Genomic DNA, 260694 nt, shown 5'->3' on the forward strand with positions numbered 1-260694 from the left:
AAATATTTGTCCATAAGTACATATAGTGACGTCATTATCTCGTTTCTTGCTTCTCAAAAATGTGTGAAACATAAATGCTAATGTTTCATCAATCTATTCTTGAGATATTTTTTGGAAGTATTTTAATTTAAGGAGAAAAAACAACATTTTTCAACGGAAAATGTATAGAAATTCACTTTTCTTATGAAAAATTAAACAAACAAACTCTAGATAAATATTTAAGCGAATGTTTAATGAATTTAAAGAGACAAGAATTATATATATGACGTTTTTATTTAAATTCTTCTGCCAGTTTTTCTCCGCTGATCCCATCTGAATATCACATGGTTACATGGTTAATTACTCCTTATTTATTGCTCTAAAAATATTAATTTGTTTTATTTGTTTTTGAGGGAGAGGTTGGTCAATATTATATACGAATAAAGTCCTTTAAAAATTCTTCTCTTGGCTATAGGAGAAATTATTCGTTTAAGAATATTTTAATTAAATTCCTCAATCCCCTACAAAGTTAATATTGAAGCAAAATTATTTTAAGAATTCTCAAATGACACACAAAGATAAAAATTTCTCAAATACATAAATATTTGTTGAATAATTCAAGAAAGAATGTTTTAAAAAAAAAACTTATTCAAGTTACATTTTAAATTGAATTAAATGACAAATTGCGGTTATTTTTAGACACTCATTCTAATCAATTAACATCCCTCGCGCGAGTGAATAAAAAAAAGACCTTCATGTTTATTTTTAAACCCCTTAAAAGGACGCTGAAGAACCTCTACTCTTGCCTCGTATTTGCCCAACAACTTCCTTTTGACCATATAGTTAGAAGCATATTTAGTTCTTTTACTGTGCACACATTAAAAGTCCCTCAACATTCGATTTAATTGCTAAACAGCCAGCAGGGGTCACAAATTCCCAATGTTATTCATCTATTTATTTACTCCCCAATTTTTCTCAGAGAAGTGACTTCCCGCGAATTAGTCCATTGAGGCGCCTAATGTTTTCTCTCGTTTTTGATTTCAACTTTTTTTTTTCTATTTAACAACCAACACACAAAAGAGGTGTCTCGAGGGGACGATTTGTTACACTTTGGAGAACATCAATGGCTGCAAATTGCAAATGTGTCGCAAATTACTTTCACATGGATGCCCTTTTTGGCGACAAAAACCCCCGTGATGTCGTTGAATACATTTTAAGGGAGGAACGCCTTCTATATGGTTCCCTTTTGCGCGCGCGAGGGTTGATAATTTCTATCGAATTATATTTTTTCTCTCTGCGAATGATCGACATTTTTGCAAGAATTTGAAGAGAAAAAAATTCATCTCAATGGTCACCATTTGAATCTCAATGAGATTGTAAAGTATTTCAGTTTACCCTGTGTTAACCCTCATCGTTACATATTTGAAAAATTTCCCACAGTGGGTCTTTCTCATGCGAACAATGCCCAAAAAATTGACAGTTGACCAAACTGTCAATTTTTGCATTTAAATGTCAAGCTGAAGTGTCAAATGAATGTCAAATTGAGGAATAAATTGCTTTTTGTTGAAAAAATGGGTAAATATAATGTTTTCTGTTTTACCTGAAGCACAAAAATCTTATTTTTTCGCCAAAAAAACCCACAAAACTACGCGAATAGACTGAAATTTTGCATTTGATGACCCACAAATAGGTTTAGCACAACCAACAAAGCGTTAAAAGTTGTTCCTTTTGAGATTCAACGATGGCATGCTTAGATTTTGTCATCCTAAAAGTAAGTCCTCAATAGACTATTTATTTAGTTTTTTTTTTTTTAATTAATTTGTTTTGTTTTTCTTCTTGTAGGTAAATGGAGTGGATGTGAGTGGTGTTAGTCATGAGGAAGCCATTCGCGTCTTCTTGTCAGCTCATGAGCCAATAACAGTAGAAGTTAAGAAACGCTTAAGTACACAGAAACCAAATACACCTGAAGCCAAAAGTCCCAAAAGGGTCTCCGTTGCCGTACAAACGGACGACAAGACTGATACTGACAGGTGAGCCTAAGAAAGAAGATCTTGAAAATCCTTAATCTTCAGAAAATTCAAATCCTGTTTTTAAATTGCCTTTGCACTGAAGCTCCGCCAAGTAGGGAAAAAGAATTAACCAATAAACATTCAGCTTGAATTTATCAACCAATCAGAGACAAGTTCTATTCTTCTTCTTATTCATTGATATTTCAACAAGAGTTTCTAGTTGTGATTTCACAGGTTAACCATGTAAATTTCACCCCTTTTTGTTTATTTTTTATCAAACGACAATTTGAGAAGTTTTATCACATTCTTAAATTTATTTAGTTCTCAAAATAACTGAAATATTTGAAATTTTAAATGAAAAATCGTTTTTTTTCAGTGGCGCCATTGCGGAGGAAGATGAACCATTGGAGGAATTGGAAGATGAAGATGTGGACATTGAGGAGGTGACGCTTCGAAAGTCCGAGTCAAGTGAGAGAATAGGCCTTACGGTGACCTATGTTGCACCAACTAGGTGCTCTGTAACACCACCAGATCTATCCACAGAAGTCTACATAAGCAATATAACCCCGGACAGTGTGGCTGCCCGAGATGGACGCCTCAGGCAAGGAGATCAGATCCTTCAGGTAAAGAACTTCTAACCTAAATCATAAACTTTTAACCTCAACTTTTATAAGTTCTCAAAACGAAATTTTTAACATTTTAAAGGTTAACGGGTGCGATGTGAGCGACAAGGAGGAAACTGAATCACTTTTTGCAGAAAACCCAAATGCCGTAACACTCCTTGTGAGCCGATGTGCCATTTTGACGCCACCAGAGGTGAAAATTGCAGCGATAACAAGTGAAATTGATGCATTGGACCTACGTGTTGAGCGCCTCATGCGAAAACCCTCAGTTGAGCACATTTATGAGACAATACCGGAAGATGAGACCGATCCTGAACCCATCTACTGTTCCCCACATGATTCTGAGAGCGATAGAGCAGCACAAAAATGGCGCGATCAGTTGGCATTTGAAGTTTATGCTGATGCTTCAAGGGAGCAGCAGGATAAGTAAGTTGAAAGATTTTATTTGAAGGAGTTTGAGGCCAGAACTAAGCATCAGGACTATCAGGACTTTTTCTCTGATCGTTGAACAAAGTTTTGAGGTTAGGACGAAGTTTTCGAGTCCTATAGTCCGATCCGAAGCGATCTGAAGTTCAAAACTTGACCTTTTGATGAACTTCAGATCGCGGCTTGAACCATCATACCTCAAGCTTTCTTTTAGACATTTTTCTACGATCAGAGCACAATTTATTCATTGTAGTTTTGACACAACAGTTGCCTTCTTCATCAGGCCGTATGACATAGAACATAATTTCTACTTTTTGCTTTTTCAGAGTAATTCTGGGACAGATCAACAGATGCCGCTGGTGGCGACCAGCTTCACATGAATATGTGGAACTACCTCCGAGCCCTCGTAGGGAAATGGCAACTTCAGTTAGTTCACACGAAGTCACACGTGTCTCCCGGGTGCGTCCTAGTGCCTCATCGGCAACCCTTCCTGCTGCCACGATCTACACGAGCCCAGCTAATCTGGAGAATGCCATTGCATTCCAGGAGCGTCTCTACCGTCGTGCAATGCAGCAACGCCCTCAGGCAACATCAACCGAAACAGCCATGGAATGGAAGGTCAAGAGGCGACACGATGGCACCCGATACATCGTCCGGCGACCTATTGAGAATCGCCGTCAGAGGGATACGCGCCCAAAGTGTCGCCGGAGGCACCAGGAACGCCCAAGAGCGGAAAATGTTGGACTACTGTCCGTGACAATTGTTTAAAAGAAATAATTAATAAAACTACTATATATACAACAAAATACCAAAATGATTAGTTTGAATTTGGCGCGCATTTGTGGTGAGATAGGAAAGATGGTGAATAAGGAAATGTGGGGAAAATAAAAGATTTGGCGCCAAAAAAAATCAAATCTGAGAAGGAAGTCAAAGCGAACGGATCCAGAGCTTTTCTGCGCAAAAAATGAAAATTCTAGGTGTTTAGGTAAACAAGACAAGCTGTTTTTTTCGGTCGCTAAATGTATTTACTGATAATATCTACAAAAGAAAGAAAATACAGGGACAGTTAAACAGTTGCTTTTGAGAGAACCCCATGGCCATTGTATCACGTTTCCGGGCCAGGCTATTCCTGCTCCATTTGAGCGGCCACTAAAAACAATAAAAACAGACAAATTAGCACAGTTTTCCTTTTAAAAAATCCGCCATGTTTTTCAGTAGGTACAAACCGCTCTTTTGAAACTTTTCTAGTTCCATAAAGTGACGCAGTCGAAGCTCCTCCTCCTCTAGATGTTGACGCGAAAGCAAAAGTTGCAGCTGTTGCCGTGACTTGGCCTCCAGTTGCATCTTGGACAGATTCGTTTTGGCCACGTCGAGATTTCTCTTCAATTCCTATTTGAAAGTTTAATTGAAGTTAATTTCTGAGCTTCAAAATTTTTTTTAAAAAATTTTAATTTGTACCGTATCTCCGGAAAATTGTGGCTGTAGTGCCACCCTATCCTGCTCCTCTGTTGCCCCAATTGGGGGCAGGCTGACAATGGGAATGGTGCAGGCACCGGAAACGGGTACACCTAGCGGCAGATGATTGCACGAATGCTGCCGCGTTAGGGTGTCACCGTCATTTGGAGGTGTGGCCTCAACAGGCGTTACCTGTGGCTTTACCTCCTTCACAGTTGACACCTTAATCAAGGATTGTAACAGTTACAACAAAAAAATCAACTAAAATTGTAATTTTGAAGTAATTTTTACCCAAATTTCGAAGACTTTTTGTCCCCTTCATCAGGTCCCAAAATTATGGGAAAATTCTGAATTTGTTTGAGAACTTCTTACCTGGAAGCGCGATACCTTCCTAACTGGTTCAGGCTTCTTCATCTCCTCCGGGGGTGTTTCAGCAGATGGTTGTGGTGTCTTAACCACATCCATTTGTTTTGGTGGCTCCGCTTCTTCGGTTGGTGACACGATTGGCGTGGCCTCTTTGGTCGGTAGCTCCTCCCTTGCAGGGCTGTCACTTCGGGGTGTTACCACACGTTGTGGTGGCGCTTCAGCTGGTAAGAGTGTACCCTCAGTCATGGGACTCTGGCACATCTCCTCCGGACCATGCACCTCTTCCCGATTTATATTGGGTGTGGCCTGACCCGATGCCCCACCCTAAGAAAACCCCCAATAAAAATCCGTTAAGAAAACCGTTGAAATTCAAATTTTCAAATTCCTGTCAAACATTACCTGAACACTCACATCCTTGTGCTTCACAATTGCCGGCACATGAGCGTGCGTAATGTTCTCCAGTTCAATCTTCAGCTGCTCCAGCGTATTAATGTGCTCTGGTCCAACGGGACGTGTTGTTGGTGCTTCGGGAGCAACCTCTGGTGGTGCCTCATCAACATCATCTGCCGCCACAACCCCCTCTAGTGGGGTCACCGTGAAACGCGAAACTTTTCGCACCATCGGCGTAGCAGCAACAGCAGCACCCTTCTCCTCATCCACACCACCCACAACAGTATTCTCTGGCGTATACTCCGACGATGACAGCGTACATTCACTAGCTGTACTTGTTTTACGTGATATCGCATCATCCTGCCGATCATGCTCACCACTCCCAACACTCTCATCACTCCCTGTTGTACCACTTGTATGTGGGTCGTCACAGCGCACAAAAAAGCCAGCCTGTAGTGGCTCATGGCTGATTATTTGGGGATCAAACATCTGCGTCAACGAAGATGTTGTCGATGTTTCGTCGCGCTAAAGGACACAGATTTTGTTTTTTTTTTCTTAATTAAAAACCAAAAGTTAAAGGTTGTGGAAATTTTTGTGACGTTGAAAAGAAAATCACACAAAACATAGAGAAAAGAAATGATGCTCAAATAAAAATATTTCTAGCAGTATAAACGAAAAATAAAAAAACGAAAACACCCATTTTTCTTTTTAATAAAATAAATATGAATTGTGATGCTTTTCCTGTATTTAAAATGGAGTTATTTGATTCTTTTTTTTTTTAGATTAACTATTTCTCATCCTTATTGAGTCATTCGTTGATATAAACGTGGAAATTCACTAGTTAGACAATCTTCTAAAGTTTTCTTAACAAAAAGTTAAATCTAATGATTTCTTAAGAATCCTTAAAGATTCATTGAGATTTCTTACAGATTTCTGAAGAATTCTTGAAGATTTTTAATGAAATCTTTAAGATATCTTTAGAATCCTTAAAAATTCTTTGAGATTTCTTTAAGATATCTTAAGTTAGGTTGAATTGAGCTAAATACATATTTTTCGATGATTTTTACGAATTTAGATGCTCGAAGGCGATTAGGAAAAATCTGCATTTAGCCTGATTCAACCTGACTTAAGAAATCTTAACTTTCCCTAAAGAATATTTCAAAAATCTAAAGTTTTTCTTAAGAAATCTTAAAGAATTCTTAATAAATCTTAAGGAATTCCAAAGAAATCTCAAGATTATCAGACTAGTGAATTTCACTAATTTAACCCTTTCATGTAAATTAATTAAAGCATTTTTAAACTGGGAAAACAATTAACCCAAAGAACGCGGAAGGGTTAATTTCTTGAATTAATTGAAGACGTTTTGACTGTGAAATGTCCTTTCCAAATCACCCAAAGGATAAATCGATAATAGAACCGAATGTTTCAACATTTTAATGTTTCACGTTTCACAAGAAAAGGTTAAAAATATTGGTCTACTGATAAAATATTTTATTTTACAGATTAAATAAATTATTTTATCAAACTTTTTTTATTTTCATGATTTAGAATTTAAAATTATTTCTTTTGAAATTTTCTTTATGATTTTTTTTAATAATAGAAAATTAATTTATTTGTGCTAGTTCGGTAAAACCTTCCCAACTAGCAGAATTTTTAAGCATTACAAAACTCCTTTTATCTTCCTTTAAAAAAACCCATTTTAGCATCACATTTAACCTAAAAAATTCATGCAGAATAAATAAATATATAAAAAAATAAAACTTGAGGACAATGGAAACAGACAAATAAATAAAATAAGCGGACAAAACTTGGGCTTCATTTGAAAAATTAAAATAAAAAAAGCAAAATGGAGATTTAAATAAAATAAAATAAAATGAGAACGCCACGGCAAATAGATGTTCTGAGGCGCACTTACAGATCTATGCCGATGGTGGACTTTGAAAGTCGGCCGCTGACGCGTAAGAGAAGCGTGGCGAACCTTTTCAGAAAGTCAAGAGAGTGTGTTATAAAACAAGAGAGAGACAGTTGATCGCGAATTATTTCTGCGGGATCTCCCCCCAAAAAAGGGCTTCTTCATGTATTAACATTACAGAATTTTTTTTCTTCAAGAAATAACAAACAAAATGGATGAAAAAAAAACGCACCAGACTCACCTTGTCGATATTTCTACGTGGCTGAATTGGTTGTGGTAGTTGATTCGGATTATTCTTCAACTGTCTCACTACATCCCGTATTAATTCCATAAAGTAAGCATATTGATTCTCCAGAAGCAATTGCTGAGACATCTGAAAATTACGCGAGAAAAATAATAAATTTTTGAATTATTTTTCAGATTTTTTTAAAAGTTTTTGAAGAAACTTGGCGAAAATTTGATTTAAAATTACAAACAATGACGTCATTATCAGGTTTCTCATCTCTTGCAACATTAATGAAACACTCATGTAAAACTCATTGTAAAACATCAAACAAGAATGTTTCATGCCCAGCAAGAAACATGAAACAATCATGACGTCATTGTTTGGATTTTTGAGCAAACATACGCCGGCTTGTACCAACTGCGAACACAATGCGAAACTTACTAAATTATTAGCAATCTCCTCGGGATTCATGTCTGATACGTCGAATTTGAAAGTAATTGTATTGAGTCGATTTTCGAGAACACAGTGAACGGTGCCATTGACAACTTCTGTAACTTGTAGCTTTGGGCGTTCACTTGATTTATTTGGGCGTCTTGTTTTGGGTTGCTTCGGCTTGGGTGCCGTCTCTTGGACGGGTGTTGCCGTCCCCGAAGTTTGCCTCTGTAGCTGCTGCTGCTGCGGTTGACTCTGCTGCATTTGCTGCTGAGGCATCTGTGGCTGCTGTGCCTGAGGCATTTGCTGCTGTGGCAATTGCTGCACCGGCTGTTGTTGCTGCGGCTTTGGGACTTGCTGCTGTTGCTTCTGTATTTGCTGTGGCAGCTGCTGCTGCGGGGGCATTTGAATTTGCTGCTGCTGTGGCATTTGCATTTGCTGTTGCGGCATTTGCATTTGCATCTGCATTTGCTGCTGATGCATTTGCAATTGCTGCTGAGTAACCTGCATTTGCTGGGGTGTCATTTGTATTTGCTGCTGTGACATTTGCATTTGTTGTTGATTTATTTGCATTTGCTGCTGATTAATTTGCATCTGTTGCTGATTCAGCTGCATTTGCTGCGGCGTCATTTGCTGCTGAGGCATTTGCTGCTGTGTCATTTGCATCTGTTGCTGAGTTATTTGCATTTGACCCTGTGACATCTGTCCCTGTGCAGCAGCCTGCTGCTGTTGCTGCTCCTGCTCCGGATTCACATTATTTGCCTTTGCAGCTGCAACAATTTCCTCCTTTAGCAGCAACTTCTTGCGCTCCGCCACGAGATTATTAACTTGAATCTTCAGCAATTTAGCCACTTCACGAATATCTTCATCTAATATGTGATTCCCACGGGCCATTTCCACAGCCAATTCATCAAAATCATCTTGAGTGTAGTCAATAAAAAACTGCACAGCCTCATTCTCCTTGTATTTTGCAGGGCGCTTCTTCGGATTTATCACACGCAATCGAAAATCAAGGCGCGTTTGATCGGGATTTGCCATAAAGGCTTCCTTTTGCGTTGGCTCCAATCGAATACCAATGTCCTGCAACCAGACAACAACAAAAGCGTAACAAGCCTGTATGAAGTATACTTTAAAGTAAAAAGAAAAAGAGAACTTACCTGCCCAAAGAACTCACTATTTAGGAGATCTTTGCAACTTGGACGCTCCTCCTTCTTCACCTGAATACAACTCTCAATAATCTCACGCACTTCTGGGTTCTCAACCTTCTCCAAACTCGCTGGTTTTATCCCAGACGTTACCTTCTTGTAAATCTGCGCTGGGCCACTGCATTCACTGTATGGGTATTCCGACGTTGACATCTCCAGCATACACATCCCAAAGGCATAAACATCCACCCCTTCGTCGTAGTGCTCCTCGTACATTTCCGGTGCCATAAACTCCGGCGTCCCGATGACACTCTTAGCAAAGCTACGGTTCTTGAGAGTAGCCAATCCCAAATCTCCAATTTTCACGCTGCCCGTTGTTCCCGTAATGAAGATGTTGTCGCACTTTAGATCTCGATGGATAATTGGTGGTGTACGAGAGTGCAAGAATGACAACCCTTTGAGGATTTGACGGCACCATGACTTTAGAACCTAAATAGAGAGATTAGTAAGCTCAGAGCAAGACTTATGGCTTGGATCCTCTGCCCTCAAAATGCTCTTAGAATGCTTTTTACACAAACCGAGTTTAGGCAGGTTTAGAGCTTCTTGAGAGCTTTCATTTGAGTCCGATTTGATCAAAATTGGTCAAGACGTTTTCGAGTTATGCACGGTTTTTGATGAAACGTTTTGACATCTATACTGGCTAAACGGTTTGACAGATTTTTTTTTTAAGAATGAGCCGTAAATTGTATAGGTCAGACATTCACACAGTCTTAAAACAGATACTTGAAACATGTTTCCTGATCCGTTAAAGCTTTAAACAACAAAAAGAATCATGTTTCGAACTTTCCTCCGTTCGTTAAGAGTCTAAACATGGTATGAAGAAAGAGGATTCAAGCCAATAAACTAGGCCCGATTCTAAACAAATTTCAGGAAAGAAATTCTTGAACTCACCTTCGGATTGATCTTCTTGAACCTCCTCAGGTAGGATTTGAGTGTTCCGGAGAGCATGAGTTCAGTGACAAGAACAATATTTTTGCGTTTTCCCACCGTCTCTTCCCAACAATTGTAGAAACGTACAATATTTGGATGTTGGAGATTCTTAAGCATATCCGCTTCCTCCTTGAAGCGTTGTCTCTCAACTTTGTTAACTTTCTTATCCAATAGCTCACACCATGCCACATCAACACCTGTGTGCGTATCCCACCCACGGAAGACAGTCTTGAAGGATCCACGTCCAATTTCTTCATTCAACTTGAAGAATCTACAAAAAAAGGAAAAGAATCAAGAAAACCGTTCAAATCTCTTTCATGTTGATGCAACAAATTAACCTTTTGCATGGTGAAATGTTAACACCCAAATCCTTATCCAACTCCTTTGTCTCCTTCTTTTGTTGCTCCACAAATCTTTCAGGATCAAAGATGGGTCCATACTGTACGAGTCTCTCTTCGGTCTTCTTAAACTTTGCCTCCAAATTCTCAGCTTCCTGACTGAGGATCTCAATGTTGTCGTCCAAGTTGCGCGTGTACTCCGTCTCTGTGGCGTCATTGTCGTAGAAGGCCCTATTTGCCGATGAATTGGCCATATTCTCCAAGGACTTCCGCACGAAACGTAGTACTCCGCGCGGACTGTCCGCCACCACGAGGGCCTGCAATGCGTTGAAAAACTAAAAATGTGTTAAAAAGTTTTGGAAAAAAAAGAATCCTAAAAAATCCTTTTCTTCTTTGTAAGCTTACCTTGGTGGCATCATTATTATTGTTGGTAGGTGTCCCGGGTGTTGTTGTTGTTGTAGTCCGTTCAGTTGGGGTTTGAGTCTTTGATGGTGGCACAACTGGGGTATCTTTAGCACCACCAGCGGCTGGTTGTTCGCTGGTACTCATGGTGTCAGCTGAGAACTCCTGGACGAGTCGCGTTATGAGTGGTCCCGCTGGGGCACGACCACGTGTGCGCGCAAGGCGCTGCTGTTGCCACCTACGCTGTGGTTGTGGGTGGGGATGAGGACGCAACCGTCTCTGGGGCTCCTCAGTCGTCGGATTACCCGACAATTGGCCTACCACGCGGCCCGCGTTCTCCGACCGTTGGACTCTATTTTCAACAACAATTATTTAAAAATTCCTTTCTTACGCCATTTTGACAATTTTTTTTTGCCAATTAGCAAATATTTATGGTATGTGTCTTTGCTCACCGTGAAAAGGGACTTCCCCCGGATGAAGTTCCTCTTTGTGGCGCATTGCGCCGCCGCAGCGAATCAGTCTGTCGTTGACCCAATTTGAATTCTTTTTCTTTGTCTCTTTCACTCACCCACGTTGTCCACTATCTCTTTCACTTTACACTTCTACACACACATATCACTTAAATCCCCCGGCCTAGCCTCCTCCTAGCTTTAGAGCCTATGCCAGGCTTAATGTTACAAAGAAGGCAAGTTTTTTTGTGCTCTGAAAATGAATTATTTAACAATTAATGTTTTATTTTCTTTAATTCTAAAGCCTGAAGTGCCTATCGTTAAGTGTAGCCATATTCAAGGGAACTTTGCACTAAAACTCTACCCAATTTTAAAGAAATTTCAATCTCTCAATGAAAAAAGATTTATGTATAATAAATTCTCTGTGATTGGTTAAAAAATGAAGAAAAGAATTTCCAATGGTTAACCCAAATATTTTCAGGAATTTTTTGAAATTTTAACAAAGTCCTTTTTCAAAATAATCTAGAAGAGTGTAGTCTTAACCCAAGATTCCTGAAGATTTCTAGTAAAAGTTCTAAAACCATTAGTTTTATGAAAACAAAAGCTTTTTGCGTTGTTTTTATATGCACTCAAAGTTTTCAAAAATAAATTCTGACTATTCTAAATATAGTACCAATTTAAAAAATCTGGATTAATCTAGGTTTGAACCTATTATTCTAACTGATAAATTTTTTATAGTAAAGTTTATTAGCATAAACAACACATAGTTACATGTTTAAGTCTAGTTAGATTAGCTTAGGTTCAAACCTAGGATAGATTATTATTAAACTTTAAAGTTGTCAAACTTATTTTAAAATATTTTTTAGTTTACTAATAATTTAATTTTTTAAACATAAAATATGATGCAATAACTTTGTTGTTCAAATATTAAAAAAATATATATTTTCAGAATAAAAAATTATTAACGAAACTATTTATTAAACAATAATTAAAATAAAATAAAGAAATCAATTTTAAAACAAAAAAAAATCACGTCTTTTCACTTTCAATGAACTATTGGGAGCAATAAAAAAATCTCCTTTGTTTAGAAAAATCCAATCTTTTGATAATTCCGTATTGTTTATGTTTATTGTTATGGCTTTGTTGACCCATTTATGTTTATTTGCTTCTTTTATGTTTGAAAAATTTAATTGCTTTTACATAAATAGCAAAGAATTTGCTCTGAGAATGCATTGGGTTCCATTTAGTCGTAATTATTTGTCATGACGTTAGTTATGCAGAAACAAATATAAATTTTTCCAATATTCTCTTATCTCCTAAATAAAAGACAAAATTCACAAACTTCTTAACACACAAAATGCTAAAATTTCTTTTTTCTATTCGTCATTAGATGAAAAAAAGAAAGAACATTATGACGAATAAAATATGGATTTTAAATAAACTTATGAGGATTCAGTGGGAGGTCCAACCGGTAGGTCAAAACTCCTATAAATCCTTGTTAACCCTCCTCATTCCCATCCTTAGAATTGAGACCAAGAGCAAAGTTAGACGTTTCTTTTTGACAGCCAACTACCAGCGCCACTGTGAGCGAACATTCAATGAAAGGCACGTCAGGCAATGAAAAAACGCAATAAGGAAAAAAGGGGGGCCTCCAAAATACAATCTTATGCATTTTAGGGGCACCTTGGGACCCCATGATAACCCTTAGAATGCCCTAAAACTCACATTTCACTCGTAAAGACGTTCACTTCCACCAGACACGATGGACTGTGTCAAGAAAAGTCTTTTCCCCGGCAATTGGGCGCCTCAGGGGCGCCTTACTTTTACGTACAACACACCCCAACGGTCAAGTTAAAATTTATGCAAAATCCACAGCACAGGTGTCTTGTAAATCCCCGAGGATCTTGTAATCCTCGGGAACTTGTATTTAGCGGACACGTTGCGCCTTTATTGGGGCACTGTGCACACACACAGTATGACACTTTGTGCGATATTAATGATTAATTAGCTTGACCTTGGGATTAAGACGTAGGCACAGGGTTAAGTGATTTAGGGGGTGCTCCTTAGTGCAAATTTAGGGAGCAATAGGGCCTCCGTTCGGAGGAAACACGCACAACATTTGACGCACAAGCGGGAGTCTGAGGCACTAAGGCGCTCCAATCGATCTCTTGTAATAAACATCTGACATTCACAAATTCTTCTTCCCTGCCATGGTGCGCAGTATGACAGTTTCAAACTGAAAAAAAAATCTGACACTTGACAGCTGTTTTGAATGTCAAATTTTGTAAGAAAAAAATACTGGAAATCTTGAAGATTTTTTTTCCTTAATTCTCAAGGATGTTTTTGCATTTTATGTTGCAATTTTAACGTTTAATCTGTCATTTGGAACGTTTGACGTTTCCTATATGTAACGTTTGACGTTTCCTATATGTAACGTTTGACGTCTAATTTTTCACTTTTATTTAACGTTCTCTTCAAATGTTTGACATTTCTTTTCTAACACTTAATGTCTCTTTTCAAAAGTTTGACATTTATTTTTTAACGTTAGAATTTTTTTATGAGCAAAATTTTAACGTTGAAAAAAAAACAAATTTTCAACCGCCACATAAACTTTATTTAATTATTGTTAATCTCACAGTTAAACATCGTCTCCTCATGCCCTCAAAGGGCCTTTTTTTCTCATTTTCTGAAACCATTTTATTCACCCTAAATTGCCCTATAAAAGTGAATCCCTCTCCGAAAATATCTAAAATATATATACTTCTTTTTATTATATATAACTACTATTTATGTAGGAATACATTGAGCATCACCATTGTCGTTGCCAAAAAAACAAATACTAAAATATAGGTCTTTTGAGTAAAAAAGAAAACAACAAAGAACCTCATTTCACAGGAATGCAATATTAATGCGCGCGCGGGAAGGCTAACTACATAGCGCACACCCTGGTTCCTCGGGATCAACAAGGGGGCGCCTAAAGACAGTTACAAGTTGCCTATGGGGGCGTATTGTGGCCTCGCCTTCGGTTAGGACCTCCCCGTCGCAATTCCACACACTCTGCTTGCCCCCTGATGGGGCAATTGGTTGTTGGCTACCTGTTGCCGCACCGCTGCCATTGCCACCATCGTGGGGTCTAAAGTGGAATCCACGTGCACGGAGGACACGTACAAAGGGCAATTGTGCCACGGAACCTTTGCGCGAAGAGAGCCTAAGTAGGAGCCGGAGGTTATTGAAGATGTGCGTGTGATTCACGAGAATCACATCAACACACCCATCAGCAAGATGGCATGATGGGGACATCCCGCACGGGCTACGACGGCATGCGCATGATATATTAGCCCCATTGACCATTAGGAACTTCCCACGAATCACCTGCCACGGTGTCTCTGTGTCCGACGTGGGAGCCTCCGTGGCATCATCAACAGGGGCATTGCACCTCTCACACCCCTCGACACATTTGCTTGTCTCCGCAGCTGGATCTGAATGATCCAGCAGCACAGACACCTCCCCACGATACCCCCGATTCCCAAGGAATTTTCTCAAGCCCGAATAGTCATACCGACGTGGTCCCATCCACCTATAGCGTTCACTCTCCTTCGCAATATCCCCGAGGTACCCATAGGACAGAACACTCGCATACAGCCGTGCCCCCTCTGGATCGGAACTTGTTGTTGAGCAAAGATCAAGACCAGCACGTTGCCCGAGAACAAGGTGCATTGCACACGTGGTGGGATCATCAGTGCCATGCATACAGAATGCAACTGTATTCGTACTTCCACCAGGAATGACAGCCAATGGGATTCGGGGTCGTGGTAGGGATGCACTTGTCATGGGAACTCCTGCATCACGACACTCACGTGCCACGAGCCCATTGAAGAGTTCCGAAAATGTCCCATCACCCCCAACGCAGGCAATCCCATCGAAATTATCAAGAGATGCCTCCAGGAGTGTCTCCCTTATTTGCTGGGGGCGCTCCGTGACAATCTCCTACAACAAAAAATCATGGAGGAATCTTAAATTTAAAGAATCCTTTCTTTCATGTAAAAGAATAGGCCCTACCTCTGCCTCAATACCAGCTAATTCTAAGAGTGGTCGCACACGTCGCTCATAGATACGTGGCGCCGCCCGCCGTCCTCCGTATGGATTAATAAATACAAGCACACGCCGTGGACGATGTTTTTGTGCCTCAATTTGCCGCCTTGCCTCAGCCGTCCATGCTTCAGCTGTTGTTGCATCAGATGCCACGAAAGTTGTTCGTTGTAGCCTCCATTCGTGACTACTAGGCCGCCGCTTCCCGTAAACCAATGTAAAGGTAGCGCCACTGCATAAAACCGTCACAATGTCCGTCAGAGGCACCTGTTTGTTTTTTATTTTTTCATTAATCCGTTTCTTAAGCCAGACAGAAGTTCTTTTTAGGACAGGAGTTAGATTTCTAAGACAGGTCTAGTTTTTTTTAAGCTTGATCTAAGTTTGTTAAGCTAAGATGTAGTTTTTTTTTTAAATCAGGCTAAAGTAGTTTAAACTAAGCCAAACTTTAATAAGCTAAACTGAAGTTTTTTTTTACGATAGGAGTTAGTTTTTTTAAACTGAGCCTAGGTTTTTCGAAATTAGACCTAAGTTTTTTAAGCAGAGCCTGAATTGGTTTTAGGATAGACCTAATTTTTTGACTTAGCTATGCCTAAGTATTTTATAGACCGGACTAATTTTTTAAGGCTACTTTGTTAAGGTTTTAGAGCTAGATCTTGCTGGATATTTTTTTCCGAATTTAAATAAGCCGAGAGGTCAGACATTTTTAGGCATAAAAAATTTGTAAAAAATCTTTTAAAAAAATCATTCAGCCCCAATTCATCCTGATTTATCTCTTTAAAGCCTTAAAAGCCTGATCATAAAAAATTTAAGTCCAGCATATAATTTTTGAGCTTAGGCTAAAAAAGTTTAGGAAAGTCTAAGAAAATTTAAGCATAGCCTAAAAAATTAAAGGAAAACTTATCAAGATTTTTACCTAATTCTTTAAATTTTTCTTCAACTTCATGTCATTTCAGTGAGAGAGATAATTTCTTTAAAGGAAAAAAGTCCTTCAAAAAATTATTTCTTAGCTCGTTAAAGATCGCATTAAACCAAAAATCTTTATTACTAAACCTACAATGATTTCTTCAAAGAGAAATTCTTAATTTAATTGACTCTCATTGAGATTTCGTAATAGACTATCCATACGCAAATGTTTAAATTCTCTCTGTAATTCAGCTCTGAGATTTTATTTAACAAAACTATTTAGCAGAAAAATGAATTTGTACTTTGACTGAATTTTCTTATCTTGGTATTTGACTACTAAATGATTTTCTTTTAGAGATTTTCACACACTGGAATTTCCCTCTTACACGTACAAAAACCTTGAGAAACTTGAGCACTCAAGTTGGGTAATTACTACACTACCTAGCCTTGAGAGAATATTTTTCGGAGAGACATTTTGGGGCTCACCTGGTGCCTTTCATGTGCCTGTTTGGGATTACTTGGCTCCCAGGCGATAAATCCTGCATGCAGGATTGCCCTGACACGCTTCTTGCCCACGTGGAGCGCTGCAAGCAGGACGGCTTCATGAGGCTCCATTTGGAGGGCTCCATTCAAGCGGCGGGAGCAATGGGCGCTACGGGGGCGTCCGGCGGCCTTCCGTAATCAATAGATGGCACCTGCGATGTGAGGACAGGTACCAGGAATGATGGAAAGAGAGCGACAAGTCGAGAGAGCTCCTTCACGCACAGCACTGACAGGCAGTATGTTATGTACTGGCTGGACTTCAACTCCGATACATCGTTCGTTTTAACGACCTGACGGCTGGCGGCGGTGTTTAATCCAAAAATGTACATAGAAACCAGAGACCTCTGCTTCAGAACACACTGGAAAATGAACTACATATAGGCACTGCGGAGGCTCATGAAGAAGTTGAGCGAGGGCGGAGTACCTGTCTTAAAGACTTATCTTTTCCACGCAAAAAAAAAACTGATAAGCCTTTTGATACGCAATTCCAACTACATTTTTGCATGATTCATCAATGAATTTATATAGATATATTATTACTTACATTGCAAAACAAATACAAAATTATATAAATAAATGTGAGAGGGTTAATAGCCCGACTCACTTGGTCATCAACCTTTTTTTTCATATTACAAAAGATTAGCAAATATGTAGTAATTAGAGAAAATTTAAAACTTACCATTTTTTGTTGATTAAAAAATATTTAAAATTGTTCACTGATCACAAAATATTTAAAAATATTTTTCCTTTTTAACTGATCACGAAATTTGCGAAATCTTAGGCGGTTTAAGCGATTTTAAATATAGAAAATGCATAATTGTGATATTCTAGCGATGTTTTGATTTTCATAAAGTATCTTCTTCAGGCCATTAAATAACAAAAAATATTTAATAAAATTAATAATATAGTATTTAAAATCTATTTAGAAATCATTAAAAAAAAATCATTTCTATAGACGAATAAGTACGATAGAATTTATTGTTTGTCTTTAATAGTGAGGTCGTGGTTCTAGGAAAACAAATGCATTAATCTGTTTTTCCAAGAAATGCATTAATCTCAAACTATTTATAAAAGACTTATCAACTAATTACAAAATTCTTCTTCAAACAGAACTCTTAAATTCATGGAGTGAAGGATATTGAAGGTTTGAATCGAATTTTTAATCGGAATTTTGGTTTAGACAATTTTTTTCTTTATTCAATACATAGTATTTAAACCAATTTTCAAATTTCTTCAGCCCCTACAAACTATTACAAAAATCACAATATTACTTTAAAACATTACAAATCGACTTGTCAACATCTGGCGTTAAATAATTTTAATTTAAATTACAGCCCTGATGTAGAATACGTGTTGTCCGTAATGTTGGGAAATTATGAAATTCTACAAACCAAAAATTTTGACTAAAAATCTAACTCAAAAGATCGTTTTTTCTTACTAAATCAAGCCTGAATTATTTTAAATAAAACCTAAACTATTTCTTTCCTGAAGATGAGATTAAGACTTAAAGGGACAATAGAATAGAGTTCTTCTATCAGTATCCCAATTTAGGGCGTAGTGATCGTGATCTATACTGTGATCTCTAAATAATGTAGAATCTTTTTTTTTTTAAATCTTTTTAAAGAATTATTGAGCGAGGAAAATAATAAATTTTTGTATTAGTAATATTAAGCGACATCCAATGTAAATCATTTATATCAAGACGTGTTTAGTGTAGCATTACTATGTATATTCTTAACGTTATATACATTACATACAGTGTACAAATTAAACATGGAGCTGCCCCTGAGTTATTACTTTCAATATAAAAAAAAATACAAAGAGCCCCTCTTTTTTTTCGCAATCTTTTCGCTGTACATTTAAATCCTTGCAGTTGTGTCTCCAAATGACTTCCTCCTAGGCCTTTACATAACATGTTTACGGAGAACTGCATGCTTATAAGCTCCGCGCGCGATATTACTCAACGCTCCCCGAAGGACGCGATCGAGCGATTTTTCCGCGATGAGCCACGAAGTACCTTCGCCCCCACTTCTCACATGCTATCCCCCTCTAACGTCATACGTGTGAATGAGATGGCAATACAGTGTGCGCAAGTGCGGCTTCGCGGTAGTAGCAGTAAGATCAGACAGCGCTAGACTTTCGTACAACGACGACACGCGCGCGCGCATACTTTTCTTTTACATCTCTCAATACAGAACTGTTTTGACACACAAAAATATAATCGCGAGTGTGTGACTTTATTTAGCTCAACATCTCTCAACTTGTGGTGTGACCCTTTCTTTGCGAAAATTTAGTTTTTTTTTTCATCTTCCGAAAAAATTGACATTTGTGTGATTATTTGGACGTTGAAAACCAACAAATAAAAATCAAATCAAAAAAGAAAAAAGAAGTGTTTGGATAAAAGTGCTTGTTGTGAACATTTGAGAGGATTTCACGATCACTGTGGATCTTTCCTTCAATATGCATCCCGATCCAGGAATAATATTTTCAGCATCACCAGGTTAGCCAATAAATTCTTCAACACATAAAGTTTCTTTTAATAAAATTTTTAAGAAGAGAAGATATACCAAAAGCAATAATATGAAGAAAATGTAGGATAAAATAATTGTGTAAGCTCTCGGAAAGTCGTTCAAGAGTCACGGTTAATTTCTCCGTGGGAGCGAGATACTTTGGAGAAATTTAGCATTTGCCATCTCACTCGCGCGCCGCTTTTCACTACTTTCTATTGCGCCCTAGAAAATACTGGGTCAATGCAAAAGTTTTGTAATGCCAACGTTATTGTTTAAAATCATAAAAAAGTTCTTTTTTTTTAACTTTTGGGCACAAAAATAGAGAGTTTTTGGAAGAAGAATTTAAAACATTAAAACAAAATGATCAAAATGTGATCTTACGATGATTAGATCATGGCACGATCACACCATAGATTACGCGAAAAACAAATACAAGCTTAAGCCGACAATAATATACTTTTAAGTGATCAGTTTATTTGCAATAGAACTGATCTAATTGATCAAAATCTGATTATTCAATCAATTTTCCTTTCCTTAAGATCTTTAAGGAATTAAAAAAAATCTTAACGGATTTACAGCTTTGTGCGGAATTAAAAATATTTTGAAGCTGTTTAAAGAAACCTTTCACCTTAACTACACCCTGTAAGTGAGCTGTAGCCAATAAAAACGCTTTGCCTGAACTTATCAACCAATCAAAAATTATCTTTAAAACACAGATTATTCTTATTCTTTTACATTTCACTAACATTGGTTTTTCAATTTAAAATAGATTTGAATAAATTTCTTTTTAAAGATTAGAACTGGAATCATTTTATTAAGTAAAGTAAATTTTTTCTACATGAATATCTTACGTTAGAAAAAATATCAAATGTTTGAAAGAAAATGTCAAACTTTAAAAAAGAAAAGTGAAACGTAAAAAAAATATCAAATGTCAGAAAAAAACATTAATCGTCAGAAAAAGAACGTCATGCGTTTAAAAAAAAATTTAAACCATGTCAAATTTTAGGCGAATGAAGTGAAACAAAAAGTTTGAAGGCACGTAATGCTTCATAAAAAGTACGTCAAATGTTAGAAAATTTAAATGTGAAATATTTGAAGGAAAATGTCGTATAAAAGGAACGTAAATCAAATTTTTATTTGACATCTGTCACCCAGCAACTACTGTCAAATCAACTATTGTCACTTTCACAAAACTATCATTAGGTAAATCATAAAATCTAAAGACAAATTACAAAACTTATGCAATGACCGCGCATTTCTTTCATTTATTTCTCATTCCCGCCCCGCGTTGCTATATAGATTTTGCAGAAAGAGAGAGGCTAAATGTGAAAATGAGGCCACTTTTTGATTCTCAATCTCAAAAAAAAATTTCTCTCTCTTTCTCTCTCTTTGGATTTAACTTTTCTCTACTTATGAGGATCATTGATCATCATCAAATCCTCCTGAAAAATAATCCTTCAATGTTTCATGACTCTGTTTTTTCCAAGGAAATATTTTCGCTCTCTTGCGTACGCATTTCCTCTCTCTTATATTTTTTTTTCTCTAAAAGAGAGTAAGAGAGCAACGATCAAATGGGAAACTTGTGAAGAAATTCAGAAAAGTATGTCACTCTCTGGGTCTCTCGTGACATACTTGGGCCCATTTTGGGGCTCTAAGCGGGCGTCTCTCAAATACACCATCAAGACGTGTGATCATGTGACACATTGCTTGAAAGGGGGGCGAATTGAGGGTTAACAATGGGGTGTAGGCAAGCCTCAAAGTCAAGAAACTCAAAGCCAGAGCAAAAGCACCTGGAAAGGCGTGCGAAGAGGAAACAATAACAATGTGGCTCTGGCTAAAAACTTATTGCGATTCACATTTTCTTATCGCACTCAGCGCATGTCTTTGTGGGCATCTTTTCGTAGTTTCTCTGCGGGAAAAACAAGCAAAAGACTCTCACATACATTGATAAAAGGGTTTAAGATGAGAAGCAAAACGCGCGCGCTTATTACGTTATAATAAAATCGCGAGGAAAACACGAGGTGACACTCAATTGCGAGAAAAATAAATATTAAATCCACATTTGGGGGCAAAGAGAGATAAAATTGATTTTTTTCCATGTGTAACAAAACGTTCAATTTTGATGATCTTGGAAATATTATGGAGCCCTTGTAGAGGAGTTTGTATTGAATGAAGAACATGTGGTGTGTAGCGTTCATTCATTACTTTGTATTTTACAAAAATCTTTTTTTTTAGTATTTTTTTTTTAAATTTTTAATTTAATTAAAAAAGATTTTATTCATAAAAAATATATTTTATTAAATAGAAAAGAATTTGGAATGAGGTATCATTCAAATCAATGAGATAGACAATCACTATGGGTGTACTAAAATGGCTGCAACTACTAAACCGTTAAACCGATTTATAAAATTTTACCAATTTTAAAAAGTAAATGAAATAACCTTAGATTTAGTTTTCTTTTTTAACTTTTATTCCTCAATCTGATCTTTTTTAAGACTAAAAACCGAATAAATTCTTTCCTTTTAGGCTTAAGATTAGTACTCTTTTTTAGGCTTTTACTCCTCCATCTTAAAATAATAATAAAGGAAGTTTCTGTTTGTAAAAAAATACCCTAAAACTTTAAAAATGATTTAAAAGAGTTATCGAAATATCAACAAAATCAATTAAATCCGTTAAAAATCAACCATCTCATACCTATTGTAAGATATCTCATTGCAAAAAAAGTAAGGTTATCTTCATCATTTTCAAAGCCTTTGCGTGCTTTTTCTCCCTCAAAGAAAACAAAGACAACCATTATGAAATTCCAAATGCCATAAATAACCCTTTAAGAGATAAGAGCTTTTCACACGTCATACGCTCTAATTTTTCGTTTTGTTTTTGAGATTTCTCTAACAAAACACCACAAATAAGAATTGGTGCAAAATGTTAGGTTAAGCGTCTATACATAGCACGTTTATAACCTTAAATTTTTCGAAAAAAAAAACAACAATGATCCAAAGCTTAAATGACCCAAACCACGTGCTATCGCCCCCAAAAAAGTTTTTTTTTTCAATTCTTTTTGGCGACTTTTGTTGTCGCGCAATCTCTCTCTTAGCAAAGTGGCATTGCTCCTTCGCGGGTATGTTATTTTTCTTGACTTGTGAGCCGTTTTTATCTCCTCCGCGCGCACCAACTTTGGGCTACAAACACCAGAAAAATGGTTTGGTCTCTCTCACACTCTTCTGCAGAAGGAGGAGGGAACAAACATAACGAAAAAAAAATAACAACCAAAAACGCTGCCTTTTTTCTGGGGGCCACACGTTCATTCAACTCGCGAGGAATTCGCGTCGCTAATCGTCACAAGTGGCGCGCGAAAAAAAAAACCAACGAGATTGCGACTTTGGGGCACACAGGAATATTATATTGGAAGAAAGAGCGAGAAAAACAATTTGGATGACGCAGCAGACACACACGAGACGCTTCGTGCTTTGTTCCAAACAAACCCAATATAAATGGGAGAGGGTGTTTCGTGGAAATTTAACTGAATAATGCCCCAATGTTGTGTGAATTTTGCAAATTTCCAGAAGGAAGACTCACTTATGGACGAGAACAAGAACTTTTTATTTTTTTTTCGAAATTCGCGGGAAAAATGGCTGAAATAGAATGTCTCACCAAATTCAAGGTTTTTAAGCACAAAAAATCATTCCAATTTCTTGCGCAATATCCCCTTTTGATTGCTTTTGTAGAATGATTTAAAAAAAAATGATTAAAAAATTTGTCAGTTAAGCTGGATTTTTTTCTGACGTATTTATCGCCAAAATAAGTCTCTCAGACATCGAACTAACCTTGATATTAATCATAGAAATGCACTGACATTGCGTACCCGAAGGAATATTGCGCAATTTGGCGACGTAAATAACATATATGTATAACCAACATTACTACATAGTTTTGATGATTTAACAACATTTTAGCGCGTCTGGGTGAAAAAAAAAGTAACGCAGTACAATCATTTGGAAAATCACGCATAAAAAAAACATAAAGAAACCCAACTAGAATGTTCTATTTCTTTTTGATTCATCACACATCAAGAATCATTCTGCTCATTTGCCAATTTACTATGATTCATTCATTAAAGAGAAATTCAAATAAAGAAGTCCTTGCAATTTTATTACGAATGAATTGACATTGTTATAACACCCCATACTTCCTATATTTATTCTTTTATTTAACTACTTTTTTATATATGCAACCTTATCTCTTTATAACTCCCCCCATATCTGTCCAATCAACCCCAGACAAAGAGACTTGAGAAGCTCTGAAGAAATACGAAAAAAAATGAATCTCTTACTCATCCGTCTGTTCTGTATTATTTTTTTTAAAACCTCTACGTGCAATTCTTTATCATTATGTCATCATTGTTTGTTCAATGTTATCCACACACCACATAAACACATTTCTTTCTTATTTTTCTCGCTTTCAACTTTTTTTTCTTGCTCTCAAAATCTTTTAGAGAACAAAAAAAAGATTTCAAAATGTCTACAAACTTTGGAAAAATATCATGAACGCGTCCCCTTTTCCGCCCCTAGCGCCACAAGCTATCAAACATACAGGGTGGATGTGGTGGAAGCAAAGTACATAATATGAAAGAAATATGTTGGTGAACTGCGTTTGGCGGACGCGAGAGAGGATCTATTTTTGGCGCGAGTGCGTGCCTTTTTGGCCTTTTTGCCATTCTGTTGCGCTGCCGCCAAACCAAAGTGAGTGCGCTGCTTCAAGGGCGCACGATGCAATCAAGATGTGAGCCGTTGAGGCGTTACACATGTCTACGTATACTTATAATAATAATAATATGTAGTGGCCGGCCGGCGAGACAAAATTATTGAAGAGTAATTGAAGAGAAAAATGCTAAACAATTTAGTACCTATTTAACTTAAAGATTTAAATATCTATAAAGAACCTCCTGATCCTTAATTAATTTATATTTATTTTCTTAATCAAATTTTAAAGTTAGTGAATAAAGCTCTTTTAATTTTTAAAAAATTGTTTTTGGAATAGAGAGGGGATAAATTAAGAATAAATAATTCCTTTTCACTTACCTTGAAATCACCAAATTAAGTTCTCAGGCTCTCTTTCGATCAAATTCTGAAAAAAAAACCAAAAAAAATTTTTAAATGAGTTTATTAATTTTTGTATGAAAAACAAAAGTAATTCAAGAAATCCAATCAGGAATATTCTTTTTAGGGCAAAAAAAAAAGAATAAGAAAGCACTGAGAATTTCCCATTTTCTGCTAGAAACAATTGGAAAAAACACAAAATATTTACTCAAAAATGCAAAAAATGACGTCACTATTGTTAAGCATAAAAATGGCCAAAAGTCATCAATGAAACATCATGTTCATCAATGTTTCATGAATTGAAAGAAACAAAATAATGTGTGACGTCACTTTTCACATTTTTGACCAAATCTTTGTCACTAGCGATTTCTTATCGATTTTTTAAAAAAATCTATTTCAATATTTCGCGTAATCTCTAAATGAGAGAATTTTCCAAGCACAAAAGAAAAGATCTTTAAAAAAAATTATAAAATTCAGTTAAATTAAAAAAAGTAAACGACAAAATATCATCATCAAACTTATCATTGTGAATGTAATTAAAATACTTTAAAAAAAATTTCGTAATCTTCCCACAAACATCTTAGCGCAGACTTAAAAATAAAATTCTTTGCAAAAACATCCGCTACAGACTCTGGGTTAGTAACCTTGGCGACTCTCAGTTCTTCCATGATTTTTTTGTTGCCTTGCTATTCTGGCTGAATTGTTCCATAGGCGGGCAGTGCCATCTGGTGGGACGGCGGCTGCGTTGAGGGTGAGTGACACCCTGTAATGGTGGTGCAGCGCCTTCCCAAACGGCCTTGCCGAGTGTCACTGCACCATCTCACCATCTCCGTCGCACATTCATTCGCCCCCAATCATACCCTCCCACTCCCTCATGCCGTTTATTTCTGTCTCACACAGCGCATACACAGACGACTTCTTTGTCTCCTGAACCAGCAACCCGCGAGAACGCGAATGAGAATATTGCGTCGAATTGTGCAATATTTTGTCGCAATTGACACAATGGGTGGACGCTCAGACACAAAGAGGCAGAGAGTTTCGATGAACTTGCCGGGTCTTTTTTTCATTCTCTTTCAATTTTTTGTTGTTGTTGTTGGTATTTGTCGTGCGGAAATAAATGACGGGAACCTTGTACAAAGATGGCGAAGGACGCTGCGTCCTTTATCCTATCGCCATGTTGCGGGGAAAGTTTGAACTAATCTCTAAACCATGCTCTTCAATTGCATTTTGAATTTTTTTTTCTCTCAACAAATTGGCACCTTTGGACTTTCACTTGGTTTGTGCTACATGATGGGAATTCGTGAAATGACAACGACAACAACAACGATGTTTTGCAATTACTTAACAATTTGTCCCAATAGCGCAGTGATAAACACCTACAGTTGTGAGACACAGCCAGAGAGTTTTGCCAGGAAATTGAACTCGACGCGAGTTTCAGGGCTATAGCTGGGGCAATACAGATTATATCATTATTATACACTTATATGTATAATATACTTTAGTAGGAGCAAGATTAGTCTGTATAAAGTTGCTGTTGACATCATTAATTGGTCTACTTTAAATTCTCTCTTTGCTCTCAAGACTTTATCTATATTTATATTCATTTTTTTTCTTTCAAAACTTATATGAAGACAAATTGCATCATTTTTATATGTAATAATGTAGAAGTGAAATGTAGAATTATTTACACAACTTATGCTTCTTATTAGATTAGATTATTCTATCAGGTTTTAAAGCTGACTGAATAGCTCAGCATAGACGGTGGGGCATTTTGAGTCAAGGGCTTGCTTAGCCAAAGACTTCTCCTTGTTCACATAACCTCACATTTTATTTTGTAACGGAAAATTTCGTTATAAATGCAAGTTTTTGGCTGGAAAATCATTCTCTTGTAAAAAGAACATCCTTTCGGTGGTTTTTCTTATGTTAGTAATTTCCCATTAATATCACATTAATTATGCGCTCGTGAGAAAAAAAGTGAGGTTAGGACGTGAAGAAAATGTCCTAGTAATGTCAAAAATACACAGATCGCATATTTTGATTAGAAAATTAGGATTTTGATCATAAAATTCTGCTTTTGATCAGGACAATGTTCCAATTTCAAGAAAATTGTTCCATTTTGTTAGAAAAGTCCCCCAACATTTTTCTTGGAAGATTTTTCTGACAAAAATTAGTGTTCTCCTGGCCAAAAAAAAAACATTGTTCTGATAAAAAGCGAATTTTTGACCTAAATACTAATATTCTGATCAAAAGATATAACCCCTCAAAATACCCTGTCGTCTATGCTTTGCTTAGTCATTTAAATCAAAACGTCGTTGGAAAATAATTTTTTTTCTGTTAACCCTTAAAATGCCCAATTAAAATTTTTTTTTCTTAAAAAATATATTTAAAAAAAATCATAATTTTTTTATTGAATTTAGCAAATGAAGAAAAAATAGTAATTTCAAACATAATTTCCAATCCCAAACAAGCAATAAAACTTTGCAATCTTTATTTATTAACTTTTTTTTTAAATAAGACATCTCCCACCCGGTTGATCACAAAACGATCATCGCTAATAAGATGATGATGAAGAGAGAAAAAAAGAGTTTCATAAAAGTCTCATCATTTAAGTGCGCTCACGAATGAAATAACAATTAAATAATTTCTTTGAGAGCTCGCGCTATGTGTGCGATCGCCTTGCTTCGCGCTAAAATGTAACAACGACGGAGCCACACTTTATTGGCGCGCCAATGGGGAAAAGTGACACTGAAACAGCCAAAGCCGTAGCCTCGTTACGGCCACCAATTGCACACACCATTACGATTGGCCGGGAGTTACGAGAAATTGCGAAAGACGCTCTTGAACGTGAAGACGCGGTGCACAAGAGAGAAAGAGCTCTTGTGGCAAGAGAAATGGGGCTCAAGTGAAAGCACCATCATCACACAACAGACCATCATTTTGTTGTTGTTGTTAAATAATTTTTCAAAAGTAGGCCCATTCCTCACTCAATTGCACACAACTATGTGCTCGCTGCTACGCGACTATCTCTCTGAAGATTACAAAGATTTCATTTCACAAAATATGTAAATTTCCAAGGAGTTTCCGTATGAAATTCTAAGGAAATTCCAAGGACTTATCCTGTGGAGAATCCCGCAAAATTTCCACAAAATCACACAAAAAACTAATTAATTATTTTTTCTTGCCTTAAGTTTAAAGAAATGGTGTCACTTTCTGTGGCAATGCACTTCCCCCACCCTACAATGGGCGCGATTTTCTCTTTGCACACAGAAACTTTCGTTCACGGTCGCAGCGCCAACTTTCTCGTGCGCTTTTGTCTCCGTCTGCGTAACCGCGCGCGCTCTACCTCTTCCTCTAACTCCCAATATATATAGTTACTCAATAGCTTTTCCCATACATTATACTCCGCAAAGTATTTTCTCTCACTCAATATCTTTAATCTTTTTTTTTTACTTCATTCGTGGACAAAATGTTGAGCCTTTCACGGCAATTAGAGAAATTTCTTCTTTTGCGGTAAAAAATAACATTTAATAAAAATGAATTACATTATACTTATATTACTTTAACATGGCGGGGGGTGACATAACCTCATTTATACGATGAACTTAACCCTGAAATATTATTTTAAGTTGCATTTCATTTGATTTGATTGTGTTATAAAATCTCTATAATATTGAATTATTACCTTTTTGGCTATTGAATTATGTAGCTTTTTTCTTTTAATTATTAAGTGAGTTAAAGGGGGTTCAGTAACCTACCCCCTATATGTCATACAAAGGGTTAATACAAATTGAAAACGTTCTTTTCAATTTTTAAAATTCTATTAAAACAATTTTTTTATCTCTTTCAAAGGAGTTTATTCGTTTTATGTATGGGAAAGTCCTTCATTTAAAAAAAAAATCAGAATATCTCGCAGGGAAACAAAAAATATAGAGAATTGAAAATTGTCTGAAAAAATCAGTAAAGTTTTACTGAAAAATGTGTTTTAACGTTTGAAACATTAAACTTAATAATTCATCGATGAGTTTGTGTTTTAGGAGTTTTCTTATTCTTCTTTTTTCTTCTCCATAAGATTAACCTTTATCCTGATGTTTCCTCAAATTAAGAATTTTCTCATAAAAGAACGAGTAAATTCCTTTATAAAAAACATTTTTTTCATATCAAGAAAACCTTTTATCTGTTTAAAAAATAATTTTTAAAGAAAACTATTCAAAGAACAATTTAACCCTTTTCCCTTTAATAGAGTTTTTGAAGCAAAAAGAAAATTAACAAAATCAAATAGAAATAAAGAATAAATTCCCGAGAATTTTTATAGCAGACTAGACAGAGAAAAAAAATGCAAATGACTCATTTTTATCGAAAAGAAAATAACGTGGGAAGTTCCATTTACTTTGCTTTTGAGTCTTTCTCACGTGGCGTGCGTTGAGGCATCATCCCCACAACACGTGTACCCCGAGTCACGAGGTAATCACAGCCACAGCTATTGAATGCGAGCGTGGTGACTTTTACGGAGAATAGGACCAAGAGAGAGAGAAATTTCGTGATCACACTGCCCCGAGTCAGTTTATAGTTATTATTATTAAATAACGAAAATAAAATGCAAAAAGGCATAATGGCCGGATCTGTGTCACAAATTAAGCTGTGCAAGAGAGAAAGTTTGCCTTGCGTGGGATGCTCTCATTTCACATGTGCGGCAAAAGAGAGAGAGGCGCTTTTGCGGAGAAAGTGACCTATTTTCGTGATGTGAGCGCGAAACAATACTTTTACCCCCCCATCCCGTCGCGAGGTGTGACACTTTTCCGTGCTGCTGCTTCACGAGAAAGTGTCCAATCACTGAGGGTCAGCCCCTGTGTATTGTGGATCTCGTAAATACTGCTGCAACAGTGCACACCATCCTCGCTCGTACAAGCAGAGTGGTGATGGCAAATGAATTACGCGTAAGCGATTGCATAGCACGTTATTTAACACCCTCAAGTTCAAGATCATTGGCGGGCTTTTTTTTTCGACAATTTTAGGGGCCAAACTAATACACAAAATGAATTTGTTGCATCACCTTTACTGAGCCTCTGAGTCTGTTATTACAAATTTTTTTAATAAATAAAATTGGAATTAGTTTCTTTTAATTAGGGTTACCACCCCACATTACACCGTAATACTAAGAACTACGTCGATCTCTCGATATTCAATGATTATTTTTTCAATTTAAAATTTTTTCATTAGTTTTTTTTTTATATTTTTTAAATTTTTTTTTATCTATTAAAAAATTAAGTCGCTTTTTCAGCCAACATTTTTAGCCTAATGGATCGGCCTAAGTTTTATAAGCTGAAGCTTAAGTTCTTTAATTGAGGTCTTTCCGTTAAGCTAAATCTTAGTTTTTAACCTAATTTAGACCTAAATTAGACCTAATCTAGACCTAATTTTTTTAAGCTGAGCCTAAGTTGCCTAAGTCATGCTGAGGTGGGGTTAAGTGAATGCTAGACCTAACCTGTTTTAAATATTAAAACCTTAAAAACTTCATCTTAAACAAAATTGTGTGGTAAATTGTATAACACCTCAAAAAATGCAAGTTTGACTTACAAAATTTAACAAATTAATGAAACAAGTTTTAGTCCAAACATTAGTTCCTTTAGGTCAGACTTTTAAGACGCATTCAGATTCAGTTACGCATGATCTAGTCTTGAAATCTTAAAAGCCTGACCTTAAAAAACTCAAGTCTAGTCTATAACAAAGGCAAGCTTAAAGAAGTTTATTTTTGTTTATAAAAACTCAGTCTGACTTAAGACGATTTTCCGATTTTTTTAAGACGATTATAAATTGTTCAAAAAGTTGCTTCGTTGACGAAATAAAGAACCTGAAAACCCATAGATTTTGCCTGATTCTTAGACAAAGGCGTGGCCTGGGTATAGCGTTGATTTAAACAGAATTTATTAGAATGTCAAACCGTTCTATTTTTTCTTTAAAAAAACTCATTTTAGCTAAAACAACTCTTAAAAAAAAATTTTTTCTACTCAATTTCCAGGGGTTTTGCGACAACGTATGATGGTAGCTGGATTCGTGGAGCGGCAACAGAGCTGTAGCCCGTCAAATGGTGAAGGACCCCCAATGGGGCATCATCAAATGCACTCCCCGCGGGGTCATATGGAAATGTACCATGAACATACATCCTCAATGAGTCCCAGATCCCCCGGTGCCGATAGCTACGGGCAACGTGAACCAGGTGGCAATCAAAACTACGAAATTGGCTCGGCAGCCCATCTCAAACGGAAGGAACTTTTTACGCAGCGCAAGCAGAGAGAATTCATTCCGGATAACAAGAAAGATGACAGCTACTGGGATAGACGAAGGCGCAACAATGAAGCAGCCAAGAGATCCCGTGAAAAGCGTCGTTTCAACGATATGGTACTGGAACAACGGGTTGTGGAGCTAACAAAGGAGAATCACGTCCTTAAAGCCCAATTGGAAGCCATAAAGGACAAATACAATATTTGCGGGGAAAGTCTCGTGAGTGTGGATCAAATCATGGCAACACTACCTAATGCCGATCAACTCCTTACAATCACAAAGCGTGCCAAATTGATGGCCTACCCCAATAGTCCTAGTCGGCAGCCACCGCCACCGGAATCACCACCACCTGAACTACATGCACCACCACTCTTTGCACACCGCCACCATACGCCACCCCTTCATCCGGCCCTGCTGCAGAATCCCCCGGGGGGTGATCACAGTCACGATCTACATCATCCATCCAACCCGCCCATGCATGTGTACGCACCAGCACCATCGTATGTGCATCATCAGGTAAGAAGCAAAACTAAGAAGAAACTTTTTCTAAAAACGAAAAGTCACTAAAACCTGTTAATGAAAAACCTAGGTCCAAGCCGTAGGCTATGAATAAGTTTTAACCTAACTTATCAGCCAATGAGAGCTATTCTTTAGAATATTGATTCATGTTATTCTTTCTTTATTTTGAAAAGTTCAATTCTAAGTTCGGCATAGTTTATTCCTTAGGCTAGGTACAAATTTGTTAAAGCTAGGAAATTGTTTTTTCTTAACTAAGCCTAAATCTTTAACTTGAGATAAAGTTAAAGATCCTTAAATCCGCAAGTTTTAAAGCTAGGCCTATTTTTTATATACCAGACTTAAGTTATTTAAATCAAGTTAAACGGAAAAAGAGTTTTTTAGATCTTCAGACTGAATTAAGACTGAATTCATTCTTCCATGATTTTTACTATTTTGGTTCCTCGAAAACAATCAAGATAAATGCTTCTGTTGGCCGTTTTTGTGCATCAAAGAATACAATCAGCCCCAAATTAATGTGGCCTAACCTTAAAACTTTAAAAGTCTGACCTTAATGAAAATTTAAGCCTGATCTGAAAAACTTAAATCTAGTTTACTTAGGACCATTTTTAACTAACTCCTTGCATTTCTTTCGTTTTTTTTTTTTGCAGCCAACACCAGCACCTCATCATCCACTTCCACCGGCAATGTCGCCCGAGGATCCACATCATCATACAACAAGGGAAGATGCCCTAAACCTCTCACGTCGTCCTGCCAGCCCATTCGATGCAAGCAGCGGAAGTTGTGCAAGCGGAACAGCCAGTGGGGATGATGAACACTGCTGCGAAAGCTCCACTGTCGTTGCTCCCCCCGTGGTTGACATTGCCAACAGCCTGCCCCTGAAACTACGTCACAAGAGTCATCTGGGTGACAAGGATGCCGCCAGTGCTCTCCTTGCATTGCAGCACATCAAGCAGGAGCCCTCATTGCGTGCCTCTCCCCCATGGGGCGATGGCGAAGGCTCCAGCGATGAGAGGGATTCCGGAATTAGCCTCTCCGGTGGCCACGGTGAGCCGTGGGTGCGTAAAATGCCCCCCGGAACGACCACAACACTTGCCGTGGGGGTTGTTGGGATACTGGACAAAGAAGAGGAGAATTGCCACCTAAAGACACAACTGAAACGTCTCGAAAATGAAGTGGCCAGCATTAAGAATATGATGATTCTCAGCAATGCCAATGGGGCAACAGCAGCAGCTCAGTGAGCAGCGCAATAAGAGGAGAATTAAACAAACGACATCTTGCTTTAGTATTAAATACAATTTTCTTTGTAAATTAAAGTGAAAGTCATATTGAAATTTTCTAGAAAAAAAATCCTATGCAATGGAACGAGAAAGACGGAAGGAAGACGTCTAAACAAGCAGAGAGAAAGAATCATTCAGAGTCATATTAAGGATGAAGGAAAACCGTGATAAATGAGAAGTGGTGTTGTAGATTATTTTGCAATGATGATGATAAAATTTAAATCAAATTATTAGAACAGAAAAAAAAATATTTTTACATGAATAAAGAAAAAAAGAAATTTAATAAAATAATAATCAAAATATTATTAAAAAGTAAGTTTTAGGCATCATCGTGATTTATATTGTCCCAATTATTTATTTTATTTTTTGAAATTATTATCTGTTATTTTATTATTACTTTCTTATTTCTATTTTTTTTAGTGTATCCACTTTAGCCTCAAAGTCCCCCTGAATTTAATTTTTTTTAATGTAATTTTCTTATTTATCGGCCCTGTAGGCCTTTTTTGTATCGATTTATGATTGAGAGAAATATTTTATTTTGTGTAAAATTTATTGTTGTAACACAAGAAAAAACTATATATATTCTATTTTTTACTCCCCTTTAGTTTATTTTTTCTCTACATTCTATCGATATTCAATATATATTATATTATTTTGAAAAAGAAAAAAAAAGTGTTTTATTTGGAAGATTTTTTTTAAACTTAAAACGTGCTGAGCAATCAAATGAGAACGTTTATTAATCATATTTTGTTGTTTATCGAGAAATATTTTTTAATTTCTTTTAAGAAAATACTTTAACAACTTTTGCTTGAAACATTTACAACGTCTATTCCACATTTTCTTGAAAATTTAACGAGAAAAACACTTAAAATTGAAAGGACGAAAAGGCACAAAATTTTCTCAAAAATAAACAATAATCAGCTGATTGCTTTGTACAAAATGGCGGACTGTGCAAGTCACGCAATATGGAAATGATTTTCCCCATTTTCCCTCATTAAAAATAAGAATGGCGAAATTCTAACTCACCCATTTCCTTCAGAAGTATTTGCTCTTCAAATTGCAATCACAGAAAACACGGAACAACAACTATTTATCACATAAAATTGAAGGAAAAACAGCCAAAACACAGAAAATTCCTTTCACATGAATCATCGCGACCAATAGCGCGGCGCTGCGATCGTCTTGAAGGGGAAACCAAAGAAAGAAAAAAGTTTTATGAAATACGATTTAATTACAGGAAATGTGAAAAGAAAACTTACCAATTTCCTTCAGCAGTCATTTATCTTCAAATTGCAGGCTCGCAGGACACTCAGAAACATTCTTCAAGCCGTTTAGCGACGGAGAAAGAAAAACATTAACAATTCAACAAAATGGATGGTGTGGCGCTGCGATCGCTATGAAGAGCACTAGCCGAAGGGGAGCCGATCTCAAACACGAAGTTCTGCGAGGAAGAATGAACGTAATTTCCGTAATTTTATGAATGAATTCAGTCATACATTCCATTGATAAAATGTAAACAAACAAACGAGCGTAAAAATTTAAAAGGAATTCCCTTTGGAGTGTTTTCGTATTAGTTTTTGTTCATTAAATCGTGTATTTTGCAAGGAATTGTTCTTTGTTATTTTTTATAATAAAATTCATCGCAATAAAATTCAATTTTTATGCGCCATTGAGAGATGTTGATGGTCACACGGATGACTTCCGTGACTTCCCAGCGACTTCTCACTTTGCATTGCGTTTTAGCCTTCACGGTGGGTGAAAGAGAGAGAGTGAGGAGGTGATAAAAGTTGAGCAGCTGTCAGGGACTTGCCATCTGTGACACATCTCCCCACACGTACTTATCTCTCTGCATTTTAATATTGTATTTTTGTTGCCCTAAAATCCCATTTGGGGCACTTGAGGATTCCCCAAAATACTGTTTTAGGCATTCAGGGAATGGTGTGTGTGCAATACAATGCTGAGGAATACTATTAACCAGAAAAGCCCCAAAAGTACCCCAATTACCGATGACTACGAAATCTCTTCCCGGATCCTGGGACTTGGACTCAATGGGAAGGTCGTTCAGTGCATTCATCGGAGGACAGGAGAGAAATTTGCTCTCAAGGTAACAATTTCAAAAAAAAAAGTTTTGTTTGTTCTGTGAAGGATTTTTGCAAACAGTAAATTGAACACCCACGCAGGTCCTTCATGATAATCCCAAGTCTCGACGTGAAGTAGAGCTGCACTGGCGTGCAAGTGGATGTCGTCACATTGTGGCCATACGTGATGTGTACGAGAACACCTACGCGGGCTCCAATTGCCTCTTGGTCGTGATGGAATGCATGGAGGGTGGTGAACTCTTCCAACGTATTCAAGATCGTCAGGATAGCCCCTTTACGGAGCGCGAAGCTGCCCAGATTATGCATGAGATTTGCATTGCTGTCCACCATTTGCACAGCATGGACATCGCCCATCGGGATTTGAAGCCCGAAAATCTCCTGTACACCGCCCCCAAGCCAGGTGGGGTACTCAAATTAACGGACTTTGGCTTTGCCAAGGAGACTTCCGTCAAGGATACACTGCAGACCCCCTGCTACACGCCCTACTACGTTGCTCCCGAAGTTCTGGGACCCGAGAAGTATGATAAGAGCTGCGACATTTGGTCTCTTGGGGTCATTATGTACATTCTGTGAGTACTTTTTTGTTCTTTTTCTTTAAGCAAGAAATCCTTTTCAAAAATACGTTAGTGATGTAAGCCTGAGGGTGCAAGCCTCGGATGAGAATTTTAGTGTTGACTTGGGCCTATAAATAACCTTATTTTTCCCTTTAAAACTTCCTTTTTAATCCCTTTTAAATTAACGAATTGTTAGTAATGCAAACCTAAGGATGCAAGCCTCTAACAGGATTTTTAGCGGAGAATTCGGTCTACAAAACGTCTTGTTTTACTTCTAATTCTTCTCTCAGTCAAGTGCTAAAACTCTCATGCTGAATTATATTCTTTTCTATCAGAAAATACTTTCATTTCTTCTTAATTTCTTGAAGAATTTAACGTTCCTAACCTCAAACTAAAATTCTTTATGGAGCTTTTTTTAACCTCAAATATTTTTTATGCTTTCTGATCAATCGACTATTCTTCAATAACTTTGTTATTTCCTTCATCTAAAAAGCCTCTAAACTTTTTTAATTTCCCCAGAAATACGATTTTCCCCTCCTAAACCCTTCAAAAGTCTTTTTCCTTCGCGTTTTGCACTTTAAAAAAAATGGCCGATCTTACCTGAAGTTTGCTTCAAGTTCAAATTCAAAAAATACCTAACCTATAAAAAAAATTCTCTTCAACAGACTGTGTGGCTTCCCACCATTCTACAGTAGCAACGGCCTAGCCATTTCGCCGGGCATGAAGAAACGAATACGGACGGGCCAGTATGAATTCCCAAGTCCGGAATGGTCCAATGTAAGCCAGGCAGCAAAGGATTTAATCCGTGCCATGCTCAATGTTGATCCCGTGCACAGGCTCACCATTGAGCAGGTGATCAAGAATACCTGGGTGGCACAGTACACGGAAGTACCACAGACCCCCCTCCACACGGGACGCGTGCTTAATGAGAGCGAAGAACAATGGCCAGAGGTGCAGGAAGAGATGACAAGATCCCTTGCCACCATGCGTGTTGACTACGATCAAATGAAGATTAAATCCCTGGACACATCCAGCAATCCGCTCCTGAACAAACGACGCCAGAAGGACATTGTACCGAAGGTCGTGAAGTAAACAAAGGCCTACAACAACACATACCCTCCCTCAGCTTCCTAGAGGCTACAATGCGGACATAAAACATGCCAGGCCTTCCATTTTATGTAAAATGTTTAAACTTTAGAATTTTGAGGAATGATCAATAATAAAAACGGGCATAAATGTTGATTAAATCTATATTTTGTTGGTTTTCTTCATGCAGAAAGACACATTTTCAAGCCTTTGAGAGTCCTATGAGGTAATTCGGTCTTCACTCCATTGCAGAGTGCTATTTGTTTTTTTTTAGGTTAGTTTCGGTCGTATTTTGGGTAATTTAAAGTTGGCAAAGTGAAATGGGGGCTCCTCGCTGATTGCTCGTACTCCAGGGTTTGTTCTTCTGGGACTATCACCCGTTGCTGCTCGCCCGCGTTTTCGCTTCGGGAGGATTCCTTTGCGATCCATGAAAAATCTAGAAGAAGCAAGCCTTTACGACTTCTGGCAACAAAACATTCAGAGCATTAACAAACCTGATTGTTGAAATGGGGATGCTAAACATATTTGAGACTGTTTGAAAAGTTTGTCCACGTAAAACACAATCCGCTGCCTGAGCCAAAAGAGTTTCCGATCGTCTAATTCGTCGTGTTGCACTCCCAAATGGTTGGCCGGGATCATCAGCATCAGGGTCATCATATTCACATGTTACATTAGCCAGGGGACAATCTGTGTGTGTTTTAGAGAGCATAAAGCAAGCCATGAGACAAATCTTTCTTTAACTGTTTGAGTAGAACAAGAAACCTCCGCCATTTTGTATTTGAAAACTCCCCAAAATGGCGCCCTTAAGTCAAACAACCGCCATTATTGTTTATTTTTTATAGTATTTTCATTCTTTGGAAATCCATCGAGTCTATTTCACACACGGGAGGTTTTACAGTCCTACAAAATATCACGTTGAAAGGACACAAAAAGTATAATAAGGATTAATTATAGAGATAAATATATATATTAAGCTTTGACAAGAGTTTTTTCTTTAAATCATTTTTTTTCTTTTTGGACTAGCTTCCTAAAAACAGCTGCTGGCGTTGCACTATCGATCACTCCGAATCCTACTGAGGCGCTTCTTCTCTGCCGCCTGCCTGAGTTGCCTTGGCATTGGGAAAGAGGATTTAATGTCCCAGCGCTTCATCCAGTTGCGTAGCGTCTTTCGGGGCACCTTGTGGATCTGACTAGCTCTGTAAATGGATTCACCAGCTTTGACATTCATCAGTGCTGCCCAGAGGGCGTCTATATTGTAGGATCGTGGCTGATTGCCGCGTGGATTGCGCAAAACAAAAGCCTTTGGTGGTGAACATGGGGGCTCCTGCTTAATTGTTTGCTGACCCTTTGAGAAGGGAATTAATGGCGGTAAGTCCATATCTTCACTCTCCTCAGCATCAGATGAGGCATCATCTTCTCCATTGATGGCCTCATCATCCTGCCGCAGTGGATCCTCGAGATTCGGCGAACAAATGATATTTTCGCAACTTTCCACGGATGATGCCCTCCCAGAACGTACACTAATCGACATACTCTTGCTGTTGTACTTTAGTGATGGCGGCAGGAGGTGCCTCATAATGTCCTCGGACTCATCTTCCACCTCAATAGTGGGTATATCACCATCGTTACGCCCCATCGACAGTTGATTGTAATTTTCAAATAGATTCTCATTCGATATCACACGGATTGTGCCACACGACGGGGGTGCCTCCGATGGTGGCTGGCTGTTGTCTGTGGACAAGAAAGAGAATAAGACACATTAAGGTGGTGTCTCTGAGAATTTGAAACGCGAGAGAGAGTTTATTTGAAAATTACAAATCAATCTGTTCGAATAGTGCGAAAAAAATCAATTTAAATTCCGATTTTTTTTATTAATTTTGTTTGTTCTAAAATTTTTCCCGCGTCCTCCCTTTCTATGTATGTGGCGGCGCTGTTATCAGTAAAGGGAACGCGAAATCAGCAGCGCCTCTTGCGATAGCACAGAAAAATAGCAAAATGTTTCCTTTTGTGTTTTTCTCATTTTTCTTTGGATTTTCTTAAGTTTCTTCGTGTTTTTGAGTATTTTTTGTAATAAAAATAGCACGTGAAGTGTTTAATTTTGCTACGTGTTGTGTGAAACCTGTAAAACAGATCAATTTTGCAGGGAAATACCAGACTTACGACCTTTTCTTGTTTAGCCCTTGATATGTATATAACTGTGCTATTCTTTTCTTCGAAAGAATCACAGCTAAAAGGCGCTCTACCCGCTCTACCAATAGAGCGCCCCCACAGAAAATCAACAATGAAGAAAATAGAAGCTTCAAAGATGCAGAAAGAAAAGAAATATCCCAAAAACTCACCCGTTTTACTCTTGGATGCACCATCAGTGTCCATTGAGGTGTCCAAGAGGCGGGTAATTTCACTGGTGTCAACAACCGGAGATACATCCGGACTACTCTTGAGGTACTGCTCGTCTGTCTTTGGTGTCTCCTCTTGCGTTTCCTTTGCATCTGTCACTGTATTGAGATATAGGGCAGCATCTGCACCACAGAGTCCCCGTATTTGGAGCATTTCGGCGCATTTTATGAGATCCGGAAGTCCAGCTGAACTCACATTGACCTCCCCCTTGTACATAAAGTCAACGAGTGCCTGAATTTCCCACAGCTTTATGTCTCGCGGTAGTATGATGATGGGATGCTTGCAGGGATTCTCCCCAAGGAGGGCCTCAAAGTACGTGGAGCATGCTGCCAGCACGAGGCGATGGCAGTGCACCTGATGACCCTCACAGGCCAGCGTTACATCCACAAATCTCTGGCCGGCAAGCATCTGCGGGAAGGCCGCCCCCAGGCTGCCGAGGTGGCTGTTCCAGCGGATACAGAACTGCTGGTTATTCATGACACTCTTTACCCAATACTGTTTCACGGAATTGCAGCACGCGGTCACTCACGGGGGCACCATATGGCCAGGAAGAGCCACAGAATACAACCTTTCTGGCGTCGGATTGTGTTTGGACAGCTTATACTTTGCAATTGGGTCACAAAGCAATGTGGTGGCGCCACTGTAGTACGCGCGATTTGGACGTTTTTCAAAATCTTTTAAAGATTTTTTTTAAAAGATCTTTTAAGATTCAATAATTTGGTTTAGTTTGTTCTGAAGTTTCTCTCTTATTCGTTTGCTTTTTCAATATTTTTCCTTCTTTTGCTTTTGCTGCAGTTTATTTTGATTTTGAATGGAATTTGTTTATTTTCTGGCCGATAATTCGATTCTTATTGGACCGTTCTTCAGGGCGTTGAAGGTTTCTTAATTTATCACCTTTATCAGGAATTAAAGCCTAAATATTTCTCATTTAAGTTTTTAGAGAATCTAAATTAATTTGATTTGATAAAAGTTGTTTTTCTTAAAAGTATTTTTTAATCTCTTTTTGCCTGCTCTTAATTTTTACATTGCTTGAATATTTCCCAAGATTTTTCATTTATCAACTACAAATTCCTAATTATTCAAAATATCCACTACTTCTCCAGAATTTCCAACCGATGGCACATACAGACAAACTGTTATTCCGCCATCTTTTTTTGCCGTTCAAAGATAAATTGATTTGTTGCCCAAATTATGTGGCTCCATCTTCCGTGAAAATGAGGAAATTTTGACGCTGTCCGTGTGATTTTTTGAGACACTCAGTTTGTTGCATCTCCCGCGAGAAAAGTTGTGGTGGAAAATTTGTGCAGAACATCCTCAGCTGTTTTTTCTGCGTCGCAAAGTTTATTTCCAAAGACCGCACATTGTAGCAACGTCGAGAGATCTTTCCCACCAGGTGATTGATTACCTCTATAAATACATTTTCTCATCAGCAGCTACATTGGCCCACAAAAAATATTTCTTAATTTTCCATTTTTCCTCAAAGTCTCTCTTTTTGAATTTATATAAAAATCCTTCTCTGGGAGGTTTTTTTTTTAGTTTTCGCACGTCTTCGTACGCGATCGATGAGCCGTGAAATGTGAATTTATTTCGGGAAGTTTGAGGGGGAAATATATATGTATTTTTATGAAGGTGAAAATTTCCTTTGGGTAGAAAAGTGTGGTGGCAATTTTATGTGTGAGACCGTCTCTCCCTGTTAGAATGGGGTCAAGTGGAAGGAGGCCCCCACAGGTCCCTCGCGAAAGATGGAGACATGCGTGTTAATGATTTTTTGGCGGGCGCAAGCGCTTCGATCAACCCGACATCTTGCGGGAAAATAATTCTATAAAAATTTGGCTCTTGTGACTAACTTCACATTACACAAAAAAATAACTTTTCTCTGACATTTTCAAAAGGGCGTGTGTGTTTCAAATTACTCCCTAAATGAATGTTTTATATTGATGCCCAATGAAGACCTATAGGTTTTTTATTGCTCCACTGACCTAGACACAGAGGATGAGTATCTATTTCAGTTACAACATGATGCACTAGAAACTTTCTACATGAATTATAAAATGAATTTTAAATGAGATTCTTAATTGTTGAAAATTTCTTTTATAAGGACGCTTAACATTTATTAAGAAAAGTTTTTCTTTAAGATGCTTAAATGTTTAAAATATTTAGTTTTTCTTTTGAATTTTATTTCTTTAATTTTTTTTAGAAGAGAAATTAAAATTTTGCAGTAATTGCTATATTGGAAAAACTTCCCAAGAAACAATGATCAATTCCTAACCTAATTGTTATAAAAAAAAATTTTTTCTATTCTTTTAAAATGAATATGGTTTTTTTTAAATATTGAACCGGTACATTTATTAAATTTTTCAAGGGGGAAATAAAACTCATCTCCTTTCATTTCCTCATCCCACACCCCCATCCCTTGTGGAAAAGCCACCCCCACCCGTCAATTTCCTTCTTGACATTTAATAAGATAGTGTCATCGCCTCCTTCGCCGCAATGGTAGCCTTTTTTGCTCCTTCCACTGCGCATCCTCCATTGTTGTTGTGTCGTGTGAAGTTCTGTGCTACTGAAAAGTGTTAAGAGCAACCCCTAAAGGTGCTTTTGTGACTTTCTCCTGGGAGAAAATTACCACAAAAAATTGCGAATTAATCTACATTTAGGCGCAACAAATAGGAATTTTTGCAATTTTTACATGAGAATTGCATACATTTAGGGGCTCTGAAAAAGTATCTTCAAGAGAACCTCCCCTTGAATTGCCTATTTAACAGGAGCTTGTGGTGAGTGCTAATTTGTTTGCATGCAATGTCTTCTAATTTGGGTGTCTTCCATCTGGGCCGCAGAGATTTTCCTCAGGTGTTTAGGAAGGTTTTGTGTGGAGACCAATGGGGGGGCTCATGGAACCCCGGGGGGAGGCATTACTTAAACATTCACTCACCGGGTGGCGCTCTTGTAAATCGATTTCAATCATGCGCCAACTGGCACGTGAGACTCATGCGCGGTTTGACCGTTAGAGGGACAACAAGTGGGCGCACAAGTGGCGACAACTTGTCTAGAAAATCTTCAACTTTCCTTAAAGATTTTTTTTTTATTTATTTGATATTTCTATTAATTAATTTATTTGGGATAGTTTTTCTTTTAATTCTTCGTTTTTTTTTCTTTTATTTTATTATTCTAATTTTTTTTTGTTTTTTCAAAAGAAAAACTTAACATTTGTGTTGAGATTTTACTTAACTTTAACGATAATTTTGAGCGAAATAATGTCATTTCTTTTATTTTGACATTGAAAATCTGACAAGAACGGCAAGTGATGTGTCAGTGATGTTTAAGGCCTGTTTGTACCTCGTTAAAGTATAGAAATATAGCAAAAACAGAAAAATCTCTTGAGATTCTCATCGAAAGACTGAAAATTGTTAAATAGATCAACATTTTGTATTCATAAAACTTAAGAAAATTGCGATCATAAATTACTTAAAACTTCCATACGATCGTATCTTGCTAAAATAATGTGTCCCAATGTCTATGACAGTCTTTTGACAGATCTGTCAGAATGCTAATTTTGCTGAGTTAGGTATATTATAAAATTTTGAATTTTTTTAACGACTAAAATGGAGTGTGCAAGTTTTTGCTTATTTATTATCTTTTTATTTCTTCAGAAAATCTCTCGAGAAGTTGAGAAAAAGTGATCCAAGTGTCACCGCCAGTTAATCACGCGTCTGCCGCCGTCGCAATGGCTGCCCCGGCGGCCTGCACGCGCTTTTCCGATAATTATGATATAAAAGAAGAGCTTGGAAAGTGAGTAATCTTGATAATTTCTTTGGTAAACTAAATTTTTAAAATCATTTTTTTTGTTGCACAATAGGGGCGCCTTTTCAATCGTCAAGAGATGCGTTCAAAAGTCAACGGGTCTGGAATTTGCTGCTAAAATAATTAATACGAAGAAACTCACGTCACGAGGTAAAAATTTAATTAAATTCAATATTTTTGTAGCTTTTGTGAGTAAAAAAAGAATCTATTTTATTTAGATTTTCAAAAACTCGAGCGAGAGGCTAGAATCTGTCGAAAACTCCAGCATCCGAATATAGGTTAGGACTCAATGAATTTTAGAAGCTTAAAATCAATGCTAAAATTTGAATTTTTTCCAGTACGACTCCATGATAGCATACAAGAGGAAAACTATCACTATCTCGTGTTTGATCTGTAAGTATAAGCCCACTTTCATGACACTTGTGGAAATACAGATTACCTCCGAAGAAACTAATGAAATTTCGGCCAAAACGTTATCTAGCGATATTTTCCCGAAAAATTATTGAAATACTTAATTTTTTTTCTATTATATTTATTCTTTCAAAAATTTTTTATCAAGAAAATCAACTTTGTTACTTTTGTGTCCGTTTCACGACAAAATTATTGCTTTTTTCCTAAAAAACCAAATTTTTCGATGCTTTGAATAATTGAGGTTATGTCGCTTCTTTGATTATTTTGAATTGGATTCAATTAATTGAAACTTTGAATAAATTTTAAGTATATAAAGGTTTTGAAAGACATTTCTGTAGGCTTTGGATTCGTAAAAAAAATTCTTCGAAGCTTCCAATAATCGAATATTTATCGAATTTTCGAATAATCGATTCTAATTCGAATAGTCGAAGCATATTAACAACATTTCTTGCTTCAAATTCAATCAATTGAAGCGTCCGAATCGTCCATGTTTAAATGGAAAGTTCTTTAACGATTTAAGACTCTTAACCAACTTGGACAATATTATTAAAATTCCTAAATAACTTTAAAAAAAATGGGAATATAGCGCTAGATAAAGAAAAATAGTAAGAAAGTGAGAAAGAAAATGGCTTGAATTTTAACTCAAAACAAACAAAAAATGCTGTAACAGCGTAACAGGAGGTGAACTATTCGAGGACATCGTGGCACGCGAGTTCTACTCAGAAGCAGATGCGAGTCACTGCATCCAGCAAATTCTCGAATCTGTGAATCACTGCCACCAGAATGGGGTTGTGCATCGTGACCTCAAGCCGGAGAACTTGCTGCTGGCGAGCAAGGCGAAGGGAGCCGCCGTGAAGTTAGCCGATTTTGGTCTCGCCATCGAAGTTTCGGGCGATCAGCTGGCGTGGTTTGGGTTTGCCGGTACGCCCGGCTACCTGTCGCCTGAGGTGCTGAAGAAGGAGCCCTACGGCAAGTCCGTTGACATTTGGGCCTGCGGTGAGCACCATACATCTCAAAAAAACACACCCTCCTCTTTTTTTATTTTTACAATTAACCTAAACCCCGAAACCCCCGAAAAAAAAGCCTCAGAAAAAATTCAGATTAGATCCTTTCGGTCTTTGGCCCAAATTTCTCGTACACAGTTTGCTATTTTATTTTTTGAATATTTTCAATTTTTAACGTTCTTCTTGGGGTTTCTTATAACGGAAAGAATAGGAGTTAGAATGAAAATTTGGGGTCCTCAGAGTAGCCATTCCATAGAGAGAGCATAAACGGTGTACAGACTAATTTTGGCCATTGACTTTAACCGGCCTTGCAAGAAAACCTTAACACACTGTAATTTTCAGTAGAATGCACACAAGAATTTTTTCCTCTTGTCTCTCTTTCTCTTAACTTTTCAAAAAAGAAAAGCAAAAAACCCAAGAAACACTCAACTGTTAAAATAAAAAAAAAAAACTTCTTTTGAGTAAAGAAAAAATCTGAGGACATTTTGTAGGAATTTTTTTAAAAGTTATTTTGCAAAAGAAATTTCGCTTTTTTTATACTAAAAAAATTCTTTTTGAGGGTAAAAAGTCTTTTGAAAATTTTTATTAGTTGAACTTTACCTGTTTCTTGGGTTAATTAAATAATAAAAAAAAAAATCAAAAGAACCTCCGCTAACCTCTCCCTTCAAAACAATACTATTGTGTGTAGAATTTTGTGCAAAAAAATTTCCCTCCCGGAATTGTCTCTCAGAGCGGTTAAAATTTAAAATGAAAGTTGCAAAATAGTCACATATTGGTAACAATGTGTGACCAAATCGATCGCTGTGAGGGACAGTCCTTGTGGATGAGGAACAGACACTTACTTAGTAGTTTTGTGAGCAAACATTAGAAACATTTGGTAGTTGATGATGAAGCGCTTCACGGGATTTCCATCGCTTGTGTCGCCAGCTCAACGACCCGGATTTCAACGCTCCCCGATGGAGAGAAAACCAAAAAAAAATCTGTAGAATGTTTGGCCTAGAGTGTAGTGCTTTATGTGTTTAACACTTGGTTGTTTCTCACTCACGAGCACAGCACTAATTTGTTTCTTTCTTATTTCCTTTCTTATGAATTTCTTTGAAAAAAAAAACAAAAAAACAGGCGTCATCCTATATATCCTGCTTGTTGGCTATCCGCCATTTTGGGATGAAGATCAGCATAGGCTGTATTCTCAAATTAAGGCAGGAGCCTATGATGTGAGTTTATCTTACGTTTGAGGGGGAAAAAAGTCAAGCCTTTGGATTCTATATTGTGTATACATTACAGTACCCATCACCTGAATGGGATACAGTAACGCCAGACGCCAAGAATCTCATCAACCAAATGCTTACCGTGAATCCTCATAAGCGTATTACAGCTAGTGAGGCACTTAAGCATCCCTGGATCTGCGTATGTATCTCTTTTTTTTACGTTTTTTAGTGTTTCTGTTTTATCTAAATTAATTTTCTTGGGGTATTTTACATTAAAACAGCAACGAGAAAGGGTGGCATCAGTCGTACATCGGCAGGAGACTGTTGACTGTCTCAAGAAATTCAATGCAAGACGCAAATTGAAGGTAAATTTTATTGAATTTATTCATTTTTTTTAACATTGAAACGAAGAAGAAGAAAATAAAGTCACTTAACCTAACTTTTCAAAACTCCTTTAGGTCGCCATCTTAACAACTATGCTCGCTACTAGAAATTTTTCGAGTAAGTATCCCATTTGAGATTTTCTTTTCTTTTAAATTTATTTATTTAAAATTAGATAAAGAAAACTATAAGAAATCCCACTCTAGATAAAAAAAAAAGTGCCACAAAAGAGGCGCAAAAATTTGTTTTTTCTTTGTATCTCTACCTCTGTCTGTCTTGCCTATTTCTTTGCCATTGAAAGAAAATATAAATCCTTTATTTTTGTTTAAAAAAAAAGAGAAAAAGTTTTACAAACAAGATAAGAATTAAAATAGAAACTTTATCACATAACAACTCTGTACCGAACCAAAAAAACTACCTCCTCCTGTCAATTCTCTAGAAAGTGGTAAGCAGAATATTTCTTTAATTTTTTTCCTCTATGTTTCTTTCCGTTCTAACTCAAAATCTCCTTTTTCACAATTTATTTCTTCATTTTTATTTATTTCTTTTTTTCTTAAATTTCTCCTTTGATCTTTTTGTCCGTTTTATGGGTTTTATATTTGTTTTCTTTTTTTTTCTCAACAAAAAACCCTCTCATCGCCATTTTGCAATCCACCGCAGCTTTTGTCTCTCTCTTTCCCTTTTATTTTTCTTTTAAAAATGAAAAAATGGTGTTTTTCGTTTCTTTTTTCTCTCTCTCTTTCTGCTCACCTTTTTGTGTTTTCGCTTCGAGATTGCGTCCAACAAAATATAATAATTCCATTCCAAGCTAGTCTGTTGGATTCAATAAAATGCATTTTATCCTCACTGTGTCACATAAATTATATATAGGAAGAAGGTGATTATTAGAAGAAAGCAACATTATTACTCTTTGGGACATTGTCACGAATATTAATATAATTTTTAAATCTTTTTTGAAAATTACTTTTTTTTTTAATATTTTGAATTTTTTTTTCAAAATAAAGATATTTTTCAATTAAAAATATTTTAGTATTCTAAGTATTTGACAATAGTTAATTTGTGCTTACTGGGTATGTTTTTTTCTGTTTTCTTGTAAATATTTCAATAAATTTCCTCGTTTCACCCAACTAGCAATGTTGCTTTCATAGAAAAATCAAAATGGCCGTTTTGAAGTCATTTTTCAGCGTCCAAATGTCAAAAATTTACTAAACTTCAGCAATTTTTTGACATTTGAACGCCATTTTTTATATTTTTTAAATTGTTTTTTTGGGTACATTAAATACCAAAAATGAAGCCAAAGTGGACACCTAGGAGAAACAAAACATTATACATTACATTACATTTTATATAAATAGGATTATATATTACATATATATCTCTCTCTATCTATCTCTCTATCTCTCTGTCTCAGCTTCCTAACAGAGCAACTATCGTGTTTGTTGTTACGTTGGGTTCAAATCCGATTTTGATATTTTTCTCATGTTTTTTTGTCTTAAGTTTTTCTTTTAAATTCAAAAAGAGTTTTATCGTTTTTTTCACATCTTTTTTGTTGTTTAAATTCATAATATCAAAATTTTGCTAATGTGTCTGTTTCGAAAGATTTTTAAAAAAAGAAAATCAAATTAAAAAAGTTTTATATTTTCAATTTGCAAAATTTTTCAATTAATTTTTGTTTTGATCTTTATTTATTTATTTTTTAAATTTTTCATCTTCGTTTTCACATTTATAACTAAAGAAGAAGATGAAGAAGGAGAAAAGAAGAAATTCTTCTCATGTATCTGTGTACATATTTATTTTCAACTAAAATCTCACTTATATTTCTTCCGATTCCAAAAATGTGGGCGTGAACGTGAAAAATGCGGCGAATGAAGGCAAAAGCATGATCACGAAGAAAGGCGAAGGGTCTCAAGTCAAGGAATCAACTGACTCAAGTACAACAATCGAAGATGATGACGTTCGAGGTGAGAGAATAAATTGATTACGAAAAATTTCTCATATTATCTGCAAAAATCTTTCATTTGCATTGTGTTTGAATGCTAAAAAAATCATTTCTGTGTGATCTTTTTTTCTCCATAATTCTCTTCTAATGACATTTCTATGGAAAATTCATTTTTATTTTTGGCATAAAGTAGTTTTTTTTTGTTACTATATGGCGACCATTTTGTTACTTTGTGCTAATTGGGAATCCTTTAACAAAAATTATTTTTACAATGAAGGAAAGAAATGATTTTTTGGATTTTTTTAAATCAATTTTTTAAATAATAAAAAAAAATAATTTTCCATGTAAATGTCACTTGTATAGAGTAAATAAAAAACTTTTCGAATTCTTTAATTTCTTGTAAATCATGTCTATAACTTTATTTCTTTGTAATCTCACGGCCATTGTCTCTGTTAGTGCTTTTTCTCAATTTTTTTCTCCATTTCTTTTCCCTTCTCCATCATGTTCTTCCTATACAAATTAACCACTTTTTTCCATATAAATAAACGAACCTTCTTTTCTCTATGAATGTTTTCTTAATAATTCTCAATTTTCTTATTAAATATTAAAATATATAATCATTATTTACTTATATTTAAAAAAAAATCTATTTAAGTGTAAATCTTGAGCAATATTACGAAGAAGGTTTATGTAAAATCTCTGAGTTAGAAATTCTTAAAAAAAATGTGTCTTCGACATTCAGAGACTTCCTGTGTTAATTCACGTATTTATATTCATTGCTTTGTATTTTCATTGATTGTTTAATCTCACAAATTGTGTTCCATCCCCATCTACATTTTTGGAAAAAAAATCACGAAAATTATGAGATCTGCCCGACCGAAAATATTAGGTCAATCGTAAAAATTAATTTATGATAATTAAATTAATTTCACAAAAATTATGAAAATATCTCTCTCATAATTTTCGTAAAAAAACTAATTCGTTTATTAAGGTTTTCCCTGAAATTGCTATAGAGTTGACAAACAGCGCCTCTGTATTTGCCTGTTGCGGTGAATTCTGAAAGTTCAACATTTTATGGCAAAGAGGGTGTTTGACCCCTGATTGCTATAAAATTAAAAGCTTCGGAAATTCATCACAGAAGGCATAGCTGTGGCGCTGTTTGCGCAGATTTATAGCAATTCCCGGGTTAACCATAATGCTGTGTCTCTGCCATAAAAACTCATTATGTTTCATTCAAATGATATAAAAAAGAATTATTAACGTATTGATTTTGCCTTTTCATTTTTAATTTAATTCTTTTAACCATTTTCTTTTCTTTTTTTTTCTTAAACTGCATATTCTCTGAATATTCTCATGTGCACACAAAAACCTGAAAAAAATGCCACTAAATTGATAAAAAAAACGAAAAAAAATAAATTCACATGTAAAGAAGATAAAAAGGGAGGCGTAGATCGCAGCTCAACCGTTATTGCCAAAGATCCTGAAGGTAAAGAAAAAGCTGAATTTTTCTTAAGTTTTTTTCCACACACCTTTTCTTGCTCCTTGTTTTCTGTCTCTTTCGTTCTCCTTTTCTTCTTTAATTTTCTCTTTTTAATGTTTCACCATACACCCCACACAAGTGGCAAGAAAAGCGCAAAAAGAAGGGCATTTTGGAGTTAATTCCATTTGTTTCATTCAAGACGGACATTTTAGCAAAAAGAATGAATAATTGGATGAGATTGCGGAAATAAGAAAAAAATACATAATATTTAAAAATTGAAAAATAAATTATTAAATTAATAATAAAAATATAAATTCTTTATTTTCGCAATCTTCCAAAACATATCGGACGAAAATATTTAAAATAAAATTTAACCCATTTACACACACCTGGAATGACGTTTGAGGCAGATTAACATTATACAGTGAGCTAAGAAAGTTAAGAAGCTGCACATTTTTTTCTTTCTTAATTTTATTATCCTCTGTAAACTAATGCTATTGAGAGTTAATAATTAAGATAAAAAAAATAAAACAAGAAATATTGCATTAGAAGACATTTTTGATAAAGAAATCGAACGAATTTTTCTTATTTCGGTTTTACGGCAAAAACAAAATGAAAACCAATAAACAAATGATAATAACATGGGAGCAGCGCCACCATCGCCGACATCAGCGCCACCAGAAGCTCCACAGCGCCTCCACAATCTCGTGGCAGCGACCGTAACAAAGGCAGCTCAGAGGCCCGGAGCCGATCTTCTTCAATCCGTTCAAGGTGTTTTTTCGCCTCTCTCTCTCGCGCACGGCCGAGTTTTGTCTTTTACTCGCTTCCACGGACGCCATTTTTGTTTTATGTTTGCCTTCTATACTTAATAACTATTCTTTTTCTTTTTAACTTTTCAATATTAACAAAATATTTATTTATTTATTTTTCTTTCTGTGTGTATTTTATGCTTTTGTTTTCAGGATTTGTTCTTTGTTTATCTTCTTCGTATTGTTAATTTTTTTTAAATATTTTTTAACATCTTTCTATTTACTCTCTCTTTCTCTATTGTTGGCAATTTGATGTTAATTCTTTGACAGTTCTTTTGACAGTTCGTTTAACAATTCAATATTCTTCAATCTTTTGACACTTCAATTCTTTTTAGATTCTTATCTGTTTTCTTTTATTCAATCCAAAAGACTTTCTTGAGCTTTTTTCGCTAAAAGTTAAGAATAAGAGAAATCCCAAGATTTGAGGTTAAGGCAATAAAGCAAGCCTTCACGATGCAAAAGGCTGCCAATGAATGAACATCAATTGCTTGGTTTTTGGTATTTTGCTTTACACCCGGAGCGTGTTTCTTTATAACATTATGTGTAGGAGGGGGTAATCGTCGTGGGGTTAGATTTTTACAGACTCCAAAATACAGAAAACAAAACGAAAAAAATCGTTGAATTCAAAAATGGAGGCGCTGAATTGAGTAAAAAATACAAAGAAAAATTTAAAGAATAAAAATTTTCATAGAGGACTGTGGGTACGTTGAGTTGACATGCGAGGACGATGACTATGACTATAGGTGGAGCCACCTAGATGAGTCAACTGATAGAGATAGTTGGGACACGGGAGTTGGTGAGTTGGCTCGCCGACCCAAGACACACACTAAACTTTATTTTCCTCTTTTTAGTTGTAACGTTTTACACAAAAATATCCAAACATTACAGAGGCCACAAAATGTATATTTGCAGCTAGATTTATGCTAACAAAAAGTATATTTATAGAATTATTTATTAATGGAAAAACAATACACAATACAGACTTTAATACTATACTACTACAATTATCTTTGCGATTAGATAATTTGTTTTTTTTTGTTTGTTGTAAAACTGAAAAAAAAACACAAAAATCTAAACAAAACTGTAATTAACATTCAAAAACTAATGTATAGACATACGGATTGTGTGTCCGGCCAAGGCATGTCATCAACTATCTACTAACTCTCAGTGTTCAGGTATGTTTGACATAAAAACAACAACAAAAAATAATCTTCAAAGTTGGTCACCGTTTCTGTTTAATTTTCTTAGTGATTTTGTTGGGATTTTTAATGCTTTTTAAACGGATAAAATATATTTAGCATCATTAGAATAAATTTTTATTAGAATATTCACTTGAAAACAATAAAGTTGCACTTTGCTACACTAAACTAACCTCAATATTATTTTAAATTATAACGGTTTTGGTTCGTGTCTTGAATAGCAAAACAAAGAATTTTTTACCAGCATAATTCAGTAAATTAGCATGTTTTAGCATCAAAAATCCCAACAGGAATCTCTCAGTCGCCGAAATGTTAATAAATATAATACATTATTGGCTCATTTATTTAACCAAAAGTAATATTACATGAGTAATGAAATATGTGTTGAAGCTAGTCGTAGCTGAGTTGCGAACCCCACGACACAATGTCTCGTTATATATATTTTTTAAAACAATAAATTGGCAAATTGTGTGAGCAAAATTTATTTATTTATTTTATCTTTGGGTTTGGATAATGGAGACACGTCTCGCGTTCCAAAATTCGGGATGGAATTGTGAGACTGAAAATTTATTAATTAAAAATAATAAATATTTTTTAAGCTAACAAATAAGACTTTTCCAAAATGTATCCAACCCCCTTTTTATTTTATCCAAAAAACTAAAACTAAAACTCACATTCCCCCTTTCGTGAGCAAAACCACCCCCCGTGTAGGGCATGCAGTCCGGATTTTGCATGAAAGGTAGCTGCAAGACAAAATAAAAAAAAATGAGAACGTTTTCTTTGACAAACGACATCCATTTTGAAAAAAAGCACATTTTGCACAAGAAATAGTTTTTCTGTTTATTTATTTTTTGGAATTTTTACCTCCATGTTCGTCCCCTGCATTGAGTTTTTGTTTGATTTGCTGCATCTGAAAAATGCATTATAAATAAATTTCTGTGCAAGAATTTTAGCAATAAAAAAAGAAACACAAAATAAAAAAAATTCCGTACCACAATTCCATCTCTTAACCCTCACACTTTTTATTTTAAAATAAAAGAAAATATTTTGAAAATAATAAAAAATATTTTCTCATTTTATTTTACTTTTTTTGCAAAATTTTTAGTGCCTATAAGATGATTCTTTTAAAGAAAATTCCCACTGCTGATTCCACCCAGAATTGTTAGTTGAGAATGATCCAAATCGGAGTTTTATAAAAATAAAGGAGTTTCATCACTAACATGTGGAAAAAATTATTATTTGTTAGACATTTAGGACACAGTTAATTCTTGTAGAGAAATAAAATTGAAGAAGAAACCGACAAATAAACTTTTTTTTCTTTGAGATTAGCTTGGAAAAATCGCCAAGGATTTATCATTAAACGTGGTTAATCTTTACCTGTTTTTCTCAGCTATTCCTTATGGAAAATAAAAAGTTTCTTTGGCAATTTATTCTTCTATTTTAATCCTTTGAAGGATTAAATGTTCCCTAACTTTTTCTTAAATGATATTGTTTCATATATCCATGAATAAACTCCTTTTTGATATTTTATTTTTTTTTATTTTAATATGCAACTAAAGGTCCGATTTGGGTCTTTCTCACCCACTAGAACTAAAAAAATATTTGTTTTTTGTGTGCTTTTTTAGTCTTTTCAGTTGAGCTTTATTTTTCAGTGATTTTTTTTTATGATTGTTTTGAGAAATAAATTTTTAATTTGTTACAAAGCGGTATTATACGTGAAATTTTTTACGTGACATGTAATAAAATGTTTGTTATAAAAATTACCCGCCTGGCCTATAGATTAATTACATTCTTTACTTGGTATAGTTTTGTTTTCATTCGTATTTTAATAATTTATTTTTAAACATATTGCTGACAAAGCACTGATATTATTGAAGCCTTGAAGGATTTTGCTGGCCAATATGGCCACTTCGGCTTTTTTTTAAATCCTGAAAGAATTAAAATGTATTTAAGATTTCGTGATAAATTCTACATCTGTGTAAAGGAAGGTTCAATTACTTAATATTAGTAGAAAGAAAACTTTCTTCAGAGAAAATTGATGTCAAATTTTTGAGATTAGAATCATTGATCCTCTAAAAGATAAAATATAAAAAATTGTCAGCCGGGTTAATGTCAAACGTAAATTACGTAATAATTTATTACAGCATCTAAAAATGGGAATTTTGCTATTAAAATTCATTTTCAAAGACTTAATTCAAATTTTTATTAATTACTGGAGAAAAATTAAGCACTTACTTGGTGTACGAATAATGATTAAAATAACTTAATAAAATTTAAATTTCTTGTGAACTAAAGATGAACCGCTTTAAAAAAACAACGACGTTTTGCTTTGAGTTTTCTACGGCTTATAATTTTTTTTCTTTGCATATTTCTTGTGTGTTTTTTTTTCTCTGTTGCGTTGGTTTTTTTGCAGCCTTTTTTTATGAAGAATTTTTAATATAAAACAGATAATTACATACCCCCACAAAAGCACAAGAAATATGATTTAGATTGAAACTAAATTAGTCCATTGTTCATTCTTTTTTTCAGCTCGACGACAGGAAATAATAAAAATAACTGAGCAATTAATTGAGGCAATCAACAATGGCGATTTCGATGCATACACGTAAGTTTTGCTTTTTTTTTAAATTCTTTTGCTTCTTTGATTTATTCTAATAATTGTTTTGATTTGTGTACGTTTAGAAAAATTTGTGACCCACATCTGACTGCCTTTGAACCTGAAGCATTGGGCAATCTTGTCGAAGGAATGGATTTTCACAAATTTTACTTTGAAAATGGTATGAAAATTATTTAAAAAAAAAAAGAAATTATTTATTTTATTTAATATAATTTCTCATTCAATAATCAGTCCTTGGTAAGAACTGCAAGGCAATCAATACAACCATCCTCAATCCACATGTTCATTTGTTGGGTGAAGATGCAGCTTGCATCGCATACGTTCGACTGACACAGTATATCGACAAGTAAGTTATTGTAAATAAAAACCCTTTTAAGAAGTTTGCAAAATTTTTGAGGTTAGCGTCACACTTCTCACATAGACGCCATTCTTGTTATAACTGTTATAAATCTTAATTTTTCACGTATTTCATTGATTTTTGCGTGAAATTTAGGCAAGGACACGCACATACACACCAATCGGAAGAGACAAGAGTGTGGCATAAGCGCGACAACAAATGGCAGAATGTTCACTTTCATCGCAGCACCGCAACAAACATTTCTGGTGCATCGCCATTTTTCTTCAATCCAAAATAAAGTGGAGAAAGTGTTGTGAGAACATCAAAAGGAAAAATGGCCGACGTTTGTTTTGTTTTTTTGAAAGAAACTCTGTGGGACTCTCAAATGCGTTAAGAACGCTGCTCTCTAGAACAAAAAAAAAGAAACAATTGAACCTCTCGTGATTTGCAGTCCGTTTGTGTTATTAAGGGTAAAAAGAAATGCGTTTTTTTTTTTTTTTGAGAAAATGGCGACAAATGGGCCATCCTTTTTTTGCATACTTATATACAAATTCGTATGTTGACTGACATAGAGAGAGATGTGAGATCCCACCCCCACCCCTTTGAGTGAGGCCCACTGGGACGCCATCTTGTGTGCATCAATACAACATGTCTTATAATCGTTATAAAAAATAGTAAGAAGATGAAAAATGAAGGAAACTCTTAAAGTGAATAAAACAAATGGAAACTCTTAAGGCTCTGTCGCCATGTTGGATTTTTTCATCTCCGCAACGCCTCCTTTGTTTTGTCACGTTTAACCTCAAAGACTGGATGGTTGGTTAAATAAAACAACAGGGTGTTATAACAGCAAGAAAAAAAAAACATAAGTAGATGGAAAATTCTTCAACATTGTGCGATAATCCATTTTAGATTTAAATTAATATGTAATAATATCAAAAATAATTTATCGAATGGAGTTCTTATTTATTATTTTTGCTCCACGAAGCACTCAAAATTCGATGAAGAATATGTATGAAACAAAGATGGCGGTGGAATGTTCAATTTTGTTATATTTTATAATTTTCAATGAAAAACTGTTATAATTTAGCTATTGAAATTATAAGATTAAAAGAAAAAGTATAAAAACAATTCAATTGTTAGATCAAGAAAAATTAAAACAAAAAATAATGTAAAAAAAGTATAAATATATTTATGTTTTTGTGGGGGAAGTATAATAGTTATTTAATAGATGATAAAATTGTAATACAATATAGTAATTATTATTAATTTTTTTTGCCATTTACCCCCTGATCCTCTCCCCCCAATCCACGATGCTATGGTGCTTTACTTATTTTTTTTCTTTTTTTTACAATCATGAGTTTGACTCATTTGTTTTTTTTTATTTAAATCTCAAGTACAATTTACATGTGATCTCCTTAATTTTATGTTCGTTTTTTTAATGTATTTTTTTTTTGACAGTGTAAGAAAAAAAAGATGACATTGAGATGGTTTTTAAAAGCTTTTCTTATCCTCTTTGTAAACAAAAATTGTTTTTTATTGTTGGTTAATATTATTATTCTATTTTTTCTGTGTAACAGATGAGAAACTCAAAAAAAAAATATTCTCAATTTTATTGCTTTATAAATTAATTATTTTTCTTTTAAAATATTAATTCAAAATAGTTCTAAAATTATTTGGGACTGTTTTATCGATAAATTGAGACTGTTCTTCATACCATACATACTATACTAAAAGTGAAGAGATTTAAGATGAATTTTTAAGTCAATTTAGTGAAATATTTTTAAGGAAATAATTCATCAATGAGTAATGTCTTGAAATTCATTTTGAACCACCTTCAAATAGCTTCAATTTCATGAGATTTCCTTGAGAAGAATCTGAAGTTTACCTTTTATCGATTAAGAATTGTTTATTTGATTGTATCTTAATTAAGAAAAAAAGGAGCTCGATTCTGGATAATCTTGTGGTTGACGTCACAATACGAAATCTTGGTTTTCTTGATTTTTTCAAAGTGAAGATTTCAAGATTTTCTTGATTACCGAATAGAAGGAATTTGACGTCAGAACTTGCCATTTATTTTTTTACAAAAAGTTCTAATAATAAAATAATAAGTAGGTATTGCAATAGTCATGATAATTGGTTCTATTTTACCACCAAAAAAATCCCTGAAATCATTGAAACTTGTTCTGATATTTCAATGATTTAAAGATTTTTATTGGTCACAGAATACAACTCAATGTTCTCTAAATATTTTTTTTTTAATTCTCCATTTTTGTAATTAATGTCGGAAGATAAATTTGTTGCAGTTGTTTTATCAATCTCTCAGTGTGTATTATATATTTTTTATACATAAATTTATATATTTCTAATTCTCTGTTTATTTGCAATAAAATAATTCTAGATTTTTGTTCTACAAAATATTATTTCTGTTGAACTTTATTAGCACCACAGTTGAAAGTAATGTTAATGTGGGGACGATTTTTTCTTCATTTGCAAATTGTAAATGATTTTATTTTTAAATTTATTAATTAATATGGTGAATTTTAATCACTGATTTTTTATTTAATACATAAAAAACAATTAATTGATAATTTATAAGAAAATGGCGGTTGTTGAAAGTAAACTATATTTATTGAAATACATATTATATTTAAACAAAAAAAATACAAATTTTTAGCCCTGATTGAGTTAAATATAAAAAAAAAATTAGTGAAAGGAAACGACTTTTTCATATAGTGAAATCACAATCATTTGTAATATAATTATTGTAATTTTCTCCTTTTAAAGTGAATGAAAAAAAAAAGAAAATTATAAAATATGAATTCTGATAGTAAATTTTTCAGGGTACTAATTAAATGAAAAAAAAAAAGAAAAATATTTGAAAGTGGATGTGAGGACATTTTGAGGATAAAAAAAAATATTTGTATTAATTGTATAGAATCTTCGACTATAAATTGTCGGCTTTAGGCATCCCGACAGGGACGACTTTTTGTACCGAGACTCATAAGAAAAAAAAGCGAGAATTCTTATGTTTAAATACTTGACTCATCTGCTTGAGAATTACGGCGCCAGCAAATTTTTTTGATGATAAAAAATCAAATTTCCGTAAAAAGAAAATTAAATCAGAATTTTGATTACCTTGGAAAGGAAAACTACGTTATTAACGGATTTATTTTGAATTTCTTTTGAATTTTTTTTGAATACTTTTAATATATTTCTTTGTCTAAATAAAATTAATTTCTCTTAAAAGAAAATTCATACATATGGCGCCAATTCTCTCATAATTTAGGACTTTTTGAGATCTTAAAAAAAAACCACTTTAAGCATAAAAATAATGAAATATTCATAACTTTTTGCATTTCCAGTCAGTGGACTGTTTTTTTCCCGACGAAGAAGAAGGAGAAGTTTAAACAAAGAAAAACTCTGTATGTGTGTGGAAATGGAAAAGCAAAAAGGAAAAGTTATAAAATTGATATAAAAAAAATCGCTGAGAATGAAATGGATATAAAATTAATCGATTAAAATTTGCCTTTCTCTTTCTCTCTCTATAAGTATTAAAAGAAAAATGATGAAAAAAAAAAAGAATTAACAATTAATAAAAAAAAAAATGATAAATCTAATAGAGGATGACATTAAATAATGAAGAAAAACAAGTAATATTAAATGGATGGTGTAAGGAGGAATAAAACAAGAAGTAATAAAGAAAACAGAAGAATAGCTAAAGAAAATTAAAAAGAAAATGTTGCGATATTGAGCAAAAACTTGAGGAAGAAACTACGAAGAATAGTGGTCGCCTAGAAGTCGTCTAGCGGTCGTCGAGAAGTGAAGTAAAGAAGAAAAAATTCTGAAATAAATTGACCATAGTATTGCTAGAAGGAACTATAAATTTAAATTTAAAAAAAAAATGAAAATGAAGAAGAAAAGATATTTGTAAATTCAGCGTGTGAGTTAGAATTTTTACAAAGAATCCATTGAGATTTAACTAAAAGACATAAATAAAAAAATTGATATAGAATATAAATGTGAGACTACACCCTCACTATGCCTTTTGTTTCCAAACTAAACTCTCTCTATTCTTTGTTTTTTTTTTTTTGATAAGAATTTTAACGGTAAAGAAATCATTTTTAAACTTCTATAAAGAAAAATTAAAAAAAGAAAAGAAATCATTTTCTTTTATTGCCTCTTCTTTCGATAAAATCGACCAAAATGGAATCTAAAAATAAAAGAAAAATATATTTAACAAACAAACAAAAATACTAATCTAAACAAAATGATGAAGAAAACCCATTATATAGATTCCCTAATAGAAAACATCCTCAAGAATTATTGAAAAAACTAAAATAAAACAATGTTTAAACAAAAATCTTTTGGACGAAAATATAAACACATACCTACTGTTTTTTGTTTGTTTTTGAAAGAAAAAAAAATTCAAAACCTCTAAGAAAAAAAAAACACTCAAAACGATGGATAAAAAATATCTAATGATATAGAAAATATTTAGGAAGATGAAAAATAAAGTAAAAAAAAAACATATAATGAAAAACAAGATTTATTATAACGCATATCCATGTCGTTTATTCTTCTTCTTTTTTACATATTCACGTATAAATATTTATTGAAATGAAATGAAGAAAAAAAACATAAAAAGAAGAAAAATAACTTTGAAAAAATATGAAAATGCAAAAAAAAAAATTGATAAACCCGAGAGTGGATTTGAGTTTTGACTATTTGTCCATCTCTGAAATATTTGTACCATCGTGTATGAAAGAAAAAAATAATAATTCAAAAAAAAAAGAAAATCTTTAAAAGAATTTAAGAAATAACACAAAAAGACAAAATTTCAGAGATAAAATAATTGGGATTTTAAATCTGCTTTCAAGAGTCCTAGCATTAAAGGAACAACAAAAAAAATGGAAATAAACAAAGATAATGTGACAACATGAACATAATTGAAACGAGATGTTATTGAATATTTATTGCTATTTATTAAAATAAATAAAAATATATGAAAGGAAATAACAAAAAAATATCTTTCTATTTTATTCGTATGATTTTTACCATCGCATCGTTGATAAAATTCTACTTAATATTTTTTAAAAAATTTTTAGCGTAGAATTTTCGGAAGAAAAACGTTGAATTTTAAATTTTCCGCTCATCGCCTTTTAATAGAGGACCACTGACTAGTTCTGATCTATGTCGAATTCGAACCATCTCCAGGAAATGAAGGAAGACGTAATTTTTTTTTTCTATACTTTCCAACACAAACTACATTTAGTTGCTTTCCATAGAGAAAGAAGGAATTTCCTCCTTCCGCTGAGCATCCCATATAAAAGCGAATAAACTTCTTTTCTGCAAAAATAAAATCCTTTGAAATGAAACAAATTTTTCTTTGCAAATTTTCTTTTCGACACATTTTGTATTTTCACACGATTGACACATTGTTTTCATTATCTTTTTCATTTGTTTAATATTAATTTTAACCTCCTCTCATAAATATACACCAGAATTCTACAATTTTCTTTTTGGTTGTATTAATTTATATAGTAAAGATTTTTCTATTAATCTAAAACATCTCCGTCTGTGTCTGTTAAAAACGCGAAAGTTTTGGGGGAGGGGCGGGGAAGGGTACAAAATTGTCTTATACTTTGGCCCAAATCCTCTAAAATCCACATTTTTTTAAATCTTCATTTTTTGACACATTTTTTGGCGCCTTTGGCACACTCCTGCCGATTTTTCTTTTTTGGTTTCAAGGGGTTACAGGGAGGGCTGCAAAATTGACTTTTATTTTTTTTAATGGCTTCTCTGACGCACTACGAAAAGGAGCTTGAATGAGATCTCTGAGAAATTGTTCTTGGAAAAAAGAAAATTTATCTTTTAGGATGGCTTTTAACTTCAAATATAAAGAAGAGAGAGTTTCTTATATTTCTTTAAAAATCTTTAACAACAATATAATGAAAAAAAAATCTCACAGAGTCTCAATCAAATCCTTTAATTTTCATTTCTTTTTTTGTTTAAATTGCTGTCAAATCAGCAGCAGGAATTGAGGGGATGTGGCCCAGAAAGCCGCTGGGCCTCAGGCACTTGGTTTCTGGAAGGGGTGTAGGTGCAATAAAACGCTATAAAGGAGCATCGGGGCGCTTGGGGTTACGCTGTAGGAGTTCATGAGCTGCATAATCCATTTCCTCCTTTGTCATTTCCAGCGCCTCTTGCATTTCACGGGATGTGTATCGTACGAAATCGGCATCGCAGTACTTCCCAAGACCCTGTTCCACTAGCACCTGCGAAGGAAGACGTTGTGAAAGAGTTTAAAATAACGTTCAAAATGTAGTTCAAAATGGCGTCCAAACTGCCGCCATTTTACTCACTCTGCCGACAAGACTCTCAGCAGATCCAATGACCTCTGTTGAACCCATTCGACGCTCCTGTGGGGATCCTGGTGTTGAGTGGACGAGTCTCTCAGCTGTAGCACTTCCGTTTAGCTCACTCGTGGCTAGGAAGGCAATGTTAAAAATTCAGTTTTATTTTTTAAATTATAACGGAAAAATGGCGTCACGACAAACATGCGGAAAAGAGAAAAAAGCAACAAAGAGAAAGAAAATTAATGGACGACGCAGCACCTCGTCCATGGAATGATGCCCTATGATTCGGCAGGTGATCGTGCGGCATTGTATGCATCTCAATGGCCTCAGGTGCAAATCCCGCAACAAACATTGTTTGATTTGCCAATTTGAGGCCACTCGCTATCCGCCTCAGTCGTTCCGGTGGTGGTGGTGCTCGTGTCTGTACGGGTAATAAAATCGGTGTGGCTGGATCTTCTGCGATCATCGGTTGCCTGTTGGGGGGCGTTTTTGTGTTATCATTGTCAACGGGGCAAACCACAAAAAATCATTTCCCAAAATAAAACTCATTTCAAAATCTTTTTTTTTATTTTACTCTACAAAAACAAGCCCTTGCAATGACGATCCAAGCCATAAGCTAAATATTGGTTTGTCCAATATTTACACGGATTTCTAACCTAAGATTTGATAGATTAGGTTAGGTTAGATATCCGGATAAATATTGGACAAACCAATAGTAGACCATTAAAATTCGTTGATCATTTTTTTTTTTCAGTCAATCAGAGCTGTTCTTTGAAAGACATTTTCTTCTTATTCAGTTAAATTTCAAAATTGTACCTTCAGTGCAAGATTAATTTTTGAAAAGAGTATTAACCTCATTTTATTAACTTGTCTTAAAATATTCAAAACCACTCGTAAAGCCAACAGACACACAGGAAGTTTAAGAGTTAGTGGGATTTTGGAAAGGTTTATGGCAATGAAGTCAAAAGAAGAAAAAAAATGGCGCCAAGACGCAACGTCTTACCCACATAATGGCGGGTTGGCATCCACGGCGTCTCTGTGTTCCTGGGACAAGATGGCGGAAAAGTGGGATAAGTTTTTGTGGTGGTATGAAAATAAAGTTCATTCACATCGCATTCACATCTCAGATCTCACATTTTAGGATTCTTTTTTGAGACGAAAAGGGGAGGAGGATACTCACGTGGGGGTGTTGGCAATAAGAAGGGGTCTCATGTGGAATTGCTCCACAGATTCCTGGGGTTCTGGTGCTGGTGGTGGACGCTGCACGTGATTGAGACCATTTGTTGTTGCCGTACTATCCGGAATTTTTCGCACCGGAGGCGCCCCCGAGCGTCGTCTTATGGACGACCAAACAGTCCCAAAGAGAGAGTGATTGCGCTGAAATTTGAGGTTAGAATAATTAATAGTTCGTCTTTCTTAATTAGTCCTTAAGCTTACCCGATGCATTGGTTCTGGTTCTTCAGCCAATTCATCGAGATTCCCCGAGATGGCTCTCTTGAGTTCAGGTCCAGCTTCATGGAGTGTCCGTAGGCCAGCTTGTAGTGTCATGGTGGCATTGTGATCACGATCACCATCTCTCTGTTCCTGCTCTTTGCGCTTCTTGAAACGCCTAAAGTAGTCCTGAATGAGGAAAGTGGCATAGAATTTTCCCACTGTCACCTCATCCTCCACCCCAGGTGGTGGGACAACTTGATCCAACAATTTTGGGCTTGTGCGCTTCCATATTTGTTTAATGGTTGCCCTCAGTTCGGCATTTGCCTCATCAATATTGCCCTCCGTTTTAATTTTCAGCGATGTCCGCACAACGGCAAACAACGTGGCGTTAAACAGCACCGTCCCATCACTATTTAGCGGCATATTCATACTGACGAGACGCTTGCAGGCAACACGATGGGGGCAGAGCTTACCAAAACCAAGTGGTGGGCTTATCTTCCTGAGTAACGTTACGACATCCAAATGCTTTATGCGACCTTTTGCATCTGGATCGTATTCGCTCCACAGCCTTATGAATTCATCCAAATGATGGGGTCCCAGAATAGACCAATCGCGTGTTAAATAGTCAAAATTGTCCATAATAACGGCCACGAATAGATTAATAATCTAAAAAATGTAAATTAGGTTATAATCCGTTGCAATTTGAATTTTAAAATTATTTTCTCATTTGTTAACTTGACGCAAACTTCAGGTTGTACTGTACAGGTTATTGGAAATTTGAATAAAAAACCGTTAAGACGCTTAAAGAATTTTTGAGTGAAAGAAAAATAATATTTGTGAAAGAAATTAAAGAATCGCTATAAGAATAGAAACAGATAAAAGAAAGAAGTAGAAAATTAATTGAATAATAAAACATTACCCGCGAGTACAACCCATGCCTAAGGCTTGCGTCATTGCGAAAAAAAGAACAACAGAAATTCAAATAAATTTACCAAAAACGAGCAGAGTACGTAGAAAGAGATAAAGTATGGAAAAGCAATACTGGATCCACATCCCTCCTTGGAACCTCTATCATCTGACCTATCGTCACAATTAACCTCCCCGGGGCGTGAGCTGCAGTCCATCATGATGTCCTGCCATGCCTCACCCGTGGCTGATCTAAAGAGAACTAAAACAGCTTGGGGGAAAGTTTGGAAATTGTTATTCCGATGAATGGATGTTTCACTATCCAATGCAATCTTCCCGAACACCTGCATCCCGATTACGGCATAAATGAAGAACAGCATTACAATGAGCAAGGCAACATACGGGAGTGCCTGAAAGGATTTTATAAATGTCCACAGAAGTGTTCGTATGCCCTCGCCACGTGCTAACAGCTTCACGAGGCGCATTACACGAAATAATCTGAAGAAATTTATCGAAATTATGCTCGAACCGGGCTGGAAGAGAAAACAAAATGGCCGTTAGACGTCAAAAAAATTCAAAAGAAAATTTAATCCTTTATACTGTTTGCTTGTGTTGTAGGTTAGTGGAGGAAAGCTGAACACACGTGTTAGTAAGTAAAAAACGCAACTCTTTGTTTTTTGGATAAGAATTATGGGTTCAGCCTCTTACACTGACCTTAACACCTTGCCTTACATTAACTTCCGAGTAAACAATGTCAATGAAACTCCCAAGGACGATAATGAAGTCAAAGACGTTCCATGCATCTCCAAAGTAATTCTGAAATTATTTGTTTTTTATTCATTCATTTTCAATGAGAACAAAGTCTTGAGGAAGTTCCCACAGATCAGAAGCTTCAAACTAAGACGTCTTCCTTCACTAACCTTAAATCTGAAGGCAGCTAATTTGAAGACAAACTCCAATGCAAAAACAGCCGTAAAGACCATATTGGCAACATCGAGAATTTCCGTATAGAGATCAGGTTGTCGGTAGAATTTCATTGCGAGCGTTATGGTGTTGATCATGATGAGAATGAAGATGGTGTACTCAAAGGGTTGCGATGTAACAAACCACCAAACTTTGTACTGAATCCGATGTTTCGGTATATATCTTCTAACGGGTTTGGCTTTCAATGCAAATTCAATGCAATTCCGCTGATTTTTGTCCAAGTCGCAATTCTTGTACTCCTGCTCACCCTCATTTTGAAAGGTGACAATAACGAAACCCACGAAGATGTTAACCATGAAGAATGCAATAATAATGATGTAGATTATGTAGTATGCTGCCACGATTGGACGGAAGTTGTGTATTGGTCCAAAATCCTCCTCATTTGAATCGATTGACACGTAGAGAAGACTGCGGAGGAATAAATTTTGAAAAAAAGTCTTCCTTTGGCTTGGATCATCTCGATTTTTTAAAATATTCAACGGAACTTTTTTTTAATTCAAATTTCATTACCCTGGCCATCCTTCAAACGTGGACACCGTGAAGAGTGTTAACATGGCTTTGGAGACATCGTCAAAGTGAAAACGATTCCTTGACCAACTTCTCTCCTGCAGTACGGGCTTATCGACATTCCCATTCTCAAAGACAAGATACGTCCCGTGGCATTCAGATTCAATGGTTTTTGAGCCGTCGGAGCAACGATTGAATTTTCCCTGTGATAAATAATTAATTAAATAATTAGAAGGGATTCTTTGGCAGGGAAGAGAGCTGGGCGGGGCAACGGCATGCGACATGCAACAGACACTCAGCGTAAATCTACAGCCGATGAACTTCCCGCGGATCGTCTTTGGTAGCTTTTTTACTTTGTACAGCATCAGTTTTTTTTTCTGTAGCACAAAGCAAATTCTAGTGGGCCTGGGGTGCAGTGGATAGAGCGCTTGATTGCGCATCCAAAGGTCGCCGGTTCGAATACAGAACCCGGCAACGCGCCCCATCCGCCAACGTGCAATTAGATCACGTTGACCGGTTGGATCAGGAGATTGATACACTCCTATGCGTAAAATGGCCCACACGTGGTAGTATCTAGCAAGGCCGCCCACTACTTCTCCGCAAGGAGAACAACAACATCATATAGGGTGGCCGGCCCTGTTCTTATATGGGACGTAGCGCCAAAATAAAAAAAAAGCAAATTCTAGAAATTCATAGATATATAGTTTTGGTAGTAAATACACGTAGAAGAATCCCATTCCTTTTGTTGATAATCCTTAAAATGATTTTTCTTGATTTCGAAGACAGTTCTAAAAAATTCTAAAAGAATTTCTATATAATACACTGAGAGATTTCTTAAACAAAATAATTCTCCGAAGAAGAACGTTATTGGTTCTTGGAAAGTAAAATAAATAAATCAAAAAGAATAATTTATTTTAATACTCTTAATGACAAAGAAAGAGCAAAAGATCTTCAAAATTTATTGCAATGACCAAAATAAATCCGTAATGAACACATCCTGTTTCATTACAGGATGTAATGAATGCTTGTTGTTTATTCCAACAAGCACAATATTGTTGGAATAAAATAATTCTAAAGCAAAATTTGCGTTTATTGAGTTCGTTTAGAAATCAATCAAAATACTAAATAAGAAAAAAATCCCAACTAGCACAAAAATTCTTTAGAAAAAATCAAATTATCTCACAAAAGCTCTTTAAAGAATTTTAAAGAAAATATATCCCAGAAGAACTTTTTAAGTTCTTTAAAAATTCACAAAAAGAAATAAAATTAAAACTCCGTCACATTTTGTTCTCATTGTGACCAATATTTGTTGACTAAATCTATCCCAACTAGCACAATGTGACTATATTCACAACTTCTTCATACAATGATTGCGAAAATGATTTGTGTATGTGTCAATGAGATGCTATATAAATGAAAATGTTTATTTGTGTTTTTCCATTATACATTTAACGAATTAAAGACAATTTAAAAAAAAACACATTTTTCTTGTTAAAAAAAGATTTCGCTCAGCTTGACCCAATTGACAAAGAGAGAGAAAGAGAGAGAATTTGCTTTGGAAAATGAGAAGACATTTTGATTTTTTTCTGGTAAACACTGACTAAACAGCGACAGACGCAAAGGATTAAACAAAAACATCGATTTATTAATTAGAGTGAGTTTGTGAAAAGTAGGGTTACCTTGAAAAGTTGAACTCCAATCACGGCGAACATGAATTGCAGCAAATATGTGACCAGCATTATGTTGCCGATTGTTTTAATTGCAACAATTACACATTTCACCACATACTGCGCTTGTTTTTTTCATTTGTTTTTCGTGTGATTGCATTTTGTTTTTTTTTTTAAGATTGCGTTTATTTATTTTTGTCCATGGGAAAGGAGCCATTTTGAAAACAAAAAACAAAAAAATGGGGTATACAAAAAAATTGCGTGTGTAGAGTGTTTATGGTGTTTCGGTGCCAAAAATAAAATGAATGTGTGAATTTTATTTTTTTTGGCGCGTGAGATGTCATGGTTGTACCGCCATGATGGATTCCAAGGGGGAAACGTCAGATGTCGGCACATGAGCAATGCATGAGCGGGAGAGAGAGAATAGAGATGAGAGAGAGATAGAGACATTTTGAGCGAGAGAGGTGTTTTATTTTGTTATTTTTTTTTCATCTTGCCTCCCAAATCGCGCGGGAAGAATATATATAAATGTGTGTGTGTGTGAGAAACAGAGCACCTTCATTCCAAGATGGCGCCATTAGCACATCAAGCTTCGGGTATTTACACTGTCTTCTCAGTTTTGTTTTCATTTTTCTTTATTATTTGCTTCTTGCGTGCGTGAACCGAGTAACCTGCGGGTACTCTGCTGCAATTGCCTGTAATCACCTCTCAGATCGTCCTGTACCTCCTATATCCCTTCATTACACTGTCTTCCTTCCCTGAATGTTATTATTCAAAATTTGAATTTCAACCGTTTTTTCTAACGTTTTTCTTAATCTTCAAATTAATTTCTCTATAGCTTCAACTCTCTATGATAAAATAAATTAGCAGAAGCATAAAAACTCTAGCTTTACTCAAGTAGCAAAATATATACTTTAGAAATAGAAAAAAAAGGAAAACTTTCATAACAATATGAATAGGCTTTATTATTAGGAGGAATATGTAAGGGATTATTGTTTTTTTAGCCACACAGCACAAGAGGACTAGAGGGGGACTTTAGGCAATTCCAGCATAAATAATTGGTGCTCGTTGTGAAAACAAAATTGCATTTGGGGGTTTGATGGAGAAAAAAGAGCAAAAGAGGAGACATGGGACACACAGGTGGCCATTTTTGCAAGATGGCGCAACCAGATTAATTAGTCCCGGGAGAGTCAGAGAGAGAGAGAGAAAAAACACACACACACGCACACACAAAATGCAGGGATCGGCTCGTGTGTGCCTACCTTGAACAATTGTACGCCAATGACAGCGAACATGAACTGGAGGAGACATGTCACGAGAACTATATTCCCGATTGTCTTAACGGCTACGATAACGCATTGTACGACGTGCTAGAAGAGCGGACAAGGCGATTACTTTGAAGGTGGTAAGAAGATGACGGTTAAACCGCCATCTTGTCCCACATCGCGGGCGCGCGGTACAGGAGGTGTTTCAAGGAGCGCGCCAAAAGGCATTATATAAACACCCAATGTTAGCATAGAGGGACACCTACCTTGAGTCCTTTAGCCCGATTGATGGCCCTCAAGGGACGTAGAACACGCAAAACTCGAAGAATCTTCACGACAGAAATGGCGCCAGAGCTGTTTTAATTAAAAGATTTACATCAATGGCGTCCTTTTATTTTTTTTAAACAAACCTATTTTTGATCTTACCTGAAGAAGATGGATATGAGTGAGACACAGACAACAAGAAGATCCAACAGATTGAAGGCTGAACGGCAAAAAGCACCCTTGTGGAAGATAAAACCGTACGAGATGAGTTTCAGTAGAAGCTCAATTGTGAAGACAGCCGTGAAGAAGTAGTCAAAATGATTTAGAATTTGATTGCGTTCACTTCCAGCATTTAGGGGATCTTCAGCAGCCAACATGGCGGATGAGAACATGATGCATGCCAAGATAATATTCCCAAAATGGCTGTGATTGCAGAGCCAATGGCAGAATACGCGAAATCTAAATGGGGATGAAAGTAAAACATTAGCAAAGAACATCTTTGGCAAGAAAACAAGATGGCGTCACAACAGATACAGCACAGAGGGCAACATGGAGTTAGTGTGGGAGCCATTAGTTTATAAAAAAAAACTCAAAATAAATAACGTCCATATGTTAATGTTAGTAGAGAGAATGCGTGGCTTTTGTGGGCGAGATCACCTGCTGGTCTGCGAAAAGACGAAGAAAGATGAAGCCGGCGGTATTGGTTGCTTTTGATTAGGCATTTGATTGAGTTCAGACATTCGGCGTGGACGGGCCGACACCATTGCAAGATCCTCATCGCCACCTAGTGGAGCATTTGGGCGATAGTGACAGGAATATCTCTTTGATTATAACAAAAAAGTTTTGCAAAAGAGAAAAGAGAGAACTTTTTGCACGCGAGAGAGAAACCACGAGAACGAAGCCAATTGAACACCCCCACACACACACAATGGCACCCACCCTCCATGGCACAGTTAGCCACCCTAAAATTCTTTTCTTTTTCTTTTCTTTTGTAGAAAGTGTGCCCCAGTCAGGGGTTCTAGGTAGCCTAGAATGTAGATCTATTGCACCTTCTCCAGTATTTTGGGAAGTTAACGGTTTTTTTTTTTTTTAAATAAATTTATGCTAAAAGCCAATTTTTGCAATAAAAAAATGTTTTTTTTTACAAATATTTTATGAAATTTGTTAATAAATTTTAAATGATTTTTGTTTAAAAACCAATAAAGAAAACCAATCAAGAATTAATTAAGTTAGGGTCAATTTTAATTTTTAAAATAGGGCCTGGTTCATCTGGTTAATCTTTAGTTAATCAGTTAACCTAAATACGATAGTTAACCAATTCAAATCAATTTGATCGTTGTTTAACCAGAATTTCAGGCCGAATTTTAAAATGATAATTCGTATGTGAATTTTTGTTTGGTTCAGATGACCTAGGCACACTTCTATGTATAATGGGTTAGGCCGGTGTGCCACCGTGACGTTGAACACAGCACCTGGCATTACCTGTTTGTATGGGGAATAAGGAAGAAGGCTTTTCCCCGTGGAATGGCCTTCTTGACCTTCTTAATGCTCACATCAGACAGTCTCCTGGGCCTTGCTGTTACCTCATGCGTTACCTCCTCTTCTGTGGCCGGCGTAAGACAGATTAAGAGAGAGAAATGATAATTTAGCGGGGGGCGCCCTAAAGCGAGACCCGCGCGTGTGGTGGGGGCCAGCAATTTTTTTTTACATCCCCATCATCAGGCATCTCTCTCACACAGACACAAACCCCTTACCTTCTTCCTCCTCTTCGAATTCCTCCTCCTCCTGTAGCCTTATGCGTGTCTCACTGATTGTCTCTTCCTCATGCTCGGAGCTATAGACAACAACAACAACAAATTAATGGAGTTTGATACAAAAGTAAAAGAATCTTTTTACTCACAAATTCTCAGTCACATCAAATTCATCGCCAAGATCTCCTAGATCATCAAGGATCGGTGATGGGCTGCGTGAGGGTTTGGTATTGGGTACTTTGGCTTCTTCTCCCTCCTCGGCACCTTCTTCCTTTTCAATTGTTGTCAATGAATCCGCATCAGCCAAGTTGTCCACAGCAATGGCCAAGAAGACGTTCAGTAGAATATCTAAATCAAAATCAAGAAGAATCAATCTTCCCCCTCTTTGATCTCTTGAGATCTTTACGCTTTCAACTCACAATTGCCGCAAATGAAGAGAATGATAAAGTAGATACAAGCCATGATGCCTATCGAAGCTACTCCGCCATAGGCTTTAATCCCATCGTACATGACCATATTCCAATCCTCACCCGTTAGGATTTGGAAGACAGTCAGCAAACTCTGCCAGAAGCTGTCGAAGTTGGATCGTGGCTTATCAACGGTGTTGTCAAAGTTAAACTTCCCTCCAAACACCTGCATCCCCAGCAGGGCAAAGATCACAATGAAGAGGAAGAGTAGCAACAGGAGACTTGCAATTGACTGAATGGAGTTCAGGAGCGATGCTACGAGATTCGAAAGGGCACGCCAGTATTTTGTAACTTTGAACACGCGCAACAGTCGAACGCATCGCAGCACGGAGACACCCAATGGTGGCATAACGTGCGTATTGGTTAGGACCATCTCACCAATACTCCCAATCACCACGAAGCAATCAAAGCGATTGAACAGCGACACAAAGTAGCCCTGGAAGCCTAAGCTGTACATCTTCAAGACCATCTCCATTGTGAAAAGCGCCACGAAGAACATATTCGTGACCTCTGTGGAAAAGCCGATAAGAAAATTCAAAATCTGTTTGAAAAACAAATTGACTGCAGAGAGCTTTACCTTGGAAGTCATCCAACCATGGTGGCTGGTTGTAGTGTTCTGTGGCAAGGACACCCGTATTGAGGAAAACAAGAACAATAATGAGCCAGTAGAAGGCTTGAGATTTAACTGCCTTCCTACAGGCTCTCCTTAGACGCCTATTTACACGTTCTAAACTTTTTTTCCTCTTTCGCATCCATGATTCTTGCTTTGCATCCACTTCCTCACCAAGTTGCTCTGTTGAGTCCAAAGGAGCACCTCCTGGTTCCCCTCCTTTTGTCTGTTAAATGAATTTTTTTTGGAAGTCCGTTATAAATCGTTTGAATTTGAAATCTGTTCAAGATTCAAATTCTTAGGACGATAACTTCAGGGTGGTTAGGTTAGTTTAGAAGAAAAAGAGTTTAGCGACATGAGATAAGTTGTGAAATAGGTTGCTCCACGTTTTTATTGATTTGTGAATTAATTATCAAAGTAAGTAGGATAAAAATAACTCCGCCAAAGAAAGAGAATTACCATAAAAATTAGAAAAATTCAATTTAAATCGAGAATAAGCGCCCCCATAAAATCAAAGATCTCCCTCGCGATGTTATATTGTAATGTTGAATTCAGTGACGTTAGACATGTCCAAATAATCTGTTAACGACCACTGAGGAAGGCCCGCATAGGGGTTGAAAGCTTTGGGAAGTACGACTTTCATTTGGACGAAATTTTCTACCCCTGGCGATGACCGGAAAAAAAAACAAAATCAAAATCTTTTACCTTAATACCCCCATCTGCATGAATCATGGATGATTCAGCTTCTGGTTCAATATCTTCAGCCTGAGTTATCCAGTCTAGGTATCCCTTGAGATCATCCTCAATTTGTTGCTTTTCCCGCAATTTTTGGAAGTCACCGCGATTCTTGGCCTTTGTACGTTCCTTACTGAATTCACCACTCAACACACCGAGAATGAGATTCATGACAAAGAATGCACCCAAGATGACCATACTGATGAAGTATGCCCACTGCCACGTATTCCCCATGGCATCCTCAATGTCATACATCACATCTGTCCAGCCTTCCAAGGTGACGCACTGGAAGACAGTCAGCATTGCCAGACCGAAATTATCGAAGTTTGTTATGCCAGAATTTGGTCCTTCCCAGTAATATCTGGAAGAATAAATTGGAAATTATCAATTTAAGTTGAAATTTTGATTCTTTGAGCCCGGGTTTATAACTCACCTGCAAACAAGCCCAATACTCTCGCATCTGAAGCCATCTTCACCACATGGATGGGGATCATCCATGGGTAAGCCAGTGCTGTTGTCGAAGCATGTTTTGTGCATTTTCCCACTGAAGAGCTCCAAACCGACGATGGCATAGATGATGATCACGAATAGCACGAGCAGGGCAATGTGTAGCAATGGGATCATAGCACGGAGGATTGAATTGAGAACAACCTGCAGACTTGGGACACCGGAGACAAGTCTGAGTGGCCTGAGGACACGAAATGCTCGTAGGGCTTTCACGTCGAAGCCCTCCTTCATGAGATTCGACAGAGCTGTACTTATCATACCAATGACAACAATGGTAAAATCCAGCAAATTCCATCCATTCCTCAAGTATGCACCGGGATGCAGGAGGAATCCATATGCAATCAACTTCATCACACATTCTGCCGTAAAGATCACCAGGAAGACGTACTCAATCTTCTCGAGAGCTGCATTTGTGGTATTTGAATCCGAATTGGGGTACGGTGTGTAAACGGCCAGAGCCACACAATTGGCAAAGATTGTCAGCAGAATTAGGTACTCAAAGGGCCTAAAGATAATTTTTAAAGAGTTTCCGTTTAAATTTGAATTTTAAATTTATTTGAATTTTTTTTACTAACTTCCATTCAACGATATCAATGCAGAGCTTCCGAATTGGATTCTTTAGTCCGAGGCAGAAGAGTGCACGCACAGGACGATCCGGGGGTGGTTTCCCTGAGCGTCGCACCGGGCGTTTGGGTGCACCTTTCGGTGCAGCCTGAGCACCATCTTCACTGGTCATTGGGGGTGGTGGTGCCTCGGGGCCCACACCCTCGAGGCTTACGGCCGCTGCAGCCGTTGTCATAGCTGTTGTGACGCCTAGCGTTGTCTGCCATACGCCACTAACGCTCGCGCTCACGCACGAGCCACCCGCACGACGGCGGAAAAGGCGCGACCTGACGCTATCTGTGTCGCGCTTCCGCGAAATAGACTGCAAAAAATAATTGCGCAAACGGAGAGATTTTCAAAGCATTTAGATACATATTACATTTCCTTTTGAAGAGAACCCTCTGCATGCATGCGACCTCTGTGCAACCCCCGTCATCGTCACATACAGAGAGAAGAGAGATAAGGGTTGATTGTACTCACCTCCCGCTTCTCCCACTCTGCTGCTACTTGGTCACTCTCCTTCTCGCTCAAACCCACGCAATTGTCACAGTCTCTCCCCTTCTCGGGCCCTGTGACACCTGAAAGATCATCAATGGCGCCCCCGGCGCCCTCTTTGCCCGTCATCGACCGTGTCACCGCCAAGCGGCGCTCATCGCGCCACAAAGGGCCCCAAAGCGCCACGGAAATAAATAAGCACGCGAGAAAACACGGGCACAACACCCAGCGACGTCGCGACGCCTCGCCAAACTGACAGGCGGTGGCGCTTCGTATTCCCCATAAATGGGGCGCATGCGTGTGCCCGTTGACTGGATTTTCATACACCCCCAACTACCCCTAAATTAAATTTCTACAAGTAGGATGGGGCTCCCAAACGGACATAATTTTTAAATTAATGAAAATTGGGATTTTTCTTATAAAAAAAATTAACAGATTTAATCGATTTAACGAATTATTTAGAGAAGAATCCCAAAAAAAATCAAAAACATTCTTAATTATTGCTAAATTGGAAGATTTTGTTATTTCAATTGATTTTTGCAAAGAAATTTAATAACTGTGGCAATGCTACCAGAATCTAATCACAAAATAAAGCCAGAAGATCATAAAGAATTAATTTAAAAATCAACAAGATTTTTCCTTCAATTACTTAAATAATTCGCATCATCTGGTGATTAACCGGGAAAGCCCTCAATGATGCTACTACAGAGAACCTAAATTCCTTTTCTTTGGCACCAAGCATTTCGTGATGAGTAACCCGAAATATTTTGTGTGGGGGTCACGTGGGGAGCCTCCATAGCAACTCACCTAAGGTCCATTGGCCTCTGAGGGCCCCTTGCAAATCCTAATTTCTACGCTTCCTATTTCCCTGTTGTGGATTCTCTTTTTTCTTTGGGGCACTGCGGATGTGTGTGGAGCACCAAAAAGAACAAACTTCCGCTGAAAAATATATGCCTACAGCGTGATGGGAAAAGCCCAGAAGAAAATTTTGAGAGAAAGCGATCGTGGCTATAAATAAATTCTGACGGTGTCTCTGCGACGGCGTCTAGACGATCTCGTAGCGAAGCGTGCCAATTGGGTGGAAAAACCTCTCACGGCGTTCCCGGAAGTATTTCTTTTTTATTTATTAAGGTTTGTTGTTGCGGCTTTGTTGTCCTTCCGGCCTTTCTGGTGATCACTAAAATCACGCATAATCATTAAGATTTAACGGATTTAACATTTTTTGTATCAAATTAAAGAAATCTAAAATAATGAAATTATTCTTTTATCTTTTTATATCATTTCTGTATGTTTTACAAGATTTTTAACGTATTTAATAAATTATTTAGACGAAAAAGGCAAACAAGGTGATTAAAAACGTTAAAAAAAAACTTACACATCTCGGAAGAAATTCAAATTGTGGCGAAGATGGCAGCACTGACTGCCTAGGAGAAAATTCATTCGTATTTCTAGCATCTATCCTGTGCGTTTTTACTGTCTTATTTTTCCTCAGTTTTCTTATTGTTAATCGTGTTAATCACGTTGATAAAGTTTAATTTGTTGTTAAAAACACAAATTAGGATGAAAGGTAAACAGTGAAAGTGTAATTTAAGTGAAAATCAACGGAAATCCAAAACAAAAATTAGGATTTTTCTCAGTTGGCATTTGAGGTTATGCTTTTTTATTTATTCGTGTTGTGTAAGATATTTGAAAATGAATTCTCGTAAACAACTCATCCTTTTACGTTGTAGTACACCCCAAGAGACCCCTACTACATTTTAAATTCAAAGGGAAAGAATAACTACGCCGTCAGAAGGTAGACTTTTTTGTTCAAAACTTTATTACGGCGCCATTATTTTCTTTTTATTTTTAAACATTTGTGTTAGGATCTTATGAGCATTCTTAAAATTTATGATAAGGCTATTATTACCATGATAACGATCTACTTTGCAAAAATTCTTTATTACCTTCTATAAAACTTTTTTTTATTAAACTTTTCTCCCATAAAGTTTATCCATTAAACGATGGCAAATTTTTTTAGGAATCCCCTCGGCTTCTTGAATGTCCTTTTTGATCCTTTTGTAAGTCTCCTCTTCGTAGTTCTTGTAGGCATCGGGTAAACCAACTTGATTGTAGAGTTGTTTAACCATCGCAACGGATTCTGCGTCTTCCTTCCCATAAGACTCCTTTAGAATGTCCTTTTGTGCACTATTAGCACGATTGAGGAACGTCACGATGAGCCAGGTGCACTTCCCATCTTCAATATCAGTTCCAATCTTCCCCGTTACCTTTGGATCCCCGTAGCAGTCCAAGAAGTCATCTTGAATCTGGAAGAAAATTCCCATTTCGTAGAGAATCTCTCGGGCTGCATGTAGAGTTTGCATATCGGTTTGTTCTGCTAGGTTGTAGGCTAGTTCAATTGGTACATAGAAGGAGTGATGAGCTGTCTTGTGGATTACAGTCTTTCGGAATTGATCCATTGTGAACGTCATGGCGTCCTGTTGTTCTGCTGATAAGTCCATGAATTGACCCATGTTGAGCAGAAAGGCATTCTTGTGGAATGTTTCGATGATCCTTCCGTAGCATTGCAGAGAATTGAAGTGTTTATGCAGAAAATTGTAAATTGCTGCATCGAGGATCACGGCGTCATTGATGGCCCTAAACCGGACATCAGGATGTAAATACCAGCATGCTTGTCCTCTTCGTGTCTTACTCCCATCCATTATATCATCCAACATTAAAACAGTTGCATGGTACTAATGTAAAGAGAATAAAATTCTAAAATTAAAGGAAATTCTAAAAGAAACAGCTTTGTTCCTCTTTAAGTTCTCACCACTTCAAGGCACCATCCTAAGTAGATTGAAAGGAGAAAATTCTCCTCCGTTAGCCTATGATCTGGGGCAATCTCCTCAAATGCTGCTACAACCATTCTTGCACGATTTTTCTTACCACCAGATGCATTGTAGTTTAGAACCTATTACAAAGAATGTTCAATGGATATAAGAAACTGTAGTTAATAAGCTTAAGCCTCATTTAAGATTCTTAAACCTGGCTTAAGATATTTAAGCGAGACTTGGTTTTAAATGGATTATTATCTCACCTTCTCAATGTGTTTTCCTGCACCAAATTGATCGAAATTCTTGACTAAATTTTTCATTTCCTCCACAAAATCTACAAAAAAAACAATAATTTTTTTCTTCACAATTCTTTCAAGAATTAGAAAAGAATCCCAAAAACTAACTCGGATAATGCGACATGATCAGTTTATCCATATTTCCTGCACGGATTGGTGATTTAGCTGAAAAGAAGTTCCTCTTGAGATTAATTGTTGAACCACAAATACTTTTGTTCCTTATCAAATTCCTCACAAAGATATTTCTCAATGAAAACATTTTTGCAAATCTTGACTTTAATGAAATTCAGAGATAAACTGCGAAAAGAACACGCAACACTCAGGCTTATATACAACCTAAATGAACAGGAAAGAGGTACTAAAAAAATGTTTAAGAGTTGCTATTTCATTGCACTTTTGAGTGTCATTTCATGAAGAATATTTTTTTTAGTATTTTTTTAATTTCTATTTTTATGTTTATAAAATGAAAATAACAAGAGGTTAATGGATTAATTTCTGTCTAGGTGATTTACTTATGATTGCGCACCTGAAGAGCAAGGGTTAAAGACTTTGACTAAACTTTAAACTCATGGAACTTATAGAATTTGGAATTTGTAACGTAGAATATTTAAAACATAGCACTTTTCTCTTTTAAGGGAAAGCCCTGAAATATAAAGATACTTTTATACCCTAAGAAAACGATTTTAACGACAGATCTCTACAAGGAATGTCCTAATTATTTCCTTATGAGACAGAATTGCATTTATTTCAAAATTCGTTTTTAATTGAGGTTTAAAAGGATCGTAAAACCTCGACATTGGGCCTAATTCAGCGACCAAGAAACCCTTGAAATCTTTGAATTTTGTACTGAAATTTTAAAATTTCAAGCGAATTTCAAGGGTTTCTTGGTCGCTGAATAAGGCCCATTAGCCCATATTGTTTGTTTTCAGGTCTTCCAAAAAAAAAACTCAGCGAAAATATTTGAAAAAAAAAAATTAATACAAGCAACTAAAAAATGAATGAAACATAGCTAATACCTCATAACGGAAAATAATAAAAACAAAACATAAAAAGAACTTTTTTGAGGCAAGGGTTGATGACTTTCGTGAGATTTTTAAAAACATTTACCTAACATATTATATCCATAACGGATTAGAATATTTTTCATTAAACTGTCGCAGCGGAAAATTTGTTTTTTAAGAGTATACCTGTTATGTAAATATTGTGCACCTGTTTAACTTAATATCCCACAATGAAGCAATTCCGGAAAATTGCAATCCACAAAACGGCTGATTATTCAATTTATACGCCAATTAAATTGGCCAAACTTTTGGCGGGAAAAGAAGATTGGGAATGTGAAGGGGCCAAAAAGATCCTCTACGAAATAGGAATTTTCCTGCAAATTCAAGATGACTTCTTGGACTGCTACGGGGACCCAAAGGTAACGGGGAAGATTGGAACTGACATTGAAGATGGGAAGTGCACCTGGCTTGTCGTGACGTTCCTCAATCGTGCCAATAGAGCACAAAAGAACATTCTGAAGGAATCTTATGGGAAGGAAGACGCAGAGTCTGTTGCGAGGGTTAAGCAACTCTACAATGAAGTTGGTTTACCCGAAGCCTACAAAAACTACGAAGAGGAGACCTATAAAATGCTCAAAAGAGACATTCAAGAAGCCGAGGGGATTCCAAAGAAAATGTGTCAGGATTTAATTGATAAATTTTATAAAAGAAAATTCTAAATGTTTATTTTTAAATAAAAAATTCAAGAATAAATTTTTTTATGATTTTTTTAAAGAGTTTCTTTATCCGGCGGAAGTTGTATCTGGGAGAGAATTATTTTAATGTTTTTTAATGACTTAATAAACTAAAAATTTATCCACTGTTCAAATCAACTTTGCACTATAAGATCCTACCACTTTGTGACGTAGAACCTCATCAATAGCCAATGAAATCGCTCTATTCAAATTAATCATCCAATTAAAAAGCTTTCTTCTTCTTCATTTGTACTTCATTTAAATGTAATTTAAATTGAGTTCAAGCCAAAAGTTCCAGAGGTAGAAAATTACATATTTTTCTACGCGTGTAAAAAATTCGGTTACGTGTCGTAATTTAGCCCAACAAAAGAAGTGACAAAGTGTAGTGGAAGAGAAGTGTTTGGTGCAAAGTTACACCAGAGGACGCCGTGTGAGTACATCATACATAGTGAGTAGTGTAGAGGTAATATACATACATATAGGTATAACTTTATTGTTTTAAAAGCTACAAAGCGAAGCATTTTGCCACGCCACAGGTGAAGAAAAAAGGGCAATTTGGGGGTACACCGACAAAGGCGAATTGTTGTGTTCCATCTGGGGTAGTGCTGGGGCGCCAGAGAGTGTGTCCAAAGAGGGTGCAACGGGGTGTGAGGTATATCCGTGTGTTGAGGCTGTTGTACAGCGTGTAGGGTCCGGGGTATGCGAGGCAGGAACCCGCACCACTAGGTTGATTGGCTGTTGTTATCCAGAGGTAATTTTTTCTTGCTGCTGTTGCTGCTGATGGTTGTGTGGTGCAGTGGTTGGGGGTATCGGGGAGTTGTGCATCCGGGGCAACCCCACAGGATGAGTCACGCGGCAACCAAAAGCTGAAGAAAAAAAAATGTTGCGGGCACTTCCGCATGACTATGCGGGAAAAAAAATTCTGAGAAAATGAGATATCATTGGGGGGCTGTGTACATGTATTGTGCTGATTGTGCTCAATGAGTTTAGATTGGGCTTTAGGTTTGTAGATGGATAGAGTTGAATCTCTGGGCAAGAGGGGACGACTTGACATTTTGTTTGGGTTCTGTGTGTATGTGTGGGTGTTGTGTGCTTTGGTGTGAAGTGGGTGTGTGCTGATGTGACTCAAATAAATGATGAAAAAAAGGGGAGAGAGACTTGTTGGATGCACCTACATAATTTAGGGGAGGGTGGTGCAACAAGCTACTCATACTACCCTAAAAAATCTCTAGAAAATCTTCATTCTCCCGTTTTTTTTCTTCTTTCCTTTTGCTCGATTTTAGTTTGGTTTTGGTTGATTGTTTTTCGTGCAAAGAGAGGAAGAGGGGACCCCCCGAAAGAGGCTGTCCGGGAAGGAAAATTAGACAACACACACACACTGAGGCGGAGGAGGATGCGTGAGTACAAGATTGTGGTGCTGGGGAGCGGTGGTGTGGGCAAAAGTGCGCTCACGGTGCAGTTTGTCCAGGGAATCTTCGTGGAGAAGTATGATCCAACAATTGAGGATAGCTACAGGAAGCAAGTGGAGGTGGATGCACAGCAGTGCATGCTGGAGATTCTCGATACCGCCGGAACGGAACAATTTACCGCCATGAGGGATTTGTACATGAAGAATGGCCAGGGCTTTGTCTTGGTCTACTCCATCACAGCCCAATCCACATTCAATGACCTGCAGGACTTGCGGGAGCAAATATTGCGAGTTAAGGACACCGATGACGTCCCCATGGTACTCGTGGGCAATAAATGTGATCTGGAGGATGAGAGAGTTGTCGGAAAGGAATTGGGTAAAGGTCTCGCCAGCCAATTCAATTGTGCATTTATGGAGACGTCAGCCAAAGCTAAAGTTAATGTAAACGAGGTAAGTTTTTTCTTTACTTAAACGTTTTTTATACGTTAGAAATTTAAATTTACTAAAATGGCCGTCTTCTTTGGGCTTTCTTTTCAGATATTTTACGACTTAGTACGACAAATAAACAAAAAATCACCGGAAAAGAAGCAGAAACAGAAAAAGAAATCCATCTGTGTGCTACTATAAGAGACTTTAAATTGATTCTTTAGATACAAAACAAAAAAAAAGAAGAAAAGAGGAAGAAAAAAAACGGAAAAGTTGAACAAGATGGCGCAACAGAGTGCAGTAATAAATATTTTGGGAAATTCGGGAAACAAGATGAAGAAAAAATGAAGAACCTTCACACAAGAGTATTTCTGTTCGATGTTCCATTCCTTTCGTGTTAAATGAGTTTTGAAAAAGAATAAAAAATCTCTCTTTTCCCAAAAAAAACTTGTAATGATCACACACAATCCTTTTTGAGAGAAAGATTCTTTTTTGCGATTTTTTATTGCATTAATGTGGAGAGCAATCATTTGTATAAAAAATAAGAAAATAAGAGAAGAGAGAAATATATTTCATTGGTAAAAAAAATATTTCATCATTGGTGAAGAAGAAAAAAATTAAGAGAGAGAGAGAGATCCTTTAAGAAGAGTTAAACAAGAAAAAAAATATTTAATGTTGAAGGCTTAAGAATTATTAGGAAACACCCCAAAGTGGACGCCGTGGGTCATCCTTCTATGCACACGCTCAATTGTTTTATCTTAACATTCTTATTTTTCTATTCTGAAATTGATATTTCGTGTAAAATTGCCCCCAGTATAAGAGATAAACAAAAAAATATTGAATTATACAACCAAGAAACAAAGTGGAAACTTATGATTACAAATATTAAATAAAAATTGAGAGATAAAAAATTAGCAAGTTTTTTTTTATTATTCTATTTTTCAAGAACCTTATTTCTGAAATTTCTAACGTTTGAAATTTTATATTCAAAATTTTCTAACCTTAGCAGGCGTTAAAAAATGTTATCCAAAAATTTCTAACGTTAGAAATTAAAAACACTTCAAACTAACTTTAAACGTTTGATATTTTTAACGTTTAGGACTTTGTTTTTCTTTTTAAACTTTCAAACGGATTTTTAATTGAAAAATTCCGAACAATTATTTAATTTTTGATTATAAAAATTTATTAATCAACTCATATTTACATTTTAATTAATTTCTAAATTAATTCTAGAAGTAAAACGGTGCAAAAAGATCACAAAAATCTCAACTTTCTGAGCTCTGAACAAGAATTAATCTCTGATCAGGTTTTGATTTCAATTCTAACTCTGCTCTGTAGACTTCCCATGGTTTTGGTTCTTCACGTCGTGCCCAGAAGAAGTACGTGCCTCTGTCTTTAGGTCCCCGGACTGATACCTCAAAGTGAGCTTCATTGGAATTGCATTTATTCGTCTTGTCGCTCAAGTCGAAGCCACTCTCCGAAATTGGATTACCCAGAACGGTTTCAGCTCCTTTTTTTTTTTAATATTTTTTTAGAGAAAAGAATTTTATTTTGAAATTCAAAAATTTTAGAAAGATTTCAAAGAAAATTTTCCTACCTTTGTGCTGTTTGAGCAAATTGAGGGCTTCCTTGTAGAATTCCTGGCCTCTGATTTTACGTTCTATACTCCATCGCATGTAGAATACCGCACTGATTGACCCAAAAGCCCCATAGACGGCTACCTTGGCGAGAGTTTTGTTAGATATGCGCGAGAACATTTTTTTTTTAAGATTCAATAATTCTCTCAATTTGAGCTCATTTGTTGGTGGAGCTTCATGAGAAAATTATCCCCAAAATATTATCTTGAAAAGCCAGATTCACATTCATTGAATTTTTGCCGGATCTGAATGTTAATTCAAAGCGCCCTCTTTGGACAAAAAAAACACAACATGAGGGAACTTTCAATTCGCAAAGTGTTGTCAATCTTCGGAAAGTTTACGATTTTAACTCGAATGGCTTTTATTGTCTTTGGCAATGTATAAAGAACTTTCGGTTTAGCCTTTTTTCCATAAAAAAATATGATTTTTTAAATAAAATTCAAAGCATTTTAAGTAATTTAAGAGAAGTTTCCAGCAGTGTAATAAAAATGAAGAGATTTTTTTTACAGAGCGGGAAAGGGGGTTGAAGTAAATAAACATAATTCTAAAGATTTTCTTTATTCTAAAAAAAAATAAATTTTAATAATTTAGAAAAAAATCATTCTTTTATATTCTTTTATTTTGTTAACCCATTACCGTCATGAAAAATGAAAATAAAAATTCATTTTTGGAAATCTCATATTTTTTTCGTAAAGATAAAGAAATAATAAAGTAAAATACTCCAAAAAGAACTTAGAAAAAATATTCTTGCACCTTTAATTGATTTTTTTTGTCATAAATGGGTTAACTAAATTAATTCATTATTATTCACTCAAAACTTTAATCCACCCAGAGTTTAAAGTTTTATGTAGTTTAACAGAGTTTAACCCATTTCCGATGAATGTTTTTGTTCCAAAACACTTGATTAATTATTTACGGTAATTAATTTCGATTTTTCTGTTTTTGCTGTCCTTTTGTGAATGAAATACTCCGCCTACAACAACAACAAAATATTCCGGGAATTTATTTGTTTTAAACCAATAAAGACTTGAAGACAATGTAATTTTAGCGCAAACGCATCAAACCCAAACGTTTTTATTTTTATTGCAAAAAAATCTACTGCACTGATTTTTAATAAAAATCGTTAAATTGATTTAAAGTTTTCATACATTTTTTTTAATTCAGAATAATTTTTTTGTGGCTCTGGAGAGCAAAGTTGAGAGGAGACATGAGAAAGGTCTCGAAAGTCATTGAAACTATTTCTTTTGTCTGCGTTTATATTCATTTAATTGGGTCCTTTTTGCAATTCCCATCAATGGGGGATGTGTAGAAGTTGAGTGAGAGAAATTTTCCAATTAGTCGGTATTCCTTCACATAAGAGGGAAAAGCAAGGAGGTACATATAGCTATAATATTTTCTTTTATGTGAGTTTAGTTCTCTTCTACAGGTATAATTATACTTAATCTCCCACGCGGAGAAAAAATTCTTTTTCTTATAAAATTTTTGTTTCTTTGATGTTTTTTTTTTCTTTTTAAATTAATTCATTGATTCATTAACCCTTTGAGGACAAGAGCAAATTCGAATAAAATTCTTAGGCTAAGAAAACAACTAAAAGAGATGAAAATCATTGATAGTTCTTAAAGTTTTATAAACTTACCGTTCTTTTTTTTTGAAATTCTTTTTGCTGAAAATCAACAAACAAACTATCAAAAAAACCACCATCTTTGAAAATTCTTTCATATTTATTCACAAACTACACATACATTTTTTTTCTTACTTAATTTTTCTTTCTTTTTTTTCTTTTACTTAAAATTTAATACTCCTTGTCTCTTGTTTTGGGGAGGGGGTGACATTGTTTTTTTTCTTTTGTAATGTCCACATGTTGGTTGTTTTTTTTATGCTGCTTCACATTATTGCTTGTACATGAGTGACTTTGCGTGATGGCGAATGTGGGATTTGTTGAGGTGATCAGTCGTGTGGCCCGAGATCACTGAAGACGCGGCCAGTAGCTGGCACTGATGTCAGTACTGTGGGCGGGAATTTGAACTGGAACCGACACACCGGCCGAAATTACACCTAAAATGCCGGCAAGGAATTTTTAGGTTATATTTGATTGTTTTCGAAATGTTTCAATTAGAAGGTAGAATTTCGTTAACAAACCTGTACTCGTTGGCGCTGTAGCACTACTGGCGTACGACGCATGCTGCGAGGACGGTTGTTGGTGGGCTGTTGCAGGATTGCATGGGGTCCTAGGGTGTGTAGCATAGGTGGCACTCAGGGACAATGGATCGTGAAAGATGTACGGGTATGCGTCTCTCTGTTGTAGACATGAAGATGTCGTCATGGAGCTGAAATGAATTTTTCAAATAAAAATTCAAAGAGGGTTTCGTTAGGATTTATAGGTTAGAATTTCTCAAATCAAGCCAAGCCTTTACCTGTAGGTGTCACTAATGGTGGCAATGGGTTGAGGTATTGTGGCATACATGGAATTGAAGCCTGTATTTAGGGGCAAACGTGGCGTTGCCGTGGCTAGCGGTGGGCTGGCTCCAGGTGTTGAAGCCCCATTCGTTGGTGGTGGTGCACTAGGCTGTGTATCTGTTGCTGCTGCTGATGTTGGCGGTGCACTCGGTGTTGTGTCGCAAATTTGACTTGAGCGCCTCTGTGTGCGTAGTTTCTCCTCCCGTCGCCATTTTGCGCGTCGATTAGAGAACCATACCTACAGATTTTTTTTAAAATTAAATTTTAAGGTTATGGCATGACCGTTAAACGTTTTAAATTTGAATTTTTTAAGTAGAATTTAAATTTTAACGGTTGTTTGTTGCTCCTATCGTGTTATTGTACCTTGGAAGGTAAAGAAGGGGCTGTTCATTACGTGCTCTATTGTCCTAAAATGAGGACAGTTTAGTAAATAACATACAAAAGAGGGGTCCTCGCGTTTTATTTATTTATTGTATTTCCTTCCACTTCAATTGTCATTTCGTTCAATACCAAAATATTGACACAGAGTGTGGCAATTGTGTCCTCCACTCTCTCTCTCTCTCTGTCTGCTATATGCCTTCACCCCTGAGGGTCTTGCGCACAAATATTACAACATTGTACGTGCAATTGTGTAAATTGAGGCAATTGCAATAATTGACAAAAATACTCAAACATATGTCACGAAGAAAAAGGATATAATGTCGTGTTGTTGTGAAAACATTTGTATTAGAGCTTCGTTACCCTTCTTGGGACTTAACTGGGGGTTTTTGACTTTAGCATCGGGGGCGGACTCACCTGTATTCTTGCCTCTGGCAGACCAATCTTCTCAGCAAGTCTCTCACGAGCAAAGACGTCGGGATAGTGCGTCCTTTCGAATTCTACATTTTAAAAAAGGATTTTTATTTAAATTTAAATTTAATTTCGGTTTTCAAAAAATTAAGTGCAAAATTTCACCTTTTTCGAGACTATCTATTTGTTCATTTGTGAATGATGTGCGATTTCGTTGTAACTTTCGTTTTAGACGCAGTCGCATCTGTGAATCCTCATCTCCTGATGAATTGTGTTCCGATGCCCCGTCGGATGTTGATTCGTGTGAATTTGCATGGGATATATCACTACCAAAGAGATCTGAAATTGATTTTTTTTAAATCTTAATTTTCTCTTTTTCTTCATTTTGATTTTTTTTAAATGTTTAACCCTTGGAATGCGGAGCGGGGTCGTTGAACGACCCCAGCGCTATATTTCGTGTTATATCTCCATAAATATAAAAGATACCATTCCCATCTTTTGGAAATAAGTTCTTTGGTTATCTGAGGAGGTTGTGTAAAAATTTCAGCTCAATCCGACTACCACAAGAAAAGTTATTAAGGAAAATGTAGAAGAAGGGAATTCAAAAATTGATGTAACGGCCATGCTGCGGAAAATTTTTTAGAATGAAGTTAGTCACATCATAAATCATATGGTTGAAGGGGGTTGAAGGGTTGTGTTTACTTTTTCACTTTACCTTCTCAGTGTCAGAATTATCGCGAATAAGTGACATAAACAACATAAAACATAATTATAAGCATAGAAATGTGCAAAATAATAAAGGATATTCGAGAAATATTGCCATTTATCACGGTGCGGGAAGTGAGGGGAATGTGGGGAAATAGTGAAAAAAATAGCAGTTGCGGTCAACTTCGTGGCAAATTTCTCACGAAGAAAGTGTGAAAAATGAATGAAAAATGTTTTTCCTTAATATCTTCTTCTACGTGTTTCCGGGTGGCGAATTTGTGGTGCAGGGGGCAAGAGGACTATATAAGGAATCTATAGGCACTAACCCGACAACTCCAGGTTGTATAGTTTGGGAGAAAATTGGCCTTCTTTTTGGGGTCGTTCAACGACCCCACCTTCGCATTCTACGTAACTACCAAGGCCTCCGCATTCCAAAGGTTAACCGACATTTTGAGTCTTATTCACAACATATGTTTTCACTCTATTTGCTAAAGTATGAGAAATTTAGTGTAGTGGTTAAGGTGTCTAACTCACGATTCTTTTGTTGTGGGTTCGAATCTAGTACAGAACTAATTTTTTTTAAATCCTAATTTTTTCCTGAATAACTGAAAAATTTTATTCTCTTCAGATTAAAGAGATTTCTTTACGCCATTTTGTTTATAGATCCCATATATCCTTAGAGAAACTCTTTTTTTTTTATTTATAAAAATAGCAATATTATAAATTAAATGATTCTTTTGGAGAATAGCCTAATGCGAGGCATAGTGCTTATTGCATAAATCATAAAATGAATTCCATGTTTTGCAGAATTTAGGATCCAAATCTCTTGCTTTCCCTCGGAGATCGATGAGAGAAAGAATATTGTTTTTAGAAAAAAATCTTCTATTTCTTTTAATCTTCTCCCGAAATTTTCAAGAAAGAAAACAACAACAAATAAAAGAAAATTAATATGCATTCCGCATCTTCGCAGTCGTTAATGGAACTTGTCACCAACTCAATGTTGTCCAATCTTTTTTATATATAGCATAGAGCTATAACGGCGTATTATATAGAAAGGAAATCACTGCAAAAGCCTTCGTTTTTCTCGATTTTATTCCGAGGGGTGGGTTTGAGCGGTTGAGCGCCGCAGAAAAAAAAGCAATAATTGTCCGTTTCCACATGAATGCCCATGCACATGTATTGGATGTGTGTGTACACCCCCCTCATGGTTTTTCCCGAACGCCCGCTGAATCTGTCGCTTTTCCCATTATTTTCATCTGAACCCCGTCGCATATAAACGGGTGGAAAGGGATGAATTTCTTCCTCTTCTACACACATACACACCTCCCCACCCCCATTTAACCCAGAGGCAGTTTCTGCGTGCACCCCCCTGTGTTGTATGTGCGGAATTGGGGTTGAAAATTCACTACACCATTAACGATCACCACCCCCACACCCCCGGGGAATGTATTGCGAAACGCAGGAAACGACGTTCAGTGCGTGAGTGAATCCCTCCTGCGCCGGAAATTACTTGCATCGAAGACGAAAATGATACATCCGGATGGCACAACATCTCTCTTCATCATCTTCTTCTCCTAATGACCTCACGGCACGGACAAGCATCCTTGAGATGACTTCCTCTACTTCCAGAGAGAGAGGATGAGAAAAAAATCTTTCTTTTCGTGGGGAGGGGAGATTGATTTTGGATTAAATCTGCACCTGTCTGGCTGAATATCTCTGATAAAACATTACTAAATCCATCCTATCGGGTGCAACATGCAAAATAGATGCAGTATCATCCTCAATTGCATCGCATCATCGATTACATGGGGATTTTAAAGCATTGCCCTTTCACACGAAAGGGCTAAAGGGGGGCAATTCCCTCAAAATTATTCAATGGAAACAACGTTGAAATTCAACGGAATTTTTTAAAATTCTTCAAACGATTTTACCAATAAGAATTTAAATAAAATTAAATAGAAAGTTTAGCATAAAATAAATCGATTAGATCGAAGGAATAAAGAAGCCTGAATGAGAGAGACGTGAATTTCGCAAAATGCAAAGGGGTCACAACAGAGAAAACCCAGAAACATGTCGTCGGTTGTGAAAATCCCGAAAAATGAAAGTGTTTGGTGAGGCGGAAAATGAGTGAGGGCAATTACATCGGACCGGATGTCAATGTGAAGAATGTGGGCGAGACCTTATGTCAAAGACATTCCATTCTGTGGCATTTTTTCTCTTCCTTTCATACCACCCCAAATCGTTCTTTTGCATTCGAATTATTGCGATATATCACTCATTGTTCATTGAATCGAGAATTAAATGTCGCAGTAGCGTAGTTAGGAAAATCCAATTAAAATGTTACTCATGCAAAATTCTAACGTTTGACATTTCTTTTTGATGGTTTGATATTTCTTTTTGATGGTTTGATATTGCCTTTTATCAGAGGCACGGTCTGAAATCTATTTAATATGATTTTATTAAAATTTTTCTAACGTTTTACGTTAGAAAACGTTCTTAACATCTTACATTTATTGCAATGCTTGACATTTCTTTTTGTCAGAGGCCTATGTTAAATTTCTATTTAATGGAATTTTTTTTATGAATTGTGTTTTAACGTTAGGAAAAAAATAATTTGGCTAAAATTTGACATTTTTAAATTGTTCATTAAATAATGTCATTTTCAAATTCACATTAAAAAAATCTTTAACGTAAAAATTCATTAAAAATTTATTCCAATTTATCCTTGGAGGATGATTTTGCATCTTTATGAGATTCTTTTTTATCGACATCCCATTAAAATCACCTTTAATCCGGGGATTTTCATCGCGGGGGGTGTATGATGTGATGTTAATCATGGTAAGGGGCAGTGAAGTGATCATCGTGGCCGCATAGCAACGCCCCAAAAGTGTAGTAGGTACCAGAAGCTTGGCCATATAAATGGCAAAACATCCCCTGCAGGCGGGAGTGTGGCGCGCAAGTAGGAGATGGTGTAACATCAAAAGGATGGGCCGACAAGTGAACAAATCGATTAAATCGCTGATATTCTCACTCTCTTGAGCCACGTACTCATTCCCGTCAATTGGGTGGGCCTACCAACTTTTTCTTCCAAAATTGTCCTACAACAATTTCCCCATAGAAACACCCTCAACAACTCCCTTGGCATGCCTCGAAATATTGAGGAAGTAGTGGCTGGAAAATCATAAGATAATTAACCACTCGACGCGATATCCTTTGCAGACATTGTAGGGTTGAGTCTGTGTTCTCTCTATCTTCTATATCTCTTAACCACCAACTAAAAAGGAAATCTGTGTGGAAAATTGCATTTGAAGGCAATTCAATTTTCTTCCTCCTTTCGGGGGACTCTGCGAAAATTCAATTGTATTTCTCATTTAATTTCGATTCTTGGGGTACACACAAGTGGAATGCGATGCCTTTTGTGGTGAAAATAAATTTGATTCTGATCCGATTTTCCTCCTTCCTTGCTTGGTATACACACAACATCATCAAAGGCATGCTTCCTCAATTGTTTTTCCACATGCTATACATTGTGCAACCGCAGCATTGTTATGGGACCAAATCGATTTCCCGGTGCGCTTTTCAATTGCGATATAATTTTCAGAAAAAAAGGAAAAAAATGGAGAGAAAAATGTTAAGATGACGAAGGAAAAGGAAGATAAGAAAACCGATGAATGTGCAAAGTATAAAATCTCCAATAAAAATCCTTTTATTAAAATCCTTTAAGGTTATTCGCAATTTAAATATGGCGTCTGGGGTAAAAGGACGCCAAACATGGCGCCATCTTGCGGTAATCTTTCTTCCCAACTCAAACACCATCTAACGTTTTCAAGAGTTTTTTTTAAGGATTTTTAACGATTCAGGGAATTAAGTGAAAAATTCTCTCTAATAAATAGATTTTCTTATCGAATCAATTCATGATGTCATAAGTTTTCTCTAAAACTCAATATGGCGGCATCTTGTGGTAATTTTATTTTCCAAAACCGTTTAACGTTTTCAAAAATTCTTTAACTGTTTTTCTCACCTCGTTTGTGGAGATCTTCACGTGCCAGACCCGTGGCACCGCTCACGGCTGCCGTTAAATTGGCCACTGCGGCCGCGGCTGCGGGTGTAGCTGGTGGTAGGGAAAGGTGCGGCGTCCCAGCACCGCCTGGATACCATGCCCATCCACTGGATTGCCCATTGAACATTCTCAGTTTATCATAAACAGTCTCACTCTGTTGCTGTACCTGCTGTTCCTTCTGCGACGCCAGGTTCCTCAGGACGCGATTTATCGATGAAACCTGTGCAAAAAAAATTCTTTTACTCTTCTAAATTCATTTGGGATTCTTGTAAGCTTAGGGTGGCTCCTCTTGAAAATATTTCAATGGTTTATTTAAAGACAATTTTCAATTTGGCTGTAAAACGAATTGAATTCGTTTCAGGATTGCTTTTAGCACTTGATTTTTGCGGAGGAATTACTAATTGTGAATGTTTGTGGGGTTGGGGTGAGCATGAAGGGAGGGTCAATAGAGCAAGAATGTGTTGTGCGCGACACGCATAAAATATTCCAACTATTTTTCCAGATAGAGAATGTGGGTGGCAGGAGGAATCACCCACTGTGAATTCCACACCAAATAATCACCTCTTTCTCCCCTCTCGAGTGCTCACTTGGTGTGTGTGTGTGGTGTGGAAATGGATGAGGTCCTCTTGCCCTTGGATACGGGTCTTTGAGCACACGAGTACAAAGGGGGTGAATGGGTGGATGGGGTGGTGATTCCTTGTGCTCGAAAATCTTGAGAATTTTGATTTTTTTTAAAAGGAATCTCCTCTTTTGCTTCAATTTCTCCTTCCTCAGGATCGTTGTTAATAGATAAAGATTCAAAAATTCTTTTAAAGAAACTTCTTAAGATTTTCCCCAAAGAAATCCCAGAGAAGCCATCATGCGTCTTCTTCTCTCTGTCTCTCTTTAATATTTATCTCACAACCTAATAGAGGCAGAAAAACAAGAGAGAACACAACCCTGTCTCCCTGTGAGATTTTACACTTCAACAAATTTTTGGGAGGCGAGGGTGGATGTGAAAATCGATTTTCATCATTTCAAATTTTCCTCCCCTGTGCGCGTCTTTTTTTTCCCTCGTTTGAAGCGAAATTTTTATTTCATTTTTTCCTTCACAATCTGCAAATCTTCACAGCAGAGATTTTTTTCAACTTTTTTTTTTTGAAAAGGAAAAAAAATTGTAATAAAAAGCCACCCCCATCTCTCCTAAAAAGAGAGAGAACGAGCATTGAGGGGTTTTTTTTTTCTCTTCCATTTTTGCGATGGATCTTCCATCCATTGTTCGGTTAGGGAGCTACTGACTTGCGCACACGCACCCCTAATCGTTTGTTGCCCCCGTCCCATCGTGTTCGGCCTCCCTTTGGCAAGCAACTCACTCCTAGAGGCGCCCAATTGGCCAGAAATGTTCAAGGGAGGATGAATGTTTATATACAGAATGTGTGAGGGAGCTCACGGGGCGAGACAGGCCCAACACACGCTCACAAGATAGGGGTGTCCCCTTCATTTTGTACTTTTTCGTACCCACAAAGCATCCCAAAGACATGGAAAGTGCGTTAGAATTTTCATGGAAAAAGCTTCAATAATAATTTTCTTATGCACAAGAACTTGTACATTAGTCTAAATGAGGTTTAAAACACTCGGAAAAATTGATGGTGCAGCTTCTTATTTTAAGTAAATTTTTATACAAATTTGATGTCTTTAATTGAAATTAAATATTAAATTTTTAATGGGTTTTGTTGATTCGAAAAATAAGAGAGTGGCTTGATTTTTCTTTTATTTAATTTTATATGAATAAATAAAATTCCCTTAAAAGGAGTCTATTCATTTTTTAAGACTTTCAACATCATTTGAAAGAACTCAAATCATTCGCGGAAATATAGAAAAAAAATTAATATCGTAAAAAATGAACTTTTAAACGGATTTTCTCCTTGATAAAAAGACGAAAATGTTAGGAAAGTGAAGAAAATTTGCCTAAAACAAGCCCCGGAATATTTCTTAGGTAAATTACTTAATTTATATTTTTAGAACTAATTTTAAAAACATCTATAAATATGTGGATTCAGGGGGCATTCATCTGTATATATTAAATACCACAAAGTAATTTTTGTTTTATTAAATTAATTCATTTTTACTTTATTGAATCTGCTTAAACAGCAATATTTGCAGTTTAAAATATATGTAGATAGATACTCGGTGGAATTTATAGGATTTATGTACTTTGTATTACTTGTATGTATATGATCTCCTCTTTCACCCAGATATAACAAAAAAAACCGCGCTGAAGTCAGACAAAAGCGGGGTGTTTTATCCAACCTTTTCCCGACTCCAAATTAACGCAACAAAGGCGATAGATTTTTTTTATATATATTTCTTCTTGGCAAATACTCCACAATTGGGCAAAGGGATTGGATGTAGCTGAGCTGAGAGGGGAAGAGAGGGCAGAGCACAAATATAGGGCTGATCTCTGCGTAACAAAAAGTGAAGGGAATTTTCAACCCATCCTTCCACATCGATGACTCCATTATTGTTTGTGGACTCTATTCTGGGGTTTTGATTGTAAATTTAACCGTGGCGAAGGCTTTTTTCGGGGTGTTTGCCTTGCTTTTTTTTCGCCTTCCTTCATTCTGCGTGTGTTAACTGATTTTTTTCGTGCTCATCGTAGCATTTTTCCAAAAACCAAAGTTTGTAGCTTTGTGTAATATTGGGTGCATCTTTTTGTGGCTTCTGCTCGAACAGAAGGCACTTTGCACGGAAAAAGGTGTTCTCATTGAGGTCTCTCTCTGTGTGTGACTGAGCTGTCTGCATAAAGGAGCGCCGCCGTATTCCCCAAAAATGCACCACATTTCACAACAACCCTCACTCGCTCTCTTTGGATTTACTCAATTCGAGATAGGGATTAGAATTAATTTCTTCCTTTTTCTCCTCTTTATACTTCATTCAATTTACCCAGGCGCATTTTGGCGGGACAGTTTGGCGCGGCAGTATGAGTAAAGGGAAGACTCTTTGCTGCTGCTGATTCATTTTAGGACCATTGCAATTTGGCTTTAATTTTCATGATTTCCATCAAAAATGGGAATTAAATAAGGAAAAAGGATTTTATTATAAGTATTTAATACTTTATTGTAATTTTTGGACCTTATGGGTTCTTGTCTTGGCCTAAATTCCAAAGATGGAGCCACAATAATTAGAATTTTTTGAAATAAATCAAATATAAAACTATAAAATCTGGTATCCTTAACAAATTTATTAAAATGATTCATTTCTGAAGGCTTCTTAAAAATCTATGAAAATTGGTTTTATAAAGAAAGCTATTAATAGGATAGTTCGGTTTGTGTCTTAGCTAAGAATAATTTACTTATGGCGTCAACCTATAATTTTTAAATTCTCAAACGATCAATTAAATCAATTAAATTTGCTTAAAGTTATTCCTGAGTATCTCAAGATTTTCTAATGGCAAAATAGGCCACAAATGGGTCAGTATAGTTTGTGTCTTAGCTGGAGAAATTTTCTCAGCAGATGGAGCCACAATTTTTATTCAAAATCGAGTAAATAATTTAACGATTTATGTACTGATTAGGATACTTACACTGGGTATGTTGTCACTATTGCACACCGCCTCTGAGAGGAGCCTATCCCTGATTTCCCAGGCAAAAATGCTCGGGCACTCACGCTTGTAGTCAGCTATCTTTTGGACGACGGGAGTTGTGGCTACACGGGGTTTAGAGCCACCTATGGCACGTGGTTTAATGCTGCCTGTTTCGTAGTAGCGCCCAAGGATTTTACTCACGCACCCATTGCTGACTTGCAGGATGCGCGAAATGTCACACGGCCGTGCCCCCGAATGGGCTAGTTCCACGATTTTTTGGCGTGTCGAATCAGGCAGGGGGCGACCATTCACGTAGACACCACCGAGTTGATTAATGCCCGAATGGCCGGCTGAGGAGCAGCCAAAGAGGGCGCTCTGTGACACTGCGGTGGCGTGTCCGTGGTGGGTCATTATATGCTCTGCAATGAAAAAAAGTATTAAATTAAATTAAATTAATCATTTATTAATTATAATTAAGGTTTTTATCTGGAAATAAATTCATTGAAAAATCTTCTTTTAGAAAAATACAGTGATGTCCCGGTTAATGAACAGAATTAGCTTTGCATTAGGACCATTTAGTTTTCGGGAACGTTTTAAATCAATTAATTTAATAAAAATATCTCTTTTAAATGTTCCTTTATAAATTCTCTTCAAGAAAACAATTTTAAAAAAAATCTTTAAGAGAGAAGAAAAATGTTTTTATAACCCAAAACAACGAATTAAAAATTATTTTACGATAAAATGTAAATATTAAACAATTTCATTGCGTCACAATTCAATTAGTGATGTCATTGTGTGTTTTCTCGTTATATTGTGTAGCACACGATGTCAATAGTTGGAGGCAAAATGCCGAGAGGGTGAATATTTTATGCAGACGAATATCACGCTGAATTCTCTATTTATTTAACGTATTTTCATTCCTTTTTTTTATCACGTGTATGTGTGCAAATGACAATTTAGCGATAAGATGTTTTAGAGGGAGAGAAGACAAGAGGGTAAATGCAATTACGAGGCGGTGATTGATATTACTAATTTTCCAGCAATATTTAGAGCTTTTCTGTTCTTGAAGTACTCCTTACATGGGAACTACATACATATATACATAGATAAACATAAAAGTTTGAGAACCTCTCTCGGTCGTTCTGCCCAGTTGTGCGGGAAAATAGCGCGAAATGTTGTTGAACATGACAAAATTAGCTGATCATCATCATTTCACTCGACAGTCGACAAATATTGCAAGAGGGGGATGCATTCTGAGAGTATGAGGAGGTACAGAAAAAAAATAAAAGGAGGGTGAAAGTGAACTCTTATGAACAGAGAGAGAGAGAACCCCTTTTCCGGGAGGAACGTGGAAAATAAACATTGGTGTATTACATATGAGTGTGCCTCCGTGCCTGATACTTTTGACACTCTATTGTATTTTGGCAACATATTAATGACATAAATGACGATATTTTGTAATTTATTGTATGTCATTTTGTATAGGCGCGCTTGAATCCTTTTTTGCTGCAAACCCTCCTCGATGTCATGCGTCGAGTGGGAGATGAAATGAGTATGATTCGATACATCATAATAATAATACAACAAAGGGGGTTAGTTTACAGATAGTTTTAGTTTGTTATTTTTTTTTCTCTAAATAATTTATGAGGCTCTAATTGAATCACTAAAAAGCCATTTAAATGTTGCACTCAAGGGCTTGCTTCTTGGCAAAGAAAATAGCAAATCAGCGCTGGAAAGAAGAAAATGCGCTATTTTGAGATTTTTGTTGGTATTTTGCTTTAAATATTTTTCAGATTTTTTTTTAAATTTTGAAAGATTATTTTACCGAGATTTTCTTTTAGAGCTCCATTGAAAATATTTCCCTTTTATCAAATTCTTATTAAAATTTAATTTTAGGCATATTTTTACTGAATTTTTTCTTGGTCAAATTAACCCTATATCATCCCTTAGATTTATTCCTTTCAATTTAATTTTAAAATTACATACATTTCTAACTGAATTTTGGTAAAATTGTTATATGGCGAGAAAGGACATTCGTAAATTAGCGTCTGGTATTGTACATTAGTTAGTATATGGTACAAAGTAAAACCAATTCGCCGCAGGGTTTAGAGTTCAAATGTAGGGAAGAAAATGGGCAAGCGCTGAGGGTGTGGAAAATGATCGAATTAATCGTGATGAATTGAGGAATTGCATCAAAATCAATTGATGCCGTGTGTCCGCTTTTTTCCCGAAGCAACTTAAGCATCGTCGCCAACAATGCGCTCTCCCATTTTTATTGTGTGGTTTTCCTCGCAGAAAATTCCACCCACCCCAAACCCTCTTGTCGTTTTGATGAAATCGAAACTATTGTTGAACCCACTTTGCTGGGGTCACACACACACGCTGCACCACCCTCATTCTATCTCATTCATTCTTGTACAAAAGAGCCTTCAAAGAGAGAGAGAAAGAGAGATGGAGAACCAACAACAGGGGTAGAACCCGAGAAATTGTCCAACACTCGAGACAAAGAGGAATTATAATTGATCCGATTGATATCTAATGAGGGAATTGGATTAAGTATGAACGAATGTTCAAGTGGCGCGATTTCTTTTTCCTCCCCCATCTCGTATTGTGTTGAAAATCAATTAGAAAGTTAGAATCATATTCGCATTGAAATGATTTGTCTTTTGTGACATTTGCAAACGTCAAATTGCAACAACTGTCAAATTTTGAACTCACAAAACTAAACCACATCTAACCCTTCTTCTTCATTGAAAAGATAAAAATAAATATAAGACCATAACTAAGGGGATTTTCGTGATCAATTTCAAAGTGATTAACCCCTCGGTGAAAAATATCCTCAAGTGTTGCATTATCCACTTTCACAACAATACATAAATTATTATATATTTTCTCTCGCAGGAGAAGAGCCCACCCTGACAATTTTCCCAACATCCTTCCTCACAGAATCACTCATCATTCCTTCTTGTGGTACACATATTTCGCCAAATTATAATCCTCTCATTCATCTCTTTGTCGTCATGAATGCGCCCTTTTTTCCCTAAAAAAATACCTCTCCGCTCATACAAAGTTTCTTTTTCTCACCACTCATACAGTTTGCTGTACAAAATATATATTTTTTAAAATGAGAGAAATTGTGTACAATGTGCTTAAGTGGAGTAGAATTTAGGAAGAAAAGAATGGGATAAAGATTAATTAAGATTAAATCGTTATTTTTAAAAATTTACAGTGAGGCTCCGGTTAATGTTTTTATTTATATTTTTATGCAAATGAGAAAACTTATTTTTTTTAAAATTAATCAAAACGGTTATATAAGATTTAATTTTCGCTACAACATTCTAGAATTTCAGACTTCAGCTAGTGACTAGAAATAATAAATTGAAGACACCCTCTGACTACCAGGCGGCTCCATCTCAATGTCCTTAAGATATTTATTCAAAAATAAATTAAAAGGACTATCTGTTTAACCTAATAGAATAAAATAAAAAATACTTTATCACTTTTCCTTTCGATTTCATTGTATTTTGGCGTGAAAATGTGTTGCAAATCCCCGCATTTATAAATTCTTTGTACATATATATGGGAAAGTATTATCTATATACAATATAGGAGGAGAAACGCTATAAGATGGCACATGTGTGTGATTTTTTTTCATTGCGAATCTGCCTTTCTTCGCGTCGGATTTTGCTACTGGCGCGGAAAATCGCATGAAGAAAATCATGTGATGGAGAGAAACTCTATACTATTGGATTTTCGTCATCTTTTCCCCGTGCGAGGGCGTTTTCCCGCTTTTTGAGCGTTCCGTGTGGGGTGTGAGGGTGAAGCTGCGAGGGTGGAGGCTGGGTAAATTTGCAGGGCTGCAAATTAAGTGGTGATTTTGATTAACATCACGCTGGGATTGAAGTTGTTTTCTCAAGAGAAAAACGCACCAAGGGTTGCAGGAAAACCCCTCCAAGAGTCGGATAGGTCGATTTTTCACGGATTTTAGCGGAACTATTTTGCTCTTTTCCCTCTTTTCACATCAAGTCGGATTCTTTGAATATTTGTTTCTGAATAGAATTCTTTCAGAGAGCCGTCGGAGCACCTGAACTCTACTCCATTCTGATAAAATATTTGAGGGATTTTCACGTTTTTTCCATTCTTTTATTGTTTATTTAATAAATACGGTGCTAAAGTACAGTAAAATGCGTGAAAATGAATTTTTCTCTCCTCCCTTTTTCGTCTATTTTTTTCAATAAATTGAGGGTGTGGAGAAAATTTTCTATATGCACTTCATATTCTCTCCTCGATGATTGATTATTCTATCCACTTCAACCCACTTGACACACGATGACTTCCAACAGCAATTTTCCCAACAATACCACGAAGGGTTAACGCACAGAGAGAAAAATAGGAAAATAGAATTTTTCTTACCTTTATGCGGCATTTTCCAAAAGGTTTCGGCCCCATCGCGGGACGAAGGGTGTAGGCCAGTTCCAATCAGTTTGACGATCTTTTTCCACTTGTTTTATGTTCTCATCCACCACTTATTTTATTCTTTTTTTCTTGATTTTCGTACCACTTTTTATGGACTAATTGAGGTCATTTTTGGTTTCATTTGCTAGTTGTTTTCCTTTGAAATTCCCCGAAACGGTGTTAGAAGGGAAGAATACAACCATTTTCCGATAATTTACGAAAATTTTCTTTTACTGAAAAGATTTAAAGATTTGTAGAATATAATTTAGAACAAATTAGGGAGCTTTTTTTTTCTCTTTAAAAAAAAAGTCAAAAATATCCAAGTAATATTCTCAAGACTTTCAAGGGTTAATTTTTGATAATTTCTATCACCCATAAAAATCACATTGTCAAATTAATCAGATGTTATAGTCATTTATTCTTATCTGTGATTTTTGTTGATTTTTTTGAATTATAAATCCAAATCTTTCTCTGAAAATTCACCAAAAAAATAAGATTAATAAATCAATTTAACGTGTCTTATGATCCACCCGGAATATTTCTCCATAAATAAACAATAATACTCACTCTTCCACTCTTTATCCGACTAATTTAATTTCGTGATCAAGAATGTCTCTTCACTTTTTTTTGAGAGATCTTCCAGTTGAGACAAATAGTGAAGAGAGACTTCAGAAAAGCATCGTTCTTCATTTTTTTTCATTTCTTTTCGTGGTCATTGTCTCAGAGCTGTGGCGATAAGATCTCACGATAAAGTTTTGAGTGACAAGTTGATTCCTCCTTTGAGTTTTAATTTTATCCCACATGGCGGCAACCTTATACAGATTTTCTTCATAAATATATCGCGAACCACCATACGACCCCCCTTTGCAGGGATGCTGCACAACACACAGATAGTGTTGCAGAATTTCTTATAAATGCAAAATAAGTTTGGAAAAAAAATCTTTTTCTTACTCATTTCTTTTCTTTTTATTTGTGCACACAGAGGAGGTTCTGTGTGTGTAATTTAATACGGCAAAAGTCTGTACACAAGGGTAAGACGTCTGTTGGCTTTTTTTTGCCTTCCTTGTCAAGTACGAAGAGTATAACATGCGAAGATGATGGCCTGGTTTTTTTCGGTGTTGTGCCCTCCACAAAGGCACACAATTCATCATCGCGACAGTGAGTTGACGGGACCCACCGCACCTGTTTAACGCACGGCGCTCAGAAATGACTTCACATTCAATTCTCTCGATATTTCACGCATCGCCTTTCCCATGAAACGTCGTCATCTCCCCACAGGTATATATAGTACCTCTACCTATAGTTCTTGTATCTCCTTCCTCACACACACACAGATTCCTCTTGCTTGAGCCCCCCGCAATGGACCAACCGTCTCGATGGAATTTTGCTAATTATCTGTGTCATTTGATAGTTTTTTTCAACGTTCTCTCTCTCTCTCCTTCGTCCCATTACCTTTATATATGTATGTATATTCTCATTTGGAGCTTTGGACACTGCTGCTGTCTCTCTTGCCATACATACAGTCATTTTAATGCTCAACGATGCATGAGAATGACAACAGAATGCAGATATGATGCATAGTAATGCACTGATAGGAAATATCTCGGGTAATTTGAAGTTAGAATGACGCGCAAATGATCCATATAAGGGGACAAGATTGAATTTATCAACATTCTACATTAATTCGTTTTCTAAATTCTTTTAAAACATATTTTCTTATAAGCAGAAAAGTGTAATTAATCAGTTTAAACAATAATTTAAAAATACATTTAAGCAATTACTTTAGTAAAATCGAGTATTGAAACAGTCAAAAGAATCAAAACAAGTCTGTTATTATCCGTATGTAATTTAAAAAGATTTTTAAGTGGTACTAAATGCAATTTATATAAATAAAAGGTATTTTCACAGCTGAAGTTAGCCAAAGAAACAAATTTTGTCCTTCGTATATGACTCAGAGAAAAAATAATAATTCAAAGACACTAAAATCGATTAAAAAGAAAGTCTTTAAAAATCAAGATTTAATAAAAATAAAAGCTTTTTGACAATTTTTGGAGTTTTCAATCGTTTTATTTATTATTTCTTTATAATTTTTCACGTTTTCTTAATCGTAAAAAATATCTAAATAAAATAGGGTGTTTAAACACCCACACTACACATTTGTACTTTTTATAAGTATGTATTTAAGTCCAGGAAGTTAGTTTCAACAGTAATTTTCATATCAACAAGAATTTTACATAGGCAGTAGATACGATAACTGATGATGCAGTCGACAATACTTAATTTAAAAAAAAAAGAAGAAAACTTCAGATTTATTTTTAGGGGTGTTTTTCTATCTCCTCTTAAGAATAAATTTAATTTAAATTTTATTCTAAATTAAAAATTCTCGTTTTTTAATCTCAATCCTTGCAATAAATATATATAAAGGTATATATAAGGTATATATAAATATATATAATATTTATATTTCTTTCAAAAATACTTTCAGCACCATTTTTTGGACTTTCTTTGCATCTTGTTCTACAATTAATTTCCAAACTACAGCGAGGATCTTTCACCGCCCATTTGCACTTTCCCTTTTCTTGGGCAAAGCCCAAATACTATTGCGGATGAAGAAGAAGAAATTGCTGCTGGTGCTGCAAGAAAGACACTTTCAATATCAATTTTTGGTGAGTTCGAAAGGCGCGCGCGTTCTTCAACCCTGAGACGCGTCTAAGAATGTGACACGATGATGAGGGTATCGTCACGATGTGTCAAAACGCCCCGGCGGGTGGTTGGCAACTGAAAATTGCTCTTTGGGCCATTCTTCTTTTTTTCAACATTTATTTCTTTTTTAGTTTAATAATTCTTTCTTTGTGGTTTGTGTTCTCTGTGAAAATATCAATATCAACTTTGTGATGGATGAGCCCCCTTATTTCTCTCTCTATGGACCCAACTACTGGTTAATTTTTTGTTTTTGTTTATTCTACTCTCAGTGGGCATTTCTTCGCTACCTCCGGAGGAGGTCACTTTTTACGTACATTTCTCTCTCACTCTCAAATATTAAAACTGACAAATTTATCTTATGGGAACGAGAGTTCTTTTTTTGATAAAATAAGCAGTTTTTAAATTGAAATGCCATCTATTTTGACGTTTGGGTGACATTTGTGGGTCCACTGTCAAATAACTTCTGTCAAATGAAATTCAAATTTAACCGTTTTTTTTTAACATTTTCTGTAGCTGAGATTATTTTCCCCGATTTAATGAGTTTCTAATGCCTGAAATCTGCAGGAAATTAGGAGCTTGGACAAAAAAAAGGGGCTAAGGCTCTTTGCACGAGGCATAGGCTTGAGACGGATGTGCCTGATTTAAAATTGTCATCTGCCTATGTCCACCAGAGAGGCATCGGCGGGGACTTTATTGCAGAATGACTGGGCATTTGTATGCGTGTGTGGGAGGTGGGAGGACAGAATGGGTTTTTTGCAAATCAAGTGTGAAATCGTGACACGTGCCGTGAATGCGTGCCATGGGCGGAAATATCGTTATTGAGACATCCTCGTGACACCCGCTGTCGCGAGTGAGAAAAGTATCCAACCATAATCCTCGAACGTCTGCACAATCGACAACGCTTTTTACGAAGGAGAGGAAAAGAGGAAAAAAAAATTGAAGGGGGTTGGGGTGGATAATTTCTTAATTAACGATCCACGATCAAAGGGATTCCACTCGAACCCCTCGTAACACTTGCAATTCAACTCTGCAATCGACAGGCGGTTGAATTGATTCATTTCTTCTTTGCTGTGAGAATTTCATATAATGAAACTTTTGAGTGTTTTGTATCGCGACAAAAATTCAATCTCGGCGCCTTTGCTACAGAGAGTTTCAATGAGATTCCTGCATTCCTTGACAAATCATAGAACTTTTTAAGGATCAAAAATTTTTTTGAAAAATTCTTCAAGTTTTGCAAAATTACCCCAATTGACGGTTTCTTTGAAATTTCTCACAAAACCACCGACTTTTATGCTAATTAATTTCAAAAACACCTTGTTTGTTTTTATCTCACATAAGAGAGTGACGGGAAAAGAAATTATTATAAAACATTCGTGACATCTTGTGAAGAAATTAAACTTTTTTATTTCTTTTCATTAATGATCAATCAAACACGTTAAATGTTGACGTAATCCAGAAGACAAGCTATATTATACAATGTGTTGTAGGTTGACTCTTGTAGCAGCAGCAAGGTCATGGCTGAGACTCATTAGCGTTTTTTTAGTGTGATAATAATTATGAAGAAATGAATTTCCTAATCTTCTGCGGGAATGACAAAGAAATTTTCATTAAAAAGTTGATTTTTTCTCTAGAATTTGATAGAGAAACTAAGCGAAAAGAAAATTATGGAAACTTGAATTTATTAAAGATTATTTAAGGTTCTTAAAGAATATTTTTGAGATAATTATTTTTGGAGATTTTTGAGATTGTTATTACATTCACCAAGCAGTGAATAAACTCCTTTTTTAGCATTTTATTTATTCTAAAGAATCCTAGAACTAAATAGCCGTACAAACACAATGAAGCTAAGGTTGAATCATTTGAAAAACACTTTCATTCCCAACTAGCACAAATACTAATTCAGTGACCAAGAAACCCTTGAAATCTTTGAATGCTGTACTGAAATTTCAAGATTTCATGCAAATTTCAAGGATTTCTTGGTCGCTGAATAAGGCCCATTATATAAGAAAATTCAGTAGGAAACTCATTTCACTTTTCGATAAAATTTTCCGGAGGTTCGATGCCTCATAAACTAACCAAATACTTCTTGCCCAACTAGCACAATAGAACTATTATGTCATAGAAATTCAATTAAAGTCTAAGGCGAGTTTGTCCGTTAGTATAACCTCAGCAATTATACTTTTTTCACTTTGAAAGCACAAAAATTGCACTAAAAAATGTCTATTTTCATCCGACTTGAGGAAGAATCAATTTAAAGAAGAGTTTTGAATCTTTTTACGTGAAATTTTGAGAATTTTGGATGAGAATTAACTTTTCTAGATTGTTTTGAAATAAAACTCTGCGAAAATTTAACAAATATTTTGCCCCAACTAGCACAAAATAAGGAAATGAAAATAAAAGAAAATCTTATTCATTTTAACAAATACTTCCAGAGGTCATGACAAACCAAATAATTCTTACCCAACTAGCACAATTCAACTAAAACAGATCGTAAAAACTTAGTTGTTATTATGTTCTTAACAAACATTTTCCTTCCCAACTAGCACAATAAAATAAAAAGTCAGAGAAACACTAAAACTGAATTGTTTAAACGTTTTTATTATTAATTTTAGAATTAGGAGAAGTTCTTCTTTTTAATTATCGCAATAAAAATTAAAAATAAAACGATATTCTCAAAGAAAATTCCCCTGCCCAAACAAGCAAATGGACGAGAGGGAAGGAAAAGTTTATACACAAGTAGGTTTTCATTCATTTCGCAATTGCAAAAGTCGAGTATTTATTTCTTTGTGTGACCTTTTTCTATGTACCCATTTCCTTTGACGGGGGCGCGCGCTTTTCACCGTACAAACCCACTTGAGTTTACCGTGTATTTTCCGCTTTTCCGCGATTCAATGGCTACAAAAAGGTTACAATAGATCAAAGTTTTTCATTCATTTTTCCCTCCGCGAGGATTTGACAACACACAAAAGTGCATCAATTGATGAAATTCACATTTTGTTGATGCTTTTGATGTTATTGCTCCTTTTTTTGCCCCCGGAATCCTTTTTCAATGCGACACTAACAATTGCTTCTTGTACAAGAATTTTCAATGATTTCTCTCATTTTTCCCGCTGCTGGTTTTCTTTTTTGAAATTCTTTGCTACGTTATTTGGTAAAGCCACTAGTGCCGGTATTTTTTGCTTCTTGTATCTCGACTTGCTCTCTGAATAATCGCCCGGGTGAGATTTCAAAATGGATTAAGGCGGATGAGTTCAAAAGAAGTGATTTTTTTGCCCATAGCAATGATCTCTTCGTGGGATTATTTTGGGTGTATTCTTCATCTTCTAACCTCTCTTACAAAGACTCTTTTTCCTTTTCACTTTTCACTTGGAGTTTCTTATTCTTTATTTATTTTTTTTTTATCAACAATTCCACTTGAGATTAATATAATTTCAGAAAAATACACGAGAAAACTCACAAAATCCGTTGGATTTCTTTTCCACAATTTTCACACATTTTCATCCATTTGTAAATTCGTTGAACTCGATAGTTCTTTTCAAATAAAAGAGTCCACACAACTTATTCACTGTTAATTTGTTGTTTGTTTTATTTATTTAATTTGTGCAATTGACCGTGATGTGTCCGTGTAGGTGTGATTCACGCACGATATATCACAATTTATGGGTTTTGTAGCGCTTCCTTTGGACGTGTCACGCAAAATTTGCTGAGAGAGAGTGCGTCCGACCATGTCAGAAATTAGCGAACGTTACGCGTTGATGAACACACGAGCGTCTCAGTGGCGAACGTAGGGTCTCCGGGAGGTGTGGTCTACCATTGTTGCGCCATTGATGCATCCCATTGGTTGCCATTTGAAATTCTCATTTGCCACCGTACGCACTTCCATTCCGCCACATACTGCTGTGTTGGCCACTATCGCGTACAGGGTGATTCAGCACCTATGCCACGCCCTCTAGTAGCTCAACTTCCCCCACTTCAGTGCCCAACTTGGTACCCACACTCAGGGTACTGACTACAGGGGGGTCCCCATACTCCCACATCACATTACTCTGTGTGATACTGTTGGGTTTGGTGCGGTGTAACACCTGTTTTTGGGGGAAATTCACTACACAACAGGGGGCGTTTCTGTGGTGCCCTCTGGTGGTGCTGCGAGACGCCCCATTTACCAAAGAGGGAGTGTGACCTTGCAGCCTTTTTTCACCCCCAACAGGATAAGCTCACAAATTGTCCTACAAATTTTGATGACTGATATTGACTAACAGGAGGAATTGTAAATATTTTGCCAAAAATAACTTTAATGACGATAGTTCTACAATTACCTTTTGACCTCAATGCCAACACTTTTGGGGAATTTAGAATAATGATTGAAATTGGATGAAGTGAAAAAAATCACAAATTGGATTCTAAAGGATATTAAATCCTGTAAGAATTGCCCAAAAGCTTTAAAATATATCATGAAAATAAGATTTTTAGTCCAAGACACAATTTCAGGGTATTTTGCCAATAGATGGCGTTAGTAGATTATTTTGTAGTTACAAAATTATTACCTTACTACATTATTAAAAGTCTATGCTTCTAATAATAAGAATGATTTATTATTAAAAGAACTTTACCTAATGATTAAAGATTAACAAATCAATAGCAATTATATAATATAATATATAAATAAATGAATAAATTTAAAAGGAAAGGAAATGTGGATAATAGAGGTTGATGAAAATAAAATTCTGTAAAATTTTTAAATCTTGAGCTTCTATGAAGAATTTATATAATTTATATACCTTTATTAGAAGCTTAATACAAAATTAAATTATTTCTTTACTATTTAGTTTTATTTCATTAACTTATTGATGATTTCATGATCATTTTAATTAATAATATTTTAAAATTAGTATAACAATCATTGACTAATCAAATTGTAGTAAGTTTTTTTTATTAAAGTTCTACAGAGAAGCTCATTAGCGCCATGTATTGCTACAATTTTTTAGATTTCTACTTTTGCTTAAAAATTTTATAAAAACTCAAAATTTCCTATGATTTATGAGTAATTTCAAAGAATTTCATGGCTTTTAGTAGCTAATTTGTGATTTCTATTAACTCATTTACTTTCAACCCTTCTGTCAATTTTTTATGAACTTCTAATTAGAAATTATTTATAGAAAATTATTCACAAAGTTCTTATGGAAATTCTCAAATCAAATAATCTGCAAATTGCTTTGCCCTAACCACATCATTTATCCCCCTTTCGGGCGGAGTTGCGCTCTCACCGCGAAGCACGAAAAAGATGATTTATCCCCAATTTTTTTTCATCTTTGATTTTTTTCTCCTCGGTGGAATAAAGAAAGAAAGGAAAAAATCCTCAAATTGTATTGCGTCGTCCGCAGAGCGACCTAAAAGTGATTTAGTTTGGGAATTTGGAAGATTCCCTCAAAAACACCCCGAAAGACAGAAAGAAAGGATGCCGATGTACAAGATGCATTGCAGAGACATCACAGGAGGGGTATGTCTTACCCTGATCTCTCGATACGGGATTATCCCTTCGGCTTTGCACGAAACTATTGTAGAGCTGCCTGGGTCGCGCTTCTTTTATTCTTCCACCGTGTGGGCCCACTTAAGAGCTTCCTTCTCATGGGGCCAACATGCGTCAGAGTGGGACGGTATGATGGCCATGTGAGGAGTGAGTGATGCTGTAGCAAGAGGGCACGCTAATACCCACAGAGATGCCGCCGCCTGGATCGCTCTCAGGCTAATCTCTCCCCTCCAGAACTCCTCAATCCAAATTGCCATTGAGGCAAAAGAGAGCGAGATATTTCATTCGCACTCATCTCCTTTTTTTGAGTTGAGCATTGAGGAACCCTCCAAATGATAATGTTTACTTGTGCCTATAAATGATGGGAATTTCCTAGAAATTATCCGCGGAGGAGTTCTTAAAACTGTCTTAATACGGAGGTTTAGGATTTTCTTAAGAATTAATTTTTGGATTTAAAATTTAAAGAAATTATGTATTCTTTAGGGAGAAACAAAAAAAAAACAAAAAAAATCTAAAAATTAAACCTAATCATTAAAAACAAACCAAAAATTAGAAAATTTCTCATTTCAAGAAGATAACTGATAGTTTTAAACTAAATATTGATTCAACGTTAACCTTTATAAATTATCTGAGAGTTAAATATAAACCAGTTTAGCTGTTTGATCCGTTTAAAACATACATGAATCTGTACGAAAAAAAAACGTTAAAATTATATGGATTTTATAATTATGTTATGGATTTAATATTAAAAAAAATAATAATTATAATTTCTTAAAAGACTTAAAAAATACTCCAAACAACAACATTAAACTAAATTGAAAGTTAAACCAGTTAAGAAAAATTGGAAAAATCTTAAAAAAAAAACATTTAGGTTTTAAATAAAATAATTTTAAATTTCAAAAATTAAAAAAAAAAACAAATCAAAGCTTATAATCTTTAGTAATACAAGAAATAATTAAATCAGAATTAAGTATAAAACCGCTTGAAAATCTTTGGATTAAATCCAAATTGTTCGTTAAGGGGTTAAAATTTTCAAATGTTGAAAGTTCGTTGAAATATTTTAGACCATTCCCAGTTCATTCAAACTGTTCCTCATCCCAGTCGCACACCAAATCCACAATGAACCCGCTTTAACGAAGAATTTGATGCCCCTTCGTAGGTACTTAACTCATGCTGTGTGTGCCTTCCAACATCGCGCCAATACATTGAGCTGCATATTTTTTTTTCCTCAACATGATTCTCCCAGCCTTTTGGTCTCAATTGAAGGGAAATAAAAATTGTTTACAACTCTGCCACCCATTTCTCATCAACTTTTTGGCTGTGTTGACTCTTCTGGGTGGCAGATTTGAGAGTCCCGCGTGTCCGATTTCGCTCTGATTGTCGTTGAATAAATAAACATTTGGGGCGTGGGGGGAAGAAGGAAAGACATGTAATGCGATGATGCTCATTGGCAACATTGTGGATAAATTGTTGCAAAAATGTGTGATGCTGCGGCTTTTTTTGTGCGCGATTAAAAATTAATCAATAATGTCTGAGAATTTTGAGTATTTTTCCGTTTGAGGAGAACCTCTTTTTAACTGTTCGATTTTGAACAAAAAGAATGAATTTTTGTGAATGAATAAAAAATATAAAAATTCTCCTTATTTTCTAATGCAGATGATTTCACAGCAAAATGCAAATTTGAATATTTTTAACCCCCTTTTTGGATAATGTTGAGACTCTTGCTCTGTGTTCAACGGATTTCAACCCTTGCTGCGTGTTTTATATTATACAATTCATCGTATCTAAAACCATATTTCGGGTCGTTTTTTCTGGCTTTTTTTCGGGTCTTTGTGAGGGGAAGGGTGTGAAAAATTTACATATTTTTAGCCATGGCAAACGAATGTGATTTTTCGTACAATTGGTATGATATAATTGTGGAAAAAAGAGATGTAGGACAATTTTTCACAAAAGCCGCCAGGAAATTTTTATATGTTGAATAAAATTTCATTAAAAGGGATTTTAGAAGAGGGGGGTTATATGCAAATTAGGTAGACTTGATGTCTGTTAAAAGTTTCCTCTTCCGCTGCAAAAATTTTTCTGCAATTTATTTTCTATGCATTTGAATGTTGCGAATGACAATTTGATCCCTTTCTAACTGTATTAAAAGTCATTAATCTCTATCCTTGCCAACAAACGCGTCCTTTGGGATCATTAGAATTCTTTTCAGTGAGGAAATAAAATCTATAAATCTTCTATTTTAACGACAAATTTATTCATTTTTGCTTCAAAGGCTGTGAGTTATTTGAAAAATCATAGAAAAGGTTTAATTTTTGCATTGAATTTTATTAATCTTGAACTGATTTGAAGATTTCGAAGAAACTCTCCTCTTAATCGTTGACTTTGAAAGATTGTTAGTAAGTTAATTAATCCTGAAGTGCCATTGACCGCCATCTAGTGTTAAAATAGAATTAATTTCATAAAAGACAATTTATAAAATCTATCAGAAAAATTAAACTATTCGACATATTAAAGAAAAATTTCATCGCGCATTCCTCAAGACAAATTTGTGAATATGATTTCTTTTATCCCAAAAATGGCGATATACTTAATAATAATAAAAGTGGGGGTTTTGTGCGCAATTCAAACCATCTTTTAGATATTCTTCCAAATAACTTTTTGCCCCGCTCTCTCGCGATCTTTCATCAATTCCGATGACGCCGACAAATCATGATTGGAATATAATGTTATTTCAAGAGTTCGTGCCTCACCATTAATGATGAAAAATATTCAGCGATTTGTGCGGCAATGAATGGGGGGCAGCAGGGAGGCCGGATAGGGAGGCGGTGGGGGGTATTAGTGTATAATGTCAATTGAAGGCATGTTGGACGAAAAAGGCGATAAATGCGTGATTTTTGTGGGTGAAAATGGACTTTTCCGGTGTCTCAGAGACACGTGAATTGATTTTTATATAGCGGCATTTTGATGGATTTTTTTCTTCGTTATTTTTTTTTACTTTTGAGAAGCTATAAATGAATATTTTGCCAGGAAATGCGCATTGGAGCCACACAGGTGTTTGGGGAGGGGAAAACATTTCTAACTGTGTGTGAAGAATTTTTTTTAAAACAGAATTTTGTAAGATTTTTATGCTCTTCAGTTCATTGTTCAAATTAATCTTGCAAATGAAGCTCCACCTCGTTGTGACGTTAAAGAAGATACAGCCAATGAGAACACTTTGACCGATTTATTTAGCCAATCAGGGAGCTCGAATACAGATTCTTCTTCTTATTCATTTAAATTTCTTTTAAATGTCATTTGAATGAATTTCTTTCTAAAGATTACAGAGCAAGCACGTTTGCATCCGTACACCTTGCCATCTAAGTCCGATCAGTCATTTTTGTCGCCGAATAAGTCCTTTTTCCCCATATTCCCTATTTTCACCACTCGAATTCACCACTTCGAGGGCGCGCCAAATTCAAATATTATTTTATTTCATAAGTTTTCCGATCATGAGCTTCGATGCAAGGTTGCTTTAAATAAATCAAAATATGTTCTCAATGAGACATTCTCATCTCAGAAAATAAAATAAAATCTCAGAGAACAATGCTGACTAAGAGTTTTGAGATGATTGCCGCTCTTCTATTTGAGCTAAATACTGATTTTTTGATGGATTTCTCCGGGACGAAAAAATGATGGAATAAAATGTAATTTGAGCGGTCAATAACCTGTCGAATGTATTACATATATAGAGTGGATATGAAATGAATATAAAAAAAAAGAATCCAAAATAAAAATGAAGTGAAAAAAAAATCAGTGGATGGTATAGAAAGAAATATAATAACTTTTGCCTTGGAAATGAATGAGTACAAAAAAAAGTGAATATAAAGAGTACACGATGAAATAATAAGAGGAAGATATAAATGCGAGGAGAAGAAGGAGAGATTGAGAAATTCAAATGCTAAGGGAATATGCTGAGGCACTCTCATGCTTGCTTGTGTTGTATGTAATGCCTTCTTGTGAGAAAGAGGAGGATGGTTATAAAGAAAAATTCTTCATTGACTTGTCGGTTTAATATTCTTTTCATTTTTCCATCTTGTGTCGTTTTTTTCTTTATTGTGTGTTGCGTTGCTTTTTTTTAATCAAAAAAAATAAAAAATAAAAAAGTATATTCTTTCGCCTCTAATTCGGTGCCATGAATCTGGGAATTCAATGAGGTGGAGAATGGGTAATTTTTGTGGAGCAACACACTTCACTCCGCCACATGAGAGCAGTGCGCACATGGAGAGTCGCGAAGGAATTATTATTCCATTTATTGGGAAATTGATGCTCATTCATCCAATTTGGAACTTACAATTGACTCTGTGGCGCAGTGACACAAATGCATGATTGTTTCTTTGGGCATTTTGCGTTCTATTCTAACCGATAGGCAAGATGAGATTCCTCCACACTTTGTTATTCTTTCGTTTAGAATTTTTTTCTTTGAGGATTCTCTGTTTTTATTTTCTCGTGGAAAGGAATTTTATTTAATTAAGAATATTTGATTAAAAAAATTAAATGTCTCATTTTGTGGTGAAAGACGTCTTAATAAATGAATTTTTAGTATACTTAATCAGCAGAAGTTATTTAAAAGTTCTATTTTAATACTAGATGGCGCTCAATGGCCTTCCAAGACTAATTAGCTTACTAACCGTCTTTCAAAGTCAACGATTTAAATGAGAATTTCACTCAAAACTGAAACATTTTGCATATAATAGCAAAAGGATTTTAAAAAAATAAAAAAAAAGAAAGTTTCAATAAGAATCTAAGAATTGCAAGACATGGAGCTTTTTTTAAAGCCTTATTTCTTGTAAGAATTAAATTTAGAAACAAAATACTTTCCATTAGTCTTACAAAAAGATTGACTAAGCAACAATTATTTTAATTAAGAACTGATAAAATAAATGGAAAAAACTGACATAAACAGCTTAAATAGTTTAATTTTAACGCTAGATGGCGCTCAATGGCACTCCAGCACTAATTAACTTACTAACAATCTTCAAAAGTCAACGATTTAAAAGAGAGTTTATTCGAAATCTTCAATTCTATGTTAAATTAATTGAATTTTAAACACAAAATCAATATTCTTGGATTAAGAAAATTGCTTAAAAGATTAGATTTTTTTTAAATCAAACTTTTTTCTGTCACACAAAATTTAGCTGTAAGAGCTACAATTTCGATGGGAACATTTAAAAATTCCATTTAATCCGTCTCTTTGTGACCTTCTTTCGCAAATAATTTCCAATCAATTTTTGCTTCAAAAATAAAAATTAATCACAGCGTTTTCTTTGGGCTTCTACGTGTATGTGTGTGCGTTGTAGTTTCAATTAAAAAATCCCCCCAAAATGATCGAGAGAGCCTTAGAAGAGAGATGATGCTGCGGAGGACGGATGGGATGAAAAACGAAGAAGTCGCCCAAATATCTTGAAATCATTTGCACAAATTCTTCTCCTTCATTCCTTCTATTTCTCATTTTCATCGCGCATTTATCCCCCTAAGTATGACTTTTTTATTCACGATGAACAATTTTTCTTGGTATTTCGGGCGGTTTCTTGCGTTTTTATTTATGTATTTATTTTCTCTTGATGACCCTTTTTCCCTGTTTCTGCTCCCTCAGTTGTCTCATTTAGTTCGCTAAAATCTTAAGGGATTTCTTGATTAATTTTTGAGACATTTTCAATGAACTTTGATGAAGGAATAAATTTTTCTCATAAACATTTTATATTTTTGTAAGAAGAAAAATTGTTAAATTCTCGTCTGATGTGAAGCATATATATGATTATGTTTCGTGGCATATAAAGCATAAATATGCCATGTCATGGTGTGAGTGGGAAAGGGATGGAATGCGCGCGAGTGGAATATACTCCAAGAAATGCCAATTGTCTCGATGAAACTTCACTTTGTCGAATTTATAAATTCATGGGCACGTTTTTTGGGTGGGAGTCGAATGAATATTTTTCAATAAAAATTTATATATTCTTGTTTTTCGGTACATAAATATATTTTTTGTTCTTTGCAGAAAATGGCTCAACGAATAAGCTTATGGATTGTTTTTTGTATCAGCAGCAATTGGTGAGTTTTTTTCTTAATTTGAATTTTTTAAAAAAGATTAGTTTTCAATGAAAAACTATCTGAAATTGGGATTGTATAAAAAAATGATTTTTTTTATTAAAAGAAAATTTATTGGCTACAAAAAATCCCTCCCCCAGTACACCCCTGATCGGACTCTTCAATTCAATATTTTTCATATCTCGAAAATTACTCTGTAGCACAAATCACGATAATTCTTTTTTCTCTTTGTACTTCTTCCATCTTTTGCCTTTTTTCCCTCCAATTCTTCATATTTTTCGACGGGCTCGAAAAGTGTCTCTCCGCGCTCCAACAACAAAATTATATTTCTCTCGCGCGCGCCTCGCGTTTCTCTCTTTTTCTGGCGTGTCTCTGATGGTTGGTATTGTGAAGAAATTTGTGATACAAATTCACTTCACAAAACACACCTTCCAATCATTATAATTTTCTGATTTTTTTTCAGTTCAATTTGAAAGAATTGCGGAATTTTTAAGTCGTGCAATTATCCTACAAGAAAGACCCCAAAAAAGTATATTAAATCAGTTCTTAATTGAAATTAAAAATTTTTGCATTCAAGAGTTATTTGCTTTGGATCTCTCGATCTCTTTTACGGTTTGAAGGAGAAAAGGGAGTCCTTTTCAATTTTCTAGCGATGCTTTGCTTAATTTTTTACGAAGGTTTTGAAAGTATCCTTTCATTAGAATTTATAAGAAATTTAATTTTTTTTTTTGAAAACGTTTTTAAATTATTTCTCTGACTAATCTTCCTAAATATCCAATACTTTATCATTTTTTTTAATTAAAAACTAAATTTGAGAATGTTTAAATATTAACTCGTATAATACACAAGGAAATAAATTCTTACGCAACGTGTAATTATTAAAATAATAAATACGGTATTCAAGTAAAATTAAGGATTTTTTTTACATAAAATTGTATTATTTTTTATTATTTTTTCTCAATAAAAATTCACAAAGAAGTGATTCAATTTTCTTGAGAATTTTGCCTTTAGGTGTTGATGAAAAAACAAATTTAAAGGAAAAAAAATTGTTCCAATACCACGCAAAATGACTCTGCTCAATATTTCTCTCCCAAAGAGCACAAAAGCTCTGAGAAAATCACCATTTTAGCTTATAACACAAGAGTTTAATAAAGTTTTTTTTTTATTCCTTTCAATGTTCAAAGTAATATATACTTGCTTTCGGTTGGCAACATGACTTAGAAGCAAAAAAAAAAAGACCAATGCGCGGTGTTTTGTTGGAATATTTTGGATAATATTCAAACAGAAAATTCATCGTGTTGGATTTTTCGTATTAGAGGAGATATTTTTTGGTGTATGGAGCCACAACGCGCCAAAAAAGGCCATCACGGTGATGGAAAAAAAAGCAATCCATCGAGAGATCTGGAGTGTATAATTGAAGAAATTCAAATGAACGTTGGGGCTCATTTTTTTTTCCTTAAGAGAAAAAAACTTTTCTTCTACATTAGAGGTTGCTGTAAGAGAGAGATTGTTGGACCTTTTTTCGTGTGAGGAGAAAAGAGTGGCATTTGACGTGTTTCACCTGATTGAAGAATTCATTTGCAAAAGAGATTGATTGAACGCCAATGGAGGAGCGATTCAGCGCTTACAGAGAAACTCGCGAAAAAATCATCATCATTGAGGAAGAAGAAAAAAAATTGGGGCTGATCTTTGAGGGAAAAAGTACCAAAAACTTCACCATTAATGAAAGGAGATTGTTTGCAATTCAAATTTTTCCATGATCGGTCTTAGGGGAAATTAAGACAGAAGAGTAAAGAATTGTTTGTAAAAAATTTGAGGATCTTAAAGAGCAAGAAGAACTTTAAGAAAAGTTAAATATCTAATTGTACGTTGAAGTCAAAGCGTCTTATGCACAATATATAGAGCTAAGCCCCTTCATTTAAACTTTATAAATTCTTGTAAATTGAATTCTCAATTACTCAAGTTTATTTATTAGGCACTGATATAGCTTTGATTTGGCACAAAAAGAATTTTCCCTAATCAGCAGGGAATTTAGAGAAGAAAATTGTTATTTTTAAAGCAAAAATCATCAAAATTGTCATTTATATTCTGAAAGATAATTCTAAAAAGAATAGTCGACGAAACATAAAATAATAAAAAAAAATTTTGACTTCAAATTTTAATTTTAACGCCAAATGGTTAAAGCAAATAAAAATGTCCCAAAAGGACCCTTTTCCTCATGCTTTTAGCATATTTTTCATAGAAAAAAAAACTCTCCGAAATATTAAAAAATCTGCTATATGCACCGTCTCCTATATACATATGTACATTTCAAATATTCATCACACAACACACAATAAACGAAATGTTGAAGTACGCACTATATGTATGTATATTTCCTCCTATACCCGATATCCATCGTGGCGATGTGCCGTGGAAGAAAAAAAGTCGTTTTTTTATTAGTCGAAATTTGCTTCATTTATCATATGAGGGAATAATAAATCAAAAAATGGAGAGAAATACCAATTGAAAAATATGTTGGAGTTTGAAATGTTGAACATTCGAGTTCAAGAAGGAAGGAGCAAAAAAAAACCCTCTGCTGGATAAAAAAGAGATTATTGTGTGATTTCTTTTGAGGCTAAAAAACAAGTATTTTCCAATGAGAATTTCGTGGGATTTGATTTCTTTGAGAAAAAGATGAATATATAAATTCGTTTTTTTTTTTATTTCTTTTACGTGGATTTTTCTTCCCTAAAAGGGTTTTATTACATATGTATGTATAATGTAGGTAACGAAAGGATTTTTTGAATATATAATAAGGTACGTTACGTACAGGCAGGAACCTCTTAAAATTAAGAGAAAAAAGAGAGAGAAGAGAGAGAATTTGAGGGATAACGATCATTCTTATGTGATTTAAATGCTCTCTCCCCGCATGGAGTCTTAATAGTAAATGTATATAGTACAATTTTGCTGAGTGAGCTTTCAATGTTTGTCCTCCTCTCTTTCCTACTTTACTTCTGTAGTCAATGAGTGTGAATGCGATGGAATCTTTTAAGAGGCAAGTATACAGAGAGAGAGAGGGGTTAACGCGCGCGCGCAATTACTCGGGAAAGAATCAATCTGGCTCAGTCTTCGCAATGACTTCACGCCGATAACGTTGGAAGGATCCTCTCTTTTGCCTCGGTTGCGTATATCTCTTTTTTTTTTCGAAATTTAACCGTTCTCACGTGATCCTTCCTGTTGGAGGTGATCACCACCCACACAAACGATACGATCGCAAGGATTATTTTTAAGCGAAAGGATTCCTCTTATTATTAACCTTCATCACCTCAACGTTAGTCCTTTCATTGTTAATGTGCGTGAATCAAACCAAAAGTGCCAGAAAAAATTCAAAAAAGTGATTTTATTAGTGAAAAAAAAATTAAGAAATAAAAAAATGTGCCAAGAGTGGAATTTGTGGCAGAGAGCCTGGCAATGAAGTAGTGATCGTGAGTGGATAAGCACGTGGCACATTCAAGGATACAGAGAAATAAAAGAATGTGCATCGTCGTGAATTTGTGTAGTGATTTGCAAGAGGATTAGCAAGGATTTTTGAATGGATTAACAGGTACAGAGTATTCCTTGTTGACCTCTCACACCGTGCAATGATGATGATGACCTCTGTGCCAAACGGGCAGGACCTTGTGATCAAATTTTGGGGACGACCTATATTATCGATTGACCTTGATCGATGGATGGGAAGGGGAGGTTAAATATTACCAGAGCACAGAAGGGGTCCTTGATCCCTCAACGAAGGGTACCTTAAGCGTCCCTTTTTTTCGATCAGAGAGAAAAAAACTCTTTCTTCCCATTTCCTTTTCTTCTCTCCCTCCTCGCAATGTGGCTGGTAACTCTATCCTTCGTGTGATTCACACGAGGGCCATGAGTTTTAGAGGATTTTTTAACACTTTGGGAAACTTCTTTTAAGCTCCCCTCTAATGATTGATTAAAGTTTATGAAATTCTTTACAAGAGCAAAAAAAGTTATTCAATTTATTTTAATAAAATCATTAAAATTGAGTGAGAAAACACCGTGGAATTTTTCAAAAAGATCTCAACTTTTAAATATTACAGGGTGGTGTATGAAATTCTTGTTATAATTCAATGACAAAGTGAATTCTATTAACGATCTATTTGTGATTTTATTCCATTGAATTAATCTGAAAGTTTTTTATTAGTTCGAAAATTTCAAAGATATTTTTTTAAGATTAAGAAAAATGATCTACTCAGCAAAAAATAGATAAAGATTAAAATGTTTATGAATAATTCTCAATCAGAAAGATTATCTAAAGTTCTAATGGAAGCTACACAGAGAAAAAATATTCTTAACGGAATCCTTTTCATAATTAAGACTAACCTTCTTTGCTCTGAAGGTTTTTTTTTTTTAAATCCTTCAGAAAAATATAAATTGAGGTTAGAAAATGTCGGAGATAGAAAAAAGTTTGAGATTATCTTTAAGTTTGAACATTTTTCAGGGAAAAATTATTACTTTTCAGCAACATTTTCAGTTTAAAATACACAAAAGCTGTGTCTGAAAGAAACACAGCTAAAATGAAAAAAATAAAGCAAAAACCTTTAAAAATTAAGATTATTGTTTATGCAAACAGACAAATTAAGGAGATTGATTACAGCGCCTTTACACACAAGTAGCTTATTTATACGACTTTTCCTTAATCTCTCAACTCTTAAAAGTCTATAAACGGGAAGTTTTTCTCTCTGTGTACTTTACCTAAAAAAGATTTTCATTTTTTATTGCAATTTTTGTTAAAATCCTTCCCCAAAATTGACTTTTTACAAAGAAATAAATTCTTGTAGCTCTAACTTCTTTCTCAAAATGTTTCCTATGCATTTTTTCCACAATCATTAATATATTGAAACTAAAATAAATAAGTAGAATCACAAAACAGGGAATTATCATGTGATTAAAGTAAGGGGTGGCTAAGAAAATTAATTTATTCTCATTCCAAAAGAACTATTTTTTAAAAATAAATTCAATTTCAACATTTTAATACTTTTCTGCCACAACTAAAACTTCTCAATATATCAAAAAATTCAATTAAAAAAATAGATTAAATAGCATTTAATATAAATTTCACATCACCCTGTAAGTTTGTCATCAATTTTATTCAATCAAATAATTCTTGTCTTGTATTTCTTGAGTCTCTTCTCAATTTATTTTTTCATCTGTCCCATTTCCGCCAAAAAATTTAAAGGGAGAGAGCACACAGGCAGACAAACTTCACCCGTTTACGGTGTTCCGTGATTCATTTATTTCCCCCCAAAAAAAATTGATCCCTCTTTCTGCTTTTAAGCGAGTTATTAAATAAAAATTCCCATTTTTCGCGAAAAAAAATTCACGTAGAGCACCCCTTTTTCTTCATTTTCATTTTCAACCCTATTTTTCGTGTGAATGGAAGTCTCGGCGTAATTCACGTTTCGAATTTCATCAAAAAATCTCCCCTTCGTCGCCTTAAGTTGCGTATCTTTTCATAAAAGCCAGGTCCTCTCTGTTTTTTTGCTCCTTCTCTCTGCGTCTTTTGTGTATGTCTGCGCGCACTGTTTCTTTGCCATATATAAGCTTCAATGTAGGGCTCCTCTTATGGGCTGGGAGAGTAAGATGAGGGAAAAAGGGGTGAAAAAGGCAAAAAAAAAACAACGATCTTGAGCAGAGACGACGAAAAAGGGTTAAAATGCGGGAATGAGGAAAAAGAAGGAGAGGCCCAAATAGAAAAATTTTCAAGACAGCAACGATGCATCATCATTCCCACGAATATTTTTTCATATAAAAATCATGAGAAATTCCCTCTATAAGAGAGAGAAATATTAAAAAGAAAAAAAAGCGGGTGCTCGTTGGTTAGAGCTAAAAAGTTCACTGATATTGCAATGTTTCAGTTGTGTGTGCGCGCGCGCGGAAGGATGAATAGTGGGGCACGTGGTGTTGGACACGATGAGGAGGCACTCGATTGCCGGCAGATGGCACGCGGGGGGGATGGCGCCAAAAATAAAAGGAAGAATTTCTCACCAAAATGCAGCCAAATTGCCCCGCAGCAACTCACAATTGCTGCCCTCACGAGTGACGAGGAGAAATCCCCGTCGCCGTTGCCATCGCAATTTTGCTTGGTGTCCAATGAGGAGGCAAATACGTTGCCATCTGTGGTGGCACCGGAAGTGGCAAAATTTGAATTTGCAATGAAAACAATGCAGGAACTTCTCAGTATGTACGGATTGAGTATATCACCGCGTGATATTGTTGATGCCCTCAGCAAGGAGCCCCACTTTCGGCCTCAAAGTAAGTCTCAAAGATTCTTTCACTTCTTCCTGGAAGAAAAAATCTTATATTTGTGGTTGGGACGGGAATTTTTTCAGCAGCAAGTGGACATTTTTCGCAATTGGAATTACAACAACCCCCAACACCACCTGAAACCCCCAATGCAACCCCAACGGGCTTTCAGCAACAACTAAGTGATGGCCCCCCAACAGCACCTGAAGTTATTATTCCAGCACCAGCATCCATTGAACCCATTGAACCCGCCATTGAGGTTCTTCCGCAGCAACCAAAGACACTAGCTGTCGTTGAAAAGAAAAAATCAGGTATATAATTAAATTAAAAATTAATAATTTAGGATTAGTTTAGTGGAAGAAATATATTAAGATCGCCCCCAATTAGTCCGTTAATTAACCGTTTAAATGTAGGGAGACGTGGCCCAATTTGGATCTTCAAAGGACCATTCTTTTAAAGTGGAAAAAAATGTATGAAATTCAAATCAATATTCAGAAATTTTGGTACAATTTTAAAGCCCATTTAATGCCCTAAATATTCCCCTAACTTTCTCACTTAAAGTCGTTTTCCGAATTAGACCACGTTCCCCTACAATAAAATCAAACACTGAGAGGAGTTTATTCATTTTTGAGCTCTAAAGATTTTCTATTAAATATGCAAAAATAAAGAAAATTTTAAATAAATTTTAATAAATTAACATTTAGTAAAAAGTTAGGATCAGAGAAAGTTTTGAAGGCACTCAACAACTAGGAATATGCGAGAAATAAAAGCAGTAAAAATAACTTTTTTATATTGTGGCTTAAAATGCATAAACTCCTTTAAAACTTCCTCAGTAAATTTATCAAATACCTTAATGAGTTTTTAAAGATATCAGCGAATTATTTCAAATGAAAATTCTCATTAATTAATGAGGGAAAATCAATTGAAAATTCTTCTTTAGCAACACACAATAAATACTTTCTATTTTTATTACCAAAATAAAGATTAATTAGCTCAATATAATTATTGTTAGAAGATGGGATAATTGCGACGCTAATTTAATTGATTTGGGTTGAATGTGGTGCATAAAAGAGTGTGAAAATAAAACTCAATTGACATTCAATCGATTGGGTTTGTAATTGCAAAAATGTCTCTTCATTTGCCAAGATGCTGAAAATTCTATAGAATGATTCACATTGTGTGCACCAGAAAACTTGTATAAGCTATAGAAACACTCAATAAAATACAGGAGGGTGGTGCGCGATTTGCAATTCTCAACAAACTGATTGGTACCACCCTGTGTGTCAAAATTAACACACATTCGACACACAAATTGATTTGTACTTTTGCTTCGGAAATTTCGCAAAACGACGAAACAACATTGCAATTAAGAGATGCATGGCGCTTTTCACGATCACTTATCGCTTTTTGCATCGTTCTTCTTCCTAACATGATTACTTAATCGCGCCATTTTTTTTCACTTCGAAGAGATTCTTTTTAATTTGAAAAAATAAAGATTTTCTTTTTGGGTTTGAGAGGTGTGGATGGACTCACACTAAAAAAAAAAACGGGAAAGTGTGACTGTGTCGGTCGATTTAGAGCAATTGAGCCCAATAAAAAGACCACCAATTGACGCTCGGTGGGAATTCCATCAACACTGATTTGTCGCAATTGGAGGCAATTGAATGGATTTTGCTTGGATATGATGGGGAAAATGATGGATTCCCACGGATAACAATCTCTCACTCTCAGTCCATATATAAATCAAACTTATGCCATCTAATCTTTTAGATGGGAGGGTGTTGTGTCTCTTTAGTTAGTTGCTATCAGAACTTTAAAATTCAAAGCTAATCTTCTTATTTAATTTTTATTTTATTTATGAAACTAGAAATAATCAGAGGATCCAATAAGTTTTTAAAAGTCTTAGATTTGGGCTTAAGATTAACGGTTAAATACGTTCTCGATGGTTAGAACTGATGTTTACTGAAACTAGTGTTTGTTCTAACTTTTTTAAATAGTCTTCAAAATTTTTTAAGAGTCTTAGATTTAAGCTTGAAAATTAACGGAAAAAAACGTTCTTGTTAACTAGAACTGAAGTTTCCTAGAGCTGCTAACTAATTAAGATATAGTTTGGAGTCTCGTTTAATTTTTGAAACTTAACTCAAGGCTCCAACAATTTTTTAAGAGTCTCAGATCTGACTTTAAAATTAACGGAGAAAATCGTTTTTTTCTTACCTGAAACTTATATTAACTGAAACTACTAAGTCCCTGAAATAGGTAGAACAGTTAAAAGCATAGGTCGTAGCTACGCGTAAATTTATTCTTTTAACTCTAGAATAGTTAGTTTTTAAGAGGAAACATTAAACATTTAGGACCTTTTTCCTCCCCAGCAGTAGTTCCACCACCTGCAGCAACACCTCTTCTTGGGAAGTACCTGAAGAAGTTTGCCTCCTTCCTGGAATGTGGTAGTGAACGGTGTCAAGCTGAAAATGCTCGTGATCACTACCATTGCTTCGATACGCACTGCCATGGGCGATGCCTGAGTAAGAAGGAGGAGATTATAAGGCACGTCAAGTGGCATAAGAAGCGCTCTGAAAGCCTAACTCATGGTTTCTTGCGATTCTCCGCAACAGACGATTGTGCAGCACACTTTGGCACCGCGTGCACGCACAATCGCAAGCAGACCCACTACCACTGCTTGCGGGCAAACTGCGACAAGGTGTACATAAGTACGAGTGATGTGCAAATGCACTCCAACTACCACAGGAAGGATTCAGTTATCTTCCAGGAAGGGTGAGTGTTTTGTTCCCCCCGCATGATGCAATGAATCAGTTCGCTTTAGCTCCCTTCTGTCGTGTAGATTTCAACGTTTTCGCGCCACGGAGGAATGCAATACGGACTATTGTGCCTTTTCACGGCAACGCACAACACACTTCCACTGTCGTCGTAGCAACTGCAGGTACACATTTAAGAATAAAGCCGACATGGAGAAGCACAAGACGTACCACATAAAAGATGAGCAACTAACACGCGATGGCTTCAAGAAGTTCCTCAAGACCGAAGCGTGCACCTTCCCCGCGTGTCGCTTCTCAAAAGTTGCCAATCACATTCACTGCACACGTGAAAACTGCTCGTATGTACTGCACTCAAGTGGGCAGTTGATAAGTCACAAGAGGAAGCACGAACGGCTTGATAGTGAAGTTACCTTTCGGAGATTGAAGGAAGACGATGGGGCAGTGGAACCACCTCAGGAGGACTTTGAGCAACTTATGCGGGTGTGTACGGTTACAGCGTGTCGTGGGGATGCGGATGAGCCGTTAAATTTGAAAAATGACGCCGTTCCAGCGGCTCATTTTCACTGTGCCTGCGGTGCAACTGTTGACAACAATTCAAGCGACATTGCAACACATATGCGGACACATGAGGAAACTCCTGCAGACAGCAATCTACTGCAGATCACATCAATTGATGGTTTCTTCAATAGGAAACGTGGAAGACCACCGAAGAATCGTGTTGTTGAAGTGTACAACAGTGTAAATGTGGCTCAATCGCCTCAGGCTATTTTCACGTCGTTTAAACTTGAGAAAGCAAGCCGAAGGCCTGATGAGCAGCAACCTCCGGATGTTCCAGCAGCGCATGTTGATCCACAATTTGAATTTTTCGATCAAACAACAGACTGTCTCTTTGTAGGGTGTGTCAATAGGAAGGTTAGCTCTCAGTTTTATTGTTTCTTTGCTGGCTTTTAGAAAAGGTTTGAGTTTTGATTCTTTTTGTAGCTTCTTCATCATTTTCACTGCACAAAATGTACATTTTCTTTCGTATCTCCGGCTCATGCTCAGACGCATATTTGTGACAATGGCTTCAGACCAAGGAGGCAGTCTTCATCTTCTTCAGCCTCGTGTGGTTCAACAATTTCCTCAGTAGCCTCTTCTGCTCTACCATTGAAGAGAGAAATTGAAGAAGCAACCACATCGCGTGAAGAAGATGAGAGAATCAGTGGTAGGTTGTTCCTTACGTTCTTCACTGAAGGTGTTTAACAAGTTTAACTTTGTTGTTGTTTTTTTGGTAGTTGTTAGAGCAGCTGGTACGTTCTTCCCTGAAAATTCAGACAGTAGTGATCCGAGTGAAGCAAAAGCAGGGAATGATATAAATGTAACATCCTGCAATCGTCCTTTCTGCAAGCTAAAGAAAAAGGTTCACTACCACTGTGATTTCTGCAATCAGGTAAGGATTGGAGGGGTTTATTCATGAGATTTCTTAGCAGCTGTTTGCTCTGGAGCAAAGGGACTGATTGGGATCTGTTTTGCGTGTAGGCCTTCTCAGAGGAGTCCCGACTAAATTTCCACATGATGAAGCATCAAATGGCGCGGAGGGTGGATGATGAGAGCAATGCAGCCGCACCATTGGCAATGAGTCAGCTTGCACTGTATCCGCATTCGTTGATGTACAAAAATTTCTACCCATTCCTCGAAATGGCCCTTCCGCATCAAGATGATGGCCCATCGACATCACTGGGCTTGCGTGCGGGACCACCGTTGAAGCAACCACGCCTGGAGGATGATGTGACGAAGAGTTGCCGGATGTTTAAGGATGAACCAATCCCGCAGGGTTACCTGAAGTTTCGCTTCAATGAGGATTGCAAATTCACAAATTGCGGCTACAGGAATCACCAATCGCACTTCCACTGTTGCCGCCATGACTGCTTCTACAGCTTCTGTGACAAGACGCGTTTTGTGCAGCACACAGCTCGGCATGAACGGCTCGATAAGCTCATGGGGGATGATTTTAAGCAGTACCGTGCTAATATGAAGTGTGGCTACGACAACTGCGCCTACAGCAAGGCAACAGGTAAGACTTTTCCGTTGCATAAGCTTACTGGAGTATGCTCCGATAATTAAATTTCGTTTTCTTTATAGGAACTAGCAACAAATCTTCCCATTTTCATTGCCTCAAATGCGATTTTATCTGTTCAGATACAAATAAGGTTGTTGCCCATCGGAGGCAGCACACCAAGCTTGAGTACATCAGGCTAGCAGGCTTCCGAAAGGTCAGTAACAGTGAGAACTGTATGACTCAGGAAGCAGATGGGGCAGCATGTAGCTACAGTGGTAGACAAACCCACTATCATTGCTTGGTATGCAACTGTAGTGTTCTAAGTCGGGCTCAATTAACATCCCACAGACACCGGGAATAGGAAGGAGGAGCTACAGGAGCATAAGCCAAGAGGCTCGCGTGATTTAAAAAAAAGTGAAAGAATAACGAAAAAAGACAGTATATTGGCTGAAAGAAAAAATACTCCGACTAGGTGCCAAAATACCCAAGTGTCCATAAAAAAGAAGAATTTTAAAAGAAATAAAAAACGTAAATAAATTTTCTAGAATTTAGTTAGTTCACATAGGTTATGAAGAGTAATTTATTGAAAAAGAAATATTTTTTTCTGAAAAATTTTTAGCTTTTAAGTATTTGTTTTAAAATGAAAAAAAGACAAGAAAGAAAAGACATCAACTTGCTCCACAGTTCTTTTTTTTGCTAATTAGCACGCAGTTTAATGAGAAGAAAGTTAGTCACAAAGCAGCCAAGTGCCATAATATTTCAGTGCCAGAACCAGATAGTTTTGCAAACCCAGTTTTAAATTAAAAGAAAACGTTAATTTTTAAATAATTAAAAAAAATGTACAAAATATGTAAACTCCTTTTGACTTTTTTGTGAGATAATTTACGGAGCAAAGTATATAAATAAATATTGTATTGAGACAATAAAAATCTACAGATATTCCGATGGAGTTTTATTTTAAAAAAAAATTAACAAAGGAGGCTGGGGGCTGTACTTGTGGAAAACAAGATGGCGTTTCTAGCGTCCTTTTGAGACAGCCATATTGAAAATATCGAAAAATGGCCTTAAACTATTTTTATTATTTGAATTAATTTATATTTAACCCTTTGGGGTCTGCAACCAATCTTGAAAGCTGCCAAAAGCTAACCTAAATCAAAGGGTTACTTCTAAAGAACACAATAAATTCAAAAACAATTAAGAAAATGTTTTTATGCCAAGTTTTATGTTATTCAACGACGTTTCGATTTATAAAATTTAATAAATTTTTTATCAAGTCTTACCACAATTAATTTCATTTATTAAGAAAAAGAAAAAGGTTCCTGAAAACCTCTTTCAGTGACGTTTTGCTTTTTATTTATAGAATTTTTTAATCTTTCTCTAATACTAAATTTTATTTTTATTTTTATTTATTTTTAATACGATTTTTTGAATTTATTTTTTTGCCCTTTAAAAAATTTACTAAAATAGCCAATTAAAACCAATTTTTAAGGATTTTTTGTTCACTAGTTTATTGGTAGAAAAGAGATCGCGTATAAATATTGATATATTATGTATTATATTATGTGGGAGGAGTATTGTATATAATTGAAGCTCTACCAGTTGTTGAGGAAGTCATAATCGGCCTTTGCTGAGTATTCATAGAGCAGAGATTTCTCCTCCGTTGCTGGGCTATGAGCTGAAATACGTTCCTCTGGTTCATCATCCTCCTCCTCTGTTGTAACCACGAGGGCTTCTGTGTCATCATTGGGGATTCCCGATGAAATGACAACTGCGTGAGATTTCTCATTGCACGTCGTGGCCTGTTGCTGTGGCTTTGCCTTGGGGGGTGGTGGAGGTGGGGCCTTGGGCTTTGAGACTTTGGCTGGGAATCTGAAAAAAAAATATTTCAAATTCTTTCTTTTTGAACAAACTGTAACACATTCAAATCAACATAATTCAGCATTAAAAAAAATGATGCTGATGGCGTTGAATCATTTACCTGGTTGGTTGCTTTGTTGTGGGAGCACCTAGAAGTGCCCCACAGGGTGAAGCTTGAGCCAGATTTACTAGATCTAATTGACTACGGGTGTGCCACAGAAATGGAGCTCCGTGCTCATCCTGATTATTTGCTGGTTGCTGTAGTTCACTCTTATCCACATGCGGTGGCTCCTGCGCCATCCGGAGGTATTTTAGCACAACTTCCGGTTCAATGAGAGCATCCGTGAGTGTTGATGCCTTCTCCAGGGGTTCCATGGTGTTCCACAGATGCTCAAAGGAAGCAACTGTAGCCTCTGCATCTGCTGCAATTTTAGCCGCAATTGCATTGAGGGAGGAAAAATATTGCGCTGCACACACCTCCATGATTTGGAGGCTCACAGAAACTCCCCACAAAAGGGAAGCTTGATTGACCTTTTTCTTTGGTTTATTGGAGGCCGCGGGGTGTTTTGTAATCAAAATATCTTTTCACTGTGATTTACAACATTAGGCGAGATTTTTTAGACGACATGTCTGTTGTGCTGGATGTTGCTTAAATCACTCATCAGGGGGAGCTTTGAGCTTCGTTAAGCTCACTGAAGCGGTTAATATGAATTACACTGCAGAACTTTCATTTTGTTTTGCTAGATCATGGCAGCCATCTTGAATTCTAAGGGATGTTTTCTGATGTTAATTTAAAAATTTGTTCTTTCGGTAAGATCTTGTTATATTTCTTTTTATTGTATATATAGTTTTGTTATAATATAATGTACATCTGTTTTTTTTTACATAATATAACATCAAATATCCATTTCTGATATCCTTAGCATCCGCCTTAGGTTACAACCCCCCCTCCCCCCAGCCCAACATATCGCATAATGTGCTCCCTTCTTTCTCTTTTTCTTTTTTAAAATCTTCCGCCATTACAACTTATATCGTACAATTTTTTTTTTTGTTTTTAAATCATCAATCACAGTCAATGCCTTACTCAGGCGCGCACGCGGGTCTAGGATGTCTCGTAGCTGGTGAGTAGGGCTGCATCCACGGGCTCCATGCACGAGGGGCACGTGAGGCTACGCATTAACCAATCATCAATACAGGCCACATGATAGGTATGCATACAGGGTAGGTAGCGTACGGAGTCCCCAACGAGGAATTCAGCCATGCAAATGACGCATTCGCGCGTCTTCTTGCACCCATCATACGCCCCAATGGGTAGATGCTGAATCAGCCCGATGCGCTTGGCGATCTTCACCTGTTCCTCCTCCGTGAGGTGCGTTGCGGGGCGACTAACGCTGGGTGAGGGATAGAAAACGGGTTGAAGGATTTCCTGCAACAAAGAAAATTTAAATTTAATTAAAATTCTTCAGAGAGAGAAAAAAAAACAGAAAACTCACAGAATAGAGAGGTACTGGTCCCAGCTGATCTGTGAGCTCACGATTCCCCTCATTGCTCCCACGAAGGAGTGAAATGTCATCCTGTGTGGACCTCTTGAGGCAATTCCCCATTCTTGCAATCCCGGAAGTGCCTTTGAGAGACCACCTCTATTTTCTTCTTTGTTTCCGTTGAAAAAAAAAGCTCTTCCACACAACCACGTCGTCTCAGCAATACCTCAGGGACATCTCCACGCGTGCACCCCTAAGTACAGCACGGGGATGGGTTGTAGTCACAGGCTGTCTCGGGGTTCACAGCCTCTTGTCATTTGTGGGGGAATCACTCCGGAACTGCACCAAATGGCCTCGTCAATTTTTTTTTCTTTCAAATTTTATTATTCTTCTACCCTCTCACTTCCAAAATTAAAAATTCCCCCCTTAGATTGCTCCAAGGTGCGTTTTCTCAATCAAAAAAAAATTTTTTCACCTTCCTGTTTTTCTTCTCTCAGTCAGAGGTTTTTTCTTCTATAGTAGAAATTCAACGTTGTTGCCCTCTCTCTTCCACCAAGAGATCTTGCAAATGGTGCTGACCTTATTGCGCCACAAAACAATGGAGCAATGGGACTCAACGAAAGGCACATAAAGTGAAAGAGAAACACCAGCTGGAGGGAAGTACTAGACAGGGGAAGACATCGCGCATTAGACCAAGTTTGGCAGCAGCAGAGAGTTATACTCAACGGCCAGCAACATGCTGCTTTGAGGAGGAGTAACATTGGTTGCAATAGCAGTGGTTGCAGAAGAAGGTTGCTGCAGGATTAGCAACAGAGGATCATCTCTTTTGGGCTTTCTGCTGATGATTGAGCAAATTATCCAATTCCAAGCAGAAATTAATTTTTGAATTTTGGTTATTCAGCAAGGTAAAGAATTCCATTCGAGAGAATTTTTTTTCAAAAAAATTTAATTCATAATAAAAAAAAATAAGAACTTTTTTTATATTTCTTTTCACTTAAGAAACTTTGAGAAAACTTAAGAAAAATTTAATTTTCTTCTCATTTTCGCTTTAAAACTTCTTTGCTTTAATTTTTCTTGTATTTTCTTTATTTAATTGGCCTATTTTTTGGGAAAATAATAGGTAAAAAAAAAATCTTTGAAAAGCTCTCAAAAAATCCTTTATTTATTCATTAAGTTTATGTAATTTGCTCAAATGGCTCAAATTATTCTCATTGAATGTCTTATGTGCTCTGAATCTTTATAAACAATGCATTAGAAAATATAATTAGGATGTACCAGGCGTCTCCATTGCAATTCACAATGGAGGCGCCTGGTAATTTAATGATTAATTGCTATATAGAGAACAATGGAGGCGCCTGATTAACTCTCTTCCTGTCTTCATTCGATTTTATCACAAAAAATATTCAATTAAATAACAATTTAACACATTCAGACGGCAAAGGGTTAAAAATATCCTACAAAATTTATATAAATTCGGTCAATAAACTATTATTCTTGTGAAAATCCTTGTCCAACAACACGCTGCTGCTGCATTTGCTGCGTGACACCCCCTCTTGCTGAATGTTGATGACCAATAAATCCCCCGAAAATGGGTTGTATTGAAATGTGTCGCGTGGTTACTAATCGATTTTTCCTTCATATTGACCACTGTCCCTCCACCCACACTTCCATTGAACCCCATTGTGTGTGGGGGAGGAGGAAAAAATTGACCTTGAGAGGGATAATTACGTATTTACCTGAAATTTGTCGCAGACACACAATGTTCCATTTTATTAGTTGAAATTGTTGACTCACCAGGAGTCCCCGCATTTATTGGTTTTTCCTGGAGTTTCCCTCCAAAAAAAAAATGCTGAACTACCCCCATTCTTCGGGTTCAAAGCAAGAGGATTTGAGTTAATTTTTTTCCTTGAATTTTCTCTTCACTTTGCGTGGTGGAAATGTCGGAAAATGTGAAAGTTATTGTGCGCTGTCGTCCAGCAGGTGCCAGGGAGAAGAATTCAAAGGTAAGAAAGGAGATTTTATTTAAAATGAAAATTATTCTTAGAGGAAAACTTGAGGAATTTGTTGGTTTTTCCAGGTGATTGTTCAACTGGAGGAGTGTACTGTGAACCTGGAACATGGCACCGATGCAGCAGCACCACAGAAGGTGTTTCGTTTTGATGGAACATACGGCCCTGAGGTGGGAACGGACATTCTCTATGGGGATGTTTGCTTTGGCATTGTTGAGGGATGCCTTGAGGGCTTCAATGGGACCATTTTTGCATACGGACAGACAGGATGTGGGAAGAGTTTCACAATGGGTGGGGGTGGAGCTTCCAGGGGTGTTATATCGCGTGCACTTGAGCATATTTTTGAAGCAACCGTCGCTGCGGATTCAGACACAAAATACCTCATTCTCGTGAGCTATTTGGAGATCTACAATGACACAATACGAGATCTCCTGGCACCTGGTGCAAGTATGCCCCCTGGTGGGCTGCAGTTGCGTGAAACTCCGTCCGGAGAGGTGAATGTGCTCTCCCTGACGCGCCATCCAGTACGGAATGTGGAGGAATGCGAAGAGCTCCTTCGACGTGGTGCAGCAGCACGAATTGTTGGGGCAACCCTCATGAATGCCAGCAGTAGTAGGAGCCACAGTGTCTTCACGGTGTGCCTTGAGAAGATGTCAGGGCAGGCAATAACGCGTGGGAAGCTGAATCTCGTTGATCTCGCGGGGAGTGAACGACAAACACGAACAGGTGCGACGGGAGAACGTCTCAAGGAGGCAACAAAAATTAATCTCAGCCTTGCAGCTCTTGGGAATGTTATTAGTGCCTTAGCCACAGATGCCACGACCAAGCATGTCCCGTACAGGGATTCCAAACTCACGAGACTCCTGCAGGATTCACTGGGTGGGAATACGAGGACACTCATGATTGCATGTGTTGCACCATGTTGGGAGGATTATGAGGAAACTCTTTCAACCCTCAGGTATGCCAGTAGAGCTAAGAAGATCTCAAATCGCCCAAAAGTCAACGAAGATCCCAAGGATACAATGCTGAAGCAGTATAGGCAGGAAATTGAGAGTCTTCGTTCAATGCTGCAGCAGGGTGATCAGGGAGCAAGATTGGCGGCTGTTGAGGCGGAAAGGGATGCCCTGGCGCGAGATATTGAACTCCTTAAATCTCAAACGCTCGAAATTAAATCCCAAACAGCTCGAGCACCAGCACAGGAACTTGTTCAGCGTATTGCAGCCGTTGAGGATGTCCTAGTGGGTGGTGAAGGGGATGAGAAAGTCAGGGCGAAGAGAAAAGAACGTCAAAATGCAGCACAGAAGAGACAAGCAGTCCTCGCGGATGCCCTGGCGAAGATTGAAGAATGTGAAGCAAGGGATTTAATTCAAGGGCACTATGAGGACATCGAGCAGGAGCTGAAAGCAACAAAGGATGCTCTGCGACAGCGAAAGAGTCGCATAAAGAGCCTCCAGAGGGAGATTAATGACCTTCAGGCGGAATTTCAGCTCGATCGTGCAGATTATCTCGAAACAATTCGTCGCCTGGAGCGGAGTATTAAGCTGTATGAGCAGCTTCTGGATGAAGCCAGCCCAGCACTGAGGAAGGATGGGAGGCATTGGGATGTGGATGCAATTCGTCGTGCTGCTGTGTGGAATGAAGATACATCCAGATGGCGCCTTCCGGATGAACTATTGGATCGTTTGAAGCTCCCACCAGCTGATGTGCCACGTTGCTCGTCAGCAGCAACCCTGGAGGCACCACCATCCCCGGAAAGGGATGTGCTGCGGATAAAACTTCAACGTAGTGAGGGAGCATCAATTGCAGATACATACTTCCGGCCACGACGGGCAGCTGAACTTTTACGCCCGAAGGAGGCATGGAAGGAACCCACGAAGCCCACAATTCCCGCACACAGGTGGCCATCGAAAGCATCTCTGTGGACTCTTAAAAATATATAAAATCTTGTATACCTCGATTATATATTTATTCATTTCTATTTATTGGACTGTTTGTACAGGGAATGTCTTTATTAAAGAATATATATTTATCTTGTGGTTGACCTCTTGAGCTTTTCTTGACCTCATAAGAAGCAAAAAATAAAGACTTCCGGGCAGGGGCGTAGCGAGGGGGGGGTTTTGGGGGTTAAAACCCCCCCTCGAGTCAAATTAACTCAAGAACATATTGAACAAGTATCAGAAAAATCGCTAAAATTTTCGATTTTGGGATCGTTTTTTTCTCATTTTCTTCTATCCAAACATTCTAATTTAAATTTTTCTTAATGTCAATTTCAATGTCTAAAAGAAAAAACAAGAATTTAGAGTTTCCAAAAAATACTGTTATATAAAAATAACCACGAAAAATTTCCTTTTTTTACTTCCCTGATCAGAAAATTTCTCGAAAATTTTATTTCTTTCTTTAAAAACGTCACTCAAATTCCACATATTCACTTCGGATCGTCTTACAACCCCGCTTAACTATGAATATTGAAATCTCTGGCTTCTTTATAGTTAAATGGATCTAAAAAAAACTGCTTGTCATAGATTTTTTTAAAAACAAATTGGTTATTTTTCTTAAATTTTTTAAATTTTTTCAGAAAAAAAACTTAAGACTTTCAAAGTATTCGTAAGCGAAACTTAAGTTTTTTTTTATGTCAGGTTGAATCGGGCGAAATGCATGTTTTTCGATGTTTTTTTTCTAATTTAGATGCCCGAAAACCACCAGAAAAAATCTTTGAAAAAAAATGAATTTGAACCAATTCAGCCTGACTAAAGAAATTCTATAGTTTTGATTGTGAAAACTTAAGAAATTTTATAAATAAATAAATAAATAAATATTTTGGCGCTACATCCCATATAGGAACAGGGCCGGCCGCCCTTTATGATGTTGTTGTTCTCCTTGCGGAGAAGTAGGCCTTGCTAGATACTACCACGTGTGGGCCATTTTACGGATAGGAGTGTATCAATCGCCTGATCCAACCGGTCAACGTGATCTAATTGCACGTTGGCGGATGGGGCGCGTTGCCGGGTTCTGTATTCGAACCGGCGACCTTTGGATGCGCACTCAAGCGCTCTATCCACTGCACCCCAGGCCCACTAAGAAATTTTATATTTTCCTTAAAAAAAAACTTAAATTTTTCTTAAGAAAACTTTAGAAAATCTTAAGAAGTTTTTTGTAAGAAAATTTATGAAATTCTTAAGTGTTTTAGACAGATGACTAGTGAATTTCACCCAATGATCGCTACTGTGGGAACATTTTGTTCTTATAAAAAATGAAATCAAAAACTTGGTTTGAAACCATTTTATGGACCTTGAAGGAGTTCAAAAGCCGTACAATTAAAAAAACGAAGAAGAAGAAGAAATTTTTTCCAGCCCCCCCCCCCCTTCGTCGAACAAATTCAAAAGTGAAAACCCCCCCTAAAATTTGGTTCTGGCTACGCCCCTGCTTCCGGGTATGTATAACAGTTGCAGGGAGGGGCAGTTAATAAATTTAAATTGATGGGAAGAAGACAAAGTATTTGGCGGGCTGCTGTAATTGGTACAAGCGTCGCGGCGCAGTCGTGTCCCGTGGACGCCTGCGTAGAAGGCAACGTGGTGTGTCAGCGTGTGCAGACAAGGGGTGTGTTTATCATCTGGCTAGCTGATCCACCACCCACACCCTTTAAACTTTTTTGCCCGGATCGCATGTGCATCCGGGAAGATCTTGACGCCGCGACGGCGGAAGTGGGAGCAGCAGCTGAGGAGGTATGTGTATGTGTCTCCGTTGAGGGTGCTCGCGCAGCCGTGCGAAGGCGTCGTAGCGCCGACGCAAAGGTGGTCCACCTGCCGTTGCGATTGGGGACGTGTGCGTGCGTGAGTCGTGCGTGATTTGGTGGAGATAGCGTCAAACGGGGTGCCCTTGAGCGGTGGCCTGGGGCATCGTGCGGTGCGTGGGGGTACATCGTGTGGTGCACATAGTTGTGTGGGTCAAGTGGTGCCCCCAGAGAAATTTTGGGAATGGGAAGGCGCGAGGGACGGCGCGTGCGTGAACGGTGGTTGCTCACACGCAAAACATGGCGATATATGGCCGAGGCGGGACGTCGTTTGCTCCCGGAGGCACCCGATGCCACAACGGGTGATATTGAGCAACACTTCCAGGATGTCTGTCGGGCAGAGCCGCGTTTTATCCTCTGGACACGCAAACTTAGCTACCCCGGGGCTGTGGGTGCCACACGGCGCTTTGCTGAGCGTCTCGAGCGACATTTGAGCTTCGATGGGCTCTGTTCGGGGCGTCATCACAGTACCCATCGTAATCCCTGTAAAGCCACACAAACTGATCCTGAACCTCCGCGATCACCCACGAAAGAACCCGAAGCACCCACGACCAAGCCCACACGACGTACAGACGATGTGAGCCAATCCGTTGGGGATACCATTAAGCGTTACCTTCGGATGGCGCGAAAGAAACCCGCGAAAGAATCCAAACAGCAATTTACGAGCGTGAATTACGATCGCGTTGTTATAGTCTCAATGGCAGTGGACACGGAGAAGGAGAAAGGCTGCCAGGTGGAACCGGAAATTCTAATGCATTTACCTTTGATAGAACCGCGACAAATGGCGGACACGCAGACAGCGCCAATGGTGCACAAATCCAAATCATCAAGCAATGTGGGACCACTCCTTTCCAGGAAGATCTGGCGGGGAAGATCCAAAAGTCAAACAAGACCCAGCACTGAAGTGCCACCAGCTAAAGCACAATGGTCACCGCAGGTAGGCATTGTTTGTTCTTCTATTTTAATTAACTTTGCACTGGATTTGATTATTTAATTAATTTTTGAAGAATAATTTATGTTTTAATTCTGATTGGCTGATTAATTCAAACAAAGCCGTTTTTATTGGCTATTTTTTGGCCATAAGTGGGCGGAGCTTCATTGCAAGGCCAATTTAAACGTTGTATAGCTTCAGCAAATGATTTTTTTTTCTTTCAGGGCAAAGGTGTCTGGGCATCCCATGAGGGACAACGTATTGTTCTGCAGGATATGGATCTGCAGGAGTTGACGGCTGTTGAGAGAAAAATCCTCCAACGAATAGCAGCAATGAAGCTCCAGGAGTTAAATTTTGGTGCTTCGGCTGTTCCCGTGGAGGATAAAGCACCCGTGGAGGAGAAACCAAAACGCAGAGCTCTCCTTTTGAAACGGAAAGCCCTAACAACGGGATTCTTCGATGCAAATAAGAAGGATGACAGTAGATCGGCAGGAGCTACATTTGGCCTAGGCCTCGAGCAGTGCTTGGCCAATGAGGTGCGTGCAACAGCACGGAGATCAGGGAGAGCATCCGTGGGTGCCCTCCCGCTGGACACAGTGACCCACGTGAGAGCTGGATCGTGCGAGAGTCTCCCATCAAAGGCTGCAGATGCACCACCAATGGGGGAATCACTGAGTCAGGGAGACGTGAGGAATGAGGGTACACCCCCGCCGAGAGTACCAGCCATCGTGAGGGCATGCATAGATCACATCTTAGCACATGGCTTGAGTACGGTGGGTATCTTCCGGGTATCACCAGCAAGACGTCGTGTGCGGCATTTGAGGGAGGAATGGGAGAGAGCAGGACCCACGGGAATAACTTTTGAGGCTTCCCACTGCCCACATGACATTGCAACGCTCCTCAAGGAGTTTCTGCGTGATCTACCTGAACCACTTCTCTGTCGAGCTCTCTATGCCACCTTCCTGGCGACACAGCGCATCCGGAATCGCCGGCTTCAGCTTGAAGCTCTGGCGCATCTCATTCAGCTACTACCTGCCGCCCATCGGGATACATTGCGTGCCTTGTTGGCCTTCTTGGCGGACGTTGCACGTGCTGCAAATGATGGCAATCGCATGGACAGCACGAATTTGGCCACTGTGTTTGCCCCAAATATCCTCAGGGCTGACGATGATCGCGTCGAAGAACGTCTAGATGCTATCAATGTGATAAGGTAGCCACATTCTCTCTTTTTCTGTGATCTTTTATTAAATACAGAGAATTATTTTTCTTGTTGTGGCTTCGCTGCAGAACAATGATTGATCACCAAGAGGAGCTTTTCTTGGTACCAGCAGCTCTCATGGATGAAGTTTATGCGGAAATGATGGAGGCACATGGGCCAGCTCTTGATAGGCTATGCGAAAGGAGAGCTGCAGAAGCACCAGAAGTGGCACCACCACGACTAACGAGAAGAGATGAAGAAGAACGAAGGAGAATGTCTTCACCGTTAGTCCTGCATGGGCATGGAGTTCTTTCAGCTTCCCTCAGGATCCCTGTGACCGTAGCACCTCTCCATGTGGGAGATAATCTCGAGGATATACCCTACATTGAGGACACCAGTGCATCAGAGCATTCAGATCATGCTAAAAGTGAGTTAACTGAATTAATTCCTTCCAATTGCTTAACTTCTTTGAAGGCTTGAAATTCAGTCCAACCGCTAATTTGTTTTGTCTTCTCCTGCTTTTATTTATTCTGTTGCTTTATCCTACTTTTCTGTTCTGCTATCTGATCCTGTTGCTCTGTTCTACTGCCCTGTCGTACCCTATCCTGCTACTTTGTCCTGATGTCTTATCCGTCTGTCTTATTTTAATGCTCTATTCTATTGCCTTGTATTGCTGCTATGTCCTGTTTTCTGATCCTGCTATTCTAGTGTTCTAAATTCAGCTGCTAATCTGTTATGTCTTCTTCTCATAATTTTATTTGTTCTGTTGCATTATCCTGCCTTAACTTCCTGCTGCGTCCTGAATCCTTACCTGCTGTCTTGTCTTGCTGTCTTATCTGCTGCTTTATTCTACTTCCTTGTGCCCAAATTTCATACAAATTTTCAATCAATTCAGCATCTCAACGGTCATTGGCAACTGTAACAGGTACCCTATCGCTGGCAGCATCACCAGCAGCCCAAACGGAAAGAGTATTCTTCCCTGAGGAACCCATTCAGAGGCGTCCACATCGTGTATCAACTTCCAGTAGCTCCATGGGTGCCGTGATGCGTTCAAAAACAGAAGATTTTGAACGAAGAAAAGCCCCAGGTGGGGAAACACGACGCCAACCCATCTATAAGCGACGCGAGATTATTTCTAGTGCACAGAGCAGCCGCAAGTGACATGTCAAAAAAATCTCTTTCTTCTTCCTTTCTCAAAGTAATCTCACGGAAAAAAAAATACAGAACTTTTCTCACAGGAGCACCTGGATTTATTGGGAGGGGAAATTAAGTACATGCAAATGGGAGCTCAATTAGCTCCTGAGTATAATGTTCCCGGACGACGTAGTGGCAGTCGCCGGCGAGCACCGAGAAGTCCTAAACCACGTGGAGCTTCAGATGATGGTGGTTCAGTTTGCTCCGGATGATTATCTTCTGCTGTATCAGCATCTTCGCTATCTTCTTCCGATTGTGGTTCCGTTTCCTCAACTTCCGGTGGGGATTCTGCTCGGGGAGGAGATAGAAAAAGGATGAATTAGAGTCAAGGAAGTAAAGGGGGTGAGTGTGAGAGAAAACAAACCCGATGTGCTGGATGTTACACCAAATTGTCGTCGAGCAATCAATGGGTTGACTTTACGATTGGCAAAAACGTTCTGGGTGGTTTTGGGACGTTCAGCTGGTTGAATTTGAATACGTGGTCGATTCTTCAGTCGATTTAAACCACTCTGACTAGTTGTTGTGCTCTCAATCTGTCCAAACAGATAGTTTGATGTCTAAAATGCATCCACAGTGTGTTTCAATGAAATCATTTAGTTTAGGTTCTAACGAGGCTCTATAGATGCTCAAATAATGCCTTAAAGTTGGCTTTAAACTTTAAGATTTTAGCAGGAAAAACATTTTTAACTGATAACTGTTTAAGAAAGAGAACGACCATGAATAATGTGAGGAGTTCTTATTTTTTTGTATTCTTCGGTACTGTTGTAGGTCCTGAAGAAGGACTTAAATAACCCGAAACGTCGGCTTTTAATAAAATATAGTTAACTGATCATCAAATCGAAAATCCGTTTCTTAAAGAAACTCCTAACAGTTTAAGTTTCTTACACGTTGTTTGAGCAATCCTTTAGCCTGATTAGAACTCGACAGTCTTCTAGCCTTTTAAGGCCTTACCTTCTCTGGCTCTGGACGAATTGGAGGTGTCTCAGGTGAAGTATCGGACTCTTCCAAGTCTTCACCAGCAGCAGCAGCAGCAGGTGCTTCGGTACTTGGTGCAGGAGTCGAACCACGAATCAGAGGATTCTTCCGTGGAGCTAGAAGTCTATTGGCACCTGGACGACTAGGCAGGGCTATTCTAGGACGTGCTGTTGTAGTCTCCGTGCGATTGGCAACCTCCTCCGACGGTGCCACCGTTGTAAGGCGGGATCTTGATCGTGCACTAAATGTTGCCCGTGGCCTCGCAGGACGGCTAGTTGTGGATGTTTCCTCAGCTTGTACTTGAGACGTACCCTCAGTCGTTGAGCGGATGTTGAAGCGATTGCGAGCTGCATGAAAAGGAGAGCCTTCAACATAAAATTTTCAGTGGGAGAGGAATGTAAAGAAAAACAAACTCACTTCTTGTACCGCGTGTCCCGAAAGAAGGTTTACTTTCGGTTTCAGTCTGACTTGTTGTTGATGGCACAGATGTGGTACTGAGATTGCGTCCAAAGGTGTTCACTCTGCTCCCACTTGGCTTACCCCCGTAACGACTCTTCGACACAAAGCCCGTCTTCTCAGCAGCAGGAGCTTCCGTGGTGGTTGTTGTTGTGCCAGGACGCAACTTAAATCTATTCCTCGTTCCTGCTGCAACATTATTCTGTGCAATACGACGCGTTTCCACGGCGGGTGCTTCTGTTGTGGTTGTGGTTGTTGTCGTGGTTGTCCTGCGTGTGGTTGTTGTGACTTCTTGTGTTGTTGTTTCAATTTCAGTTGTAGCCTCGACGGTTGTTGCGTCCTTCGTTGTAGTTTCGGCAGTTGCATCAACGGCCATTTTTTCATTCTGCAGAATTACATACAAATCAAATGCAGCCTTCTCCATGGCACCATCATTTTGCTGAGGTGTTGAATACAAATTCCTGTTATCAGCTGTGTTGAACGTATCACTGTCCACGAGTTCCAAACTTGGATGCTTCACGCTCACCTTTGCAGCAGGTGGTGCTTCTGTTGATGCCTGCAAAACAGACAATAATGTGCTTAAAAATTGCAAAATCTACATTTATATCTACAACTTACCTGTTCAGGTGTATTCCTCGATCTTGGTGGGAATCTCGTATTTTGCGGCAATCTCTCCTCCTCTTCATCTTCTTGTTGTTCCTCTACCTCAGCAACGGGTTTCTCTTCATCAGCTTGTGGGGGTGCTTTTGATGTTCTCTCAATTGTTTGATACTTACTCCGTCCACGTTCTTGATTATTAGCAGTTGTAGTTTTATTGGCATCTTCATCTTCGTCGTAGTAGTAGTACACGTACTCGTATTCGTAGTCAACACCATTGGGGGCTGTCTTAATCTGAATACGAGACTTGGGGGTGGAATCACTGCTGGGGGTTGTTAGGGGTGGTGGACGTGCTGTTGAACCCAATTCGGCTTCCTCAACTTGACGCTTATATTCAATACTCTTAGCTACATCTTCCCCAATCACAGCGCTTAGGTGCTCAGACAGTTCTGGCTTTTCACGAGCCGATAAGCCCCCTAAAGTCTGCAAAAAAATTAAGAACAAAATGATTTATTTTAATTATTTATTTTTTCAAGAAGATTCTAAAAGATTCTTCAGTAGAAATTAACGGTTTTAGAAAGATTTAAAGATTTTCGTCTTATGACTTTTTAACCCATTTTGTGGAACCTAAATTAGCGTATGATTTTGTAATTAAAAAGAATCTTAATTTTTTTTAATTAAAGCTTTTTGAAGATAAGTTCAAACAGCCAACGATTTATTTTGGACATTTTAAAAAAAATTTTTTTTTATTACTTTTCAGTCTTATTATTCTAACGTGTCTAGAAATATTCAATTTCCGATTAAAGCTTAATTTATTCTCTACAAAATGTCCCAAAAAAAATATTTAGATTCCTTTTTAACATATTTTGAAGATTCATAATAATTCACAATAGGATTACTTTAAATAAATAATACTTAAAAACATTAGGAATGCCTTAGAATCTTACTTCTGGGATTCTAGAAGAAATCCCGAAAACAGAAAATCACAAGAAAATGTAAAAAGATAAAGAATTAATGGAAAAATTAGACTGTTCTATGAAAATTCTTTTTTAAGTGATAAATTTTATTCCTTGACTTATTAACATTTTTTTTTAATCTTAAGAATCTTAAGATGCTTAAAAACCATCTCACTGATAATAATGGGTTAACAAACTGTGTTAAAAAATCAAAAATAATTATTTTCGTTAATTTTTTTCCTGACTTTTCGATTTCCCAATATAATCTTCATCAACCCAATTAATATTATATCTAAAAAAGTTTTTCAATATAAAATTTCACACACAATTACGAAAACTCTTGACTTTTTTCACACATAAAATCAAAATATAATTATAAACAAAGAAATGGAACAATATTGAATAATAATTGAATCAAATAATATTGTAGCTTCATAATAAAGAAGGAAGATAAAGGTAACATGGCGTGATAGAGACGTGAAAGAAAAACATTCGAAGCGTCTTCTGATGAGTAAAAAAAAACAATTTCTCTGCACGCTGCTGTCCCATTTAATATTTAAAAAAAAAAGAAAAATAATAATGTTAGGAAACCAAACCCTATTAAATTGTGTGTTGCATATTATTAGCATATATTTAGTATATATATTGGATTTTAATATGCTTCCGGAAATAATTAATTAGCACATTCATTAATAATTTTTTTGAGTGCATTAGAAAGCTCCTGAGGAGGGAAAAATTATATTATCAGATTGATTGCTACTGATTGCACATTTTCTCCGTGAGAAGATTTTTTTCGGGGAGTTTTTTTTTATTAAATAATTATTTTAAAGTAATTTGAGACTCACCTGACTACCAATAGGTAGCGTATCTGTGGCTACAGTTGAAATTTGAAGGAGGAAGAGGACAACACAAAGTGGTACAGTGACGCCTCTGTGGGGGAGATAAAGAGAGAGACAGAGAGAAGGTGATGAGAAGAGGTTGGGCCCAGCTGATCCATTGCGCAAGCACGCGTGAAAGTACGGCGGTCGTTACGTTTGAAAAATTCCTCCAACGGTCTTCGTGCCGTGTGGATGCCATTTAAATGCTGCTGCTGCACTTTTAGCTGTCGTGAGAGCGGCAAAAAGGTCTCTCCACGTGGCCACGGCATGACCCACTCTCGCGGATAGGAGTCACGGGTGTGAAAGGTACCCGACCTTGGCTTGGAAATGCCATCGCACGGTACCCCAAAGAGGGGGGCTCACTCTCTACACAGAGGCGTAGCCAGTGTATTTGGGTGTCTAATAAACATCCTTAAAAAATTCAAAACTCTCCTTCAGAAGTTAAAAGTTTTTATTCTAAAAATTCCCTCAAAAAAAAATTAGAAAGGAAATATAAATGAACGTCAACCGTTAGAAAGGAATCGTCAAAAATGTGTCAAGAAGACATTAGTTAAACGTTTGAAGAGACTCGTCAAACGTTTAAAACAATAAAGAAAAAATAAAAATTTGCTTTAAAGTTTGTTCTTTATTTTTAAACTTAACGATCCCAGCCTTTTAAGGCCTTGTAAGACCCCTTAATCTTTAGAAAAGAATGTCATACGTTTGCAAATAAACGTCAAATGGGTTTTTAAATCTCAACCCATTTGCAACGTTTTTCAATTCTCAAAATAAAAAAAAAAGAAAACCTCCTTGAACAGATCTCTAGCTACGCCCCTGCTGTCCACACCAAGTGGGGGTCCCCCGCGTGCAGGAGAGACTCCATATTTAGCATATTAATAAAAATTTCACTTTAACCTCCCGGAACCACCAGAGAGCGCTGCCGGCACTTTCGCGCGCGCGCACAAAGTTCGTTGAAAAATTAAGCGGGAAATGCTACTCACCTTCTCAGCATCCGCGATGCGTCAGTGACCATCTTACTTTCACTTTTTTTGGCCAATTTCGCCACAAACGGTGTCAATAAGATTATATATTATGTTGATTGGCTTCTACGGCTGGTTGGCTGGTGTGTGACGCTCTCCTCACCAACTGACCTTTTCTTACAACTATCGTCACACGACGACTTGAAAAATGCGCGCGCGGAGCACCTTCACTCTCGCTTATGAGCTAGCAGCTAGACGACGATCTATACTGTGGTGGAGAGACAAGCAAGCAACAGGGTGATCAGGCAAAGAGTGAGTGAGCACAGCCTTCCACACAGACTCACGCCCCGCCGGAGGAGCGCATTCTTCTGAGTCACCAGTGCAATCTGGTTCACCTCATCGAAAGCGAAATGTAAGCCACACACACTCTGCTTGCACTCCATCACGGCGGTTTAACTTCTTTTGTGAGTCTTTTTCTTTAAATTTTTGTCTTTAGGGGGGAATGTGGGAAGTCTACAATAGCAACAAGATCGCCAAAATTTGTCTTTTCTTGGTTTCTTTTGCAAATTTACTTTAAAAAATATATAAAACTCGTTGCGAAGGGCTCAGAAAAGTCCCCCAGCTCACCTGGAAGACCTTCCCACAGTAAAATTTATACTTCCTACTTTATTACATTTTTTCATAAATTAATTTGAAATTTAATACAGAGATCATTGAGAAGAATTAAAGAGACAGAGAACTTTGTAGCCTTAAAAGTTGGAATGAAAGTCACGTTTTTTCACCTCACGGCTATTTTTTTGAGCTTTTGTGAGGAATGCTCTTTAATTTTCGCTCATTTTTAAATGGTGGTGGTGGTGATGGTTCAAGAGCAAATATTAAAAGAAACTACTTTCAAAAAAAAATCATCATCAATCGATTGATAAATGTGAGAGAGCAAATAGCATAAAAGAGGGAAAAAATATTATTTCTAAAGATGACCTTACCGTTTGAGTATCTTTTCTTTGGATTTCAAATGAATGAAAAAAAAAAACTTTTTCTCAGAGAGAACTCAAAGTTTTCTATTTGGGAAGAGCATGACCCAAGCAGCAATGCAAAAGTCACAAAAATTAACAAGATAAAATTATATTTCACTGCAACAGCATTGATGACAATGGAGGTGAGATTTGTGAAGAAACCAGGCGTCTCAATTGCATTGATTTTATAATAATAGGAAATCGTCGGTTATATCATCATTTACATATAAATAGATATATGAGAATTGCTTATATAGTCAACGAAAGTTATATTGAGAGGCCAAGGGATGTCCTTCCCAAAGAAATCTTTTAACTTATTTTAATTAATCGATTAATTAATTAATTTTTGTATTTTAAATAATGTGAAAAAAGACAAAAAACTGTCTTTGATAAACTAAAAAAGAATTTACTTTGAAATAAAAATCTTTTACTAAGAAATATATAACATATATTTTTTTTAATTTTTCAGCAACTAAAAAAATTTAAATCGGGGCTAAGAAGAAAATTTGATAATTAAGGACACGCAGTAAGATAAATTAATCAAATTTACGTTCATTAGGTAAGTCTACGCATCTTTTTATTTATTTTAATATTTTCGCATATTTCCTGATACATTGATAATTTTCTCTGATGTATAAATTCCTTAAGAAATGAAATTCTCAAAAACATGAAAGAAAATTATGTTTTGACCTGAATTCTTGAATCAAGAATCGAAAAAAAACTTAACAAACTTCTGAATAAGAATTTAATAATTTTCAAAATTCTCATAACATCTTCCGGACCATTTGGGGACTCTACACTGTGCTACTTGGGAAGAGCCATTCCAATGAAGAATTTATTGGAAATTGATGAAAAGAATTCGCAAGAATGTTACCTCAAAAAAAAAGAAGGTGCGTCACATATTGTATAATTTATTTATTGCCTACGAGGGGGTGGGGGGAGTGATTGACACAGGGTGTAACCTACAATAAATTAAAAAAAAAAGATCTTGCTCAATTTTTTTGTTTTACATCGAAAGTTTCTCTGAAGTTTTGACGAAATATCGCTTCTGGTTTTCAAAACAGAAATTTCTCTTGTAAATGTTAGGAAAAAAATTACCGGAATTGCGAGTTCAATGCTATCCTTCACTGCTTGTCAAGCTTCTGATTTACTTGAATTGATTTTTGTGACAAATTGATTATTAAATTGTGAAGTATGATGGAATCTCTGTAAGGAACTTGCAAGATTTGCACGCGAGAAGATTTAATTTTCTCACAAAGATTAATTTATTATTAAGAAAGAAAAAAAAAGAATTCGCGCAATAAATCTCTGGTTTTTGGGGTCACCTTGTGGATGAAATTCTCTTTGCAAATTTTGCAATGTGAGGTGCAAGAAAAAAAGGCTTGGAGGAGCGCATATTGAAAAAGTAATGCACGTGTGGGAGTGCCGAGAGATGTTTTTTTTTTCTTGTTTTGCCCAAACCCTCAACTTGAGATCTTTCATAAATGCATCTCATCATGTACAAATCATTAATTTTTGGAGAGTCTTCTTCATGATGTGCAAAAAATGCTTATAAATTGAAGAAAAATCTTCTGTGTAATTTTTTTTGTGAAGCATCCCACTTAGCACGGCGCTTTCGAATCAATTTGAATTTGCAACGAATCGCAACTTTCGGTGCTTCGTTCATTTGTAATTCAATCGACAACATCTTTAGGGATTTCTCTTTGATTTTTTTGTTTTTGCTATAATTTTCGGGAGATGCGCGATGGCTGCTTGAGCCACCAAACCAAGAAAAGGGCCAACGACCCATCCGGTGGGGCCCTGTAAATGGTCAAGGTCTCATTTAGGCTTGTGGTGGATGCACTCTTTTGATCACCCTGCCTCTCATTCGGTGGTTTCTTCACGTTCTTCAACAATTCTTCACTTTCTTCTTCTTCTTGCATTCTTTTAACATTTCAAATCACGTCTCGCCACGCAAAAAAGCCAAAAAATAATTTAAAATGAAATGAAGAAGAACCGAGAAAGCTTCTTTTTTATTCGTCTTAAACTTTTTAAGGCCATTGTCCGGGAATTGAATATTTAATCAGTTTGGATGCACCCCAATAAGTACTTATTTTTTAACGGAAAAAAGTCTTTTAAAAAAAATTGAAAAAAAGAGAAAAAGAAAAAAACCTTCTTTTCACTCTCGACGGCCTCCCCCCACTAACTTTGTTCAATTCACTCTCACTTCCACGAAACACTCACTTGCTGTGCCCCATCAAGGAAGTCGCGCAGCCCCACTTCCGGACGGCACTTCCTGACTGTGATCGTGTATCCCTTTAATTTTCCAGTCGTTTTCTTGGGGGTTATCCACTGCGTGCGGGCACACACGATGCTCTTGTTCTTGTTGCTGTTGGGCCGTTTATGGCTCCCACGGGGACACAACACACAAAAGCCCCTTTTTTGTTGAACAAGAAATAAAAACCAGAAAAAATTGTCGCAACGAAATTCGAATTAGAAAAATAAGAGAGCCCCGAAAAGGTTCTTCGCGTAAAAGAGGTGTGGCGTATGGGGCACCCAGAGTGGTTCACCTTTCACTTTGTGATCCAAAATAATCCATTGGCAGACATGGTGGGGCTTTAAGTACCCGCAAATGCCCCCTTTTGCGCGCCAAATGCCACGAGCGCGCACGTGGAGACGGCAGAGAGTGAAAGCACCACCAAATGGCGCGCCAAAACTTAACCGCCAAATTGGCGCGAAAGTGAAACTTTGAGGTTAGATAGAAGTGGATTTGGCGGGAGTTTTAAGATTCCCAATTGTTGAATTTAACGTTTATTATGATACATTTATTTATGCCAATTTATGCTAATAGTTCTGATGAAAACTTTGAAAGAATTGCAGCTGAATGTAATCCAATCAATAATTTATTAAAAATTAAAAGAATTTTAATTTAATCTGCAGCTAAAGTAGAAGCATTTAATTAATTAAATACCTCATTGAGGTGCCCGGTTAGGACACCTACATATAATGGGAATTAATAAAGGACATCAGTGGAGGCGCCTAGTACAATTAGTTACTAATCAGTAAGCCAACAAAATATTCTAAATATTTGAAGATAGCACGAGAAAAATTGCTTTTAATTCAATTTACTCGCAGTCTCTTAATACAAAATGATGTCCTTTCTGAAGCTCAATGATTAGCCCTCTATAGAGCTTTCATAAGAAATACATAATTAAGCTTCTCTCATTGTCTTCCGAATTATCTTAAGAATTGAAAATACTCCATAAATTTTTAAGAATTTCCTTATTATTTGAAGTATTTATTTAGGTAATAAAAATCCAAATTACCTCTCCTTAATTTATCTTTTAATTGCCTTTAATTTGTTCTAATTTTATTTCAAAACTAACTAACATTTCAAACAAAACTTTTTCTATTTTATTTAAAAGAAAATGAACTTATTCATCCGTTTTTTTGTTTCATAATTTTGTTCTAAAAGGAAGAACACGTAAAATCTCAAACAGAATCTAAGAATTTCGTTCCTCATCGAGAAATCTAAATTAGAAAAATAAATTCTCTAAATGAATCGAGTTATATATTTAAGAGAAGATAAAAAGGATTTTGTCTCTTTTACTCCATTATCTGTATCATTGGCCGCCTGTTCACTTGGCGCCTCTCAATGGGGCTTTTTTTGTGGGGCGCTAACGAACTCGTGATTTATGGAGACATTTTAGCGTGTGTTTTGGGGAGGAAAATTTTGGGGCATTCTGGGGTACTTTAGTGCGCGCTTTTTGGCTGCTGTACGTACAGTGCGAGGAAGGGCGTCGACTCTCACAATCGATTTTCTCACCCTCAAACATTGCACCACCACCACCACCCTGTAGAATAGGGGGGTGCTGCAAGGGGGTTTCAGCTCGGTCTGGGTCGTACAAGTTTATTCACCTCACTTTGGCGCCGCTGTCGCTGCCAACGCCGGCGTTTTGTGCGCATAGCCGCATGCTCATGTGTCGGGCATTCGCCTCCAAAAAAGGGTGTTACTACACCACCCAGCCACCCACCCACCCAACTCTCCCTGAAGCATTAATACGTCACCCTTTTGGGGTTCGTTTTGGGGTGGTGGATGAGTGTTTGTATTGTAAACCTGGGGACTACTAAAAAGCCTGGATCTGCTTTAGATATGGGGAGATACAATAAAATGGGGGTTCTTTCCTGGTTGAATATGAGAGTATCCAGGGGTGTAGAACTTCCTTCTCACATTGTACGTTTACACACAGAACAGAGAGAGAAGAGAAAATCAACCCTTGGTGTGAAGAAAACTTCTTTTAGCAACCCAACCACCCACTTTTGAGGTCAATGAATCCTCTTGGCGCAGAGGCGGAAACCAACCCCCAATCAACTTCCTTATGTGGCTGCTCCATATCCCACCCAAAACAGGGATGTTTATATGATGAAACTATTCCGTGAAAACCCTAGAATTTCCACGAACAAAATATTCTTTCCATTTTCCAGCAAAATAGGAGATTTTTCCTTTCTTTTTAATGTTGTTTTGTCTGGCTGCTCCTTAACCCTTTGTTTTTGTTTCTATTTTTATATTCCTTATTGTTATTTTGCTTGATATAAACCATATAAACATAGCTGAAAAGGCTGAAATGAATCTTATTGTAAATAAAAACTTTTTTTTAAATATTCAGATTAATTTGAAAAGAATAAAAAGAATAAAAAAGACTATTTAGTCACAAAAATACCTTTAAATCTTCTATGGGTTTAAAAAAATCTTAAAATGCTTTAATGAAAATCAAATTGCTTTAAAAAATCTAGAAAATGTTTTTCTAAAGCTTTGTCTGATCTTTTCTAGTCCCTAAGCTATCTGCTTCTAATTTTATAGTTTTTAGAAAAAAATCAACTTGAAAATTAAATATTTTTGTTTAATTTTCCTCGACTAGGTTCTAGACATTCTAATCGGACTATACGTTCTAAGCGTTCTAAGCATTCTAGCCTGATTGAAGTCAGGACTTAACTTAGATTTATTCCCTAAATTAAACTGATCCAAGTTCATATTATTTAGACAAACTTAGGATGAAATTAATAATTTTTGTTGATTTTTTCTAGACTGGACTGTAGACTTGACGTTCTAGTCTTCTAGACTTTTTAACCATTCTAGGTATTCTAACCGTTCTAGCCTGATTCATATCAGAACCTGACTTAGAAAGATTTATAGCAAAAATTGATCTAGAAGAATTTTATTGTGTTAAAACTAGGATTTTTCTCTAAAAGGATTTCCTTTATTTTACCTACCTATCTTCTGCTACCTATGTACTAGTTATGTACTTATATAGCAAATTAAGCTATTGCCTATTCTTATATCTTTTTTTTTCCAACATTTTCAGGAAGAACAAAGGAATTGAGATTTCTCGGGGAATTCCAGAAAGTTCAGCCAGGATGAGCTACATACATTTGCAATTCGAGCGAGCCAGCCAGCCGTTGTTGTTCAAACATCTTCTTGCCCACTTTGGGGCGCCGTCTGTGTGAATGTTGTTTGTGTATTGATTGATGAACATCGGTAAGGGGGGCCGGGGGTGGCAGTATGTGCCGGCGAACCGGCATCGTTTGCAGATGTCGTCAACCAACCTGGCCACGGAATGCCTCCTCAAAGGGTGCTACAGCCACGTCCGGATGTTTTATGTTGCCATCGCCAGCACCGAATTGTGCGAACAACGACACGACCGTGCAACCGATGCGGCTGCTCAGAGCGCGGTCTCTTGTGTATCGTCCGTCCCCACCGTGCACGTTTCCAGTCTTGAGGCAGCCGCCGTGCGATACACATGAGTGTGCCATCATTTCCTCCCGGACACTGAGGAGTCTGACAAAAAGTCCCCCTAAAAAAGAAACAAAAAAACGGTGGTGTTGAAGAAAGAACGAAAGAAGAACGAACGAAGGGAAAAAACAAAGGGACCCCACGGGATAAGAGTAGGAAAAAACGAGCAAGAAGAGCATCTGGGGTTGCCTCTGTGTGTTGTAGAACGATCCATTTGTGCGTGAGAAACTTCCCTCCTCCTGACCCTCCTTTAATAATCTGCACACATTGAACATACCGGCGGGGACGCCATTTTTTCCCGCGTGCAGCCGGCTTTTTTTGTGTGCGTTGTACGTAACATATTGCTGCTCACTGTTGGGCCCCTTCAAGGGACTAACGCATCCGTGAACGGTGGTGCAGTGCGGTGCAGTTTTTTCTTGGGCGCGACACAGTTGCGTGCGTGAAGCATTTACAAAGCTATAGGCAGGCAGGCAGCGAGAGAGCAAAAGAGCTCTGATTGAGTGCAAACACACTGCGAAGGAGGAGAAGGTGGACAAAGTGTTGGTGTGGCGAAGATGCTTGAAATGTCATCGCTTTTTGGTGATTTGAGTGATGGTGTGGTGGATACATCGAGTAATCTTGAGGATCAGAGAGCCCTGCAGTTGGCCTTTGAACTCTCAATGCTGGGGCTATCGGAATCCTTTGCAGCAGCCCCCGATAGCACAACTATACCCCAGGCATCACCGTCACCGCCTGCAAATGCCTTTGCGGCTGCCTTCCAACTTCCGCCGCCAGGACTCGATGAGCGCTTCAAGAAGTCTCAGAATATGACTGAATGTGTCCCTGTACCAAGTTCTGAGCACGTGGCGGAAATTGTGGGAAGACAAGGTAAATACAATCTTCAAATTTTTCTTCCTGAATTTTCCTTTAAATTCCTTAAAAAGGTTTTCTGTTTTTTGTAATTGAGTTTTGCTTAGAAATTCTGTTCAGTTAAAATGGCGTAAAGTAACTGAAAAATTCAAATTGTTTTGTAAAAGAAAAAATCACAATGAAAAGGCATTAGAATGCCTGCAGTTCTTTAACTATTTGAAGTCAGAATTGTTACAATTGTTAGATAAAATCGTTAGAAGATAAGGAGAATAAATTGAAAATCCTTAGATTAGAATTTGGGGCTGAAACAGTCAGACAAAGAATTATGAGAAGGCTTTAAAGATTTTGTGAATCCCAATAAGATAGAGCAATGTGTTTTAGCAGACGGTTTAAGGATAGAAATTTCCTATAGGCTTTACCTTCACCATTTTACCTTACCAAGTTGGGAAATAGAACATTTTTGACTTATTAGTTTTGCCCCAATCTCACCTATTTCTCACCTGAAAATTTTCAAATTACTTCATTCAATGTAAAATCGTTAAAAATACTCCCAAAAAAAGGTTTCCAAGCCCTGTGTTAACAACGAGGTTCCCTTGAGGAAACTCTTTAGTTCTTTGATGAAGCCCAAACAAATTAATTTTTCTGTATCACATTTGATAAGAATATTTTGGGTTCTTTATCGCTTTTCTCACCTGAAAAAAATTAAGAAATATTCAACAACTCTTCATTGCAGAGTTTGGAGACTTGGAATGTCCGGAAAGTAGATCAGTGGGATTTTCTTCTGTATAGTCTCTGTGTAGTAGTTGAGGTAGAAATGTAGAAGAGATTTTTTTTCTGGACTGATGAGGAAACATTCAATAGTTGAGGAACCCTGAAAATTCGTTGGTTTATTTTCTCTATTTCTCCATCATACAGTAGATTGCAATCTACTATCTCCCTCACGCACGATGAATGTTGCTCTGGGAGCCTAAACCCTAATCCCGGTTAATCCACGTGCTGGAGATTGGGTTTGTGAGTTGCGATTTATCAATTTTTTTCTTCTTCTTTGGTGGGGCGATTGTGGGGCATGAATGTGTGGAGTTTTGGAGGTTCCCATGAATATGAAGAGATGCTGGCTATTCTAGAATAGTTAGCTGTATGAGCGTGTGTGTGTGTGTGGAAGAAAAAGAGCCCCCGGAGAGGTGCCATCGCGGGCTTCGACCCTTGGCGAAGGAAAGGAGGAGGCACAAAGAGCGAGACTCGATGGTTGAATGATCTCAAGGCAAGGCCACATGTCTCGCGATCTCGCTCACTCGCCAGGGGTCGATCACTGGGAAAGCGCGCCAAATTGCCCCGCGACGGCTCCGCGTGAACATAAGAACATGGCATAAGCGCCCTCTCGCACACACAACAAACATGCTGGCTGGCTGAGAGACCCCAGCAGCAACCAGATGAGGAGAGCAATGCAAAAGAATGGTTGCTGTTTGGGATGGAGAGAAGGGGCCCCTTGTGTGGCTGTGTGGCACAGCAGAAGAGACAAAGACGTGTGGAACAGCTGCACTTTTCGTCCATCACCTGCCTCCGTCTGTTTGATATCCCGGCTTTTTTGTCTTGGGCGTCTCAACGAAGGGCGAGGGACCAAGACGGCAAATCGAAACCCAAGGCATTCTCCGCATTCCCGTCAGACTACACTCCATACCAATGAGCTAAGGACACATGCAACCATTTTACTTTGTTCATTCTCTATTTTATTATTTATTTTATTCTCTCATTTATTTTGCCCCAAAACATCGTCTTTCTCTGTTTGGATTCTTGGAAATTCCTCCATAATCTGTTTGATTTATTTATTTAGTTTTTGCAAAGAAATATCAACGAAAGAAGTTTTGCCAAAGAAAAGAAAAGTTTTTGGGATTTCCAGAGCGATTGGAAGAATTTTTTTTAGGGGTGTCTCTCATGTTAAACCGAGAGAGTCTTTCATCTTCCTGATGGATGCTCCCTTTTGCACGGAAATTAAACATCCCCCTTCAATATTTTCAATTTTTGCAGCCTCAGTGGAACCTTTTGTACCCTTCATAGATTCATACATAGTCTGAGAGGGGGTTCGTCATTACAAAGTTGAGAGACTTCTTTTAAAATCTTATTTTGTTGGAAATTCGATTGTAGAACTGATATTCATTTCTATTATAAAAACTGAAATATTTCCTTAAAAAATAAAGAAAAATCGAGCCATAGAACATACATAGAAGGGAAGATAAATTAGGTAATTAAACCTTTCAAACTGATTCGTTTCTATTCATGTTAATTTCATTATTATTTACATACTTAATAATAATAATAAAGCAAATTAAACCATTTTTATTCTCAATGAATACCCCTTGCAATGCAATTTCTGCAATTTCTTTCTCTGAAAAATCCTTTTTTCCCAAATTCTCTTTAAAATTTAAACAAGAAATTTAACTCAATGAAAATGCCCAAATTTTCACATCTGAAAATCACAAAAATCTCTTTTCTTTAACAAAAAGATTTTAATAAATTTTCCATTCATGCATTTTCTTGAGTTTTTGGGATTCATTTTCCTTCTCTCTGTCTCTCTGTGTGAGATTGGCTTTCCTGCCGCATTGAAATCCACCTTTTTTCACATTTTCTCTGAGAAGAAAACTAAGAGAGAGAGAGAGCGGGAGAGAGAAAAGCGAGTCAATAGCCTCTGTAGCTCGGCGGAAAATTGTCCATTGATTTTCCCCGCACTACGTTTGTGGTGTTTCCGCATTTTGCGGAGGGAAATGCGTGGAAATACGGGGCGACACCGTGCGTATTTTCACTCGTAGAACACCCCAACCATCCTCCCACCTTTCTCATCCCCAATCTGCACCTCACCAACCCCCCATGTGCCACCCTTGCCATTCCCCATCTGGGTGGGAATTTCCATGGTAACCGCACACAGACACAGAGAGAACGAGAGTGGGAGAGAATGAGCAGAATTTTCCGGCTGTGCGCCACGACGCCGGCGGATGGTTGCACTGTACATGGAGGAGGGTGGCTGTGTGTACCCAGAGAGGGGGATGCTATCACATTGGGATGGGTGAGGGGAGTTTGGTGGCTCTCGGTGAGGCGAAAAGTGCCACCGAAACATCCGCGATTGGTCGCCTGGAATGCGGAAAAGTCCGTGAAATGGAAAAAGAAGGGAACGTTGGGGGGGAAGCTAAAGGGGGGCGCGTCAGTGTGCTCTCGGGTGCTGTTTTTCGATGCAACACTGCCGCGAGTCTATTTTGAGGTTTTCTCAGACAAGTATTTTCGTCTATTTTTGCCCTACACGTCTCTTCATTTCTTTTATTGTTCATACCAAATAGTCTTTGGGCGATGGCGTCGAATCTATTGCAATTGATGCGTCTTTACATGATGAAAAAAAAAACTTTAGGCATTTTTTCTTTCTCTTTTTCTTTGGATAGTTTTAATGAATTATTTTATTGTAGGGATAATCTGTAATATTGAAAAAGTAATTTAAAGTACAATGAGTTCCTTTTTCGGGATGATTCTTTGAGGGGATTTTTAATATAAATTATTTTAAGGTAAAAAGAAAGATAATTTCAAAGAATTTTATTTCAGTCTGTTAAGAAAAATTTTTTGTCAGAAGAGAAATTATTTTAATCAGTAGAAAATCATTTAAGAAACTTATGATGATTCCATGTCTATAATTTAATTTATTTCTTGGAAGATTTTCAAACAATTCTTACTGCAAAAATCTTAAATTTAATTAGCCAGTTTATCATTTAAAAAAATCGAGTTTATATAAAATGTTTTTCCAACGACGTTTTGACCTGTTTTTTTTTCAATCAGTAAAATAATATTTTTAAGCAGTAGAAAATTTATTTCAGTCTGCAAAAAATACCTAAAGAAAGTAATTTATTTCCACTCTCAAATAGAGATGAAAAAAATGACAAAGTAACGTTTCTCTCAGGTTTTAATCAAGTAATTTAAAACAAAATTAGTTTGATTAACAGAAAAGAATTTTAGTCGGTAAAAGAAAATCTCATAAAATGAAAATTCTTCTAAAGAATAATTTCTTCGTGATTTCCTGAGAATTCTGACTACAATACAGTATTCAATTTTAACAAATTAGCACCATCACAAACCAATCTAGCGCCTCTTAAATGTATTTCCAGCGACGTTTTGCATTTTTTTTTCACTCACAAAATAAAATCTCAAAAGAAATATTAAAATCTAAGATTTTTTTTTTCGTTTTTGTATTTAATTTCAGGATGCAAAATTAAGGCATTACGCGCCAAAACGAATACGTACATTAAGACCCCGGTGCGCGGGGAGGAGCCCGTATTTGTGGTGACGGGACGCAAGGAGGACGTTGCCAAGGCGAAGCGTGAAATTCTCTCGGCGGCGGAACATTTCAGCCTCATTAGGGCATCGCGAAAGCCCACAATTGTCGGTGGGGCAAAGGCGCCCCTTGGGCCAGCTATCAACATCCCCGGGCACGTAACAATCCAGGTGAGAGTCCCCTATCGCGTTGTGGGTCTCGTGGTGGGTCCTAAAGGTGCCACAATTAAGCACATTCAGCAGCAAACGCACACGTACATTGTCACCCCGTCGCGTGACAAGGAGCCCGTGTTTGAGGTCACGGGCCTCCCGGATAGTGTTCAGGCGGCACGGCATCAAATTGAGGCACACATTGCCCTGCGCACGGGTCAGACGAGCGGTAGTCTGAGTGGTCTGGGGCAACTTCTTGGCGACGATACGGCATCTCCGGAGCTTCTGGCGTCGCTGTACAAGAATGGTTTGGGCTCACTGTTTGGGTATCTCGACGGGCAGGGTCAGACAGTGGATACGAGCACGTCGAATTCATCAGCAGCCTCAACAGCGAGCTCCAAGAGTGGCCAAATGACACGACCTGAGCTCATAAATATCTGGAAGAATCTCTCAAGCGGGGAGAGTATTGACTTCGATGAGGGTCTCGGGGAATCCCCGAGTATTTGGTCAATGCAACCATCATCCCTCCTTGAATCACGCTCATCCCCATCTGCTTCGGCAAGCCCAACGGATTCCCTGCTGAGTGGTGTTCCCCAGCAGAAGCGTGAGTGTCTCATGTGTGGCGATAAGGAAGTTACGGGAGCCCTCGTACCGTGTGGGCACAATATGTTCTGCCTCGAGTGCGCCAATCGTATTTGTGCCCCCGGGGATGCCCTCTGCCCCGTTTGTAGTCAGGTTGTGAGTCAGGCCATTCGGATTATTGCCTAAAAAGGAAGCAAAAAAATTAAATTTGGGGTGCGCCACACAGCCTAAAGAGCCCCCAAAGAATGTGGTTTCAGCCGATCTCTCTCTATCTCTATTTTTTGGGACAAAGCTAATCTCTCTCTGGAAGATTTGATGCTTACTCCCCAAAAAATAAAAAAAAAATGAAAATCCGGACAACGAATTCCCCAAACAGAAGAAAACAAAATGGTCTGATTCCCCATCCCCTTAAAAAAAATCCCCGAAGGACGCAATCAAAGGTGAGTCGCTATAAAAATAAAATTTAACTCTTAAGGCTACATAGTAGATGAACAATGATAAGCAGATTAATGTAATTGAATATTTTTGTAAAGAAAAATCTTAGAATAGTAACAGTCGATAAAAATTACTCTCGCAACAAGAATAAGCTAAAAAAAAAAAGAATTAGAGAGTAAAAGGACTTTGAGAGCTGTTTAAGCGAAAAAAAATATTCAATGCAACATAAAGAGATTTCCAGTAAATGTGGGGGAAGACACCTAAGTAGGAGCGAGATTAGGTGACCGTAGTTGCAGGTTCTGAGTATTTATTGAGAGGAGGGTAGAGAAAGTGAATGAATTAAGAAGAATTTGCAAAGAAAGATCTTCATTAAGGGGCTGTACGCACAGATAAAAACCAAGCTCTAAAAAGCTTAGAATTAATCTGTTTTAAACTGAAAATTTGTATTCTTTAAAGAAAACTTTTAAATGAATTTTATCAAATTTTACCTAAAGAAATTTCAAAAATTGAAAGATTTTGTTTTTTTTAAATAAGTGTGTTTCTACAAATAGTTTTCCATACAAATTTTCTTAATTTTTGACAATTTAGTCTCTTTTAGAGCATAAAAATTGGATTGAATTTGTACAGTAGATACCAATGAAGGCTGATAAAGAAATTTGCTATTTTGACGAATTTGATAAATAAATTAGGAAAAATTGATTTCAAAATTGCAAAATTTCAAAATTTTCAATAATATCAAAAAAAAATTCATTCATTACCCCCTCCCTCATGAAAATACTCTGACATTGCATAGCTACGGAAACGGCACACGAAATGATTCATATAAAAAAAACATAAAGAAAATATAAAACTTAAAAAGAAAACTATTAGATAATAGCAGAGATAACAAAAAAAACGGATTATAAAATGAAGAAAAAATATTTATCTAAATGAAAAAATCTAGCAAAGATATAAATACATAAATAAAAATATATTAGAAATGAAAAAATAAGGATTATAAGACAGAAAACTTTAAAAGTCTGATATTTGAAGGCAATTTTTCATCCCAATTAAATAAAAAAAACGATAGTGCGGTATATATGCGGAAGGGTTACACATAACCTATATAATTAAAAAAAAAACAATGGCATTGTATAGATATTTAGTAGTTGGACCTTAGACAAATTCCACGACGAGTTAAGAGTTTTGTTTTATCTGCTGAGACATTTTATTACGATAAAAGGTAAAACTCCTTGAAAATGGTTGAATTGGATTTATTTTTTTTTGTAAAGAAATCTTTTATTTATTTTTGTGATTTTGAAACGTTTGAGGTTATATTCGTAGACATGGCGTGTCCTTTATAAAAAAAATCAAACCAAAATGGCGCAGAAAAACTATGAAATTTCTAATACAGAGGGTGACCTTGTTTTCTTTTATTATCTTTATTTCCTTATTTGTTTTCTTTTTGTGGCTGTTAAACCTCCTATAGGTTCCACCGTAGGATCGTACGTACACTACGAAAACCTTCTGACTTTGAGAGATTAAAAGAAAGTAAAAAAAAAATGGAGGAAAACAGGGATTATCAGTTCACGCGGATAAAATGCAAAAATAAAAAAATCCTGTGGACGTAATGCAAATTATTTAAGAAAAAAAATGACAAAAAATTGATTAAATAAATTCAATGGGGCTGTGAAAAAAAATAAATTTGCAAACTAATTAAAAGAAAAATTACTGCCACTTCCCGAAATGCAAAAGAGAATAAAAGTAAACAAACAAAATGACTCAAAGACTCAAAAAAAAGATTTAATGTTAGGACAATTTTTTAGGGTTAGATTTTGCACGCATCATATGACGCACGTCATTCCATAATGCACTATGACGCCATTTTCTTTTGTTTTTCTTCATCATCTAAGTGGTGGCATTTCTTTTGTAATTATTCTTTTAAAGTTTCCTTTTGTTGGTTAATTCCCATCTCTAGAAACATCATCACAGGAGCAGAAGACATTCATTCCATCTCATACGCCATTCTTTTTTATTTATCACATTGCATCGTCACTCTCTGTATCGCGGAGAAGCATAATCGTGTAGGAGGCATAAACACATTAATGTCGGGGGTATGAAGCATATGCATTTTGCACTTGTAGAGACACTACACGCATTTTCTCATTGGCCTCAAGATTCGAACGATTCATAATTAGTGCGTGGACACATAAAAGACGTTAGAATATATTTTTTTTATTTTTAATAATTTTCTTAGCCCTATTATTATTATTTTTTTTTCAATTTGAAAATCGTTCATTTTTTTTTCTTGACATAGAGTGCCAGTACAGTGAGATATATATTATAGATGTAATATCATTAAAGAAAGAAAAGAAAAAACGTAAATTTTAAGCATAAGAATATAAGGAAGAAAATTATATCAAGAGAAAAAGGATATATGTTTTTATTATTGCCAGATGTATTTAATAAATATAAATGAAAAAGTAAAAGAGAAATGAAGAATGCAAAATATTAAAGAAAAAATAAAACGAATTTGTTAAGTTCTCGTCAAACTCTCACAAAATATTTAAATGATTAAACATAAGTTTTTATTGACACAGCAATTTGCAGCAAAAAAAAAAGAATTTTTGAAAAGACTCTCTTTATTATAAAATACAAGTTTTTTAGTATTAATTTTTTATTTTATCAATTTATTTTTATTGAAGTTTGTTCGGATTTTGTTAAATCCATTTCTTGAGTATAAATTTTATTTTTGTCTCGCATTTTTTTTCTAAGTACCTATCGTTTAATTAAAAAAAAAACAAAATAATTAAATAATATATCAGCACGTATCCTAGAGTTTTGCGTAGAAAAAGAAATTTATATATTGATGAATTTAAAAATTAAATTATTTCAAAGATTATTCACAAATTAAACTTAAAAAAATAAACATAAAATGAAGAATTATTTAAAAGAGAAAAAAAACTTAGAGATATATTGAATTTAAATTGTTAAATAAATTATTTTCTATTTGTTTTTTTGTGAAGAAGAAAAAAAGAAATAATATATTATTTTTCCATTGCCTTTTTTATAGTCTATTGCGCAAACAATTTATCATTAAATACATTATAAGATTATATATGTAATATATTATTAAAATATATTTTTATTTTTATTTTTTGCCCAATCCCAGTATTAAGTTGAACGTACTCGAAAACAAAATAAAAAACAAGAATTTATAAATAAGAAAATTTATCAAAGGGTTGTTTTGGGGAGGATTTTTCTTCTGAGCATTGAAGTTTGCAGAATTTCTGAAAAATTATTCAAATAATAGATTTTTCAGGACCTAATTGGTTTTTTTTAATTTAAAATTATGTAGATTTTTTAACCCTTCTACAACTCTCTTACAATTTAAAGAATTATTAAACATTAGGTTATATACTGCGTCAAAGAAATCTTTTAAATACCAAGAATTCGTAGTCCCGAAAGGGTTAAAAAAAAGCCAATCATTTATTTCTGTTTAAAAATTCTGCATTCTAAAAATGTTTAAAGAATCAAAAACTCTTCACAACAATTCAACTTTTAAGCGACTTTCTGTGACCTAAATTATTATTAATTATTATTATTATTTTCTGTATTCTAAATTGAAAAGAATAATCCTCCGTTGATTCAAAACCAATGTTTTCTTTAACATTAAAAAATAAATGAATAATTTTCCGAAATGGAACCAAAAAAAATGAAGTGAAAAACAATTGATTAAAAAAAATTATTTAAAAAGAAAAAGAAATTGCAAAGAAAATTAGAGAATGGATAAATAGTCAAAGAAAAGTCAGCAAGTTTGAAAGCAAAAATTTATATTTAAAGAACAAAAAAAAATGTATTTAAATATTACAAAAGAAATATATTTAAAAATGAAATGATTGAGATGAAAATAATGAGATAATGAGGTTGTGACATTCTGTTGTGTTGGTCTCATTAGGTAAGCATGATAAAAGGATAAAATCATAAATAGCATTGTGCATAAAGGTAGCAGGGATGGAGCATTTACAAGTAAAACAAAAGAATCATTTAAAAAGAGAGAAAAACAAGGCTAAAACTTAAGGATTCTTCTCCTTAAAGTAAAACCCCTGAAAAATCCTTTGAGAAAATGAAAAGATTTTCAAACACCATCACTGCTATCTTGCGCTGAAAAAAATCCATTTTGCAAATGACTTTCAAAAGAATATTAAATGTGAAGAGAAATAAAAACAGAAATATAACTTTCAAACATTAAATATAGAAGAGAAAAATATAAATTTTATAACAAGAAGAAAATGAGATTTTTACATTCTAATCGAATTGCATGGATTTGTCTTTTAATCATTACATCACAGAATTATAAGAAAAACTAAACTTCTCTTAATCATTAATACATTTATACTTCGACTTTATCTAATGGGGATCAGCTTAGAATGAGCGGAAATTAAGTAATATGTGTATATCCGTCAGATCCTAAAGAGATGATTTTTCTTTCAAAATAAAAATAAAACTCAATGAAAAATCATCTCAAAAGAGATTTGAAAGAAGAAAAAAAAGTGAACAAAAATGCAACATTTTGACTTAAAATAAATTGCCCGCAAAAAAGAAGAAAAATTTGTGTAGTCCTTAGATAAAGAAAAAAACAACACCAAAAGATATAGATGAGAAACAAGTGAATAAAATATTAACTATATGAATAAAAAAAAAAGAAATTAGAAAATAAAAAGCGATGTAAATAGAGAGATAAAATGAAATAAAAAAAAGCAAAAAGACTTCTTGACTGACTGATTTCGCGGTAGTTAGAAACGTAAAACAATATTTATATACCTAAATGAAGAAATAAATGATAAAAAATATAAAATATAAAAAATAGATAAACGTTAAAGAGATAAAAGGATGAAAGGAAAAAAAAGTAACTTAATCCGACACAAGGAGATAAAAAAAATGAGATTCTATATAGCAAGATCGTAAAATATAGATAAAATAAAAGGAGAAGAAATAACATTAAGAAAATGAACTAAAAAAATATTAGAGAGAAAATAAAAATATATATTATATTATAAAGATGATCTAACATTTATAGAGTGAAGAAAAAGAAGGGAGATAAATGAAGAAAATCTATAGCATAAACAATATTAAAAAAATAATCTTACCAAAATATATATTATATATTATATTAATATTTTAAATATTATATTAAAAAAAAACATAAACTTATACATTTAAACAGAAAAAAAATCACTATGAAGAAATATTATATAAATGAAATATATTATGATAGAGCAGATTATATAAGACAAAAAAAACTTATAAACTAGAGAAATGATAAAAAAAGAATATTTTTATTGTCTTCCGAGAAGAGACACGAGTCACAAGATTTAAAAGAAAAATTAAATTGATAAAGTAATTTAAAGTAAAAAGGAAAAGAAAAAAGATAAATAAAATATAACTTAGGACACATTCATTGGCACTTCGTGGTTGTGAAAATTGGCGGCATTTCTCTTAAAAAAAAAACCTTCAAACCAAGATAAACAATGCATTAATACTAAAAAAAAACAAGCGTTGCCCCCATTGAGAATTAAAAAAAAATCATTGAGCACCGGATTTTTTAGAAATCTATTTAAAGGAGTCTACCGGCTCTCTATGCAAAAACTTCCTTATTCATAAAAAAATTTAACCCATTTTGTCTTTAACAGAACCAAAAACTATTAAGAAATCGCTAAAGAAACTCCCCAATTTCCTCTAGGATCACATAGAGAATAGACGACAAAGATTGCCAAAAACATTGCGAAGCCATTTGCAATTTTTTTTATCCCTTTAAAAGTTTGTGAATGAGGGGTTTTTTTCTATATGTGTAGAGCCGATAATCTCCTTTAATAATTATTGGACAACCCTAATATTCCTCTCAATCTAAGATTTATCAAGAAATCGATATAATAATTTCTTTTCCCTCAAAGATTTAAAGAAAGACTAAAAATATTTTATTTCCCAACAAGGTAAAGCAAGACTGTTAAATAAAATGGGTGAAGGGTGGATAAGTTCTATAAATGAATGACCTTTGACCACGTTGGGAAATTCAATATTCTTTAACCTTTTCCTACAACTTTTCATGGGGTCATGGTGGGTCAGTCTGCTGGCGCTCTGAACTGATCATACCCAAACCGTGACGAAGCGGGTTCGATTCCCAGCTGGGTAGAAATCATCATCTACCTTTCCCTGGCCTAGCGTTTCCTACACCGAATTTCCTTTCCATTCCCTCCCCTTTCAAACAAAATAATCATACAATGCAAAACAGAAGTCATTTACTCAAAATGTCTAAAAGTATTAATTCAAAACATAAACGTTAACTTCAGTCAAAAAGTTTTAACAAATAACAGTCCTGTTAAATTCCTAACCCCTCCCCTTTCCTAATCTGGCTGATGTACTGTTTCAAGAATCAAAGTAACATTAACAAAATTTCAAGCAGAATCTTTTCAGACAAATAATTTCAAAATGTTCAAAATATTCAATTACAACTGACAGTTAAATTTAAACTAAATTTGAGGTTATGATGGGAATATTGAGGGGGGCAAAATCAATAATATAAGCCGGGGAAAAAAACAAATTACGATCTTTAAAAAAAAATCAGCCCGATATTGACATAAACTAATGATGCTTGTTTGTATTGACGTTTTCCATCTACCATCAGTCAAGGCATCACATTTCTAACATCAGAATTTACAATTGGATGCGCAAAATGTGACAAAGTGAAATTAACATCAAAATTGCAAATAACATCCTGCAAAAACAAGTGAAATTAACATCTAGAGTACAAATAACATCGTACTAAAAAAAATCTTTATAAGTATATTTTAAGGCAAATTTAATCCTTATACCTGTGAAGCTTACATACATGTTTCTGAAGTATTGTGAACATAAGGGCGTACAGTGTTCCGTTTCAATGATGAAGTATTCAGACCCATTTTTCAGACTATCACAAAACATAATCTCAAATCGGACTTTCATTAGTTTTTCTTTCACCTATTACATAGATTATATAAACTTTTATTAACTTTTTGTAGTTCCAAGGGAAAATACCCGCTAAAATGACACATGCATAAATAAAAAAAATAATATGTTAAAGGAAGACTAAGGAAGGTCTGTTTAGGGGTTTCCCTCCAAAAAATATAACCTCAAATTTGGTTTGTTTAAAGTTTAGTCTTTTTGAAAGTTTTCATACCCTTTACCGAGTAATTTTTGGTTGAGAAACTCTTTTTACAATTCATTCAAACGAATCGAATAGTTTTTGGGTCGTAGTATTCGATTAATTATCATCCCCTTGCAAATGAAATAAAATCAATATTATTTCTGATTAATTCCCAATCAAACTCACGGTCCATTTGCAAATTATTTCCATTGAAATTTTCATTTAATTTCCCATGTGAATGAAATTAATTTTTATGAAGTTTTATGCAGAAAATTATGCAAAAACTTTCAAGAGAAAAATTGAAAAATTTTTATAAATAAAAAATGAAACTTTAGAAATTTTTTTATATTTTATTCCACGAATATCCTTGGAGCTCAATTGAAAATAAAATAGTGGGTGGTGGGCAATGCCTGTTTGGGGAGGAATTTTCTTTCAAAGCAATTGCGACAATCTCATCAATCTAAAAGGGGCTTGAATTACATCTTCAAAATAAAAATAATTTCTCCTTAGCAAATAAAATAACTGAAAAAACCACCTTCACACCTTAAAATAAAAAAAAAGCCAACCTCTCAAGAAAATAAAGAAATTCAAAAGGAAAAAGAAATTTATTAGAAAATAAACCGAAAGCAATAATGAGTTGGGTGGAGATTTTTTTAAGGGGTGGGAAATTAAAGTAAAAAAAACTCCGGGAAGGATTTGTCATTTATTTTTCTAAAAAGGTAAAGATTAATAAAAGAAATGAAAATGAAGATGAAAAAATACGAAACCAAAAAGCAGGGAAATGGTTTTATAAGGAATAATTAACAAAAAAGATCTATTAATCTCACCTCTATAGGTTTATATATTTTTTATTATTAATTCCTTTTATGAGGATAAAAAGAATATTTTTTTAGGGAATATGAAAAAATGAAGAAATATTTGAAAAATAAAAACAATCACGAAATGCTCTAATGAACGTTCGATGCCATTTGATTTTTTATTTTATTATTAATCTATTTTTTATTTAATAAAAAAACTATTGAAATATTTTATTTTTTAATGTTTTTTTTCTTCTCTTTTTCCGGCGTGTGTGTATGTAAACTCTCTCTCTCTCTCTCTGCCTTTTAATGGGCAATTTATTCTGGTTATTGAGAAATGAAAATCCATAAATTTATTAAAAAAAAGAAAGAAGAAAGATTATAAAGTGTAGTAGAATTAAAAGAAAAAATAAAAAAAAGAAATGAATGATGAATAAAAAAATATTTGAATGGAATAAGAACTAATAAAAAACAGAGATTTATAGCGGAAGACCGTGAGAATAACATTTAAATCTAATGAAAAAAATAAATAAAAAATAGAAGAGAATGAAATGAAATGAAAAAAAATATTTATTAAATGATTTAATGAAAGAATGCAAAAAAGACAAGAATTATACAATAAAATATACGAAAGGAATATATTGAGCGATGAAAGAAAAAAAATGTATTTGAAACACAATAAGATATTGAAAAGAGAATGATTAAATTATTGTATACATATCCCAATTTAAAAAAAATAGATTTACTATTTCGAAATGAAAGAAAAAAAACTTAGAAAATATAGGAATATATAGAGAAAAGAAAACTGACTTAAACTCAAGAGATTTATCCATTATTTTTAAAAATCTTATTTTATTATCTATATATTTTATTTCCCCTTCATTTCCTTCCTTTACTCACATTTTCCTGCCCTCCCTCATCCCCGTTTTTCCTGCTTTCTTTATTCTTCTTATTTTACTCACATCATTTCTCCTTCTTTTTTTTGTTTTCGTTGATGCAAAGAACATCTCTGAAAGAAAAGCAGAATGAGAGAAAGAAAAATTGAAGATTCTCAGCCACACAAAATGTTTGCGAAAATGTGGAAGAATCGTGAAGAAGATGGCAAAAGAAAGAAAGTAAAAATTATTGTGAAAAAGAAGAGAGAAAAAATGTAATTTTCATCCCAACGATGTATTGAGTATATTATATATAAATTGAGTAAAGTGAATTTTTGACAAAGCCCAAACTTCCAATTTTTTTTTTCATTTTTTCCTGCTTTGGGCGGCAGCCCCACAAAAGCATCCCCCTTCAGCTCCCCTTGTGGCCCACCCAGCAGTGCCTGATGGTTCAGTGAACTCCCGGCTGCGTGTCCACATGCGCACCACCAAAAACAGGAGGGGGTGAAGAGCCTCGCGCGCCAATCGATTTGACCTCGCCGTGAACCCGGAACCCATCCTCGCGGCACAAATGCTGCGCAATTTGCCATCAAAAGGCGGCGGCGGCGGCGGCAAAACTACCCTCCCCCCTCAAATACACACTCAGTCTGCAAAAGAAAAATCCACCCCCTCCCTCCATCCTAAATGGGAAAAGGAAGAAAAAGGGAAGAATGTGAAATCCAGGAAGAGGAGGAAGAAAAAGATAAATATTCTTCCTTTTTGCATGAGGAGAGCTAAGCGTGAAAAACAAATCTTCCTCCCCTTCATCTAAGAAGGAAGAATTCTTAAAGGCAGGATGAGAGAATTTTCCAAACGCAGAATTCAATATTTTATAACATTTTCTATAATTAGGGTGGAGCAGGAAGTGATTTTCTGCTGTTAGATGTTTTGAGGAATTTTTGTTGAATTCTGAACGTTCTAAGGGAAAATAGAAATTTTCAGGAATAATTTAGAATTATCTATCAGGAAATTTTTCTCTGTTGAACAGCTATTTTTATGAAAAAACTAATTTTTCTCCTCAATTTCAATTTCTTGAATGAGAATTTTCTCAATAAACGTTAAGTGATTTTTTCAAGTTTTTTTTTTTTAATTTAAAATTAATTTTTATTGAGAAATTCTTAAGGTTGTCGTCATATTCCCTTAAAATTCTAACGTTTTATGTTTTAGTTTTTTTTATTAACTTATTGCTGCCAAATCTGTTAATCAATGAAATTGAATCCCTATCTATGTTTTCGAGAGGTTTTAGTCTTCAATGTGGCCTTAACTATTCATATGGAGAAACTTTAGAAAACTAACGAACGTCCCATTTTAAGGACAGCTTGAAAGAAAACTAAGAAAAGGTAAGTTTTATATTTATTTTAATTATTTTATTAATTTTTTTCAGTTCTTAAAAAAACAAATTGAAAACTATTTTCGATCCTTTACAAAATAATATGAGAGCTTTTATCAAAAATAAAATATTCATACAAAAATCTCAAAAATAATTAAAGAAAAACAATTTTTCGTGATCGTTGAGATATTTTATATGCTTCATTAGCAGAATTAGAACACAGAGAATACAGAAAAATCTCTTCTTGATTGGATGAAAATGCATAAATAAGTTTAAAGGAAATACTCTAAATTAGAATGGATGGAGAGATCATAGAAATGAAAAATCTTTAAAATATTCTTTTCCCGCGTATTTTGCATAACTCTTAGGAGATTGAACGTTGAGATGCTTAAATACGTGTCTTTAGCACTCAATCTCCGTATCTTTAGGCTGTGAAAATGAATGATTCTTTGCGCGGGAAAATTAAATCCTTCACAGAGAAGCGCGCGAAATGAAATTTCTTAAAATAAATATATTTAGAATCGAAACTTATTTAAAATTAAATGAATAAAATTCTAATTTAAGAGAATTTCAATTTTCTCTGGGAAAATTTGCGTTCTTCTGTGATCCTTTGATGAATTACTTCTGCCCGCAATAAGGTAGGTAAGAAATTAATTCATTCAGCTTACTGGCTTTTCATTAATTCCCTTTAAAAGCTTCTAAAGAATTTTTCAAAATCTTTCTAAAAGACTTTCCCTCACAAATAAAAAAATTAAAACAATATTTTTTAAACAATTTTTGGCAATTTATTAACTGCAGGAAGTTTTTTTTCTTACATTGAGAGAGAATTTCTTGTCTGTTTTTTTTTTCTTTTTAATTTTTAGATTAAATACATCGCGCTTGGGCACTTTTCCTTCAACTTCTTCATCATTTCTTAACTCTTTGTTTAGCCCCTCTGCAGCCGCTGCACTTGCTTGAGGAGCTTTACCTCAACCACGGAGCACTTCTCCTCCGCATGGAGACCATATTTAACTTGACATTCACAATCAAGGTGCGTCTCATGGCGTGCCGCGTGATCTGCAACGGCATTCACGACGGCCGTTGTGAATTGTTTCTTCGCTTTGGGATTGCCCGCCAGGTAGTTCTGCAGGATGAAGGTGAAGCCACCGGCATCCTGGACGAGTTCCATGCCCAAATCTTCTTGGTACTTGATTGCCTTGCGCCATGCCTGCTGCCCGGGATTCACGCGTTTCTTTGCATCTGCCATCTGGATGACTGTGCGTGAGCTGAAGCCAACAATATCATTCACCTTAGCGCCCTTTGCGTCCTTCCCGGAGATGCTGAACTCCTCAACGGGTGACAAGAGATGAAGCTGAATGCCTTGCTTCTTCACCTGAGAATTGGCAAAGGCTGACATGATGCTCTTGCTCTGCAAAAAGGGAAAAAGTTAAAAATCCGTTAAAAAAAAAAGATTTTTCAAAAGAATCAAAGAAAAAGAGATTCTTACGGGATTGCTGGAATGCGCTAGAGAGTCTGAACGAACGGCAAAGATAATCTTCGTTGCCTTTGCACGGAAGGGATAGGCCATGGCCTCCTGGAAGGCACGTGCATCGGCGGACAAGCCCAAATCAGCTGCCAAATTCTCCGTAGTGTTGGCCCATTGCTCGAGGAAGTCATCAACACGCTCAAAGCCTGTCTTGAGGTGAAGATCACACCGTGGGACACCCTCATCGCGTGGCGTGAGCTTTCCGTGCACGTCCAACTTGCCGTTGTGCGTGAAGTGACTCGGATAGCGGTGATGCTTCTCAAAACCAATCACAGCCACATTCACGTCACCCATGTCGAAGGCACGCAACTCCTTTCGCAGCTCCGTGGCCACTTGATGCGTGAATTCCGTCAGCAGGAGTGGTTGACTCGTGTCCACAACAAAGACAACATCAGCCTGCTTTTGGGGTGCCTTTACGGAGAATGTTGACCCAATCTGCAATGCCCGAGGGGAAGAAATATTAAAATGATTTTTAAAGGCTTCAAAATTTGCTTAAATTCACTCAAAAACATTAAAAATAAAAATTAATTTGTTGAAATAAATATTCAGTAAACAAATGATTGAGCTAACAAATGTTCAATCATGAATCAAATTGATAAATTAATTGAGCGAGTCAATCGGTTGATCAATCATTGGTCAATTATTTGTCAATCTCAGGACAATTATCATTTATAAAACAAAAAGCTTAGAAAAAAGCTTTAAAAAATAAATAATAAAAAGAATTCTACTCACATTTCTATTTTCTGAGCAGGTCAAACACTTCTGTGGCACACTCACGGGTATCCCGTCGAGACGTGCTGCACTCACGTAGGCACTGACAATGTTGCACGCAACCTCTGTCTTCTTTGCTGCTGGTGCATCCCCAACGGCATGCTGACACGCCTCGCGGTAGTTGGTGGGATCATTCACGAGGAAGGCGAGTCTCAGAGCGGGATCACTGCTGAACAGTGAAGCGCATGGCTCTGTAAGTGGTGCTCCGTGGGCATGTGGATGATGTGAAGCACCCACAGCTGGGCAGGATGGTGTCACGCCGTAGGCATTGCCGAATTCCGCATAATTCCCTGCAAGCTTACCCTCTGGCAGTTGGAAGTCATCGAAGGGTTCACCTAAAAGCGGGGAAAATTAGTTTTTTTTTCTCTCTTAAATGAATCTTTTTTGAAAATTTCGTTGGCAATTTGAAGTTTATACATTTTTTTAAATAAATTTTTCTTCCCGGAATGGTTTGATGTGCTTCCCGGAAAGTGCCATAAGTGGCTGGAAGTTGTGTAGTCATACTTCCCATTGCATCAGGAAGTTTCTAAGGGATTTCAGGAACCTCCTTTTCAACTCCCGGCTGATCCGTGATGTCATCTTTGGGTCAAAATCAGAGTTGATAAAAATGCTTCACGCAATTGCAAAGAGGACTTCTTAAATGGACAGATTTTGACCGAAAGATAACGTCAAGGATCAGCCGGGAGTTGAAAAGAAGGTTCCTAAAATCCCTTAAAGTCTTCCTGATGCAATAAACAGCCTTACTGAACAACTTTCAGGCACTTTCGGCACTTTCCGGGAAGCTCATTAAATAGTTCCGGGAAGAAAAGTTTATTCAAAAGTTGCTCATCAACTCACCATTTCCATTGCCAAGGATGCCTCGGAGGCGTCCACGGTAGAACCCACTGACTTTCACATGGCACGTAATGAGATCTGTTGTGCACATAACTTCTGCACCGGAAAGGGAGAGCAGGGTGACGGTGTAGTAGCGACGCCAGATGTGGAAGTCTCCGGAGTGAACGGGCAGATCGACGGCTTTGTCGTTAACTTTAACTGCACCTCCAACGTCCACTGTGGCCACATTGGGCCCATCGAAAAGCGACACGGAGGACATTTTGCCCTTTTGCAGCGTCGCGACGACAGAGAAGTTTCCATGGAGGAAATCACGCGCCAGGATGTAGGAACAATCACCGGGGAAGGTGAAATGACGCCCATCGAAGGTGAAAATGTGCTGCCCATCAATTACATGCCCTGCCAGTGGGAAGGGTGGCAGGAGATTCAGCGTGAGACGTCCATTGGGTGTGAGGGAAGTGAGTAGATCACGTGGTGTGAGGAATCGCTCATTTCGCAGGTAATTCACCGGTGAGAGACGAATGGATGAGATGTAGGGTACACGCCGGAGGATGTCCAGGGAGAAGGGAAGTGGGATACCACCGGGAGCGACATTGAGGCTTCCCGTGACGTCAGTTGGTTGACTCTTAACCAACTGAATCACCGCCTTTGTGGCCACAACGCCCTTTGAGTAGATCTGCTTCAAATGTTCCAAATCATTGACATCCTTCTTGCCCAGTTTTGCCTCAATGTAGCTCACAATGCTCTCAATGAAGTCCCTAATCTCCTGCGATGGGACTGCATCGCGTATTACCGTGTTGAATTCCCTCATGAGGTTGATCACGTGCTCAGGGATGTTGTATTCAACGAATAAAGCGTTGTACTTCTCTTTGAGTAAATCAATTCCAGGCAGGGATGCTACGTAGTCCTGTACAAGACGCTGAAGATCAGCAATTTCCTTCTGAACTGCCGTCAGGAGTTCCGTTGCACCACGCACAAAGCGCCCAATTGTCTCCGATGACACCTTTGCCACCTTATTGAAGTCCTCTTCGTAGTCCTTGAGAGCCTTTGCCACACGCTCAATTGTTCCCGAGAGGAGGGAAACTGTGTCCAGGTAGACGGTGTGGAGGATCTTCTCAACAGCTGCATACCATTCAACGAGAGATGGTAGAATGCGTGCATTGAAGATTTCAACGAGATTGCTGTAGAAGGATGTAATGATCTCACTGACCTTCTTCAGGCTCTGCACGGTGACTTCGAAGAGATCAGCAAAGGTCTTCGCAACAACCCCACAGATCTTTGCAGCTGCATCAATTATTGGCTTAATTGAGGGATCCTTCTCCAACTCCTGCAGGATCTTTGACAATTCCTCCTTAATGTTCTTCGCAACAGCATCAAACTCTGGGATCTCCTTCTGAATGTTCCCATATTGCTGAGCAATGTGTGTGCGTGTCTCTGAAACCTTTGCCTCAATGTGCTTCTTGGTATTCTCCAAATCCTGCTTGACTGTTGTCTGAACTTCCTGCAGGAATTGACGCATCTGATCGCTGTTCATTTGATACTTCGACGCGAGGAAGTGTTGCTGATCGAGGGTAACTTGTGCTGTGAAAATATCCCCTTTCTGGCTGTTAATCTTGAAGCTGGCAGCACGATTAATGGCAAATTCCCCGTCAACTGTTACCAAATTAGCCCGAGACAGATGAACCTTCGCCTCAGTTAGGCCCTTTGCACTTCCACTCATTGTAATGGGGGTGGATTTGAAGGGACGAATTGTTGCCTGCCCCGCAATACTCTTATCACCAATCTTTGCATCGGCAACAAAGAGATCTTCCTCCAGAGCTGTAATGCGTGCATAGAGATCCGCCGGGGTGATACTGAAGAGAGCCGAGCCCTGAACTCCGGCAAATTTAGCATCACCCTGGAAGCTAGCTGCCCGACGTTCAGGTGCAAGAGCTGCATGCCCGGAGGCACGGTAGTCAAGCCCATGCTTCGAGGTTACATCCACACTTGCTGACACATTGAACGCACGTCCCTTCTCTGTATTTGCAATCCTCCCAACGACAACAACCTCCTTGGCGGCTGTCTTGAAGACATCAAAGTTCAACTTAACATTCGCCTCATGCGCTGTAGCATCAATTGCACCAGCAGCTGTCACCGAGAGTGTCCTAATTGCGGGATGAGCAAAAGTCAGAGCACTTTCGAAGCTTCCTGATCCCTTTTTGGGTTCCTTTGTGTGTGCCTTCAAGCCAACACGTACACTCTCATGGGGTTTATTCTTCTTATCCAAGTACAGCGCTCCCGACACATCCCATTTGCCAAACAATGTCTCCGGACGCTCAAACACTCCCTCCAGGGCAATTGTGCGCTCTGGCAAGGTTACAACCACCCCGGCACTCTTGGAATGAATGTACATTGAGTACTGATACTGTGGCTTATCCTGTGCCTGCAAATGCATCTCAATTGTGTGATCCAACTCAACGCCCTTCCTGCTTGTTTCAGCCTTCAGGCCAAACTCATGCGAATACCCGAGCTTACGCAGATCAATTGACACAACAATCTGATGCTTGAAACTATCCAGATCAGCCTGAGAGATTGTCGACTGGATATCCAGATGAATACACTGCTGTTGCTTCTCACAGGCAGCATGCTTCAGCTGAACATTCTTATCGGTTATCTTGAGTTCCCCAACAATACTCTTAGGCCCGAGATGGGCATTAACAATGAATGAAACTCCCGTTTCTTGATTCTCAGCCTGAGTCAATGTGTGATGGATGAACTTCAGGTGCGCTTCGCTTTCCTTTTCGTAGAACTTAACATTCCCCTTTGCCTCAAACACAGTCAGAGTCTTATTCTGCTCAACGGTGTAGTCCGCGAAACCAGTAAGGATGGACTTGCCACCATTTGAAGCCTGCACCTCGACACCCTTTGATGCTCCCTGATGTTTACTCTTGAGTTCTCCGTGGAACTTGTCCAATTTCAATTTAGGTGCATCAATGTCCACCTTTGCTGCAAAGTTCTCAATGGAAGCTGCTGCAATTTCACCCGTTGCATCAACATTGTAATCAAGGAGATTCTCAATTTTAACCTTCCCGTTGTACTTCTTCTCGCCAACACGGGCAAACCCAGCAAAGAACTTCACCTCCTTCTTCGGATAGATTACAACAAGGTCCACAGATGGGTTTGCATCGGACAAGACAACAGCACTGTTCAGCCCGTATGTGTCCTTGTTAACGGTCACATCGACAGCACTCCGGACAACACCTTCATTGGTTTTAGCGGCCTTTACGTTAAAAACAACATTTGAGGCCTTCTCGTAGGGAGTCTCCAGTGTGGCGTGCAGATCAATTTCCCTTCCTTCCGTTCGCTTAAGCACAGCCTTTCCGTGAATCTTCTTATCCTTGGCATAATTAACTTCCGCTTCGAGATTGCATTTCCCACTTTGACCATCAGGAGTCTCTTCGTGGTTGTAGGTAAGAGCAACGGAAACAGGATCCCTCTCATGAAGCTTCAGGTCAACTTTGACATTTGCATGATCCTCATTTGCAACTCCGGCAACATTTACATGAGACTCCTTGCCGTCTGTCTTGACGCTCAGCTTCCACTTGGTGTCATACACACCATGATCAACCTGCGGAGTGAGGAAGCTTCCACTGGATTTAACCTCAATCGTGCGTGCTTTGTCACCCTTGGAACTTCCGGAAAAGGTAACATCGTACTCATTTGCCTTTGCACGTCCCCCAATTACGTAGCGTCCAACAAGCTGAACATCTCCATCTTTCTCCGACTTTACGGCAACATTGAAGTCCGCATGATCCTGCGAATATTCCGGAACGCGCAGTGTTACCTTAATGGAGCGTGCAAAGAGACTTCCAGCAACACTCAAATCACCATCAATTGCCCGAGTGTTCTCCTTAGCAGCCTTATGATGCAAATCCAGCTTAACCGTCACATCCTTCCCGTCGAGATCTTTGTACACAACAGTGTGCTTAGCCTGGAAGATCTTCTCACTCCATTTGGCATTGAGGAGTTGCGATGAGAGGGACAATGAACGGACTTGATTATTCGGGAGTTTATCACTAACTGCAACTTCATTGCTTCCCCGAATTCCATCTCCCTGTGGACGTACTTCACGCTTTATTGAACCACTTAGCTTCCTACCCGTTGGGAGGGTTACATCAAATTGTCCCGTCAACACACCATCTCCGGCTTTCCCATCAAGAGCACCCTCAACGTTGCACACATACCGTTCGGTGAAGACTTCAACTTCATTATTGCTGCGGAAGGATTGACTCTCAACGAGATTGCGCGTATCAACGCGAAGGGTACGTCGTCCGCCACCATTGGCTGTGTCGTAGAAGACTTCCGTTGCAACATTGTAGATTGGAGCTTCAATGGCAAAATTTGTGACAACCTTTATTCCCTTTGAGAGCTTGAGAACGTTCAGATTGACCGTTGCAGTGCCATTGCCACCAGTTGCGGTGAAATCACCTGAGCCTTCGAGAATTTCCTTAACCGTGACCTGCATGTTACCATCTTGGGTGTTTCCCTTGCGATTGAGTGTCCCCTTGAAGGTGACGAGATCATTTTTACCCGCAGACAAGGAGCCGTGCGTATTGCCACCCTGTGGTTTGAGTTTCAGCTCAAACTTTGCAACATACGGCTGTTGTTTCTCACCAAATTGTGCCTTTGCATCAGCCACAATGTCCGCTTCCTGTGCACTGATCCTATGCCCAATGACACCATTCGCTTCAAGGCTCAACCCTGTGCTGGTGAACAAACGATTGGAGTACTTTGAGGCATTCTCCTGCACAATGCGCTTAGCAATAACACTCAACTTCTTCTTATTGATCGATGCATCAGCTTCAACGGCATAGTCGCCCTTTGTCTTCTCATTGAGCTTCACATCCAACTTCGATGAAGCCTCCTTGCCACCGTACTCCAGCCCAACGTCATACTTGATCACTGATCCATCAACAAAGTTCCCATTGAGACGGGCTTTCAATGGAAGATGACTCAGCTCCAGCTCATTGTTGAAAAGAAGCTCCTCTAGGCGGTACTTTGAGTACTTATGCCGCCACTGCTGCAGCGCCTTAATGTGATGACTCCCACCTGATCCGTATCCATAGTCAAGTTCCAAATGATTGAGAATCTCATTTGTCTGATAGGAAACTTTGTATTGGACATTTGCATGCCAGCCGCATTTAACTTTGAGATCCAAATTCAGGCGATTCGCTTCAAATTGCAACGAGCCCTTGACTGTTCCCGTATCACCACGATGGTCAATCTTGAGGTCTGTATCGAAGGCTGTACCACGTTGGGTAACAGTTCCAGACACAGTGAGTGGGTTGGATGTGAAGTAGCCTCCCTTGAGTCTGATATCCTGCAGATCGTAGCGCATCTGACCACCACCATCATTCACCTTAATCTTCCCTTCAACGCTATACCCGAGGGCTGTATTGTCCCTGCTTGCTGGTGTCTTAACCACGAGTATTGGGCTGTATTCGCGCTTTGCTTCATCCTTTGTAAAGCCAATCTGCGAAAAAAGAACAAATTTCTTGTTTTTATAACCGTTAACGGTTTAAAATTTCAAAGAAAAATGTGAGGTTATGGGCTTAGCGTCAGTGGAGCCATTTTGTTTAAAAATCGAAGACAATAAACAAAGAAGAAAGAGAAAACTCACCTTTGCAATGTATTCATTCCCTTGATCCTTTGCTTTGGCATACAGAGCAACTTCCTTTTCATTATTAGCAAGTCCAGCTTCTCCCATTACCTTTCGATAGGGTGAATCAAGTTCAGCTCTAACGAAAATGTTGGGAGATGTTGCCGATTCAAAGGCAAGAGTTGTTGTGCGTGGATCAGATGAATCAGGTGTATCAAAGGTGAATCTAATGTACTGAAGGCTTTCGTCTGATCAAAATAAAAGGTCAAAAGTTAGAGAAGCTCAAAAGCAGGCTAGACTTACTGCTAAGTTAGAGGATCAGCCTTAGTTCTAAGTTAGAAGAGCAGCCATACAGTTAAGTTAGATTATCCTTACTGCTGAGTTAGAAGATGAAACTTACTGCAAAGTTCGAGGAGTAGTTTTACTGCTAAGTGAAAAGCTTACCCTTACTGCAAAGTTAGTAGGTCAGTTTTACTGCTAAGATCAGCCTTACTGTAAAATCAGTAGGCCAGTTAAACTGCTAAGTTAATAAGTCAGTCTTATTGTTAAATTAGAAGAACAACTTTACTGCTCAGTTAAAGATCATCCTTATTTCTAAGTTAGTAAGCCAGTCTTACTGCTAAGTAAGTTAGAAGATCAACCTGCTTACCTTTGTGACTGTGACTGAAGGCAAAGTGATAGGATGAGTCAACTTCCAGCCAAACTGCAATGCGATTGGCACCATTGAGGGGGAATGGAGCAACACCCGTATTCCCAGGAATGGTAACATTGTAGTCCGTGCAGAAGGTGACGCCGGTGTAGCGATGAAGTTGATCGAAGCATCCATTGAAGGCGGTACGTTTGGATGAGAAGCGCAACGGCACTGAAACACTCTGTTGGCCACGTTCACGAGTGTACAAAACAATGTCGTGGTTGATGCTGAAGATTTCCTGCTTCTTGCGCGGCATGGAGATCTTCACGTCAACCTTGCAGGGTTTCTCCTGGAAGGAAACCTTCACATCAGCTCCAGTTGAGGTGTGCACAGATCCAGACACTTGGATGCCCGATGTAACAGCGTAAGCATCAACAAGGAGTGCTCCAACAAGTTCCAAATTAGCCGAGGGGACAACCTTCAGCTGAACAGGTGATTGCGATGGGTTCCGCCACAGGCGACGAATATCAATGGCACCACTTGTCTCCAAACCCACAACACCCGTTGCATGAGCCGTCAAGCGAAGTGGAAGACCACCAGCTGTTGGATAGCTTAGCTCCCCATCGACAAATAATGCGTGAGCTTCGAAGTTTCTCTGGAATTTCGTTGCTCCATCGAGGAATTCCTTCACAATCTTACTGAGTTGTGCTGCAACGTCATCCGGGGTGGTTGGTAGATCATCTCCAAGCGACAGGAAGACCAATTCATTGCCCAGGAATTTAACACTGACGTCCAAATCCAAATCAGACGATGTTACATCATTGGGCAGGATGACGTTCTTTGCAAAGGCATTCAGATCAGCTTTGGAGACATCGCGGCGCCCCCTGAGGAGCCCTTCGGTTCTCTTGTGAGCATCTTCAACGGTTTTCTTGAGGAAATCGTAAAGTTGTTGGGGAGATTTGGAGGATAAGATTCCCTTTGGACCGAGATAGCGCTCAATGACACTATCGAGATTCCCTTGACGTACACTGAGATCGAGCACATTGAAGGCATTCCCAAAGAGTTCTCCTGTAACATTAACCGTAGCTGAACGTGGGAGGAAGCTTGAATGGGAGTAGATGATGTTGCTGTCAACGGAAGCACCCAATCCGAGGGAATCCACAGCGTAGGAGAGTTCACGTGAATGCGAATAGCGACGGAGATCAAAGGGGAATCTCTTGGCTGTTCTCACACGTCCCAGAACTTCCCTTGCTGTCTGTCGTGCTGGGTCTGTTGTAGCTCTCAATGAAGCAAGGTGACTCGTGATGAAGGCTCCAACTTGTTGAATTTCCTCCCCATCGAGGAGTTTCTGCAGATGATCAGCCAACTGAGGCGTTGGGCATTTAGTCAGGGCAAGGTAGGCCTGAAGTCTCAGCTCTGGGTCTTGAGCAACATCATCCAGGAGTTGCACAAGATTGTCGTAGACGCGCTTCTCACATGAAACACCCTCGAGTGCTTCAATGGCAGCAACACGAATCCTCGACTTGGTATTCTTCTGCGTGCACGCAATCACATTGTCCACCAGCTTGCGCCCAATGTAGCCGTGAGTGTTGCGAATTCCCTTAAGGGCTGTCACAATGACATCCTCCTCCTTCTTCTTCCGTGGCTGACACTGATGCAAATGCCCCGTGAAACGATCCAAAACCTTATCGAGCTGCTCATCTGTACACGAGTACTGATCACAGTACTTCCGCACGAGTGTTCCCGTTGCCAGGAGGGCTTCCGGAAGGACATTTGGGGTGTTTGGGGTGAGTTTTTGGAAGGAATTAATTGAATCGCGATCCAGGGATGTTACGAGATTCATACTCAGCATAGCCAGACGTTGTTCCTGTGGTGTGAAAGCACGTCCACTCAGGAGATCAATAATTGCCTCAACAGCATCACCCGTAGCTGTCCTGAAGAGAGCATCCAAGTAAATCTTCCGTGCCAAGTCACTACGCTCATGGAGGGATTTGGAAACAATTGTCTGGAAGGTGGTTTTGATGTCATTCTTCCCGGTGTCGCGCAACAAACGGACAATATCGACAAACTGGGATGTTGCATTGGCCCCAACGCCATCGGCAAAACTATCCACAGCCTCACGAATAACATCCCTCAACCGTTGAGATGTTGCTGCACCACCTTCACGTGGAGTCTCAAAGGCAATTCCACGCTGAACCGTTGCAGCTTCAACATTCTTTGGGGCTCCTTTTGAATTTCCACTGAGACGAAGCTTTGTCTGAACCTTTGCCCTTGCTCCCGCTGAGGCAGTTGAGAAGGCAACAAATCGGTATTCCTCATCAACTGTTGCAGAATCAACAACACCACCCTTTAGCCTGACCTCACTGCTGTAGTCACCATTCAGCGTAGGCGTTGACTTGATCCCAGAAGCCTCATTAAAGACACTCCCTGACAGGGTATGCCCGAGAGTTTCCCTTCCGCTGCAGAGATTGAGATTCCTCGCACGATTGATGATCGTCACACCACCCTGTTGACTCACACTCACCACCGAATGGCACGTTCCAAAGATATCGTGATCAGTTACGCTGCCATCATCCCCGCCATTCACAAAAGCCGAAGCAATGGCACGCTTAATGTTAACGGAGAACGTGGCATCATCTTCCTGCGTGCAAATGTTCTCGCTGCCCAGAGCAAACTTGACGGGCTTCGCGAGATTCGTTAGCAATTCAGCAGGAGAGAATTTCTTATCATCCGCCCCGTGGAGGGTGATCTTCGACACGGTTACGGCAAAATTGCATTTATCAATGGCAAAGACAGAGGCTTCAGCTTCAAAACGAACACGCCGCTCAATTGCATCAACTCCAGCCAGGAGGACACCAGCTGATGATTCAACCTTGTACTGGTACACCTGACCCGTTTGCAGCTTTACGCGATTATTGGCTGCTGAGCACTCCAGGTTGCATTTACCTGTGCAAGCAATTTGAGATTGTTTTTTAATTAATAAATTAACGTAAATTCCTAAATTTATATAGGCCTGAAGAAGATAGCCAATGTAGATCGAAATGTCAGTTAATTTAGGAAATAAGAAGACAGATTTTCTTTCTTTTATTTATTGATTATTTTTATTTCTTTCTCCTTTCATTGGAACAAGAATTTTCTTTTGAATATCTCAGGTATTTTTAAAATGCTTAAAATGAGAACAAACAGATGGTCCAGCCGGGTAAACATTTTCTACAACAGAAACAATTGATTACACATAGTGTAAAAAATAATTTGTAGAGTATAATTTGTGTTTGGAACGTGTTAAAAAGCGAAAGGGATAATTTATTCAAAAGAAAGGACATCATTTAAAATCATTTTCAAAGCTTTATCATATTTTTATATAGGCTTTATTAAAGAAGAAACTCTTTGTATAAAATTATTATTTTATCGAGATTAAATAAAAGAAGGATCATTCTCAAAGCTCTGTTTAAAAAAAAAATTAATCTTTAGGAAGAAAGCATTAAAATCCTTAAACCTTTTAATTTTTATATTGAATAAACTTTTTTTTTACGAGAAAGTATCAAAATTAATCAATGAATGCAATAGCTAAGGACTCATAATTAAGGAAAAATTCATTTTAGCCTTAACTTCTTTTCTGAATCATTCAAATATTTCAAAATAAACTGATTAAAATTATTTATAATTAAAATTAGACAAATAAAGAGATAATCACAGCGTGTGTCAATTGAACTGCATCAAAATAAATAAAATTCTCTCTCTTATTGCGTTTATATTGATTAACCGGATGTATATTGTTTTGGTGAACTTAAACTAACTACAGTAGTACACACAGATAACCCAGAGACAGACTTTGATTCCATCTCTTATCTGTTTTTCAATATATTTTACTAATAAATATAATTCTAACAAGATAATACAAAAAATGTGTCCGCCATGTTTTTTTTGTTCAATAATTTCTCCGTATTAATCAGTTTTCTATTTACAAAAAGATAAATGGCCAATTTGCAATAACATTTATGCATTTTTGCTCTTATTTAATTACAAAATAATAACAAATTGGACCCTACTTAGGGCAGAGTCCGGTCAAATGGACTTGATATGCCGGGAAAGGCACAAATGGCTGCTTCTCAATGTGAATGAACAAATAAATAAAGTAATAAAATGATTCACTTGGAGGATGTTTTTGCATTTTTAACCTACTTTTTGGCATTCACAGCAACAAAAAGGAGATAGTCTGTAATCTATAAAAATATAATGCATTTTCTGGAAAATCCGTATAATTTTGTGGTTGATGAACTCTCTCAAGAATGCAAAAATTGTCATGTCGCTAATTTATCTGCTAAATGGACATTTTGTATATTTTCTTTGCCTTTTTTTCCTGATTGGAAATGAGAATACTTTTTTGTAAAGAATTTTTAGCCATAAAGACACGAAAAGATTGATATTAACAAAGACTTGGTTTTAAAGGTCATTTCAGGTCAAGGATTTCCAGAGAAATTGTACTAGAACATTCAATGAGCCTTGTTGGCTCTTTTCTGGTTCATTTCTAACGTTTTCTGGTCTATTTTCTAACGTATTTCTGACCTGTTTTTGTGATCAATTCCTAACGTACATAACTATACTCCTTTAAATTATTTTTTGAATTAGTTTTAACGTAATTTTCCAACAATTTCCCAGTCAAAGAAAGAGTTCTTAGTATTCCGAATATTTATGAAAAGAAAACTCATTAAGAAAGACTTTCCTACAAAAATTGTAAAATTTATGAAAATCTAATCCTGAAAAATAAACATGTTTGCAGCAGTTCAATTAGAACACTCTCTCTATTTCCAAAGAAAAATCTTTTTGAATTCAAATTCTGCGAATTTTCTATTTTTCAGTGCATCTTTCTTATTTTTCTTACGACTTATCTCAAGTCTGTCTTTCAATTCCAGCACGTGTAGCTGACTTAGCATTGCATTTACTCTGAAATTTGCTGATCTTTTAACTAAATTTTCATCTCGTGCCTCTCAATTCAAGGAAAGCCACATCATTTAATAACACTGCAAAAAGCAATGAATTTGCAAAGATTAAACGACCCTTAACCGTCTGACTTGAAGCTTTTTTTCTTCCCCTCTGAACTAAAAATAGACATAAAGCTCTGTTTTAGCCATTTTAAAGCTGATTAAAAGCATTAACAGCTTGCGAAAAAAAAGTTTGTTTGAATTTCAATGGCAAAATTCCGTAGAAAATTTTCCACTATCACCTCTTCGCAACTATGTGTGGTGACCTCTTGACCAAAGTGCGCGGCGATAGCTTTGAAAATGGAAAGTTATCGGTGATAAGTTTGCGGGTGATCTCTGGCCTTTTCCATATGAGAAAAAAGAGAGAATGTGTGTATGTACTGTATGTAGCACGATAAGGAGGATGCATTTGGGACGTCAATGGCCCCAGATGACATTGTGTAGTATAACTTTTTTTCTCTCCTCACATTTAACTTTGCGTTGATTAGAGAAGATTGAGAAGTAATCAAATAAAAAAGCCCGGCACGGGGTTTTGAGCTTTGCGCGCCGGTTTTTCGCTTCAAAAGCATTTTGAATTTCATGCTGTGCGGCATGCAAAGATGCTGCGAGCGAATGTTCTGTGGAGATGAGAGAGACGATCTCTCAGGAAAGAAGAGCTCAATGGGAATTCTTTTCATTCTCTGAACCTTTAGAATTTCTATAATAAATTCCCTCAATGAAATTAATCAAATTTATTTGTCAACGGAGAATTTTATTTTGATCAAACCGCGCAAGAGCTCTAACTTCAATTTAAGACCCATTTAGGGAGAGAAAAAAGCTAAAAAAAATATTCAATTTCTTCGTAATAAATCTTATTTTTTAATCTAACTTTTTAGCGCTTGAATTTGGGCTTAAATTTAAATTCTTTTTGCATTTTCAGCCCACTTAAAGCCACGCATCAGAACCTTTTCTTGTGACGGTCAATTCAAACGTTTTTTTTTTTAGTTTTTTTTTTGAGAATTTCTCAAAGCACATTGAAAAAGGAATTATTTGTTATTTTTTGAATTTTATAAATGAGCCTTGATACCCCTAAAAGTTGACTTCATGTTGAATCTTAAAGCTTAAATATTGCGAAGAAAAATCTTTCTTTTAATTATCAAGATTCAACTGAATTAAAACGTTAAAGATTAGCTAAAGATTAGCTAATAAAGTCATATTAATCCTTATAAAAAAAAGCTTTTTTTTAGTCCTTAAAATGGAGTTTAAGGTTTAATCTCAGCCCCATTTCTTTCAGACAATAAATAGGCAGACAAAATAAATAATTTTCTGAAAATCTCTCAAAATGATTCCTCAGGATCTTTCTTCAATGAGTTTAAAAATTCTTAGATTTTGAAGACTTTTTTTTGAGACATTCTAACTCACCTTTAATCGCAGCTGGGGCCACATAAGCCACAAGGAGGGCCACCGTGACGATGGAGATGGCCAAAAAACGCGCCATCGCAAGAAAATGATCAAACTCCTTCTTCTATTGATTTTTTTATTTCCTCAGCACTTTGTTAAACTATTTCTTTTGCGACTTCTCGGTCACTTTTCATGTCCAGAGAAGAATTTCCGTTGTTGTTGGAACACTTTGGATCACTTTTGGACACAGATATTGGAAATTATAGCCACACTGTGAGATCCAGCCAGCGGTACTGCCAGCTACGTACTGCGTTGCTCCCAACAAGTGTTCACTCCGCCACGACCGAATGATCACTGTAATGGGGCTGAAAAAATTTCCCAAACGTCCTTATGAACTTTCTTCACATGCAAACCACTACGCGGGGGGGTCGTGTGTATGAGTGAGAGGTCAAATAGGCAAGCAGCCTCCCTTTTGTGCGTCTTATCACACTCATACACATAGAGAAGATGCTCACAACTCATCTTGAGTAGCCTGAAAAGTAAAGCATGAGAAATCTTATCAAAGCCAAAACCGTGTACAGATCTCACATATTAGCAGGGAAGATGGTTGTATTGTGGCGATGGAAGTAGAGCTTCTCAGGGCCACAACGTGGTGCATGTTAATGAGGTGCTGTACCATCCAGTCAAGTCACATGAATGAAAATCACTCCCGCATCTTTCTTTATTGAGATGATCTTCACCATTTATTTGATCAACTCTGTTCTTATTTCTAGTAGTACTCTTTCTTTACTCAAGTTACTCAATAATTGTTTTATTGCTGAAGACTTTTTGAACCTGATGAAGCACGTAGATATCGTCGAAATGTCTGTTTTATGACTAATAAGAAAAGATTCGATTTTTCTACTTTAATATTCTTTTCTATCCAAAAATATTCTAATACATATCTTATAAAAATTTATTTCTTTCAAAAATAAATTATTTATTTACCTTTAATTTCTGAAAAAATGAGAGACAAATCTACAAAAACTCTTAATGAATTTTATTGAAATAAACAATTTTTATTCTTCTGTATATCTTCTAAAAATCGCAAGAATTCCACAAAATTGAATAAAAAATAATAAATTTTGTGACGTATAAGTGCTATTTAAATTTTTAAATATTTTGCATGAAGAAGCAATATTTTACAACAAATATTTTCTCTTAAATTTTGTGACTCAACATTTTTTGCCTTCATTTTATTGTTTTTTAAATTAGTTATTTTCAAGAACTATCTTTAATTACGTGATTAAGTCATTAAACTTTATTGCATTCGCATTATTACATTGGAAAAACATTCTGAAAAATTAAAGATCAGTTGAGATCTTAAGTTACAATCTAAGCTTCAATAGAACTGCTTAACTTAAATCAAGTTAAATTAAAATTATGTTAAGTTCTTAACTTTGAATCTTGCTTTAGAAAAAAGAACTTTCTTGAATATTTCTTCAAAAAAAATTTATTGCAATTTTTTAAAGCTTCAACTCAAAAAAAAACTAAATTATGAATTATTTCTGATAAATCAAAAAATATTTTTAATCTCACCAAAGTCTTGCATAACTTCTAATCTAAATCTCAACAACAAAAAAGAAGAATCCTAAAACACTCAAAATTTCCCGAAGATAATGAATAAAATGATGTAAGATTTTTTTTGGAACAGACTGCAAATGATACGGGGTTGTGATTTGCAAATCAGTGGCCTCTGCTATATAGAGTGCAGAAGATTAAAAGAAAAAAATTATTTCATTTTTGCACTGTGAATGAACGTGCTGATAAAATATTTCTGATTTCCCCAAGAGGAGGTTCAGTGAATTAAATTCATCAGTAGCCGGGAAGATAGGAGAGGAGCGAAGGCCTAATTAACAGATGCGCGCATTCTCATAAAAATGAAAATAGATTTTTAATCAGAAAAGTTTAACGTTTTTGGGACTTGAAAGTATAAGATTCTCTCTTTGTTTAATTTAAGGAATTTAATTGAAGAGTAGTTTGGGAGGGAAAAGGAAAGGATCTTGAAAGAAAAACCTTAAAAATCTTTTAAAAGTTTTTTTTTTTTATTATAGGGGTAGATTCTGATACCAATCTTTTCTTTTCTTTCCTTACAATTGTTACAATTCATCGGTTATCAGATTATTGGTATTCTGGGAAAAATTTTATACAATTTTATCATTTTTTTATTACTTTAATCTTGTTTAAAAAAAGTCTTTTTCAGCTTTTTCAGAGCTTTTTTAAGATCTTTTTGACTGTTTTCTGGTATAACTGGTACAAAAAATTCAAAATTAATTTTAAAAAATCTTTTTATTCATAAAAATCATTCATTTCAACATTTCTTTTAAAATAAAATTCTAACAAATGAATAAAAGAGTAGAAGAAGCGCATAAAGCTTCCACTTAAGACTTAAAGCTTCAGTTGAGCTTTAATGTTGAGCATGACACTGCCATCATGACAGGCAGCACGTGACTCTCTGGGGGAAGCTTCAAATGAAATGAAATGTAATCCAAACATAACCTTCTTGGAAGAGATGACTCAATATAAGTCGTGCTGGTCGCGGTGAGGCACCGCAAAGTATCGATGGTGCCGCCAAAGCAGCTCCATCTCTGTGGTTCCGCGTTTTTTCTTTGAACTCTCCGGAGTTCCTTAAAAACTGCTTTAGTTTCTTTTTTTGTCTCTCGCCTAATCTTCCGGACACACTGGCGCAGAGGGGTGCTCCTCTGAACAGTAACAGAAAAAATGTCCGTGCCCCTAAAGGATGCTTCCAATGGCACAGCACCCACACACAATAACAACGAAGATGAGGGCGTACAGGGGAGATATTGCGGTGAGTGTAATATGTGTGTGCGATGGTTGTGGGCCGACCCTAATGGCCATGAAAAAAAAAGCAAATCTGCAATTCATCACTTTGATCGATGATGCGTGACCTGATTCAGCATTTACATTCAAACAAATTAACATTGCGCGCGAATTGATTATGCAAAGTTCTCATTTCCAGATTCCATTCCTGCTCGCGTGATTCTCTACCTCCTCTCCTGGAGTGGTTTCCTCGTTTCATTCATGATGCGCAACGACATCAACATTGCCATTGTGGAGATGACAGCCAACAAGGATGAACCAGCAACACCGGATCGCTTTGACTGGTCCTTCAGTGTGCGCTCCATGATTTTGGGTACCTTCTATTGGTGGTACGTAATACACTCCACACACTGCTTGAGATGAGGTCAAAATACGGAAGAGATTGTGCTATCCCAATTGCTTCTTATCTTCCTCTGATATGCTATTGAGGGCTATTGATTTTCTTATCTTATACACAAGTAGTTCTCTTTCAAATATTTTATTAGCAATCAAATGAATCAGTTCTGTGAATTGCATTGTAGCGTATGTTGGGCAGACACTACAAAGCCTTAAAGACCGTTTAAAGCTCTTAAAGCTACAGAATTAGACCTCCCTTCATTGCCTACTAGCGCCACCTTGAAGAAAATTTCAAATAATCAAACGTTTCTTTTCAAATTTCGCAGGTACGTCGTATCTCAGGTAGTGGGTGGCATTGCTACTCAGAAATTTGGAACAAAAGCCGTTTTCGGATGGTCCCAACTGGCAACGGCTGTTTGCAGCCTCCTCATTCCCAGTGCTGCCCGTTTGCACTACGGATGGCTCATTGGACTGCGTTCAATTCAGGGTTTTGCCTCAGGGCTCACCTGGCCAGCCATGTACGCAGTTGTGGGCTATTGGATCCCACCAACGGAACGTAGTCGCTTCATGTCGAGTTTTCAGGGATTCAGTATTGGTATCGGGCTCACGTATCCCCTTTGTGGGTGGATTATTGCCAAATGGGACTGGCCGAGTGTCTTCTACACCACAGGGACTATTGGTGTGGTTTGGTGCTGCATCTGGTGGGCTCTTGCCTTCAATCGCCCAAGTGAGCATCCACGTATTGCTCCAGCAGAGCGGAGGATGATTGAGGAAGCCGTGGCGGAGGATATTAAGGGTGGCTATGGGATGTCACCACGTTGGAGGGCAATCTTCAAATCCTTCCCCGCGTGGGTGATTGGCATCACGACATTCGGTCGTATTTGGCTGCATTACATGTTCATCATGTTTGGGCCGCTCTACATGAAGGACGTCCTAGGCTTCGACATTGAGACGAATGGCATCCTCTCGGGGGCACCCTTTCTATGCTCCTACCTCTCAGCCGTTCTCTTCTGTGCCGCAGCCGATTGGATGGTGGCTCATGGAGTCTCCCTCCTACTCGTCCGGAAGATCTTCACGGCAGTCTCTCAAGTTTTACCCGGTATCCTTATTTTCTGCATCGCCTGGACACGTAGTCAGATCCCGGTGCTTGTGATGTGGTTCGTGGCTGTCTCGTGCATAACAGCTGGGTATGCTGGTGCCATGGCCAACATCATTGACATCGCTCCGAATCTCGCGGGTCCGGTGCTCGCCTTCGCCCAAACCATTCACATGAGTGCCTCCTTCCTGGCCCCCATTGCAGCGTCAGCCATTGTCAAGGACACCACATCTACGGATCAGTGGATGGCTGCTTTTGGGCTCGCCACGGCCGTTGCCATTATCACATACTTGCCCTACCTTGCCAAAGCACAAGCAACACCGCAGCCATGGAACTACCGACAGCCCGAAAAGGGCGAGGCAGCCGTTCCGCTGCGTGAAACAACGGATCCCTGACGGACAATCTCTTCTTCTAATTTGCTACTTAAGTCACATTCCACATTGTGACCCTGCATTCCACTTAATAATATGCAACTGTCGATAGCCTAGGGCACCTTTAATGCCTTTAATAGGGGCTCCAATCCCGCCACAAAGGGATTTTCTTTTTTTTTCTTCTTATTTTACATTAATAAATATTGTAGTAGTTTGTAAAGAGAATGTTGTACAAAAAGCTCAAATAATCAAATACAGGCCATAGAGAGTTTTAATTTAACTTACCTTGTTTAATCCTTTTCAGCTCTTTTTGAGTTTTTCCCGAAGTTTTCCTTGAATTTTTTTTATCATGGCGAAGGCGTCTTTTGAATGAGACCTGCACACTTGGAGTCCTTGACAACTGATTTTCTTTACGGTTATTCTTTTTTTTTTTTATTATTTTAAAGCTTTACGACCCCAGCCTTTTCAAGCCACAAGGCCCTTTACGGTTATTCAATGATTTTACGCAATTACATCATTTTTCATCCAATTCGCATTGTTTTGTCGCTTATTTTGCAAAGAAAACTGATAAATCTCGATATTTTTAGGAAAACTAAAAATAATAACAATAACAACAAAGCCAAGAAAATCTTCTTCGCGATAACAGCGTCGCGTAGTGGCAAAAAAAATTCCGCCATAAAGTGAAGAGGTTAGAAACGTTAAGTTTTTGTTGCGAATAAAGTTTATTGAAGTGAAAACCGTGAAAACTCATAAAATAATTACAAAAAACTCAAAGAATAGTGGAAAATTTCCTTTACTAATAACTACAGAACATTTTGTAATAGAAAATTTGTAAGTTCTTCAGCTTCTTGAAGAATTCTCTTAAGATTTGTGAAGGAAAAGATTTTGGCCTCTTGAGAAGAGTTTCTTGCAAGGAATTCAACAGAAATTAGTGATAAAAACGAGAAGCCTATATACACTCTTGGATTAATTAAAAGGTAAGAAGAAATAAAATATTTCCATAATTTGTACAGAAAGTTCTGAATTTCCCGGGAGATTTCTTCAAATTCTTTCGTTGGTTCATTACCCGGAATTTTCTTGATTTTATTTTTTTTATCATGCGTACGTACCTTCAAAATTAGTTATTGCACTGCTTATGCAATTTAAGCTCATAATAATCCAATTAATTAAATCAAAATAGAAGAAAGTGAAGCTTGAAAACTATCTTAAAATAAAACCTGAAAAGGACGCCAAGAATTTTCCCAAGATGGCTGCAATTCCACCAAACAGAAAATCAACAAAAAAAAACTCAATAAATTCTTGTTACATGTTTTATTAATTTCAATATTATGCATTTCAATCTTACACTCTACATTTATATCCATATGTGAATTACAATTTTTCTCTCCTCACGCGTCCTTATTCAAAAAAAAAAGAATTCAGCACTATTCTTGTTAAGCTAGCAATCGTAAATCCATCAGTTCGACGAAATAAATGTGATAAGTTTTTCATTCATTTTTTTTTATTTTGTTCAAATGAAAAAAAATCCTCCGCGGGAAGGGATTTTACGGGGGGTGTGTGTGTGGGTATTTTGTATGCGGGGGAGGGAGCAATCGGCGGGGGGCGCTCACTTGGCGTCCTCCTTTGCATAAATGGGCACAATCTTGGCAGCCGCTTTCACGGGCCGCACCACCTGAGTGTTCATGAGGCCCAACGATGGGAAATCCTTCTCATCATCCACCTTAGGGGCAGCATGCAAATGCCCATCATCGCGGTAATGTGAGCGATTCGATTCAGTATTCCGTGGCTGTGGTCGTTCATCCTGTACAAAAGGAAAAGTTCCAAAAGTTAGGTTATGAACAACATTTTGTTGTTTATCGCTACTTTGTAATAGGTATGGTTCATAATCTTCGGGCACGTCGATTTGTAGTAAAAAGACGTTTTTTTTTATTTGGAGTTTTGAGACAGATACGACAAAAGTAGCGACAAGTGACGATAAAGCAGCTTAAAACAAAAAGTTTAAGCAATTACCCCATCATTGCGTCGATTGCGGCCCATTTGCCGTCCACCACCGGGAGCATTTGGAGCCCTGGGGCGTCCGCCGCGTGGCCCACGTCCCATCTGTCCAGTCCGTCGTCCGTCGTTGAAGTGGAACTCAATATCGAGAATGTGCTTCTGGCGTGTGGCTCTCTGCTGGAAGGATGTGGCATCGTTGTCGCCGTCTTCATCGCCGGATGGTCTCTTGGCCTCCAGGGCCACCATCTTCTTCCACTGGCTCAGATCCTCACCCTCGCCAGCTTTTCGCAAATTGTACTGCGGCGGCTTCGACTTGCCAGCACGCATTGCCTTGTATTCATCCAGCGTGAGCTCTTTGGTTTCCTCATCTTGGTTTGGTGATTGATTCACTGTATTTTCCTCATGGTTGTCCTGGGTCTCTGCTCGTGGTTCACCTGCCCAAACAAATTTTTACTCATTTTTATTCTTTTCTTCTTAAGCCAAAAACAAAAAAAAAAAAAAAAGATTTGCTTACCTTCATACAATTCTGCCGGATGGGGTTTGGGTGCCAATTCGTCAATAACTTCCTGCTTATGGGAACCCCAATTGTGGGCGCCACCACCTTCGCGCTTGTCAACTGCCTTCACACCTGTTTTGTCACTTCCAGATTGCCGGTCAAATTCACGTTTTCCACGTCCCTCAAACTTACGCCTGCGTGGCTTCTCATCACCTCCTCCCACACCGTTAGCCACAACACGTTCAGTTTGCTCACGATTGCGCCGATTCTTCTTCTCCACGATATCTGCTGGCAAAGAAAAGGCTATATCTGGCCATATTGTTTTAGTCAGGAAGGGTTCAAATAATAAATAACTAAAAAATAATTAATTAAGGACAAATGAATGAAGGAGATAAGGCCACTGTCTTTAAAATTCATTATTAAACTAAAGAAAGTTTTATATGGTTGAAAAAAAAATCAATTGAAATTGAAACTAAAACTACATTTTGTTAAGGGTACCGAACAAAATTATTTAGGCATTTTAATTTGTTTGTTTTTTTAATAAGTTTTATTCTTAATCGTACGTTTTAAGATTTTGTTGAAAATTTCTTTAAAAAAATAATTCAATACTTTCTCCAATTAAAGAAAATATAAATTTAAATAAAAATTAATCTTGATTTATTATTTTTTTCAATTAGTTTGTAATTGAATAATAAAAAAATATAAACATAGAAATAATTATTCTTTCTAAGTTCTATAGGTCTGATGAACTAAATTCTAAAGGTAGTCTAGATTAATATTAAAGAGATTTCAAAGACAAATAAAATGAATACCTAAAGAATTCCAACTAACTAATTAAATTAAGAGACAATTTCTTGTAATCATAAAATATTTTTATTAACCTAATTAATGGACTTTTTATGTAAAATGTTTTTAGAAAAGTTTTTCATTAGTTTTAGCTTTGTTTATCCCACTGAGTTTCTTATGATTATCAATTAACTTCTATTAGCATTGTCTCAAAAAATCATAAATAAGTTCATTGATTTTGTTGTTACTTTAAAAAAAATTAAATAACTATTATGCCTGATGAAGCCTAAATATTTCTCTAAACGTCATATTCCCATAGCAAAACTAACTGATAAACTTGTTAAAGTTCTAATAAAAAATAAATAAATAGAACTATTTAAAAATAAACAAATTAATATCAAAGTTTGCGAAACAAAGTTTTTCTTACTTCAAAAATAACTTTGAATGAAAATAAAAAAAAACTTTTGCAAAGATTTCGCAATGTGCTCGTGCTCAAAACGATGCTCAATCGCAGCAACAGCAGCAGCAGGCGGAGTGTTGAGCCATCGTCGTGATATCTGATGCTCCATTTGACTTTGAACATAAACTCAGAAAACTATCCCCATGAGAAAAGCCCAAAAAAGAGAAGAAAACTAACTAAACCAAAGGAGAGGAAAGGTGAATCCCCAATTGGCGCCCCAGTGGTGGCCTAACCTCATTCCTCCCAGAAAAAAATAAATTGCATGAGCGCACCCTGGTGCTAATGATGGGAAACTTACCATCTCGCTTGGGGGCGGGTTTTTCATCGCGCGTCTGCCGGTTGGGCTTTTCCGGTGTGGCCTTGGTGGGTGCGACAGCCTTAGTGGGGGCTGGCACGGTGCGCACGGGCACTTTGTTTATCGTGGCAGCCTTATTTTCCTTCTCAGCTGCCCCCTTGCGGACCTCCTTGGGCTTCTCCTTGGTTGCCTTCTTTTTCACGGCAATCGCCTCGAGTGGGTCCGTCGCCTCGTCGTCTATGTAAAACAATTCATAGCGATTGTCCACACTTATCCCATATGTGTTCTCCATTGTGTTGCCGGTGCCAAAGCCTCGCGCGCCAGCAACTTTAACACCACTTTCAGCAATGGATGGTTGGGATAAAACGCGTTTTTAATGGTGCGTCACCTCGCGATATTCGTCTTTCCTCAAACACACTGCACACCACTTTCGCTCAAACACCTCGTGACAGCTCGGTCATACCTTCGCGATCTCGCCGCGAATTGTGCCGAACACTGACTTGGCTGTCATTCATGAAAGAGACAACACTACAATCTTCGTGCTTTTGTTTTTTCCCTTTCTTAAAATTTTCTTGAAAAAATAAAAGGAAATTGAAAGAAAAATTTAAGAATAATAGCTAAGATTATTAAAATAAACTTCAATGTCAACACAAGAAGCATATAATCTTGTGAAAATTAATTTTCTTTCAGGTCATTTTATTAATAAGAAACAATCAGTGACGTCATGCATGAAGAGCATGGTATCTCTTTTCTTTTTAGTTTCATGCAATGTGAGATACAGACAGCTGTCTCGCTCACACTGAAATAAGAAACCGAAAACAATTCATTAGGGATTGAAATTTTCTTTAAATTCATAGTTTTCACATCTAAGAACTTTTCAAAAAAAAACGGGATAGCCTGAGAAAAATATTTTTTTCTCACTCTGTAGTTGTGCGGAAAAATTTGAACTTTAACGAACTTTTTTTTTGTTTTTCCAAAAATGCGATTTTTTCTTGTTTTTCTTTTTAATTTTTGGGACATAAAACGGGTTGGGTTGGGGATTTTACACGACTCGCTTTTCCCGGAAATGGATTTTTATGACTTGGAATCTTTGATGCTAAAAATTCAAAAGTTTCTTCCTGATCATGAAAAACCCAATTTCCCCGGAAAATTCGGTCTCATTTTCTCTTCAACAAAATATACCAAAAAGGGCGTCAAATTCAAAAAATATTCAAAAATACCTCTATTTTAAGAGATGAATCTTTAAAGAATCTTTTCAAGGAAACTTTTTTTTTTGAATTTTCTTTGATTCTTTAATTTTATTTTTGACAAATGGTTAATACTGTCAAAAATATTGTCCCTTAAATTGCAAATTCTTTTTAGATTTTGACAGTTGAAAGTTTAATTATTCTATTGTCTTGTTTTTAAGAGAAAAATTGAAATATATTTAAAATATTTTTCCCAGAATACCAAAAAATCTTACAACTCTCAAATTAAAAAAAAAGATTTTGGATAGAATCAATCCCTTAAAAAAATATTCTTCTTTTTATTGCAATAAGATATGATTCCGAGAGAAAAATACGTTGTACTATTTAATCCAATTTGAATAATTAATTCCCTAATATTATTTATTATTTTTCCTTTATTTTAACTCTTCAAATAAAAGCAGTATCATAAATTCTCCTCTTAAATTAAGAGATTATAATAAAGAAATTATACCAATTTGCACAACAATAATATATTTTGTTTAATTCTGCTGCCATATAGCGCATCGAAAGACTCCTCTATTAGGGTAGCTTCTCAAAATTCAAAGCCAAAGAAAATAAGAACATTTCTGCGAAAATTTATCATGAGTAGTGTGTGGTATCCATTACCTTCTTCTTTTATTTTTCTTGTTTCGCGCGGAATGAAAAACAACACACCTCGCTTTAAATTTTCTCACAAAAAGAAAATTTTATTTTACTTTCCTGCACATTCTCTCGCGCAAATTCACGCGCGCGTCTTCTTCACTATGCCGAACTATGTGTACAACAAACCATCCCAAATGGAAGCATTTATAATTATATATTTTAAAACACAATGATATATTTTTAGAATTACACAGCTTCATGTATTTTATATAGTTTATTTTACATTACTCTTATAAACACACCACCATTACCAAAAAGCATGTTTTTCTTGCCCGTTGATTTTTGAACCAACGAAAATAGACAAAAATTTGCGGAGGGAGAGGACTGAGAGATGCAAAAAAAACCAAAAAAGACCTTCATTTTGAAATCTTGGCAAATAACATCTCTTGTCACGCAAAAGAGCTCATTAAAATGTCTTTTTGAAAAGTTTTCTGAGAGATTTTCTCAATTTTGACAAAAATACATAAAATCCTTGGAATTGCTTTTGTGAAAAGGAAAAAAAAATGTTAAGGAGATGTGCAATGTTATAGGGGAGAGTGGGGTAAAATCACAGAAATTGTGTTTTTAATTTGAAGATGTGAGGGGAAAATTTTGTGAAGGGAATAAGAATTTTTTGGTCAAGGGATTTTCATTGATTTAACTGCCAAATCGTGTTTTTTTAACGTGTGTCAAAAGGTCAAAATTCGTTCAAAAAAAAAAAATTACTCGACCGTTAAAATTCAATTTGAGACTCCAGCGAGCCAATACGAAGGGATGAAGATGTTGAAGATGAAACGGATTTTGACGAGCTAACGGACGATGAGCTCACAGAGGATATCTTGACGCTCGATGAGACGCTCTCACTCACGGATTTCTCAACACTCTGCGAGACGCTCTTTGAGGCAGACAACGATGAGGCAATGTGGCCTGTTGCTGTCTTCTGCAAAGCACTCTGTTGATGAAAAAATTTAGAGTAAGGATTTTTTTCTATTGGCTTGCGTCCTTTCACACGTTTAGGGAAAAGTTAGGATCATCAATAATTCTATTAAAGTGTCCCTAAAAGGATGGAAATTTAAAACTTTGTCGATGAATCAGCACTGAATGAATTTTCTCAAGTTCTCAATTCTCTGAATCTTCATCAGTGTCCCAATTTGTAATTGTTTAATCACCAATGAATAATGAGTCAGAGAAGAATGACTCAAAAACTTCTAGAAAACATTCAAGGGGTGTTCAACTGCTGAATATATGTATATTTTTTGACCAATCGTCCGCATAACTCTTTCAACTTAAAATTAGTACTTTTTTAAAGCTTTTTCTCCTTAATTTAAGCCTTTTCGAGAGTTAGTTTCGAAAAACTTTTTCAAATTGAATTTAGTACTTTTAAGGCTTAAATTTAGCAAATTTTAGACTTGAGTTTACTATTTTCGGGTTTATTTTAACACTTAAGAATAAAATTAAGTATTTTTAGGCTTGATTTTAGTATTTTTTAAGTCTTTTTAATCCGATCCATTAGGTTTGATTATTTGTTTTTAATCTTAAATTAAATACTTTTAAGGCTTGAATTAACTTTTTCGGGTTAAATTTAAAACTTTTTGTATTAAAATTTAGTATTTTTAAGCTTGAATTGCTGCGGAATATTTCCGAATATCGGATTACTTTTAATTTAAATTTACACCCCTTGAAAACGTCCTGTTTTTGTGCTCAATTCACACAGAAAAGTCGACAAAGATTTGAAAAAAAACGTTTAATTTTGTAACGAGAAAAGTGGAAAAGAAAAACTTGTAAGAAATTAATCTTACCTCCTGTAGACTCTCACTCATGGCCATTTCACTCTTCATGGCCTGCCTACCGCCACCCTGATTAGTTTCAGACAACTCCATCGCGCGTGGTCAGGGAAGAGATGATCAACAGAGGTTTTCTCAAGAAGATACTAATACGTTAAGGCGATTCCGCCTAGACTGACTGAATGAAGGTAGAACAACCAGATTGCCGGAGAAGCTTCTGGTTGAGCCGTTCAAAAATAAATTTATCCTCATAGCGCATGTCTTTGAGGAGCAGACTCTCAGCATGGCCAGGAAACTCTCTTTTCCTCAACTTTCAATCTTTCCAATTCCCATTTCATTTGCCATGCGCGCTATAAAATTAAAATAACGCGCCAATGGCAATTCCACAGACATTTCCATGGATTCTCTGCGAATTTTCCATGGATTTTTGGTACATCTGTGATTTGGGACACATCCAGATGTGGTGTGGTGTAGTGACAGCGCCCAACGAATTGTCACGTCCGGGTGCTTTTTGGGTGCCACACAGTGCTCGATCGCGCCGCGAGTTTTTGCTGAAATTTTCCGGTGGAAAAGTAATAGAAACAAATTCTCGCCCAACGTCCCGGAATAGCTGGTGAGACAGTGCTAAATGCCTGTTTATCCTTTGGGACATCAATCATACTGCCCCACAGTGTGTTCGTTCTTAAAAGATTTTTTTCTAATTCATTTGGAGATTTTTTTATTTGAGCTAAAGCGCATCCCTATATCGAATTTTTCTCCACACACACACCACCATCATTGTCGCTCAAATTCCCACACATTTACGCGCATGCGTCATAGCGCCATGACGTCAGACTTCCATCCCGTTTTCACGCCCACCTGTCCATCTGAGTGCGAATGAGATGGGTTGTGTGCCAATAAATGTACATAAATATAAGTAATAGTTGACTAAGGCTTTGGCAGGTTGCACTTGCTGTGATTCATAGTGAAGCAGCCATGGGTGGTGCTTTAACGGACGGTTGTGTGTTTGCATAAACTCACGAAAGGGGGAGAGATTAAACAACTTTTTTTATTTATTTATTTAAAAATGGCTTTAAAATGTCACTCAAATGCACCCAACGTATTCAGGAAAGAAAATGTAAATTTGCATTGTTGTAACCTCATAAGACTAAAAATAAAATTACGAAGGTTCTTTTTTTTCTATGTCACGATGGTTTTTTGACCTGAAAACTTTTTTTTATCACATTCTGGAGTTTTAACAGACAGTGGGATGCCAGGTGTGAGATAAACTTACCCCAGTCTTCCCTAAATTCCTTACAAACGGTTTTACGGGTTTTTCGTTGTTGTGAGATCATTTGATATTTTTGAAAGGTGCTAATTAGAATTTAAATAAATATTAGAGATGAGTAAGATTTTGTAAATAAAAATAAAATAGAATGAGGTGTTGAATCATTTTTTTTAAATCCTTAAAGAAGTTGTTGATTTTTGTTTTTGAAAACAAAGATATTTTTAGGAAGATTATTGTCATAAACCATGATAAAAGAATTTAAGAAAAAAAATAAGAGTAGGATCATTTATTTATTTAATGAATAGTCTCGATTTGATCCAGAGATACTTTAGCTATTGACTGCACTCATTTATTTATTGTAAGTTATTGTAGAAATTAAAAAAAAATAATAATTGAGATTTGAAATTAATGGGTTGTCTCATATTTAGCAGATTTTAACTCTTGGTAAATAGTCAAAAAAAAAAGAATCAGTAAAGGAACATTTTATGGGACAACCTTATAGTTTTACCTTATCAATTTGAGTCTTTTAAGGGTTAAAAATCGAATTTTTTTAGCTTAAATTGAGTACGTTTTTGGGTAAAATTTCAGGTTTGAATTTATCACTTTTAGGTTAAAATTAAGTACGTTTTATGTTAGAATTCAATATGTTTTAAGCTAAAAGCCAAGAGATGTTAATTCCAAACTTTTATGTATTTTTCTTTGACTTTATTTTTAATTCTTCCTTTCACAAATTTTTTGATGTATTGAAACTAATGCAAAATATCCGAAATCTTTAAATGATTTTAATTTGTATCTATCATAGAAGCAACTTGCAAATTTCTACCCCTTTACTCACAGTTAGTTTAATCAATATTGATTTTTTCTTCCTGTGTAGTCTTTAGAGAATAACTTGTGCCCAATTGCGCCTACGAGTATGCTGGTTTGAATTCTTTTTTTGTTGAATCATCTTCAACCAATGAATCATTCAATAAACCTCCTTCAGTTTGACAGGAGACGTGAAAACAAACATTGAACATTCTCACTTATTCTTCAATACATATTTCGTGTTAGAATTAGTCCTTAGAATGCTACGAAATTGCACCGTAATATATGCAAAGATCAAATTAAATTTCTTTTCAAATTAATCATTTTTTGTTTAACTACTTACAATAAATCTCTAATCAAACTTTATTCATTCACACAGACATAAAAAAATAAAATTAAAGAAAAGAATTTTTTTTTAAATCAACAACTTGCAAAAATATTCGTTCATTGCCTTTTTGCTCATTGTAGTTGTATGCGTATGTAGTATTTTCATTGCGGCTCCCCCAGAGTTTGAAGCGCATCATATTGTAACTAGCCTGCATCATCTGTGTAAAGTATCAATAGTGTGGCGATGCCAAGGCAATGATTCACTGAATACATTTTTATTTATTCTCATTTTATTTATTTTTTTCAATGCATTCCGGTGCGATATCGCAACTGCATTGGGCATTGGGCGTACTCATCAACACTTTCAAACTGACCCTGGCCGTTTGTTGCAAAAGTTGAGGAGCGAGAAAAAATTGAGAAATCTTTTTTTTTTACTTTATATTTTACTTGTTTTATATACCAGAGATTACCTATAAATTACATATATAGTATAGTAGTTACATATGTATATGAAAGTAGTAGAAAATTTTGCGAAAGAGACAAAAAAAGTGTGTGTAAGTGTGCAAAGAAAAAAAAAGAGGAATTGACAGTGATTTTTGGGAGGTGAAAGAGGGGTAGTGTAGTATAGTGCGATGGTGGTGGCCTAGGTCCCTCTGTATGGTTGATCTTGCCCAAAGGAAGAGAGCGCCAGCTATTAGAACGACGGCATGTCAATAAATTTTCTGGGGCGGCTGCGCGAGAAAACGTGAAAAAGTCTGTGGTGTGAAAATTTTCTTATATGTGTATGGTTGGATTGAACAGGAAAAAAACGGAAAGAAAAAGAGCAAAGAAAAGTCAGGAGGAACATTGTTGGTGATTTGCATCCCAGCCAATTTGCTGTTGGCCTCAGTTCACAGCCCATTTTGGATGCTCTGTGGGGCCGGACAAGTGTGCTGCTGCAGCAAGCATGGAGACAAGTGATCAGTGAAAAAGTTGGTAAAAAAAAATCCCACCAACCCTGTGTGTGCGGAGAGGTTGCGCCCCCAACAAGCAACTTGGAGAGAAAAAAAAAGAGAAATTGAAGAAGAAAAAAACGATTGAAGGGAAGAAATTGTTCTTCAGAAGCATTTTTTTGCGAACAAGAGTGGTTGCAACGCCTTGAAAAGGGTGCGCTCTACGCAAGAATTCTGTGGTAAGTACAACATGGGGGCGCGCAATGTTGTATTATGCTATAGTGTATGTTGCTGCTGCTGCTGCATAGAGCAGGGCATACAAAAGGGGGGCGGTAAGGGGGGAATGGCGAGGGGCGATTTTCTTCAGTCGGGGGCACCCGCCCAACAATTGATTCTATTTTTAGGTGGTGTGTGGAATCCGCTTTGTTTGCTTCCGATGGAAACACATGTGGTGTAGCGCGGCCAATACACAGGAGATCGATTTCACACACCAGACCAAGAAATCTATAAAGTTTCCCTCCTTCAATCAATATCTAGGCCGGCCTTTTGCCACAAAGTTCTAGGCTCTCTCCCCAAAAATGCAAAAAAGAAACTAAAAGGATAATTCCTTTCCAACCATTTTGACTCGCCAGAGATGATGATGTTGGTTTTTAATTTCTTTTTCTTGTTCTAACCTTGCGTGTCTGGTTTTGTCCGGTTCTTTTGCTCTCTCCTAAAAATATTCCGGGGGAGACAGCTAGGTTTTCTTCTTTCTTTTTAATTACATATTTGCACAGGCACCTGACCCACCACAAAGAACACCATCACATAAAATGCGATTAACGCGGGTTTTGACGCAAAGTCTTCGCGCGGGTTTTCTTATCTCTTATCAATCTACTTGATTTCTTCGATTGCGTGGGCTCATTTTCAATTTGTGTTTTTTTTTATTAGTATTTTTCAATCGACAATTGATGACCAATCTGAATTATATTCTGGGAGAGTTAATTAAAAAAAATAATAATTCAAAATGTTTCATTATCAGGGATCGAAAGGAGGCTATTCAGATATATATGAGTGTTGCCATAAACAATTTTTCTTTAGCATTTTGTAGGGAAGCAATAAAGAAATCGCCAAAATGCTGATTTTCACCCTTTAAATGCTTAAAAACATATGGGTTAATGTTTCATGGCGACAAAATGACTGAAGAAACATTAACGCGAATGTTTTGAACCATTTGAAGGGACAGAATTTCCCATATACCCCTGAATAACCTCCTTTTATATTCATTTGGTTTTTTTTATTAAATTTATTACAGACGAGTATTTTTGTTGTTCTACGTTTAATGTTTTAGAACTTAACTATGTTGTTTAGGAAAAAAAATCCTAAACTGATTCTGAGTCTGTTGTAAAGATATTCTTGGTATGTGTCTTGACTAAAGTGAACAGAATATTTCAATTTATTTATTCAGAACTTCCAATCAATTATATTAGAAAGAATATTTCGTAAAAAGAAATAAGATTTTTGTGTAATTTATTATTCCGGAGCTCAATTTTATCTTTCCGGGAGCTCTTTGTATTGTAGCTGAGATCCTTATGTTTCCTATTCCGGGAAGTTCTTTTTTTTTTCATTCTTCGGAAGTTTTGTGCTTAATTTTTATATTCTGAGAGCTTTTTAATTTTATTTTACAGGAATTCTTTTCTTTTAAAAATCACTAAATTTCTTGCTTTACGGACTTTCCGGGAATTGAATATCTCACGAACGTCTAGTTCAAAAAACTAATTAAAATAATTTTGTCTTCAAGGAAATAAAACATTTTTCATTGTTTTAGGAATGAATAAAAAATATCGTGACTTGAGAGTATTTTGCTGATAAGTTGTTGTCGCAGAAAAAGTATTTTTTTTATCTACTTTTCATATTTTTTATTACTACACAAACTAAACATAAAAATTCTCTTCACTTTAACATGTTTTCCGCAAACGTCGATGATGTGCAATTTGAAGAAATTGAGGAATAATTCTTAATTTGAGAACATTCTTAATAAAATAAATAAATAGTTTTCAAGATATTTAATTTTGAACATCCTCACACTATTAAAATGCAATAAAATATAAACATTTTGTGCTTATTTGCCAAGAATTTCTAATTAATTTTTCCTTCAAGTCTCCTAGCCGTCTTACTGCTTTTACAATAAAGACTAATAAAATACATTCATACAACAGTGGAAAATATTCTACTTACATAAGAATGATGTAGTTTTTGAGAATATCTCTGTAGAATTTTTAAATAGAATATAGGCCATTTTGCTTTTGTTTCCTGATACTTTTTTTTTGTAATTTCTGACAATTTACCAAAAGAAATTTCAGCCATTCTTTTACCTGAATACCAAAAAATCAAGATAAAACACAAGATTTTCATCAAAATCAACCCAATTCATTAAAAAATTCAAACAATAAAAAATTCCTTTAGTAATTATTGTTGTAAGTTTTGTTGCACAGTGTAATGTAAAAACAAGAGGAAATGAGCACGTTTTTTTTGGCCCTACACAATACAATCGTCCTACACCCACTTCTACTACATTTAAGTATGTGCAAAAACATAGATTCTTTGCAGTAGAGATGGGCACGAGATAGGGCCAATCGCGGTGTAATGATGACTTTGGCGCCAAAACGCAAATCTTGTCTAAATATTTAGAAATGAATTCCATCCAACGATACAGCCCGTGTGCGAGGTAATTACCCAAAATGATGGCAATTCCTCAAGCACACAATGATCTTCCTTTCGCACTGCTAACCCGATGTGAAGATGGGGGAGTAGGAGAGCATCTGGCGCACGATAAGATTGCGCATTTGACGTCAACAAATTGCTCCAATTGAGGAACGTGTGGGATGATTTCTTACAAAATTTTCACGCATCTCAAAGCTTCAATTTCCGGGGGGAGGGGGTGGTAGGCAAGTGATCACGCAGGTGAAAGAAGAAGAAAATGAGCTGATTTGTTTAAAAAGAAAATTTTTTTAATTGAAAATCTTCTGTTTGAGCAATTTCTTTGGAGGTCAACCCTTGAGAGGAATCATTGCTCAAGAAGAAAAAATTAAAATTCTTTCATTCAATCTTTATTGTGGTGCCTTTTTTTGAGAGACGACAGTGCCTTATCATTTATTTGCCAACACGCCAAATAGCACAGAATGAGGAACGCATCCAGTTGAAAATAGTTGCTGTTGTTAATATTGTTTAATTGGGGGGTGGGTGGAGGTGGCTGGAGATACTTTATTTGCGAGCAGAATTTGTCTTTTTATTACTCATCATCACATACCTTATCCTCGCTTCTCCTTCATGCGGTATGATGGGTGAATGATGCTGCATTGTTGATTGTACGACAGAGAAAGAGCAAAGAAAGAAAAAAAGTGAAACGAGCCTGATTAGAATGAAGATCTCATTCGATCTTGAGGTGTTTCACCGTATAGACGTGAGTGTTGTGTGATCTCTACCCCAACCTATATTATTTTTTCGCGCGAAGGGCAAGGCAATTGACACAGAAAAATTGTATTTTATACAGAATTCTCTTCTCTGTAGTATATTTTTTTTATTTAAAAGCACATTGCGTGCTCCGTGAAGCCACTTTGCGTGGAATTAAGTTTTTAAGAGTGGCGCGCGCACGTTTGACCATTTTTGCCGGGAATTTTATTCTACATTTTTTTATTCTTGCTAAAAGTATTAAGTTCGATTTCTAGCTACGATTAAACACTATTCAGGTGTTTGTGTGTGTATTTGTGATTTTTTTGTACTTTTGTAGTGATTTTTTTAGAACATTCGTGCGGGGGAGGGAAATGCATTGAATTGATTTGATATTGTGATTAAAGTTTTATTCTAAATTTGATAAGAAATAATAGAAAGTCAAGGTTCCGATAAATAAAAGATCGTTAAGAATGTGAATCTTTTAAAATTCTAAATGAAATACAGTTGGGATGCATTCGAGGATTTAATCTAAAATTCTTAAGATACAAATCAAGTGCAAAAAACGTTGCAAGATCATAAAAAAATTGTCAGAAACTTGAGAAGATTTTTAATTTTATATATTCTAATAAATTATTTCAGTTATTGATGTCGCCGGTTGAAGATTTGGTTGGAATCTTTGAATAAATTCAAATATCTTGCACTTGTGACATCTGGTGTTAAATTTAAGGTGAAAAAGAACGTGGCAAAGTCTTAAAAATATTTGTATGAAAGTTAAAAATAATTTATACGTTTATTTTTGTTTGAAAGAAATTTTTAATTTGTATTGGCTCAACGGATAAATGTTCTTGTCAACTTTTAGTATCAAAAGCAATACAAGATGTCGCTAGTTGTACGTTTAATTTTAATCTTTGATTTATCTCTTCAAATTCTTGTGTTCTAATGTTGATATCCACGTCTTTTTCATGTTTAATAGTTATCGTTAAATTCTTTATCAATAAATATTATATTTTTTTAAATTCAGCTCACAGTTTATCCTTCAAAAGTCATCAAACCAATCAATTCAAAATAAATTTAATTTCTCAAAAAAGTCAATGAATCATTGCCCAAAAAAAATCATTCAAGACATTCAGGGTCTTTCCTAAATTAGAAAATCTTATCAAATTTAATCCAATCACTCAATCATTTAGCCATTTGGATTTATCATTATCTCTTGACGTCAAAGCATGGGATTACACCGAGTACTCATTGTTAAAGACGAATGGGAGAAAAGATTTTGATAATTTTCTTTTTATTTCAATGTGAATTGTAAAAGAAAATTTCGTATAAATATGTTAAAGAAATATTTGCAATATTGGTGCATTCAGTTTAGACACTAGGTGTCGTTGTTATGTGGTTTATGTCTTTGGGACAGAGATTTTATAATTAGGTGTCGCTATTGTATGGTTTGCGTCCTTGACAAAGTTAGATATTTTTCCGGGAATTTTACTAACTTATCCAGGATTCACTAGACAAGTCGTTAGTCAAAGATACCTTCATCAGGCTTCGATAGAATTTATTTTTACCCCCTAATTAGGAAAAAAAGTAAAGAAATTAGTCGAAAAAGGATTTTATCTAATTTTCTTATTATTTCTTTTTTTCTCATGCAGAATACTCAAACACATCCCCTGACTTAACCGTCTCTTTGCACGTTGCGCAAGTGGATTAAGCAGGGTAATTAGGTCACAATGGCCACAATAGACGGACGACCGGCCCAATATGGGATCTCACTTAAGCAGTTGCGCGAGCTTATGGAACATCGTGGACGCGAGGGGATTGCGCGAATAAGTGAATTTGGGGGTGTACAGGAGCTATGCAAGAAACTCTATACGAGTCCCAATGAGGGTCTCAGTGGTTCACGGACGGACTCTGAGCATCGTCGTGAGACATTTGGTTCCAATACCATCCCACCAAAGCCACCCAAAACCTTCCTTCAGCTCGTGTGGGAGGCCCTCCAGGATGTTACGTTGATTATCTTGGAAGTTGCTGCCCTCGTATCGCTTGGGCTTAGTTTCTATCAACCAGCAGATGAGGATTTGCGTAAGTACAAAGAGAGAGAGAGAGAGAGAGAGAGAGAGAGAGAAATCAAAGAATAAGATCAGAAAGGATCAAAGCTTGAATGTTGTTGGAATTTTGCAGCGGCTGCAATTGCGGATGAGGAGGATCACCATGGGTGGATTGAGGGTCTTGCCATTCTCATTTCCGTTATCGTTGTCGTCCTGGTGACGGCATTCAATGACTACTCGAAGGAACGGCAATTCCGTGGGCTACAGTCCCGGATTGAGGGTGAACACAAATTCTCCGTCATCCGGGGCGGTGAGGTGCATCAAATAAGTGTTGGGGACATTGTTGTTGGTGATATTTGTCAGATAAAATACGGTGATTTGCTACCGGCGGACGGGGTGCTGATCCAGAGCAATGATCTCAAAGTTGACGAATCCTCCCTCACGGGTGAGTCGGATCACGTGAAGAAGGGTGAAAATTACGATCCAATGGTACTCAGTGGGACCCACGTGATGGAGGGTAGTGGCAAAATGCTCGTCACAGCTGTGGGTGTTAATTCACAAGCTGGTATCATCTTCACCCTCTTGGGTGCTGCTGTCGATCAGCAAGAAGCGGAAATACGAAAGATGAAGAAGGGTAAGAAAATCTCTCATTTTTTTCTCTTTAAAACAAATTTCTCTGTTCAACAGAAACTTTTTTTTTGTCCCCCTTCGTCCCCCTCTGAAAATCTCTTATTTTTGTTTTAATTTAAATCTATTTAAAAAAAAAAGAAGAATCTTTCTATTTCTCAAGAAGATAAAAATTCTGAGTTTTTGTTTTTAAATTCTATCTTGTTGAATTGATTTTTGAAAAAATGTCCTTTCTCTCTGAAAATTTTGGTTTTTTTTTAAAAAAATTGATAACAAAAAACTGATTTGATCGGAAGAAAAATAAATTTTTAGATTAAAATAATTTGAAAGAAATCTAAGTTGGCATCAAAGTATTCTTTCATCGAAGCTCTGCTCCGTTTAGCCAATGTAAATTCTTTGGCTATATAACATTTTTTTTTTTTCAAAGAAGGATAAAGTAAAGGTAATTTTAAAAAAAATATGTCAATAATTTACCCGATCAAATCAACACCCCCAACCCCTTCATAAAATCCCCAACCACCCTTGAAAAATTTTTTTTGAAAAGTAAAATTACTTTATTTATGTGAATTATTTTTTTCTCTCTCTTCTCGCATGAACTTTTTTGTCAAAAAAATAAAAATAAACAAACTCTGGCTCAACACACTACCCCTACAAAAAAATTTACTCGACACACCGTCCAAAAAAAAACAAATGAAAAAAATCCCTTCGATCCAATAAAAACAAACAAAAAAATGTGCACCAAAATACGCAATAAAAACTGGCCAAATTGGCAGAAGCTAAAAAGCAGCGGAAGAAGAAGAGTTTAACAGGTGATGTCGAACCTTTTGGTTTTATATTTATTATTTTCTATATAACAATGAAAACCTTTCATTTTCTTTTTTGTTTGTTCTTTTTTATCACTTTGTGTGCCATAGAGGCCATCTTGTTTTTTTGTTATCCTCTTTATTTTCTACATATAACATTTTATTTTTTCTTTGTTTCTGCTTCACCTTTTTTATTACTTTTTTTCAAATTTTTATGTTTTATGTTTCTTTTTCGCCTCACAGTGTCCTTTTTCCCATCTTCCACTAACCATTTGCAGATTTTTTTTTGTTTAGAGTTTAGAAATATTTCTTTCTGGTATTTCTTTTTGTTTTCTTTCCTTTTTTTCTGTTTCATGTCGATGGGTGGGAAGTTTATGATTTTTTTTTAGTGAATAAACTTGAAATTAAAATTTTTTGAAGCTTTTATTGCTAAATAACAGCTAAAAGTGTTTAAAAATTAACGAAAAAAGTGTTCATCAGTGGATTCGATCTTACGGCTTTTCAGTTGCGAGTCTAACGTGCTAACAATTGACCCAATTACCTACCTATCGACATGTTGGTTTCATTTATTTTTTATTCATCAATATTTTGTTTTTTTCAACATTCTTTAACCATTTTCTGCGTTTTCTTTTCGCGTTGGCAGTCGTAATCGACAAGAAAAAGTAAAATTAGTAGATTTGTGAGCTTTCTTAGATGCGTTGCATGGACTTAGCGCGTGTTTTTGGCCAAAAAAAACTGTAGAACTGCTGCAATATAATATGTCTCTTTCGCTTTGGGTGTACTCTCATTGAGAGCTTTTGTAATTCACACTCTCCTGTTTTCTTTTGTGTTCTTTTTCTGGTGATGAAATGAATGGAAAAATTTCTCAGAAATAAAATAAATCTAATATTGAGATTATCTATTCTCTTCTTTATGCGGAATAAAAAAATGTTCAGGTGATGATGGTGCAGCCCCTGCAGGTGGTGCAATCACTAGCAATAGTCACATTAGCTCCCCAATGCCCGTGAAGGAAGACGTGGAAGCTGGTGGGGATTCTACGAATAATCACGTGCAGACAACAAGCCCAACGGAGGGTGGTGGCGGTGGGGGTGGCCACAAGAAGGAGAAGAGTGTGTTGCAGGCAAAATTGACAAAACTCGCCATACAAATTGGTTATGCTGGTTCCACAATTGCGGTGCTTACGGTGATCATCTTGGTGCTGCAGTTCTGCATTAATACCTTTGTAATTCAGGAGAAGCCATGGAAGAATACCTATGCCAATAATCTCGTGAAACATCTCATTATTGGTGTGACTGTACTCGTTGTTGCCGTACCCGAAGGTCTACCGCTGGCTGTTACCCTGTCGCTGGCCTATTCCGTCAAGAAAATGATGAAGGATAACAATTTGGTGCGACATTTGGACGCGTGCGAGACAATGGGCAATGCCACTGCCATTTGTTCGGACAAAACGGGTACATTGACGACAAATCGCATGACTGTCGTACAGTCGTACATTTGTGAGAAGCTCTGCAAAGTCATTCCCAAGTTCAATGATATCCCATCGCATGTGGGCAATATGATTATTCAGGGTATTGCCGTCAATTCAGCCTACACCTCACGATTACTCGTAAGTAAAGGAACCGAATGGGGTTGATCTAGGTACAAGAAGCAAGCCTTTGGGGGCCTTTTCCTTCTTTGCCAATAATTGATCAAATATTGAGCTCAATATTGAGGGAATGTAGATTCGCATAGTTGTTCAATTATTGATCAATCAGATTAATAGACAATAATTTGTCAACAGCAGATTGAGTTAAAATTGATTCACTATAATTTGATCAATAATTGAGCATAAATTGACTAAATTATTGATTGAAAAATTGAAGAACAATATTTGGTCAATAGTTGTTCAATCTATGATCATTAATTGTCTCAATATTGATAGTATCAATATTGAGTCAATGTAGGTCCGCATAGAAGATCAATTATTGCGCAATCAGAATTGATCAATTATTGATCAATCGATTGATTGACTCAAATGATTTATCAATTATTGATCAATCATTGTTCAATCTGACTGATTCAATCATGATTGAACATTTGTTGGTTCAAGCATTTATTTAGAAAATTGATTGAGTCAACACACGTTCAATCATGATTGAGTCAATCAAATCAATTAATAATTGATGATAGATCATTACTAAATCTCATTGATCAATTATTGCTTGTGGATTGATCAATCTCAGATCAATCCTAATTGCTTAGGAATTGACTATACGCACCTACATTGTTTCAATATTGAGTCAAATTTAGGTCAATCAACGTTTCACAATATATTGATCAAATATTGACGAAATACTGTTCTTTAATTTGTTGGTCAATTGTTCGGTTAATTTATGCTCAAACATTGTTCAATGAAGCAATTTTTGCTCAATAATCAGTCAATCAGACAATTTTCGGACAATTATACGTCAATCACTAATTTTAAGTAATTGATTTTGATTTTTTTTTTTAAATTAAGAAGTCCCTAAAGCTTCTTCAAAGGATTCTTTTCTGCTAAAAAAATTAAATTCTATTTTTTTTTCTTCTTTGCAGCCACCCACAAATCCCGGAGAACTCGCCACACAAGTGGGTAATAAGACCGAATGTGCCCTCCTTGGGTTCGTTCAGGGTCTTGGCATGAAGTACCAGACAATTCGCGATGATATCACCGAGGAAACCTTCACGCGTGTCTACACATTCAATTCAGTCCGAAAATCCATGTCCACCGTCATCCCACGTCCAGGTGGGGGCTTCCGTCTCTACACAAAAGGCGCTTCGGAGATTGTCCTGAAGAAGTGTTCCTTCATCTATGGGCACGATGGAGTTTTGGAGAAATTCACGCGTGACATGCAGGAGCGTCTGTTGCATCAGGTGATCGAACCAATGGCCTGCGATGGATTGCGCACGATCTCAATTGCCTACAGAGACTTTGTGCCCGGGAAGGCGGCCATCAACGAGGTGCACGTGGATCAGGAGCCAAATTGGGAGGATGAAGAGAACATTGTGAATAATCTCACGTGCCTGTGTGTTGTGGGCATTGAGGATCCCGTACGCCCGGAAGTTCCGGATGCCATTAAGAAATGCCAAAAGGCCGGGATCACGGTGCGAATGGTGACGGGGGATAATATCAATACAGCCAGATCAATTGCAACCAAATGTGGCATTCTCAAGCCCACGGATGATTTCCTCATTCTCGAAGGGAAGGAATTCAATAGGCGCATCAGGGATTCCAATGGGGACGTCCAGCAGCATCTGCTGGATAAAGTTTGGCCTAAATTGCGCGTCTTGGCACGTTCATCGCCCACGGATAAGTATACCCTGGTTAAGGGGATCATTGACAGCAAAGTCAGTGAGAATCGGGAGGTTGTTGCTGTAACGGGAGACGGGACAAATGATGGGCCAGCCCTGAAGAAGGCCGACGTTGGCTTTGCCATGGGAATTGCGGGCACAGATGTGGCCAAGGAAGCTTCGGACATCATTCTAACGGATGACAATTTCAGCAGTATCGTCAAGGCTGTCATGTGGGGACGCAATGTGTACGACAGCATTGCTAAATTCTTGCAATTTCAGCTCACTGTGAATGTTGTGGCTGTTATTGTAGCATTCATTGGGGCGTGCGCCGTGCAGGATTCCCCCCTTAAAGCTGTCCAAATGTTGTGGGTGAATCTCATTATGGACACTCTGGCCTCGCTGGCACTTGCAACGGAACTCCCAACACCTGATCTACTCCTGAGGAAACCCTACGGACGTACCAAGCCACTCATTTCGCGTACAATGATGAAGAATATCCTCGGACAAGCTATCTACCAACTCACCATCATCTTTGCCCTCCTCTTTGTCGGTTTGTTTCAACTCGTTCTCTTCCATTTCTTTTTCATTTAAAAGGAAATTAAAATAAATTCTTTTTCAGGTGACAAACTCCTGGACATTGAATCGGGACGTGGGCAAGAACTTGGTGCTGGACCAACACAACATTTCACAGTGATCTTCAATTCTTTCGTAATGATGACGCTTTTCAATGAATTTAACGCACGCAAAATTCATGGGCAACGCAATGTGTTCGAAGGTATCTTTACAAATCCCATTTTCTACGTCATCTGGATTGGGACCACCATTTCCCAGGTAAGTCTCCTCAAAATTAGTTTCTTGGGGTTTTTCTTAAACTTGGCTTTCCGATGTTGGTTACATTTGAAGACTAATTTTTGAAAGGTAAGAAAATCACTTTTAGATATCTGAGATGCAACGCAAGCGGAGAATGTACCGGAACAAATTTTTGAATTTCAACTCAGAAGCTAAGAAAAGTAGAAAAATATTCTTATTGATTTTTCTCAGCCTCTGAGTCGAAATTCAAAAATCTGTTCCGGTACATTGTTCGGTAATGTTTTCTCTTTCATTTGATTTTTACCCCATCAAAATCCATCCAGTAGATCATGAGAAAAACCTATATTTGTGTTTTGAGGAAAATCACAAGATGGCGGAAAGTGATTTTCTTAATCTTCAATCATTAGAATTCAAATGTAACCAACATCGAAAAACCAAGTTTAAGAAAAACCCCAAGAAAAATAAAAACATTAAATTCACCAACTCTCAAAAGAGACCCCCCTTAAGAGGAAAATTTGCTAAAATAAAATTTTTGTTGTAGGTTGTCATCATTCAGTATGGTAAGATGGCCTTCTCCACGAAGGGACTCACACTGGAACAATGGCTATGGTGCTTATTCTTTGGCGTAGGGACCCTCCTATGGGGTCAACTTGTCACAACTGTACCCACGAGGAAATTACCCAAGCTCCTATCGTAAGTAAAAACTACCCTTAAAAATAAGGATTTAGTTCTAAAATTTGAAATTAATTCTAAAGGATCATAAAGATATTAGTTTGTCTAATATTTATTCGGTTTGAAAACCATAAGAAAAAAATGATTTTATATGGAAAAGATCAGAATCTTTATGAGACAAGCTAATATTTATTATTATTCCTTCTAAATCAGCATTAAAAAATCATTTAGTGTCCTTTAGTTGAAAGTAGAAGGTAGAATTCATATTACAAAGTCATTCAAACGCATTTTTATGCTTTCCAGCGATGTTTCGATAAAATATTTTCAATCAAGATTTCAATAAGAAAGAAGAAAATTTATCGAAATGTCGTCGAAAAGCATTCAAAACATGACAAATTCATTACTGTAAATAAAATGCATATCCTTCATTTACAATTTGCATACTTTCAGGCGTATTTAGGTACCAAAGTCAGCATTAAAACAAATCTCACTGCATGCGGGACGTATTAGTGGAAAAAATAAATAAAAATTAGTAAATTCATCACATTAATATTGAATTCCAAGAAATTTGAAGAAAAGTAAAAAAAAAAAAGAAATAATTAAAATTCTATTGGCTTTCTTCTTTGGATGTTCTTTTAATTCTCATCATTACTAATTTTAAAAAAAAATGCCAAAAGGTTGCGCAAAATGGTGGTGGATTGCATACTTTCCGGGTGTTTTGCTTAGCTTGAGGGCTTTCTTACAGAATGAAAAAAATATCGCTGCTTAACCCACATTTGTTCAAGAATTGTTTTAAATTTTCAACAATTTTGACTTCAAAATTGTCTAAAAAGGTTCATTCTTAACTGAAAAATTTGAAATTTTGCCCCGAAAGTCCTAGAAATTTTCCCTTTTTGAAAATTCGAAAAATGAAAATTTGCTGATAGTACTAAATATTAGTACAACGGACAAATCTGGGTTAAGAGACTTTTACAAATTCGTCCAGAAAGATCATATTTTAGCTGTTAAGATTCATTTTTGAGTTAAGAATTTCCGGTAAACTTTGAAATTGCTATTGGCTTGAACCTTCTGAAATCATCTTCTCTTGGAAAATTAGTACAAAATGAATGGAGTATTAGATCGCAGCAATTTAGTACAGAAGCCTAAAAGACGACAATTTTGATCATTGTTGCATACTTTACGGCGTCTTTTTTTAGTTCTTTGTATTGGAGAAAATTGAAGCAAACATTCAGGCTTTAGAGAGTATTCTAACAAGACTTATGTCATTGAATTTTTAGACCTTACCGGTTCTACTTCACAGTCTTCTTAAAATTTAGTACCTTTAGAAGTTTTTTAAAAATAGAAATTAAATAGAAGCAAAGCATAACTTCAGGCTGAGGAGAGTTTTATTATTTTCTTATCAGTCTTTCAGGCTAAAATCTATCGTGTTCTTGAACGTTTTTTTTTAGTACACAAATTATTCATATAATTTGCATAATATTCTTGAGAATTCAAAGGATAATAAACAAATAATTCAGCCTGATTTTAGACTTATTTCTAGCACCACTATCAAACAACTTTTCGTAAAGAAGTACTAAAGTTTGCTTTACTTTTACGGTTTTATATTCTTTAGCATTCCTTGAGGACTTTAGGAATATTTAGATTAGATTCTTTTAATAATTTAATTAATCTTTCTTCTTTGTTATTATTTACAACAAAGATGGGGCCGAGGACACCCTGAGGAATACACTGAAGCCATAAATCTCGGCGAAGAACGCTTTGACTCAATTGATTCGGACAAGAAGCCACGTGCTGGCCAAATTCTCTGGATTCGTGGCTTAACACGCCTCCAGACACAGGTGAGTGCCCCATGTGCTAAGCCTTTACTATTATTTTTTTCTTATTCTTTAATCTCTCTCTTTTTTATTATTATTATCACTCATATAAAATTTAATAATAATGATTCCCCCGTCAGAAAAATAAAATTAAGAAATACTTTTTTATTGTATTTATTGTATTTCCAACCATTAAGTTGAGTTCATTCCCACCCACCTTTTAAATCCTTTTTTTATCAAAAAAAATGAACAGAAACTTTTTGTTCTAAACTTATTTGTTAATGAATTTAACAAAAAAAATAATTAAAAGAATCTCTCGACCTACGCGCGAATAATTTTTTTTTATTCTTAAGGATTAGAGAAATGTTAAGATTGATTTCTGAACATTTTTTTCCTTAATTAAATGATTCTCTTTGAGAGCAAAGAGCCTTTACAACTTTTTCTTTTTTTTTTTAAATCTTAAACAATAATTCTCTCACTTTTTTATATATATTAAATACATGCACTCTTTATACATAAAAAAATAAATAAATTCCCAAAAATCACAGCATATTTAATGAAAAATATTTTTACTTATACAACATTAAATTAAAAAAAAATATGTGAAAAAAATTGTGGCGAAAAAGTAACATTTATTACTTTTTTATATAATATATATATTCTTTTTATATAATTCCTTTTTATTCTCTCTTTGTATTTATATAATCTTTGTATTTCCTCGATTTATATTCGTATTTTTGAACATATAAAAAAACAATCAAATGGTGTTTAGAACTTTCATATAGATGTTGTTAAATAAGACTTATTTGCAGATAAGAAAATAATTGCCGATAAAAAAAAGGTTTAGTGAAAATTTTTCACTACGTTTTCGTTTGTTTTTGGTGATTAAAAAAAAAAGAAATTTTTTAATGAAAAATCAAATCCAATTGATATGTTTGTTGCAATTGGATTCATTTTTTTTCTTTAATTTAATTTAATTTTTATTTTAATTTTCTCTACAACACTCTGTAAAATCCTAAATATGGGGGAAATTGTTGAAATTGCATTTTTAGTACATACTATTTTTATCAGCACTTTTAGTTCTAACTTAAAATTCTGATTTTTGAATCCAAAAAATGTGTTTTTGTTTTAGTTTTTTTTTCTCTCAGAAGACAGAGTGCATTCAACTCTCCAGTGTAAATACTTGTTGATATTTTTATCTATATTTACCTATATACATATTTTTTAGAACTCTTTCCCCCAATTTAGAAGTATATTCTCTATTATATATATTTATTTATTTATTTCAGTAGCCAGAATGATAATCACATTCTTCTCTAATCCCCTTTTCTCCTATTTTTTTTGTCTCTGCATTCCTTACAAAAAGAGAAATCTCTCGACTTTCCCTTTTTTATACTTTTATTTTTAGTTTTCAAAATATTTACTTTTAATTCCATTCCACAATTTGTGATAAAACATCTTTTATTCTTTATTTTTAATTCCTCTAAAAAAATAAATATTTATTATGTACTAAATTCTTGTAAATATTTTATGACACAAGCTTTGAAAAAAATCAAAAGAAATTTAAATATTATAATAAAAGCGCTGTAGCTTAAAAAAAATAAATAAGAAAAAAAAACAAGTGGCTGAAGTATAAAAATAGATGATGAAATATTTTAGAACAAAAAAGACTGAGTACTAAAAAAGACTATCAATGAAATGACAAACACTTGCTACAGAGAAATCAGAGTGATTTTATTTTCAACATAGTGCAAGCGCAAGATTTCTCTGTTGCCTTACATAGCTTTTAAGAAATTTAGAACATAAAGAACTGCCTCAAACTTGGGGTGTACCAAAAAATGCACGAAATGTAAATAGACATAGAGCAAAAAGCAAAGGCGAGGAAATGTTTTGTATCTAAAAATAATATAGAGGCATTATGTTGAAAAAAAAAAAAACGGCCACACCCGCAATTGAGCATCGATTTGCATCGAATTTTTGCGATTTTTTTCTACACAATTTTAGTACACACGATAAACTTCTTCTTTTTCCCTCATTGGAGTTTGATGCCCTACACCAAAGACACCTGCTACTCTCTAAAACACTCTTCTTTTGTATTTGCAACACGATTTTTTTCTTATTCTAAATACTTTTCTTTAGCACAAAATTATTTTTAGATTTTTTTTCTAGTACAACTGATCGCATAAAGTCCTCATGTTTGGTAAAACTGAAAACACATCTAAACACAAGACTAGTGTTGGGGATTGTAATGCTTGCTACCTCCCTATAAAGTCCTATGAATTTGCTATATGAATTGTACTAAAAAATTCTAGAGCATGCTTTAGTACTTAAACATATATTTAGTACAAATCCCATGTGTCTCATTGAATGTGTGTGAGAGAGAGTGCCAAAAAAGCATGAACACGTGTTATTCCCAAAAGAAAAATTTAGTACAATGGAATGCGTAGGAAAATGCCTTTTTTTGGTTTGAATGGGGACGTCAAGAAACTGATAAAAAAAAAGGAATTTCTACTTATTTTTTTTAACTCAAAACTAAACCCTCTACACTCGCTGTTTATTTTTCTCAATCTCCCCCGGAGATTATATTTATTTTTTTTGTTTTTTATTTAATACTCTTTTAAACTTAATTTTATTTTCAAATATATCGTCATTTCGGCCGTAGAGGAAAAATTTTCACGAATCAACGACAGATTTGAGTGACATTCTGGTGCAAAATATGTGTACTAAAAAAATAGTTTGTACTAAAAATTCGCAAATGTCAAACCCAGAATGACATTCACACTGTGGATAGCCATTTGAATTCTTTTGTTAGAGTCTCCCTGATTTTATTATCAAAATTTTCATTGAAAAAAATATGTGTTCTAATAGAAGTTTTTTAATTTGTTAAAAGAAAAAATATTCAATGACTAATTGCTTGTTGTTTTTTCTCTTTCTCTTTCTTTTTCTTGTTTGCGTGGTTGAACGCTCGATTATGTTGACCAAAAAAAATCAAAACAAACCAAAAAAAACTCACGAAAAATGCTAAAAATAATGGTGGTGGTCTAAAATGTCTCTGTGTACTAAAAAAAGGATCCACCGGATGCAATGAGAGAAACAGAAGTGTAACATTGAAATGGACAAAATGGAGAGCATATTTGTAATTTTCGCATCGGACTTTCCCCTTTATAACCCTCATTCTTCTCTGTCATTCGACTCCTGGCAAACCTTCCAATGAAAAAAATAGTAAAACATGTCTTTTGTCTCTTTCATTTTGATTCTACATAATTTTTGTCTCTAATTTTTGTTTTTTTATGATTTTCTTGTACTTAACCCCTCTGTTTTGATTTTTGATTATATCCCCCTTTCAACAATAAAAAATCTGTCTCTGTCTCGACTCACGATTATACATTAAATCTGGATGGCATTGTGACAAAATCACACGAAGTTTGGCATATATGTTTTTTAGTACTCGTCCATTTTTAGTACTTATATACCGTTCGCTAGTGTCCTCCTTCATCTTTCTCACACACACACTCATATTACAGACCCCAAACCCTTAAAAAGCTCCCGAACTTCATTCCTTATCCAAAAAATCTCTACGTGATCTACAGATAAGCAGTTTGTACTAAAAAAAAACAAAAAAGGCAATGGACGGCAGCGTACTAAAATGATGTGCTAAAAAATAAAACAAAAAAAATCTTCACTCCGCTACAAAATAAAGCTACATCAGCTGCCAAATAAATGACAATAAGCGAATTAATCGATATGTTCTAAAAATGAAAAAAAAAATCACAAAAAAGTCACACAAAGCCTCCGGAGTTCGTGGCCAGAAAAAGAGAAAATGATTGTAGCCTAAAATAAATGCGATTACTATCAAAAAAGCAAGTACGTACTAGTTCTAAAACAAAATTTACAAAAAAAGCAGAAACAAAATGCTCTAAATTCCCCCAAAATCTCTTTTAGATTTTTTTTATTTTTCTTTTTATTTCCTTTGATTTATTTTTTTCCTTTGTTGAACACACCCTTTCTCTATAAATTATCCTGTTACCCCTTTGTTAGATGCTGCAGTGATTTTTCTTATTTTTAGTACAAGAACCCCCTTTTAAAATTTAGTACTCGCACTATGTAGATTAATATTTTATTTTAAATGTATTTGTGATTTGTTTGTGAAAGAACGTGGTAGAGACACAATTTGGAGTCAGTGGAAGAAGAAAAAAGAAAGAAATGCTTTGATGAATGAATGGTCTACTAGCTTGAAAATCGTACGTATGTACTAAAAAATGTACTAAATGTAGATGTTTTGATGAATTCTTGATAAACTTAAAATATTTTTTAGTACAATGAAAATGATTATTGTGATTGACAGATGAGCAGAACTTCATTTGTTAGAACTTCCAATATGGCGGAATATTTTAGTCAATCAGATTTATTTCATGTGCTAAAGAATATTGAGGTTTATCACAAGGCCTAAGGGACGCTTCTGGTTGTAAATTTATATCCAAGAAATGATCTTCAATAAACAATTTTTAGTACTAAAGCTTGGTTTTGCGTACTAAACTAGTCTTCGTACTAAAATTGTTGTACTTAATTAGAAAATTCAAAAAATAAATAAATTCCTTCAATGAATTCGTTGATAATTTTAAAAATAATTTAAACCAGTTGTGTGCTTAAGGTTTAACTTTCCTCTTCATCTACAACATCTTGTTCTTCATAAATGGTCAAGTAAATGATTGTTGTATGACTTTTCTGAACGTAGAACGCGCCAATGGAGAGGTCTAACAACCAATGGACTTCCCAGCCAAAAAAATAAATCTTTTAATTGGAAAAAAAGAATTATTTTGATAGAAAAAAAATTGTCTTTAAACCTTCTTAACTTATGAGAAATTTATATTTTTTTGTATTCTCTCTCAAACACCCACTCAATGGACACACACACACAGACACAAATTATTTATTTACCTAAATTATAGATAAATGGATGTTTAATAGAGCTTTAAAGGAATAATATTAATTAACAAACAAAAAAATCAAAAGCAAAAAGAATTTTTCAAAAAAAAGTGGAAAATATTTAAGTAAAAATTAAGGAAATAATATTTTTAAAGAAAAAAATCTCTATCCAACACTATTCTCTCTACAATCCTGTCTTTAGGTGTTGTTGTTTGCCTTTCCACAGGACACCATTGAGCAATTTCCTGTTCTTTTATTATCTTTTTAAATTTCTTTCTTCTAACCTTTTTTTTTCATTTCCTTTCTAATATTAAATAAAACGTATTTTCTTAAGTAATTTTTGTTTGTTCTTTTAGCAATAAAAAAATCTTTCTTTCGCTATTTTTTTGTTTCACAAAAAGAAATCATATAATGTTCTTTTCGCCTCAATTTTTGCATGTATATTTGTTTATATTTTTTTTTAGTTTTAAATTTTGTCATGAGTGCATAATTAAAACAAAAATAATATTTTTTATAAGAAAAAACTCGGATGAATTCTAATTTTTGAAAATTTCCATAAATTCCTGCATTTTTGTTATTGTTTAATTACATTGAATTTTTGTTTTATTTCTTTTAAATCTTCAAGTTAAATGTCAATTTTTTGATAAAACTTTTTTTAAAATTGTTTTTGAGTACTTTTATTGATTAGTTGGGCTTCAGAGGTTCTAAAGAGAATTTTTGATTACTTTTGTGTTTAACAAAGTAATCGAAAATTTTATCCAAAAGCCTGATAAAGTACAGAAAACCTCTGAAATTTTATCTTAATTTTCTGCCTCAAATAAAGTTTAATTGAACAAAGTTTATTTATATTTTTTTTTAACTGAAAATTTCAAAAATTTCCTAAGTCATTCCGAGTTCTTCGCGTGCGCCATATTGAAAAAATATAAGTATTTAAAACCACAGAAAAAAAGAAACTAATCATTTATTATTTTTTATTTTTTGTTTATTATTTTTTAATTTATTTTTTTTATTTTATTTTTCTTTTCTTTTATGTTTGTTGCTGGATTTGTTGCCGTGACACCTGTGCTCCTACCCCCCAAAAAAACCACCCACCTTACCCCCCTTCTAAATGCAAAATATTTCTCCAAACAAATCATCTAACGCTATATCACTGCGACACACTTCTCTAACAAAAATTCCTGCAACTTAAATTAAATTTAATGAAATAAATAAAAAAAAACTCCCTGAAACCTCAAACACAACGCGCGGGGGCACACCGGCCGGCCGAACAAAACTCCCGCCAACATTTGTCCGTTCTTTCTATTATTGCAGCTACGCGTAATTCGGGCTTTTAGATCAACGCTGGAGGATCTGGAGGAGCGTCGATCGGTGCATAGTTTGCACAGCTTACGCAGCTCCCGCAGCCCAACGGGTATCCTCCATCAGCAGCCCACGGGGGCACATCTAATGGTACCCCTGAGTGCATCCCATCGGCTCCAAAGTGTCAACGGGGCCACAACCCCCGCGGATATTATTTATATCGACGAGGAGCCAAAAGTGCCATCGAACAATAATTCGCGCGGCGGCTTCAATGAAGATTTGCCGAAACCCGTCACGGAGACACGCATATAATCCTCGCTATAAATCTTCTTCTTTTTTATTAATGTCGCTTAACTGTCCCTTAAATTTTTTTCCAATTTGCATTTTACGGGAAAAAAACATCTCGACGTTCCCCACGCCAACGCACACACAAACACATCTTAAGCATCCCTCCCCCCACCCATTTTCTCTCGTTTATAACTATCTACATATATATAAATGCCTCCCAGTTGTCCCTTTTAAAAGCGCTCCCCCCCCCTTACCCCCATTGATGCCTCGATGCCAATAAAATGCCCTTTTTGGCAATAAAATTTAAAAAAAAGAAAAATATCTAAATTCTTCAATTTATAACATTTCAAATTCCCATTTTGCATCTGATTTTGAATGATTTTTCAAGGCTTGGAGAAGTTTTCTTTTAATCGTTAAATTAATCTAGCTTTTTGTAAGCTTGTGTGAAAAACTAATTGATGGAAAGGTAATAATATCTGCGAATTTTGAACGTGATGAAGGTCCTAAGAATACCTCGAAACGTCATGAAGAACAATGGCGAAAAGTGGCGAAGTTAATTCATATTTAACGGTCATTAATTATTCATATGGAAACTTAAAAAAAATTGATTTAGAAAGGAGATAAAATGATAAAAATCGGATTTTCGGTTTGAATTTTTAACTGAAAATACAATAATTGTCATTTCAGTTATACAAATGAAGAGATGCTAATCTTTTAGATAAAAAAAAACTCTTTAATTGATTTTCAATTAAGCTTAAAATATCGCTAAAATAATTTTTTTTAAACTAATCGAGAAAATTCAAGAAAAAAATCAGGGTTAAAGGGTGAGGAACAAAAGAAGAATCTTGAGAAAGGAATTCTGGCAATAGATGACGTTGAAAGAATAGGAAAAGATTCTGTCAAAAAATCTAAAAACGGTGAAAAACGAATAATTATCTATTGAGAGATTTCAGTTTAATTGTAGGATTCTCCTTAAGTTTTTCTTCAAAAGATGCCTTTCATTAAAAGTTCTTTAAGGAGAAAATTGAGGTTATCTTCGTAATTTTCTTGTGAGCCAACTATCGCCATCTCTTAGCTTTTTTTTTTGTTTTTTAAAGCTACCTTTGAGATTTTCTTGAGGGAAAATTAGCTTTATCTTCTGGATATTTTATTAAACGAGGTATATTTTTCAGAATTTTTATCTAACTTGAGTAGTCTTGAGGATTTTCTTGCTGGCCAACTAGCGCCATCTTCTGTTAATCTTGTATCATTTTAGAGCAAACTCATCGACATCTCTTGCTATTTTTCTTTTGGAATAAATGTCTCTATACAAAAAAGTTTGAAAAACTTCTCAATTTCAACGCGTGCACAAAAAAGCCAAAAGAAAATCTTTTCAAAATCAGATGAAAAATGGGAATGGGTATTTTCTAATCTCGGATTTAATTTTGATAAAAAAAAATCCGGCTTAGCGGAGAAGAATGTTAAGAAATGATATATATCGTATAATAATGTATAATTCCACTTATTTATTAACTTTGTGAACTAATTATTAAGTCAAAATCTTACGGAATTTCTTTATGGAATTTTGACACAAAACAAACTGGTAGAATATTCTTTTTTTTTTTGTTTTTCAATGCAAAGAAAATAAATATAAATAAGTCATTAGAATTTAATCCAAACACAAAAAAAGAAAACATTCTCGGTCCAAACATTCCAAAGAATTTACAAAATTTTTCGAAGAATTTAAAACTTAATGTGAAAAAAAAATGAATTTAAAACAGAATATATTCCTTAAATTCTTTGCATTGGAAAATAAAATTTCCTTTATAAATCTGCCTTGAAATGAAATAAGAATTTAAAAATCTTTGAGATAAAAAAAAATTCTCAGTGTGCAAAAACACAAAAATAAAAACAAATCTGAAAGAATTTAATAAAAGAAGAAAAAATGAGGACTTACAAGCAAATTTTCAAGAACAAAACGTGGTTGTACAGAGGAATACCTCAAGTGAAAAAATTTTTATGAAATAGAAAATTATTTCTAAATGTCATAGAATTTTAGCATTCTCTCGGAGTCTCTTAAACACACACAAAAGAAGTACAATCTCATGCACAACAAATGGTTCTCAGTGAATTTATTTTTCTTTTTTACGAAGAAACTAACATCTTAATATTTTTTTATTTAATAAAGAAAAATTATGTACTTTTTTTTATTAATTCATTCCGACCAACCAGTATTTTTATTGCTCATTGTTGTATGAATTTAACGCTTCCGTTGAGGGAAGTTTTCTAGTTGCAAAGAAACAGGGATAAGAAAAATGTTCAAGACGATTTTTGGTAGAAAGAAATTGGCGCTAGAGGGCTGCACGCTCGATGTTTTCTGCCAAAAGATGTCGTTTGTGTTTTTGTTGATTTTTTATCTCAATGAAAGAAATGAATAATAGTCATTTTTATTGTTTTTTTTTTTTTTTTTTGATTTAAAAATATACTAAAAAGGTAATAAATATTGAAAACCAAATTAAATATAATTTGATTAAGATAGAAATCTATTTTTCTGCGTTAAAAAGAACTTTCAAAGATTGAAAGTGGCTACATGAATCTGGAAGGAATAAAACAGCCTTAAAGCGAAAATGCAGAAGAAAGAAATTAACTGAAATTTATCAGTCTTTTAAATTTTTTTTCAATTATTTTTTAACACATGAAGAGCGATTTGAGAGATTTTGTGCGAAAAAAAAATTAAAAACGAGAACTGCAAACTTATCTTAAATTGTCTGACATTTTGCGTCTCAACGCTCCAAAAGCGCCTCTAACGGCAATTTTTTTCTAATTACTACGACGAGCCCTCTAGCGGGAGAAAATAATCTAAATGGGAACATTTCCATTCTTCCCAAAACGATCCAAGAAAACTTGAAAAGAATTCTGCAACTGAACTTCTCACATTTTGTGTTTTATTTGCTTAATTTTAATAATTAAAAATTAGTAAATAAACATCAAGAGAAAAATATTCCTCATTTTTGTATTTTTCAAATGCGTGGGAGAGCGGGGCTAATAAAGTCACTTAAGGGTTTGGTAAAAGCCTAAAATATCATATTTCCTAGTTAGATAGAACAAAATGATCTGAGAACGAGTTGTAGGGCAGTTAATTTCCTAAACAAATGAGCTATACATTTTGCTTTATCTATTTGGGAAATATGATATTTTGAGCTTTTTCTAAACCCTTAAGTGACTTTTTTAACCCCGCTCTCCCCTATACCATTTAAAGAAAAAAAAAAAAACAAACACATATAATTAATTAATTAATAATTAATTAAAAAAAGAAACTAATATATTCTAATTTATTGCAGTTTAATAAAGAGAAGAGAAAAGTAAATTGTTAGAACTTAAAGAGATAGAAGAAAAAAAAAACAAAAATCAGTCAATAGACATTTATTTTCTTTTTGAAAAATAAATGAAGAAAAATGTATAAAAGAAGAAACTCAATTAGGACCAAATCTCAGCCGACAATTCTAATCTTTTGCTGAAGGATTTATATTTAAAAATAAATAAAACAACCTACAACTAAGGAAAGTAAATGAATTAATTATTTTAAAAGATAAAACAATCAATTGACGAAATTACAAGGAAAAAAAACTAAACTAAAAGCACTTGACAATCAATAAAGTGAATTTATTGGAAATTTAAAAGAAGAAAACTATTGTGAAAAATCATGTTGAACAAAATGATTAAATTATTAAGTGAAAAAAAAACCTTAAAAGGAGATATTTGGTCTTACTTATCGACCAAGAAATCCTAGAAATTTCAAGAATTTCTTCTGAAATTTTAAAGATTTCTTGGTCGCTGAATAGGAACGATTAGGAGTTATTTTGAAATTATTATTATTATTATCTATTGAAGCTAAAAACTAAATCGCAAAAAGCACTGCAAAATGCTTAAAAAGTAATTTTGAAAAAAAAAGAAAATCTAATCTATTATGTAATTCATCGAGAAACTTTTATCAAACTTTGATGATGATGATGAAGAGAATTGTTATTAAATATTAGAATTAAAGAAATAAGAAAAATGAAAAAAACATCCACTTAACTTTCAAAAAAAAATACATTGATACTTATTTTTTTTTAATTTTTCTTATTGTAAGCTCCGCATTCTTCTCATCCCAAAAGAATGCTCTGTCTTTTTTTTTTTTGCCCCCCAAATCTTTTCTCCTGCCTGTTTTATTTTATTTTTGTGTGTTATTTTATTTTTTGTATTTGTTTTATTTTTTAAGCCCTCCACTAACTTTTTTATTTTATTATAAAAAAGAACTTTTAGGTTTAAAAATGAAGTGAAAGAAGAAAATTCTTGGAGAGAGACACTCTGTCACAATTAAACACAAAAAAATAACTTTTAAATATAAACATTTAACACACCAACAAACAAACAATCTTCATGTTTTTTTTTCGTGTTACTTATCAACCTTTTGTTGTTCCACCACGCTCACGATTTATTTGGGTATTGAACGAATGAGAAAATTGAGAAGAATTTTTCTTTATTCTCTGATTTTTTTGTTTCCTTCGAAAGATTTCAATTCGGTCGTATACAGAAAGGTTTAACTGCAAAGGAGTTTACCCGATTTGCACAAAAAAAAATGAATGAAAAAAAGGTAGTCTTATCCCGCAAATAAAGTGTTTTCTCATACGAAAATGGGTAAACTCCTTTTCATTACTATTTTAAATAAAAATCTACAAAAAGGTTTCTTCGGACTAAAATAAAAAGAATCATCTTCTAAAGTCTTCTGATCTCATCTGATTTTCTTATTAAAAATTTACAAGAAATATCCGATATAAGAAGTAAATTTAAAAGGAGTTTATTCATTTTGAGGTCTTAATGTCACGTCATTGGGAGACAAACATAATATTTTAAAATTCTTATTTCGTTTAAAAGAATTTCTTTGTTTTTCAACTATTCCGGCATTTTTTTTCAATAGTTTTATGGGACAGCCTAATCATGAATAGAGTCCTTCTACAACCAAATAGAGGATTGAGGGAAAATAAATTGTTTTAATAATTTCAGAGTATGTAGGTTTCAATCGTCAAGAAAACTTTGCCAGATGCGACAGAAGGATAAAAAAAGAATAATAATAATTATTTTTCTATAATTATAGAAATTAATTAGCAAATTGTGTCTCTATATTAGAGCCCTGTAATTTATTTTTTTTAGAACTTTTGAACACAACTAAGTAGATTATTTTTGTATTTTATTGTTTTTCTTTTAGTCTTGTTAGTCATTCCCATGTACGTACGTGCCCCCCACTCTCTCGTAGCGTTTTGTGGTAGTCTCTCTGTGCGTCCAAAATGGCCCCAAAAAACGTTGAAAATTTAAAAATTCAAAGATTTCTTTTGGCGATTTTTTCGGGGCGTTCTTTTGGGCACACAACACACTAAAATATGGCTTTTGTTAAATGTCTCTTGATGTAACATGATGAAGAATAAACCCCCAAATCCCTCCCCCACTTCTCCCACCGTGTTTTATATACACACTTTAGGATTCTTTTTTTTTTTAATGAATCTTTTGTGGGTTTTTTATGTCTGTGCGTGACTGGTGTGAGTCTGGTGCGCAATGTTTTAGTTTAGACGTCTGAAATGCCAAATAATTTTAAAGTTAAAAAAAAAATGAGGAGAAACCACAAAATGAACCTTTAAATGATGACAAAAAATAGAAGAAGAAGCAGCACTGACAGTTGACAATTCGTTGATGCCTGAAGGAACTTTCTTCAGGCCTCTTTGCCAAAATTAAAAAAAAATTGTCAATTGATCAGTTTGCTGCGAGAAAAGAACTAAAAAAAAAGTGAAAGTGCTGAATGTTGTGTCAATTGTGTAAATATGTGTGTTCTTTCATTATTACTTCTTTCTCTTTTTTTCTCTTTTTTTTCTCCACATCTAGGTGATAGGTGGTGAGTTGCAAGAGCGATTGATCCCGGTACCCTACAGCAAGAGCTCCACTGATCAAGCTGTAAGCGCTTTTTCTTTCTCTCAACATCTCCCTTCCTTGTGGAACTTGAAACAAATTTGAAAAGATTTTTTTTAAAGTTGTTCTGGCTCCCTCCCTGCCTGCTTCCAACCCCCTTCGCGTGTGTGGGGGGAGTGGTGCTCTGCAGCAGGGAGGTGGATGCCCAATCCCAACAAAATGGATTCTGCACAGCCGTTGGATTGTGGGGCTCTGTCTTAACGTTTTTTTTTTTTTTTTTGAAGGAAAAGAAAAATTCCAACAGCTGTGCTCATTAATTTATCCTTTCCCACCAGAAAATTTGTCGTTTGTATCAACCCTTATAGCAAAAATCGTATTCTTTTTTTTAAGTTCTTACGACAAGTGTTGGTGCAAGCTACGAATTAATTCTCTCTCTCTCTCTCTCTCTCTCTCTCTTTCCCACTTTATACAGTTTCTCTATGGCCTAGAAATGGCAGAAAGTGTAAGAATATTTTTCTAACGTTTCCTTTTTGGGATTTAGCAAATCATTAAGTCAAAAAAAAAAAAGAAAAAACTTTAGAAAAATATTTCTACTTTTAACTAAAAAAACAAATAACCATCACTAGGTCTCTTATATAGTTTTCTCTATTTTCTCTTCATTCTTTCTATCATGCTAAAATGCTTCAAAAGCAGCAAAAATGGCGACTGAGACGCTCTTTTAGTGAGGTTCTAGAAATTATTATTTTTGGAGATTATTAATAAAAGATAAAACGATTTTTTTCTAATGCTAAGTTACAATTAAAATACGACAAAGGCACGTATTTCTTTAGAGTTTTTTTTTAGCTGTTTTAACGCCCTTTTCTTTTAATATTTGAAAATAACAGAAATTGCAAATCAACGCTATTTTTTTAACGTTAGTCCTCAGACATATTTTATATACCTTTATTAAATAAAAATTAGGTAAAAGACTTTAGAAGAAAAAGAAACAATTCAATCTAACGAACAAAGTAAAATTACATACATTGAGGTTAAGAATAAAACAAAGTTGGCCACCGACGCGCAATTTAGTGAGGTTATCTGAAGCTTTTAAGCATCATGTCGCCATTTTTTTCCGTTGCTGCTGTTGCAAAAACTCTTTCTCACCTCTATCCTCCCGTCTATCTCTCACCTGTATTACCTTCTTTCGCACGGACATGCAAATGTCTGCGCACTTGAACGACTTTCTCTGTGTGCCTGAGTGTGAGAGTATGATAGGCGACGACGGAGGACAAGTGGAAGGCGTGCATGCTTCCATTGCAAAAGAAAATTATTTTAAACAAATTAAAAAAATTAATAATAAAATAATGTAGTTGCAATGACTCTTGCATGACTAATTTAGTCAGAGTCGGCAATTTTCTTAAACATTTTTCATCACACTTTTATTAATCGTGGATTTTGCAATTTTTACAAATTTTAATTCTGATACTAATTTTTAAATCAATTCTCGACTCAATTTTGAGGCTAGAAATGACTCAAAAAATTGATTCAGATTTGATCATGTCAATTTATTAATTCTTAAAGGAGAATCTTTGTGGAAAATTGCATAATCCTGACTTAGATTTAGCGCTAATGCACTTAATTTAGAGCTTTAATAGACAAAACACATCCTTTAGATGCTTGACACCGTTTCTGAGTATTTTTTCTAATATAATTTTTTTGGAATTTTTCTTGGCCAGCCACTAAAACACATTGCTGATTTTTTCTACTATAAACTTATGACAATTTTTTTCTTTCTACTCTTTTATTGATATTTTGCCTGAAATTTTGGGCTGAAAAAAAAAGGCGCATAGAGTGTTGCAAAAAACATTTACTAATTTAGTGCTACATCTAAAAGCAAAATAAATAATAATTTAAATTAATTTAGAGAAAGACGAGAGAGAGAGATCAATGGTTTGATGTTTCAAAAATTAAAAAAAAAAGGAGGAAATAACCGCAAGATAACCGCTCTGCGACTATTTCACAACTCCACAGCGACCCAATTATGACAAATTAAGAAAAAACAATCTTTCGTGACTTCTTTTTCAGTGATCTTTTATTTATTTATCTTTCTTATATTTCTCTTCCTTTTTTCTATCTCGCGTGTCCTCCCGCAAACAAAATCGCGCAACGAACTTTTGCAAACAAAACAAACCAAAATAAAAAAATTCCAAAATGGCGGCAAAAAATTTTGAAATGCGTGTAGATTCGCGTGGTGAATGCCTTTAGGCAGGGTCTGGACGCCCGCTATGGCGAGCACCATCCCAACACCACCCTAGCTGAAGTGCTGAGGAAGCAGACTTCGCTAAGTAAGCGCCTATCTCAGACGTCATCCATTGAGTATGCGGACAACATCCCGGATGAATTGACAATTCCGGAGATCGATGTGGAGCGCCTATCGTCGCACAGCCACACCGAGACGGCCGTCTAAAGAAAGAAAAAAAAACTGCAGGCCCGACCGACATTATGCACACACACACACAATTTGTTTGTTGTTGTTATTTAGTGGTTTAAAAAAAAGAAACAAAGATGCAAAAAAACAAGAGATGCGTGGGAAGACCATAAAAAAAAAGATAAACCTGTTTGCGTTGGGTTTTGAGGGCCTCGAGAAATCTAGAAAACCATCGTTTCAACTCCAAAAAAAACACACAAAAACAATTTTGAAAAATAAATTCTTTTAACAGCCTTCCAATGGTCGTTATGACTCTTCTGCGACCGTTTATGGGCGCCATATTTTAGCACAAAATTCAGTGGCGTATGACATACATAGCATTGATTTACCAAGTGCCTTTTATCGACATTTCGATACACCACACATTGTTTGCTTTATTGTGCATCAAAACAACAACATAAATTCACGCTGAATGTTGTCTTCTGTGGAGGAAAATGGCGTCGTCAGCATGTTGTGAATTATGCTGACAAATCAGCCATTTTTTTTGTCGTTCATTTGATCAGCTGAAGCTTCATCATGTTTGTAGGAGAAGCATAAGATGCGAGCGATATTTAGCTGTCAAACACAAATGAAAAAATGCTGAATTGTCAAAATTACAAAATGGCTGCCAACCAACTAATTCATTGCTACTTGGGACGTGTTGATGGAAGACACAGAGAATCATCTCAAGGAATAAACTTTTATTATGCATTTCTTGCCGTTTAAATCCTCCACAAGACAATTTTCCACCCACCTACACATTCTTTCAAAAAAAAACCGTTAAGTTATTTAAAGAAAAATTAAATCTTTTCTCAAAAAAAAAAAAATGACGATGGTTCTCTGGATTTCTCTCTCTCTTGTTGTCTTTTTCCCCGAGAGAGAGATTTATCATTTTACTTAGCTAGCGTGTACTCGTGTACTAAAATGAAATGATGAGAAAGAAAGAAAAAAATACATTAAATATCTTTAAAATTAAATTAAATTAGTTTGTAGTTGAAATACCAAAGAATGCAAGAGGTGCAAATGATCTGTGTGGATGCAACGGGCTTGCCATTGGTTGCTTTTGGAAGTCAGCCCGTGGGAAGTCTGCCACATTGATTACTTAATTGCTGAAAGCATAAGAAAGTTGCTGAAGAAGTTTTTTTTTAACTGAATAGGAAACACGAAATTTGATCATTTTCTCAGTTGATAAAATTATTCAAAGAAAAGAATTTTCTTAAAAGATTTTCAATATTTCATTTAATCATTTTCTATGTTTTCACTTCGAAGAGTACTAAAAACAAAACATTCAAGAAACTAAAAAAGAATGAAAGACATTTTATTTAGAACAACATGAGGAGAAAAAAGTTTGGTTATATTGGTCGTTATTCAGCGATTTTCTGACGCTTTCAGCCCAAGGAGACATTATAATATTATTAATTAAAAAATGATGATGAAGAAGAAGAAAAAATACTCTTTTTACTAAAGACGACCCAGAGATCGTTCTAATCGCGTAGCAATAATAATTTTCATCCAAAAAATTTATTCTATCGATGGGGATAAAGAAAAAAACAAGAAGAAGATAAACGTTGAGACATTTTCAGTGGATAAAAAAAAGAGATTTATTTGTTAAAATAGGTGCCTAAATAAAATTTTAAAAAAAGATATGAGAAAAAATGTTTAAAATGTTGACAAAAAAAATTATGCATTTTGTCCGTTAAGTGGTTATATTGGAAGAAGAAAAAAAAACATTTTCATTGAAAAGAAAATTATTAAGAAAATAAAATATATTCTTTGCGTTATCTCTCTCTCGCAATAAGTTAACAAAAGAATGATAAAAAAAGTGAATATAGAATAAAAAAAAATGAGAAAATAATATGAAAAGATTTAAAGAATATTATATGAGGTTAATTATATTCAAATGAAAAGAAAACAATTGAAAGAACAGAATAAAAGGAAAATTTAGAAAACCTTTTATTTGCAATCGCAAAAAAAAACAAATTGGTAGGTCGAATTAAATGGATTTTTTGTGGGAGAAAATATTTGTAGAATTTACTTGCAAAAGACGAAAAAATTTTGTCCAAACTTTTTTTCTTTGTGTTTATTAATGAACAAAAAAAAACATGAAAATAAATTTATGAAGACAGGATGAAGGAGTTGTGTAAAAATAAAGCAGAAATGGCGATCGTGGCTGTACTAAAACAAAAGTCCCAGAAGCGTCCTTTTGCTGTTCTAAACTATATTGTGCTAAAGAGAAACAAACATGGCCCCCAAAAGACACGCGCGTTTTTCTCATTTTGCTTCTTAGTACAGCTCCGAACGCGCAAAAGGTGAAACGTAGAAACTAAAAAAAAAGAACTAAAATAGAAAATAGTTAAAAAGAAAACATTAAAATAGACATTTTAAAAAAGAAATGAAAAAAAAATGAAAGAAAATAGATCACTGCGAAATTCCCACACAAATAGAAACAGATAATCATTAACTAGTTAGAAGTGTAAAACAAGATGAAGAAATATTCCTCGAAAAAACGACGGATTGGCCAAAAAAAACAGAAAGGAAAAGTTAAATGAAAAGAAAAAAATGGCGCCTTCTGAAGCATTTTCGATATTTTATTGCCCGCGCGTACGTGCTCAATTTGTTCGGCTGAATCTCCCATTTGTTTTCTGCGGGGATTCCATTGACACAGGAAAATCCCACCAAGAAGCTACAAAGGAGAGAGAGAACGTTGTAGGCCATACCAGTGCAGACATTTAATAAATAAATAAATAAATCCCAAAGAGGAATCCATCAGCCATCATACACTTATAGTGCCAAAATGAAGATTTAAAAATGAAAAACATCAAAACAGCCGCAATTCCCGCTAAATGGGGGATACAAAGCCAACAAATTCGGGCATGCAGAAAGTGAGGTTAAATTTAAAATTTTAAAAACAAAAAAGAAGCCTCCACGCGGGGACTCCACAATTATATTGGCGGGAGAAGCAGACAAGTCTTTTAAACAAAACAAAACAAAAATATCTGAGCATAAAAAATTGTTGATAATGTGTTTGAAAAAGAACTTGAGATAGGAAATGATGATAAAAAAAAATTATGATGATAAGATATTATTGAAATAAAAACACTATAAACAAAATTCTTTGTTGCTTTATACATAAATGTCTTCTGGGGCTTCTGGAGTATGCGTGAGTCTAAAAAAAATCTATGGTTTGCGTATTAGCTTATCTTGACACTGTTAAGAAGTTTCGGAGAATTTTTAGAACTTTCTTCAGGTAGGTAAGTACAATCTAATACTAATTGTTACTGCGACAACCGACTGTTTCAGTACTAGCCGCGCCGCCTAGCGGAAAATTCACTTCACTTCAAATTATGTCAACAAAAACATCACGCCTTTTTCTGTCCTCCAAAACATTTCATAATTCTGTTAATTAATCATAAATTTCTTTATAATTATTTGAATTAGTAAACTAGTGATTAGTAAAAGAAGTGATTTATTGATTTATCCAGCCGAATTCAGCCACAGGAGCGAAAATTGATAACATCGACTCGGCTCCCAGTAGTACCTCATCGAGAAACCATACAAACAAAAAGAAATTTGGTCACTTCCGATCCAGATATTCGTATTTCTATCATTATGATTATCTTTCACTATGCTTCAATCTTAAAGTACTACAATACGCTTCATTCGTACAACAATTCAAACTAATTCCATTCATTCTACTTCCATACGAACCACAAGGTTAAAATAAAAAAAAAAAAACTTCATTGTATTTGAATTCAAAACAATCTATTTCGGTTTTTTTTTTGTTTAATCTACATCACTGGTTTAGCGATCAATTTCCCCAAAGACAACATCCAGTGTCCCAATGATGGCTACAATATCAGCCAGAAGGTGCTTCCGCCCAATGTAGTCCAATGCGGCGAGATGAGCAAAGCCCGGAGCTTTGATTTTGCACCGGTAGGGCTTGCTGCTTCCGTCTGAAACTAGATAAACGCCAAATTCTCCCTTGGGGGCTTCAATGGCCGTGTAGGTTGCTCCAGGAGGGACCTGCAATAGGGAAATAAAAGGGAATCAAGTTGTGTCCTTGAAGAGATTCTCCTCCTTCTTCTTCTTTACTTGATATCCTTGGATGAAGAGCTTAAAATGATGAATCAGCGCTTCCATGCTTGTCTTCATTTCAGCACGCGATGGTGGCACAATCTTCGCATCGTCCGTCCTGACCTCACCCGGGGGCATCTGGTTGAGGCACTGCTCAATGATTCGCAGTGATTGACGCATCTCCTCAATGCGACAGAGGTAGCGATCGTAGCAATCCCCCTTTGTCCCAATGGGTACGTCAAAGTCCACCAAGTCGTAGGCATCGTACGGCTGAGCTTTGCGGAGATCCCATTTGATGCCAGAGCCACGTAGCATGACCCCACTGAAGCCCCAATTGAGGGCATCTTCGGCACTAACAATCCCAATATCCACTGTTCGTTGCACCCAAATCCTATTGGTCGTCAGGACGTCTTCAACCTCATCAAGGCGCTCCCCGAACTTTGCTGCAAACTCATAGATGTCATCCATCAGTCCAAGAGGCATGTCCAGACTCACACCACCGGGGCGAATGTAGGCTGCGTGCATTCGGGCTCCGGAAACGCGTTCATAGAACTCCATCATCTTCTCACGTTCCTCAAAGAGCCAGAAGAATGGTGTGAGAGCACCCACGTCCAGGGCATGACACCCAATGGCCATAATGTGATTGAGGAGTCGCGTAATCTCCGCAAAGAGTGTCCGGATGTACTTCGCGCGAAGGGGCACCTCAATATTCAGGAGTTTCTCAATGGCCATCGAGTAGCATTGCTCATTGCACATCATCGACACGTAGTCCAGGCGATCGAAGTAAGGAAGAGCCTAAAAAACAAAGGAAATTATTTGATTTGATTTGAATTTATTTAGTTAAAGAAAAAATTTCCACCTGTGTGTACGTCTTGTACTCAATGAGCTTCTCCGTGCCACGATGAAGGAGCCCAATGTGCGGATCTGCTCGCACCACAGTCTCCCCCTCGAGTTCAAGCACCAACCGGAGCACCCCGTGAGCCGCCGGATGCTGTGGCCCAAAGTTAATCGTCGTATTCTTCACCTTCTTCTCAACTGGTGGCAATTTGGCATTCCACTGCACTGGCTTCCATGTCTTGTAGATTGTCTCCGGATACATGATGGGCCCGTCGAATTTCTTCATAAATTCCGGATCTGGTGCCCATTTACCCGCTCCACGGCGTTGTCTGGAAAGCCCCCAATAAAATTGATTTGAAAAACATCCCGGAATGATTGAAAATTTTCCCGTGAAATACTTACCCAGCAAAGCTCGCAACTGGGGCCAGGAGCTTCGGGGAACCCAGGAGTCTCTTCCACACCTGGATTTGAGCCATTGTCCTCCTTGGCTTTTTTCTCTTGCAGCCAGCAAATTCTTTATTCTAACACTTCAAACTTCGCAAATCCCCGCAGGAATGTCACGTTTCATAACACAGCTGGTTGACAAGACCATGCGCATAGGGTTTATTTTTCACATGAAAAATTCCCATGAATATGAAATTTTTCATGAGAGAACAAAAAAGATTTTATTTATTTTTAAGAAGATTTTTTTAAATCTTAAATAATTTTGAGTGCAAAGCTAGAGATTTATTAATGGAATTTGTATGTAGTAACGTATTTTTAATAATTATTTGAGAATAATATAGGAGATTCTGAGTATTAAAGTTAACCCTTTCGTCCAAGATTGTGCCTGACCAGCAACCTTAATCTTGCATTTGTTTTTTGAATCTGTTAGGCCAGTAAATATAAGAGTTCAATTTGTAGTTTTGTTCAGTAAAAATTAGATTCTTGTTTAAAAAAAAAGTCAGACAAAGGGTTAAGGAAAAGATCAAAAACGGCCTACATAAGTTTTCACGATTGTGAAGAGAAAAATTCCTATAAGAATAATCAATTTTGTTCGGTCTTGTTTGAAAATTTAACCATTTGAGCTTTTTATCAATTCCTATTTGACTTATTAAGCTCAGGTTTGTCTTAAAAATTTTTCTGAAATTTCTAATAAAAATAGTTATATTTCAATAGAACTGAAAATCACATTTGCTCTTGAAAATCATTGAAATTTTCAGAAATATTTCAATGTCAGACATTTATCAAAATGTCAAAATCATATAAAAATTTGTTAGGGTTTAATGAAAAATATGAAATATTCATTCATTTTCTTAAATTGTTTTTATCTTTTCATTTTTAATCTCCTTAAAAGAATTTGTCTAAAATATTCAAATAATAAATCTTTCAAAGGGAAGAAGTTTGAAAAACTCTAGCGACGTTCTGGTTAAGAAAACAAAATAGTAAAAGTAAAATGTTTAAAAAATTGATGAATTCAGTTCTAAATGAACTTTTAATTTCATTTTTTCACACAAATGAATGAGAAAATTGAAAACAAATTATTTGAAAAAGATATTTTTAAGGTTTTTCTTTAACCCTTCAATTACTTAACACATTGTTGTTATTACACATGCATTTCCTGTGAAGAAATATTGTATTCTTCGTCTATCAAATATTGATAACGAAAGGAAAGATAAAGAATATCGTTATTGAAGGTGAATAGGATTAATTCGTGCGCTTTAGAATCTTTTTATATAAATACTTTATCGAATTTAAGCAATAAGATCTTTATTTTCTCATACACTCGTTTTTAATGTTTATTTTAAATAGAACATTAATAAACAGCTAAATGGAAGATAATGTGAAGTGGCCAGCCTGTACTAAAACCTTTCTGAGAAGCAAAAAATAGCTGCCATTTTGATCCCATTTTTTGCAATTTTAATTATTTTTTTTTTCTCAATTAAAAGCAAAAAGATCTTGGATTGAACCAGCAGCTATATGAGGAAGTAAAAGACAGGAGAAAAGACCAAATTCTGCATTTTTTTTTTTAAATTTTAATTATTATTATTTTTTTACGATCCCAACAGCTAAACGATCCTATTCACCCCATAAGCACTCTTCTATTGTTGATTTTTCTCATTCTCCTTTTCTTGATTATTTTTTGCAGCAAAAAATAATAATTTTATCTTATACATTTGTCCCTTTTAGCAAAAAAGACTGAAAGAGAGGGATAGTATAAGAGTGTTGATTAGGCGTTGTTGACACCTGGTTTTAGGTGCGCAATATCAGTGGGGTGGTGTAGTCCATTGATAAATGCATGATCCCCATTCGCTTTATTAAGAAGTTAAAATAATTCGGCGTCTTGTCGATTGTGTTGGCACGAATTCAATCGTTGCTGCACACATTTTATGGAATGCAAAAGACGCCTGGCTGGGGGGTGGGGATGAGGTTAAGTTTGTGATTTAAGTATCACACAGGCAAAGGATGAGGATGGAACACTTAGAGTGGCATCGAAATAATTTTCGAAAATAAACTCTTCGGGTGTGAGGGGAGGGGGATTTTTGTGAATGGAAAATTATATATAATACGCAGCAGCACAACACAACGCAACATATAAGCAATGCACCTGTTCTTCCTCTTCAGAGAGCGCCAGGCCTAAGCGAACGCTCCAATGCACATTTGCTTATGCCTTTTCCTTTTTGGACACTTCAAACTTCCGTGATTCGAGTGACACGCACGCAACAACGGAAATGGCATTAATTTTCTCTTTTCATTCTCTTTTACTTTTTTAGCCGTTTGGCAAAAATCTCACTTCATTACATTCATCGTGCGATAAATCCCAAATAATAAGCATTGAATGGGTGTAGTGGGGGATGAGTATGTCCATCCAGGACACCATTGCAAAAGGATCACGTTTGACGATAAATTAAGAATTCATTGAGAGCGGCAGGGGGGCAATCTCAATCACGTCACACACATAAAAGAACCCATCAATTGTCACATGAGCCAACATCCCCCACACTTTAGGGATTTCTTTTACTTTTTCTTTCTTCTCCTTCACCATGAGGTTGGAGGCAATAAAAGAGATGGGGATGGATGGATGAGGCTAGGACGGAGTCAGTCCATCCCTTTTTATGCAACGACACCCAATTAATTTCCCACCACCGCCACACAACATCAAATCATGCTACGATATCTCATTTCACGTGGAGGCGCCCGGAAGCGTCGTTTATGCAAATGAAATTTGCTACTAAATGCATCATATTTCCCACCCACAACACATTTTTTTTTCATTTCTTTTTCTTATTATGCATTGGCTAATGTTAAGTGCTATAGCCAAAGGGAGTATCAATTTGGCGGGAAACTTGAGGTTTTATTTTTTTTATATTGAAAAGTTAGAATGAATAAATTAATATTAATAAAAAAATTAATAATTGGTTCAAATTAATTTTCTCATCACTTTATTTTATATTTTCTATTCAGATTAAGATATTTTTGTTAAAGTTCCACAGACCCAGAAGCTTTAGAGAGCAGAAGCAGAGCTAGGGAAAGTTCTAGGAAAAAATTGTTTTCTTTTCTTAAGTTTAAACATTTTTAAAATTATTTATAACGAACAGTTAAGGCGTCAAGGTTTTTAAAGATTGAATTTAAGTACTAAACGTTATTTTTAACATCCAAAACAGTTCTAATTCTAAGAGAAGCGTCCTTTGATAGCCGCCATCTTTAAAATTAAACAATATCTAATTTTTCCCTGTTGAATAACGGAAAAATAGAGCAATTGTTGTGCCAACGCACAGGGTGAACCAAGTACAATAAATATATAAATTCCCTTCCAATGCGGAAGGTGCTGGGGCATGCAGAATAATCAACAAGGGTTCTGTTGTTAAGCAAAGAATGGCTTTTTATCAGGCCGTGCCTCTATTTATTTTCACGACACACAAAAAAAACGAGCGATATGGCTTATTTGCAAAGGGATCCATCCATATACTTTCTGGGGCCTCTAGGTGTGCCATTGCGATCAGTTTTCGCGGACAGTGGGCGAAGTAATGTCCAAAATTGCAAAGTACTTGAGGTGAGTTTCATTTTTTTTCCTCAAAGTTTATTTTATTCTGCAAAAGATTTTTTTCTTTCGTTCGTTTTGTACGGAATGGGATGAATAATTGAGGGAGGATTTTTTTGCTTCTTCTTCATGGCAAGAAGAAGAGCCTCCGAATGGTTAAGTTATATATAAAATGGGTAAAGAAAAAAAAGAAGAGAAGAGAGAGGAGTTGCCCCATAAGGAATGGGCCACTCAATTTGATTGGATTTTGTATTTTAGAGCGAACCACAAACCAATATCTTGGGGGGTTGTGTGCTCTCAAACCAACATAAGTAAAGCATGCCGAAATTCCCCACAACATGTGAATAATACATTCATTTCCCTTCTCATCCCCCCAAAGAAAAAAAAGAAAAAAATTCACCCCCTCAATCAATTGGCTGCTGGCGCGCCTGAAATGCTCTCTCCCTCATTCCCCGCGCGCGCAATATTCTCGTCACGTGAACAAATTATCTCATTCTTAGCCACTGTGCGGTGCACCCGGAAGGGAGGTGAGTGGGTGCAGGAGGTGGGCAATGCCCGGGAGGAAATGAGGCCTAATCTCTTCCCTGTTTATGACACATGTCTCAGGCGATTTTGGCCAAGGGAACACGACACCGATGACGGCCCAAAGAGCACGGCGGTTCCCGGCCGTATTCCATTTCGGCCAAAATGTATTCCGCGCGGGATTCCCGCTCAGGCACCGTATGGTGCACCATATATGATGGTATTGGGAAAAATTTGGTACCCAAAATCGGGTCGTGGCTCCATAGCAGGTAAAATTTTACGCCTAAATTAGGGAATACCATAGGGATATCCGTATGGTGTCTGGAAACAGCCTCTGCCACGACTGAAAAAACTCCTACATGTAGGCAAAATTTTTGACATTTTTTTTCTCTTTCCCTCTCACTTATCTTTCTTTCTCTCAAACACATTATTTTCTCTACCTAATGCTCTCCTTTTACAATAGTGTTCCCTTTTCTATTTTGCCTCACCGGGAGGTAAATGGCCAAATTTCATGGAGATGTACTTTGGCAAAAATACCTCGTCTTGGCAATAATATTCACAAAGAAAAATTCACGCGTTTTCACGCGTGAAAAACATATGCGAGATTGATTTTCAGATAGGATATTGATTAGAAGAGTCATAAATGACCTTCTCATTTCATAAAAATTAATATTTCTTTGAAAAATTAGACAATTAAAAAAATTCAAATTATACCCACATCATTATGCTTATTTAATACAACATTGCATTATGTTTCTTATGCTAGAAACTTTATTAAAATGGCATAAATCACTTTAGTTTTCAATAAATAAACTTTTATAAAATATCCATGCCACGTGTAGCTGAAAATAACCTCAAAAGGACAACCATTCGTCGAATACATGAAAAAGCTTTGCATTTCAGTACAATTTTCTTCAGCACATAAGAGCATTTTTTATGTTGCTGACGCATTTGCTCTAAGAAATCATTGGGAAACACATCTTGTATTCAGCATTAAAAATGATAATTGAAAAAAAATTCAGAATTATTAAAAATCTACCTGAAATTGGGAGGTCTTTTCTTTGGGCTGCATTATTGTTCCCTCAGAAGAAAAATATGCTAATGCTAATTGCTAATTCTTCGAAAAGTCCAAAAAGTATCTCTCATATTGTAAAAGGATTACATGTTTTAAAACTTTATCAATGGAATTCTAAGAACAATCAGGTAGATATCTAGTTTTTATTACAGGACCCTACACTCAAATTAAATCTTACACTCAAATTAAGTAAAATTTTTTGCAATTATTGTAATATATAGTGCTACTATAGATCACTGTATCTCTTGCATATAATAAACTATATTCATTCATTTGCTAACTAAATCTTATGTAGGTAAAAATAATTAAAAATATTTGTACCTAATATTAGAAAATTTTATAATTATTCAAATCAAATGATTATATTAAATTCATTAAATTAATAATGACATTTTTGCGAAATGCGATAGTGTTTTATGTTATAAATAGCGATTTTTGTACCAAAAAGAGCATAAAATTATGTTCAGTGATACTCAATATGATCCTTAGAATATGTTTCAATAATTTCTTTTGCCTATCCTTTGCGGAAAATTGTAATTTATCAAAGATTTTGGATTGTTTACAGTCCATCGCTTGTCCGGAGAACATCTTCCCGGATACATCCAAGAATAGGTTATGATACAAAATTATTTTAAAACACATTATAAATTCAGAATATGATAAAATTTTAACATAAATTTAGAAAACTATCAATAAAATATTAATTATGGATTAATATTCTGAAAATGATTTAAATATTTTATGATTTCTAAAACCACGTGTTCTGATATTAACTTAAAACCAAAATTCACGCGTGCAACGCCTGTATTTTGGAACCAACGTTGAGTCGTAATCTCTAAATTTTTTGGATCCAAAATTCACGCGTAGCCACGACTCTGTGTTGGCACCAAAATTGAGGCGTAGCTACGACTCTGTGTTGGTACCAAAATTTAGGCGTAGCCACGACTCTGTGTTGGCACCAAAATTTAGGCGTAAACTCCGATTTTTGTTGGAACCAAAATTCACGCGTAGCCACGACTCTGTGTTGGCACCAAAATTGAGGCGTGGAGCAGACTGATTACGACTGATTTTGTTAATTTTAGATAATTTAGAATTATTTTAATCTGAATACATCTGCTCCATCATATATTAACTAAAACTAATCAAAAAAAATTGCCAAATATTTTTAATTCTTCAAAATATTAGAAATTGTACTTCAGTCGTGGCACACTCCGTGAGTTGACACCATATGGATAGGTGTATGGTTATCCAAAATGGCTAGAGTCGCCGGCGTGCTCCTTGGGGGTGTTATGTCAAAAGTTCGATGGGATTTTGGTCGATTTGCCCACCACCCCCGCATACCCGGGAGTGAGACAATATCGCCCCCGGGAGGTACTCACAGCAGCCACAACCAACCCCCATGCAAGAATTATCGACAATAATACAAAATGATTACATTTCACCACATTTCCTTTTCTTCCTTCCATACAGCCCCTCATTGCTGTGAAATGTACTCAGAATGATTTGCTTTCCTTTTACTGAGAATAATCAGTCTTAAAAGGACTTAATAGGATTTTAATTTCAAGTATATTTGGCCTTAATTCTGTTTCGTTTTTCGATTGCGTGTGTTTAAACAAAATCATTAATTTAAAATATTTTAGCATAGACACAAACCGTTTTTTTCAGTAGTTAAATGATAAAGGTTAACAATGTAGATTTTTCAATGTAAATATTAAAATTTGTCCTAAAATATCCTGAACATTAAAAAAAAAGAATTCATAAAAAATTATTATTGTAAAAAATCACAAAAATTCTTTAAAATTATTAGATTTTGTCTTAAACACAAACCATTTTTGTCAGTATTTTCATTCAATTTAATTTTTTTAAAGCTTTTAAAGCTTAAAAAATAAAATAAAATCCAACGTTGTTGAATCAACCCCTATTTCATTTGAACAGAGAATTTCTCAAAGTGTACCTCAAGTTATTTCTTGCACAACTCACTTTATTATATGAGTTTCCTTTGTTAGCCCGCAATCCCCATCCATTGCAATGCCTTACACAGTGTTGTTGGTACAACAATGAGCCTCTTGATTGAGAAGAAGCTCCCCAAATTACCTCACTGAGTGAGCGTGCTCGCAATTAACCCCTTCACTATGATGTTTTACAATGTTGTAGGTGGATGTGCGTTAATGAGAAAAATGCCACGAGCACACGGCAAAAGTCAACCTCCTGACATACTTTCCCGGAAAACCTTGGCGCTCCAGGGAGTCCCTTCGTGACTTTTATGGGTGAAACCTAATTCCCCCTCATTTTTTTTCTTCATTTTTGGTTGTTGAATTTGGTTTTTCACGCAACATCTGACACCCGGACTTTACTTCTTCATCCTCTCCTCCTTGCCCAATGATCGCCTCGTCAATTTTCTTGCTCGTCACGCCGGATTATCATCCCATAATCCCGCCAAGTAAGCAGATAATGGATAATTCTTCTATGCCCTCTATCATCGAGGCACTTCCTTGAACTATTTTCCCTCTATCTTTCCGGATGGGGGAAGAAAATTCGCCAGTAATTTGTCGCAAAAATTCATGGACAAGGAAGTGAATGGAGAAGAATGCAGAATGTCCAGGAAATTATTTTTAAAATAAATCTCATTGTTTTTTAAAGAATGTTAAGGAAAATAATAAAAATCTTCAAAGTTTTATGAAAATTCAGCATTACCCGGCGTCTCCATTGCATTCTCACGTTTTACCTGCAAATCCATTTTAAAGTCTTAAAAATTTTTATTTTAAGTTTGTGAACAGAAAATTATAAAATTTTATAAAAAAACTGAATTATTTTAGATTTTTTTTTCAGTTGAGATATTTTGAAGAAAATTCAAATTTCAAGAAGAAAAGCCATCGTTTCTATGTTAAGACTTACGAGGGTTTTACAAGTAAGACGTAAATTCTCTGATTTATTAATTTTCAATTAAAAGTTTAAATTACCAGGCGCCTCCATCATAATCTGATAAATTTTTCATAAATATTTATTAAGAATTTAGCAAAAATCCTTGAAGTTTTCAAAGATATTTAAAGTCTTTCTCAGTCCTAACGTGAAAAACAAGGGGTACAATGGTTATAGCCCAGAACTCATATCCTAAAAGTCTTCGGTTCGAGTACAGACAATGTTTCTTTCTCAATCTTTTTTTTTCTTAAGAAATTTAACAAAACTCCCTACAAAACTAATAAAATATTGCAAAGAATTAAATCTCCCGCTCAATATTTTCCTCGTAGAAGTCAAATTTTGAGCATTTTGAGGCATATAAAAGTCAATTTTCAGAGGAAATGAATGTGGGTTGGTGTTTGTTTGCACTTTGAGGAAAATCCATGGTTTGGTGTAATCCTCAAAATATTGCGGGCAAGACTCGTGTGTTTATCGTGTGGATTTGTCCACGAAAAAGCTACGAGAAGTCACTCTTTATGGGGGCAAAGAGGAGGGTGAGGCATGGGTGGTGGATGAATCAATAAATGCGACACTGGATCATTTCACATGAGAGAAAATCTCTCTTGGGTGCTGTAAAGAATCATCTCGCCTTTCACGCGCGCACCAACCCCTCATTTTATACGGAGAAAAAGCAAATTGTGTCTCAAAAGAAGAAGAAAAAAAAAAGCGAAGCTGCTCTCCGATGAAATATCGGCGCCAATTGGCAATCGATTTGACCGGGGGTGGGTTTGGGTTGTATTACGGATTAAAAATAGATGAACTAAAAACCTAACCCTTCGTGGAGAATAAAATACCACGTACGTGACTGTAATTTCACAAAGTGACCAATAAATACATTTTTTCTGTATTCTACCTACTGGCTCTAGCCCTCTCTCCCTGGTTAGTACACAGCCACCCCTTCTTGCTCTCATTATTTATTTATTTCCAAGCATCTCTCTATTATTTATTTCTCTCCTTGTGAGACTCTCTTCTGGGCCACATAAAAGCAAAGAAGAAAAAAAAAAGCGAAGAGAAAAAGCCAACAAGGGGTTGGGTACAGAGAGAGAGCACAAGGGCTGTGCAAATGGACCCCTTTTTGCGCGCGCGACAAATATCCCAACGCACAACAAACAATGCTATTAATCATTGATGACCTACAAGCGACAATATACGACGACGGATTATGCCAAAAAACACCCCCTCCTCGCTCTTTGCCCCCAAACATATCCCTTGCAGGCAGTCGAACCCTCCCACACATACGCTAAGGGACACAAAAAAAACCTCGTTAAGGATCGTTTGCATTTTTATTTCTTCCCTTGAAACAATAACTCCGTAACCACAGAGGATGAGGAAAAAGTGAAGAGTTCCACCGTCTGTGTGGATTCAATATCATCCATAGAACAACCACCCCCGCGTGCACACAAAACACTTGTCAGAGTATAAAATTTTCAATTGGCACCGGAGTGCAACAAAAGGGCACCCACTTGTGCGGTTTGAGGGTAAAATAACTCACAGCATCAACGTGCGGGGGTGGATTTATTTTTCGTGGCAGGCAAAGTACAAGAGTGGCTGTGAAAATCCCCCAAAACGAATATTCTCTATTTCAATTTATTTGGGAATTTATTATTACAAAAAAAAAGTATTTTCATTCTAAATTCATTTAAAAAATCATTTAAGGCATGATTTTTTTTATATATTGAACTCTCTATTAAATTAAATTAAATAGATAATAAAAGATTATTATTTTCATTGAGAAAATTAACTATTGTAGAATGTTCTTGGAAAATTCAATTATCTCAATTCCTAGAATTCAATAAAAAAATCTAAAATAGCAGAAGGAGGATTACCAAGTAAGAACAACAAAATTCTACAGAGAACCTTTGTAGCGAGAGAGGGTCTTTCAGTTGAATTTTCAGCGCAGTGTTTTTTCAATTGTGGGAACATCCTGAATGCCATGGACATTGATTTTGATTGATCAGCTCCTCAACCTCCTTTTTTTCTTCGGGAGGCTACCATAGCGGGGTTTGTGTGCGCGTGGGAGGAAGAAAGAAAAACTGATACTTCCCAGTGACTCTCATTGATTTTCCCATCAATAGACCACCCACACCCACTACAGCTCCTCACGCGACCCCATTGTACGCGCGAGGAGACCTTTTGTGCACCGCAGAGAGGAGACGCGGCTTAAGATTTTCCAATTTTCACCACACAACACCACAGTGCTATATATATTGTGCACAAGTAGAGAGAAAAGCAACGAACGAGCCAAACGACACAAAAGGCAACACAAATGCCATTGAATGGCGACAAGATGGATTTTCCATGAACAACCCACACGATAATGAAAACATTATCCGCTTATGAAGGCTCACACCCTCCTTTCCTCCTCCTAACCCCTCCTCCCCTCGCCGCATCGTAGTGAGACTCTATGCTTTTGTATAGATAGCAATGGCACCCCATTTGCCACCTATACATTTCTCATAAGATTCAACAACATAAATATTATGGAAAGAAAATCCAAAAGCGAGAATTTTCTTTCAGAAAGAACAAATTATTATTTTAGGTACATGATGAAGAATTTTTTCTTATAAATTTTTCTCAAATATTTATTTTTTTATTGAGAGAAATATTGGTCATGATTATGAAGAGTCTTGATTTTTTTTAAATCTCGAAACTAATTAAGATCTTCAAATCTCAACATGAGATTACGAGACATTCTTAACATCCAGAAAATGTAAAAAAATGATAAAAATAGGATTGTTCTTTAAGAAAAACATGATAAAACAGATAAAGAATTACTGAATTTTTTTTAAAGATTGACTGAGAAAAGTAATGAGCAATATTCTCCTTTCCAGATTTAGCAAGATACTTGTTTGCTAAATTTAAATGAAAAACAATTTTAAAAAATCTGGAAACATTTTTAGAGAATTCTTAGGATTATTCTTAAAGAAAAATTTAGCTAAACTGCCATAAAAATGCCAATAAAGTTAAGGATCGATAAGAGAGAGAAAATGCACCTCATTTCCCTCATCCAAATAAAAAATTCTTTTTTCCCTAATAGAAATTCTGGGGGCAATATTTGTCTTATTTTACTGAACAAAAATTTGATTCTTTCAAAAATAATTATAACCATGAAAACGAATAAAAAAGATTACAAAGAAGAATAAAGAAGAATACCTGAAGAAGTAAAGTCATTCATCAGAACGTCAAAAAGATGTCACATCCAAAAGAAAAAATCAAACATTTAACGCTTTTCAACAATTTTTTTTGAATCTTTTAACAGTTCCAAAGAATTTTCCTTATTGAACGATCTTTGAACGAATTAAGCATAAAAAAAAATATTCTAAAATCAATTCTAATTAAAATCTCATGGAAATAAAATTAGCAATCAAATAGTGAATGAAATAAATCCACCATGCTTGCCCCAAATTAATCCATTGACCACAAAATCCCCAAAATCATCCCATTCTTAGCCTCCAATGTCAATCAAGAAGGCAACTTTGTAGCCCCTCTTCTCGCTGTAGAGAGCAATCTGTAAGCAAAATCTATTGCATTGATCCGCGCATGATAGAGTCATTTGGCGTTTCACGGAAAATTTCACGAGCAGGTGCAGTTCGTGGGTGCATCGGTATTCCGCGGCAAGTGTCCAAGGAAATGATCTATTTTGATATATGAGTGTGAGAGAGCAGATAAAACATAGTACATTATGTATGTATATAAGAAGCAATATTTAAGAAAAGATGTTTCTGAGCAACAAAAAAAAAGAAAACTAATAAGACGCCGTAGAGATAGAGAGAGAAAAGCCCCCTGGGAGAGAGGAGGGGACACCCATCAAATTCCGCCAAGTGAAGCATTTTGCCTGCCATTTCGCCAATTAAAATCAAATGCTCCGCACACACCGGGGGGATTTATAGTGCCTGACAATAACAATTGTTTGAGCAGAAGGGAAAAAGAGAGCCGAACGAATCGCGCGGGAAATTGCCCCTTTGGCGCATCTCTTTGATCACATTGACACACAAAACATGATAATGTTTGTATTGTTTCAACAATCACTGATTATTTGTGTTTATCTCTCCCTCTGGAGAGCATGCCAATTGTTGTTTCGTTCAATGCTGCAATGTGCTGCAAAGTTGGCAAAGAAAAGAAATCCTCCTCATGTGGTGCAGCAGCACAGAAGGCTCCAGTACGAATATAGAGTTAGAGAGTTTCGTAGCTCATCTTATTTCCTCATCATTGATGTCTCATTCAGTTTGTTTAACCGCTTTTGGGGATCCTTCTTCCCTTTTTAGCTGTGATTCTTTCTTAAAAGAAGCACAGCTTCTGTGTACACTCAAAAATGCAAAGTCGTCAGATCGGCCTCAAACTTGGGATGAGCACGAATTAGGGTCCTCACATTCCAAAAAACGTATGCGCCAAAAATCGGTCCGTCCGTCCGTCCGGCCGTCCGGCCGTCCGGCCGGCCGGCCGGAACCTTTCGCTAAATTACAAGAGAACGGTAATAGATAGAGACTTGCGGTCAACGGCAAAGTTCATATATCGGGTGGAAGACATCCGATTATGAAGTCAAATCCAACCCCCCACCCCCGCGTCCGCCATTTTGAATAACTGTCAAATTTTGTTTTCGCTATATCTCAGCCCCTATTTTAGCTAGAGGTCTGAAATTTTGATATGTTGTAGGGGCCATCAAGAGCTTTCCAACGATACCTCATTTTTTAAAATCGGCCAAGCCGTTTAGCCAATATGGCCGCCACAATTTTTCATCGAAAATCGGCCATAACTCGAGAACGGCTTGACCGATTTTGATCAACTCGGGCTCAAATGAAAGATATTAACGAGCCCTACAACTGCTCGGAACATCGCAAGTTCAAAAAATGTCCGCAAGTGGTGCTAAAATCGAAAACAAAATTTTCGATGTGTTTTCGATGAATATCTCGAGCACCGCTTTATAGAATTGCTTCAAATTTTGATATGTTATAGTTGACTATAGTATCTATCACCATGCCAAAAATGAAGAAAATCTATGTAGCCGTTCCGGAGATATCGCGTTTTAAAGTTTACATGTCATATCTTGAGTTGCATAAGTCCAACGCCCCGCGAAGCGGGGCGTTTTATATATACACATATAAAATAAAATAAAATATATATAAATGCATAGATATATACATTATATATATACATATAAAAATGCAAAGATAAATATATATAAACTGCAAAGATAAAAATTAATTATAGCATGGATGGAACAGTATAAAGCGAAAGAACGGTAAGTAAAACTTACGGGCTGTGATTCTTTCTTTGTCAGTGAAATGTGAAATTGACGGAAAATTGAGGATGGGCAATATTTGAGGAAGGCTTTCTCGCGTACCGAATCACAGCCAACGCCCACGATTAAGGCTTCTCACAAATAATCTGAGCGTTGGCTGTGATTCGGTGCGCGAGAAAGCCTTCCTCAAATATTGCCCATCCTCAATTTTCCGTCAATTTCACATTTCACTGACAAAGAAAGAATCACAGCCCGTAAGTTTTACTTACCGTTCTTTCGCTTTATACTGTTCCATCCATGCTATAATTAATTTTTATCTTTGCAGTTTATATATATTTATCTTTGCATTTTCTTTGAGCGCCAAAAACCACCACCAAAAATGTCAAGCGGAAGTGATGGATGAGACGCTAATGTTTCCCCACATTTCCGCCTTTTTTCCCTTCATTTTTCCCCTAAAAGCACACTACAAAACAACCCTCGTTGGAATAACTAAAGAACACAAAGGGGGAGCATATCAAAAAGATTTCTAATCCTTAAAAAAAATTTGAAAATTTATCTTTTAAAAAGAAAATTTCGATTGATATTTCAATTTTTTAATTAGATTTTAAAGGATGGTTTAGAAGTTTACAACTTGAAAAGAAAATAATGAAATTTCATGATAGAATTTCAATTGTTTTGAAGCCTGATGAAGGGACTTGTTCGTCCCAAATGTCAAGAAAATAAGAAGAATTTTACAGGGAAAATTTAATCGTTATTATTTGTGGCAAGATAATTCAAAATTATTTTAATATTGGTTTTCATTCCGAAAGTCAATCATAAAAAAAATGTTATTTTGAAAATTCAGAATGAGCAATTAAGATCTTCAAATCTTGAATTCAGAATACATAATATAAGGTCTATAGATCAAATGAAATAATAATTAACCAAATTTTATTTTTTTTTTTCAAAATTTTCTAATAATCAAAAAAATATTTGCAAATTGATAAATTTATTTGATGGAAAATAAACCATTTAACGGTTCTTTTCAAATCAACCTGGCATTGAGCCTGACAAAAACTTAACATCTTATCTATTCGCAATATTCTTAAAATCATAGACAGACCTTCGAAAGAACTCTTTAGATTATTTTTTAATGACGAGTCCTTAAGAAAATGCGGCTGTGAGATTTTCAATTCAATTATTCTTTTAAATGTTAATTTATTTGAAGATTTGTTAATTTATTAATTAATTCATTTTCTATTTTTTCTTTCAACAAAGTTTTTCTTAGCTTCAAAAGGCTTTTATTTCTTAAATAAATATTTTCTAAGAGTTCCATAATATTTATTATTCCAAAAGAAAGACAAAATGATTGAAAGATAAATAATTTATCAATAAAATTATTGATTCAATTAATTTATGAGGTCTCTTTTAAATTAAAGATTTGCAGATATTTAAGAAAGTTAAGAATCTTAAAGAAAAATAATCCTTAAAATATTTTCTTTTCCTTTATTCTTAACTTTCTGCAAAATATTTTTTCAAAGACAGACCTTTTCCATTAATTCCCTCAAAAAAATTATTGATTAATCATCTTTAAATCAATGAATTAATTACTTTTAAAAGATATCTAAGAATATTTTCCTCTGAGAAAATTCCAAGAAAAGAAAACTCTTCAAGCTAATTCTCTCAAAGGAAATTTATTTGTGTTTTCAATCATTATTTATCAATTGGTCTTGATGATGAGAAATTTCCATTAAGACAAATTAATTGAGAACATCTCTTCTTTGTTCTATTTTCTATAAAAAATAAATAAAAATAAAAGAAGATTAAGGGACATAAATGACCTTTTGTGGAGAACTTTTCCTCAAGGATATTACCCTTTTCTTACATTTCGCGCTCTCTCTCTTTGTCTCTCTTTCTCTTGCTCACATCTTAAGAAATTGCATTCCTCTGCATTGATTCTTTGGTGGGTACATACTAAGAAAACATTCTTCCCTCCTTCCTCCCTGAAAAAGCTTCTCTCGTGCATAAGTTCCGCCACATAAAGGATTCTTTTGGCAAAATGTGTCCAAAGAGAAGGAGGGTAGGAAAAGCAAGTAAGCAGCAGGAGGTGACTGCTTCTGGTGAGCTTGCTCCTTTTCCTTTATTCGTACATTTTCACAGGGACATTCACCATTTGGGGGGTACTGTGTACATACTCTTTGGAGCAATGGAGACGCCCCAAAGGAAAATCCCATTCTCATCCACCCCCAACATGAAAATCTTGGAGCTATGCGCGCCAAAAGAGAAATTTCGGGGGCGCCCAATTGTGTCCCCGGCCGCCCATTGAGGAAGCATCTCTGGGAGACTCTGGCAAGCCGTGAGAGAAGAGCGCGCGTTTTGTTTTTCGCTTTTCCTTTTGCTTGAAATACGGGAAACATTGTATTGGTGTTGGCGCACAACCCAAACAATATCGCTATTGTTTGCTGTTGGCGAGACAGAGACAATGGTACGTGGAAATCGGGGGCGTGGCCTCTCTATTCATCGGTGAAACAAACACGACACTCAATTGGTTGACTCAGACAAATCCCTTGTCAATATTTTGCTCACCCAACAAAAGATTCTACTCTGGTGTTGTATACGCTTATACTCTCTCTCTATTCAAACTGCTCCATTTCCTTCCATATGGATTGTTAGTTGCTTGCTATATACCCCCTCCACCCTAAATTTCCTGGGGGTCGCTTTTGGAATCTTCCGGAAAAATTCCCACATCATCTATATACTTCCGGAATGGTCAAAACTAATCCTTTTCCTTAGAAACAGTAAACAAAGCCTATTTTTTTTATAAGACTACAAAAGTATTCAGGAATACGCCAAAAAAGCATTTCCGGAACACCTAACAAAATATCAAATTTTTAAAGAAAATCCTTCCGGAAACTATTCCGGAAGGATATTTTTAAAATGTAAACAATGCAAAGAGAGAAAAAACATCAAGAGGAATGCAAAAAATACCTTCCGGAATAGGAATTTTTCCCACAGAAGCCACACCAAGGCATTTCCTGCGATATACTTTAAAATAAAAACACATACAGACATTCCTGCACCTTCACAACATAGAATATCCACCGCAGAGGTATTTAAATTCAAATATAGCTGAAATATATATTTTTTGCTGTTTGTGCAGAGCTGCAGCATCCCCCCCGGAAAATGTATATGCCCCATTTATCCCCATTTTTCTCTCATGAATTCTCTTCAAGTCTTCCGGAACGTGTGCGCGCTCTCAATCTCCCAAGCATTCTCTCACTCTTCATCCCCCAATTTGAACAATTGCGAGAGAAAACACGGTTGTGGGATTTTTTCGGGATAATGGGGGCGTCGACTTTGAGCACCACCATACATACATAGGCACAAACAACAATGTCTCTCTCTCGCTCTCACTTGGTCCAGGGCATCTCTTGTGTCTGTGTGGCTGCTGAACAACAATTCAGCGTGAAGCAGCATCTCAGTTGCAATTTGTACATCACACAGACAACATATCGCTTTGAAATACGAAAGAGAGATTTTTTTTGATAGAAATAAAAATAAAAATCCCATTAAGCGGGTAATTTTTCCGGTAAATTTTCCACTCTTGACCGTTTTTAACTTCTTCTTCCTGATTTTTTTTATATAAATTTCGTGCGTGATAATCTCGATGACTATTGTGCTTAAGGAAGAGTGGTCAAGAGGTCACAGAGAAGGTTAATAATTCAAGAAAAAATATACTGTGTGCCATAAGACGGGGGTGTTGTGTGAATTCCGAAAGTGTTTTTGTGATGATTTTTGGGGGCTGTGATGCAAAAAATTGGCACCCAAGGGTTCATTTCTAGCCCAGGGATGCTACAGTGCACTGGGGTAACATCGGCGATGACGACAGGTGGTCAAACGGCAAATTATCTGTGATTTCTGCAATCAGGGTGATTGGTGGTAAATGGTGCTCCGGAAGGACATTTAAATTATCCGGAACACCAAATTAAATCCCTCCCCCACACGGCGCGCGCCCATCATTGTGGTTCCCGTTTTGTGTGAAATTCACTGTGTGTGTTTGGTGATTGTGCTTTCCGGAACGGTGGATTATACATTACATAGACATAAAATCCCTTTCCGCAACACTGTGGTCCGTATACGCAGCAACAATAGATGCAAAAATAAGGTATATTGACGTTTTTTTTTTTTAAATAGTTGATAAAATTTTCCCGGGTAGGAACCCTTAGAAAAAACAAAATTAGTCAACTTTCCGAAATTCCGGAAGAACAGTGAATGGTTGGTGTAAATGTGCTCACGCGTGGGATACAATTTAACGGGCAATTCAATGAAATTGATTGAGTAAGAGTGGAGTTATGTCACACCGAATATTCGATACGATCCATTTTTTTTTCTTGTTCTACGGCAAATTTTTGTTTTATTTATTTTTTTCATCTCACCGTGTCTAAAGTGCACCAAAGTGACCCCCCTCTACACTTTTTTGCATATCACACACTGATGTGGTGCGTTGAATGTGGATGAAGAGCCAAAGCACTTCTTGTGCTGCTGGGGCTCTAAATAATAACAATATAAATGCAAATGACGGTTTAGTGACCGAAGGCAGGCCACAGAAGCAAAACGCGCAGAGAAGAAGAAGAAGAGCGCGCGGACCACGGAGAAACGTGAAAACACGTTTATTCACTTCTTACAGGTCGCTTCGGCACATATCATTCGGACTGAACCCGACACGGGGCACCTTAATGAATAAGAAAAGTGGACATATATATACATTTTATTGATTGTGCCACTGAGATGTTGGATATTTCTCCACTCTTTGGTTGCACAGGTGAATTAAAACAGAGTGCGAGAATCTCAACACAATCACCACATTGCAGTGCAATGTTATGCAGCAGCAGCAATGCTCTTACAAATGATGGGGGATGTTGCATTGTTGATGTGGGGGGGTTGAGAGGCAAAGGAAACTGGGGGTAGTTACCACACAACCCCAAAAACCTCAAAGAAGAAGAAAAACTTTTAATTGCAACAGAAAAAAGATTAAGGAAAGAGATCCAATTGTTGTATATATAGCATTTGATTCCATTAAACTTGCGGTGTGGTGTGGACCCCACAATACCCTCCTCCCTTTATATATCAGACTCCAAGAGATAAAACTTTCTCTCATAAGTTGTTTGTCCACATTTCAAATGGTGCGTGTTTTTATCCGGTGCGTTTTTTTCTTATACTTCTTCTTACACCACAAACTCGCAATACTCCACTTGTCTGGCTCTTTTTTTTTCCTTGCTCCACCACCACCCAATTTGCTCTTAGGCAAATTTTCTCGCAATCAACCCCCATTTGGGAGATGACTCCACCACATTTTGCCGGTGTTATCATGTACCAAAAGAAAGAGAAAAATCAAAAGAATTCCAATAAGATAATGGAATTTAAATCAGAAGTTACAATAAAATCTCCCCAATCCCACCCATTTTCTCTCTCTTCAATCCTATTGTCTCTGCTTTGCTTCTTTGGGCAGATTAACTTCTCTTTATAGAGGAAAAATATATATATTGTGTGTGTGCGTTTGTGGCCCGCGGCATGCACCTTGCTCGATGAGCTGGTCGATGCCTTTCGCGAGCAACAAACACTCGCCGGACGCGTTTTTTCTCGCGCCATCGCGCTAAATCGCTCACACTCGCCCAACGTTGCGCAAGAATGAAAAAAAATGATCAACTGAAATAAATTCAAATTTAAAAAAATGTTTTAATATGGAAAATTTCTTGCACAATCTCCATGAATTTTTTTTATTTCATTTTGCGAAATTTTCTATAAGAATGATTACGAAGTTAAGCTAGAAGACCTAGGTCCTAGAATTTTTGGATTGTTTACTTTTTTTTTTTTACTTTGAGTGCTAAAAGTTGAACATTCTTTGAGATGTTCAAATTCTGGAAAATTCTTTGAAATTCCTAGAAAAAAATTATTTTGTCTCAATAGGATATTCTGGAAAGAATTTTATTCAATTTTTTGCATATTCCATCAATTTGGATTACTCAAAATCAGATTTAAAGCGCAAAAACACCGAAATCCATTCTGAAATTTTCTCAATTCAACTCCCGGATAATTAGCTTTGGAATTCCCGGAAGAATTATCTTAAAATTCCGGAAGAAATATACTTTATTCATTAAAAATTAACATGTTTGGAATTTTTAAAATTTTCATCGTATTCTGAATTAAAAATTGTTGCAGAATAGCAATAAATAAATAAATTAAAAATCATTCAGGATTTTTTACAATGAAATTCCCAGAAAATACAAATTAAACTTCAGGAATAAGAAATCACCCAAAACTTGAGCAAAAATTGCGCAACTTTTCACAAAATTCAATTAATAAAATGTTCAATAATTTGTAATTTTGCCGCGGCTATTGAAGTATAAAATCACATCTAATAACAAAGAAATCTCTTAGAAAGTATCAAGAAGATTTTATTTCGTAAAAACATTCCATTTATCTAGAACACCACCTCCCCTAAATAATTTTCTGCTAACAAATTAGACGATGTAGTGGTTGTCAAAATGTCATGAAGAATTTAATTACACCATGTAGGATCTTTTAGTAGCTATTAAAATCATCCGCAGTTAAAAGAAAATTAAATTTCACTCAAATATGCCGATTACATATCAATGAATTTATAGAATAGGTATGAGTAGGAATATTGGAAAGTTTTCATTGATTTTAAGCAACATTTCTTGTAAATTGCTCTCATTTTTATTTTTTCTGAAAAATCCCTTTTCACTCTAATTTAATAAATAGTGAATATGATTGGAAATAAATTTTCTTTGAAGTTGTATTTTAAACGGGATCTTCTCCAGAGGACAATTCCATTATTACAAAATTAATTTACAGAATCTGCTCATAAAAATATAATTTCTTGATTTCATTTAAATAAACTTATAATAGTTTAAAATGTTAAATATTTTAACATTTATTCAAAGATCCTAAAATTCATTCATGTCTCCCTCAAAATATTCCCAACAATCAATTTTTCTTGGCCAATCTTATCACAAAATCTCCATCGAGCATTTTTTCAACTTTTGACTGATTTTGATGATTTAAATCGCATTTTAATAAAATGTAAAAGAATTAATATAATAAAGAAGGAACTGCTCTCTCGATGGAGAAGCACACACACACACACACACACACAGATGAGGGGGGGGGGTCACATAAGAAGAAGAAGAAGAAGAAGATGGCACACACGAAAAGAAGGCAGCAAAAGAGAAGAAGAGCGCGAGCCGTAGAGAAGAAACAATTCTAATTGATCACAATTAAGTTGAGATTCATTTGCATATACGCACTGGGGGGACGGCTGAGGGGTACCCCGAGGGACGGGGCAGGGTAGGATTTATAGCGCTGAAGGGGGTGCCCCCACCGGACACGAACACCGCGGCCATTCTCGGCGATTAAGAATGTCTTGCGGAGTGCTTGTGGCCAGAGTGGATTGCAAGACAGGTTACATCTTTTCGCGAAAAAGGGGCTCACGATGCTGTTGCAAATCTTCCCTGGCACAAGGTGTACTACACATACACACATACCAGGTGAAGAGGTGCAAAAGGGGGGGGGGGCTCTGTGGTGAGGAGACACTGATTAAGGGACACTCTTCGTTGGTCATTGCTTGACCATTTAGCGAAGGAGAAAAAAAGGAGGAAGATTGTTGCAAAAATTAGCTAATTAGGTTTAAATGTTGCTGTTGTTTCGTTTTCTGTATCAAATCTTTTGAGAATTCTTTTTTATTGTTTTTTAATCTTTTTTTTTTTTTGGTTAAAAGTTTTGTTGAGTATTTCTTTTGAATAAATTTAAATTGGAAATGAAATGAAAATTAATTTGAATTATTTTTAACCTTAAGGACTGTTTAAATAACAAATTTAATCAATTAATGTCGGTTTTATGTTGCAAAAACTCATATTTTTTTTATTCATTTTTATACTCCTAAAAATATTTGTTGGAAACCAAACCAAAGAGATTTTTTAATGCAAATATCGTCAAAGATTTCCTTAAGATTTGTATAATAAAACGCCTCCTAAAGTGAATTTTAATGTGATAATTTAAAAACTTAAAAATAAATAAATAAAAAGATATTTTCTGAGAGTTGAATTTATGTGGAAATCTTCTTTTTCGTAATTTGTCTGACTATTACCTACAAATTTTTTTATGGAATTTTTTTGTTCAGTTAAAAATAAAATAAAGCTTTTCCGGAAATTTCTTAGGTGTTTTCCGGAAGTCGAATATCTCGAGAACGACTGATGGGAAAATTTGTTCTATGTCCATTTCAGTGATTATCAGTGATTCTAGAGAACCTAGTACCTCATAAAGGTTAAATCTAAATAGATTTCGCAATATTGTTATCCTTAATTTATTCATTTAATTTTTTTCCTAATTCATTCAAAGCTTTTAGGGATTATTTTTTAATTTCTTTTCTAACAGAACAACAACACCCACAGTGGACTCTTTTAGTTTTCTTTTTATTAGTTTGAGTTATAGTTTGATTTGGACAAAATGTAGCCTCTTGCGAGTTCAAAGAACATCTGAACAATACATATACTATGTACAAATGTAGGGGAGACCGGGGTAAAAATAGTCATTTTGGAATTTTCAAATGCCAATTTCTTCCAAAATATAAATCGGAAAAATCGGAAAAAATTAGGGTGCAAAGCCTTACCAACCTATAATTTTTGACAGTAATTTGGAGGTTATCCGATCAGTACTTTAGGAGTTAAAAATGAAAATAGATTTTTGGCCCATTTCCCAAACTTTTGCGTATTGAGAAAAACGCGTTTTCCGAAGTTTTCCTTCAGCAATTTTCCAATCTGATAATTTTTCTCACTAGCTGGGTTACTACAGAAAACATTGCCAAGGTGTATTCTTCAATAACTTTTAATGATTTTTCTCTACAATTTTTTGAATCAAAACATACCCCTTGGGGTAGATCTAGTCATCCCATGTAAATCATATGGGAGATCGAAATTTTTGGCATATTTTCTATTCATTTGTTGCAAAATGGCGTGTTTGAGAAAATCGCAAAATTCTCTGTTTTAGTGCGTATAAAAGTGAATTTCCTTGTTGCGGATCAAAAGGTGAGAAGTTTAGCTATCAACTACTATCAATCTCTCAGGTGGAAAATCATTGGAAATGTCGGAAAATTCGACCGACTTTATTTAGCCAACTGGTGACTATATTTACCCGCCGCGTTTAAAAATAGTCAGAAGCGGAAGGGTTTAGGAAAAGCTCGAAAACTCATATTTCCCGTGGAGATAGAGAAAAGTGATCTGAGACAAAGTTGTAGGCCAGGAAATTTCCTATAAGAATGACCTATCGAGGAAATTTTCTTGCCCTTGGGGAATCCTGCAGATAAGGATTTATGCAAATTGACTATTTTTACCCCGGTCTCCCCTATTATGTATAGTGTATGTATATTGTATTTATATATAAAATCACAGTGCCACAATGGAGAGCGCGTCTCTCAGTGGAGTGATTAAAAAAGCGAAACATTAAATTAATTTCTTCATCTGATATATCGGGTTGGTTTTCTTCTCCATCGTCGGGTTTTTTGTCGCTCTTTCCTTCTATTTTCTCTTTAATCGGTTCTCTTGTGTCGCTTTTGCATTTAAATTCTCTCGCTGGACGCCCGGTTTTATTATTATTCGTCTTTTTTTTTTTGGGTTGTTTTGTTTGCCATCCCGCGGGTCTCTCTCTCACACAAAACTCTCCTCTTGTTTCTCCTCCAAGACAAAAGGCGCAAAAGAGATTATACTGGAAGAGGATGGTGGAGGGACAACAACAACAAAAGAAGCAATGAGAAAAGACAAAACAAGATTGAGAAAAAGATCTTCCTTTTTTTCCTACTTCATCTTCTTTTCTTTGAGGTCTATGTACTAATAATTTATATTATCTTTTAAAGTATTTTACATTTTTTTTTTCAACTCTCTAACGCAGAAGATTTTTTTCCTTAGAAAGCTTTTCTATGTTCCTTCTTCTTCTTTTTGGATTGAGAAGACAAAAGAAAATGAGCTTGCAAAAGAAAATATATATGTACATATAGGTGGAAATATTCCAATTCCCACAACAAGGGAAAGAAGAGTCCATCCACCATAGTGAGGAATGCTGCTGGCCACTTTGTCAGGTGGATTTTCAAATGAAAAATTAATTGTACCATTACATTGTTGATTCGTTTGGTTCGTCGCCAGCAAAAGAGAGCGCGCGCGTTTTTAACTCTTGTTGGGGCTCAGCGATAGCGGAGAAGAAGTTAAAGAAAAAAAAACGTCAACTGGTTTTATTTCTTAGAGCAATCTTCATTCTTTTTCCTTTTTCTCCTCAACCCATAAGAGAGATCTTTTATTATTTAAAACGGTTTCATGCCATTTGCGTGTGTTGAGAAACACGCACTCATTCCGAGACTTTTCTTCTCCACACACCACACTTTGACCCCCCTCGCCCGTATGGTGGACCCCACTGTGTGCCTCTACTCATACTTGCCCCTCTCTGTATTTGTGCAAATGCCTGAGAATGTGCTCCAAGAGCAAAACAAAAATTATTTTAAAAAAAATCTCAAGAAAAGTGCGTGATTTTTTGCAAATGCGAAATGCGACACTTTTCCCGCCAAAAAGGGCCCGCGCCGCGCGATGTTTGGAAAAAAGGGGCACCGCTTTGCGACCTCGTGGAGGTCGTGAAGGTCGTTTTTTCCCACATCACACTTTTATCCATTCATCTTTCTTCTCCTTCTTCTTGCCCATTTTCTTCGTCGTCAACCTCTTGTGCACACCTTTCCTCTGCACCACGGTGTGGTGTGGTGCAAGGAGAGACCCACTGCTGCTGCTGCTGCTGCTGCTACAAAATGCATCGGTTGCATTTTGCACCACAAGGGTCCATCACCACCACCCACCCTTTAGGGCTTTCCCGATAAGCATTTCACGTATTGTTTTTACTTAAGGCTTTTCATGCAAATTTCCATTGCACGTCATGAAAACTAATTTGCATCACCTCACGGGGGGTGATTGGAAAAAGAGCTGTTTACAAGTTGGACTGATTTTATATTAAAAGAAATTCCATTATGAATTATTCTGCAATGATTGCAAATTATCTGTGGAATAACGGGGGTGTTTCCAATAGAAAATTCATAGGAAAATTTACATTAATAAATTTCTATTCTTTAGTACTCTGAATTGTTTTAAGAAAGAAAAAAAAACAGAATTTTTGCACAAAAAATTAAGAGAAATTTGGAAATACCCAAGTATATGTCGTGTGAATTATCCTATGGATACTTTCCACAAGGTAACGAGAATTTAATACTTTTTAAAAAATAAATCATAAAAGTTTTTATTCATCTCCAGATCACATTAAAAATGCTCAAATATTCATAGAAAAATTAAGAAAATAAATGTTTTATTCTATTGTTTTCCATGGAAAGTCAAATTGACTTTTGCTTTTTAATTTTTGGTTAAATAAATGAGCTTCATTTTATGCGAATTGAAGATAAATTTCAACAGTTATGAACAGTTTTATGATGTTTTAAATTATTTCTTCTCGAAATCTTGAAGATATGGAAAATACATCCATTGGAAAATTCACACGACAAGTAATTGTAATTTCCTATAAGTATTTTAAATTTTGATAAATATCTTCAGTTTTTTTTTATTCCAATGTCTAACATATAAATTTTATTTTTTGAATAAATATTTAAAAAAAATTTCTTCATGGGAAAATCCTAGCAAGTATCCACGAATTCTCCATGAATTATTTACTATATTAGTTAATACAAAACCTCTTCTACACAACCCTTGTAGATTGTGGTGTGCATCCTGGACAATGCTGATTGTACGGACAAACTAAGCCACTAAGGCCCTTCGTGTCCTGCTCGGCATTTCCATTTTCTGCTGACTACTCGTGCGTATGAGACATTAAATCAATGCCTTGCACAGAGTTCCACAAATTTTCCGACAAGATTCATGTTAAAAAAACCTGTTTCGTTCCTTGGTCAAATCACCAGCTGCCATGACCGACAGCCTACTTAATACTCTGACCAATAAATTATCCTTAAAAAAGGCTCACACTGCTATGCAAGATTCAATGGTAAGAAACTTCCATCATGATCGATGAAAATTCCACTCATCCACCAAAGTCTCGTGCACAGCATAGAGCTCCCCTGGCGCAGGTAATTCACTCAACGAAGTCTCAGAAGATCTACCGCGAGGGGGTATCTTGATCAAGATCTACGGTCGGATCCTGATCACCTCGTATATAAGAAATCCCAAAGACAACGCCAAGCTTTACACCCGCAAACCATTCCAAGGCAACGAAATTCACCCAATGGCGCCTCCAAAGCTCCCGCCCACAGAGTAACGGGCATTCCTCCTAGTGATTTACGATCGAATCACTTAGATAAGAAATTACACCGCCACGACCACAGATGAGTTCCCAGAAACGCCAATGAATAAATTCCGCTTACCTTAAGGAATCCAATAAAATCCCCCAAACACTATTTCCCATACTCCATTGCCTCCCACTACGGAAGCATACGCTCCTTCAAGTGTCATCATAGCATGATTGTTATTCACAATCAGCTGAATGGCAAATTAACAAAAAGTTTCGGCTTATCGCCTCATTCCTCACAAAAAACTTCCAACAAAAGATCCGAAGCTCCATTAGATGCACACACACATTGCACCCATATTGTCTCATATGGTGCACTCTCCAGCCACCAGCCAGCTCGGTCGTCCAACGGTGATTGTTTTTTGCTGATCCCCGAAGTGAAGATCTCTCGCTCTCTCTGGTGCTCCAATGGTGCCCCATGATGCCTCCGCAGGAAAATTTGCAGGAAAATGGGCTGCTTCCACTTTTCTTCACCATTTTCACGAACTTCCGTACTCCACCATCACTGAAAGGCTAACTCTGCCCTATTACAGCTTAAAGCAAGCCGAAAAACGCGCTATAAACCACTCTTGAAGCTCTTGAGCGCTTTGAGATGGGTGCTGCGTGCTTGAGAGACAAAACCGGACTCTACACAACCCTTTATAAGAATCAGAAGAAAAACTCAAACAAATTAGTCCATTTCAACATTTAAAGAAGTTCATGAATGTTACATTTAATAAATTAATAAAATATTCATTCATTTATAGGGCAAATTGAGATATTTTAATTCGTGATAATCTCCCTAATTCCATGGCTTAATACCTTTGAAAATAAACTGAAAATTCTTTAAATTCTTCTGGAAATTCCTTTACACAGAACTCCCAACAAGAATTTCCGGCATTTTTTTTCCTTTGTAAAATTCCAAGAGAAAAGAAAAGATTATTTAAAAACTTACGTAAAATTCCATTTTCTTTCTCTCACTCTGTGAAATTCTTTTCTTAGAAGAAAATCTCACGGGAAAGCCCTATTCTGGACTAAAGGGTGCACCAAAAATGAATTCGGCACTAGAGTGGGAGGAAGAGGATCAGGAAGAGAGAGAGAGAGTAAGATGAAAAAAAAAAAGAAAGATGATGAGCGGGAAAATAAGAGGAGTTTCTTCGAGTGTTTAATGATGAAATTGAAGAAAGTGTATCTAAAATTAAACAATAAAACACACACAGGGATCTTCTTAAAATAAATCTCTCCGTAGCGCACGCACACACAATTTTCTCACAGCTTACAAATGGAAAATATAATCATTTATGAATATATACTCCTCCGTGTGTGCTATATATGTTGTTTTCCATGCTTTTCTCTCAAAAAAAAAGCGAGGGAGCTTTTTTTTGGTGGAGAAAGTTCCATATCAGAAAAGCTCTCTCACTCAATCACGGAGAACTTATTCTTCATGGTACGTGGTGTTGTGCTGAGTGAGATCATGCCGGAAAATGTTTGAAAATTCTCTTATTCTTCGTGACATTTCTCGTGACTTTTCCATGGATCTTTTGGGTGATCTCTTCCCTCCCACCCTCCATCCCCCCTCTGTGTGCGTTGTGATACACACTGTGGCTCACGAGAAATGTCCATTCATGAAAATCCACCACAGAGCACAGCAGAGAAGAGCTCTGTGCGAGTCTCTAAAGGCACGCAGTGCGAGCAAAAAAGAGCCACCAAGAAGGCATGAAAGGCACTGCCTGATGGCAAATACAGAGAGACGCGCTCACTCACTCCATTCATGCCGTTTCATACACACCACAGGTTCTATTTCTGATCTCCATTGAGGGGAATTGGAGTGCGCGAGGTTTTCTTTGCAACACCAAAAAAAACCTAAATAAAACAAGGAAAAATCCCGCCAATTATCCAGCAATCGACGTTCCTCCTTGTCCATCCACCCCCGCATATTCATCCTTCCTCTCAATCCTGGCACAGCTCACCCCCTGTGTGTGTGCAGTAAGGAGAGTATATCTTTAGTGCCAAAAGAACAAGAAGAAGAAGATGCAATGCAATAAGGGAAACAATGTATTGCAGGGAGAGAAGAACTGCAGCATTCCCATGGGAGAGACGTTATAAGAACACAAGAGTGTCGCGTTTCCTGTTTCATGATGATGAAGAAAAAAAATCAAGAAGAAGCAACACACGCAGCAAAAAGGCGAATACACACATTTTGAGAGATGAATAAAAGACCCAAAAAGAGATCAAGAAATACACATCTCTTCGAAAGAAGAGATTCTTTTGCCATCTTTGCTTCATGATCGCACACACTGGCTGGCTGGAGAAGGGCTGACAAATCGTCTCGCAAGAGCTACAACATATTTTCTTCTGTCTTTGCGACACTTCTTTTTTTTGTATCTTTTTTTAATTATTAACTTATTTCCAAAAAAAAACTAATACAAAGGAAAGACAAAGCCTGAGATGCCTGGAATGAGGCTCAGAAAATGAAGAAGCAAATAAGTCTCTTCAGGATGAATTTTCCTTCCTTCTCATGTGAAATATTAGCTTTGATTTGTAGTGAAATTAATTTTATTTTTTATTTATTAATTAATTTTAGAAGAATAGAGAATGTTCTTTTGAATTATTTTAAGATTAAATCACATTGAATTAATTTTTTATTCGTAAATAACTATTATTGGGGTGAATAGGATCAATTTAAGGGAATTGTATTGAAACAATCAATAAAGTACCATAACAATCAAATCTTTAAATTTTCCGATAGTAATTAAAATTCATTATTTAGGAATTCATTATTTTAAAAATTCCTCATTGAAAAGAAAAATGGAAAATTTAGGAATTTTTCCATAGGAAAATTCTAGGGAGTGTTCATAAATTCTCCACCCGGAAATTACAATATTATGCTATAATTTCAAATGCATCCTTTTACTTAATTTTCCTGAAATGGAGGTAAATTAGGATTGATGAAATTAATAACTAACCCAAAAAAAGGGAAATCTTCTCTTCATTGAGCTCGAACAGAAAGCTTCTAACCCTCTTTTAAACCACCTTAACCCCCTTCCCTCAAAGATCATTTTAATGCAACATTTTCACATTTTAAGATCATTTTGGCACACACATGCGGTACTCACGCGTCTCTGAATGACCAAAAATAATAAGCAAAGAGCATTCATTCAATTGAGACGCCTGTTTAGCTCTTTTTTTTCCATCCATATGAGCAAATCTCCCGCGCGTACTCCCTTCACCCATTGTTACATCAACCAAAAGAGTTTGCTTTTCTCTCCTCAATCGTGCCACTGAATGTTTCCGAGATGAGAAGAAGAATGAACATTTTGATGACAAAAGAAAATACAAATGACTTTTTTCTTCCTCCGGCACGTCTTGCCTTTTCAGAGGAGCTTGGCAACAATTGTCAATTGTTGTGCCTCCAACTTCAATGGATTTCCTTTGTTGAGACACTTTTCCGCCTCTTTTTTTTTCAACTTCTTCTCCTCAACTTCTTCCTCCACCTCCTCCTCATCGTCTATAGAGATTGCCCAGAGGCAATATCCCTAGAGGGGGGTGGCCCCTTCGAGAGGAGAAATAAAATGCAAAATTTGTAATAATCAAATTTTCAGCTACCTTCATAGAGAGAATGGGGGCAGAATGAGAAGAAAAAGATAAGAAAATGTTAAATTTTATTTTTCTGAGAAGCTCCCTTTTGTGGATTCCTCCACTTGTGAAGAGGAGCTGACAAAGACATTGTGTATTTCATAATTCAATGAAAATGAATGAATTCATTTCTTATCCGATTTTGATGATTGAGAGAAAATTAATGGAGCACAAATGCTGTGAAAATTCTATTTGTGTGAAGAAATTATTTTCTAAAAAGAAGAAATTAATTATTTTAATTTATTTTATAAATTGTTTAATATTTCAAAGTCTTAAAGAAGTCAAATTAGTTTTTATCATTTTGTGAAGCTTTATTTGCTTTAAAGCTTCAATCAAAAGCTTTCATTAAAAACTAATAGGTATATTGCTTTTCAAATCATTTCTATTCAAATATTTATTGATTACAAGGTTAAAGAAATATGCTAATTAAATGATTCTGATTTATTGATTATTTTTCTTTTTTCTCAGAACAAAGATTATAATCATTCAGTCTCGAGTAAAAGATAAAATTAAGACATTAAAGAATAAGAAAGATTAATATAATAATTCTATTTAACGTTTATTCTTCTGTCTCCTTAAAAATCCTTTTCAGTTTAAAATTTCCCGATTTTGAAAATTCCTTTCCTAACTCTTCAAACGTTTCAGCCACAAATTGAAACCAAAAAACCCGCGAGGAAACAATGAATTTTCTGTGGTTGGCAATAAAGTTGAGATTTTTTTTTACTTGAGGAAATCATCGGGAGAAGCCAATGTGTGCCTTCTTCTACTAAATCAATCTTTTGATGGGCTTTTTGGGGAAGAGTATTGATGTAGATACAAGGAGGAAAAAAAATCTACAGAGGGGGCAGGCAAATGATCTCAAGTCGTTACCATAAAAATGTGTTTGTGTGTCATTAAAATTCCCAAGAAGATCTTCTCTCAAACAAATGAAAGTGAAGAAACAAAGAGATTGTGGCATGGAATGAGGCAAAAAAAACGGCCAATAGAGGAGCATTTTCTTTCGTCTTATAGAGAGACACAGACTTTTCTGATGACATCTGTTTTCTATCTTCATTCACGCACATATTTCCCTTTTTTTGCCTTCTGCCTCTGCCTCTGCTGATGCCCCTTCGTGGTTTTTAAGAGTTTTGATTCTTCTTCAGTGGAAGACTGTTGTTGTAGCCCCTTAGCATGGCAGGATGATCTGATCATCCTCCTTCTGCCATAGAAAAATTAGGGGTTTTCTTCTTTTCTTTTTGGGAAATGATTATTGTTTGCAGAAACAGAAATGCCGCAAAAAAGTCCAAAGATAATAATTTTTTTCTGTGTGTTTTAACATCAAAATTAATAAAGTCGCGCGCTCTCTCGCTCTCTCTTAATAATCTATTTTCGTCCCATATATACTTTTCCCTCGCGCCACATACTTTTCCATCACCCCTGAGTTTTCTCAGAGAAAACTATTGTGTGGCCCACGTTATATGATGGAACAAGTCGCATTTGGGAGTCTCTCGAGTCTATTTTCATGCCTTTTTTTCACTCTCTCTCTCTCATCTTCTTCCCATCCTCCTGATGCCTGAACCTCTTCCTCAAGTGTGTCGCCTCCCTCCCCCTCATCCTCCCCAAAATCCCAAGCATCTGTGCATTTCCTCGCAAGACAAAAGACACACACACTCTCGCTCTCGACAGCCGGAGGAGAAGAAAATCTTTTTTCACGAAACAGGCATCACCGCACCATTCGTCGCAAACATATAGAAAAATTATGAAGAAGGGAATAATATTTTTGTTATAGCAAAGCGACATATATATCGCACCGAGAAACATGCATTTTGCCTCTTTGAGATGCCAGAGAGAGAGAGAGAGAAAAATAAGCAATAAAAGCAGTCTTTTTGTCTCTCTGCACCAAACATTGGTCAACATCTGGAAATCATTAATACGGACGCGCCTTAACCGTATTCTCAAAAGGGGACACTATTGTACCACAATTGGCAGCCCCTCACGGTAGTGCTTTCAATACTTTTAATACAAACGGACAGTTTTGTTTTTTTCCCTAAATAAATTTCCCAAATATATATTGAAATTATATTATGTAATTTAATAAAAAAACGTTAGATAAAGAATTTGTCATATAATTGATTTAGTAGAAAGGGGGTTGATTCATATAGAGGAAAATAGATATAATTTTAGAATTTCCTAATGAATATTCAAAATAAAAATCTTCCAAAGTTAGTCCCAAAATTAAATATCTATTAAAAATTTGTCTTAATATTAATTAATTAAATATTAAATTTTTTTTCCTTGAAAAATCATTGTTTTCCTTATTCTTAAAATAAATACAAAATTTTGAGTTCTTTTTAAGGATTGTTTAATTTCTTTTTTATCTCTGTTCTATAATATTTTGATTGTTAATAAATTTAATAAATCTGTTTGACTGTCCATTCTATTTTATAAAAGTGTTTCTTTTTCTGTCTTGATAACTGATAATTTTGCTAAAATAATAAAAATTTTAGCTTGAATTAATTGACAACAGATCATTTGACATAAGCACAATGACAGTTCTTTGACAGATGATGCCCTTCTGTTAAGAAAATTCATTTAAATTACAAATTTCAACCGTTTTTTCAAACATTCTGTAAAACAACGACAACAACAATGTAAAAATCCGGCAAACCTTGAGACGAACAAGCACAAAAAAAAGCGAGCCAAAGCAATGAGTTGAGACTTTAATCACATTTACTATGTATATATTGATGATGCTAAAATGGTTGAAAACAATTGAGGAGAAAAGTCTGTGTTAGAAGCTGTGAGTGTCACAATCGCGAATTTTATGCGCGGGGGGAAGCAAAGGAGGGGGGTCATTTTGAGGCGCGATAAGTAGACACTAAATAGGTCAAATAAGGCGCGATTGTAGATTAGTCTGACCCATATTTTGGGTGCATAGCCTCGCACAGTTAAAGTTTTTTTTATTCTTTTTCATTCTTCTCAATCTCTCCAGCCTCACAGGAGAATAAGCCGTCGGACTTAGAAAATCCGGCATTTCTCTCTCTCTAAATTTTCATCTTTTGGTCCCACATCTCTCGCCCATTTATAGATCTCACAGAATTATATTTTAGAGTTTATAATTAAACAATTTCCCCGTCATTTCCGTTCCCCGTAGAGAGACATTTCAATTGAACTTGCTTCTGCTTTTCAGGGTGATTTGGACTTAGACGCAGTACCTACACAACCACCCCCTAATTCCCTCCTTATTTCAACATGTGACAGGATATTAAATCAATGGAATAAGTAAAAAATAAAGATGAAATTGGAAGTAAAGGCGAGATGTGGTTCGAAAATTCTATTTCGCGGGAGGGAATGTGATTGATAGAATGGCTTTTTCTCTTCTCTTTTTTTTCTTCTTCTTCTTGGTTTTTTTTGTGAAAGGACCTGCTCTCACCAGTTCCATGTCTTAAACTTTTAAAACATACGCTGAGAGCAAGCACTCAATGGGGTGTCCCGGGGGATGATTGATAATTTTCTTACATCGCAAAATCATGTCATTGGCACAATTTTTTCATTACCCACACCTTCACTTT

General features: G+C 36.1%; 26 protein-coding genes across 102 annotated transcripts; 12 read left to right on the plus strand and 14 right to left on the minus strand.

The window, feature by feature from the left end:
* Positions 1 to 1494: 1494 nt before the first annotated feature.
* On the plus strand, positions 1495 to 3851 carry LOC129793758 (tyrosine-protein phosphatase non-receptor type 13). Its single transcript, XM_055834032.1, has 6 exons — positions 1495 to 1554; positions 1670 to 1750; positions 1822 to 2009; positions 2365 to 2611; positions 2694 to 3037; positions 3364 to 3851. Exons 2-6 carry the CDS (start codon positions 1721 to 1723, stop codon positions 3803 to 3805), a joined length of 1251 nt encoding a protein of 416 aa, XP_055690007.1. The 5' UTR covers positions 1495 to 1554; positions 1670 to 1720; the 3' UTR covers positions 3806 to 3851.
* A 188-nt stretch (positions 3852 to 4039) lies between these two features.
* Positions 4040 to 13370, minus strand: LOC129793752 (serine/threonine-protein kinase WNK3-like). Of its 14 annotated transcripts, none has more exons than XM_055834017.1 (14): positions 12868 to 13370; positions 11146 to 11395; positions 10697 to 11045; positions 10292 to 10626; positions 9915 to 10224; positions 8976 to 9452; positions 7828 to 8898; positions 7402 to 7533; positions 7164 to 7226; positions 5258 to 5773; positions 4865 to 5182; positions 4496 to 4714; positions 4264 to 4426; positions 4040 to 4186 (listed from the first exon to the last, which is right to left on the minus strand). In XM_055834017.1, exons 3-14 carry the CDS (start codon positions 10838 to 10840, stop codon positions 4161 to 4163), a joined length of 3774 nt encoding a protein of 1257 aa, XP_055689992.1. In that variant the 5' UTR covers positions 10841 to 11045; positions 11146 to 11395; positions 12868 to 13370; the 3' UTR covers positions 4040 to 4160. The 14 variants fall into 14 exon arrangements, with proteins under 14 accessions (XP_055689992.1, XP_055689994.1, XP_055689993.1 ...); XM_055834019.1 differs by having other exon boundaries at positions 10292 to 10608; positions 12868 to 13364; XM_055834018.1 differs by having other exon boundaries at positions 7393 to 7533; positions 10292 to 10608; positions 12868 to 13364.
* A 363-nt stretch (positions 13371 to 13733) lies between these two features.
* LOC129793756 (ceramide kinase) lies at positions 13734 to 33740 on the minus strand. The gene is made up of 6 exons (XM_055834030.1): positions 33618 to 33740; positions 33385 to 33539; positions 24266 to 24311; positions 16621 to 17036; positions 15202 to 15498; positions 13734 to 15129 (listed from the first exon to the last, which is right to left on the minus strand). Exons 4-6 carry the CDS (start codon positions 16747 to 16749, stop codon positions 14068 to 14070), a joined length of 1488 nt encoding a protein of 495 aa, XP_055690005.1. The 5' UTR covers positions 16750 to 17036; positions 24266 to 24311; positions 33385 to 33539; positions 33618 to 33740; the 3' UTR covers positions 13734 to 14067.
* Positions 18794 to 32962, plus strand: LOC129793757 (uncharacterized). The gene is made up of 3 exons (XM_055834031.1): positions 18794 to 19177; positions 30300 to 31078; positions 31729 to 32962. The coding sequence occupies exons 1-3, from the start codon at positions 19138 to 19140 to the stop codon at positions 32317 to 32319; spliced, it is 1410 nt and encodes a 469-aa protein (XP_055690006.1). The 5' UTR covers positions 18794 to 19137; the 3' UTR covers positions 32320 to 32962.
* An 85-nt stretch (positions 33741 to 33825) lies between the features above and the next one.
* Positions 33826 to 36262, plus strand: LOC129793761 (MAP kinase-activated protein kinase 2). The gene is made up of 3 exons (XM_055834034.1): positions 33826 to 34462; positions 34539 to 35026; positions 35677 to 36262. The coding sequence occupies exons 1-3, from the start codon at positions 34313 to 34315 to the stop codon at positions 36101 to 36103; spliced, it is 1065 nt and encodes a 354-aa protein (XP_055690009.1). The 5' UTR covers positions 33826 to 34312; the 3' UTR covers positions 36104 to 36262.
* Positions 36263 to 36919: 657 nt separating this feature from the next.
* On the minus strand, positions 36920 to 39119 carry LOC129793760 (protein jim lovell-like). The gene is made up of 2 exons (XM_055834033.1): positions 38437 to 39119; positions 36920 to 37828 (listed from the first exon to the last, which is right to left on the minus strand). Exons 1-2 carry the CDS (start codon positions 38969 to 38971, stop codon positions 37149 to 37151), a joined length of 1215 nt encoding a protein of 404 aa, XP_055690008.1. The 5' UTR covers positions 38972 to 39119; the 3' UTR covers positions 36920 to 37148.
* Positions 39120 to 39709: 590 nt separating this feature from the next.
* On the plus strand, positions 39710 to 58701 carry LOC129793764 (calcium/calmodulin-dependent protein kinase type II alpha chain). 18 transcript variants are annotated; one of them, XM_055834056.1, is made up of 17 exons: positions 39710 to 39887; positions 42142 to 42280; positions 42348 to 42442; positions 42511 to 42570; positions 42631 to 42685; positions 43374 to 43699; positions 44827 to 44921; positions 44992 to 45114; positions 45197 to 45280; positions 45374 to 45416; positions 47168 to 47257; positions 48665 to 48721; positions 49367 to 49486; positions 53253 to 53328; positions 53406 to 53500; positions 53572 to 53686; positions 53834 to 58701. In XM_055834056.1, the coding sequence occupies exons 2-17, from the start codon at positions 42216 to 42218 to the stop codon at positions 53973 to 53975; spliced, it is 1641 nt and encodes a 546-aa protein (XP_055690031.1). In that variant the 5' UTR covers positions 39710 to 39887; positions 42142 to 42215; the 3' UTR covers positions 53976 to 58701. The 18 variants fall into 18 exon arrangements, with proteins under 18 accessions (XP_055690031.1, XP_055690028.1, XP_055690034.1 ...); XM_055834053.1 differs by having other exon boundaries at positions 39716 to 39887; positions 47138 to 47257; XM_055834059.1 differs by lacking the exon at positions 49367 to 49486 and adding an exon at positions 50637 to 50699 and having other exon boundaries at positions 39716 to 39887.
* A 355-nt stretch (positions 58702 to 59056) lies between these two features.
* LOC129793763 (muscle calcium channel subunit alpha-1) lies at positions 59057 to 72639 on the minus strand. Of its 11 annotated transcripts, none has more exons than XM_055834051.1 (21): positions 72214 to 72639; positions 71706 to 72055; positions 71057 to 71635; positions 70594 to 70984; positions 69856 to 70114; positions 69231 to 69788; positions 68961 to 69159; positions 68815 to 68894; positions 68543 to 68663; positions 67223 to 67519; positions 67063 to 67150; positions 66794 to 66901; positions 63868 to 64067; positions 63294 to 63765; positions 63088 to 63189; positions 62460 to 62906; positions 61471 to 62133; positions 61214 to 61410; positions 61037 to 61077; positions 60040 to 60164; positions 59057 to 59952 (listed from the first exon to the last, which is right to left on the minus strand). In XM_055834051.1, the coding sequence occupies exons 1-21, from the start codon at positions 72355 to 72357 to the stop codon at positions 59791 to 59793; spliced, it is 5583 nt and encodes a 1860-aa protein (XP_055690026.1). In that variant the 5' UTR covers positions 72358 to 72639; the 3' UTR covers positions 59057 to 59790. The 11 variants fall into 11 exon arrangements, with proteins under 11 accessions (XP_055690026.1, XP_055690018.1, XP_055690017.1 ...); XM_055834043.1 differs by lacking the exons at positions 61037 to 61077; positions 66794 to 66901; positions 68543 to 68663 and adding exons at positions 60292 to 60506; positions 65544 to 65651; positions 67718 to 67844 and having other exon boundaries at positions 63106 to 63189; positions 72214 to 72638; XM_055834042.1 differs by lacking the exons at positions 61037 to 61077; positions 68543 to 68663 and adding exons at positions 60292 to 60506; positions 67718 to 67844 and having other exon boundaries at positions 63106 to 63189; positions 72214 to 72638.
* Positions 72640 to 74025: 1386 nt separating this feature from the next.
* Positions 74026 to 75535, minus strand: LOC129793766 (farnesyl pyrophosphate synthase-like). The gene is made up of 4 exons (XM_055834071.1): positions 75449 to 75535; positions 75308 to 75378; positions 75041 to 75181; positions 74026 to 74963 (listed from the first exon to the last, which is right to left on the minus strand). The coding sequence occupies exons 1-4, from the start codon at positions 75477 to 75479 to the stop codon at positions 74196 to 74198; spliced, it is 1011 nt and encodes a 336-aa protein (XP_055690046.1). The 5' UTR covers positions 75480 to 75535; the 3' UTR covers positions 74026 to 74195.
* Positions 75536 to 76571: 1036 nt separating this feature from the next.
* Positions 76572 to 77451, plus strand: LOC129793045 (farnesyl pyrophosphate synthase-like). The gene is made up of 2 exons (XM_055832591.1): positions 76572 to 77019; positions 77435 to 77451. Exons 1-2 carry the CDS (start codon positions 76572 to 76574, stop codon positions 77449 to 77451), a joined length of 465 nt encoding a protein of 154 aa, XP_055688566.1.
* Positions 77452 to 77469: 18 nt separating this feature from the next.
* On the plus strand, positions 77470 to 79823 carry LOC129793767 (ras-related protein Rap1). 3 transcript variants are annotated; one of them, XM_055834075.1, is made up of 3 exons: positions 77470 to 77538; positions 78359 to 78933; positions 79021 to 79823. In XM_055834075.1, the coding sequence occupies exons 2-3, from the start codon at positions 78469 to 78471 to the stop codon at positions 79108 to 79110; spliced, it is 555 nt and encodes a 184-aa protein (XP_055690050.1). In that variant the 5' UTR covers positions 77470 to 77538; positions 78359 to 78468; the 3' UTR covers positions 79111 to 79823. The 3 variants fall into 3 exon arrangements, with proteins under 3 accessions (XP_055690050.1, XP_055690047.1, XP_055690048.1); XM_055834072.1 differs by having other exon boundaries at positions 77513 to 77826; XM_055834073.1 differs by having other exon boundaries at positions 77515 to 77611.
* Positions 79824 to 80066: 243 nt separating this feature from the next.
* Positions 80067 to 80821, minus strand: LOC129793768 (uncharacterized). Its single transcript, XM_055834076.1, has 2 exons — positions 80507 to 80821; positions 80067 to 80419 (listed from the first exon to the last, which is right to left on the minus strand). The coding sequence occupies exons 1-2, from the start codon at positions 80664 to 80666 to the stop codon at positions 80175 to 80177; spliced, it is 405 nt and encodes a 134-aa protein (XP_055690051.1). The 5' UTR covers positions 80667 to 80821; the 3' UTR covers positions 80067 to 80174.
* Positions 80822 to 82248: 1427 nt separating this feature from the next.
* LOC129793769 (paired box protein Pax-6) lies at positions 82249 to 103054 on the minus strand. 3 transcript variants are annotated; one of them, XM_055834079.1, is made up of 9 exons: positions 102735 to 103054; positions 96533 to 96807; positions 92120 to 92538; positions 88519 to 88777; positions 83958 to 84131; positions 83799 to 83881; positions 82961 to 83241; positions 82686 to 82873; positions 82249 to 82601 (listed from the first exon to the last, which is right to left on the minus strand). In XM_055834079.1, the coding sequence occupies exons 2-9, from the start codon at positions 96543 to 96545 to the stop codon at positions 82513 to 82515; spliced, it is 1506 nt and encodes a 501-aa protein (XP_055690054.1). In that variant the 5' UTR covers positions 96546 to 96807; positions 102735 to 103054; the 3' UTR covers positions 82249 to 82512. The 3 variants fall into 3 exon arrangements, with proteins under 3 accessions (XP_055690054.1, XP_055690052.1, XP_055690053.1); XM_055834077.1 differs by having other exon boundaries at positions 96533 to 96731; positions 102606 to 103035; XM_055834078.1 differs by having other exon boundaries at positions 102606 to 103026.
* A 10940-nt stretch (positions 103055 to 113994) lies between these two features.
* On the plus strand, positions 113995 to 122939 carry LOC129793770 (zinc finger protein castor homolog 1-like). Of its 9 annotated transcripts, none has more exons than XM_055834080.1 (9): positions 113995 to 114474; positions 116798 to 117194; positions 117272 to 117496; positions 119555 to 119957; positions 120007 to 120871; positions 120941 to 121163; positions 121234 to 121388; positions 121478 to 122012; positions 122081 to 122939. In XM_055834080.1, exons 2-9 carry the CDS (start codon positions 116822 to 116824, stop codon positions 122356 to 122358), a joined length of 3057 nt encoding a protein of 1018 aa, XP_055690055.1. In that variant the 5' UTR covers positions 113995 to 114474; positions 116798 to 116821; the 3' UTR covers positions 122359 to 122939. The 9 variants fall into 9 exon arrangements, with proteins under 9 accessions (XP_055690055.1, XP_055690059.1, XP_055690061.1 ...); XM_055834084.1 differs by having other exon boundaries at positions 120025 to 120871; XM_055834086.1 differs by having other exon boundaries at positions 119558 to 119957; positions 120025 to 120871.
* A 539-nt stretch (positions 122940 to 123478) lies between these two features.
* Positions 123479 to 124510, minus strand: LOC129793772 (uncharacterized protein C1orf198 homolog). Its single transcript, XM_055834090.1, has 2 exons — positions 123976 to 124510; positions 123479 to 123866 (listed from the first exon to the last, which is right to left on the minus strand). Exons 1-2 carry the CDS (start codon positions 124335 to 124337, stop codon positions 123590 to 123592), a joined length of 639 nt encoding a protein of 212 aa, XP_055690065.1. The 5' UTR covers positions 124338 to 124510; the 3' UTR covers positions 123479 to 123589.
* Positions 124511 to 124652: 142 nt separating this feature from the next.
* LOC129793773 (RING finger protein 11) lies at positions 124653 to 125988 on the minus strand. The gene is made up of 2 exons (XM_055834091.1): positions 125348 to 125988; positions 124653 to 125280 (listed from the first exon to the last, which is right to left on the minus strand). Exons 1-2 carry the CDS (start codon positions 125456 to 125458, stop codon positions 124957 to 124959), a joined length of 435 nt encoding a protein of 144 aa, XP_055690066.1. The 5' UTR covers positions 125459 to 125988; the 3' UTR covers positions 124653 to 124956.
* A 1049-nt stretch (positions 125989 to 127037) lies between these two features.
* On the plus strand, positions 127038 to 129385 carry LOC129793774 (osmotic avoidance abnormal protein 3). The gene is made up of 2 exons (XM_055834092.1): positions 127038 to 127338; positions 127413 to 129385. Exons 1-2 carry the CDS (start codon positions 127273 to 127275, stop codon positions 129282 to 129284), a joined length of 1938 nt encoding a protein of 645 aa, XP_055690067.1. The 5' UTR covers positions 127038 to 127272; the 3' UTR covers positions 129285 to 129385.
* A 1707-nt stretch (positions 129386 to 131092) lies between these two features.
* On the plus strand, positions 131093 to 134503 carry LOC129793775 (rho GTPase-activating protein 6). The gene is made up of 4 exons (XM_055834093.1): positions 131093 to 132071; positions 132290 to 133275; positions 133353 to 133690; positions 134159 to 134503. Exons 1-4 carry the CDS (start codon positions 131319 to 131321, stop codon positions 134422 to 134424), a joined length of 2343 nt encoding a protein of 780 aa, XP_055690068.1. The 5' UTR covers positions 131093 to 131318; the 3' UTR covers positions 134425 to 134503.
* On the minus strand, positions 134491 to 142867 carry LOC129793776 (mucin-2). 8 transcript variants are annotated; one of them, XM_055834102.1, is made up of 8 exons: positions 142515 to 142867; positions 139300 to 139546; positions 138287 to 138371; positions 136507 to 136968; positions 135850 to 136444; positions 135409 to 135779; positions 134822 to 134990; positions 134491 to 134745 (listed from the first exon to the last, which is right to left on the minus strand). In XM_055834102.1, exons 2-8 carry the CDS (start codon positions 139329 to 139331, stop codon positions 134552 to 134554), a joined length of 1908 nt encoding a protein of 635 aa, XP_055690077.1. In that variant the 5' UTR covers positions 139332 to 139546; positions 142515 to 142867; the 3' UTR covers positions 134491 to 134551. The 8 variants fall into 8 exon arrangements, with proteins under 8 accessions (XP_055690077.1, XP_055690071.1, XP_055690074.1 ...); XM_055834096.1 differs by having other exon boundaries at positions 134822 to 135014; XM_055834099.1 differs by having other exon boundaries at positions 135409 to 135797.
* Positions 142868 to 145960: 3093 nt separating this feature from the next.
* On the plus strand, positions 145961 to 161566 carry LOC129793777 (RNA-binding protein MEX3B). Of its 6 annotated transcripts, XR_008750961.1 has the most exons (4): positions 145961 to 146928; positions 151145 to 152387; positions 153851 to 154125; positions 154309 to 160148. XR_008750961.1 is itself a non-coding variant. In XM_055834103.1 (2 exons), the coding sequence occupies exons 1-2, from the start codon at positions 146616 to 146618 to the stop codon at positions 152131 to 152133; spliced, it is 1302 nt and encodes a 433-aa protein (XP_055690078.1). In that variant the 5' UTR covers positions 145961 to 146615; the 3' UTR covers positions 152134 to 153351. The 6 variants fall into 6 exon arrangements, 1 of the variants encoding a protein (XP_055690078.1); XR_008750962.1 differs by lacking the exons at positions 153851 to 154125; positions 154309 to 160148 and adding an exon at positions 161344 to 161566; XR_008750964.1 differs by lacking the exon at positions 153851 to 154125.
* Positions 161567 to 163347: 1781 nt separating this feature from the next.
* LOC129793778 (apolipophorins) lies at positions 163348 to 178858 on the minus strand. The gene is made up of 7 exons (XM_055834104.1): positions 178365 to 178858; positions 172000 to 174927; positions 171372 to 171598; positions 165719 to 171224; positions 164843 to 165216; positions 164072 to 164545; positions 163348 to 163993 (listed from the first exon to the last, which is right to left on the minus strand). Exons 1-7 carry the CDS (start codon positions 178438 to 178440, stop codon positions 163511 to 163513), a joined length of 10068 nt encoding a protein of 3355 aa, XP_055690079.1. The 5' UTR covers positions 178441 to 178858; the 3' UTR covers positions 163348 to 163510.
* A 2012-nt stretch (positions 178859 to 180870) lies between these two features.
* LOC129793780 (vesicular glutamate transporter 1) lies at positions 180871 to 183306 on the plus strand. The gene is made up of 3 exons (XM_055834105.1): positions 180871 to 181191; positions 181363 to 181552; positions 181886 to 183306. Exons 1-3 carry the CDS (start codon positions 181104 to 181106, stop codon positions 183048 to 183050), a joined length of 1443 nt encoding a protein of 480 aa, XP_055690080.1. The 5' UTR covers positions 180871 to 181103; the 3' UTR covers positions 183051 to 183306.
* Positions 183307 to 184322: 1016 nt separating this feature from the next.
* LOC129793781 (plasminogen activator inhibitor 1 RNA-binding protein-like) lies at positions 184323 to 189271 on the minus strand. Of its 7 annotated transcripts, XM_055834113.1 has the most exons (6): positions 188912 to 189271; positions 187842 to 187857; positions 187062 to 187629; positions 185536 to 185802; positions 185037 to 185455; positions 184323 to 184827 (listed from the first exon to the last, which is right to left on the minus strand). In XM_055834113.1, the coding sequence occupies exons 3-6, from the start codon at positions 187348 to 187350 to the stop codon at positions 184633 to 184635; spliced, it is 1170 nt and encodes a 389-aa protein (XP_055690088.1). In that variant the 5' UTR covers positions 187351 to 187629; positions 187842 to 187857; positions 188912 to 189271; the 3' UTR covers positions 184323 to 184632. The 7 variants fall into 7 exon arrangements, with proteins under 7 accessions (XP_055690088.1, XP_055690081.1, XP_055690087.1 ...); XM_055834106.1 differs by having other exon boundaries at positions 185536 to 185826; positions 187062 to 187857; positions 188912 to 189081; XM_055834112.1 differs by lacking the exon at positions 187842 to 187857 and having other exon boundaries at positions 188912 to 189074.
* Positions 189123 to 190973, minus strand: LOC129793782 (uncharacterized). The gene is made up of 2 exons (XM_055834114.1): positions 190726 to 190973; positions 189123 to 189878 (listed from the first exon to the last, which is right to left on the minus strand). The coding sequence occupies exons 1-2, from the start codon at positions 190804 to 190806 to the stop codon at positions 189660 to 189662; spliced, it is 300 nt and encodes a 99-aa protein (XP_055690089.1). The 5' UTR covers positions 190807 to 190973; the 3' UTR covers positions 189123 to 189659.
* A 201-nt stretch (positions 190974 to 191174) lies between these two features.
* On the plus strand, positions 191175 to 225538 carry LOC129793783 (plasma membrane calcium-transporting ATPase 2). 7 transcript variants are annotated; one of them, XM_055834119.1, is made up of 12 exons: positions 191175 to 191282; positions 193910 to 194279; positions 199119 to 199548; positions 199648 to 200148; positions 200915 to 200950; positions 201880 to 202550; positions 203516 to 204803; positions 204873 to 205084; positions 205605 to 205756; positions 207435 to 207573; positions 219958 to 220026; positions 222203 to 225538. In XM_055834119.1, exons 3-12 carry the CDS (start codon positions 199197 to 199199, stop codon positions 222425 to 222427), a joined length of 3645 nt encoding a protein of 1214 aa, XP_055690094.1. In that variant the 5' UTR covers positions 191175 to 191282; positions 193910 to 194279; positions 199119 to 199196; the 3' UTR covers positions 222428 to 225538. The 7 variants fall into 7 exon arrangements, with proteins under 7 accessions (XP_055690094.1, XP_055690090.1, XP_055690095.1 ...); XM_055834120.1 differs by having other exon boundaries at positions 191182 to 191323; XM_055834121.1 differs by having other exon boundaries at positions 191200 to 191323; positions 193504 to 194279.
* A 629-nt stretch (positions 225539 to 226167) lies between these two features.
* Positions 226168 to 227938, minus strand: LOC129793785 (NADH-ubiquinone oxidoreductase 49 kDa subunit). Its single transcript, XM_055834122.1, has 4 exons — positions 227741 to 227938; positions 227361 to 227667; positions 226520 to 227296; positions 226168 to 226450 (listed from the first exon to the last, which is right to left on the minus strand). The coding sequence occupies exons 1-4, from the start codon at positions 227812 to 227814 to the stop codon at positions 226229 to 226231; spliced, it is 1380 nt and encodes a 459-aa protein (XP_055690097.1). The 5' UTR covers positions 227815 to 227938; the 3' UTR covers positions 226168 to 226228.
* Positions 227939 to 260694: the final 32756 nt, after the last annotated feature.

The sequence above is a fragment of the Lutzomyia longipalpis genome, chromosome 3 (genome assembly GCF_024334085.1).
Source record: "Lutzomyia longipalpis isolate SR_M1_2022 chromosome 3, ASM2433408v1".
NCBI lineage: Eukaryota > Metazoa > Arthropoda > Insecta > Diptera > Psychodidae > Lutzomyia > Lutzomyia longipalpis.

Excerpts from the sequence above, each read along its gene's own strand:
- LOC129793770 (XM_055834080.1), top strand. The coding sequence starts at position 116,822 with ATGAATAGTGGGGCACGTGGTGTTGGACACGATGAGGAGGCACTCGAT. Across the intron at positions 117,497-119,554 it reads CGTTGAAAAGAAAAAATCAG|CAGTAGTTCCACCACCTGCA; the intron begins GTATATAATTAA and ends TTTCCTCCCCAG. Across the intron at positions 121,164-121,233 it reads AGAAGATGAGAGAATCAGTG|TTGTTAGAGCAGCTGGTACG; the intron begins GTAGGTTGTTCC and ends TTTTTTTGGTAG.
- LOC129793780 (XM_055834105.1), top strand. The coding sequence starts at position 181,104 with ATGTCCGTGCCCCTAAAGGATGCTTCCAATGGCACAGCACCCACACAC. Across the intron at positions 181,192-181,362 it reads CGTACAGGGGAGATATTGCG|ATTCCATTCCTGCTCGCGTG; the intron begins GTGAGTGTAATA and ends TCTCATTTCCAG. Across the intron at positions 181,553-181,885 it reads TTGGGTACCTTCTATTGGTG|GTACGTCGTATCTCAGGTAG; the intron begins GTACGTAATACA and ends CAAATTTCGCAG.
- LOC129793777 (XM_055834103.1), top strand. The coding sequence starts at position 146,616 with ATGCTTGAAATGTCATCGCTTTTTGGTGATTTGAGTGATGGTGTGGTG. Across the intron at positions 146,929-151,144 it reads GGAAATTGTGGGAAGACAAG|GATGCAAAATTAAGGCATTA; the intron begins GTAAATACAATC and ends ATTTAATTTCAG.
- LOC129793776 (XM_055834095.1), bottom strand. The coding sequence starts at position 139,331 with ATGGTCACTGACGCATCGCGGATGCTGAGAAG. Across the intron at positions 138,372-139,299 it reads GCATCGCGGATGCTGAGAAG|AGGCGTCACTGTACCACTTT; the intron begins GTGAGTAGCATT and ends TCTCCCCCACAG. Across the intron at positions 135,015-135,408 it reads TTCGTCCAGAGCCAGAGAAG|ACATCAAACTATCTGTTTGG; the intron begins GTAAGGCCTTAA and ends GATGCATTTTAG.
- LOC129793752 (XM_055834011.1), bottom strand. The coding sequence starts at position 10,840 with ATGAGTACCAGCGAACAACCAGCCGCTGGTGGTGCTAAAGATACCCCA. Across the intron at positions 10,627-10,696 it reads ATAATAATGATGCCACCAAG|TTTTTCAACGCATTGCAGGC; the intron begins GTAAGCTTACAA and ends ACACATTTTTAG. Across the intron at positions 4,715-4,864 it reads GGAAGGTATCGCGCTTCCAG|GTGTCAACTGTGAAGGAGGT; the intron begins GTAAGAAGTTCT and ends TCCTTGATTAAG.
- LOC129793773 (XM_055834091.1), bottom strand. The coding sequence starts at position 125,458 with ATGGGGAATTGCCTCAAGAGGTCCACACAGGATGACATTTCACTCCTT. Across the intron at positions 125,281-125,347 it reads GACCAGTACCTCTCTATTCT|GAAATCCTTCAACCCGTTTT; the intron begins GTGAGTTTTCTG and ends TCTTTGTTGCAG.
- LOC129793774 (XM_055834092.1), top strand. The coding sequence starts at position 127,273 with ATGTCGGAAAATGTGAAAGTTATTGTGCGCTGTCGTCCAGCAGGTGCC. Across the intron at positions 127,339-127,412 it reads CCAGGGAGAAGAATTCAAAG|GTGATTGTTCAACTGGAGGA; the intron begins GTAAGAAAGGAG and ends TGGTTTTTCCAG.
- LOC129793758 (XM_055834032.1), top strand. The coding sequence starts at position 1,721 with ATGGCATGCTTAGATTTTGTCATCCTAAAA. Across the intron at positions 1,751-1,821 it reads TAGATTTTGTCATCCTAAAA|GTAAATGGAGTGGATGTGAG; the intron begins GTAAGTCCTCAA and ends TTCTTCTTGTAG. Across the intron at positions 3,038-3,363 it reads TCAAGGGAGCAGCAGGATAA|AGTAATTCTGGGACAGATCA; the intron begins GTAAGTTGAAAG and ends TTGCTTTTTCAG.
- LOC129793766 (XM_055834071.1), bottom strand. The coding sequence starts at position 75,479 with ATGGATAAACTGATCATGTCGCATTATCCGA. Across the intron at positions 75,379-75,448 it reads GATCATGTCGCATTATCCGA|ATTTTGTGGAGGAAATGAAA; the intron begins GTTAGTTTTTGG and ends TTTTTTTTGTAG. Across the intron at positions 74,964-75,040 it reads TAGGATGGTGCCTTGAAGTG|TACCATGCAACTGTTTTAAT; the intron begins GTGAGAACTTAA and ends TCTTTACATTAG.
- LOC129793782 (XM_055834114.1), bottom strand. The coding sequence starts at position 190,806 with ATGGAGTTGTCTGAAACTAATCAGGGTGGCGGTAGGCAGGCCATGAAG. Across the intron at positions 189,879-190,725 it reads TGAGTGAGAGTCTACAGGAG|AGTGCTTTGCAGAAGACAGC; the intron begins GTAAGATTAATT and ends TTTCATCAACAG.
- LOC129793760 (XM_055834033.1), bottom strand. The coding sequence starts at position 38,971 with ATGAATAACCAGCAGTTCTGTATCCGCTGGAACAGCCACCTCGGCAGC. Across the intron at positions 37,829-38,436 it reads TGCATCCAAGAGTAAAACGG|ACAACAGCCAGCCACCATCG; the intron begins GTGAGTTTTTGG and ends TCTTGTCCACAG.
- LOC129793775 (XM_055834093.1), top strand. The coding sequence starts at position 131,319 with ATGGGAAGGCGCGAGGGACGGCGCGTGCGTGAACGGTGGTTGCTCACA. Across the intron at positions 133,276-133,352 it reads GATGCTATCAATGTGATAAG|AACAATGATTGATCACCAAG; the intron begins GTAGCCACATTC and ends GCTTCGCTGCAG. Across the intron at positions 133,691-134,158 it reads GCATTCAGATCATGCTAAAA|CATCTCAACGGTCATTGGCA; the intron begins GTGAGTTAACTG and ends CAATCAATTCAG.
- LOC129793785 (XM_055834122.1), bottom strand. The coding sequence starts at position 227,814 with ATGGCTCAAATCCAGGTGTGGAAGAGACTCCTGGGTTCCCCGAAGCTC. Across the intron at positions 227,668-227,740 it reads CCAGTTGCGAGCTTTGCTGG|ACAACGCCGTGGAGCGGGTA; the intron begins GTAAGTATTTCA and ends GGGGCTTTCCAG. Across the intron at positions 226,451-226,519 it reads TCTTCATCCAAGGATATCAA|GTCCCTCCTGGAGCAACCTA; the intron begins GTAAAGAAGAAG and ends TCCCTATTGCAG.
- LOC129793781 (XM_055834106.1), bottom strand. The coding sequence starts at position 187,350 with ATGGAGAACACATATGGGATAAGTGTGGACAATCGCTATGAATTGTTT. Across the intron at positions 185,827-187,061 it reads ACCCGCCCCCAAGCGAGATG|ATATAGCCTTTTCTTTGCCA; the intron begins GTAAGTTTCCCA and ends CAATATGGCCAG. Across the intron at positions 185,456-185,535 it reads TCCGGCAGAATTGTATGAAG|GTGAACCACGAGCAGAGACC; the intron begins GTAAGCAAATCT and ends TTGTTTGGGCAG.
- LOC129793763 (XM_055834039.1), bottom strand. The coding sequence starts at position 72,357 with ATGACGGGCAAAGAGGGCGCCGGGGGCGCCATTGATGATCTTTCAGGT. Across the intron at positions 63,190-63,293 it reads TAGCTGCCTTCAGATTTAAG|AATTACTTTGGAGATGCATG; the intron begins GTTAGTGAAGGA and ends AAATAATTTCAG. Across the intron at positions 59,953-60,039 it reads CTGAGAGTCTTGTCGGCAGA|GTGCTAGTGGAACAGGGTCT; the intron begins GTGAGTAAAATG and ends CTTCCTTCGCAG.
- LOC129793764 (XM_055834053.1), top strand. The coding sequence starts at position 42,216 with ATGGCTGCCCCGGCGGCCTGCACGCGCTTTTCCGATAATTATGATATA. Across the intron at positions 44,922-44,991 it reads TTAAGGCAGGAGCCTATGAT|TACCCATCACCTGAATGGGA; the intron begins GTGAGTTTATCT and ends TATACATTACAG. Across the intron at positions 49,487-53,252 it reads TCTTCTTCAATCCGTTCAAG|CTCGACGACAGGAAATAATA; the intron begins GTGTTTTTTCGC and ends TCTTTTTTTCAG.
- LOC129793761 (XM_055834034.1), top strand. The coding sequence starts at position 34,313 with ATGCTGAGGAATACTATTAACCAGAAAAGCCCCAAAAGTACCCCAATT. Across the intron at positions 34,463-34,538 it reads GAGAGAAATTTGCTCTCAAG|GTCCTTCATGATAATCCCAA; the intron begins GTAACAATTTCA and ends ACACCCACGCAG. Across the intron at positions 35,027-35,676 it reads GGGGTCATTATGTACATTCT|ACTGTGTGGCTTCCCACCAT; the intron begins GTGAGTACTTTT and ends TCTCTTCAACAG.
- LOC129793768 (XM_055834076.1), bottom strand. The coding sequence starts at position 80,666 with ATGTTCTCGCGCATATCTAACAAAACTCTCGCCAAGGTAGCCGTCTAT. Across the intron at positions 80,420-80,506 it reads TTTGCTCAAACAGCACAAAG|GAGCTGAAACCGTTCTGGGT; the intron begins GTAGGAAAATTT and ends AAAAAAAAAAAG.
- LOC129793045 (XM_055832591.1), top strand. The coding sequence starts at position 76,572 with ATGAAGCAATTCCGGAAAATTGCAATCCACAAAACGGCTGATTATTCA.
- LOC129793783 (XM_055834115.1), top strand. The coding sequence starts at position 199,197 with ATGGCCACAATAGACGGACGACCGGCCCAATATGGGATCTCACTTAAG. Across the intron at positions 200,149-200,914 it reads AATACGAAAGATGAAGAAGG|AAGCTAAAAAGCAGCGGAAG; the intron begins GTAAGAAAATCT and ends CCAAATTGGCAG. Across the intron at positions 202,551-203,515 it reads CCTACACCTCACGATTACTC|CCACCCACAAATCCCGGAGA; the intron begins GTAAGTAAAGGA and ends TCTTCTTTGCAG.
- LOC129793769 (XM_055834079.1), bottom strand. Across the intron at positions 88,778-92,119 it reads ATAGTGACAACATACCCAGT|GTTTCATCGATAAATCGCGT; the intron begins GTAAGTATCCTA and ends TTTTTTGCACAG. Across the intron at positions 82,602-82,685 it reads TACAGCGCCAACGAGTACAG|GTGTAATTTCGGCCGGTGTG; the intron begins GTTTGTTAACGA and ends CCGGCATTTTAG.
- LOC129793772 (XM_055834090.1), bottom strand. The coding sequence starts at position 124,337 with ATGGAGGTGTGTGCAGCGCAATATTTTTCCTCCCTCAATGCAATTGCG. Across the intron at positions 123,867-123,975 it reads ACAACAAAGCAACCAACCAG|ATTCCCAGCCAAAGTCTCAA; the intron begins GTAAATGATTCA and ends TTTTTTTTTCAG.
- LOC129793756 (XM_055834030.1), bottom strand. The coding sequence starts at position 16,749 with ATGGAGCCTCATGAAGCCGTCCTGCTTGCAGCGCTCCACGTGGGCAAG. Across the intron at positions 15,499-16,620 it reads AGGCACATGAAAGGCACCAG|GTGCCTCTGACGGACATTGT; the intron begins GTGAGCCCCAAA and ends AAAAACAAACAG. Across the intron at positions 15,130-15,201 it reads TAGCTGGTATTGAGGCAGAG|GAGATTGTCACGGAGCGCCC; the intron begins GTAGGGCCTATT and ends TTTTTGTTGTAG.
- LOC129793778 (XM_055834104.1), bottom strand. The coding sequence starts at position 178,440 with ATGGCGCGTTTTTTGGCCATCTCCATCGTCACGGTGGCCCTCCTTGTG. Across the intron at positions 171,599-171,999 it reads CTTCAGTCACAGTCACAAAG|ACGAAAGCCTTCAGTACATT; the intron begins GTAAGCAGGTTG and ends TATTTTGATCAG. Across the intron at positions 164,546-164,842 it reads CCTGCTCAGAAAATAGAAAT|ATTGGGTCAACATTCTCCGT; the intron begins GTGAGTAGAATT and ends CGGGCATTGCAG.
- LOC129793767 (XM_055834075.1), top strand. The coding sequence starts at position 78,469 with ATGCGTGAGTACAAGATTGTGGTGCTGGGGAGCGGTGGTGTGGGCAAA. Across the intron at positions 78,934-79,020 it reads CTAAAGTTAATGTAAACGAG|ATATTTTACGACTTAGTACG; the intron begins GTAAGTTTTTTC and ends CTTTCTTTTCAG.
- LOC129793757 (XM_055834031.1), top strand. The coding sequence starts at position 19,138 with ATGCATCCCGATCCAGGAATAATATTTTCAGCATCACCAG. Across the intron at positions 19,178-30,299 it reads AATATTTTCAGCATCACCAG|GGGTTTTGCGACAACGTATG; the intron begins GTTAGCCAATAA and ends CTCAATTTCCAG. Across the intron at positions 31,079-31,728 it reads CATCGTATGTGCATCATCAG|CCAACACCAGCACCTCATCA; the intron begins GTAAGAAGCAAA and ends TTTTTTTTGCAG.